Source organism: Phycodurus eques, chromosome 12 (assembly GCF_024500275.1).
Source record: "Phycodurus eques isolate BA_2022a chromosome 12, UOR_Pequ_1.1, whole genome shotgun sequence".
Lineage (NCBI taxonomy): Eukaryota > Metazoa > Chordata > Actinopteri > Syngnathiformes > Syngnathidae > Phycodurus > Phycodurus eques.
In genome coordinates, this window is record NC_084536.1 from 3376118 (window position 1) to 3619241 (window position 243124).

Here is a 243124-nt window from a genome sequence, read left to right on the forward strand (position 1 = left end):
CCCACCCCCCGAGCGCATCACAATTGAACAGCGACGCATTGATTCCCAGATCAAACGAGCGTGATCGTCGCTCAAATTCAATAATAAGCTGCGCAATCGAGCGAACTCTAAATATGCTGCACCCTGCACTCGAGGCCAGGATTAGGTCTTTCTGCGGATGTGCCGCATTACGGCACAAAGAATGAACGCGGCGCAAAACAACCGTGCAAACGCACTGCTAAATGACAACCCAATTAATGCTAAACGCAGCGACAAGGACACTGACATCCACAGCGTGCGCTGCGAGGGCGGAATAAGTTTTTATGTTGTTTACCAATCCATACTAAAAAGAATCATGTTATCAAATGGACAAACACAACATTAGAAGGCCACCGACATAATGAGGACGTTAATACGTTTTTCCTTAATGCGCTGCAGACGTGGTTGCGTAATGCCGCCTGCATTCAAAGTTGATCTTAATACAAATCTGTGTAATGGAGACCCATTCATGTTGCCAGCTTTTGCCCGTCTAGTTCAATTACCCGACGCTCTTCGGGAGAGATATTCAATTAAAACGAGCTCCTTCTTTAGTTTTATCTGATGTGTTTTTTTTTAAGCGATAATGGAAAATTGACCTAATATTTAAAAACCCTTTCTAATAGAAATGGATAAATGACAAGGACTTGTAAAGCTCAAGACCACCTTTAGTGTAACACTCTGCCCAAACTGCGAAATGTCGTGGAAATCCTACAAAAAGTTAATTACGCTTGAGTTAAGATACACATTTCTTGAGTTTATCATCATATTATGTTTTAACACGGGGATTGTCAATTGACAGTTCGAGGTTCATGGAACATGTTTCCAAGCCCAGGTCCAGAACAAAATGTACGGCTTGCATTTTGATTCACACAAAAACTACTGCTACTTTCTGATAAAAAGCACGTACCACCAAGTTTGAGTATTTTTGGGGTTGTTTTTTTTTTGTTATTCATGCACAGATTTAAAAACAAAAAATGCTTGTGACTTTACACCGATTTGATTGGGCTGATCGTTATCGGCCGATATTTAGCATTTTATGCCGATCGGCTGATCCGATCAATGACGTCATTGATCGGTTAGCAAAAGACATTAACTCCGCGTCGCCGCGTGCACGGCACAATTTGAACAATTTTTATTTTTAGCTATGTCGGGTGTCTTGTCACGAGACAGGCAACACGTAATGCCCGGATCAGACTACAAGACAAAGTTGCTATCTCACGATTGCACTGTCAGACTACTGCAATAAAATCTTGTATTCCAATACCATCGCATCCCGTTTTGTACGATCATTGGGCTTTATCTCGTCAACTCAAATGCGACCGGATACACTCGTTACCGACGACAACAAGAGTGGAGCGAGTCGACTGTATTATAAGGACAAAATTGGGACAAACGTGTTGGTGGTCACCGGCGCTCAGGACACGACGATGGTTTAAGGCTTGCTTGAGGTATGTTCACGTACTTTGAATACGATATGGCTCACACGCAGGCAATAAAACGTTATGTAGCCTAGCAAGCAAGCGGTAGCACAAACGGTTGGAGGTAAACATGCCGCCGTTCTGTCGAATCATGCTCTAAAGTTTCGGTGTGGTTGAAGTATTTATTTAAAAATAAAGTCATTTCATTACAGTAAGTTAGCACCCATTATTTCTGTCATGTAATGTTGGTTTGACCTGACTTAGAATACACGATCTGACGAGAGCAGTGATTTCCACTGCTCTCTTGATGGAGCCAAGGAACATATTTTACAATTGAAAAATCTCACGACGCACCAAGAAACAGAAATGTCACAAAAAGTGGATACATTAATTACTGTATTTACTTCCTGCCATCTAATAGAAGACCATTCATTTGTTCGGTCTGTCACTACGCCTCACTGGCATAAATAGAGGAACAAAAGGTACATTATTTATTGTAAATATAATTTTTTGGAGCAATTAAGTACACAAGTATATACAGTAAATGAACAGGTCATTTAAATAGACACATTCCTCCATCTTGCGATCGGTTATCGTTTTTTTAAACCTGCTGATCGGCCCTCAAAAAGTTGAGACCATCATAAACCAAGGATCCCCTGAGAATACCCTGTAGTCACATGATGCAGAAAATAGTCACTAAAAGAGGAGCAACATAAAATGTTTTTGCATTATTTCTGTGATCACTACCAATTGCACCACTGGCCAAACGTTTACTGTCACGATTTTACGTAAATGTAATAGGGGCTCGTATGCATTAAAATAATTGTGTTGCTGCTGTTTACAATTTCTAATCTGCAAAAAGATGCATCGCATTGTAGATTTTATAGTTTTTGTATCCACAATAAAGCGTCTGTGATCATGACATTTTCATAATGTTTCCTCTCTCGCACTCGGGCCGGATCCTCAGCGACTCAGAAAGTAAGGAGACCGAGACGTGACATTCATTCCTGAAGTTTTGTAAATTGAGATAGAAAGAAAATGCCTTGAAGAAGAGCTCAATTTTCCAATGGGAGTAAAAGTGGTACAGTGGGAATGGAAGGCCTATCAAAGCAACCGCGAAAGGCCAAACAATAGGTCGATTTTATTCGGTATAAGCATCGTTTTTGTTAAATTCTCCACTGAATTTATCGGCTTTCCTTTCACTTCCCCGACATTCTCTCTGTCTGACCGTGCAGGGTCCTCTCCTGAGATCCCAGGCGGGGGGCTCCAGAGAGGACTATCAGGATTAGGATAATTAATATCATCTCATTTCATTTCACCGCCATCCTCTCTGCGGCCCGCTGCGCACACAAGGACGGGATGCCGCGGATGTTGCGGTAACGGTATCCGCTTGCCTGTCAATCTAGGCCACACACACCTCTCAGCAGCTGAATTGCAGTTTGAGAGACGACAGGGGAGCAGCGGTGGCGGCGTCGGGCGGGTGGGGGTTGGTGGAGGCTGGGTACCGGGCCCGGGGGACGCCATACAATGGAGCGCGCGGCTGACCAGCGTTCAGGTGAAATTGAATTGGAAATCTTCCACGGCTGGTTAGCATAACAAAGAGCCTCGTGGCTTTAGACAAAGGCTGCTTCTCTAATGCACAAAATCAATCTCTCTATGGGCTCGCCGCATTGTTCCCGTCCGCCATACAGGTGTTCCTTCAATGGTCCTTAATCAAAAGTGTCAAAACAAAGTTAAGAGTTATCTCCGCGTCTCCGCAGCTGCTGCTGGAAAAGCCAAAGACAGCCGAAGCTCGGTGTAGTGTACAGCGAGCAACCGGACAAATGAGCGCGAGAATGCTGAAGGCGTTCACTTTATCCCGTGCCACCGTCTGCAGGTGTCGCCCGTGAAGAATGGCGACTCTCATTTCTATCGCAACCAAATTTGAGAAACAGGACAGGTCACTAACAAGGGTGGCTGCCCGACGACAACCTTGTAAGTTCGGACAATTTTGACTCTTTAACAAAATGACATTCACGTGAAGAAAAAAATAATAATAATTCATTGGACAGCGACGGTAAAAAAAATAATTAAAAAAAAATTATAATGTATTTTTGTTAACCTCCAGAGCTGTCCTCTACTTAGAGAACAGTCCTTTTCCACTGCTCAGTACCTCCATCTAAAGGGGGGGGGGGGGGGAAACATGCATGTCAATGTTAGCTTAGCATGTTGCTGTGATTTAGCTCAGCATTACACGTCATAGTCTCCACTTTGCCGCAGCGCTGCGTTTCTTTTTTGGACTATTAAGTGAACCCTCAGCCATTTTTATTTCCTGATATCATTGTGGATTTTTTCAAAACGTTTAATGGGATGGGATCATTTTTCTCGGAATGTTCTGAAGTCCCGATTACATGCTATTTTCACATTGCGCTGAATAATGCTACCCAGAGGAGTTGTGGGTGTACATTTCCAATAACTGCCCTCATGAATTCCTATAAATTCAAAGATTTTAATGTAATGTGGAATATTTCCCCCCTTTACAAACCTAGTCCTTTCTCTCTTTCTGTCTGTCATGTCTCATCCCTTACGTCGTGGTGAACAGCCTGATGGGTAATATTAGGTAGCAGTAGCCATTCACCGCCAAGGTTGTTTAACAATCGGAACATGCCGAGGCTGGCCGCAACGCGACCATTTCTCCGAAGGCCAGAAACCTTGACTTGCTCAGGACGGCTACAACGGCAGATAAATACATAAATACAATTACACGAACGCATACAGACTTCAGGCTGTCGTCCCTTCACTTGGCTTATTGATACAGTTGTGACACTCGGCTAATCATAAAGCAAAAATAGACTAATCCGGTCTTCAGCATCACGTGCGCGTCTTATGGTAAGCGACACGTGTCTTTGTTCTACCTGTAGATGCGCTGGATTGTTTTGATAACGTTGAGTAGACGTTGGTACTGTCTGGGATTTACCATGTAAATAATAATAATAATAATAATACACATCATCTGTACACTAATCCCACTCCATAATAAGTAGCGCGACTGGCTTAAGATCTCAACCAGACGACAATCAGTCATCATTTATTTGGCATCGTACGTTTTTGTGAGAATCTCTTAACATATAAACCAATTGGCCGACCTACTTCCTATAGGAAATAAATGAAATCAATCAACAATCTGTCACCATCATAAACTCCAGGAAATATTTCTATGGAACACATTAACAATCTTCACTGTCATACATATAAAAGGAAGTTAACCACCATTACATTATGTTAAAAAAAAAAGATCTCGCTTTTATGACACAAATGAGGAGGTTGTTATAAAAGATACAGTACAGTACCGTTGAAGTGCTACATCTTGACTCTGAGACAAGCTTTGTATGTCAGAGCTAAGTTTAGCCTGGGTTGTTAGTGGAAGTTAAAGAACGCCTACTGTAATTAATTGCATCTAAAAATAAAAAATAAGTGACCTTTTGACAACAAGAAACAATAGCAGCTAGGCGGTCAGCGGCAAGGTGGCCAACTTTAGCAGCAGTACGAGAAATTATTGCTTGCGATTGGGTATTTTCATGTGTTGAAACGCTGATGCTCAATTTACACAATGACACTACTTTTGAGTTGTATCAAATAAATTTACATCTGCTGATTGTAAGGCTAATTCCAGACGGGGGGCGGGGGGGAAGCTACATTGAAAATGGCATATTTTGCACACAAAAAAAAGTGTTAAAAATGCTAGTTTTTTCCTAGCGGTTACATTTTAAAAATTAAAAAAATAAATGACAAAATGTAATTCCAAGGACAGACAAACTACTTTTTAAAAAATGTTAGTACAACACTAGAATTAAGATTCAGGAGTAACTAATTGGTCAGGTCCAACCTCTGACTGCAAAAAAAAATAATAAATTACTCTATTTCTAGTATGTCTTTAATTAAATGCAATTAAATAACTAATTTGACATCTTAATTAAATAATGTTTTAGCTTTTTTTTTTTACAAAAAAAATTAAACGTAAAATTAATGGCTTAGTTAAATCTAGCACTAAACATTCTCATTGTCTTAAAGAGCTTCTATATGGTGGTGTATGAACCATAACAGAAACACAATAAATGATTGTTAATTCTGTTCATTTAGACCAGCTGTGGCATAAAGCTTATGTTGGCTGCTGCTGCTGCAACACATTTGTTAAGCACTGCACTTGTACTCTTACTGTATTACTCTTGAACAAAGTAAAGTTGTTGAACAATACTTTATGAAATTGCAAAGAGGAACTATGCAGCAAAGTTAGAAAAACAGTTTAGCGCTAACGACTCTAAATCAGTCTGGCATGCATTCCAATCGCTGATCAATTACAAGCGGCGATCCCCCCAAGCTGAGAACAATAGCACACTAGCCAACGACTTGAATGCCTTTTACTGCAGATTTGAAAAGGACACTTGCACACCCCACACCCACCCAGCCGCACCACCGACTTCTGCGTTGACCATCCGTGAACAGGATGTGAGACGCATCTTCAAACAACAAAAGATTAACAAAGTGGCAGGCCCGGACCTTGTGTCCCCATCTTGCCACAAAGTCTGCGTGGACCAGCTCGCTCCAGTCTTCACTCAGATCTTCAACAGATCTCTGGAACTGTGCAAAGTACCATCCTGTTTCAAACACTCCAGCATCATCCCAGCCCAAAGAAAACTACAATCTCGGGTCTAAATGACTACAGGCCTGTCGCCCTGACATCCGTGGTCATGAAGTCCTTTGAACATCTCGTGCTGGACCACCTCAAGAGCATTACAGGTACCCTGCTGGACCCCCTGTCCCATGTTGACTGCATCATCCGCAGACCTGTTTGCCTACCGAGCAAACAAGTCTGCGGATGATGAAGTCAACATGGGACTGCACTTGATCCTAAATCACCTCGACAGTGCAGGGACCTACGTGAGGATCCTGTTTGTGGACTTCAGCTCAGCATTCAACACCATCATCCCTGAACTCCTTTCAACCAAGCTTCTCCAGCTCAGCGTCTCGCCTGCCATCTGCCAGTGGATTTACAGCTTCCTGACGGGCAGGACACCGCAGGTGAGGCAGCATCAGCACTGGGGCGCCCCAAGGTTGTGTCCTCTCTCTCCGCTGCTCCCCTCTCTCTACACAAACGGCTGCACCTCAACGCACCCGGCTGTCAAAGTCCTGACGATTGCAGATGACACCACTGTCATCGGCCTCATCAAGGACGGTGACGAGTCTGCATATCGACAGGAATCGGAGCTGCGGTGCGGCCGACGCAACCTGGAGCTGAAGAAGACTCAAGATTGTAGAGATGATCATGGACTTCAGAAGGCATCCTTCGCCACAGGTGCCCCTCACGCTGTCCAGCTGCCTTGTGTCAACCGTCGAGATCTTCAAGTTCCTGGGAATTACAGTCTCTCAGGACCTGAAGTGGAGTGCTAGAGGACTCAGCATCTTTTTGCACAATTGTCAAAAAATAATAATAATAATAATAATAATAATAATTGTACCGGCATTACCAGATAACTAGCAACCCTTTATTGCTCAGTGACTGTTTTTGTCAATGTCTTTATGTCTCAAAAGTGTTCTCTGTTAATTGACCGTCTGTTGTCGTACTAGAGCGGCTCCAACTACCGGAGACAAATTCCTTGTGTGTTTTTTGGACATACTTGGCCAATAAAGATGATTCTGATTCTGATTCTGAAAGTGAAATCAGCCCACGATTGTTGCTCTACTCTACCCGTAGGTGGTTTCGATCAGTAATGGGAGGTAAAGCAACAGCTAAGAAAAGAGTCCGAGAAACAAGCTCTTTTACTCGCTACATTGTCCCCCAAAGAAAAGTGGAGTCCTTCAAAGAAGTGAAAAAAAATAAAATAAAATACCACTCAACTTCATCAATGTTCTTGTTGAAAGAGGTAAAAGTGAGATGAACAGAGCATACTTATGTTGTCCCTGACACCGAAAGTGTTCTACGTTCGTCTCGGGCCAGCAGTGAACTCCCTCCCCTTCACTGAGACACTTAAATATGATTTCTCTTTGATGTGGCATCAATAAAGGTTGAACTACATGTTTCCTGGCAAGGACAAAGACACACACAGAACTTTTAAATAAAGGCTGTGTAACCACACAACCAAGCTCGTCGCCCGTTTTCTTGTTTCTGGGCACATTCCGAGCTCCAATTGAACTGGTCCTCTATTTCCAAAAAGACACTGTAGAACAAAAAGTTGTAATATGTCAATGTATTATTTACAAAATTATTTAGTTTCATCAAATCCATTTACTTTTACTGGCGAGTACACTTGGTTAAGTAAGACTAATCATTTTGCTGCTTTCCATCTGCTGCTATACCAAAAATATAGACAGTAAACAACTTATTATCATCATCAGGATAAAGTGGTATGAGTTGAACCTTTTTATTGTGTAAAAATGTGCAGTGTGCTGTGCTCCTTTACTCTGTACTGCTGTAATACTTAAATTTCAATAAAGGATTACTGTATCTTATCACATCTTATCTTAAATTGTGCCAAACAACACCAAAGCAACATCCAGTAAACTAGCTGACAATGTGATATTAACCCCGACACAACAATAATGGGCGGCATCCTCCACTGAGGAGATTGTATTTTGCAAAATGCAAAACGCTGATGCCATTACGGTTGTAACACGTTGCCGTTTAAAAATAAGAACGTTGCGCTCTCATTTCTAAAACTTCTCTCTCATATCGTTTATTCAGTTTTTATTTCAATGGGTTTACTTTATTTTATGGGCGATTAAGACCAAGTGCTCCTGAACAGAAAATGCTGTATTTTGTTTGTATGGGAAGGGCAAAAAAAATAAATAAATTTTATTTCCATTTAATATATAAAACTGTAATTAAATGCACACAAATAAAATTAAATGGTGAGGAAATTAAGCTTTTTCAATTAACATCTCATTATAGCGTATTATATTATGCACTAAATCCTAGAAAACTCTCGCGAGAACAAGCTTGCTGATGATTGATGCTTGCTATTAGCGTGATGTGAAGCATGAGAAACTAGCAATTAATAAAGGGTCATTTGTGTGCCAAAACCAGGATCATGATGAGTACGCCAACTACTGCACTACGCGGTGGCCGTGTTGCTTTAAGGACCCACAGGGCGCTTGTGATTATTTAGGTTGTTTGATAGATCCTTTAAAATAAAATGTGCGTAAATAACAAATAAATATGAATCCCCAGTCTGTCCGGTGTTGCTTTGAGGTGTCCGAGCAGGCCTCGTTGTCTTTAAACGCACATCGGGCCCTTGGGAGGGACGACTCACGCGGACAAGTTGATTAAAAATCACTTAGTGGAGAACGCAAACAAAGCTGTCAGCCACTGGCTTGCCCTTGGGATTGGAAAGGGGGAGTGGGAGTGGCGGCAGTGGAGGGTGGGGCTGCTTATGAGTCAAAAGAAATAATTGAACCTTTTTGACTGAACATTAGCAGAGGTTCTGGAGCATATTGCGGTTATGATCGTCTGCACTGCATCATGTACAGAGCTGTTTACAGTATATTGCTTACCTTTATTTAACTAAGAAAGGTGCAACATTTTAGAAACCCCTCTCCCACAATGTTGCAGCAGATAGGAAATGAAAAATGGTCTATGTGCAAATGTTTATTGCTTAGCAAAGGATTTGACTTAGCATTTACTAAAAAATGCTCCGGTTCGAATTAACTTTAGTCTTTCAAGAAAAAAAATTTGAAAAACGTTTCTGACAATTCGAATGATAATATTGCAATTGTGAATATCTGTGAATGTCTCCACTGTTGTGAAAGTGCGATTTTGCTCACAAGGAGCACGGATAACACGGGCAGAAATTGGGACCATAGATGCTAGCATTCGCCCACGGACATGAAAGAGTTAACTGCTAAGCTCATCTGAACTCTGTTGCCAACCATAACAGCAGCACCTAGAAAGGCACCGAGACGTCTGCAGTCTTCACGTTGTCAAACAGTTCCCTGCGCATGATTGCGGAGAATCGTCTGTTACGTGTTGATGACGGTGATTCAAGGTTGAGTGTCCTCTGATGTGGGACCGTACAGTACCAAACTTTAGATTACACTGCTAATATTCTCCTGCAACCTGAGCGGCACAATCCACAAAAATGGCGATGTATCATATTTAGCAACAAAAACTAGTTCAAACACAGGTGTCAAATTCAAGGCCCAGGGGACAAATGCGGCCCACCACATCGTCTTATGTGGCCCGCGAAAGCAAATCATGTGCATCAACTTCCATGATTCTTGCTGAAATCTGGACCAAAATGAAAAATTGTTATATGTATTAATAACTTTTAGAGACTGCAAACATTTTTTTTTAATTATTACCAAACCCGTTTTTGCAGTAACTTGAACAATAGTTGGACAAACTATTATCCTTGACTTCTGATTTCAAAAGTAGCTATCCATCAATTTGTTGTGCAGATGTAATAATATGATGTGGAACTTAAACATAACATTATTTCACGGTCATAACAGCCCACTGAGTGAAATGGAGAGTACCATGTGGCTCGCAAGGAAAATGAGTTTGACACCCCTGATATGTTTGGGTGTGCTCATGGGATACTGCATTTTCATCGAGGACTTAAAATTGTCTAACCGTGACTGGTATCTGCCTTGTGATTGGCTGGCAACCGGTCTGGGGTGTACTCCACCTCTCGGCCAAAGTCCAATGAAAGCGGCTCTGTCTCACCCGCGACCGATGCACTGTATTACATTGTACCAATTCCATTTGGAGAGTTTGTACCAAATCCTACTCAAATGTCGGGACAACAGAATTATTTATCTGGGGGTATGGCTCTAAAACCGCAAATGACAACAAATGATGACCGTTGTTGTTTCTTAACAACTCATTGCAGCCACCATTGACACACACACACACACACACACACACACACACGCACACACACAGCTGCCAGTGACAAGGGTTGGGCAGCACGGGCCCAACGGTCTCCTGGCCATCATCAACAGATGGTCCTTCCCACTGGGTTCACATACACACGCTGAAACACACCAACACATCCACACACAATTACTGTACCTTAAATGTGAGCCTCTGGGCCAGAAAAGAGTAAAACATTAGGGGTGAGGAAACAAAACCTTGAGGTACACCTCTCAGCCAATCAGAACGGCTCCTAGTGTGTGCTGCACGCACAGGCTTGACATGAGTGACATGACATTGATGATAGTTAGAGTCGGCATTCATCTCGGGAACGTGTTCATCACACGCCGGTTTCTATGGAATATTGACTGGACAATGTGAATGTTTGAGGCGGGAGCAGCGAATGTTAGTCACACCACAAAGCTACAGCATATTTATTTAGCGGTTATATTTAGCAGAAGCAAATTTTCATAGCCTGTACTCATTAACAAATGACTGATTTTGTCTTCAATGAACGTAGCATGCATGTTTTTTGGCGTGTGTGAGGAAACCGCTGGACTTGGAGAAAAGCCACGCAGGCACAGGGAGAACATGAAAAGGGAGGCCAAACTGCCGGAACCCGGATTTGAACCCACGACCGCTGAACCGTTCCAACCAGTTATCACCATGTCGCCTCGTTATTTCATTTCACTGGTAAAATTACGATACAATACAAATTATTGATTTAAATATTTTCATGTTACTCCTCTGTGATGGTTTAGAAAACTGTGACATCAATTTGATTGATTATTATTATTCATATTATTATTCATTTTTTTATTTTTCAGGTATTGGGGGTATTTTTCTATACATTTTTTATCACAATTCTTTCCGTTGCATTTGACTTCAGACATTGGTTTCCGTATGTTTATTTTAGCTTTATGTATTTTTTTTTTATTAATAAACGAGTGAATTTTTTTTTATAATCAAATATAACGTATAAACCATATTTTGGGCATTTTGTTTTGATCTTTTTATGCCTTTTTTGTCAAAATCCTGACTCGTCAGCCTGGCAAAGCGCTCCATTGAAGATGATATATATTTGTTATTTTTACTAAGACATAAACCGAATCAATAATCCAATTTGCGGTTCTTTTACTTATTCTCTGACATCCATTCGTCCAGCTGCCCTACTTGCTGATAAACACTGTCGGACGCCACCGACGGCCACAATCCTTTATGCCGTTGAATGTACAGTAGCGACACACAAGCGCGTCCGTCGCCAGGTGCGTGGCATTTTTTCCCCATGAGTGAATGCAAAGCAGGAGAAACAGCATTTAATGGATTTGTATTCTATAGCGCACACTAAGGACAAGGCCACGCGGGAGTATCCGACACAAACAAACCTCGTAGTTGCGAAGAAGCAAGGTGAGACGTGTCCCTGATGACGGCAGCTGAGAAATTGACTGTACTACACGGTTGAGTTCATAAAAAGAGTGACAACGGATAGGAGAAGAGCAGCAACAATGGATATGGAAGTCTGCTAGGACAAAGTCACCCCCTCAGGATCCCCCTAAAGGGGCCTTTTAAGGGTCAACTGGGTGTCCGCTACATTGTGACAAGTGAAGAAAGAGTGGACGCAACCTTGCTTGGTGTCTCCATGAATTATACATACATGCCCTCTCTCTCGCTCACTCGCACACAGGTTACACTCCGTCAGCCTCTCAGGTTAACCCCCCTCACGTCCGCCACATTGTTGTGAGCCTCCATCTTATTTTCCTGACCTGTACGTGACAGAGGTGAGCGCATCGTTGTGCAACGGACACCAAAACACACAGAATTGGATCGGCCCCTCTGACTGACCTCCAACGGCGCAACAGCTACTATATACGGCGGGGGTGGGCAGATTTGACCCCCGCTCGGCCGTCGAGGTCCACGTTTCCACTCCCGCGGCTGCCGAGCAACACGACGAGCAATCAGAGGCCCTGTCAAAACGCTGACTGACACGTTCACGCCCACCCCGCCGCAGACTTGACAAATTACCCCGAAAAGTCAGACAGATCACGAGCTAGTCATCTTCCATATGGTTCACACGGGGGCGGGGGGGGGGGCTTTTCAAATAGCGCTAATACCACAATACAGCAATTCTTTGATAAATCGGGATGGAGGTCACGTAGATCACAATACTATGTAAGTGAAGAATGGAAAACTTTAAGAAAAGGTCTAATTTACTCCAAAAAAAACAAAAAAAAACTTAAGAATTGAAACAATGTAGAGTGAGAGACTGAGCCGACAAACGTATCGTATTAAATTCATTTTACATTCCTCTTAAAAATAAATGCCTTTGAACCAGATGAACCAAAATGAACCAGATGTGTGAGGACAATTGCGTGCAGTCCCGCTATACATTTGCTACTGCGTGTCTTTCTGTAAAATGCTGATCATTTCGATCGATGCTACTTGGTTCCAAGCCATCAAAATGTTATTTTTATTTACAATCTTTGATGTCCTTTTATCGGGTTTGCACGATCATTTGGGTTGAAAATTCCCAAAATATCCTTTTCGAAGCTATCGCAGTGGGTCTTTTTCACCTGGCTGTTGAGACGGCTGGATTTCTCATTAATATTCGACAGGTAAGCGGCCAAGCGTTCATAGCGACCTAAATAGCGAGCAAAAACAGGTCTTGTGAATGAGTACCAGAACGAAGACTAAGTTCCAACATTTCCCTGTCTGATAAAAATCACAAAGGTAAAATGGAAACAGATGAAGCATTTATAAATTTATAAATAAAATGTAAAAAAAAAACATGCCAATGATTGTGTCTTTGGACACACAACGCAGGCCAACCAACACGGGAATACAGGTCACAATGTTAGAGCCTTAGGACTTGTAATAAACCTCAAAGCTCCATGATATACAGGATCCAAAGACTGGAGACACTGTGAAGATACATTAACGTACAAAACATCACCATAGTTAATCAGGTGCAAAAAAAGTTGCAGCGGCGAGATTTTTTTATTTTTTTTTCTCTCCTTTTGTCACCACCACATAACCGTGTGATCACGCGTCTCCCGCAGGTCTCCCGCGCATTCGCGTTTACCTGCGGCGGAGGTTGGGGTGCGCACACGTCCAAATTGCACACGCGCATGCACGGGAGCACAAAAAGAGGGACCCCCGCTGGGAGAAAAAGAGCTACAGTATTGCCGACATCAACATTGGCCTAGATAAACACAATACCCACAAAAGAGTCACCGCATGAAAACAACCCTCCATCTCAGCATCAGTGCACTTATCTACTCATAAACATAGGGAGAAATCAATTCACTGAGAAACACTTTTTCCCCCCCTCGCTCGCTCACTCATTTCAAATTACAGCTGTGGGAGCAAAACTAGCATGATAGCATAGGTCAAATTCACTAACCTCTTCTCGCCATGGCAACAGCTTCCACAAGCTCATGGTTTATTATTTTCCTGTGGCTAAAGAGGTGCGTTTTTTCGCAACAAACCGTTGCTTATCTCTATATTCGCCATTCCTTGACCGCTGTTCAGGCCGCATTTTAAAAAGCAATTTTGTTTATTCATTGCACAAAAACTTCACCTGCCTCTCAACTTTAGAATTTTTCGATTTCTCTTTTTTTTTTTTTTTTTTTTTTTTTTTTTAACCCAAAGATTTGAGTTTCCCGAGCGTTGTACCGTTTTCATTTTCGATTATTCCTTCAGCACTTCATCAATTTTATATTGACTTTAGTTTGGCCTAAACGTGAATATTTACCCAAACTTTGTATAGCGCTGTGCTTTTTCATTTTAAATTTCCACAGTAAACCCTTCGGGCAGCACATTTTATTTTCTTTTATCTAAAAAGGAGAATTTTTGCAAAACCTTCACCTGCCTTTGTATTTTTTTCTTTTACTCTTATCAAAGCTTATTTAGTCAACAAATTTGGATTTATTCTTTTTTTACCTAAAGAAGTCTAATAAATATTTCCATGGCAAGCTTCTTAGCCAGAATTTTATAAAAAGTTTGTTGATTTTTTTTTGTTTTCCCCACCAGAAGATTTTGCACAAACATCAGCTCTCTCCTTTTTTTTCAAATTTGTGTTTTCTTCCGCAACCAGTTTAGGCAGCTTTTAAAATGCACTCAACATTTTAAAATTTTCAATTTCTGAGGCAACCCTTTTCAAGGCAGTACTTTAAATTTGTTTTTGTTTTTTTTTTTATTTATTTTGACCTAAAGCTGGAGGTTTTGCGCTGGAATGCATGCACATACAAAATGAACACACACGCTTTGATGGCATATGCGTGTGCTGTCACAGCAACAGTGCGAGCGTCTCACAGGTTCCCTTTCACCGTGACCTGTATAATCAGTGTCACATTAGCAACACAACAAATCAAACGCTGCCAGTCTCCCTCGCCCGGCCTCAAAACGCACACACGCTTAATGTGTGCGCCGCATGTCCTCCATCACGTTCCCAGCTGGCCACCGCACACAGTGTCAAACAGATGCTAATTAATATGATAACTAATACCCATTACACAACACGCGGGTCTCCAAAAGCGCTAATTTAATTTCCTCTTATTTAAAAGCGGAGAGGTGAGATGAATTAGAAGGAAGGAGAGAGAGAGAGAGAGAGAGAGAGAGGGAAAAAAGGACAAATCTTCCCATTTGTTTCACAGCCAACAAGGTGAACATGTGAGTAGGTGGTTGGATTTGAATATACTTTCATGCTATTATGAATAATAACGGTGTTAGGTGGTATAAAAACAAAACACGATTGATTAAAGATAGAAAAACTTAAACCATAGCTGAAATAAAATAAGAGCATTATAGATTTTGTTTTGCTTTGTGATGCAAATGAATCTAAACACACCGCACAACAAGGTACACCTGCAAAAACTAACGAGGTGGGTTAGTAAGTCTTTTCGGAAATGCATTAATTTACCATCATATTTGTTGAGGTAGTTGGTTTGGAACTGCATTGCGTCATACTGACAATTTTTTACATCTACTGTGCAGTTCTAAATCAACCACTGTATCAACGTTATCGAAAAAAATAGTCACGTAAAAATGATATACAATTTTTAGACAGATTTTAATTGAAAAATAAGAGCTGTTGTGTTCGATACACATTTTAATAGTCCTTATGATCGTCTCAAAATGTTCGAATAATTTTGATCATTTTAGGATAATATTTACTCATCATTGGGCAGATTTGACCCCAGAAAAAGCACATTTTAACTATAGCTTAGCAACTAATAGCAACAGGTTTTTTACTTCCGCTCTCTTTTTTTTTCAAATGGATAAGCTACAATGTAGTAAAGCTATCAAAGGAGTTAGGGGGAATAAAATGAAAGATGAAAAGAATACAATCAACACTAATCCAACTCTTGTATCTGGATGTACTGGCGGAGGGAGAGTCCGGGGGGCTTATGGGCACCAAACCTCCACGGGGCGGAGGAAGAAGAAAACAAGAGAGTCGACGAGAGGAAGGAAGAAATGGAGTAGGAGGAAAAAAGAGGAGGAAGGAAGGAAGGAAGGAAGGAAGTGAAGGGAAGAGAGAAGCGTCGAAGATTGGGGTGAGGGATGGGGGCCTCGGTTTGACTGAAGGGGGCGGGGGGCATGCTCAGATGTTCGGGCTCCAGCTGACATCGGCGGCCTGTAGTTTATGAGATGTGGTGATTAGTCAAAATGCTGCTAATCAATGACACATTCACGCCGGTTCCTGCTCCGTTGCGCCACACTAATTGGTCTATTCTGCAGCAAATGGGGAGATGCTGTTACCCCCACTCCGGCAACGGGGGGGCGGGGTCACGTGTGTGTCAAACATGCACGTACTGTACATCTGTTCAGCTCTGGAGCCTGTATCAGATTCTTAAAAAAAAAAAAAAAAAAAAGGTCAAATTGAGACAGATTGGATTTAAGCAGCGAAGAAGCCGCATCAACAATAAGTAGAGAATGCGATCCTCCAGGGTGGGAGTTGGGGGGAGTACGTGGAGAAGAGGCCTAAATTCAATTTAAGTTTGTTGAGTATTTAGATAATGTCCCCAAATCTAATGCCCCACTGTATTAATGGCCACTCGTCACAATGCAGCAGCAGCGCCACCAATGTCTGAACACGGGTACTGCAGAACCACAGCCCACTTGGCCGGAACGTTTGTTTGCCTTCACCCAGTTGAGACGGGTACGGGAAAAAAACTTTCGGGTGAAGCTTAGTGGAATAATAGTCAAATGACATGCCGTGATTTTTCTAAACATCTCTGCCTGACACTAGTTGATTTATACCACTTTTGTTGGTAACATATTGGAATGAAAAGTGTATTCGAAAATGTATTAAATACATAAAATCTTCTGACCTTATTTGATCTTTGTGGGGATTTTGTATCTCTATTACATTCTAAATTATTCTTTGAAATATATCTGTGTCATTTATCACCTCTTTCATTTTGTTGTTATTTAACAAAAACTATCCCAACTATTTGATGATAATGTTCCATAATTCCAAAGTACTCGGCAAAAGTCTTCACAGGTCATTACAGTAAAACAGCAACTAATAGGACACATTCAGGTTTTAGCTGTGACATTATTATGACATAATTCGGGCTCCATTCCATTTAGGTTTTAGTTTTCTGTTAAATTGCAAAGAGGCCTCACGCTACTTGCAAATGTCGCCAATCGGATTGTTTTCTTTTTTTTCCCCTGGTTGTAAAGGGACTGAGAATCCCATATGGTCGTCATAGTCTCGCTCAATCACCGAACGCCCGATACTGTATATTGCGGACTTCGACAGACGCGCACGAGCACAGCGCACCACAATGGGCCGGGTCATCGCAGGCCGTGCCGCTCTCAGGGTGAGTGGCGCTGTTTAACAGTGCTTTGCGTTGAAGAGCGGCACAAGAGGACGGTTCACTCAAACACATGACTGCTACTACCTAAATGTTAGTCTCTGGCTTTCACCACTTTCAGCTGAGGGGGCCGCCGCGCAATCATTTCGCTGCGTGTGCGCGTGGCCGGACGGTAATTACGTGCGGCAGGAGAAGCCGTTTGGGGGTAAATCGAGCCGCAATTATTCTTTTAACCTTACTAGAGCGTCACTAGCGGCAACACGAGGCGACACTTTAGTGGAAACTCACCAACGTGTGAAAACCACAGCGTGGATGGAGCTCAACGTTCCACAGCTGACGTTCATTCGTCTTCTTCAGACAGCAAACAAGTTGAGCGGGAGTCACCAGCGCCGCTGCTGGTTGTCGTGCGGTACGATATAGCGCGATTGGTTATCCGTTGGGCTGACATGAACATGAACAGCATTACATCAAGCATTACACCGCAAGGTGCTTCTCAAATTTGGACTCTGTAAATTTGTTGACTGAAGTAACTCATGATGGCTTGAACGACACTTGGGAACTAGGGTTGGGCGATGTGGCCATCAAACAAAATCTCTCATTTGACACCACAAAAATCTGATTTCTGATTTGATGAAGCAAATGGCAATCAGACATTATTCAAAACAAGCTTTGCTTTCGTGTCTTTCCTGTCGGAGATTTGCTTAATTTCTCCTGATACCTAACAACATTTGGAAACTTATTTTTCACAAGCATCAACATCCACAGAAATCATATAAATGAGAATTGTTTTTTCTTTACAGATAATGTCTCTCTAACTGCTATATGCGGAACGTCACATGACCAAACCCAGAAAACAAGTTAGCGGGCTTCCTGTGTATGCTGCAATAAGTAACAAAACAATGGGTCGATGACATAATGACGGTTTGAAAAACAATCTTGATAATTGGTGTCTTCGAACAAAAGTTAAATGTATATCATTTATTTGCGCTACACAAATATGTTACATATAAACACAAACAAAGCCTAAAACAATTGGATAGTATCTATCTGTGGTGACATCTTGCGTTAGAAAAAAAAAAAAAAAATTAAAAATGTAAAAAAAAAAAAAAAAATAAGACACTGTTGATGTTTAAAGTTCCTATGGGTGCTTTTATTGTTGGTCCCCTTCGCCGAAGCACATACCTCGGGTCAAAAGTTTCCAACACGTTGATAAATCATGACTTTTGTGACCTATAAATGTCTGGCTAAAGTGGAGCGGCACAGTGGGCTGCTTTCTTGCCATACGGAAAACTAGGAAACATGGTTCCTCTCGCGTTGTCTCATTCGTTGTGGGAATTAAAGTCGCTTGAGAGGGCGGAAAGTTGTAAAGTTGTTGTACAGCGAGTGCGCTTTTGGAAGATTTGCTCCTCTCTGTTCACATCAATGTTGTTAATGCAAGCAGTGCAGTTCGGTGAACTGCAAAAAAAAGCCACACCAAAATGATTAAGAAAAATAAATTAAAAATAAAATCGTGCTGAGCAATAACTTCTTGATTACATTTGTTAACATTTTACCGGATTGGGGAAAATACAGTTATATCCATGGTTATTACATTTTAAAACCTTACCTCAACTAAACAGTGTTTTGATAAAACACAGTCAATTCATTAAATTTAGTGATAACGTCGCTAGAGTGTGACAGTAACACACACGCACACACGTAGTAGCACACTTTCTTTTAATTGAACACTTACGCCAAATAGTGTCGCCAGAGTCTTTTAAATAGCCGTTTAGTTATTTTTTTCCCCACTACACACACACACACACACACACACACGCACAAACACGCACAAACACAGGCAGAAGTAGCAGAGCTTCAGTTCAGGGATGCTCCTGAGTGATTTCTGCCTTTTGTCGCATCAATGATATCAAGCAACAGTAAATAAATTAACAGACAGAAATCTAAGAGACGGCCGTGCTCTGAAAAGGATTGTCGCCACTTCAAAATCCAAATAAGAAACACATCATATTCAACAAGAAATGTTATACATACACACACACACACACACACACACACACACACACACGCACGCACGCACGCACGCACGCACAGGCTAATAATGTTATCGGCTCAGATCACCAGCTCAGCAGATCTCAAACCACGTCAGCCACGATAACTCACGCCATACACACGCGCGCGCACACACACGCACGCACACACACGCACGCAGAGAGGGGAGTTTGTGTGGCCCTTGTCAATAGGACGTTGAGGGTTTTGCCACTAATGACCAGAGATAAAAGAGGAGAGGTTAATGTGTTGCTGTGGGTGATCAAGATAAAAACGATCCCTTCAAGCTCGCACACAATGACACAGCGAGCGACAGAGCGAAAGAGAGAAAGAGAGGGAGAGAGTGTTCAAAGCCCAGGTGAGGATTTTTTTAATACATTAAAAACAAGCCTTCCAATATTCATTCACACAGTATTTAATATGGGCCATAATTGGATTCATTCACATGGAGTTGGGCATAGAAAAAGCACTAAACGCGCTAAAAGGTAAGCGCAGATTTGCACTGACTGCGTTATCAGCACACAGCAAATATATATGCGCCTGTCGGCTAAACAAAAGGCCTTCATTTGGAAGCCTCCTTTGTGCATACATCTGTGCGTGTGCGCGCGTGCATGTGGACAACGACCAGCCACAACATTAGGTACACATGAGATCCAAGACAAGAACGAGAAGTATTCATTTAACAATATGTTTGCTATTGTGGCTTTTGTAAAACTGCGTTGCACCCTGAGCAGTGTTTCTAATACTTTGTTTACATTTAAGGGATGAGTATAATAACCGATTAAAAAAAAAATGTGTGGACTCGATTGTGGATCGATGGAGTCTTTACGCGACCAGCAGAGGCGCTGTTGATCCACTCTCAACTCACGACACAAAAAAAAGGATGGATTTTTTTTTCCTATCGTTTCTAAAGTAAAGAATTTGACATGTATGGTTTTCTCCGGGTACTCCAGCTTCCTCCCACATTCTCAAAACAAGCATTGAAGGTTCACTTAAGACTAAATGGTCCAAAAGTGTGAATGTGAGTGATTGGATGGACGGCTGGCTGAGAATAGTGTAGTTAGTCAAATCCGATAACTAGGCCCATCAATAGTTCGCTACTAAGTCAGAATATTAGACATGATATGATATGATGAAGTGCAGTTTTACTGGGTGGGCATAATAATCGATTAGCCGAGTAGTCAATTGATTGATCGACGACAACATGGTATCGGATACGCTATTTGTTTACCGTGTCCCTCGGGGGGTCCTGTGGGGGGTGCTTCGGGAGTATGGGGTACCGAACCCCCCGATACGGGCTCTTCGGTCCGTGTACAACCGGAGTCAGAGTTTGGTCCGCGTATCAGGCAGGAAGTCGGACTCGTTTCCGGTGAGGGTTGAACTCCGCCCAGGCTCCCCTTTGTCACCGATTCTGTTCATAACTTTTATGGAAAGAATTTCAAGGCATAGAGGGGGTCCGGTTTGGTGGCCTCAGTATTGCATCTCTGCTTTTTGCAGATGATGTGGTTCTGTTGGCTTCATCAAGCCGTGATCTCCAACTCTCGCTGGAGCGGTTTGCAGCCGAGTGTGAAGAGGCTGGGATGAGAATCGGCACCTCGGATAAGCGGTAGAAAATGGATGGATGGATGGAATTTGCAAGCGTACCTAACGTTGTGGCTTGTCGGTGTATACAAACGCAAACACAAACTGTGGCTTCCCTGTGAATGAAAAGTAGCATGAAATAGCACCCCCCCCCCACCCCCACCACCACCCCCAAAACCCCCACATCGTCATCCCCCATCTGTGTGGCCGGCCGGCCTGGGTCGTCTGACATTTGGACACTTGTCAATCATCTCTTTCAATAGCCCAAACGGCAGGAAAAATGGAGTCGGGGGTCAGAAACTCGGCATATCGCCATGGCAACAGCTGCATTGAAGTTCATAGCCTGCTGGGACTGTAGCGCTAAGTGTGTGTGTGTGTGTCTGTGTGCGTGTGAGTGTGTGGGTGTGCGTGCACGCAAGTATGTGTGTGGGAAGTCCATTTCAGTTTGCGCTTCAAGGGTGTGTGCGTGTGTCCAATTGTTCACCGTCAGCCAGAGGCAAATACTCCTCCCCCAAGCTTTTTTTTTTTTTTTTTTTTTCCCCTCTCGAGCTCTTACACCTCTCACCTTGCAACCTCACACGCAGTTTCCGCCTTTTTCTCCCTCATTTCTCTTGTTCACACTTTTTATTTACACTTCGCTGCTCTACACAGCAGGTCAGGGAGCAAGGCCCTGCAGGAAGTACAGCTTCCTCCAAAAATTGAGCACTTAACCTTTGACCTCTCTTTGCCTCACCAACGTGCTTCACCTTGCAAGCCCCACCACCCCCACGCAGCCTCAAAGCATAATTATCGTCATGGGCAAATCTGCCGTGGTTACATGGCGTCGGAGAACTCCAAGAGACTCGAAACTGTGCTTGCAGACGACCACAAGACGGTATATCCCACTGGCTCCCGTTTCTAACACCAAACATGCGCTAGGTAGTTCCGTTTGTACAGTGGCGACGTAAGCCAAACATGACTCGGCTAACCTACGCTAAAGCAGCAATGAAGTCGCACTTACAGTACATATTTGTATGAAAGACACAAACAGTCAAATAAAAAACAGTGAGTACGCTGCTCCAGTGTGTTCCGCTAACGCGCATGTGTTCACTGTGATGGGTAAAAACGCAGAGAACAAATTTCGTGTGCGTCCATGCATGTTCATGACAACAAAAAGGTGATTCTTCTTCTTCACAAAATGGGTGGCAGTTTCAAGAAATGTGTTTTAGCCATTGAGGAAAAACTGTTCAAATGACTGCTCGTATTGCTTGCAGTTGGTCCCCAGTGAGCCTGTTTACCTACAGGCTATAGTGGATAGAAAAAGTCTACACACCCCTGTTCAAATGCCAGGTTTCTGTGATATAAAAAGAATGACAAGGCAGAACTTACGTTGCGGGTCCAATTACCAGAAGTGTGTCTCACTTTTCGCCACGGTAGCAGTTGATCTCGGTTATCAATTTTGTAAGGTAGCGCCATCTATGGCAGCGGAGGGCGACAAGGTGATTCCTGTGCTTTGCAAGTATACTGGGAATACACTCGAAAAGGTTGCCACAAAAGCATTTTTAGTCTGATAAATCACACTTGTTTGCCAGCTTTCACTCTGCTGAGTATTGTGACGGACATGCACGAGCATTTGCGTGCACGTCGCGCCACTACGTTTGGCCGCTGGTGACAAACATTGGGGATAATTTGTGTTCCCGGTCGAGAAAATCACTCCGATTGAGCCTGTGGGGGGACAATCCGGTGACCTGTTTAGCGAACGCTTATCACGGAGAGGCTCACCGCAGCTATTCAAGCGGCCGACGCGGCACACAAACAGCCGGGCAGTTGCCACGATTTCCAGCCCAGACGATGACAGCATGGGAGAAATCACTTTAATGACGCGCTTGAAAATTGCTCCAAAAATGTGCCACTTTTCAAACAAATCTTGGAGGAAAATAATGGCACAATAGCTACACGGTTCTTTTTTTTATTTTTTTATTTTTTTATGCTTTTCCAAGCCTGCTGGGAGGGCAAGTTGAAAATATCAAAATGCAAAAATGCTCTTTTTGCTTGCAAGTCTGCTGAGTAAAATCAGCTGCTAATAGCTGTTTGATGTGGATTAACATGCTCCATTACACCCAATGCCCCACGGCTGCCAGAAACATCACACACACACACACACACACACACACACACACACACACACACACACGCATACCGCAGACCCTGCTCCCACAGATGGACAAGGCCTGACTGGAATGGCATAATTCTAGGGGATAATTCGTGGATAATTTCGGGATAATCTTCAACCAGCAAACCCATTCGGAGCGCCGCCACCCAAGTTTGCCCACAGCCTGATTAGCGGGCGCCCGGTGCCAGCCACTTGTAGTGACCAGCACCGCCAGCAGCCACTTTGCCACCTCACAAATAAACACAAACAAAGACCCCTTGGTGGAAGGGGGGCGGGGTTGCACACGGCGCCCGCCTGCCAATCACACAGACGGAAGTCGGACACAGCATTCCGAAGCCACCGTGAGGCGTTCCATTATGTATCATTGCCATCTCGTGGTGGAAAAGCAGTAGATTTCAGAGATGATTACTGAATGCGGCATTTTACAGTAGCCAAGAGAAGTCATAAAACATGAACAGAACTACTGTAATATTAACAAGCATCAGTCTTACATTTTTAAAATGTGACAAACGGCATAGGCTGAACTCAAAGTGGCTGTGATAATTTTGTTGTCGTTTTTTTTTATTTTTACATGTTGTTTAAAATCATAGTTGACCAATTACTGAGAAGACGATATATAAAAGGTGTCCAAACAATGGCCCGGGGGCCATTATTGGCGCACCGTCTGTTTTTTGGGGGCCCATGGTAAATGCTAAGAATACAATTTGACAAGGCCCGCAACACTGTTTAATAAGAGCATAATAAAATGGTTTTATATAGATCTTGTAAATATAGTTTCTTTGCATGTCTAGACAAGTAAAATCAGGACCATTTTCTCTTCATAATGCCATGGTGATTCAAGATGTTTCAATTTCAGAAGTTCAAATGGTTTGCTCCACTTTCTGCTCTTTGCCAAGGTACAACGTATCATATTAACGATCATCAAGAAACTGCTTTAAAATTGAGTCGGCTGTCTACGGATTGCTTGTGTTCTGGTTCTGAACGTGAAGAGCTGCACAGTGCAGGGGTGTATCTATTCTGGTGGGATGCAGGGCCAAGGGTCCAAGTTGACACCCCTGCTCGATATCATCATTAGATACGTTGAATTTCCATTGAAAATAAAAGGATGTTGAATGGACTCGAAGGCAATGAAATGTTGATAAATGCTGACATCTTGAGGCCGAAACACAACATTGCATCTTTCTCACTTTTATACCAGAAGCGCCTCTTTAAATCCCTAAAATACACAATGGGGGAAATAATTTCCTTGGAAGTATGAGAATCTTGAGACTTAATGAATCCAAATTCAAATTTAGTAAAATATACAAAATATTAACCAAATGCAAATCAATGTTTGCATAAGGACGCACAAACTTGGCATTCATTAAAGTGATTTACAATAAAATAATACCTTTTTTGAGTCTTAAGTGGAATTAGCTGACGTGTGTGTTTCAGATTTATCCAATATAAACAACTCAAGTTTAACTTCTATGCTAATTATGACTCCACATCGATATTATCAAACTTGTGCACAAACGAACACGCACACATGCACGCAGTCGCTGTGGCGCGGTGCCGCCCCCCGAGATGACTCACCGTGAGTTACGACCGCTACTTTTGAAAGAATTGAAAGTTGAAATGAATAATGTCCCCTCGACGTTTCCTTCCGCTCACCGAGAACGAATCCCACAGAGTTGGAGGAAATCCGGAGTGTGGCTTCGGAGAGCAGTCGGCGCAGAGTGAGCATCACCTGCGGTCCTCTCCCCTCCTCCCCGCCTCCCCTCCTCCCCTCGTCTCTCGCCTCCTCCGCTCCCAGACGCACTTGACCCCCTTCGCTCCACATCGATTCCTCTCTCGCACGCGTTTTTATCTGCCTTCCTCAAATGAGCGCTCTGCCTCGACAACGCCATGACAAATTCCCTCCTATTCGGTGTCCGGTCCTCCCTTCCGCTCTCCATCCCTGCCGCCGCCGCGCCTCCTTATATATCCTCAGCCGTCCCTTTGCCTTCTCCCCATCTCCGGCAGCATGAATATATTATTATCCGCACAATAGGGCCCTGCTTATTGTTTATGAATTACCAGCCTCGCGGCCAAACAAAGCCTATTTTCATAAGAAACCTCCATTTCATTTCAGCTCCAATTAGATTGGCTAAAGAATAGGAGTCCTCAGGCCTCTCAGCCCCTAAGGATGGCAGGTCCATTCAGCCGCATTCAATGGGGCCTTATTGCTTCGCTGTACAAAAGAGCACGTGGACGAGCTTTCAGATGGAAAGAGCCACCCCAAAAATGACTGGGAGACAGTACTGTACAATAACAAATCTTTCAAGAAAAGGACACTGAGTGCTTATCCTCCCATCCCATCAATTCATCCCTCGCTCACGGCTTTCTTCTCCTCCGCCGCCGCCGCTAGATTGCGGACATTAATGACAGGCGGTTGAAAGAGAGAAAGGCAGAGAGGAGAAAGAGGAGAAGAAAAGAGCTCAGTTTTCCACAATGCACGTCAAGTCTAAATGATCGCTGGCCGCTGAATAGCAGGAAGTGAGTCTCCTGTACGTACAAGAGCGTGTGTGTGCGCCGCGTGTGTGTTTGATTGATTCCATGCATTCAAAAGCGAAAGAAAGAGGGAATGCACCAGAAGAAGACCTTGATGCTTTTTCTATAGAAGCCACAATGGTGGCTGCTTCCAAACTGAGTTGTTGGACAGGCTGTCACTCCATCCTATGTGTGTGTGTGTGTGTGTGTGTGTGTGTGTGTGTGCCCGCGCGCGTGCGTGTACATGAGCGCCTGATGCGTGATACTAATACACCACTTTGCCCCCTCACTTCAAGTTTCTCAAGCAGCAGACACTTGAGAGAGACTTCCTGTTAGGTTGTGCTGGGAAAGTGAGCCCATAGCTGCATTTTATTTATTTTTTTTAAAGGTTCATGGTACTTGGAAATCCTGGAGCTTAAAGTACTACTCTTAAAAGTATGCTACCCATCTAGCAGGCTGAATTAAAAATTGTCATATCATAAACGCACGTCAAGCTCACTCGGACCATGTTCTGAAAACGAGAAAGTTCATATGAGAGTTTAATGCCGACGTGTCCTGCCGTTTGCAATTTGTTGCGACCTGTCCGGGCCACCGTAGGTATCGCTGACGTATCGGAGCGTTTTCACAAGTCCACGTTTGAGCGCAGACGTGCAGTATCTGCGCCGTTCCCGAATAAATACATGTCAAGTACTGCCGCAGTATTCTGAGATTGAAGAAGTTTGTACATTCACTTCTAGCCAACTCAGACAGCATTCTGAGTTGGAATGAGTTCATTCACAATCTTCACGCGCCTCCTAGAATGTATCTATGACTCCCTACATACACTTTATGTGGCCCTGCACTACTTGCACAACACTGCAAGAAGAGCATTTAGAACCTATTTACTCGAGAGGAACACTACATAGGAAATAAATCACCCGTAAGGACTATATCAATTTTGGCAGAAGTCCAATAACAATTGCAAAATCTGTAAGAAATAGACTTTCCTATTAATCTGTACTGTATGTGTTTCATTCCTGTAGGTTCCGTGTAAAACAGTCAAGAGAAGGTGGCAGTTTTTTATTTTTTCATTGGCCTATGGGCCTTTATGTTTGACCTCTGCCTAGCAACAAGTGACTGGCCAAGACCAAGAGAAATACTAAAACCCATTTGATTCCAGTTTTACAACTACTCACGAATTTTATTTTCATTTAACCAAAAAAAAAAAAAAAAAAAAACCTTGACCAAATGTAGTCAACGTCCTGCGGTTTTATCTGCCTCGTAGGTTGAATGTGAACAAAATGCCTTTTGTTCCCAGGGGAGGAGACTATATTCAACATGAAACAAAAGGCAACAGTTTTCATTACCAACGAGTGGACAAGGTGAGAGTTACACTGAAAAGGTTGACATCTGCGTTCATTCATACCGCCGAGGCCGGATCGGATAAGCCGACCCCCACAATAAACAAAGCTCGTCACCGTTTGGAGGGAGCCCAATAGATTTCAATAGGCCGGCCGCAAACACACACAAACATGCGGCGGCCGGCATCCGAGCGTTGTACAATATGGCGGCGATACGATCCCTCATTAACGTGCAAGCGCATAAAATAGGTCATTAAGGCAGACTTACCTGACTTGACGCTTGATTAGGTACGCAAGCAAACGAGATCCTGCGGAAAGATAGTAACTGTTGTTGGAGTGTGCAGTGCTGTCGAAGTACTGAGAGCTGGTTCCGATATTTTGGCTTGTATTAGGTCGCATTCATTTGTGCAAATGTACCTAATAAGATGATAAACATTATAATTAAGCGTTATATTACACTCTATATCACTGTCAAATAATATATTTGTTATATGCTACAAAAATGACTTTAGCATAATTAGACTACACGACTCCCAAAAACTTTGTGATATTGGCTTTCCGGTTAAAATGCACGGTGAGCTTTTCCAGGTGAACTTAATTAGGTCTTATCTAAACTTCTGAATTATGCACATGTCCAACTGGTCACATGATGTCAAAATGTCAACAGCGTAATGAAGAGGGCTGCGCTATTGACCAATTCTAATTCAACCAGGAAATGTATCGGCTCGTTCGTGGGTCAAACGCCTGTTGCGAATTTTGCCATTCAGCTCCTTGTTAGAAAACAGCAAGTTATGAAAAAAAAAAAGCACTGAAACATTGAACAGTTAGCGGTGTGCATTCGAAAGTTTAAAGAAGGTCATATTAAATTCATCAAGGTTATAGTGCAATTTAGGTTCAACCTGAAATTTCCTCCCAATGTGGAATATTTATTATACTCCTCAATGCTCCTCTTTATTTTATTAAAGGTCCCATATCTTGGCTATTTAGACCTCGATAAAGTGACTCCCTACCATGGATATAGTATAAAAATGTCAATTTAAAAAAATAGAAAATAAAAAATAAAAAATAAAAAAAAAACACCTTGGTTTGGTCCCTGACAGCTACTTCTGTTTGACCCAATTTTGTATCCACTTTGTCCATATTTGGCTAAGACCGCCCCCTCTTCTCTGATTGGTTGCCTTCGTGTAGAAGGGTTAGCTAGCTCAGAGTGGAGAGGTATGCAGAGATCTTCACTAGTGATGTAGATACGCTTGAGAAATTCCAATGAACTGATTTCAGGCCTGTCGGCAGAAAAACATCTGCGAGTCAGGAATTTTAATGCACCTTTAAAATGTTTACAGAGGCACCAAAGAGCCAATATAACAACTCCCAAATATAGAAAGCGTTGCTTTAATAAAACATGGGACCTTTAAGACCTGTGTGAATGTGCGACTATTGCTGCTGTGACAACACAGCAGTGGGTCAGTCATCTTTAGTCTGAGAACGAAATGACTTGTTAATGTGAAGTCGTGAGGACATACCTGATGAGCCACCGGAGTCGTTCAGGCCCCGACGAGGCCTAGTGAGGAGCTAAAGAAGCAAAGCTGCAGTCCAAGAAGACCATTAATGATCACATGTCAAGACTAAAGTTCAATTTTTAGCTGCCAGTTTCCCTGAGGGTGCTAAAAGTACGAATACCTTTCAAGATGATTAGCTTACTTACTAAAAGTAGCAAACTAAATCTCCATTTGAACGTACAAATGGAGATTTAGTTTGCTACTTTTAGTCAGGAACGCCCATTAGTCAAATTTTATCACCCTACAACCCGCTTAAATATAGAAATTGCAATTTTAATGACTGAATAGCGTACCTTTTATCCCAAGAATATTATCACGGGTCCAACCGGAAGTGACGTGAGTACAAGTTGCAGCCTGGCAAAGGTGATATCAATTATCGTTTATGTTTACGCCAATGTGACTCGAAGCTGCTTTCTTCTATTGGCCACCAGATGGCGACCTTTCGAGTTCCAAAACTGTGGATTTGAATGGAGGGAAAACTCCACTTTCCACTGGATGTCTTTCGTGACACAATGGCGTTCAGTATCAATCATTAGTTTTAGGTGAGCGTCTGATGTAAAAGGAATTGTATTTTTGGAACTTTGGGAGACGATTTCATGTGAAATTGCCAACCACTACAGGAACATCTGAATAAATTACTACAGCCGAAAAGTACTCATAAACATGGGGAAAATACTTTTTGAGGGAAAATTCCTGCCTAATGACTACATTAAAATCATTTCCATGAATTATGTAATATTCTAGTTTCAAGAGATGGTGATAGACATTTTTCAAAAAATCTAATATTTCACTGTGTGTAGTGCATCTCTGCGAGTTTCAGTTTGAAATGAACTAACTAAATAAAGCTTTGACACTATTCTAATTTTGTGAAATACAGATATGATGATGGTACAGTCCAAAATGTCATGACCTCAAGCCAAATAGTGACACCACAAGAATCTCATGAAAACCTTTTTCAAAAATATTGCCTTTATAATGCTAAAGCTCAGCTTTATTACAGTGTTTATAATTGTGGTCGTAGTTTGCAGTGCTGTAGAACTGCAGTGCGTCATACTGGGTATTTTTAACATGATCTTATTTAGCGCCATGATTGGAGCACACAAAAGAATGAAGTGAAATGATTTATAAGTGAGTGTGTGAGACAATAAGGGGAAATGCTGAAACAAAGAAATGCAGATCCTTTTTTTATTTATCCCAAAACAATGTTTTTGTGTGCCATATTTACACTATACAAGTTAAACAATGCAACATTCTCCTCAGCATGCCCACACACAGCAACTCAAATAGCAAACTAAACATGCAGCAAAATAAAAAAGAAAGCCTATCCAACAAGGCAAAGAGACTCCAAGTCATAAAAAATTAAATAACATAAGACATGAAAAGTTATGAAATAGGATGGCAGAGGTTCACACTGATCCATAACGTCATAGTGTATCAGTACCATGCATGGAGCACCAGAGGGTATCCAGTGGAATGATTGTAAACAGGAGGCGCGCATGTCTCCGAGTTGTCTTTGCCGCCTCGGTGGACAGACTGGAGATGTCGTTCATGTTTGCGGAATGTCTTGAAACGATTCAAACGTGCATGGCATCGTAAAAGAGAGCACACCGTCCCCGGCAAGCATGTTTTTGAAGCCGAGTCTCATAGGTTGGTCTCGTCCCACGTGGGGTCGTTCATGCTCTTCAACACCCTCCTGACAACCTTCTCCAGATCTTTGCGGGCCCTCTGCTCCTCCTCCAGCGACCTCTTCATCTTTTTGTTGTCCTACAGAATGGAAACAGTATATGAATCCTTGATACACACATGATTTTCCTTTGAGGGGGGGGGGGAGGCTGCACTGCCACTGCCAAGTTGAAGTTTACAGAAGTTTACTAACTACTCAAAAACAATTAGTTGTTTATTTAAAATAATAACCACATAGCTTTGCCCTACAACAGTCCCGTTTAGCTGAATGCTAACAAACAATCCAAAGCGCCATTGACGGGCTAACATTTGGGCCAGTGTTCCATCTCCCCCTGAAGCTGTTGACCTCACGACTGACACTTCCGAATCAAACGCCGGCCATAGAGAAGAAGGCAAAAAAAATCATCATTCAAGCAATTCACCCCGTTTTCTCAACCGGTCTACCTTGGTCGAATGACACAAAGGGCTTGTTTCTTTCCGGTGCCATCGGAGTTGGAGCCACACGGAAGTATGTGCGATGTCATGGTGAAAAGATCTACCTTGTACGCCGGCTAGCTACCGCAGCTAAAGTCTTTCCTGTCATGGTGCGAAGCAACGCTTCTGAGCTACTAATGATGTTCATTAACTGTACTGAATGTGAACCGAATCATCCTTACACACCAAACTGTTGATTTTGAGTATACCGTTACACCCCTAATTGATGCACTTTGATACTACTACAACCTTAAATCCCCGAAGTCGTTCAATCCGAAATTTGAGCCAATTTGCAGAAAAATTCCCACCTCCAACCCGCTGTCATGCATGAGGCATTTAAGGCTAACCGTACAAGTGCTTTTTTCTTTGGACTTTTTTCCCACCACAGCAGAGTAACATTCAAGGTAATGAGGGTCAAAATGAATAACCATGGAATAGGCAAAGGAAACTATCGTGCAACTTCCACGTCTCCGCCCTGGCTGCTCAGTACAATATGGCGAAATAAAAATGACGTCGAAAAGAGGAACAGAATGTGAGCTTGCGTTGTAATATTAACAGCTGATGAATTCTTTCTACACTTGTATGACATTTAAGAGTTGAAATGTTTGAACACTATCCTGTACAGTTAATAAAGGATGGATTTATTCAGCACATTTACCTGTTTTAGCTCTTGTACCTCATCCCTCAGGGCGTACACCACGTCCACAAGGCTCCTTGGGGGGGGAAAAAAAACAAAGTCAGCCTCACTATTGCCTGTATTCACTTCTGGCAGTGATGATGTTGTTAAATTCTCCTTCCTGCTATCAACGCGTCCTTTTTCTTCACCCCCGGTAGTATTCACATTTTTATTACATAAATGGTCTAAATGTAGGGCTAAATCCAAATGAAAGTATGTCCTTTTACACTACTAATAGTAACCAGTGCGCCGCTAATGAGACCAAATAAAGGAGAGCCGGGATACACCCTGAACTGGTCGCCAGCAAAGTCTCAGGGCACACGGTGTGTCTCGTATTGGATCTTATTGGCTCGTGCAGATGTACCTAACGTGGCCGGTATGTTATGAAGGCAAACTGCCCTACAATGTAGCTAAGAGACAAAAAAGTCAGGGGGGAAAAAAAACAAAGTACTTCTCTTCCACTGCACTTTGTCCGTTGCGACTGGAGTCATCCAGCAGGACTTTGTCCTCGCCGGGAATGATCACATGCAGCCCCGTTTCCCTCCGTGGGTCTGTTTCAAGACAAAAACAGGGCTCGGAAACTTAAAACTTGACAAAGGGCTCACCTTTTCCGACAGTTGAGTTTTGTTTGGTATTTTTGAATGAATGACATCACAATTTCGGCAGCAGACGCCTGACAGTCGTGCAGAGACCAGACCAGAAAAAAAGGGTGAAAACTGAGAGTTAGTGCTCCTTCGAAAATAAGAGAATTATGACAAAATCACCAGGACGCCAAATGTCTACCCAAATACAGATTTATTCCAAACTCATAATACAGCCATTTTGGGACTTGAACAATTCCCGAAGTGTTGAAGAGACACTCTGTAGGCGTCGTTAGTGAGTTATTGAGACACGGTGCACGTCAAGGACACTGACAGTTCAAGACAGACTTCACCCAGCATGTGCCAAATGTTGACTCCACGGAATACTGAAAACTGTCACAAAGTAAAGCACGATACAGGACAGTGATATTCCTACAGCCCAATGAGGTTTTTGTTTTTTTTCCCAAGCTCATTAATGACTATTATTTACATGAAATGGATGATGTGCTCTTTACACTCTGGCAGTATTCTGAGATTGAGGGAGTTCATAAATCCACTTTAAGCCCAACTCGGACCACATTTTGAGATTGACGGAGTACATACATAGAAACGTTTCGCTTCAAATATTTTTTTTTTGTGGCCCTTCAATGTTTGCACAACGCTGAGGGAAGAGCATTTACACCACATGACTTTACTTTACAGGAACACTGAATATTTAACAAGTCTCCCTTTAAGGACTATATCATACACACTCTCGGTAGACGACCAAAAAAAGTACATTTGACACATTCTTGCTCCAGCCATTGCCCTGTTACATGATTGTGGAAAATAATTTTAAACAATTCACTTTTTGTCCAAATAAATTAAAAACAAACATTCATTCTCCCATGGTTGTTTTTGTAAACATCGACAGACATACAGATTAGAATAATTTAAAAACAAAATTACTACAACAAAAATAGAGTGCACCATGGACCATTATATATGACTCTTAATAGATGCCAATTCCAGACTTTTTAGTACCAACACTGGAAAAATACTTCTTCATGAAAATAGTGACACAAGCCAGAGATAACACTGAGGTATGCCGGACTCTTTTATGGGGCTGAATAAACAACAGGCTAGCTTGTTAGCTCGCCATGGCTGTCTGTTTGGACTTTAAGCAAACCTGGTCAACCTTTGACAGCCTTCTGCTTTTGAAGTTATTACTGTTCGAACATTTTGGGAAATCTACTGAGTCTTTACCATCATTTTAAAACTTGTTTTCTCAATTTCACCACTTCATGGAGCTGGAGGGAGCTATGAGTTAGCTTGGCGTATCTTAACCTAGCGTACAAACTAGAGGAGGAGAGTTTAACAGCAACTCTCGCTTGAGATGTGTATTCCAGTAAGTTTGAACGATAAATGCATTTCTAAATTTAAACCAAGAAAAACAAGTTAGCTTTGCATATTCGCTCGCCTGGTTCAATCTGGAAAATAAACTGCGTTCAACATATGAATTTATTTACATTATATTGAACCAAAACTTTTTACAAGGACTCTTTCTGTTACCACTTCTTACTAACTTTGTTGCTAGCTAAAGTGCGGTACACACGCACCGACCATCGGGCCCAATTGTAGCATTTTTCTCCTCTTCGGAGCAAAGTCAGCAAAGGCCCGATTATTGTGTGGCTCCTGAGTGGTAAAGTGGTGTGGGGTGTCTAAAGAGTTTTTACTCCTCAAACTTCTTACAAAACAGTTGAGGTTGACAATCGTAAATGTAAAACCTGTCTAATATTTACGATGGGCAAATCCTTGTGCACGGTCAACACTAAGGTCGGACGCGCTAGGGACTCTGTGATTGTGACATGAAACACAAAGATTGCCTAACAGGAAGGGAACTGAAGCTTGCAATGTTGCTGGACTAAAACAGGCGCCAATGTTTGTGTTGAGTGTATCTCAGGTCATTCACCACAGCAAGAAAATGACAAGGAGAGTTTGCTACAGCAATGCAGTTACCGGATCATTTAACTGCTCGCCTAGCTTTTTCCATTTCTTCTTCGAATACTACTTTGGATGCCCTGAGGCACCATGCTGCCTCTCACAGGTCAGTATTGCTACCACGACAGGCATCAGGTTTTGGAGGAGGAGACTCACAATTGTCTGTGGAGATACTGCACTGCATTTTTGTGCTTGGTGTGCTGTGTTGGCCACTTACAATATACCACGCACAATAACAGCGGCTATAACACATTTGACGATTTGTTTTTCTCGGTATGCGTGCCCGCCGTTTCACTTTAAACACCTCAGATGCCACCTTCCAGTTTTTTGTAAACAGCCGATACAACAAGGATTTTTATCTTATGCAATGCTTGAAAGAAAAGACACTATTTCTATTTCCCAATAATGTCAAACTATATTTTAAATTGTGGGACGCCATTCTATCACAAAAAGGCATTCAGTTTCCAACAGCAAATGTAGTAGGTTTTAATTGTATGTTCTCTCAGTTACATTATGACGGCAGATTCGAATGGCAGGGGGGGGGAATTATTTTTTATTTTTTTAATTGACATTATGCTGTATTAAGTGGCAGCGGGTACATAGAGTATATGGCTGAAGTTGTGTTTTTATGTGCCATCTGTGCTATACGTTTGAGCATACGCGCTCTAAAACCACCAACGGGGATAGAAGCTGCACGCCGTCAAAGAGAATACACTCGTTCCTGAATTGCATCTGAATATCAGACAGGAAAAGCTGAGTCGTCACCTCTCCCTCGCCCAACTTTTTTTTCTTTTTTTTTTAAATCCCACCGACTCTCTCTCTCTCACGCTCACTCTACGGGGAAGAAAAAAAAGACAGTTCCCCACGTTTGTGCTCAAACGATGGGGTCACATTCAAGATAAATGAAGAGGAACGAGCAAACGCTTACTGCATGACAGCTACAGAAAGAGAGGAGGCACATAGAAGGGGAAAGTGGCAAAGGCAACGGGGACATCCTCAAACTGTCCAAAAATAAATAAAGCAAATAAGTTAACAAAAACAACAGAATAAATAGATGAAAAAAAAATCATCCTAGTACAGATTGTAAAAGAGGTAAGCGCGCCAGGTGGCAGCACCGACCATTCTTTAGTTTTGGTGCGAGATGCAGCTCTTGCGCGGCACCGAGCCCATTCGGTAAGAATGGCTGGTCCAAATGGAGTCGTAGTCCGAGTCCTCCGAAAGGTCGGAGCTCAACTCCGGCCGCGACACGCTGCTGCGGCGGCCCGGCGAGTCCGCGGAGGGCCGATCCGCGTCGGCCAGCACGTGGTTGTGCATCAAGTCGGTGCCCTGCCAGGCTGGGATGGGGGGGCGGGGGGATTGTGGGAATGTGGTGGGAAGGGAAGTGGGGTGCCACGCAGGATTTTCATGCACAACAAATGGCAAAATTGTAGGGGGGGGAAAAAAATGCAGGATGGGACAATGGAGCAAATGTGAACGAAGAGAATGGATCGAACACAAGAATGGAAAAAGGTCAACCGGAGCGATGAGGAGAGGAGGGAGATAGAAAGAAGGAGAAGATACTGTTAGAAGGCACAGCTCAGGACATCAGTGTTAATAAAAGGTCAGCAAGACAACAACAAACGGAAACGCACGTCAAAAGCAACAAGTATTTCTACAAATCTCCTTTTTCTATGCAGGCAGGACTGTGGGTCAAGGGGTCAACACAGCTGTCTCACAGTTCTGAGGTTCAGGGTTTGAATCTGAGCTCTGGTTTTCTCTGTGAGCCTCCCACATTCCAAAAACATGCATGAGAGGTTAATTGAAGACACTAAATTGTCCATAGATGTGAATGGGAGCGTGACTGGCTGTTTTGTTTATATGTGCCCTGGGACTGGCTGAAGACTAGTCCGGGGTGTCGCCCAATGTCAGCTGGGATGGGCTCCAGCTCATACGCCCTCACGAGGACAATACTTTCTAGGAAAATATGGCCAGCTCTACTCTCCTCGGATTGTACCGCGGAAAACTGCATTGGACGCATCAGTTGGAATGGGACACTAAAAACAACAATAGAGGAGATAGAAGGTCTCTGGTGTCTTCGGTTTACTTGTGGGCATGTGGCTGCACGGTTAAGGGATCCAAGAGGAGCGAAAACGGTTAAGTGGAAACATTGGGCATCCAAAGCGTTGGCATGTGCTTATATTTTCATTTCTAGCCATGTATTTTCAAGAGTTACAAGGACACCACACACTGATAGTGGTTTAAGACAGGTACAGTGAACCCCGAATAGTCACAGTTCTGAATTTGCAAATTCACATACTCTGAGATTGTGTGTGTGTGGTGGGGGGCCTATCCTTCTGACTGGATAAAAAAAAAAAAAAAAAAGCAATTGACACCCAGGATATGCAGTTTCATGCAGATAGAAATTTGCTTTACAAGGCCAGTGGTCTGGACAGGGATGTTTTTTGTTTTGTTTGTTTGTTTGTTTGTTTTTTTACTCTAGGGAGATGTATTTATTTATTTTTATTTGTTTTAAATACAAATATTTTGTCCTTACTGGAGTTGAGCGTCTGCCTGGTCTTGGCGCTGGTGCAGTAGGCCTCAATGACTTTTAGGATCTGGGCGTCCTCTTCCAGAGCAGCGGTGCCTAAAGATAATAATAGGTTATTGCCGCCCCATCAATCTCGAAAATAATAATGCTCAGTTTTGATGGACACTGCAAGAGAGGTAATCAGTTGACAATGCGCTTATTATTATGGTTGGCGTAGAACCCGCACTGCATCATACTGGGAGATAATATTTTGGTTTCAGTATCAAGCGCCCATCATACACAAACAACCTGCAGATACGAAAGGGGAAGAAAACATACTCTTCCTCAAGGCAAACTCCTCCTCAGACTGTTTCCTCTCTGGCTTGCGCTTGGGAAGGAGTTTCTTGACACTCTTGGGACTTTTACTTAGATCCTGCACACAAAGAAGAAAATAGTTACCGTACGTTTGAACACGGCGTAATCTATCACTATCCTACACGTCACGTCTCGACGACAGCAAATACTTGCATGAAAACACTGACCCCATGTACGGAGTCGTGTGGCGATCATTTTGACCCAAATTTAAGTTACCAACTATACTTCCTTGCCACATTAGGGGCCATCGTTTGTTACGACTATTACTGCAATAGCAGACAGAAGATTTCATTGTGGAAAAAACATTTTCCCCCATTTAAAATTATTTAACCCCAAATAATTGATTGCCAATTTTCCTAATTCATGTGGTTTGTTCCCCAATCCCTATCCGTCACCTCCTTATAGCAGAGGGCTGCAGAGGGCCGCAGTGGGGGTGCGGGCCGCAGGCAGCTCAAGCTCCACGGTTTAGGGGTGTTTGGAGGTTCCAGGGGGCCCCACATCATGGTACTGTGAGACGTCCCATGGGAGGAAGGGTGAGGCAGGGTGTGGTAGGTGGGAGCCACCGTCATGGCCCTCCCTTCCGCGTGCCGGGACGGGGTGACAGGATGGGATGGAAGCTGAGGAGGCGACGTGTTTAAAATGTATTACAAACTGGACGAAAAGAGAAAAGTTCAAAAGGAGTGCGCGATCCTGACCGTGTGGCAGGGAACATTGAGAGGTTTGTGGCTCGGCGCTGTGGCTGCAGTGTGCTTGATCTGCCGCGTCAGATGCTCCGCCCAGTCCTGCAGATCCTGCTGGTTGGTGCACGACACCTGAAGACGCTCAAACATGGAGCCTGCCCAAAAACAAGATGTTAAAAGCCTTGTGATAACGCACAACAAAATGGAGCATGTTGCGTATGTCGACTCGGTTTACCGCTGAGCTCAAAGGCATTTTTGTGGGCTTCGCAGTCTTCGAGCTTGCTCACCGACATGCTGGCCAGAGGCAGTTTTCCCTGCGGATAGAAAACTCAGCATGAGAAGTGAGATCAAAATAAATAGGAATCAGGAAAGCACATTCCTCAGCAGTAACCTGGAATATGAAGCCGCTCATCCTGGGGCTGGCCGACAACATGAGGAGGACGTGGGGGAAGAGCATGAGGTAGCGCTCACTCTTTTCCTGAAGGATGAAGAGGAAAAGACAGAGAGAGAGAGAGAAATGTGGTTTCTTAATGTTTACTGACAACCAATTGTCTTATGGTCATACAGTAGCAGACATTAAACGATTTTTTTTTTTTTTTTTAATATTTTCAACAAATACTAACAATAGATACAGCTGGCGCTTCAAGGGTGTCAAACTCAATAGGAAAAACTACAGTCAGACTCAGGGTGTGCAGAACTCCACCTGACTTGTCGGCTGAAATGCAGCGTCCACTCCAGTTCTGTATATTAATAAGTGGGTGCCATCTGCCACACACAGCATTTTTTTGTTTGTTTGTATGTTTTTTTTTTTTTTTGCAACCATTAGAACTCCGTCGACATTTCTTCGCCCCGATACATGCGTAGTGTAACAGCAGAGTGAAAAATGAATTGGTGTACACACTGGTACACCAGCCAATCAAAAGGCTGAGGTATTAATAGATCAAATAAGCAGATACAATTGCGACGGAATAAATATAGATGGACAATGGAAGTTTTGTGGCGCATATTCATAAAGGGGGTTCCATATGGTGCTGCATAAGAAATGGAAAGTTATGGAACATCACAAGTCTCAGAGTGTATCTGCTTAACATTTTCCTTCAAAAATATAAGCCGTTAATATATCCTTTGCTGTCTGATCTCACAATAAATGCCAAAACCTAAACCCCGGTTCAAACATTTGAGATATAAATGTGTCAAAGTCTATTGAGAGTGATGTGTAAGGTGGAAAAACGTGTGATGCTACCGGTGTTACCTCCGCCCCAGGAGTGTGCACCAGCACCTGGCTCATGTACAGCACAGAGCCCAGGGTCTTGATATCGTCACCCTCCCACAGACGGATGGATTCCGTCAGGATCTGCAGCTCAAGCTCCTTACGCTTGCGAACCTCCTGGCACTGCGTCTGGCACAGCGGAAACAGGCAAGCACTCAGAATCTCAATCCTCACGTGAGAATGTAAAGGCTAAAAGCTACGCGTGGCGCCCTTACAGATAGATGTTTGAAAGTGGCCATGCACCTCTGGATGTCACTTCTGTCAGGGTGACTCTCCTAAAAGACAACAAAATTCTTGGCGTTGTAATGACACGAGACACAACGAGACTCAGTGTTGTACCTGAATGAGTTCAACGAACGAAACTTCATGAATTAGTTCTCCGGTGGTTCTTTTGTAACACAGTACATAATTGTAAAAATGGATTACGAGGAATCATTGAGTTAAAACTATATGATCGCATTGTCATGATCTGAAAATTTTGTTTTGTTTTGCAATGTAAGAATAGAACAAAATTTATATTTTGTTAATATAGTCACCCAGAGCTACGAGGAATGCAAAGCTTTCAATTTCCTTTCACCATCTTTCCTGTCAGACTGTGTTGCATTTGTTTTGTTTTTTTTGCACATTAAGGACAAATGTCCTGTTTTTGTTTTAATTCCTCATTTTAAACAAGACCATGAAATCAACATGTTTTTCCTCATGTTTTTGAGATTGAAGGGTGAAAGCTGCCGCTGGCTACTTGTGAAAGGGTGGCAACAATGCGAAAATGAAATGCCAGCATTTTAAGGGGAATAGCCTGTCAGCAACTTATTGGAAGAAAAAAAGAAAAAAAAAAAAGTAGTATCATTTTGGAATGATGAACTTAGCTCAACATTTTGAATTATGAACTGTGAACTGAACTAGTTCATTTCTGGAACAGTGAACTGAACTTTGAACTAGCTCGCGTAGAAAATGAACTTTCCCAACACTGATAAGACTACCTTGTAGACATTTACACACCTCCATGTGGCGTTCCAGCTCTTTGAGCAGGGTGGGGTATTTGTCCAGTCTCATGAAAGGTTTACTCAGGCCCGTGGTCAGTGTGAGGATCCCGGGGTTGACCGCACCTCTGCCCTCCATGAACTCCCCCAACGCCTCGCTGCAGGACACAATGACAAAAAATATATACATTTTTATTTTTTTATTTTTTTTTTTAAGTACGAGTTCAATGGAAACTGGCAGCTGGTGCGTTCAAAGACGGACGGACCTGTGTTGCGTGAGCACGTTAACCGCACAGGGGTGGTTGGAGCAGTAACCCACGTAAAGAGCCTTCATTTGGGGCATGAGGTTGAGGAAGAATCCGCCCACCCTTTGCTGACTCTCTGGAAGCCTTAAAGAAATAACAAGAAACGTGTTGAGACACTCACCAGCCACATTAGGTGTCAATTTGACAAGATAACGCAAAAATACTTGGTTTTAATGATGGTTGTATTGATTTCACAATGTTTAACAATGTGGTAGCACTGGCATAGAACTGCAGAGGGTTTTAATGTCTAATTTGCCCATTAGGTGAACCCAATAGCGTGTGCCCAAGGGCATGTCCACATGAACCTAGTTATTATGAAACACATTTTTTAAGATGTTTTGGATAAATCTGGCCAAAGTTGAAACTTTTTCAGTTTGCATGCATTTTCTGGCCCCTTTAAATAATGCTGCAGAATCTTTGGATCGCATCATAAAAGAGAAAATAAAAAGAAGAAAAAAAGTCACAATTGGATCATTATTTTCAAATGTCATGTATTTTCCATTTTATATTCAAATGTTATATTTCAAACGTATGATATATTTTAATGGAACAAGATTAGGCAGAGCAGGCATTTAAAAAAAACAAAAAAAATACACCTGTGCACACATGGATTTGGCATAACAATCTTTGTCTTTGTAGTACAGAAGGCCAACACTAGGGGGCTCTACATTTATGTTATGAAACAGGTTGCTGCTGCTGCTGCTGCTGCAGTGGGACTGTGCTAGAGGGGTGGGAGTGGGGGAATTACTTGGTGCATTCCTCCAATGATTGGACGAGCATCTGTTGGAAGGTGCAGATCTCCTCCAGGTTTCCCAGGATCAGAGATACATCAGAGCCGCTCAGCCTGGAGGTGGAGACAGACTGTGACTGTTTAGCTGGACTCTTCTTTTACCATGTGGCTCTGATTGTGCGATGCGGTCGTACTTCTCGAAGCTCTGAAGAGGCCGCAGGTAATTTGTTAGGAGGCTCTGGAGGTCCTTGGAATACTCAGTCTCTGTTTCTAAAATGTTCTGCAACACCTAAAATACAAGATGGTAAATTGAGGCAAAAAAAAAAAAAAATTACATTATCAATTCAGAAACTAATGTTGAAACTGCAAATGTGAGTTACGTCCTTACCAGGTTGTAGTAGGTCTTGCTAATGGCAGATGTGTCAAAGCCTTTAGGCAGACTTTTAAGGGTACCAGACTTGGGGGACACTTGTTTGTCTATGGAAAGAGAAATAAATATAGTGATACCTGATGAGCGTCAGCAGTTTAAAAACTCCATTCAAGCTTCCAGGCATAACACATCTCAACGTCGGTAATAAGACGGCGAAGGCACCCACCGGAGCCTTTGACTTCACGGACGTAGTTGCTAGGAAACCATCCCGTCTTGCCGTTGAGGGTCCCCTCCCACCAGCCCCCGTCCTCCTGACGAGTCACACCGATGATGTCACCCTTGTTGAAGGTGAGCTCATCCTCGTTGGTCTGCAGGAAGTTGAAACGCGCCTTCACCAGCAGCTGCTGCCCGCTGTTCTCTGACATGTCCTGAAAAGAGATGTGACAGAATGGAGGTACACTGAAACAACCATTGGGGTCTTTTTTGGGATGAGTTAAGACAGCAGTACCGTTGGATTCACATCGAAATGTACCAAAATAACTGCTTTATATCATACCACTTAGAAGCACCCTTCCGGTGGGTACCAACCACAGTGCTATGGTAAAAAAAAAAACAAAAAAAAAAACACTCAGTGCATTTGATGGGGTGACAGAAAATCATCACTTCTGTGAATTCGGAACCACAACATGGCCAGATGTATTGAACTGTCCCATGGCGAAAATATGGCTTCTCCTTTGCACCGTATCATCTCCACTTCAAAACAGTATAGCGCGGCACCCTGAAAACCACGGTGCATTGAACGCATCAATCAGATTTTAAAGAAAGAAAAAAAAACTAAGGTTAGCATGTTTGTTTTTGTCATTTCTAGCCGTGTAACAGCAAATATTACAATAACAATTCTGCATGATTAATAAGTGACCCAGAGTTGTTGTTTTTTTAATCCATTGTTGCACTCACCAGACTGCGAAACTGGATCTGCAGCAGCTTGGAGGATCGACCCAGTGAAGCCTGGGAGGCCAGAGACTCAAAGGACTTGATGCGGTGGGCGGAAGAGTGTCGGGCGCACACCGAGTCACTGCCCACGCCAATATCTGGAGAGGAGAGAGCGACAATACAAATATCTCAGACCTGCTGGTAGCTGCGGTCAGCGCCCACACACGCTCATTGACTACTCAACTGTCTTCTGATACGAGCACCCACTTCAACGATACGCACCCACAGAGTTGGGACTAACCTGCCGTGACTTTATTGAGAGCCACGAGACTGCTCAACACCTTGGAGAAGTTCAGGCCGAGCAGCAGGTCACTGGCCTCAAACGGCTGTAGATGAGAGAGAGGGAAAGAAGAGAGAAGCTTGAGTATCACAAAGCCTTAGACGTTGGCACTCACAACACGGAGCGATCCGTTGTCATGCGTCGGAAAATTGATGATGGCTGTGAAGGGAAAAAAACAAAAAAAAAACCTCAGAAGACTTCAACGTCTACAGCAGACAGCGAGCCGACCCACGTCACCATGCTCCACGTACACATTGAATTATGTGCTGACATGTGAGTTGACAATGAGGAAAAAGCCCCAGCAGGATGAAAAGGTTGATGATATTCTATCTTTGTTAGTGTTAACAAAACTCAATATCAACAATTATTGCAACTTTAATTGTGGCTTTGTACACCTCCATCGAGTGACTCTCTAACATGGACTTTAAGTGTCAATTTTATTTCAAAGAAAAAAAACACCTTGGTTTTGTCATACGAGCGTCCAGAAAAGGCCCCTCTGACTGCTACTTCTGTTCGGCCCACTTTTGTATCCGCTTTGTCCATATTTGGCTAAGACCGCCCCCTTTCCTCTGATTGGTTGGCTCCCGTGTAGAAGACCCACTTGTGAGAGCACACGTGTTTGTTATGTTGACAGCGCTGGCTCAGGAGCGGAAAAGGGCTCATCTACGCTAGTGGCGTGGATAAGCTCGAGAAATTCCAATGACCTGATTTCAGGCCTCTCGCCAGTAAAACATCTGGAAGTCAGGAATGCGTGGACGATTTTAATTCATATTACACGTTTACTGAGGCACCATAGAGACAATATTCCATCCCGAATACTAGAAAAAGTTGGTTTGACAAAATAGGGGAGCTTTAAAAATGTAAGAACAAAGTAGTAATTTCACGCCATATTCTCCCGAGTCAGTAGAGGCACGCAGTTTTGCACATTTCTGGCTCAGCCCAACCTCCCGTCCACTTAAATCGGTCACTTACACATCCTCATGCCAGATACGCACTCTAATCTATAGAACAGGCAGACACCCCCTTTAATATGGATGGACTCCAAACATGCATTCAGTCAAGCGCAGTATTCTGATTAAATTACTTTTATTGGATTTATTTCATACGGAATCAAAAGGAAATGATCGTAATTGCTCTCCTTCAAATTCTTACTGTTTTAGCTGGAACAGTACGCACGTCCCGACTGTCCGACAACACGTTACGTGGGCGTATTTTCAGTTTGAAAGTATGCTTTATGTTTCTCATGGATTTCAATGACATTCACGAGTGTTTTAAAGCCAGCCTCGGAATTCAATGAATCACCCCTCTTTGGTGTTTATGCACTAGCTTCCCGGTTACATGCGGTGTGTGTTTCAGACATCTGGATGAGAGAATACACATAACTGAAAAAGTATGACGGCCCAGGCGCGTAAAAAAGACTTTTGCGTGGTCGGGAGAAGATAGCCCATCGTGGCCAGGCGTACTTATTTGCTCAAAGGAAGAGATTACCAAGGTAAGGCATGAGGGGACTGCTATGCAATCACAGTGCAGACATAATCCAATTTTTGACATGCTGTAATTTAATAATACCAGATAGCATGTATAACAACTTCCATAATAAGACAATACTACAATCAAATATTTGGAGAACAGTAAAACAACAGTAACAATGAGTTCACTAACATTGTCATTGTATTCAAGTGCCTAATCATGTTAATTTTTGCTTAACAATTACAATATCACTCAAAAACTGAATCTGTGAAATACGATATTTTATTTTTTTAATGAATGCGCTCCCTTAATGTTTGTTTCCAACTCAAAGATACTTTCGAAATACAGTAATGTTGCTCATGACACTATACAGTTCCACACGTATTGACATTATGGTTTGTTGGCTTCAAGCTAAATACGTTATCTGTAAGTATCCATCCATCAGTTTTCTGAGCCGCTTATCCTCACGCGGGTCACGGGAGTGCTGGAGCCTATCCCAGCTAACTTCGGGCTGGTTGCCCGCCTATCACAGGGCACAACAACCATTCACACCAACGGGCAATTTTGAGTCTTCAATTAACCTACCACGCATGTTTTTGGGACGTGGGAGGAAACCGGGGTGCCCGGAGAAAAGCCACCCAGGCACGGGGAGAACATGCAAACTCAACTCCACACAGGCGGGGCCGGGATTTGAACCCCGGTCCTCAGAACTGTGAGGCAGATGTGCCAACCAGTCTACCACCGTTCCACCTATTTGTAAGTATAATACCGGCAAATGATATAACAATAGTAAGCGTTTTGTTTTGGGAGAACCAATGATGTCAATAACATGAGCTTCTGCCTGTAACAATCAGAGCTTGTTGCGGAATATGTTGACAATCGTAAAATGGAGCCTGATGCCATCCTGTTGCTTAAACCTTAACGTTCGTGTCAGCGTGACCTACAGTTAGTATGACGAGCAGTGACTGTATCGCTGATGATGATGAGCGGCTCTTCCTCTGGAGCAATGGTTATTCCCGCTCCGGCAATACTGAAGATGAGTGACTGAGATTGGAATCTTGATTCATCTTCCGCTCTGATTGCTGATATGCCTCAAGGTGACGTGTGGATGTGGCTTGGAGTTTTCCAACAGTGTGACATTAAAAGTATATCGTATCTCTCAGCGCAGAAAGTCGCCCCCATTCATTGTGTGTGCTTGAAAGCATGCATTGCAACTTGTGTCCTTTCACAAGGTTCCCCGTTGAAAACAAGGCAGACGCATGTTGGGATAACAGCACAACACCTCTCTGACTCAGCAAGTGTAGACTGTCACAGTTGTGTTATTTCATGCATGATGTAGCTTTTGATTTCATTGTTTCGTTTGCAGGTTTTCTACCTCATATGCGGGATCAAGTCTATCTCAGCGCTAATAAACTCTCCCCTTACTATGATTAAATGTCTGAAAGTAGGACTTTAGGCTCCTTCATCCCCATGTACTGTATGTATGAAAATAGATGCATATTTATATGTAAACAGTGTAAACGTCACCGCCCTCATACCTCCATGAGTCTAATGCGCTAGCAAATTAGCGAATAGTCCGTCACAGGCCGTCACTCGCAATGAAATCCCCCCACCGCACACACACAAATATGGAAAAGAGATTTTACAACAAACATGGAGAAAGCAGAGGCAGCATAGCAGGCGGTAATTACATACATATACATCATGAAACATTAAAAATTCTAATGCTCCGAAACAATCCCAATTTTTATTAAATGTATGTTTGGTTATGTTTCCTATATTCCACTAGTCACCGAGCCTGGTTCCGACCGATATACAAAACCGGGTTATATCATTGTCAAAGAAAGGAAAACACATAGACCGAGGACTCCCTGTATCTGAATGTGAAGGTGCTAGGGGGCCACCGATTGGAAGTTTTCCGGTCTGAACCAACTGGTAGAAGTATCCGAGGAAAGGCGAGGAACACCCGGGTGTCCCCAGGAAGAGTTCCTTTGCGGTTACACTACTCAGCCTGCTGCCACTGTGACCTGATTCCATGTAAGAGGCAGCCAATGGATGGATTGTACCAAATCGTAAAGAGCTCAAGCGCCACCATTAGCCAAGACTGATGCCAGAATGGGGATGTGGTGACTACTCCCGCAGGAGCAGAGAGTTCACGAGAGCTGCAAAGATGCCTTCGTTTGTCGAACACAACACAAGGGTTATCGGTCAGTCACTGCTGTATCTGATCCTGACGAAGGATCAGATCATTTAGACTAAACATTGCAAGACTTAAACAACTTGATTTGTAAACACAAACAAGGCTGGAAGAGTCACTTTGGTGGTCAAAGCAGTTCTAGCAGATGCAGCAACCTGTGTGTAGAGCATGCGGCGCGGCGAGCGCACTGTACTCTGGAGAACATCCAGCTCGTTGGTCTCTGCAGATGGCCAAGTCCCAAACTACATGTAATCCTGCTCAGTCCACACTTCAATCAAAAGAATAAAGTCATGTATTTGACAGAACATCCTGACTCTTCCACGCACATATTACCTTGAGCATTTGCTACAGATTAGATATGTCGTCCTTTTAAATCAGGGGCGGTACGTCAATCACCAGCTTAACCAATAGCGTGACATCATAGCAATTGGACAGTTAGTAACACGCCAATCAATTAACAACAAAGCAGTACAATGTGCTCACAATATCTGTCAACAATCAAAACAAAGGATTGTTTAAAAAAAAACATCCACTGTATTTCTTAAACTGTAACTTTTCTTATCATTACATTCTCACACTGAAGTGACAGTTCTCCGTTGACCAATCAGTGGACACTAATACGGTACGTTTAGCTCCCATTGACCCTCTCGCACTATTTTGTACGACTGCAACCATGAGTGCAGTAAATATACATATTCTATGACCCTTTATAATGGTGTACTGGACCACACAAAACTTTGTGACTGATCAAACCGCAGAACCATTGACCTCCAGCAATGAGGCTAAACAAACAGACTTCATTTCTCCCACACAATAAGCAAGCGACGTTCCTTTGCGGACATTTCAGCGGCGCGGAACTGCAGAAGGGCCCGTTTCATTCGCTCGGCCCCAACTCTGGTCGGCCGGGTCGCCGGCCGACCAGAGAGGAGCGGCGCTGAGGAACACTGACTGGCATTGTCCGGAGGAGCGTGCTTCAATGACCCCTGTGTGCTTGGGCCAACGTACCGCCTTCCACGGCACGCTGCCCTCCATTCAATTAGACTTATTCTGGTATTATCGGCCCCAACTCGCACAGCAACTTGAAATAGCAACGATAAAGTGCAACTCGACTAAGAAATTGCGCTTGCCGAAAGACACCGAGCAAAAATACCAAACAATGACATCAATTGAAGACTATTAACACACACAGGTTAATATATCGAGCAACATAACAAGTGGTCGCCATCGTTGTGGAATTTTCTAAAAAACAATGTGGAACGAGCACTTCAAACGCCTGTAAAATCCTCCATAACAAATACATTCACAAAATAAAAATTAAAAATTATTAAAAATCGATTGCTGAAGTACATGTCCGATTCTAGTGTCCACACTGCTCTTCTCACCAATAATGTTCCATTTGCGCTCGTTAAGTCAAGTTTTAAGGGCAAGTGAGGCGGTTTAAAACATCACCGTAATTTTGAAAAGTCAATGTCTTGTCTTTTCTGCCCATACGAGCAATTGGTGGATATTTTTAACTGAAACTTAACTTCATCTCATCGGAGAAGTGGTTCAGGTAGTAGACAAAATGAGATGGTCGAGGAGATACTGATACACTGTATTACTCTCATTTGAAGGCATTTTCTGACCACATTTTCTCGAGAAGATATCACACAAAAACCTTCCCCAAAAAGACTTTTTTTTTTTTTTCTCCAGAAACCATCAATCTGATTTTCAAAATGCTTGCTGCGTTGTACTCTGCTCGAAGTGGCCGTTCCAGCATGACCCCGCATTTTGTCGTTTTTGGCAAATCTTGTCATGTTGTGGCTAATATATCCCATTCAGCATATCATATCAATTCCCAGGTATCATGTAAACATGCCTTCTCTGAGTTTAGGATAGAAAGCAGATTCAGTAGTCCAAGCAATGTTTCGATTTTTCGAAAAACATAATCGATAGATTAATCCATTATTGATGTAATCGTTAGTTGCAGCCTTACTTGTAATTCAAGGTACCACTGTAGCATTATTTACATAGTAGTTGCAGACAACACACACAAAAAAACAATCACTATTTCCCAAAACTGAACTCTACGGTTTGGTGGAATTGCAGTTTCAGTGTTTACGTGATCATCTTTGACTGGCTTTTAGAAAAGGCCCAATATTTCAGAATCAGTGCGAGTTCAGGTTGCATTAATTAGTACCCCTAAGCATTTCTAGACATGCAAGTACAAGTCGGGGATGTGAAGGCGTATTACACTGGTTGGCAATCATCGCACACAAGGCAAATATTCACCATAGTAGCTGTTAAAATATCATCCATTAAGAAGCATGCACGGCTCGTGGCGTCAGAATCGGTCGTCATGTAACAAGAGGGCGTGCTAAGTTTCTGCCATCCTCGCCATTTTTCATTTGTTTTACTTATTGCCTTTAAGTGATTTTCATGCAAATATTTACTGTGTTTACGACACTTCGAGGTTACAAAAGGCATACAATTAACTAGTTTGCACAGTGATGTAATCGGAGGCACAAGAAAGCACGCTCAGTTACCGTGGCATTTGCTGTTTTTCATGGTTTGGAGATGATCGTCACACAAATATTCAGAAGTACGGCTTTACTACTGCATTTACACAGATAAGCCAAAGTCTACAGCATGTTCCAATTTATGAACACCGTTTCATTGCCGCCGTAGGCACATAACTGTAAACCATAAAGGTTTTTTTGCTTTTATCTGGATGGGGGCGGGGGGGGCACTAAAGATTTTTCTTTGTGTTGCTTAAAAAGAAAGGATACACATTTCGGAGACTTGTTTTTCATTGCACAGCAACAAATGGGAAATGATACAGAAATTTGATTGGCTGCTTTGGAAGTGCTGTGATATTCTACTGTTTTGTAATAGAGAAAGGCTGAGGAAATAGAAAATCAGTGTTAGGTTTTCGTACTCATTGCAATTACTGCAATGAACATAAGGCTGAAGCAGTTGTGACAACAAAGCCACACATGAGCACTTATATTTGCATTCGTTAATAGTAACACTAAACACTTCTGGGAGTTTTGAGAGGCAAAAGGTTGACGATTCCTTCAGTGGCTGTCAAAGAGAAGTTTGCTCCAATGTTATTATGGTCGCCGGGCGATGGGTGCTTGCGCCCCGGCTGCCGCCTCCTCCTCCTCCTCCTCCCCCCCCCCGCCAGCACAGCGGCAACCTTTTGTTTCACCATCTCCACTTCAAACCTTTTATATTAGCCTTTAAAAGTGCGCTCGGGGCGTGGAGAAGGTTTGGGCGATGTGTTCAGTAGCACACGCGCCGGACGGACTCTTACCTCGACGCGGAAAGATGTGCAGCCCTTGACAAACTCCTTTATGTTGCTCAGACACTCGCCGTCGTTCTTGGGCTCCTGGTAGATCTGAAAATGGGGGGCGAGGAAAGCCAAGATTAGCGGCACATTTCCACTGCTTTCCCTCGCGTGCCTATGAATTTAGTCAACTCGGAAAAGTGAGAAAATCAACAGTAATAGGATTGACAAGAACACAGCGGACCGAGCTTCGGCGTGTGTGACACCCCGGAAGGCTGCGCTCAGATCCCGCTGCGAGCTCCCGAAGACGAGCATGGAGGGGAGGGGGGGGGGGGGCGGGGGCTTGGATTCACATCGGAAGTGACGTCGTCAACATGGCGTCCCCCATCTCGACAAACCGATGAAGCTTGACAACCACTTAGCGAAATCGCAGTCAAGTATTCAAACGGCTGTTTGGCTCATAAAGTGAAGGGGGAGGGGGGGGGGGGGGAAAAACACTTCTGAGCAACACAAACATTAATGACGAAAGCCAAGGTCCAACAATAACAGCTAATTGCGGCAGACTCATCCGTTCACATCTGTACACACAGCGATTTTTTTTTTTGTAAACATTTGAACTGATTTTTTTTGTTTAATGTGTATCAATTCTAATATTTGTTCCACGTACTTGTATTCCCAACAGTCTATTAGACAGATGTCAAACTCAAAGCCCAGGGGCCGGATCTGGCCCGCGACATCTTCTTACGTGGCCCGCGAAAGCAAATCATGTGCATCAACTTCCATGATTCCTGCTAAGATCTGTGCCAAAATTTCAAACTGTCATAATAAATAATAACCTTGAGATATTACAAAAGCATTTTTTGGGGGGGTTACCAAACACATTTTACAGTAACTTGATCAATAGTTAAACTATTATTCTTGACTCCTGATTCCAAAACTAGATATCTGTCAATTTGTTGTGACGTAATAGTTTGAGACGATGAGACATTGATATGGTTTCACAGTCCTAACGGCATTCTGTGCTTACAAAGTATGAGATACGAGTGCACTTCAGACCCACGCCACTAGATGGTGGCAGCAAGCTTCACCGCATCTGGCCTCCATCAATTCACTTTGGTTTCCTTGCAGTGGAAGGATGACATCAGTTGGTGGCAGTAATGTGCCATTAAGCTGCATGTAAATGTATTTGGAAATTTTCATTCTAAAGATCTTCGGGACTTTTGAAAATTAGCCGCAAAAGCTCCGATTTTATTTCATATCGCTTCCTCTTTGCTCGCGATTGGCTCTCTCTGGTCATGTGCCATGCACACATGACATACTTTTCCTTATATGATCTTAAAGCGGTTTTGTGGCGCAATCTATTGGTTTGTCTGCGATTTTGAATAGGTTAGGCTCGTAGTTACACTTTTGAACACGTAAGACAACATTGACGAGTGAACAGTTTCATCTTCATACTTTTGGGCTTTTTTTTAATACAACATAACGTGGCGATAGTCTAAATTGTGCACATTTGTCACGAGGTCAACATGGTATGGTATGCTGGTTTTCCACATGCTGTACATATGTAATGCGTGTGTCGTGAGATTATTATTTTTTTTTTTTTCAGAAATGAAACACTAAATTGGTGGTTTAGTCACTAAACAATAGCAGACAAGGCATTAAATCGGAATTGGCCACTTAGACGAATGGCGACACTGTATTTCGTGGTGACAACACATCGTGGAGGTTATTAGTCATTCTTAGCAGGCTGATTTAGTTACCACCTCGGGGGCCGCTGTCTAAACGGGTCCGTGCAATTTGCTGACGGACACAAACACCACACTGTGTCTTTAAAAAAAAAATAAAAAAAGAGGAGGGTGGGAGGGGGTCCATCTGCGTTTGCCTCAGCTCGTCAATGGCGGTTTATAGCTATATGGTGCACATCGGCACTTCATGTTGCGCCAGTATTGAATGACATTGTAAATCCCATTAAAATGTATTGGCGATGTAACAAAACAACCCCCTCCCCCCCCCCAAAAAAAAAAAACACGCTATAATAAAAGTGGGTTCTTGTCTCAAAGCATCGCACGGGTGCGATTTTCTCGACACAACAATAATAATAACGTCGTGACCTACAAACGAAATCTCCTCATGGGCCAGTGGGCAGGGAGAGAAGCCAGACAACAAACCGCGTCGCTTCCACGGATGTGGGCAGCGCGCAGACACGCCGACCTTATGCGGAGGCAAGGGGGGGGGGGGGGGGGGGGGGGGTACAACAATCGCAGCCTTACTTTCTCCGTGGATCCGGGGCTGAGGCGCTCCAGGAGCCTGCAGAGCACCACGCCATCCTTGAGGGAGTTGTGCAGGAAAGCCTCGGGGTCCGCGATGCTCTTCTTGGGCGACTCGAGCACGCCGAGCGTAATGAGCCATGTCACCGTTTGCTCCGCCGAATTCATGTCCGCATCCGAGTCGATGAAGGGAGGAAGAGGGGCGGGGGCGGGGGGGGGTCGGGGGGGGGGGGGCGCGTGTACCTCGACAGCTCCTGGCCCCGCTTCACGCTGTCATCCCGGAGCATCCACAGGAATGATGAGAAGAAGAGAGAGAGAGAGAGAGAGAGAGAGAGAGAGAGAGAGAGAGAGAGAGATGAGGAGGAGGAGGGGGGGGAGGGGGAGGGAGTGCTCCGGTTCCTTCCCTTCCTCGGTGGTGTGTGTCCCCTCCCGCAATCTGTCAGACTCGCTGCTGATGCTCGACCACTCGATGACGTCACGCACGCGTGTGGGAGGGGGGCGGGCTGAGTGTTTTCACGTGCCACTTCATGTCTGGGGGACAAAACATTAGGTACACCACGAGATCCAATGCAAGACGCTCAACATTTGATGACAGTAGTGCTGCACTACATCAGGGGCGGCTCTAAGAAGGGGGCAGTGCCCCAATAACACTGTGCCCCCCCCCCCCCCCCCCCATACAGTTACAAGTTAGTTCTGTATGAAGATTTGCTTTTTATTGCGTCAATGTAATGGGTGTAATAGTGGTCGGGCTTTAGAATACATCCAATATTTACAATGTTTAAAATATTTCTTGATATGTAAAATATGTATGCATTACAGTGACACAAAATTGTCTTTGTAAATCCGGACTACTACCGGAGACAAATTCCTTGTGTGTTTTTGACATCCTTGGCAAATAAAGATGAAAAATATGGATTGGGGAACCTTTTTCCTGTCAGGAACATTTCAGCTATCAGTCATACGAGAGCGATACTACATTTAGGAAACATTCTATATGTTGTTTTTGAGTTTGTAAGAATAATTTAAAAAAGTATATAAACAGGAAGTTGCATGAAGAAAGCAGACTCCCATTTATGTATTATTTGCTATGGGGAAAAGCATTTTAAAGGTCAGCCAATGCGTCAAAATCATCTTTTTTCAAGATTTTGGCAGGAGTACACACCCACTACAGTTAAATCTTGGCCTTCTGAAGAGAACCACTTCATCTGAACAAAACTTTCGGACTAAAAATGAAACTCACCTCTCTTTATCAACAACTTTTATTACACAGAAGCGCAACACTCAACCCACTGACAGGAAACAGATTCCGTCTCAAAGTGCATCTGGAGTTAAGCCAATTCTATCATTGACGATCATCAATTCAACCCACGGATGACTGCCAGAGAGGTATGACCACAGATGCCCAGAATTTGTCATGAAATATGTACTTTCCTCTCCCTGTTATTGTTGCCCTGCAGGTATGAGTCACATCCACAATAGTTTTGTTGGAGTCAGCCACGACGGTGTGTGCGCGACGGTGAGTCAGCAACAGCAACAGCAACAGCAGGAGCCGAGCAACTCAATGGGATTCAGCCATCACTCATTCTGTTATTCATCCACGCCCATGTGTTTCCAACTGGAGCGTGCGCAGGATAGCTTCTTCATGTGTACATCAGAAATATTATGAAGTGTGTTGTTATGAGGTAGGAACTATTTCTATTGATCCTGTGGAAGCACTACATGGAGGCTTCACTTCAAGCCACAGGGTGGGGCTCTCTGCATACGACGTCTATCTCCAATAGAGCCTGCGACTGGTGGGGGGGGGGGGGGGAGATTGGGGGCGTGCGGGTCACACCATGCACAGTGGCCTCTCTACAAAACTGTTAAGTCAGTTCACATTGATATCTATTCTCAATTATAATAAACCTTCAATCCATTTTGTGGCAAAAACAAAATGGATACTGTGCTCCTCTTAAGGTCAACGGTCGTCATGCATCTCCTATGACATCATCTCCTTTAACGATACATGTCATCCACCCATGCATTTTCTACAGTGTTAGTCCTCATTAGGGTTTTGGATATGTTAAGTCTTCAATGAAGCGGAAGCCAGAGTACAAGCAAAAAAACAAACAAAAAAACTGTACCAAAATGTACCGAGATTTCAATGATGATTTCAATGACATCGGCATGATGTCGCATTGGAACGTCTTGCAGTATCGGATTTAGCATTTCTTTTGTTTGTTATTTTTGCTGTAGATTCCTTCACCATCAAGAAGTTGTCTCAACACACACACACACACACACACACACACACACATTGACAACATAACAATTTTCACAGGTATATATTCTCTCGTCTTTGCAAAAATAAAAACTATTATTGCGGCTGACTGTGTCTCAACGTCTGTATTATACTGCCCCCTAGTGGCCATGGCGCACATACCAGAAGGAGCAGCACAATGTCCATGGAACTAAAGCAAAAAATGTGGCCAAAACTGTTTAATTAAGTGAGTCTCCTGCTCCTTTCCTTATGAAAAGAATTAATATCTCAAGGAACCACTGTATCTCAAATCAAGGCAAGATATGCTTGTTGTTTGCCAAGATCACTCTTCTTACAAGACATTTCATCTTGTACCCTTGAAAAGCTCAACAAGCTATGAGAAGTTGTTATTGAGATTTTATTACTGGTTATGAGTAAATTTAGCTGAAAATAAGAAGTTCCATAATTCCATAGGGGCAGGTAGTGTAAAAAAAAAAAGCCTTACGACATCAGTTGATGGGTTTGATGCTAGGAATCTTTACTTGTTTTAGCAAATCTTGTCAAGTCAAATATTTCCCAAATTCACAAAGATATTTTTGTTTTTCTTGTTTTTTTTTTAAGCCCCGTATGGTGATACTAACCAGTATCACCAACAGGGAACACCTCGGATCACCATGGATACGGTAGCCCTCTCCATTCCGACGTGAGGGAAAGAAGGGTTGTCAGGAGGACCAACTCTACGGGGGCTTAGCCCGTCGCCCGACAAGTGGGCGTCAGTGGATTGCGCGTTTGAAGGTGGCGTCGCCATGCGCATGTAACCACGGGCGCGTCGGCGGGCCTCCAGGGGTCGGGCCCGGGCATGTTCTAAGCCTCCATTCACGCCAAATTCCAACATTTCTGCTTCTTCCGCTGGGAAATGCTGCTGTTTTGCTATTCATCTAGCAGCTGCACCACATGACGAGATAGCAACAGGCTGGCGGAAATTTGCTTGAATCTGCCTTATTAACATGCAAATGCCTAAATGAGTTGCATATTAGATTCTAGAGCTCGTTTGTTTCCTGACCCTCCATTTGGAAAAGGCTGATGTTATTCTGTTCAGTGGTAATGCGTGACTGCAATTGCAGGTTTTTCTGTAGATGCTAATTGTTTTCACATCTGGATTCTGGACTATGCGCGTGAAATATTATTTCCTCTCAAAGCAAAGAACCATGCAGCGGGAAAGCATAAAGCACAGAGCAGGAATAATGGATGATGTTGGCAAGCAGACAAGGCCAGCATCCAGGGTTAGACGGTCGGACATATGTTTGCTATAATCCCGCCAAGGAGGATTATGTCAACGGCAAAAGCCACCTGGCTGAATTTAGCCTCTCATTTCTAATGCTTTGCTCATAGTGTGACATTCATAAAGGCTGTAAAGTAGACATTTAGAGTAAGGCGTGTTATTTGTTCCAAAAAAAAACCCAAAACACTTTCCATAGAGACAGGCATTTCAATGGGCGAGCCCCAGAGGACTCGATGAGTGTTTGTTGTTGTTGCTCTAATTTGAAGTCGCTCACTTTTGTATTCAGGTGTTGACTGGCAGAGTAAAATATTGTTTGCTACCTTTATTATGTATTTATCTTTTTACATTTAAGCAGTTTGGTTCACAGGAAGACACCAAACTAACCAAATCTATACATAGACAGATGCACAGCAAGTACTAAAGTTTTAAACCTTTCCCTAACTATCCATCCATCCTAACTAAAGTAGTCTTGTTTTTTTTTTTTTTTTTTGTAGCTTTTATTTACCTTTTTTTATTCATCATTTTTATTTGTAATCTTAATTTTTAACTTCTTCTTCTCTGCCTTTGGGCTTGTCCCTTTAGGAGTGGCCACAGCGCGTCATCCTTTTCCATGTCAGCCAATCTCCTGCATCCTCCTCTCGAACACCAACTGCCCTCATGTCTTCCCTCGCTCCACCCATCAACCTTCTCTTTGCTCTTCCTCTCGCTCTCTTGCCTGGCAGCTCCATCCTCATCATCCTTCTACCAATATACTCACTATTTCTCCTCCGGACGTGTCCAAACCATCCATGTCTGCTCTCTAGGTCTACAAAGACACGACGTAGCTCCTTCTGACCTTCTCTGTACTTTTCCATCAACATCCTCAATGCAAATAATGCATCTGTGGTACTCTTTCTAGGCATGAAAGCATACTGTTGCTCGCAAATATTTCACTGTGTGGCTCATCAACTTTCTTCCTCTATAGTTCCCACAGCTCTGCACATCACCTTTGTTCTTAAAAATGGGCACCAGCACACTTTCCCTCCATTCCTCAGGCATCTTCTCACGCGCTAGAATCGTATTGAACAAGCTGGTCAAAAACTCCACAGCCACCTCTCCGAGATGCTTCCATACCTCCACAGGAATGTCATCAGGACCAACTGCCTTTCCATTTTTCCATCCTCTTTAATGCCTTTCCAACTTCCCCCTTACTGATCATTGCCACTTCTTGGTCCACCACACTTGCCTCTTCTACTCTCCCTTCTCTCTCATTCATCAACTCCTCGAAGTATTCTTTCCATCTCGCTAGCACACTACTGGCACCAGTCAACAGATTGCCATCTCTATCCTTAATCACCCTAACCTGCTGCACATCCTTCCCATCTCTATCCCTCTGTCTGGCCAGCCTGTAGAGATCCTTTTCTCCTCCTTTAGTGTCCATCCTGGCATACATGTCATCATATGCCTCTTGTTTGGCCTTTGCCACCTCTACTTTTGCCCTGTGTCGCATCTCAATGTATTCCTTCCGCCTCTCCTCGGTCCTCTCAGTGTCCCTCTTCTTCTTAGCTAACCTTTTTCCTTGTATGATTTCCTGTACTGTGAGGTTCCACCACCAAGTCTCCTTCTCTCCTTTCCTGCCAGAAGATACACCGAGTACTCTCCCGCCTGCCTCTCTGATCACCTTGGCTGCAGTGGTCCAGTGTTCTGGAAGTTCCTCCCATCCACCGAGAGCCTGTCTCACCTCTTCTCGTCCTGTCTCAGCTTCCGCCACATGGTTCTCTGCTCAGCCTTTGTCTTCCTAATCTTCCTCCCCACCACCAGAGTCATCTTACACACCACCATCCTACGCTGTCTAGCCACACTCTCCCCTACCACTACCTTACAGTTGGTAACCTCTTTCAGATGATATCGTCTGCACAAAATGTAATCCACCTTCGTGCTTCTACCTCCGCTCTTGTAGGTCACCCTATGTTCCTGCCTCTTCTGGAAAAAAGTGTTCACAACAGCCATTTGCATCCTTTTTGCAAAGTCTCCCACCATCTGTCCCTAAAAGTTCCTTTCCTGGATGCCGTACTTACCCGTCACTTCTTCATCACCACTATTACCTTCACCAACATGTCCATTACAATCTGCACCAATTACGACTCTCTCTCTCTGTCAGGGATGCTCAGAACTACTTCGTCTAGCTCCTTCCAGAATTTCTCTTTCACCTCGAGGTCACATCCTCCCTGTGGGGCATAGCCACTAATCACATTACACATAACACCTTCAATTTCAAGTTTCAGCCCCATCACTCGATCTGATACTCTTTCCACCTCCAAGACATTCTGAGCCAACTTTACTTTTAAAATAACTCCGACTCCATTTCTCTTCCCATCTACACCACGGTCAAATAATGTAAACCCTGCCCCTAAACTTCTAGCCTTACTGCCTTTCCACCTGGTCTCCTGGACACACAATATATCAACCTTTCTCCTAATCATCATGTCAACCAACTCCCTAGATTTTCCCGTCACAGTCCCCACCTTCAGTTCTAGGCTCTGTGCTGTCCTCTTCTCTTTCTGCCGAAGAACCCGCTTTCCACCTCTTCTTCTTCTTTGACTTCGAGCCACAGTAGCTGAATTTCCAACGGCGCCCCGCAGGTTGACGGCGCCGGTGGCGGACGTTGTGAACCCGGGCCACGGCCGATCCGGTATGGAATTCTTTGGATGAACGCTCCAATTTGTTTTGCAAAGTTTGAAGCCGGATGGCCTTCCTGACGCAACCCTCTGCATTTATCCGGGCTTGGGACCGGCCTACAGTTTGCACTGGCTTGTGCCCCCCCCATAAGGCTGCATTGAATCTTAATTTTTAACTTGAATGTCGATAATTAGGCTTTTATTTAGCCATGTATTGGTTATATTTTCTTTTGTATCGTTTATTTTCTCCTTTTGTATTTATCATTTTTGCGTTTACTTTTAGCTTTCGATTTTAGAATCTTTTTATGCATTTTATCTTTTTTTTAAACATGGATAATTGGAGACTTTTATTTGATAATGAGTTATTTATCATTTATTTTTGCTGGTTTTATTTATCATTTTTACTCATCATTTAAAATTACCTGTGTTATATATGTTTATTTTTTTGTCTATTTGATCTTTTTCCCCCCTTCATTTTATACTTATTTATCTTGATGTAACTTTGATCTTTTTCCCCCAAAAAATCTGTTGTTATTATTATTATAATTTATTATTTATGTTGTTCTTTTTGCAGCTTTTATATGAGCTTGTATATATATATATATATATATATATATATAATTTTATTTTTTTTCTTTGCCTTTTTTTTATTTTTGTACATTTAATTTTTGCATTTCAATTATTATTATTATTTTTTTAATAAAGCAGTTTGGGTCCTGGGAGGACATACAGACATAGATAGATAGATAGATAGATAGATAAAGAGTATTCCACTCTTGTGATGCTTGTGACGTAAGAGCGGCTAGTCACAGTCCACTCGTCCAGAGTCGTGATCGCCCCCCCCCTCCCACCTACGTCATGTGTGACGTGTGCAGCCCGCCTCCATCTGCCCTGCGCGGTAACCACACGGAGCTTCATCATGATCCTCATCCTCATCCTCATCCTCGGTGGCAACAGCGAGACGCACTTCCCAGCCGCGTCTCGTCACGTGACTTCAGCCTGTTATGGACACCCACGCGGGGCTCTGAGCATCCAGGCAAGAACCATGCCCACTGTCCTGTGCAGTGGCAGGGGGAAACTTTGCTTCGGCTCTTCGCTGCACCGATGCCTCTTTTCTCAGGTGAGGGAGAGCCTGACCTCCGCCAAGGCGAGTTTTCTCTCTGTGCGTGTGCGTTTTCATCACGGCTCTCGTGTTTGTGTGCAACTTCCCGGTTACACCTTTGAACGTGGCCACATAGGTTGCTACCTTTATGCTTAATTGGTAATCTTTCAGTGGTGTTGAACGGTGAGAATCGGCGCACGGATGACGTCGGAAATGAACGAAAACCCAATTTTGCTATGGACGAAAGTAAAAAAAAAAAAAGTGTTATTTCATTTAAACACATTCATATATTTAGAATCAGAAACAAATCAAAATAAATAATATATAAAGCAAATTGTACCCAATTTATTTGAAAAGTGAAACTTTGTACTTGCAATTAAATGTAGGCGACAAACCATTCATTGATTAAAACACACAAAATTACATGAAAAGCATTTCCAAATGTTTAAATGTATTGATTAAAAATAAAATATCTAGAATATGATTTGTAATTTATTTTAAATGTGCTACTTATTAAAGTCAAATGAATCCAGAGCTGATCTTGCTGATTGCACACCCCATTTTAATATCAAATCCAATTGAATATCCGTTGGGGTGGAAAAACATGCAAATCCAATGTAATCATATTATCTCATTGTTTGATATTTTATATCAGTCAGTTGTCAGTTTAACACAAAACAATATTCCGCTGATCCAACATTAACTGAATAACTTTGTGTCAAACAATACAATGGATATGAAAACAACACTGCCATAATTATGAGTTCAACTTTTATTGAACTTTGATTTCTTTTGGATGAAGCCTTGCTTCATTTCATAGCAGCCTCGGCGGAGGCCCGATTTTGAAGTGAGCAATCTGCCTCCGGTATACCGCACATATGTTTTGACGCGAGCTATCCATGAAATCGCAGATATTTGAACAATGCTACACAGTCTTGTTGTGTGCAGCTTGTTGCATTTTTTTTTTTTTTTTTTTTTTTGCCAGTTGCGGTTGACTCAGTCCCTCGGGGCTTCGCCCGTTCATCGGGGTATTGCGCCACGAGCCTGGAGGATGTGATGTTAGTGCAGGCCCCTGTGATAATGGGGCCTGCTAATTGTAACCTGAGGATTTTCTTTTTTTGTTGTTGTTGTTGTTTTTCTGTTTATGTTTCTCTCCGGCCTCAGCGATGAGACAGTTTTGCACGCTCGTGCCGTTTTCCCCTCGGCGGACTTGCCGTCTCGCCGAACGATAGCGACCTTTTCGTGAGTCATGAATGCAGGAACGGACAGTGGCGCACTTGCACATGCACGGCCACGGGCGTGCTGCGCAGATGGCACGCAGAGGCAAATTAAATCCCAATCCATCTATCCGCTTGCTGTAACGGTTATGGGGTGTGAAGGGGCATCGATTGGGAGCTGATCCCGCGCCAGCGTCACGAAAGTCAGCTGCGGCCTGCGCTGTCAATGGCTGACAGGAAAGCATGCGTTCAATATTAGTTTATTTATTACAGTTAAGGTAGCACAGTGGGCTAGTGTTCAGCACGTCAGCCGAACGGTTCTGGGTTGGAATCTCGGCTCCTGGGACTTTGGCTTGCTCCAACATTCCAAAAAACATGCATGCTAGGTTAATTGAAGATTCTAAATCATCTGTAGGGGCGAATTGTTGTTTTTCTGTTTCGTTTACCCCGCCTCTCGCCCAAAGTCGGCTGGGATAGGCTCCGGCTCACCTGTGACCCGAATGAGGTTGACCCTCATAGAAAACTGGATGAACTGAGGTCTCAGCTCTCATGCTGTTATGCATATTTGAATGGTGAGCAGCAAAAACGGGAGTAACGTGCCGGGGGAGGTATCGGCTCTGAGGGCAGAAAGCGAAAGATGATTTTGCAACCCCCCCCCCCCCCACACACACACACACTCATCCGCAGCTGTGATTTCACACATCCAGTATGACTCACTGACTCCCTGTCACGTTTCGCAATGACTAATACTCTATCTTCTTTCCTCATCATTCACCTGCACATTTGCAACTAAGAGGGCACAAGTGGGACTTTCACTTACTGTAAATAAGTGCAGTGAGTTTTGCTATTGTGTGTGTGTGTGTGCACCTTCACGTATCGTTGACTTATAGTTATACCTCCAACTGTCGACCGCTCTTCTTCTTATGCGCTTTTTTTTGTGTCTTGTGTGCAGGTAACGAGAGGCCAACACAGCTGCGCCAAAGATATTTGGGGGGTAAGGACCTACTTTTGATTGCACGACACATTTAGCAAATTCCTTTACAAGTCACAGTACTTACATATTAAATGTAGCAATTTGTGTTATTTCAGATTAGTAGGATGACTTTCTGTATGTTAAAGATCATTTCTGATCCGACAGGACATGACTCAGTCGTGGCCTTCCCAACAAGCCTTAGCGGGTGACCGGCGGATTCTCTTCAACCCTACGGTACATTTTGTGTTCGGCGATCGTTCGCTGACATTTCATTTCAATATCGTTCGCACGGTTATATTTGCACTCCCCTTCTGTTTAAAAGGATGGAGAACAGCCGACAACACAACGGAGGCAAGGTATACGCTCGGATGTGGCAATTTACGTGTTTTAAGCATCCTATCGTGACTCAATATGCTGCGACCACATCTCATCACGGCAGGGCGGGGGGATGCTCAGCCGCCGACGAACCGTCATCCCCGCGTGGCGCCTCACAAGTCGTAAGTGGCACAGGAGGAAGCATAAGTCAGAGCGGCTTGTTAAACTTCAAAAGGACCGGGACACGAACCCGAATGTCAGAGGTCGACAACCTTTTTGAAAGCGCACGAGAGCTACCGCTCGGGTTCTGAATAATGCAAGGGGATGTCGCACGTCTGCAATAACCAATTTTGCTCAAATCGCCATTCAATACATTTTATCCTGGATAATTAATGATAGTCATCTGTGCGAAGACGCGAATCATGTTAAGGATTTCTCACGATATTTATGAACAATGATTTAGCGAGGTAGGAAACAGATAAATATCAGTATGCGCCATATTATCTCTACAAATCTCTGCAAATCTTTATATTTTCAAATGATCACTTCTACAACATTCCTAGGAAATCACAATGTCCCATCACCGGCGAGCTATTTTTAGAACAGGTCCGTGGGCGATTTATGTGGTCTTTGAGGGCGACCCGGTGCCACCATTTTGGTGACCCCTGGTCTAACTCTTTTTAAAAATTGTTCGAGCAGCAAAATATTTTTTTTTTTTAATATATTACATAAAACCCAGAGAAAAGCCGCACGAGCACGCGGAGAACACGCAAACGCCACACAGGAAGTCCGGAGCGTGGACCCGAGCCCATGACCTCTGAACTGTGAGGCTGACGCAAATATCATTTTCTGATTTGCTGTTTTTTCCCTCGCTGTAGGATGCTTGTCGATGACCTAAAATTAAGCAGCGATGAGGACGACGTGCAAAGGGAAGGTGATTCTCATTGCCGATTCAAGCCTGTTAACACAGTAAGCATTTGGCGCAATAGCCATTCAATTACAACGTACAAACGCGTCCGCATTTTCTTACTATGATGTGGATGATTAATGAGTTTTTTTGCTTTGTGCCCCTAAAGGCTACTCATGAATCCGCTTCCTGGGACAGACACAGGTACCTTTGCAAATTACAGTACTGTCTTGGGATGTCATTAGGTCAAAGATTATCAAAAAAATACAACTCAAAAATGTGACGGTATGGGACCTTTGAAGCTGCAGTGTGTGGCTTTTGTCGCCCCCTAGGCTGGAAGCTTGCATTACAACGACAACAGAGCCGTCGCTTTGATATGACGTGCGCTGTGCCTATGCCCCGCCTCCTCACCGTGTGATTGTACGTTTTTATTCTTCTTTGAAGGACAGCCGGAGATGGATTCTTTGGAAGAAATATTGATTGTATGATTTATTTTCTGCAACAGAAACGCAAAATCATACATTTGGTTCGACGTTTACAAACGGAAGACAATAGCCCATTGCTTGTTAAAACGTGTGTGTCATTTCCGCTACGTCATGCGCGGGAATTTTGCCGGTCAACATGAAATATAAACGATTCAATGCTGAAAAATACAGCAAGATGTCCGAGGAGCCGATAGGCTTAATCAGTCATCAGTCAAATGTCATTTCCTGAAGCAGTGGCTTTTTTGGGGGGAAAAAAATGTTACACACTGACGCTTTAAAGTATAACTATACTCAGTGATTTCTGAGATTTCAGTGATTTCTTTTTTTGCCAATTATCTATGTTGATTATGTACACAAGCAGCACTTTTCTGACCCTCCCTTTTGTTGATGTGTGTGCGTAATTGTGTGTGTGTTGACTGACAGCCCGTCGCACACAAATGGCAGGAGGGCGAGAAATTCCAGCTCGGACTCCTCGCAATCCCACTCTTCCGTGGAGTCGGTCAGCGGCAGCCTTCGTTCCCGGAGCTCCAGCCCAGCTGCCTCACCCAGAGACGCGCAATCCCCACGCAGCAGCAACAAGGAGGTAACAACACGGGGCCGTTCCCTGTCTTTTGTGTTTGTTCCTTGTGGATCACGGGGGAGCGGCGGCCTGGAGGCACTTGCGACGGCAGGTGTAGACGAGGGACGGAGGAAGGAGGAATGTAAAGTGTGAGTTTGGAAAAAGAAGGAGGAGGAAGTAGCTCTGGGGGTTGCGCGGTGTAGCGGTAGCTTTGGGAATTAGAGCCTGGGTGTCATGTCAACAAGCTCGGTCTTACGGCGCAAAAGCCCTCAGGAAGGGGAAGTCGTGTTGACATCAGACACAACAACAGCACGCACTAACTAGGATTAGACATCACTTCATTTTCTAACGCGCTCATCCTCAACAGGGTTGAGGGTGAGCTGGAGCCTAAACCAGCTGATATTGGGCGAGAGGCCGGGTACACGGTGGAGTGGTCGTCAGGCAAATCGTAGGGCCTAACTAGGATGATCTAAAATACAACAGACACTCAGAAGTTGAACACACGCGCCTTGCAGGCGGCTGTTTCAAATCGATTTCCCCCTTTTGATATAATGTAAGTGGAAGCAACTGCAGATTACTCCCAGGGCGGGTGACCACTCAATCACTGGGCAATTGTGACTTGAGAAAGAATTGATCCCAAGTCAGATTATGTGAATCACTACACTACCAATGGTTCCTTTTGCCAATTTTTAATGTTGAATTAACTCATTCACTGCCAGCCCTCCCAGTTAACATGGAGATATTTGACTTCAAAATCCGTCAATGGCAGTGAAAGAGTGAATGTGCTTCTCCGGCAACTTCTGTCAGAAAGGCACAAGGGACGAAATCTGGTGCTGAACCTTTGATGCGCCAACGTGCAGTGCGGAAGTGGCTAATGCTAAAACCCATCCTTTTTCCATAGCACTCGTCCTCATCGGGTTGCGGGTGAATTGGAGCCTAGCCCAGCTGACTTTGAGCAAGAGGCGGGGTACACACTGGACTGGTTAGCAGCCAATCACAGGGTACATATAGACTAACACTCACATTCATACCAAGGGACAATTTCACACCTTCAGTGAAACCACCATGCATGTTTTTGGAACGTGAGAGGAAGACAACCCACACAAGCAGGGGGAGAACAGGTCTTTGTGATCTGGATTTGTATTCAAATTTAGGAGCATATTGTCTTTTTTAAGGTCAAATTGAACTGAATCCTTCCAATTCCGAGGGTCCACTGACATTGTTAGTGTTGATGTGTTCAGCATGGAATAGGTGGGCTCCTGTGGAGAGTGGTAGGCTGCTCCGAGACGCTTGGTATGTGGGGGGGGGGCGAAGGGGCAACCTGCTCCTCTTTCATGAATGCAAGGCCCTGTAGATGTCCAAGCATGCACCACATTGGGCCTCAAAGGCAAAAAAATGGGGAGTGGAGTTTATGTGAGGCTGTGGGTGCCTGGACGAAGGGGGCAGGGGGAGCGGGTGGTAGACCATGTGGTTTTCATTTACGCCGAGTGTCTCCGAAAGGACGAGACGGGGGTTGGAGCTGTTCAGGGAAGCAAGTCCAGAGTTACAGGTACGAAAGAGGTAGGGAGGGCCAAAAGTAGAAAAAGGGGAGGGAGGGCAGTCGAGACGTTACAAGAGATGTAGTGTCTTCCCCGGAAAGAGGTCGAGGGATGTGACGGGAAGGAGGGGGCTCGCTGTTTGACTTGAGCACTGGAGGTTTAATTTAGCGCTGCTGCTCCGCTGCCAGAAGGAAGGCGAGAGAAGGCGAGAGACCGAGAGAGACGGGGAGCAGGGGGGGAAGGTTGCGCCGCAGCTGTAAGTATTTTTCCTGAAACTCCTTCTCACCCCGTACTCGCTCGTATGCTTGCCATGTCACTCATTTGTTGGATAAACAGTAAGCAATACGTAGACAAGCGTTGTGTAGCTGGCAGCCCGTACGAGGATGTCAGGAACAGCAGTCAGAACATTGGGTTGTTTTGTCGGGTTCCGTGGTGTAATGGTGAGCACTCTGGACTGATCTGAGTTCAAATCTCAGTGGAATCGTGATGTTATTTACTGGGAACTTCCTTCGGGCTCAGTAAAGTAGCGACGTGTTTATCTGTGTGGTAAATAGGTCACAGAAAGTTATGTCAGTTTTATTTAAAAAAAAAAAAATAAAAAAAAAAAATAAAATAAAAAAGGATTTTAGGCACAAGTCGTAGAGGAGATTGCTGATTTCAAGTACTGCAGTACCTCTAAAGATGGAATTGGGCCAGAACATTTCGGGAAATACGTCTGTCTGTAACGTTTGTCAGCTATGTCATGCAAAACCTCAGTTCAGTGAGCGCCAAAGCATTTGCATGCGTTTTGCCTCAACAAGGGGTGTTACGAGAAGAAGAATGAACTGTATGTTGGGCGCAAACTGATTTATTTTGACAGGGTTAATCTCTTTCCACACGTCTGTCCCAGTATTTAAAAAAAGTCAAAAAGTGGGACGTTTTACATTTGAATATAGATGAATTTTTACTCTTTTAGGACAGCACACTGGACTAATGGTTAGTACATTTGCCTCACAGTTCTGGCTTGCGAATCTCAGATTCGGCCTTCTCGACTGAGTGTTTGCTTGCATTCGCTCCCAGAGTTTGTGGGGTTTTCTCCCACATTCCAAAAGCAAGCATGTTAGGTTCATGGAAGCCTCTAAATTGCCCGTCCATCGGTGTGAATCTGAGCGCGCATGCTTGTTTGTCTTTCTTTGTCTGTCTGCGATTGGCTGGCGACGGGTCCACGGTGCACCCCGACTCTCGCCCCCAAAAGTCAGCTGGGATCGACTCAAGCTTACCTGCGACTCTAATGAGGACGGTTGGATGGATTACAGTTAAAATGCTACCTTGTTAACTGTGCAGGTTTTACGGTGGTGACCATTTGACCCTGGAATGGATGATTTGCCGTCCGAAAAATATTTCTGAAATGCTCCACCTGAGAGGTTGCACGTGCACGTGTCGCTTTAAGAACAAATAGTCACCGGGGTGCTGGTAATAGGCAGCCAGCTGGTTTGGAATGTACTACTGCTGTGCCCATTTGTTTGAGCTGTATGTCACTCTTAAACATAGTTAAACAACAACACTCACAGTACGATGTGTTTGATTTGACTGAGACTGGATCTAGCGCAGCTTTTAACGTGCAATATAGTTTGCTTTTTCACTTTGAAATGAGTTATACTCTGATGTTGCATTTCTCTTCAATGGTTTCTGCAGAGCGATCGGCCCACAGCTGCCCAGTGGCAATTCGATAAGTGGCTGAAGAAGTCCCAGAAAAAAGCAGCTCCAAGTGACCATTTTCCCACCCGTAGCATTCCCGGAAACCTTCCCTCTCCGCACACGCTCCGAGCGCCGTCTCCGGCGAGATGCTGGGACAGCAATCGGGAATACGGCCCTAGCCGAAGTCCCGTTCCCAGCCCGCAGTCGAGCTGCAGGCCCGGCGGCCCCCCGTTGAGTCCCGGTTACAGCTTCTGTCCGAGCCCGCTTCCTAGCACCTGCCCGAGTCCTAGCAATAGCAGGTACAGTCCTGGACCGAGTCCAGTTTCAAGTGGTTTCCCAAGTCCGTGCGGGAGCCCGAGAGCGGAGCGGAGCCCGGGGCCAATTCAGAGAGACCCTCGGGAAAGTCCCACTCCATCGCCTTCCCAGTGCCACCGCTACCCTGAGGTTCAAAGTCATCTGTACCCAGTGCCACCTCCCCGCAGGACAAAAGTTAGGTCACGGATTGGCCCATTGTCTAACTCTAACGCCAAAACCAAGCACACAAATAGCACAGAGCCTCCCCTTCATCAGCACAGGCCCAAGGCGAGGCCCACAGAAGGCAGAGACCACAGACAAAACAAATCCAAAGCCGTTTTAAGACCACAGAGCAATTCCCATCCAGTCACTAAAAAGCCAGCCAAACACACATCACATTACGAGCTGATCCAGGGAGGCCGACCCGGCCGCAGCTCCGACCGCGAGACTCGGCATCCAGTTCGGCACAGTTCTCAACACAATACAGCGAGAACAAAACACCATCTTCCCACTGGCTGTAAAACCGCCGTCAGTCAAAGTTCGACCGCTAAAGCTGCCGGTAATAATCACTTGAGACCGGGTCCTAATCTACAACCGTGGGCCAAGGCGAGTCCTGTTAATGTTAGTCCTTTCAAAACATCACACGAGAAGCTCCAGCCCAAGAAACGTGAGGTGGTCCACAGAGAAGTTCCTCACACCGAAGGCGAGGGGAGGAAGGACAAGAGGAAAGAGGGAAGAAAGGAAGAAAAGAGGCTGGCGGAGGAGCAGCTCCTGAGACCTCGCTGGATCGAGAGTTCCGCAGAAGAGGAGGAAGGGGAGGTGGTCCTTGTCGAGAGGCAGAGGCGGCCTCGCGAGGAACAACAAAGCCGTGAGAGTCAAACAATCCACTCGAAAGAGCGACAGCGCCGTCACGATCAGCTGCGCCGACATAGACGAGGTGAGAAAGAGGTGAACCGGCGAGACGCTTCGTCTTCACTCAGCCCTCCTCGTCGGCGACGGTCCCCCTCATCCTCTGCCTCGTCAAATTCCGATTCGGAATATCAAGTCGCCAAGGTTCCGGCGGACTCCACTTCACTCCGGAGTCTCCGCAAGAGAGGCCACCGCGGCTCCGGAAGACCCGATGCCGGCGAGTCCCGAGGAACGCACTCAGAGAGCCCAGCCGAGGGGCAGCAGAGCGAGACCGGGCACAAACTCTACACGCTGGTCCCGTTCGGGCGAAGCGAGCAGGCCGCGCCGCCTTCCCAACGAGGGCTGCGAAACCTGGTGGTGCACATTGACCTCTGTCTCCTCAAGAGGGTCCCGGACACTGCTGTTAATTCCGCCCTCAAAGCCACTAACCCTTCCTCCTCCTCCTCCTCTTCTTCTTCGACGACCAAAGACAAACAAACGGAGGCTATGAAACATCTGTATACGCCTGACACCGTCTCACAAGACAGCAGAAGGAAACGCAAGGTACACGTTCGCATGTCCACACAAACGCGAAGCGTTTTTAAAAACACATTTATTTCAATGCGGTTTCCACGTGCAAATGACCTTTCGGGTCACTGAAAATAGACGTTTTGGATCAAACCAGACTATAATGACGACTTTGAATTTTAATGTTAAGTTTGTGGTAAAGTGTTATGTTTAGGTGTAACTTCACTGGCAGTTATGTCCGTTTTTCTCTATTTGCAGTCCTTCATTTAGTTGCCATGCCTGCAAATCAGCTCAACTAGACTCCCGGTTAAGGGTTACAGCACCACCTGCTGCTCTGGCATACACTCAACAGCCTGTCGATGCATTTTCATGCAGAATGATATAAAAAAACAAAAACAAAAAACCATGACACATAAGTGTGAGCTTTATTTCATTAAATGTGTCATTTGAGAATAGCTTCTTCATTATTATCATCTTTTGTCTTTTTTGATTGGCTTGGAGAAACGACATTGATTTCAACTCACCGAACATGGTTCTTTGCCCTGTGCAGGGACACATACGATCGGTTTTAGTGTCAAGTGTGTATTTCATGTGAAGGGATTAACTCTATATCGACATCAGCGTCATCTGGCGTAAAAAGACTGTGTCGAGAACAAATCATGTGAGTGACTTGCTGTAGCAAGCGGTGATGGGATGAGGCAAAAGTTACAACAACCACTCCATATAGACATCAAATTGGGCGTGTGTATGTGTGCGTGTGTGTGGTGTGCGCGCTTGGGCGACTAGTTGGAGAATGGCGTCTCACATAAAGAAAGCAAGAGGAACGTGCCGCATACGAAAGACGTCGCCGGTCGCACAGAGTCATCGTCGCTTGCGGCTGAGCGCGACTTTTCAACTGAGACCGTGCATAATGGGTAAGAGTTGGGACTTTTTTTGGGCATCTACACACACTGGCGACAACTTTAGGCACACTTGCGCAACCTGACGAGAGCTGTAGCTCATTTAGGGCACCAAAATACTAGAAACTGCTTCAGTTCTGTGGTTGTATGTTGACTGGTTTGTCTACGCGCTTGCCGTGGGTTCTCTTTCGATAACGTGCTTGTGAGATGAACTAATTGTACATACAGTAGGCATGAATGTGAGTGCAAATGGTTGTTTGTCAATATGCGCACTGTGAATGCCAGGTGACAAGCGTCTACCACCTCGTGCCCCAAAGTCAGCTGGGATATGCTTCAGCTCGCCCATAACCTGAACGAAGACATTTGCAATCGAAATTGGATGAATGGGTAGAAAAAACACAGATAAATCGATACAGCTCTTCGAATGTGTCTCATCAAATCAAACATCTTTTATGTCGACAGATTTTTGGAGGAGTACTTGGACAGTAAGCGGCCATTATCTCCCCTGTCGCCGCTGTCTGACAGCCCCGAGCCCAGCAACCTTTCATCCAAAGCAAAAAACAGCGAGGTTTATCGCAGGAACAAAGATAAGAACCGAGATTCGGCACTAAAGGTAACACAAAACGCGTGGGCCGCCTTCTTTACTTGAACCTTTTTGGGTTTATTCCACTTTTTTCACTTGCGCCTTGCACCTTTAGCCCAAAAAGGAGGTGGATTGTGTAAAAGTGTCCAGACAGCCTTTGTCAGCGTCTTGGGGCCCTGCCGGACACAGAGCGGCCGTGTCGAACACAGAAACGTGAGCGATCATTGCGGCGACGCCACCTCGGCGCATCCGTCGATCAGATCCCCGTTCGAATTTACTAACAAAAGCTGATCGACCCGCTCTTTCATTTTGGCGGCGTATCCGCCCCATCTTTCCAGGCCGCACCACGCCGAGTACTACCTACACGAAGCCAAAAGGATGAAGCACCGTGCAGACGCCATGGTGAGTTCACAATCTTAGCGTGATCTCAACCCACGAGCTGCTGCGAACATCCTGGTCGTCTAGGATCTAGCAGGCAGCCTACTCGTTATTATAAACCATATGATAGTGCACTGCCAAGTGTCGAAGGGGGTTACGAAATCCGCAAACGTAACTTAACCATTTTTAAAATCGGAAAGATCTCACAGGATGAGGGGGAAAAAATGCCACATACTGCTCTTATCGCGTGGAGTGTACTCTGGTATCAGAATGGTCAACATTGCTTGTCATAGTATCAAGCATGGTGCCACAGAGCATCCAGACCGCTGGGAAATACAAAGAAGAAGAAGGAGGAGTGGCCGAAGTAGCTAGTCAAACTGCTAGCTTATCTCTTAACGGCCAGGATGGCTGTTATGTTGGCTTTGACCCCTTCATATGCGTTCCAGGTGGACAAGCTGGCAAAAGCCGTGAATTACGTCGACGCTGCTCTCTCGTTCATGGAATGCGGCAAAGCGATGGAGCGAGGCCCGCTGGAGGCAAAATCCCCCTACACCATGTACGCCGAGACGGTGGAGCTCATAAGGTGAACTACAAATGGCCCCCCAAAAAAAGTATTTACAGCAAGAGTATGAACTGGATTTTCCTTGGAGGTATTCAAATGGGTGCAGTCAATTAAAAGTTACATTACATAGTGGTGTATAGTGCATTTGGACTACTTGCAGCCTCTCACCTGTAAATCGGTATGGCCCACTGGGTCCGACGGGTTATTGTTAATGTGTTTGCAGGTATGCAATGAGGCTAAAGAGCCACGCCGGTCCCGGAGCGCGACAAGAAGACAAACAGCTGGCGGTACTCTGGTGCGCCAGTCTGCTCCTCGCCCATGCAGAGATCCATTTGGAAGATCCGTTTTTCACTCGTGCTTGTGCGTTCACAGCTTTCGGTGTCTCGCCCTCCTCTACTGGCAGATGTTTCGTTTAAAGAAGGACCACGCACTGAAATACTCCAAAGTACTGCTCGACTACTTTAAGGTAAGTCACGATTGTTCTTGTTTATGTACAATTTGTTGACTAACGTGCCCTCTCTTTAAAGGAGACCTACTGTGTTATGCGTTGTTTCACAATTTTTGTAAAAAAATCTTTGTAAAATGACTCTGACGTGACAGCACCAGCATCCACTCGTGTCAACGTTTGTTGGAAATACTTGGGTTTGGTGGGGGGACAGTTTTGTCTCATGCGAAGGAGCCACTGCTCACCCCCGCCTGCCTTGAGTGCCGATTACGGCTTTCGTTACCATGACGACCAATGGGGAGCGGCGAACTTGTTCTTAAGCCCGCAACGTGTGACAAGTGGCCACCATCTTTGTGGAATTTTCCCCAAAAACAATTGATTACGAAAGACAAGACCTATTCTACTGCCCGCACTGAACATGAATAGTGTCCCATTTGTTTTTAGGGCAAGCGACGGTCGACTTGGAGAACCGTGCATTGCAAACTCTTTAACATTCACGTACGTGCCGGTTATCAGAAGCTGAATTATGATATGCCCTCATGGTATCCTTACAGACTTCTCCCAAAGTGCCTCCGATGCCATCCTGCTGGAATGACACCGGGAAGTAGGTGGACAACAAGTCAAGTCCTTCAAGACTTGAGACTTAAAAGCGCATTGATCACTATTGTTTTTTTGTGGTGCAGGGATACAGGAGGGCCCCCTCCTTCTGTCCTGACCGATGCCACCGCCCCCTCACTCATAAGCATCCCTCAACGTATCCACCAGATGGCGGCGAGTCACCTGAACATCACCAACAGTGTCCTGTACAGCTACGAGTACTGGGAGGTTGCTGACAACCTTGCAAAGGAGAGTAAAGGTTTGTGTATTGAAGGTCATCCATTTTCTACGGCGGTTGTCTTTGGGCGAGGTGGACTGGTAACCAGCCAACTGAACATTGACATTATCATGATGTTTCTTGTTGCATTATAATTCATGACATTTGAAACCATACGATCTCAAATGAGAAGGCATTATTTTATTCTTAAAAGAAATTATTTCACAGATAGCTTTTAAAAATGATGATTTGATTAAATGATGGGTGAGCTGATTTCCATTCAATTAGTTATGAATTGCTAATAAATAGTCAAATAAAAATGGAATTAGTTACCATTTTGTTTGTAAAAGAAACAATTTTAGGCACACATTTTTAAATGTGATTAAATGGTTGATTCATTAGAATTAGATTCATTGTACATCAAATCTAAAAATGAGCGAGTTTACAAAAGAAATAGTTCATTTTTATTGTATTAAACAATTGGTTAATTTACTCTAAAAATCAAATCCTTCAATATGAAAGTAAATGATATTACATATTCTTCTTCTTATGCGTTTCCTTTCATCTGTCCCCATTCAAAACAGTCCAAAGTGGCAACTTAAACACAAACGTTTGCCCACCTTTGGCCCCCGTGTTACCCGTATTGAACATCATTGAGGTCAAAAACAGTTGCCGCCAACGCTCTTTTTCCTCCCCTTTGCAAACAGAGTTCTTCAACTACTTGAATACTCTGTCCGGGCCGTTGACGCTTCACAGCAGCATCGCTCACGCAGTGCAGTACACCAGGCAAGCTCTTCAGTGGATCCGCATCAGTGCCAAACTTAACTAACAAGCACAAGATGCCCACTGTGTCAACAGCGACAGCGAGGAGAACCTTTTTCCTTATGGAAAACATAGTGCAGAAATGGAGCAAATGTCTATTATTAGATACAAAGACCATTTGTGGGTTCCTTTTGCCTTCCAGGGGCGGTCGGTTCCCCCCACTTGAACTAAAGAGATCTGAACTGTGAACGTGCCTGCGGAGTTGGAATTGAGCAATTTTAGGACTCATTCACTTCCTTCCTCATTGGATGAACCTGGAAAGATGTGCATCGAGATTTGAAGCCTCTGATTCTTTGCCAAATGTCCAATTGCGACATAAGTCACTGTAATGTCTGCAAATTGTAGCGCAAAGGCCTTTTATATGTTATACCATTGTACTTTTTCACTATGTACAAAACAGTTTTGAAAAATTTGCATTGTTGGCAAATGATTTGTTTTAATGGCTATTTAAATCTTTGTTCTACTGTGCAATATTTGTCAGACGTGTTTTAGCAACAAAAAAAAAAAACAGTGTGGGTCTCTCACTGCCCATGTTTGAGGTTACTTCTATGCAAAAAGTGAAAAATACAGTTGCCGATATTGTGGGGAATCAAATTTTAACATGTAATCGTCACGAATGATCTGTTTTCAAATGTATATGTCTATTTAATTTCTTTTGTTTCATACAATGTTTTTCTACTTTTTCTTTTGAATTGTATGTGACAGGAAAGATCAGGGAGGAATAAAATACAGTTGTTTTCTTTTGCAATTCCGCTTTAAGACCACTTCAGATACAAACAAAGCCAGAGGCCAATATGGATTATCAGTACAGTAGATACATAAAAAAAAAAAATACCTGCATATTATCTTTCTCACGCGATGTTGTGAACTTCTGTTTCCAAGCCAGTGTTGTATTGAGCAGGCTAATGCTGCCTGGAGGAATTTTGTCATAGCGTAAACGTAGGGTCTACATTAACCTACATTGTAGGCCTTAGTTGTCCTTCTTTCGGCAGCAAACTAGTTGAGAGCTAACCAGTGCCTCTGCTGGTTGCAGCCGAGTAGTGCACTGCATTTTTGCTTCAGTGGCTTATGAATCAACAATCAACTCCACACAGTTGACTGATGATAAATTGACTAAAATAGCAACACATCTGCGTGTGATGCACTACAGTTCCACACTACTAAAAAAAAAAATACAAATATAATAAAACAATACTGCTAAACACAAATCTCAAGTGTGTATTATTACTATGAAACTTCAGCATCCCATGTCTGCTGCCATGGCAACAGCGAGCAGCCAATGAGGGCGCTCACGTGCCATATAGGTCAAAGCGTGCTCATCCCGAGTCTGCTCGCACACGCACTGCAGATAATTCTCCTTTTACCCGCATGTATATGGACGGCTGAAATATGTACAGTACGTACTGTTTGTTCCATGATGATGTGTAGGTATCACATTAAACGTGTCTCTGCGACGCGAGTGGGTTCATGTGAGGACAACAATAATACAAAAAAAAAAAAAAAAAAAAAAAAAAATCCCAGACGGTCCCATCGACGGTGTCTCTGCAAAACGAAAGAGAGAGCATTAACAACAAAAGCCGCCCCCTTGACTTTTTAAATGACACGGTGGATGTCAACAATCTAGTGTTAGGACAGTTACTTTTCGAAAGTGACATTCCTCGCCACGATGGCACTTCCGCCTTTGTTTGTTTAGGCGGGAATGTGTCAAGAGTTAATGCAAGTGACTGGGCGACGAGATAGAGCAAGTAAGGCGAGAACGACACGTGAAAACAACAACTTCCGGTTGTTGCCAAAAAGATGCCCGACAATAAAACACATTAGGGCTTGTTGCTTCGCCTGATGTTTTATTTTGAAAGAACATCGGAATCTTTCTTTGTATACGCTTTTGCAGTCACACGGAGCGATAGAATGGAAAGCAAAAGGAATCAACGGAGAAGCGGTAGGAATGGAGAAATGGAGAGCTGACGGCATGTCGAACACGTTCAAGTCCCCGCGGTGTCACCATGACTAAGTAAGGTTGTTGACGACAAAAGGCGGAAAGTGTCGAGTAGATTCTCCGTAGGTTTGACGGCTGAGCTTGAGGACAGCTTCCTATGCGGAGGCAAGTCTCCTTGTTTATACGTGTGGTTCCCAACGCAACGCAGCTCATTTTGACAGCACAATAGGTACGCGACACATGGCCGCGTTTGTGTACAGCGCGCCGTGTTGTCAGCAGTCGGCTGCTGGTTTGTTGGCGGTCACGTGCTGTGCCCGCTTGCTTGTAATATTTCGCCGCGATGTGCCCGCTGTGGCTAGGCTAACGTTAGCTAGCAAAGTGCACGCCAGGCTTTGCTTTTGGGTCAAGTTGACGTTAGCTGCGGACGTGCCCGCACATGCCCCCGACACTGGCACACAACGCCGGCACACCGTGAATGTACGACAGTTTTAACGCGGACTTGTTTTAATATTGCGAGAGATTTTACACTGCGAAACAACATGCATAAAGAGTGTCCTCGGTTTATAACTAACTTCTCCCAATTAGTAAGTCGGAATCATCTTTTTAGTCTATCGCTTAGCTATGCAAACACAGTACTAAAGCTAGATGTAAATATTTGTATGAAAAGCACTTCTAGGTTACAAATATTATATATTCTATACCCCGTACGCCGTTTATGTAACCTCAAAAAGTCAGAAGTACAGTAAATATGTGTGCGTGTGTGTTTACCTAAACCATAAAAAACAAAACATTAAAATGATAAAACCGCAAATAAACTGTTTACTCTGTTGGCATTGCAAAAGAGAATCTGTCCTCAATTATCTTTACACCACTGCGCAAACCAATTGTGAACTCGAAATGTCCTTATTACAGTAAATATGAGCATTAAACACTTCTAGGCCATGAATATCAAATGGGAAACGGTAAGTACCGCGGTAACTGAACGTGCCTTCTTATGCCACGTGACGACGTTGTATTATGCAGCTGTGCAACGAATTCATGGTGTGCTGTTTGTAACCTTGAAATTGCATAATTGCAGTATTAAAAAAAAACTACTAGGCCATACATCTGAAACAATGCAATGGAAAACAGTATGTACAGTGATAACGGAGTGGGATTTCTTACACTGTGCAATGTAAACTCGGAATGTTCTGTGTGCAGTTAAAAAACCGAGGACCCCTGGGCGACAGGTCCTTCAGGTTGCTTGTATTATCACCGTGTTATTTTCATTTCCTACATTTCCCAGTAAAAAATTGTCAAGTCACTGTTCGTTTGCAGTAGAGTCAGGTTCCCTACCGTCTTCACCGTACTGTCCAGTTTTGACGTGTCTCTCTGTGTTTTCAGGTAGCTCAGTATGAGTCGAGATGTGTGGACCAAGAAGAGAGCCAATGCCAGTGGAGACAATGGTTGGGCTGAGAGGGTGCGCACATTTGAACACTATTAACTGTCGTACAAGTTTTATGAAAAGGTTTTATGAGACAAAAAACATATAATAAAATGAAAAGATGCACTCTTTGGGATGAGCGAAGGAAGGCTTGCTGAAGGCCAATGGACATTATGCATCATGCTACTGAAGGTTGTGCAAGTGTAAAAAGACGTTAACGACTCTTTTGTGGAAAAGATTAATTATATCATCAATAATTAACTGATTTTTGACTTTTTGGTCAACAGCCTACTATAGATGGAGACTTATTGTTGCTTTAGCCATATTATACTGAGTAGCTAGGACTGAGACCGCCAGTGTGTGCAATGTTCCTGTCATGGTCTGTCACAAAAAACACAAATATTTAACGCGATTAATCTTTAAGATGTTAACTGAAGTGCAGTCTCACGAGATTTTTGGGGTGTCAGAATTTTGAGAAACAAAGTGTTCGCTCTGTTTAGTATTATGTATTATGTTCCACCGTGGATTCACCTTCTATTCTGACTCCTTCCCATTGTTGTTGGCAGGGCGGCTACATGGCTGCCAAGGTGTCAAAGTTGGAGGAGCAGTTCAAAAGCGACGCTCCCAGGGAGAAACAGAAGGATGGCTCTTCCAGCATTTTCACTGGGGTGGCCATCTATGTGAACGGCTACACAGGTGACATGTTCAGATTGTTGTCACAGTACATGTGATCGCAACACGACAGTGCGCACAGGGGACGGCGCCGCGGCGGCGGGCTCCGTGGGACGTGGCGTCTCTGTCTTGGTGTAGAGCAGCTATGACAGTGCGCCAAAATATATCTTTATGTAAAACCGGACCGTGGTGCACAAAGTGGAAGTGCAATTGTTTGACGACGAGTCCAGGGTGTACCCCGTGCTTACCCAATGTCACCTGTGATAGGCTCCAGTTACCCGCGACCCAAACGAGGAGGCGTGCTTTAAAAGATGGCTAACGGCTCATGTTGTCTTGTTGTGGGCAGAACCGAGTGCGGATGAGCTCCGCAGGCTGATGCTGCTGCACGGCGGGCAGTTTCACGTCTACTATTCCCGCTCCAAGACCACCCACATCATTGCCCACAATTTGCCAAACTGCAAAATACAGGAGCTAAAAGGAGAAAAGGTCATCAAGCCCGGCTGGATCACTGACAGGTGAGTTCATCCACACGAACCTCACAAGGAATTAGAATAGTGTCAAATGCTCATTTTAGTTAGGTAGGTCAACTCAAAGAGTGAAACTCATATTATAAAGATGCACTACACACACTAAGAGAAATATATTGAAAGAAAATATATATATGTATCATTTTGATGATTATAGCCGACAGTAGGCGAAAACCCCAAATTCACCGTTTCTAGAAAATGAAAATGTTATGTAACCAGCAATCAAGAAACAATGAAAATGATTTTTAATGTAGAAGTTAGGCAGTAATTTCCGCTCTGAAAGTATTTTCCCAAGTGTTTAATTAACCCATATAATGTATGAGTACTTAAATGAATACTTTTCTATCATATTCTAATTGCGATGTAGCTGTATAGTGCTCGCATCATCAGAATATATGAGAATCAATGCATTAATGTTGTCATTTTTTCCCCCCTTCAAAACAGCATTAAAGCAGGGCGTCTCCTCCCTTACTTGCACTACCAACTGTACGCGAAATACAAAGCGCCACTTTTTCCGGCTATGAAGCCGCGTCAGACCTCAGAGATCGCCGGAGCCAGTGACAGTCTTCACAGCATTCCCAACCAGGAGACCTCGAACTCAAGTTACCCCGCTCACAAACTACAAGGCTCCCTTCAGAAGACCCCCTCATCCCACCCACATCATAGAACCCCCTCAGCATCCTCTCACCCAGACCCTGAGCACAGCCACTTTAGTGTCCAGCCAAGACACTGCAGCAGTTCCAATTCCCACAACCCGCTATTTAAATCAAGCCCCTTAAAGCACCCACAGTCGGGACTTTTATCACCTTATGCCCTCCAGTCACAGAGAGCAGACCAACCTGAACCTCAAACCTCCTGCAGTACGCACCAGAGGAGACACAAAGAAGTGGAAATAAGAGTGTAAGTATGTCTTTCCAAGACAACATTGTTTTCCAATTAAATTGGAGTTTTAGGATAAAGGCATACTAGGATGAGTTTGGTTGTGGACAAACTTCAATTTTCACATTTGGACAGGACCAACTTATTTTTTTCGTCTATTTTTACTTGTTGCTCGTGTGATGACCGGGTGTCACAATTCTTTTGTCAATGTAGTTTATCTCATTCTTTGTGGCTTTAGCGTAGTGGTAATTACATTTTCCCTGAGTGTACTGTTGTATGTTATTCATCTCCTTCTTATTCAAATTGATTCAATGTTCTTTCAGGAATGGATCAATGCAGACCTCAGCAGCAGCCTTGATACCAGAGTGCATCAAAGCCCCTACACCCCTCACCAATGGACACGCTCATCTTGTTAATGGTGCCTTAAAGTCAAAGGACCTTGTTCTCGACAAAGTTTGTGTTCCCAAGGACCTGAGTGAATGCAGAATCGCGAGCTCTGAAAGAAAAGACACTTATCCGAACAAACTAGATCCGTATGAGTTCCCCAACAGTCCTCCAAAGCAGTCTGACCTGTTGCCTGTTTGTCCTGAGGATTCATATTCAAAAGATGCACTTAATTCGCCACAGCAAACATCCCTTCAAGTCAACTCGAATCCCGACAATATTCCTCATTCCCCGCCATCCCATCCACATGTCCCCGTGCGTCTGAACGGAAGTCACCACAATGCCTTTTCATCTCACCCGGCCTCGGAAAGCAACTCAACAGTCCGACCTCATCCCAGCACGGCGCCCTCCGAATCTGCGGCACGGCTTTCGGCGCAGACGGGCGGCCTGATCTCGGAGTACTATGCTCACTCGCGTTTACACCAGATCTCCACGTGGAGGACCGGCTTCTCCGAGTACGTCAATGAACTGCACAATAAGCGAAAGGCGACGGGTGTTGCCTCCCTTCCGGGCAAAGAGCGACTTCGGAAATTAGTGGCGCAGGGTGCTTTTGAAAGCCAAGGTAGGAAAAGCGACAAACGCTTGTTTCATTTGATACTGTCGAAAAGCTCCCCTGATTTATTTCTTTTTAATTTGTCAGATACGCCGGCATCCTTTGCCGTTAAATCTTGCATCCTCCATGTGGACATGGATTGTTTCTTTGTGTCTGTTGGCATCCGACATCGACCTGCACTCAAAGGTGAGGCTTGTGTCTCAATACACTAGAGGCCACAACATTAGGAACACGTGCACAAGCTAATGAAGACTAATCCAAGAGATGTCTTAAAGATTCTTCCTTTACATATAATGCCGCTTTTCCACCGTACAGTACCGGCTGTGGAGCATAATAGTGCAGCATCCAGACCTAAGGCATGACATCGTGTGCTTATTTTTTGTCATTTCTAGCTGTGTATCCTCAAATATTACCGTGATGAAGTAGGGGTTAGTCAACTTTAAAACACCGCATTGACCTTTAAACCTTGCAATCGACTAATCCCCAATCATGTGTTTTTTGGCATCTCGTCTTCCAGTCGGCCAATTTACAGAGGACTTTTGACGCGCCCCTTTGGTGCCACCTAGTGCAATCTGAAGCAGTGAATTGTCCGGCCAGCAAGGCGACAAAGTCATTATACATCCGTACAAGAGTATGAAAATAATGTGGAGGTGGATGAGAATAGGCAATGACTGTAGTGTAATTGGAATTATACTCTGGTAAATGAAGTTACCAGAATATTCGAATTTCTGTTTTGTTTTTCCTCACAGATAAGCCTGTAGCAGTGACTAGTAACCGTGGACATGTGCGTGTGCCTTTAAGACCAGGGGCCAACCCACAGCTGGAGCAGCAGTACTACCAGAGGAAACACGCTCTGGCTCCACCTGGTGAGAATGGGTTTAAAGGTGTACATGTTTAAGTGTCCCATTCAAGGTACACTGCTTGTGTTATACAATATGGACATTGTTTTGCCTCACAGCCAAAGAGTTTGCGTATTTACATGATGCTGCTCCACAAGAGCGTGCAGAAGTTCATGCTAATGGAGTAGACCAGGGTGCTGCTCTTTCCATGGCGGAGATTGCATCCTGTAGCTATGCTGCAAGGTGAGGCACGCAATATTACATCACTGGGTTTCTGAACAACATTCACTCACTGACTGACTAACTGACGCGTCGGCGTTTACACACACACACAGGCAGGCAGGTGTGAAGAACGGGATGTTTTTTGGTAAAGCCAAACAGCTGTGTCCCACTCTGCAGTCTGTTCCGTACGACTTTGATGCCTACAAAGAAGTGGCCCTCACCATGTATGAGACGTTGGCTAGGTAAGAGGACGTGCTCTATTCAGACTCTCATTTGAAAACTACAGTGGTGCCTTGAGATGCGAGTTTCATTTGTTGAACTGATTGTGCAGCTCCTTCTGGTGGGCATGCCCTGGCCAACTGAGGGCAGTATAATACAGACATAGAAATACGCATGGAGACGGTCTTCTCAATGAGCTGCAGTAATATTAGTTGTTTTTCACAGAGGATAAAGAATATATGCGGGGGTGCACATACGCGATCCACAGGAGTGCTATTTGCCATCACTCTGTTGTGGTGGCAAGTAAACACAGACAGAATAGCTAAAGACACTTAAAGTCAGCCCCGAAGTCTCTTGTGTATGACTCCTGCACTCAAGTGTGAGTTACATGACAAATTACGTAATGGACACTTCTTGTTGTGTCGTTTGCAGTTACACTCATGACATCGAGGCTCTGAGCTGTGACGAAGTACTGCTGGACGCCTCTGCTCTCATAGCCGAGTTGGGTGTGGACCCAGAGGATCTGGCCAAAGCCATCAGAGCAGACATCAAGGAAAAGACTGGATGCTGTGCTTCAATTGGCATGGGTGAGTTCACAGTCTATAGTAAAGTACATCCATTGAATCAAGCATTTAAGAATTCAATCTCACTCCTAAATATGTTAGGGTCCAACATCTTATTGGCTCGACTTTCGACGCGCAAGGCCAAGCCAGATGGCCAGTACTTTTTAAAGTCAGAGGAAGTGGACGATTTTATCAGGGACCTGCTAGTGACCAGTTTACCAGGTAGATACAGCGCCTCCTGCTGGTTGAGATTATGGCCTACACTCCCAGTTTTCGCAAAGTTCTGTATTTGCCTTTTTTCTTTCCAGGTGTGGGGCCTGTCATGGGCCGAAAGCTGGCAGCTATTGGGGTCAAGTCATGTGGAGACCTACGACAGGTGTCTCTGACTCAGCTGCAGAAGAAGTTTGGACCACGCTCAGGGCAAACGCTGTTCCGTTTCTGCAGGGGTCTCGATGACCGACCCGTCCGCTACGAGAAAGAGAGGAAGTCCGTGTCTGCGGAGATGAACTACAACATACGTTTTAAAAAGGTAAGACTGACACTCACTGACAGTATTGTACAGTAATGCTCACTTGATATTCTGTGTCATAAAGCAGTGCATTGAATGGAGGCATGTTATGGATTTATTTTTGCATCTCACACAGCCTGCAATGCTAGTTCAACACTTCTTTTTTGTGACGGTGGAGGTGGGCAGCATGGGAAGTGTGGTTGTGGGGGGAAATAAATATGAAATGGGTGGACGTCCCATGGTTGGGGGGAATGTGGTTGATGGTGACTATGAGTACTACTAATAAATTGGTTTTATTTATAAAATAAACTATTTACAACTAAAAGTGTAACAAAATTGCAATGACAATACTTTATTTTTATATAAACAATAATTTCAGGTTGATGAGGCTGAATCTTTTCTGTCCAACCTATCCATGGAGGTGCAGCAACGTCTACAAGAAGCCGGGCTGCAAGGTCGCAGAGTGACTCTCAAGGTCATGGTCCGCAAGGATGGCGCCCCCCAGGAGACGGCGAAATACGGCGGACACGGCATATGTGATAACTTTGCAAAGTACGAGGGAGTTTCCTACATAGTGTGTTTTGTCATGTAGCGACCGTATTTAAAATTACTTTGCATTACGTGTTCATGTATTGAGCTCCTCTTTTCCATCTTGTCCATGGTTTAGGACAGTGATGCTTGCACAGTCCACTGACAGTGGGCAGTTAATTGCAGCGACAGTCATCAAGATGTTCCACGCTATGAAGTTGCCAGTACAGGAGCTCCGAGGCCTAGGCATCCAGGTCCAGCTTCTGGAGGGAAGTCACTCCGCTCACAACAACGCCAACGGCCTTCGGACACGCTCCATCAAAGAGATGTTGCTCGGCCATACGTCCAACAGCAAAGGTTGGTGTCTTTGTACTTCAGTTGATATAAAGGGCTCTAATTTTTATAGAACACACTTATGCGATGGGGCGCAAATGCTGGCTCATCCTGATTTTCGTTCAAGCGCAAGGCTTTCTGCTTGTGTTTGCCAATTTTGTGGACAGCTCTGCGCTAAGATTGGCGATCTGGTTCTTTAGAGATGCGACTGGCGGAGTGACAATTTGGTGGCTGATAGTCGATCTAAATTCTTGCTCAGACCACCAAGTCCTCGCGCAAGATAGACCGCTGCTCTAATGCGATTTTTAGTGACTTTGATCAAGGCACAGGCAGACGGGTACCGAGCTGTGCGGGCATATTTAAATCGCCAGCGGTTATCACCAGCTCATTCTGTATTCAATGAGGGTACCCGCTCACATTGTCTGTTGTCACATTGGCCAAGAGCCGTAGGAATACTCATGCACGGATCGCTGCAATAATGCACTATCCTCTTGCGCACAGAGAATGGTGCCATGTCTCAGCGCGAAACTGCGAGCGTGCCACATTTAAAGAGAATGAGAAGAGCCGCTTTGATTGGTGGTGACTTAAGTCGGCTAGTAACACTCCCATATCTACAAAATGACCAACACTGGTTTAACCCGCCTCTGGCACAGAGTTGTGCTGCCCGCCAGGCAGGATTTACGCTGTTCACGAAAAAACAAAACTCAATATTTACTGTTGACGTTTTGAACTAGATAATGTGTAATATCTGCCTCACAGATGCTGGGGACAACAACAAGCATCAAGAAAAGACGCCCCGTATCCGAGCTATGTCGCCTGGGTCCATTGAGGAACCTCAGTCTCCCAATGTGTCGGTTCCAGGAACGAGCAAAGAACATGAAGCATGCAGACAAATGCCCAAAACCCCCAGAACAATTCTTGACTTCAGTATCGAAATCCCCTCACCTTCACAGGTAAGCACTCAATTTGACTGTGTTTTTTTTTTTTTTTTTTGCCTACATACGCACAGCTTTTATGTTACCCTAGGTGGATCGGTCCGTGTTGGAAGCCCTGCCTGCAGAACTGAGATTACAAGTGGAGCAGTCGTGGACTTGCAGAGAAGGCAGGCAGACAAACCGCCACCGTCCTGCCAGTCCACAGTCTTCGAGTCCCAAGTCACGGCCAGTCTCCCCTCCTTGTCCTCCTCCTCCACTGAACAAACAACCTGCACCACCTGGAGCACTAGTTTTGCAGATTTCAAACCAGCCAGACAGCCCAGGAATTGTTTTGGAGCTGCCTAACTATTCCCAGGTAAATGAACATTATTAGCTGATCAGTGGGAAAAAAATGGTGGGGCACCAACTGATGACAAATAGTCGGCATGATTCTTTATTATGGATGGGAAGTAATAAGGATTTAGCCATTGCGATTCCATTATCGTTACTGCTTATTGATTTGATTCCTCATCAAATCTCATTGGGTGACTGAATGAAATTTATATCGTTTATATGATATCATTGATTTTGTTATCTTAGAGATATCATTGTATGATATGATAATACAAAAGATATTCCTACATGATGCTGTGCGATATGGACAAAATATTCTATCCCAATATAAGTAATCCCAATAATAATATATATTCTGATACATTACTTAAAATTACTAGACTTTACGCCAATCTGATCAGTGTTACAGGTATCGGCCGATAATTAGCATTTTATGCTGATCGGCTTTCATGTCATAAGTCGCCGATCCGATCAAAGACGTCATCAATCGGCTCCGCACAAGTCATTTAACTCCGCGTCTTCGTCGCGTATGAATCCAAAAGCTAGTTTATTTTTAGCCTTGTCACGTGTCTTGTTGCGCAGTACTGTAACTATCCGACGGCCAATAAAGTTTTTTTCAATCTTGTCGGTGAAAAAACACGTCGTCGGTGTGGGACTCATTTTGCGGTGTCTCTGACAAACAACACGTAAGTTATTTGCCATCTGTGCGCAACTGAAGTACGTCGTGGGGAACTTCATCGAAATGCTCCAACACAACAAATTTGATCGAGCACCTGAAGAATGTACACGAGGAGCATGCCGCTTACTCTAACTTTCTCACAGTGAGAAAGTTAGAGTAAGCATGGCATTAACAGTATTTAGTAAAGTAATTGAATTGCAATAAAGTAATTTAATTACTAAAATTAATTGCTAAGCCTAAAAATGACATGACATGAAATGAAGAGCAATTTGGTCCGATCTTTTCTCCAGTTATTTACAATATACATACTTTAAGAAGAATTAAATGAATCAAAGATGACTACAATAAAACATAAAAACATAAAAACATAAAACACACACACATCAACAAAATAGAGGGTTATATCGTATGGTAGACGTTTTTATGTCTCACAGTAATATATCTCGTTATATGTTGCATAGCTCTACTTGCGCATATTGAAAGTATTCTCCCCTTAAGATCCGGCACACGTGACCCTTATGAGGACGTTGTCCGTATTTGAAGGCTTTGGGGTCTGACCACGTAAGCTCAGAGTGGGACATTCCTTACTTTTTAGCACTCTTCAATAGAACATTACTCTGACGTAATCCACCAACTCAAATCACATTCCCTACCGATAGATGACATGTATTTCAAAATAAAGTGAAATATTTCATCTCTGATGTGTGACTGCAGGTTGACCCAGATGTTTTTGCCGCTCTTCCCAAAGAGCTCCAGGAGGAACTCAAGTCTGCCTACAACCGTGCTGCAAATAACCAACCTCAGACAAAAATGTGTAAGACTTTGAAGTGTTCAGCTTCTGTTTGCAGTGCAGTGTTGTTTTTCCCCACTCTCATTTGCTCATTCTAATTTCCCTGCAGTGGAGCAGAAGAATGCGCTTTTGCAGCTGAAGCAGTCTGTAGGTGTTGGACGACTAAAGCGGCGATACAAGCGGAAGAACGCAGTAAGCCCCGCCAAAAAGGGCCCATCGCCTCAAAAGAAGTACCGCCCGATGAACAGCCCTGCCAAAATCGCACCGCCTTTTACTAAACTGAAGGAGCCTAAGAACGTCTTAAAGGTAGATGTGCAATGATTTGGGCGAAAATAGAACATTTATAGTATAACCTGTACTTCCTTTTGCTTGCACAGGCTGAAAATGATCCGTCCACATCCTCCTCAAAGCAGGACATGCCGGAGCTTTTGCCAAAATGCCCCCTTCGCCCCTCTCCAGCGTTGGCCGGAGCCTCTGAGCTACCGGATATTAAAACGCTGTTGCGGGAATGGGTGACCACCATGACTGGTATACACCTTTTTGTATACAGATGCATAATGGAAATAGTTTTGTGTGACTTAGTTTACCTTCAGATTTTGGACTTAAGGTGATTAATTAAATGAATGTATTGTAACTTTATCAGACCCCATGGAAGAGGACATTCTGCAGGTGGTGAAATATTGCACTGATCTAATCGAGGACAAGGATCTGGAGAAACTGGATCTGATCATAAAATACATGAAGAGGCAAGTTTGATTAAGGTGTAATTGTTGCTCCTATTCAGCACAGAAAACAAATACAATGTCCATCTTGTGTGTGCAGGATCATGCAGCAGTCGCTCGAGTCCGTGTGGAGTATGGCCTTTGACTTCATCTTGGACAACGTGCAGGTGGTTGTGCAGCAAACCTACGGTAGCACCCTAAAGATCACGTGAACATCTATATACCCGCTTTTTCACTTTTTTTTTTTTCTACGTTTTAACTGTCCTTATTCGGCCAACTGTTGGGTTCTGTAAGCACAGAAATCGCAGCTTGTTCTTGGTTAACCATATCAACACAAAATGGTGGTTTCTTATTCAGCACGAGCCAAGAGAGAGATGCAAAAGCCATGATTGTATTCAAAATCACTTTGTATACATGCAGCATTTTCTTGTCTTTTAAAGACTAAGGCAACAAAAGGGCAGAGAACTGTTGAGAAGCTCTTTTCTTGGTAGTATTCTGTCTTGGAGTCCAGTGGAACCTCCAAAGTGGATCACAATTCGCCCTGTGATGCTGCTTGACTTCATAGTTTTTCCAAATTATTTTTTTTTTTGCAGGAAATAATGTAATAATTTTATTTTTTTTTGGTACGGGCAATGTTTTAAGTAACATTTTAACATTAACTGTCATGCAAGTATAAAGAGAAGCCATTACAAATAAAGTAAAACTCATTAAAGATGGCTGACATTTGAATGGAGAGGGATCAGGAAGGTGCGGAGCAATATTTTCACCGAGTGGTGTATTGCTGGACTTACAGTAGTGCCTTGATTTAGGAGTTTATTTTGTTGCGTGACCACGCTTGTAACTAAAAAAAAAAACTTGTATCTCAAAGCATATTACCCCAATGAAATGAATGAGAATGCCATTAATCCGTTCCAGCCCCACATTGTGCTCGTTCTGGTGTGTCCGCCTTGGCCACAGGGGGGCAGTATGATACAGAGACTTTCACAACTGACTCGGTAAACTGCAGTAATATTAGGTGTTTTTCCCAGAGGATAAAGAACGTATGCCTGTGAGTATTGTTATATTGTCTGAATGTAAAAAATTGGTCTAAATATGTTACCACACATTCAAATATCCATGGTTTAAGGGTCATAACGCAGCGACTATCAATGCTATTTGTTAGCCGGTCTATGGCCTTTTGCATTGTGTGGTAGCATTAAGCTAACAAAGTTCTGTGATTGTTTTAAATACACAACTTGGAATTATTTTTGTTTTATGTGTAGTTTGACAGTTAAATTCAACTGGTAGTGGCAAAAAAAGCTTTAGCCTTTTTTATTTAAGAATTGGTCACCATCTGTCACACTGCTGATTGAGTTGTGGGCTGCCACCATCAAGCACTGAAATCTTGAATTTTTGCTTGCAAAAAAAATTATAATAATCAACCGAGCGACTCCATGTATCTGGAAAAACTCGCAAGTCGGGTCACTCATAAGTCAAGTCACCACTATTATGGTACCAATGTATAATAAGTGTATTCAGCATTTGCTTGGTAAAATGTATTTGCTGATATTGTACTGCGGCAAGCCAGTTTTCTATGCTGCAATATTTGAATTTCCTGTTGTATTCTATGGTTATCATTACACCTTTTCTCTTTGCCATTACTGGTCCCCTTCATTGGTGGCATCACAAACACGTGGGGTTTTAATTCTTTAGATGCTCGCTGAGGGGTTAACTCTGATGGGTTAACTCCATGTTATTTGACTTTTTGAGGCATATTTTGGGTTCAACTGGTACCACTTTTGGGGCATCAGGCTTTGGAGGTTCCACTGCATTGTGTAAATTGATTCTCAATCATGTACATGTAAAGATATAAGGCTTGTCCAATGTATGAATGTCCTTTTCAACCCTTAGTACAGTATATGTGATCATATCTGATATTCCTAAAAAGCAGAAAAACATGCTGTAAAAAAGAAAAAAAAGCAGTCATCCTTTTTTTCTCTTGCAAAAGAAAAAAAAAAAGTGCCAAATCCTTGTCATCAAAGTATGTAATTTTTTTTTAATTTCATTTAAAAATACTTGTTCAATGGAAGTAAAAAGTTTACCTCTTGTATTGTTTACATTTAGTGAATTCTTAGTAACTTCTAACTGTTGACCTTTTCGGTCTTCGAAAAGAAAGCACTTAAGAGGTTAACTTTTGATTGTCACTCTATTCAGTATGTTACCTCTACATTTTTTTCTTTTGTGTTTAAGAAGTAAGATATCCCTTTGGAGATAAGTTGGATCTGAACAATGTTACATTTTTAACTTTGTAGCCCAAATTTGTATTGCATTTATAGAGGACTGACATAAGATGGCCATCATTCAGAGATGCTACGGCTATGTTGGCGGGGAGGGGGAAAAAAAAAAAATCAATTATACAAAACAAATTAGTGTCAAATTTCCGGGACTGAATGTTTGAGAAGTGTCAAATTTGCTTTACAAGTTGCTTCTGCCCCCCTTGTTGATGTGTTGTTAGTGAAAGCAAATGAGCCTCATTTTAGAACGGGCCAAGTTTTATAAATCTGGCTTGTGCCTGAAGACCTGAAGCTGTGAACGTTTTCTAAAGCTTGATGATGATAATAAACTGTAACTTCTATTTTTCTTGTTTGTCTTAAATCACTTCCACACTCATGCCTTAATCAATTCTCATCTGGACTACTGAAACGTGAGTTCTGTGTCCTGTCCTACATTTTGTAACACCAACACACACCCACTCACACAGTATTTAGATTTCAATTAGCCCCCCAATAGTAATTAGTTGTTATTGAGTCTCTTGAAAGTCGCTGTATAAATATTTATTATTATTATTATTATTATTTAGTTCTCCGTACCCGTCTCCTCTGTGACGCAATATGTATGATGTCACTTCCGCTACAGTTTACGGTTGTTACAAGCTACCGCCAGTATCAGGTAATGAGCGGCACTGGCTTCAAAATTAAGTGTGTGTTTAATCTTAAACGCACAAACGATTCGTTTTACGTGGTTTACATATATCCATTAACACCTGGTTCAAATGTTCGACTTTGGCTCGCCTCGTACTCCTGGTTACGAAACGCGTTGCTAGATTAATATTGGCGAGTTAGCTCTAGCATGCTAGCTAATGCCACTGTAATAATGTACCTAAACGGTGTTAATGGCGTCATAATACAAAATCGTAGTTTATTATTTGTTATATTCGTGTTTGTTTAAGAAGCATAATGTTATTTCTGGGTGAATCGAAATGTGACCAATATATTGGCTTACACTGTTAACCTGACAGTAACAACTGCAAGCTATCGTTGAGGCGTGTCCATGCTTTGTGTCGTGTTGTTACAATTGTGTTCTAAGGTTCGGGTTTCGAATCTTGGAGCTTGGGGTTTTAAAGTGTACTTTATCTGTCTTTACGGATGATATGCTCTAATGTTTCCAAGGTGACAGTTTTGTACTCTTGTCACCCTCAGGTTGACAAAGCGGGCAGCCATGGCCAACGACATGACCGACAACATCACCAAGGTTCTGGTGCAGTCCGCCAAGCTGATGGAGGATCAGGTGGATGCGGAGTTGGTCAAACTCAACGAAATGGACGAAGACGACTTTGAGAAAATGAGGGAGCGACGACTAGAGGCGCTGAAGAAAGCCCAGAAACAGAAGCAGGTATGTCTTTAAAAAGATAAAATCCTTTTAGACACACGAGGGGGCTCATCGTCTAATTACCACAGCAGAGTAAACTTTGCATTTGTAAATCTTACATTTACAGTGGAGTTTAAATAGAAAGTGCTGCTGACAAGAGATCCGGGTTGGCAAAAATGAGCAATGTCATATTTTTCCCCCTTGTGAACACGCCTCCCTTATCTTCTCTGCAGTCGAGTAAACCGGCCTCTCTGCGAGTCAATAAGATAATAAGAGATAATATCGAATCAGATGTGCAGCGAGAATATGTTTCTCCCTCTTTTGTTTGTGTCATCACAGGAGTGGTTGTCAAAAGGACACGGAGAGTACCAGGAAATTCCCAGTGAGAAAGAATTCTTCGGCGAGGTCAAGGAGAGCAAGAAAGTTGTCTGCCACTTCTACAGAAGCTCCACCTTCAGGTGGTGTCACTGTTATTATTCTCTCACTTCTCAAAGGCTGGGATATACACTGCAGGGTACATATGCTTTTTAAGTGGTGTGTCAATGAGTAAATAAGCTAAATAATAGCAGACAACAGCCAATTTGGTGGAGGTTACCCTCATTTAAATCAATAGGAACGAGTCTGCCGCAGCTGACTAAACCCTATGTGACGCTTAATATTTGTATCATTTATGGATTATGCTTGTGGTGGAGTTACTGAGGTGATATTTGGGCACCTGCGAGTTGTTTCATGTGGTCTGTCAGAGTTGAAAACACAGCCGTGTCACTTAAAATGTATATGGAAATAGAAAACAAAATTAGTTGAATTGTCCACTTTGACCTTCACTGTAAAATAATCCAGACGAACCCAACAAGACAGTGAATTGTAGTGTAGCCAAAATGTTACCCTTCAGAGACTGCAGAAATTCTGTCATTGCTTGAATTCGCTTTTCAAATTGCTTTCTGTCATTGCTTGAATTCGCTTTTCAAATTGCTTTCATAAAAGCAGTCTGTTCTTTTTCAGAACCTACACTGGTGCCTTGATTTACAAGTTTAGTTCGTTCCATGACCACGCTGTCGTTTCACAAATCATCTTTCCCCATTGAAATTAATTGATGAAAATGTTTTTAAATTTCAATCCCTCTATTCAAAAACTGCAATTGACAGTGGAGAAAATGCAGAAACATTAATTGATTATGCTTCAGTAACTGGTTGTTTTTTAATGTCAGAAAATATGCAAAATAGTTTAATCTTTTTTTTTTCAAAAGGAAAAGTATTTTTTGATGAAACCAACATAATTAGTCTGCTTTATTATTATAATAAATATAAGCGATACGGAAAATGAAGGAATGAATCATTATTAATATTTCCTGCTTGATTATTACGAGATAATAATGAAGTTTTGAGAAGCTGAAATGACGGGGATTTGGACAATTTTAAGTTAAACAAGGTTTTGAAACGATTCTTCGATTACCAACATTTTTTCATCACTTAATTTGATTACTGATTAGTTGTCAATTGTTACACCTCTAGTCTACAGTATTTTACTGATATACAGTAATAAAAAAATAAATATAAAGTAAATAATTAAACAGTTTGTGCATTATAAGTTCATGCTTCACTTTCCACTGACATTACATTCCTTCTGGTGTGCACACCTTGGTCACCAGAGGGCAGTATAAAATAGACACATATTAAGAAGACTTGCACAACTAAGTGGCTCAGTAAGATGCAATCATGAGTTTTGCGCAGGGGATAAAGAATATATGCCTGTGAACATTGTTATATTGTTTGCCTGCATGTATTGCGGCACTGTTTGTGTTCATATACCACTTGCTTAAAGGGTTATAACACCACAACATTCATTGTTGCTAGTTTTGTTATCTTGTCTATGGCGTTTTGTGTTGTCTTAGCATGAGGTGAGCGGACTTTTGTCAGACAAAGTTATGTGGTGTTAGGTTAAATGCACGTTGTGTCGTTAGTTGTTGTGAAGCGCGTCACGCAAAATTTTGCTTGCAACTCGAAAACAAAATTGGCCGAGCGATGGCTGGCATCCCGAAAAACTCCGAAGTTAGGTCACTGGTAAGTTGTGGTAGCGCTGTGATTTAAAATTGCAGGCCGTCATTCAAATGTTTTTCTCTCTCATGAGCCCAGTGTAAGTAGAGGCAGCTGACTTGTATCGCACATACGCATGCAGATGTAAGATCGTGGACAAACACTTGGCCCTGCTGGCAAAGAAGCACGTGGAGACCAAATTCATCAAACTCAACGTGGACAAGGCGCCTTTCCTGACCGAGCGGCTGCGCATCAAGGTCATCCCTACCCTGGCGCTGTTCATCGACGCCAAGTCAAAGGACTACGTGGTGGGCTTCGGCGACCTGGGGAACACAGACGAGTTCAGCACCGAGATGCTGGAATGGCGACTGGGCTGCGCCGATGTTATCAATTACAGGTACGTAGTCTGTCGAGATGCACCTGCGGAATTGGGAAATGGGACGCTATTGTGCGTCTTGTTGTTGTGCAAATGCAGAGACGCTTCTTCTGGCGCGCTTTAAAAATACAGGTAGTACATTACAATAGGGGTGCATAAATATATCGTTTGAGCATCGTCATCGCAATGTATGTGTGCGCGCAATAGTCACATCGCAGGGTCCTGCACAATGTTAGTGTATTGATATGCAGGGAATGGGGACATGGGAATAAGACTAGCACAGATGTTATGGTAAATTATAACCCATCAAACAACACACACGGAGCAGGCCACAGTCTTATGTACTTATTTTTTTGTCGGATAACTATTAATCAGGACACGGGATACAATTACACGCCTGCATTTACTGTGTCTTCAGAATGTCATGAACGAATGCATGTCACAACACATTTCACTTTGGGGTGAGGTGGGGAGCCACGGCATTATGTGTTTTGCGTTAATATAGAAATACTAACAGGTTAAAACAGGTGCAAAGTAACATTGATTAAAAAATGAATAGTGTTAGGAATGTGCTAATGGCGCTACAGTATACCTTGTCATGAAAATAAATAAATTTAACCTCATGTCTGGCTAGACTATTTCTCAAAACTACCTACATTCACACAGCCATCCATTTTCCATACCGCTTTGTGCTGGACCTTACCCCAGCGGTCTCTGGGCGAGAGGCGGGTACACCCTGGACTGGCCGTCAGCCAATCGCAGCTCAATACTACAGTGCATTTAAATAACATACCGTGAAGCGTGTGGCATCCGTGTGTTTTTTTCATTTTATGACATTCCTCAATACATTACATTTTTAATTCCCTAGCGGTAACCTGATGGAGCCGCCCACATCCACGCAGAAGCCTCACTCCAGGTTCACCAAAGTGGAGAAGACCATCAGGGGCCGGGGCTACGACACGGATTCTGACGACGACGACTGAGGCACGCCGAAAGCCGTTTCGTTTTCTCTCCCTGGGCTACCTCGTTTATAGCGTCTCTCAGCCGGCCCTCTTTTCTTTTACCACTTTGTCCTTTCATCATTTGAATAAAAGTTTTCATAAGTAAAAGAAAATCACTTCACATTAGAGAATTTCATAGTGAACTGCTCAACATAGTCTAACAGGAATTTCATTCTTTATTGAATAAGTTATTCTTGATGTCAGCCCTTTAACATTGACACATGCTAGTGCAAAGATATTTTATTTAGAAATGTTTTTACTACATGAAGCAAGAGTTGGGAAACCGAATTCATTAAAAAATATATATAAAACTGGAAATACTCTGTTCTGTGAAGTGATGAATTAATAACCACCAATTAGAGCACTTGAAATTCATATTTGACCTTTTAAAAAGTATAGAAGACAGATTGACCTTTTGTCCAATATTTAAAATCAACAGAATTGATGACATATCTTCTAGGACTGAAATTAAATAACATTTTTGGGTCAGTAAAAGAAAAAAATGTTGAACAAAATAATTGTGCATCGAGTACAGAAGTAAATAAAGATGTATTTATTGTAATGCAAATAATAAAATACCCAATTGTAGTGGAACTAATAAAAATAAAAACTAGCATTTAATGCAAAAAAATTGATTGGGTCATCTCATGAAAATATCCATTTATATAATTTACTTAAAAAAATCCATCCATCCATCCATTTTCAACACCGCTTATCCTGGTTAGGGTTGCGGGACGCTGGAGCCTATCCCAGCTGACTTCGGGCGAAAGGCGGACTACACCCTGAAATGGTCGCCAGTCAGTCACAGGGCACATATAGACACAGACAACCATTCACACTCACACCGTCACTGAGTGGGAACTGAACCCACGCTGCCTGCACCGAAGTCAGGCGAGTGTACCACTACACCATCAGTGACTCTTAAAAAAAATCATTTTGGGAATTGTTTTTTTTTTAACAAAACCTAACTGTAGGACATCTAATGAAGTTTGAATTCTGAAACTTTTAAAATTGGAAATCTCATTTTTAGATAGGAATGAAAATATTTCATACCTTATGTAATTGTGTCTGTTAAACAGTCTCCCAAAATTCAATGGGAACATCTTTGGCAGATGGACTACCTGTTAATTCCAGTTGATAATGAAAACTCATGAGAAACATCCTTAGCGGAGGTTATAATACAACAAACTGACTGCATCGGCTTCGACAATTATTATTTTTATTCCATATTTCTGGTGATGAGTTGGTTAGCGAGTCATTCGCGGGTCAAACTGGGTCACCACCGAAGAGCGGTTTGACAAAGCTTAAAAAAAAAAAAAAAAAAAAAAGGTGATGTGTTCCATGGACCCATCTGTTTGATGGTGTAAGCTGATAAAACATGGTACTGTATACACGATATACCTGTGTGAATGAACTAAGACTTTATGGCCTTGGGTTGGAGCGGTGTCAGCAGGCGTCGAACGATCAGCTCTCCTTTGCTGTTGATGTAGCTGTCAGCCATGTCCTGCTCGCTGGGGAGACCGTACGGAGTCCGCAACGGCTCAATCCTGAACAGGTGAAGGTTTACCATTCTTCATACTAATATCGTCATTTAATCTCCAACTATCTTCATTTTAATAGTTCACGACTAAGTCTTGACAGAGGCTATTTAGAGGGCCTGAACACTAGGAAAGTGATGACATAATAATAATAATAAAAAAAACAATATGTAACTGTTGGGAATTAAAAATAAATAAATAAATGAAATACAGGAATATCACATTTTTAGGTCCCCTAATCAAAATAAATCAAGAATGAAATAAAACTGAGGAACACCTAAATGTAGTGCGTATGAAAAATAAAATATAAATTGTCCCCCCCAAAAAGATAACATGGGGAAAAAAATTAAAGTGAATCCACGGGTGCTGAACCGCAAGTATGCAGCAGTTTCACTGTAGAATGAAATACAGGGATCATAATGGAATCTAATCAGTTAAAAACAAATAATGATATGCCATCAAATAAAAATTAATTGCAAATTCTAAGGTACCTTAAGAAAAAACAAATAGAACAATAATTAAATTTGGGGCATATAATAAAATGTGTTTACAAAAATGGAAATTGAAAATATTTAAGGCATATTTTTCTAATATAAAAAATGCATTGAACTATAAATAATCTTAACTGTAGGACATCGACTAAAATAAATTGAAATGTAAAAATTGCATTGACTAATTATAAAATACTCAGCATATTAAAAATAGATCAAATGAAAAACTTTGCCATACCTTATTGTATTATAGCCATGTAAATCATTTTTATTAACTTTTAAAAATGATGATTGATTTCCGAAAACAGTCAAAAATGACTTAAGCACCTCTGCTTCTAAGCTAACGATGTGCAAAATACTAAGCGCTGGTGACAAATGCAGCATCTCATCTCATACCTGACAAGATGTTTGATGAACTTGAGTCTGCTGTTGACCGCAGGTGTGTTCTTGTGGATCACAGGCACGTGCGCCTGAACGACAATGACAACGCTATTATGTTACAGTCATCTCATTCAAACGGAAAGTGTCCTGTTCGGGAGCAGTGAGCGAAAAGACGGACATTGTCTGAAGGCCAGTCTCACCTTCTGGAGGCCCAGGTGCTTCATCATGTCTTTCTCCCAGTACGGCCGTCTCATCACACTTTTGACTCGCGTCACTATGTGGAGTTTGTGAGGCTGCTCGGGATCGCCACCGTATTTCTCGTGTTCCTGTGACCACTTTGCAAAAAGCTGATGGGACAAAACAGAAAAGTTCGTGAGCACTACAAAGCAGACTAAATGCTCAAAATGGTAACAATTTTTTTTTTACCTCTTGTGGAATTCTTGCTTTGGTAAACTTGCTGCGTCCAAACCAAAGACAACGTGAAAGTCCTGTTAGGACCTGTCATAACACAGTTAATAAAGAACAGGAATCAAAACACCCTTTACAGAGAAATAGCATTTTACAGTGACAACCCAATAAATCAATATATTAATTAATTAATCACCAACTCATTTGGGGCCCACAGACAGGAGTTTCTCTTGTGCCATCATCTGACATTTATGTGACAGAAGACGTTTTTTTTCTAGTGATTAAAAAAAATTAAATCAAGTGTAATTTCTAGGGCTGCAAATATAAATCGAATAACTCAACTTGATTACAAAAAAAAAAGGTTGAAGCAAAATCTCGGTTTCAAGCTTCGCAGGAATCATTTGCCACCATCATTTTGTCAACTGGATTTCAAGTTTTAAAAACTCATTCACTGCCAGTCCTCCATGTTAACATGAAAACTTGAATTCAACAGCCGTCAATGGCAGTGAATTGACTATTTTGTAAGACAGTTCATCATTATCACATAATTTTGAGTAGATACATACTGACAGGAAGGATATTTTATATTTTTTCAAACACCACAATAGAACAGTATAAATTAAGTGAAATTCTGACCTTGACTGATGTCGACTTGAAAGCAAATGCAGGCATTTTAGTTGTTGGTTAGAGCCATTCACTGTTGTTTATGGACTCTAATCTGCCCGACATGCAGGACAAGGTTAATGCGCCAAAAGACAAGTGAAAGCATGCGCACGCAATCTAAAATGACAAAAATCAAAATATGTACAGTACGGTGAAATAATAATTGGATAAATAAGTAAAGAAAATTTGTTTGGAGCGCTAAAAGAAGACAACACGAGCTCGTCTTCCAGTGACACCGGAACCGGAAATACATCAACGAACATGCATGCGTTTTAAAGAAATATGTTTTTAAACATAAAGTACACGAAAACAAACTCAATTATAACTTTATAAATCAATATTTACTTTAAGATACATTTTTATCGAATTTCTTGGGGTGATTTAGCTTCGCTATAATAGCAGCCATGACGTTTCCTGGGGACATTTTTTGTCGACGTACCCATAGTGAACGGAAGCGCTGTCACCATGGCGTAATCCTCCCATTTTATGTTACCTGCACTCGCTGTTAGGTTTCATATTGTTTACAAATGTTACCGTGTGTTATGTTTTCGTGGTTTAGCTCAGATCTAACTGGCAGGACTAAAGCAACCACGAAGTTCTTTTTTGGTGGGGGGGGGGGCATATTTCACTGGCGTAACAGTGTCCCCATGTTTACAATTACTTTCATTTCAAGTGACTTACATCCTCTGTTATTTTTAATAAAAATGCTGAAGATAAAACGTTAAAGTATGTTAAGTGTTTCATTTTCGTGATTTAGTGTCGGTTTAACAGGCAGAACCAAAGCAACTATTACGTTTCGCGGGGACGTATATTAGCAACGTACCGACAGGGAACGGAAGCGGAAGCGTTGGCGCTATGTTTATACTGAGATTTCTTTCGTTTTATGTCACCTGTTGAATTCTTGAGTCGTTTAAATCGCATCACCACATGCAAGAAATATGACTCAAAATCACCTTCCAGGTATGGAGTCGTCCGCCATCTCTGTACTGAAGCGGGCGGTAGAGTTGGACCAGAGCGGCCGCTTCCTGGAGTCTCTGGTCTGCTACCAAGAGGGCATCCAGCTGCTCATAGACGTTTTAAAAGGTCTCCACACACATCTGTCTTCCCTTGTTCAAATGCATACACACTACAGTATGGGGACTAACTATTTACAATGCTGTCTGTCTTGCAAGCAGCAGTGAACGATGACTCGAAGAGAGGACACTACAGGGGAAAGATAAAGGGCTATATGGACAGAGCAGAGCAAATCAAAGCTCATGTGAACCAGAAGAAAGAAGGTATTCATTTAAGTATGATAAATAAATAGCAAAGGTTGACAAATTCATGACTGATTGGATACAATGTCACCTTTTTGGCAAAAAAAAAAAAAAAAACAATAATTAATTTTGACACAGCATACCCACATTCCAATTACATCCTTAGATTGATCTAGATTGATTCTTAGATTGCTCTAAATTCTCCATAGATGTGAATATGAATAGTTGTTTATCTATGTGTCCTGCAATTCGCTGGTGTCCCCACCTCTAACCAAAAATCAGCTTGGATAATCCACAACTCCGCTGCAAGCCTAATGAATGAAGATATATGTTTTGATTGTTGCATGATACCCCCCCCTCCCTCTCTCTCTCTCTCTCTCTCTCGCTGGGTTCTCAGACGGAAAGTACCACGAGCAGGTAAGGATAGCGGACGACGCCACAGGTTACAGTTACGAGGCTGTCTTCAAGCCGTACATCAGCGGTGCTCTCACCGAGGTTTGGGTGGAAGACCCGTACATACGACACACTCACCAGGTTCGAACAATGAATACACAACAACTTTTTTTATGTAGTATGTAAATTATTGTATTCCCTCTGTAGTTATTATTTAGTGTCACGGATATTCACTGCAAATGCAGCCGGACTGATTGAGGTTTGAGAGGGGCCAGACAGAGAGAGGAGAGAACAGAGCAAAGAAACAACAGCGAACAATGACAAGTTCTGTTTGTATGCACAACAGCTGTACAACTTCCTGCGGTTCTGCGAGATGCTGCTCAAAGCATCCTGCAAGGTGAAGACCATCCATCTCCTCACATCATCAGATGACGTACGTTTTTGTTTTTTAACCAGCAAGGTCTCATAGCACCTCTACTTAAGACAAAAAAAAAATGCATCCCTCCAATAGACTTAATTTTTCCCATCATAAAGAAAACAGGTAGCAAATGTAATTCTAGCAGTTCAGAGATGCTGTTGTTCACACACATTTAATAGTTAACTGCGTTGAACACTGTTACTAATCAAAACAGCAGTTAAAAGCACCATTTTCATAAAACCTGCATTTTATGATTACTTGGGTTATCTTTGTCTGATAGTTACATTTGTTTGATTATCTTAAACATTGAAAGTGGGGAGGCTATGAAAAAAACAAGACTTTGGGAAAATACTTTTTCACAGCACTGCCCTTATTAGTACCGTTTTGTCGAACTTTTTTTCTTAACTGTATTTTTATTTTGTTTTGAACTCCAGTATCATGTGACACAAATTGTAATATACTTGGAATATCATTTCATATAATCAAGGCCCGCCCCTATCTGCGATTGCGTACATAATACTTGATATTTCATTCCGGGGTTATTTTCTTGGCATTAATTAACGTGCGCTATTCCGCAGGCGGACGGCGGCCCACAGACGAGCGCCCTGGCCGAGCTGAAGCAGAACCTCAGTACTCACGGGATCACTCTGGACCTGCAGTACTCCTCCACCATCCACGACAGGGAGATCAGGTACTACAGCACACTCCACGCACACATGTCCACAGTAGCGGCTATCGTGGACGAAAATGTGTAAAGAATATAGTATTACCAGATTAAAATAATAATCATCAACATCATTCCCATGACATGATAGTTGAAATTATTGAGAAGAATTGCAAAAGTCTGAAACTAAAATGTCTCTGCCATCAGACATTGATTAACTAAGTCATATTTAACAGTTAATGGTAAAAACGATATAGTACAACACTCTACTGAGAAGTAAATATAAAATGATTTGTGTCGCACGCACATCCGACTCGTCTCACTTTTTAACATTCTTAACTGCCTACGTGTAAAGAGAAGTTAACCATTCTGTTAATATTAAAATGTTCTAAAAATAAGATTATTCATTCCTCATATGCGCTTTCATTGACTGTCATGCGAGTTTAAAAAAAGAAGTTTATTGGCGTACTTTAACACATAAAACAAAAAAATTGTGGATTTACAAGAAACCAGACGTTTGCAAACACTAAATAGAAAGACGCATTTTCTTTCTTTCTGTGACATAAAATCAGACAAAACCTTTCCTGTGATAGTGATCACTTTTTTCCATTTTGCCATCACTGGTGCCCTTGTGTGGAGGCATCCAAAATAAACGTTGAAATGATTGCAGGTTTGATAACGGCTGGATCATCAAGATTGGAAGAGGGCTGGATTACTTCAAGAGACCAAAAGTGAGACAGCGTACATTGCAAGATTATATTTTGTATTTACGGCGTACGTGTTCTTATGTGTCCTTGTGATTAACCCACAGGGACGCTTCTCAATTGGATACTGTGACTTTGACCTCAGGCAGTGCCACGAGACCAGAGTAGACGTTTTCCACACGAAACACACCAAAACCCTATGAGACGCGTACCCAGTCATTGACATTCACAGTACAGTTAATGACGCTGTATCATTGACTTGCACAATACATGACTTTTTAAAATAAATGTTATGTTGTATAATATTCACGGTAAAATGTAACAAAGCAGGAGTTTTTACAATTGTATGTATATGAGTGGGAGCCGATGTCTTTTTTCATGTAATGCTCTTATAGTGGGGAAGACAGTCGGGTTTGATTGGTGAACTATTGTAATAACAGATCTTTATAAGATTTGAATGCATCTTGTTTCTTCCTTGTTTGTCATCGCTTGTTACGATTCATTTTATTTGACAAATACACATGATGTATAGGATTCAGTCCAATCTTAAATGCAACACATTTATTGACCAAAAAAAAAAGGGCCACTATCTTAACAGCACTTTTCCAATTGTTTTTAGACTGGGGTTGAAAAAAAAAAAAGTTTATAATTTAACTGGAATCATCATGAATTAGTAAATCACAGCGTACGTCTCCTGAGTGTGACACCTGTCTGTGCGAGCGTACCTAATGTTGTGGCCCGTCGATATTGCCGAAATATGTGAATGAACTGTGAGCCTTGTGAGTTGAACCGGCGTTATGATCGGATTATCTATCGGCCTTAATCTCGATATGTCATCTGCATGCATGCGGCCCACCAGGGGAAATTATAATCCCGGAGAGGGGCGCATGCACCCCGCAGGTCAGCGCAGCTGCCACAAAAACAAACAAACAAATTAACACAAAGACTCATAATTACAACAGAAAAGATATATTGGTGTTATATGTCATCACTTTTGGCCTTCTGGCGGATAGATGACATGCATTCAATCCATGAATGGCTGAATTAAGCAATACGTTGCACGGCTCGGTGGGGTAATCCACATCAACAGCTGTCTTGGTGCTGTGGGTGAGGGTGAGGATTTGTGTGACGGCCAGAAAAATAAAAATAAAAATAGAAAATGTGGATGTGCTTCGGGTCATTTCCCTCTGACTGCAGCCCAGTGGCCTATATAGTGAATTATGTCTCGAGTGTGTGGGAATGTCTTTTATCTCAACACTATCGATATGACGAATTATGTATTCAGGTCAAAATACAATTTTATATTTGTTAGAATGATTCCTTAAATATTTAAAATATAAAGTACTGTGTCCGTGAAAGACATTTTAGAATGTAGCACATCTTTTACACTATTAGTTCCCACCAGCGCCCGAACTGTAAAGTGTCGAGTAAGAGTTTTATCCTGTGCTGTGTATTACATGCTATGTATATAAAAATGTATGCAAAACATATCTGAGCATTGATACGCTGTGCATAAATGACAATGTTCTGGTTTGCTAACGTGTTAGCATAATAGCATTGCTGCCTAAGTCATATTTGAAAAGTTCCAGAAAACGAGAAAGAACACACAAAATAATTCAACAGAGAAGAAATGTCCAGTTAACTCGGTTCAACCATCGCGAATTACCGTGACTTGGATGGGTGAGAACCAACACGGACATAAAGAAGAAGAAGAAAAAAAAAAGTCAATTTTTGCAAACACATCAATATATATATATTTTTTATTAATATTGTGACAATAAGTTCAAAATGTCTCGGGGTGTTATGCCATTAAGCTAACAATGTGTTCAATGTATTTATTAAGATGAATCTAAAAATGTATCATTTGTAATATTTTTCTGGAAAAAAATCTCCTTTCATTTTCATGATTTCACTTTTGTCTTTTTCAAAGTGACCTCGAAGCGGTGGGGCGGCACCCTCGCGCCCTCTATTGAGCGGCCGCCACGAAATAGTGTGATGAGGCCATGATGAAACGTGATATGGTTCACCAGTCACGACGGCCCTCCGAGGGAAGCCGTGCCAGCAATGTGGCCCGCGACAAAAAATGAGCTGGACGCCCTTGTGTTAACATCGTAGTAGTTGGATTAGAAGGCCAAACAGCATCTGCTATTAAAACAATTCACATGTATAAATAAGCCATTTTATCACTTTTTTTTTTTTTTTTACTCCCCTTTGAGAACTAGTGAGTGTGAACATTCATTCCTGTCCTCTTTCCAACTACAGCTTTCATTCCCCCCCCCCACTCCCTTCCTCTCCCCTCCCTCCTTTCCTCTCATTTCTGGGCCCAAAATCAGGTTAGTGTTTTATAAGGAGCTTAGCGCAGAGGGCCACAGTGTGCTGCTAATGTAATGGAGTATCTCTCTCACGCTCTCTCCCTCCTCCGCTGTCTCGTTCTATTCTGTCCTCTTTTGTCTTTGTGCATGGAGTGACCTTCTCCCTCTCGCTCTCTTCCACTTCCTCCTCCTCCTCCTCCTCCCTCTCTGCAGATGTGGACGACAAGCCTGCAGGTTCAAACATCACAGGACGTTGACAGGACAACTCGGGGGCGACACAGCCGAGGGGGTCCCGGGACGACGACTTTGCGGTGCATTGAGGTACTTCCTTTTATTTTGGGGGGGGCGGGGGCTGCTGCTGCTGCTGCTGCTGCTGCTGCTGTGATGAGAAGTTTGTCATCCTTCCAAAATTGTCTTCTGGCTTCATGCATGCGTGTGTTTGTGCGTTAGCTGCGTTTATTCCCATACACGGCCCATATGAAATGATATGAAATGAACTTTCGGCCCGTTTCGCATCAGGGCTCACGTCTTTGTCAAAAGCGGGCCGCTGATACGAGAGGTGCAGTCTGGACTTTGCTTTCGCGAGCTGACACATCTCGTCTTTATCGTGATACGAAGGCGCTGTGTTGACAACAGCACTTAGCGCCGGGCTCGCCCGAGCTGGAGCAAATCTGTGACGCCCGCAGCACGAAAGCACAGAAATGAGCCATAGTGACTTACAGGGAAACAGGTTTGCAGCAGTGTGTCAGCTGGACAACAATTTAGCTCCTTAAGGAAAAAAATGTGGCACTTCTGAAAGTGAAAAACTGGAAAACGAAACCTGTCGAGTTTGATTTGAAAACAAGTGTAGAAGTAAGTCAACCACTGTAAATCAATAACGCCTTCATGAAGGGGTTGTGCAAGGCACAAAGCAGTGCATCAAAAATGCGTCAGATTATTTAACATTCATAATCTGATTCCACCTCATCTGCAGGTGTACCTAATGAAGTGTCCCACCAGTGCACAGTCGTCTCGTTAAAAGGACGAAAGTGTGCGCGCCCCACCCTCTGACAGCGAAGGTTGGTCCCGTCCGTTCGTGATAAAACCAATAAACCTTTGAACCTCAAGTCCGTGTGTCAACTCTTCAGGCTTATTGCGCAACTTACTTACGTGCAAACAATGTCATATATTGTGACCCAGGGAAAAGCAGGGAACCTGTCCTGGTCGCTTCTTGTCGTCTGGGCTTGCGTGCAGACCGGTTTGTACCAGGCAGACAAATGGAGGGCTTCTCTGTGGATACAGAGGAGGGCGCCGAGGATACTTCGGGTGAGATTCTCTAGCAATCTATCAAAGCTGGCACACATGCATCGCCTCAAGTGGCAAAGTGTCTTTTTGAATTGCTTTTATACAACACGTTGGGTCTCTGGAGAGCCTGGCCAGCCATCAAGAGTGAAATTGATTACATACAAGTCAGAAAATGTGTCAGAAGGCAACCCGCTCAGATTCGGGCCGACTTGTGGCATTACATCAAGTTTCTCCATCCGAAGAGAAGCAGAGCCACAGTGTTAAAAGTGCAGATGAGCTAAGAGCTTTATCAGCCATCGATTCTGAGAAGAAGCGCGTAAATCATTTGATTGTTATGTCATGTCGGGCCGAGAAGTGTTTGTCATTCTAATATTTCTTGTAATGATAACTTCACCGCGTGACAGTAGATGACAAGAAAAGCTGTAAAAACGTTACCTCCGTATGAACACGCAAACAGAAACTCAAAGTGACAAAAAGTTTAGCACTAACCATTCTGTTGTGTCCGTCTCAAAATTGGTCAGGAGTCTCCTCTTGCTGTGTTTCATAACATGCAGCATGTGATGCCGAACTTTGAGCAGGGACTCCAGAGACACGACTATTTGTGTACAAACAGTAAAAAGTCAGTTTTCCATCATATGTCCCTTTCAACATTCTAAAAGGTGTGTGTGTGTGTGTGTCTTTTAGAACCGCGAAACTCCAGAATAACGGCGCTGAGGTCTCGTCTGTTTGCGAGGAGCAAGCGAGCCGGCGGGGATTCCAGCGCCAAGTTCAGCCAGTCAGCCAGCGACATCCATGTGGGAAAGGCGTTGGGATCTGATGAAGATTTGCCGTAAGTCTCATCATGTCGCCAGGACCAAAAGTGGCACAATTCGATACATAAAAGGACGTCATTGTATTTTGTATTACTTTTTTTTTTTTTTTTTTACTTAAATGTGTATTTAATTAATTAAATGCATAAATATGTTTTCAGTAGAATACCAATTTATCTGAATTTGAGAAATTTCCTTAGCTAGATAAGATAAGATCCTTAAAATCTCTCTTGATGATTATGAACTGACAAGTCGTCTGTATCTTCCTTGACTGACACTGACAGCAGTGCTACTGCTATTGGTAAGAGCGTCTGGCTCTTGCTGTTGTCGGTTATGCACATTCTGTGTCACTACAAAAAGGTTGAAGCCGCTGGTAGTTTTGATATAAAATGCCATAAATTTATAATCGTTGTAGTAGTCGTTTTATTAAACTCTCCTGTTGCCCAGCAAAACTGTTCTACTTTAAAAGCATACAAACAAAAAAATATAAATATTTCACAATACATTATTTCATGGTCCTGCATTCATAATTGAGCTATTGGCGCTTCTGGCGCAGGATCGAAAATGGCTGGGTGTTGTCACTAAACGGGTGTATTGTCTCTTTAGATGCCCCCAGGGAATTATGGGCTCTCGAGCGCTCTCCCACGACAGCATCTTCTGGGCCAACCAGGTGCGGACAGACGACGCCGACGACGAGCCGGTCAGGGTGTTGTCCCAGGAGAACGTTCACAGCAAAATCAAAGCTTTACAGGTAAGTGAAATCAATTATTATTGTTATTATTTTGAAACTCAGGCGATGCTGCGTTTTCACAGATGACGCTTCAGCGGCAGAAGATGCATCTGGGGCCGCCGCCTCTCGTGCTGCCGGTCAGGCGACAAGAGGACGAGGGAGACCGCTCCGAGGACGCCCTTCCTCCTCATAAGAGCCCTGAGGTCTCGACGGTGGATGTTGCGACCCGTGGAGCCCTCGGCAAGGTGAAAATCCACAGAAAACAATGGGAATGGGAATCAGGTCATACAAATGTCTTTAGAACACTGCAGGCAATGTTGTACGTTGTTGGAAGGACCATTTCACTCTCATACAAGTGCGACAAATGTTTCCATTGAGAATATTTTCTTGTGTTTTTCTTCGTAGGTGCTATCTCAGCCAAGATCACGTCCACTCTCTCCCATCTTCAAAGCCGCCGCCGCGCCGTGCCCGCCGTTCACCCCGTCTGTCCCCGCCGTCACTTCCCCTCGCGAGGCCCCGTTGGGCTTCGGCGCTCCGGCCAAGTTCACCCCTTCCCTGGACACGTCCGCGGCACGACACCGCATGTCCGTCAAGCCCCGCAACCAGAGGGCCAGCACCAAGAAGAGGCTAGCCGAAGTGAGTGAGCCTCTTTGCCACCTTAAGCGATGTCATATACTGTACAGCGGTGCCTTTTTCGAGATACAAGCCAACGCTCGTACCAAGAGATTGAAATGATATTAGTCTTTTTGGATCACAGTTTGTGGTATCATTATGGTTTTAACTATTAATAGAGGCAGCCATCAACAATATTCAACTATTACTCATAGTTTTTCACTATTGCCAGCAGGAGTTGGTGCATATGCGCCCTAAAATTCCTTTTGAATCCCTTTTGAACATTTGTTCAATTTTTATTTTCTGTTGTTGTTTTTGGAATCCAATGATTCTTTGTTTGTGTTGGGGTTTTTTTTTTTTTTTCAACATGTTGGTTAAATGTATTTAAATAAAATACAGTTTTGTTATTCTGAACACAACTATGTTCCCTCGCTATGTCACGGTTGCCCTATTGCCGATTAGGTACATTACAGATTTTTTTTTTCATATTCATATCGCGCATAGTTTACCATATAGCAAGATTTTGAGTGGAGCCTAAACATTAAAACTGTAAAAAAAAAAAAAAAAGAAATCATTATTAACACATATTTGAATGAATTAAATGTACATAGTGTACAGTACTACTGTGCATTACTAAATGTGTAAGAGTTTAAAAGGTGTTCATGATTATACAAAGTAATAAGAGAGTAATAAGAGTCTGGAGAGGTTCATACAACGTGAAAATATGTATGATCAAAAAAGAAATAAGGTGGTCACGCCTTGGTGGATTTCAGCTGTTGCGGGGGGGTGGTTTGGAACCCGAACCCTTGCGATAAACGAGGGATTACCGCATTCTCACATCGACTTTTGTCCACTTTCTTTGGCAGCCTGACACGAAGGTGGACGACACGAACAACCATCCTGAACCCGTGACAGACGAACACGATCGGGAGGATGCGATGCCGGAAGACGAACGAGGCGGAAGCAATGCATCCCGAGGATCCTTTCCAAAATACGCCCAGCTGGAAGCGTTCCCGTCGGAGGCCGCGCCGGACCACGCCTTACCTGGCAGACTCTCTCCTGTGTCCTCCCAGGAGCTTCGATTGAAGCTTCAGAGACGTGCAGTTGTCACGTCGAGCGAAGGACCGCGTCCGTACTTAGAAGCGAAGCGGACGACGGACAGCTCGGAAGATCCTGGGATTCAAGTCAAGAGCCTCGATAAGAGCGACATCGTCTCATCCCGTGCATCAGCGGTGTCCAAGTCCTCGCACGTTTGTCCGCAGGATGAAGCCGAAGTAGACGGCGAAAGAGGACTAAAAAGACCCGGATCCGGATCCTTCCATTTCTCCATGACCTCTGTCAAGAGCCGCATCGAAGACAGACCCCGATCGGGCAGTTTTGTGGGACAGGCGGGGTCCAGACACAAGGCAGTTGAGGATATAAGGTCGAGCCTGAGGCAAAGGGAAGAGCGTAAAGATCTGCGGCCGGGAGAAAGAGCTTCCGTAGTGGGAAGACTTATACAAGGCTCGGGTCCTCCGTGGGAAAGGCGGGATAGTGTAAAACAAGCGGAATCGGCTAAAATCGGAGACGACGTTCCATCGGGGGAAGCGGAGAGCAGCCGGGAGGAGGCGTGGGAGGTCGTTGTGGCGACAAAGGCGGAAGTCAGGGATGAAGAAAGAAAGACGATGTTTGGTTTTAAACTGCGCTCCACCTCCGACTCTATGAGATTTTGGTCGGACGGATCTTCCAGGCGTCAGTCGAGGAAGCAGTTGAGCGAGGACCCAAGTGAGGGACTGAAAAGACAAAAAAGTAGGGATAATGACAGCTTGTCCAAAAATGCCAGCGCAGGAAATTTCCCTCTGACAGGTGGGTTTATGATAGCACCCTTTGTTTTTGCTGCACCTAAGAAAAAATGGTTTGACCCTGTTGTTCTGTTAAGGTACCACAATAAGTTTTGGTACCCTTTCTTTTGGGTGCCCTAAACAACTGAGCTGTACTTTTGTCAGTTTTTCTACTCTTACATTTGTTTACCAAAATAACTGATCCTCCCCCAATTGGATTTTGCTACTGTTTCATTTGGTAACCAGAATAACCTCTTTTTGGTACCTATTATATGAATAATAAACTAGGTTTTTTGAGTACCATTAATTTAGGTACTAAATGAACTGATATGGGTGGTATTACCGTGCTCTGTTTTTTTTGGTCATTAGATTTTACATAGACACCAACTTTAAGGCTATTAAATGATGCGTCACGCGTCAAAAAACGTGTTTTGCCTCCACAGATCTAGCCCCTCCGTGCAAGCCTCCGCCGACCTGCGATGCTCCCACCTTACCGACGGACGTCCAAATAACCTCCTCGAATCAGTCGCTGGAGCCTCGGTCGACCCCGCGAACGGCTTCATCTGAGGTATCCTGGGTAAGTCTGGCCATGGAAAAGACCAGAAGCCTCCACCAGCTTTTTGCAAGAAGATTTCCTAAGGACCTTACGAGTAGCCCTCCACAATCACCAGCGCAGACGCCCAATTCTGGTGAGACTTTAAATGGGAAATCTCAGACTACGAGACTACAAGAATGTGAAAAAACAGTACACGATAGCAGCAAATGGGAAACGGAGCACAGCGAATCATCTCAGAAGACAACCGTCGACGCCTGGGAAGAACCGGAAGCGCGACAATCACACATAAGAACAAGTCAGCCGGCCGTGCAAATAAATGTCTGGGCGACCCAATCTCCATCACGCGCTGCTCCCCTGTCGGAGAGTCCATCTCACTTTGGAGCGGGGACCGCTGTCCTCACTCAATCTCCGGCGCAGTCTTACCAGACCTCGGGCCGGCATCCGACGCCTTGGGGCCACCCAGGTCTCCAACCTGTAACACACCAGCCCAAATCTACAACACCTCCAGTGGACGTCGAGAGAAGGACCGTGCAGGAAAAGGAGAGCCCCTCACTGCTGGGCAAGCGCAGCGTTCGGCCTGGATCAGTCAGCGAGAAGGCTGCGTTTTTGGAGAGACAGGCAGAGTGGTGTACTCCCCCGGCGACGAAGGGGGTTCGTACTTCTTTGTTAACCGTCTTCTGTTCAGAGGTGGCAAACGTACTCAAACTCTGTACTTAAGTAGAGCTGCTTGCGTAAACACACAAAAAGAGTGGTAAAAGGAGAAGTAGTGAAGTAAAAGATACAAAGTACAGATTCTGAAGTGTACTTACTTACTTGGGATGGCGTGGCCGCTTTAGAGCGCCTCGTTGGCCCGGCATGGAAGAGCCCGACGACGACTCAGTGGGGTATATATTCCAGCCACCGCAGGCGCAAACACGTAGTTATGTGTAGGCATAAGAAAGTTACTGACCCAAGTAGTATCCATTTTTCAGTAACCAAGTACTTCCCACCACCGCTTTTATCAGATCTTCATCCACATTTGTTTTATCATTGCATGATCCCCGATATTCCCCAGGTGGAGTTGAGGAAAGCGCAACTGGAAAGCAAGCCATCGAGTGAGCTCCTCGCACACAGAAGAGACACAAAACCCGAAGGAAGAGAAGGCTTCCAACTCGCGGGTGCGTGCGTTCCCATTCGCCAATTTTGAAATCAAATGCCGCAGCGAGGTGACGTCGTGTTTCCTTCCAGAGTCCCAGAGCCCCGCCGCCAGAGTTGCCGACAGACCTCGCGAGGAGAAGTGGATGCGGAAAAACCTGGGGTCCTCTCAGTCGCCTTCCTCGTCACCCATCCTGAGGTCCACGCCTGACAGCTCTCAGCCTTCCTGGATGGAGCTGGCCAAGAGGAAGTCCATGGCGTGGAGTGACAAGACCATGGACTGAGGACCCAAACAAAACATAAAAGACATATTGAGATTATTTTCCCACACAATTTAAAATACATTGTTTTTGTCCAAATACCCTAAGGATCAAGAATCATAGCACATCCTTTCAGTTTTTTCCCATCCTGAATTTGAAAATTAGCTGGATTTCAGGGGGAGGTCTCGTCTCGTGCAAATGACCCACTGCTCACCCCGACTCCTCTACTGCAGGGTGTGCCAAGGTGAGAGTGGTTTTCGTTGCAATGACGACTGGGGGCAAAGCTAGAGGTGGCTACTTTGCGCTCCAAAAAAAAAAAAAACGGAGTGCCAACTGCAAAAAAAGCATGGATTGTATTTTCACACGTGGTGGCAGCGCTTCTTCCCCAAGTCGCCGAATGACACTTTAGCGTGCGGCGGCGTGTATGTGGCGCATGCGGCGGGCACATCTGTGTTGTCCGTCCATGTTCGTCCAAGCCAGCTGGTCATGTTATGAGAGGAGAAACTCAGCGTAATGTAGATTTTCCAAATTTTGATGTCACAATCTGGCAAAATACAGCACAGCTGCAACTTACAAAAAGCTCAAAATCATCTATCCATCCATCCACCCATTTTCTATACTGCTTATCATCACAAGGGTCGCGGGGCTCAAGATCATTTAACCCACAAATGATATCATATTTCAAAATAAATCGTAGTGTGGAAACTGAAATCAGAAAGCAGTTCCTCGCCCTTGCTTTGGGCCAACTGCACTTTAGCGGGCTACGGGGTTGCACCAGTGCACTCCATTTGTAATTCTATCCAAAGGTTTGTGTATTGAACTGTAATATACTGTCAAGTTTTCGCCATGACAACTTCAAAATGAATAATCTTTCTGGATGCGATTTTACTGCTACTTATTGGGTGGATGACGAATAAAAAGATTTTCTAATATTAATGTTCATTGTCGCTGGATTGCGTGTGGGGATGAGGCGTTAAAACCATAGCGATATCCATCTATCAAATGCTTTTCTATATAACTTGTCCTCATTTGGGTCTCAGTGAGCTGGAGCCTGTTTCAGCTGACTTCATGCGGGGGGGGGGGGGGGGCGTGGTACACCCTGGACTGGTCGCCAGCCAATCGGAGGGCACAGACAGACAAACAACCACCATTCACACACACAATCCCACCTTTGGACAATTTAGAGTCTTCAATGAACTCGCATGTTTTTGGAATATGAAGGAAGCCAGAGAAAACTGTTGCAGCTGTTTGGAGGTATTGTTTCGACAAAAGTAGCGATTTGCTGCCACCTTGTGGGATGTCGGTGCCGAGGAACTACAATATGTTGAAGTGAGTTGGGGAGCTTCACTTAGTGCTTTGTGCAAAGTGCATCTTGTGGCATCTATAAGTAATGCTAAAGATTTTTAGGGGAGGTGTTAATTTGCAGAACCTAACCTAATGCTAAACAAATAAAAATAAAAGTGCACAAGGAATGTCTTGAAATGTATTCATCTGTATTGAGGCACACAAAAATTTTCAGCAAAACTCTTTAGGTCCCTAAACAACAAATCCAAAACATTTAATTTGCTTTTTTAAAATCCTCGTTCATCTTCCGTTCTTCCACCTCCTCTGAATTTAAAAAATAAATCAATTAATAGCAACATTTATGGTGATATTGACCAATCGGCGTCCGCTTTTCCAACGTTGTCCAACTTCCTGTAGTCTCGCCACGCTGCTCTATTTGCATATCTGCTGTTGACCAATACTGGCCACTCATGCCAGAGTAGCATCTGCCCCACTTGCACACTGATTGAGGAGTATCTGCAACATTTGCACAATCGACATTGTCCCAGATTATCGCACTGATCGTCACTTTAAACCGCATACACTCCTTGAGGTCTCGGCGCCCTTTGCACAATGGTCATTGCACCGGACTATTGCAATATTAGTCATTCAAACTGCTCTAAGTACTAGAGGACTCTGCATCTTTTTGCACAATTGTCAAAAAAAAAAAAAAAATTTGTACCGGCATGACCAGATAACTAGCAACCCTTTACTGCTCAGTGACTGTTTTTTTTTTTTTTTTTTTGTCAGTGTCTTTGTGTCTTTATTTTAAAAGCGTTCTCTGTCAATTGACTGTCTGTCGTGGTACTAGAGCGGCTCCAACTTCCTTGTGTGTTTTTGGTATATACTTGGCAAATATAGATGATTCTAATTCTGATTCTGATTCTGATTTGTCCCACTTCCAACATTTGCCCAGCTTTTTCTGATGTATATGTAGTACCCAGACATGCCGACAGAGGGCAGCTCATGATTATGAAAGGCTCGCATTGTACGCGCGTCCATTCCAAGTGAAGGCGGCCATTGTCGATCAAACTCATGAGGCGCACTTTGTACTTCACCCTGCCAGTGTTGGCCAACATTGTGACCGCGTGTGCGGGCTACACCCTACGGAGCTCGGTCTCCTGGGCGGTCTCCTCCAACGATGTGGTGGAGGACGCCGACTTGTCGGAGGAGGTCGCTCCGGCCTTGCTGGTGGACGGTGGCGGGCTGTGGAAGCAGGCGTACCCGGCGGGCGCAGAGAAGCGTCCCGGGGAGCGAGCGGAACCCGAGGGCGACGCCGGTGGGGCGCCGCGTCCCGCTCGCCTCTTCTCCTATCGCACGGAGAAGGTGACGGTGGCGGGCAGCGGGCCTCCCCCGCACCGGGAGACCGCAAAAACGGCCAGATACATCGCTCATAGCAGCGACTGGGGCTTCCTGGCCACCATTTCTAGCCAAGTCAAGGTAGCACACGCGAGTCTCAACCGATGTTCTATACAAAAAGCATCGACAGAATAACTACGACTTTGCGCTCAATGGCGTGAGATACAATTGTACTTTTATTATCACGTCGTAAACAATAGGAAATGTAAATAAAATTGCTCTCGTCCCTGGGTGGGCTCGAACCACCAACCTTTCGGTTAACAGCCGAACGCGCTAACCGATTGCGCCACAGAGACGGTTGAGCGTCGTGCAAACTGCGCTGACACTTCAAGAATGTATCCAGTTTCAAGTGACTAGTGGTGCGATAATCTGGGACTGTCGATTGTGCAAATGTCGCAGATGCTACTCAGGCGCACGCGTGGCCATTATTGGTCAACGACAGATATGCGAGACTACTGCAGTGACTGCATTCCAGGTCATGGTTAGTGACTACTAACCAGGCCCGACCCCGCTTAGCTTCCGAGATCGGCCGTTCTCAGGGTCGTATGCCCCTAAGCGACAAATAGATCTTTGTACGTAACAGTCACAACTAGTATGATTATTACCATTTTTAGGGTTTCTCAGGCACTAATAGCGTAGCACGTATAATGTTGTTGTGCCTTTTGTATTGTCCCAACGTACATTAATTGCACCATAAAACCTGTTTATTTCTTTACATCCTTTCATTTTGTTTTATTATGTTCTTATACAGTGCTATTTCTCTTAATTAAAAACACGGGCAGGAACAGTTTAATGTTATTTCAATTCATTTCAATGGGGAAAATGGATTTTATGTACGTGTTAACTGACTTATCAAGCTTGCTGACGGAGCAAATTGAACTCAAGTCAAAGTAACACTGCACATAGTTAATATATAGTTAGGCTAAAATTGACTAACTGTATTTCAATTAAATGCAATAGTGACACCTGTGTTTTTTTATTTTTTTTATAGATCAAACGTCTGCCCTTCGGGAACATTTTCTCCACCAGCGATGGACCGCCGGACAACAGCACAGGCGTCATCTACTTTTACGTGACGCCCATGGACAACACGGTGTCTGACCTGAAAATCGACCCCTACGCTTCCCTCACTTTCTCAGAGGCTGAGGGGGATTTCTGCAGGCAAGCATACGCTGCAAATACAGTTCAATTGTCACGTAACGAGTGTGCAGTATCGAGAGGAGTGCAATATTCCAGGTCTTGTGTTGGATCTCATGAAATTGTACTGTAACGCTGTCTTGTCAGACAAATGGTGTATGACCCCGAGGACCCAAGATGCGCACGACTCACGCTTACAGGCGAGATGGTGGAGGTAGCCCCAGAGGAGCTCGCCTTCGCCGAGGCGGCCATGTTCTCCAGGTAACCGTAAAGTAGCACTTTGTCCTATTTTACTGTGTTGAAAACACATACAGCGATAACATCATGAAATAGAATGTCGTTAAGGCAATGTATCGGAGTAAAAGTATAGAAAAAATAGGGGCGTAAAAGTTGCCAGAAATGGATAACGACGTTAAGTACAGATCCATGCACATTCCACTAAAGTACAGGAATGACAGTTCTTGGACATCAACGCATTTTGAAATGTCACTCTATTTGTTCTGGCAGGCATCCCGTGATGGCAAAGTGGCCCGTGGGACACAAGTGGTTCTTCATGAAGCTGGAGCCGATCCAAGTGTGGCTGCAGGACTGGACCGGAGGCACGGCGCTCATTCCGCTGGAGGATTACTTCAAAGCGTCCCCCTTCTAAGAGTCCTGCTGTTTACTCCCTCTGCGTCGCGTCAGCCTTAAAAAAAAATAATAATAATAAATAAATAAAGATGAGGTTTTTTTCTTTTTAAACAATAATTGGTTCTGCTGGGCTACTCTTGCCAACTAAATCCCCATAACATAAACATAACTGTTTTGCTTTTTAAAGACATTGTCTGTGACGTTATATCCAAGTCACGCTCACGATTATTTTGAATACATTTGGACTGCTTTTGAATTTGTATCCGAGTCATTACAATTGAATGATAAGTCTCAGTACACCGCGATGTATAAAATCTAATGTTGCAACTTGCAGCATTGTTAGGCCAAAGTACAATCTATAGTCTCATTAATATTTTCCACAGTTAAAACTGTCGCAATCGTAAAACCTGATGTGTCAATCAAAAATGCTGTGTAAACAACTACATTTGCATCTTTAACAGGTTTTGTGCTCCACCAATTAGCCACACGATGGAAGAATAGGAACATTGAACATTTACGAGGAGTCGCTGTCGCTTGTTGGAAAACAAAGGTTGCGCTTGATTACAGATGTAGGACTTCCGACATTGTCTTCCCGAGTGAAATGTTTGAATAATAAATCAATTTTAAAAAAGACTTACCAAAGTTCTAGTTAATTTCTACCAAAGTTATTTTATGTGGCGATTCTTGCACTTTCACCCAAGTATTATTTTAAGAAGATGATCATTATACCAGAATGACACATTTTCTCAAATGAAATGTTGCTGTGGTCCTATGAAACCAAGGTTGACCTTGCCGGTCATCCGAAACAGACAGAAAATGGCACGAAAAGCCTACTAGAACAACGGAACCTTATTTGAGGCTGATGAGTGGCACTTTAACTTGTGGCCGTTTTTGTGCCGACTTGCATTTAACACGAGTTTGAATGTGATTTGTTCATTTTGAACACAGCCCAGTGACAAGAGGCACGATTGCGCAACCAACATATTTCAGTTGCTTAGTTTTACTTCTCCTTTCAAAAAGATTTGAAAAAAATTATCTCGCAATTGAGTAGTACAGGTTAGTGGGTATAGTAATGGTGGGAAAAAAAGTGTGGAACACGCACCGTAATTTCTGAATCTCAAGACAATGTCTAGGACAGACTTGAGAACGACAAGACTTACTTTATTTTGAAAGGTCACACCGGAAGTGAGCGAGTGCACGAAAACTAACCGACAAGTCGAGCCAAACAGTTGCTGGGAATTGCGCAAATGAACATATTTTAAGGCGTTTCACGACAGAAGATTTGTAAATTCACGAAGTGCCTTTTTTAAAAAAAAATTTTTTTTAATTGTGGTTGAACCAAGCGTGCGTAGCAATTGCCATTAAATGCCTGCTTGGCAAAGCCAGAAAAGGATTGGATGAAAAAAGAGGCGAGGAGGTGAACTGCGCTTGTACGGCTCATTTTCGGCTTCCCTCGTCTGTCGCCCGTCGTCGCAGAAGCGACGTGATTTGGAGGCGAGGAAGGAAAAGGGTCCACCGCCGCCGCCGCCGCCGCCAGACGTGTTACAAAGCCGAAAATGCTTCTTCCTGTTTGCGACGCTGACTGACGGAGCCGCCCCCCCCACTCCACCCCTCGGAGAAATGGAGCGCACCGGCAGCTAACCCCACCATGTAAACCATCTCGACGCGGACGACCGTTGCCTCGTCACCGACCGCAGGAGGACTGTCAGGGCGGTTGGTGGGTGGGGGGGGGGGGGAGTTTGGGCTCCTCCGAACACGCGTCCGCGCTACTCTCGTCATAACTCCGACTGCGGGAGGGGGGTGAGCCTCTTTGGAGCCACGGAGGACCGCCGCGGCGACACAAGCGAGGCGCCGCCGAAAATGAGATGAGGCTCAGAAATGGAACTGTGGCCACTGCGATAATTTTCTTCACGTCTTTCCTCAGCTTGTCCTGGTACACCGCCTGGCAGAATGGCAAAGGTAGGCGCAGCCCTTCTCGGCCACCGCCTCACTGTGTAGTCGCGCTTTCAGGGGGAGGGGGAAGGAGGCCCGGGCACAGCCGAGTGCCTACAAATGGCACCATGAGGGCACCTTTTGCCGAAATTAGTTTTAGTTTAAAAAATATATATATATATATATATATATATATCACAGTCAGATTTATTTTTGTCAACACAGTCCACTCACATTGTTGCATTGGACAAATAAATGAATAACGGGCCCAACGATATTCTATAAATCAAACTTTTCCAACTTAAAAACTCTCGAAACTTGACAATGGGCCTATTGTTATCACAATCAAAGTAAATAGACAGCTTACTAACCCCCCCCCGATTTGTCAATCATGTTTTTTGTGTGGTATGTGAACGCGTAACCGGTTCCGTCGAATGAAACGGTGGTGACGGTGCTCAAGAGGGACTTAAAATCTTCACGTCACACGTGCTATTAATACATTTCTGTAGTTCATGGTTTGATGGAGACAAATACTATTGAGGATATTCTTGGCCAGGCCGCGCGCGCGCGCGTGCACTGCATTTGAAAATGAACACTATGTAAGAATTAGAACTCGTGCATATTGAGCTTGGTCGCTAAATGGTTGACATTCAGCTTGGTCACTGATAAGAATCTCTCAAATTGTGAATTCGAAGAATGGCATCCACTTTGCAGGCAAATATTTTTTTTTTTTGTGATGGTAGACAAACTTGGAGGCACTCAAGTGTGGTCAGTATCTAGGCGACATCTCGCTTGGTATGGAGCTGGTAAAGTTCTTCCTGCGGTGTTTGCTTGGTTCAGTGCGCGAGAAGAGGCGAGAGTTGTGGCAGCTGCAACAGCGTCACCGTGACAACGCGCCGGCTCGCAATGCCCTGAAGAACATCACTGCGCTGGAGCGATCTCCATGCTCACCTGACCTACCTACCAGGGGGAGCCGTTTTGAAGACGTGGAGGACATCAAGATGGCCGCGAGGACGGCGCGGCGGAGGATCCTGGAGGAATCGTTTCAGGAGAGCGTGAAGGCGCAGCCGATGGAAAAGTGAAGTTTTCCTCTTCGGATTTGAAATATGTCTCTTGTGACACTTTTCCGACACACCTCACACTTTAAGCCTGTTAACTAGCTAGTTGACATTCAGCTTGCTCCAAACCTCCTAGACATTCAGCTAAGTAACGATCAGGTCGACTTTCGACTCGGTCGGTACCGTGTTGGTTTTGAGGTTTCTCAAAGGCTGGTAGACGTCTTGCTCATTCATTACATATTATTATATACATAATATTCATTTTGGGAAGCACCTGGTCTGCATTCACTTTGGTCACTAGCTGGTTGACATTTGGTGGAGCTTTAGCAAAAGCGGGTAGGTAGCCAGCCAGCTCGGGAACATCCTGATGGACATCCACTTTACTCAAAAGCTGGTGGTCGTCCATCTTGCTGACGAGCTCATTGCCGTCCAGCTCGGGAAGTTCCCCGGTAGACCCCTGCCCCCTATTTTTGCTTTCAGTTTTCTTTGAGTTAAGGGAACGTTTCCTGCATGCTAAAAGCCCAGAAGACCAACGTGTCTCCCCAATACTGACACGCCATCATCATATATCACGCAATCGTTGACTTATTATGGGCGCAGCCTTATCGCGCAGCAATTTGTGTTGGCCGTTGATGTGTGGCCGCTCGCCTGGGTCGCAGTCCCCGCGGAAAGCGTTGGGGCTGGGCCCTCGTGGCTTCTTATCAGCAGAGTGTCAATAATTGCAGCCCGCAGATAAATTCCATGGTGTGGCGCTTATGTGTCCTTTCCGAGGAAGTCCAAAGAATGAAAGCACGCTGGCGGCGTGTGACTCCTCAGCGTGACTAAACGGCAACGTGCCGATGATGCCTGCTGCGATGTGTGCTGCACCTGTCGACGCAAGTCAAGGGAGCGATATCAATACCGCGATATTCATGTATGGATCACAAAATAGAGCCCTATTAAGTGCTTGTTAGTATTTAATTGCATAGAGTTGCGGTGTGTTGCGAGTTTTCTGGAAAAATACACCTCAAAAGTCAACATTTGTAACGAACCATCATCATGCACAACTCCACAAGCGGTTTTTGCTTTTCTTTGTTACGTCACTGCTGAAGGGTACCTTTTATTTTTATTATTTATTTATTTATTTTTTGGGGTGTGTGTGTGTGATGATAACCATAGAATCAGAAATGGAACTTACTGGGATGTGAGAGGTGGTCTAGCAGAGCAGCACGATATGACTGAAGGGAATATAGAATACTTTATATTCTAATATGTAATTCTAAATAGTTTGGAAGAGAATGTGTATTGGAGTATAGGAGTATATTGCAGGAAGGCCCCCATCGGGGGGTACGTGGCCCCCATCAGGGGGTATTTGGAGACCGATGGCAAAAGAAGAAAGGGACGGCGGGGAGCCACTATAAACATTGTATGCAGGAGATATCGACAGGCGACGTCTGGACCCAGATCAGATAGGCATCATTTGGCCGAACAACGAGGATGTCAGATTACGGACCAATCGGACGACAGCGATTCCACACCGGCCTGTTTGAAACATTGTATAAGTCTGGGGTAGAGTCAGATAGTTTGGTTCTACTACTGTATCTGCTAAGGATAAGATGGGGTAGTTACGAACCCAGAGCTCTGCAAAATGTATAGACTCCTCTGTCAGGAATAAATTGGTTGTTTCTTATACATTGTTGTGAACGACGTTCTTTCACGAAAACGAACACGCTTGGAACCACGGAAGTTAGGAGATTTTAAAACAAAGGTTCCTTCATGACCAATACAATTGATTAAATATCAATCAATAGCTTACACTAACAAATGTAACCAAACAGATGCTGCTATGTTTTTAAATAATATAGTATATAATTTTTTTTCCATTAGCATGCAGCAGACATGCCGAGAGCGTTTGAAAGCAGACACAACAACTTGATTTTTCAAGCCTCATTTAATTTACTTGGTGACTTAAAAAAAAAAAAAACATTATTATGGCAGGGTTGTTGTTGTTCTCTGTAATTTGTCAAATTTAGAATACATACAAATGTTCACTTTAAAGGGTCCTGGCCTGGGATTGGAGCAACATTTATCAGGAGATTGTAGTCTGGAGCGCCATAGTAGAGCCAGGCCGGCCCAGCCACCGCACCACCAGGGTGTCCAAGCAGTGTGCACATATTACTGGAACAAAGGAAAACGAGTGACTACATCAGCTTAGAGGCGTGTAGAATTCAAGGAATTTCCAAATGACGGAAACCCAAGCAGTCGTAAGCCGGAAACAATCCAAGGTGTGTTTTTCCAAGTATGCGGGCTGAAAATGCACACACTCCCCGATAGTTTAAACATTTGCCTTTTCTTAGAAAAGGGAATGAGTAATGAAATGGTGTATTTACCAAGGTTATCATGGTTGTGTATGCACTTATAGGTCCTTTTGGTTTTCTCAATAATGTCATAGGAAGTCAATTGTGGATAGTTCCATCCCATTTGTTCATACTTACCTGTAGCTGTTGGCCAAAATGAGGTCTGATGAGGTGCGCTGACGTCTCGTGTGATATGCTTAGCGTCACGCGTCGACTTTGAAATCTGTGTTGTTAATAAATACATTTTGGGCGATCTCCAAATTTTGAGTTTTAAAATTTCAACTGTGGCGTTTGTAATATATTTGACGCTATAGTGAATCCCCTATTCACCAGCAGCCCCCCAAACTGTGGCAAAGCTGTCACATACGTCAATCCAAAGGCGCCCTCCCCACGAACTCTCCCCCCAGTCACAGTGCTGTCATTTACTCGTCACCTCTGCCCAAGTGTTAGCGCGGTGACGTTGCACAGTCTGCGCTGACAGTTACCCATTAGGTTGATAAAGCGTAACCGTACTCCTCTGTGCTAAAACTGCTTTGCATTCAAGGCAAAGGAACGAGGAGGCGCAAAGAACACATAGTCCGTAGTTCACTAGCCACAAGTTTAGCGTAGCGCCAGAAGGCCTAATCAGCCTGTGGAATTGCCATGGATGAGCTAAAGCTGACATGTCAACCTGCAGTCATAATGCCGTGGTTAGCTGTCAGCTGCTGGCCTGAAGACTATCACAAGCATGGACCTACATTTCAAACCTACATTCTAATATTGGTTCCATGAAATTATATTCATTTATTCCCAACAGTCTATTCTCTTCATTTCGGAGCATTTTTGGCTGTACTGCTTCCAGCGCTGTATGTAGATGTAAATTATGATTATAATTTTTTTTTCTTTTGTCATCCAATCAGATTTCACGGTAATCTAATCTGTCCAGCGCCTTCAGAATCAGTAGTGCTGGCCGGTGTAACGTAAACGACTGTGGGTATAAAGGTCTACCCACCTGTACAACACGGTAAAAAAAAAAGTTATCTTTTTTAAGAGGGGAAGTAAAAATAAACAACAGAGATAATGTGGTTGCACAAGTGTGCACACCCTCATCACTGGGAATGTGGCAGTGTTCAGATTGAACCAATCCCATTCAAAGTTAAATATTAATGCTTCTTTATACTCCCGCACGACTGACAACGCCCACATTGCATCACGTGACCGACGAACTGGCCCATGCGGCCCCTCTGCGTAGCTTGACGCGCACACGGCAAAAATTGTCGCTGCGCGTAGAACGCCGCGGAGATTATCTCTCGTGATTGTTCCGTTTTAGTCACATGCTGTGATGACGTACTCGGCGAGCCCCTTGGTTCCACCTACTATCTACGCCGCCCCCGCCTCCTCGATCGATTCTGCAACATAATTAAACTCATAATCTGGTCATCTAGGTCCATTTGTTCGAGCAGACACTGTTTCACGGTCGCCATTGTTGTTGCTTTGTTCCTTGTTACTGGAAGGAAAGTAAAAACGGTTACCGGAAATGGCCCAAAAAATGCAGGGGAAACTCCACCCTGCGGTGTCCGTGCTAATAGCAGCCGTAGCGACACTGCCCATATTTGGAAGTGGTTGCTTAGTGCCCACCAGGGAGTAACATGGCTATTTTTTCCGCTATTGGTCCATCGCTGTCAGCACTCTGAAATGGCTCCCCCAACCCTTCTCCTATTGGATGGGCCATCTGACGTCACAGCCACGTCACTCCCGAGTTGAATATTTTTCAACTGGAGGCGCGCGCGGGGCTGCGACGGCAAACGCCTTCCCTTGCGCCGCGCCACGACACGACACGGCGTTCCGTCGTCACGCCCTCACAGCACGTACACATTGAACAACAGGTATGTTGACGGTGCGCTGCGCTCTGCTAAGTGCAGTGTGAAAAGGGCTTTATGCTCCTATGGAACCAACGTTGAACGATTGCACTGTCAGACTACTGCAATAAAATCTTGTATTCCGATACCACCGCATCCCGTTTTTTTTTTTTTTTTTTTTTTTTTTTTACAATCATTGGGCTTTATCTTGTCAACTCAAATGCGACCGGATACAGTCGTTACCGTGGCGACTGTATTATAAGGACAAAATGGGGGGAAAACGTGTGTTGGTGGTCACCGGTGCTCAAAACAGGAGAGGACGTTGGCTTAAGGCTGTCTTGAGGTGTGTTCACGTACTTTGAATACGATACGACTCGCAAGCAGACAACAAAACGTTATGTAGCCTAGCAAGCTAGTGGTAGCACGAACGGTTGTACGTAAACATGCCGCCGTTCTCTCGAGTCATTTCACGTTTTTTTTCAGTTGAGTTGTGGAAGTTATAGGTCACATGGTGAATAAAGTTTTAAAATGATTTTTCTTCGTCTCATTTTTTTATATCGCGATAACCATTTGAACAGGGGTGTGTAGACTTTTTTTTATAGCTATTCTTTTTTTCGCAATAGGGGCTGTCTCTTTAACCAATCGGATTTCCAATTCGCCTCCGAGGGCCAGCCAGCTGGTCCAAAATAATATCAGAATGTTTCTGTCCTGTGATTGATTGGTGTGAGCAAGCCAAGTTCGACTAGCAAAACATATCTGTAACTATATGCGCACATTTATGTATTTCAGAATCCGCATCTTTGGAGAGTATGTTATAGAGATTGACTCTGAACTGCTCCGTGCTGTCTTTTTGCAGTTTTGCGTACGTCTTTTTAGGACGCCCGGGTCTTCCTCACAGGTCAGAGGTTCAGGGTTCAAATTTAGGCTCTGACCTTCCTCTGTGGAGTTTGCGTGCTTTCCCCGCGCGCGTGTCACTTTTCTCCGGGTACCGCTTCTTTCCCCGGTCATGTGACTTGCAGCGAAGAGGGCCTGATGTCAGTCAGCTGTATAAACACTCCATCGTGACTTTCCCGAGTGTGCGCTTCTTTGTTTCTTGTTGCATCACATGGTGAAACCACAGTAATCTCACTGAACAGGGAAAATGTCTGTTTGACCCATTCAGATTATTTCATTCCTGAATAATTAAACATTTAGAATGCAATTGTAAATGATTAATTATCAAAAATCTATTTCCTGTACTTCAAGAATAATAGGTTGGTTCTTGTCTCACACACACACACAAAACAACTTCATTAAGCACTGTTGTAAAGGAACTACTTGTAATATTCTTAACTGTCATACAAGTGTAAACAGGAGTTAAACTAGCGTGTCGTGGGAGAGGGACGCTATGCCTATTGGCGTTGACTTTGTGCATCATGCTTTTTAATGTTCTTAACTGTCGTACAAGTGTCCAAGTATGGTTACTGCTGTATATTAAAACCTTCATGCTAAATTGTGAATTACCGTTACAGATGTGTAGGATCATCGAGTAATCCATAGTTAATAATTGTCAATTGGGTGGAGTTGGCATCGGCAGTTAAGAGCAATCGTAGAGAGATTTTTCATTGAACGTAGTACATACACGGTTTTGTAATCTAAGAAAAGCTAATTCTTGGACAGATCTTCAATTTTGAGAAGATGTGTAAAAACAGTGAAGTGGTAAACTTGTTTTACTTTTTCATGGAATTCACTTGCAATAAGGCATTTTGTGTTGCAATATGCCCAAACATGGTAAAGCAAGAGTGGAGAGGAAATTCGCCATGTAAAAATCTAGGGTGCTACATTGCCCTGCCAATAACAATACTCATGGGCATATATTCTTTATCCTCTGTGAAAAATGACTAATATTACAACAGCTTACTCTGAACCAATTAGTTGTGAAACTATCCATCCATCCATTTTGTTTACCGCTTCTCCTCACTAGGGTCGCAGGGTGCTGGAGCCTATCCCAGCTATCTTCGGGCAGGAGGCGGGGCACACCCTGAACCGGTCGCCAGCCAATCGCAGGGCACATAGAAACAAACAACCATTCGCTCTCACATTCACACCTAGGGGGTAATTTAGAGTCTTGGGTCAAAGAACTGTGAGCCAGGTGTGCTAATCAGGCCGTCACCGTGCCGGCGTTGTTAAACTATTCTTCGTTCATTATGAATGTCTATTATGCTGCCATCTGGTGGTGGCCACGACGCACGCGCCAGAAAGAGCACAATGTCAATGGGCATTGAAGCATGAAATCATGATGCACAAACGGTTTATTTTTTATTTTGTACATTGAATTATTACTGTATATTTTATATTGTACAATACTGTTTTCAGTAGAAAATCGTCGCAATCCTCAAGTACAGATGCCTGAAAAATCTACTTAATTACAGTAAGTATTTGTTCTTCGCTACTTCCCACCTCTGGTGCATTATTTTTTTAAGTTAGGTGATGCTCCTTAAGTGCTCGGCCTCTTTGCAAATTACACTTCCTCCTCACTGTCCTTTTAAGCGCTTCCATCCACCAACCCGCTGATGCTTTTCCTCCTGCGTCCCAGCGTTCCACACACAATGGGCCAAAAATAGCACGCACCATTGCGGCGAATCGGTTGTCCAGAGTTACTGACAGACACGCACCCGCCGCAGTAATGTGCAATTTCAGGGGAGGTTTCTCACTTGTTGTCCGCTTGTGTCTTGCACCGTGTGGAAGCGTTTTGGATTGTGTGTCGTCGGAGAGAGGGGAAGGGCAGCCTGCCGGGCGAATCCTCAGTGTCCTGGAAGGATGAGGAGAGCAGGCCAAATGATAAAAGAGGAGAGCGGATGGGGAGTGCCTGAGGTGGGCTGCTGTACGCGAAAGGCAGCTGCTGTAACGCTGACGAGACAAGTGGGATGTGTTCGTTCTTTGTTGCGTGTGTCCTGCGGCCTCTGCTCTCTCGCACGCGCGCACATACATGCGCACAAACACACACACACACACACACACACACACACACACCCCTTACTGTTCCTCCGGGAGCTCCTTTTAGACTGTCGGAAACAGGACTGGGCATTTTACACTGTAAAGTCATTATAGTAACAGCAACATCCTGTATCCCACGCTTGTGTTCACCCAGTCACAAACCTCCTTTTATTTCCATTTCGGCACAGAATTCCCCCAGAGAATTTCCCTCAGTATAAGAGAGAGGCATGCTAGAATTTGTCGTCCTCTTAACTGATTTATTTTCTGAAGCAATGTGTTTGTTTTTCAGAATTCTTTTCTCTGCACACATGGTAAGCGTATTTACATAAATATCCGCAGCTATGGTCAAGACGAGGTCACAAAAATTGCTGCAAATCATGTTTTCAGAGTGAGCGCCACGGCAACCGTGTGCTCAAGCATTGGCTGGCGTTGGCGGTCTGTGCGCGCGGCTCACGTGGCTCTCAGCAGTTACGGGAAGGAGGTTTTGTGGCCACTTATGTGCGATGCGATTGTCATTATCGGTAACCTCTGCCATGCATTTCATTGCAGTCTATGTCTGTTTGAAGTCTATTATGAGTCCAAGAAACAATTACCACAAAAAGGAAGAATCCATTCTGCAGCGGATCAATATGAAGCCAATCCATGCTAATTGTTTTGATTTTGATCATTTTTCCAACGAGGACATTTTCACACATTTTCATGAACATCTCAGTTCAAGTTCATAATATGAAGCAAAATTGGCCTTTGTTAGTAATTGCATTAGTGAGAACCTCTAACACAATTTAGTGCTGGACTCCGGTTGACTTCCGAGTTGTTGTCATTTCAAAAAAACAATTCTACCCATAGGAAGAAAAAAAAAAAAAAAAGTAAAGTGAATGAATTAAAGCGGATTAATTCATATGGTCTGGCAGTAGCTAATTGTAAGGGACATGAGGGCGCTCCAGTCAAAAAATGTAAAAGGGAAACTAGTTTTGGGGGATTTAAGTGTCCTGACTCCTGTTAAGGTGCCTTTGAGCAAGACAACCGACCCAGCTCAAAAGGTGCAGCACCGTTAATGCGCCCTTTTTACTCTTGATATATTTCCTTGCATGTACCCAAACTTGCTTTACCGTTCATTTCCTTCCCTCCTCTGGCTAATATTTTTCAGCATCTTGTTTGTGTTCCATTCATTAGGAAGCCAACGACATTTCCTGTTGATATTCTTGTTCTGCATCTTCGTGTGCCCCTTGTTACCCTCCCAGAGGGCGGCACTCTGCAAAAATAAATATTCCGGAAATAGAGCAATATCCTTTTTTTTTTTGGTTTTGTTTGTTTTTTCCGCTCCTGTGCCACTAACGCTCACAGCGAGAGTGGGTGGAGGTCAGGAGAAACGATGAGCTCATGGTGACGAAGCAAAACGAAGAATCTGGGTCGCACTCATGCCACAGGGACCGATACCGGTCTGGATTTCTGTTGTATTGTACGACGTATTATTTTGCTTACTTTCACAACCTCGAGTGTCGGGACCACCATACACCGAGGACCACCTCTACATAAGACATTAACCGAAGTAGTTGAGATTTCAAAACAATATGCCAAAGGAAATGATGGAAAAAGAGAATCTCTTCCAAGAGACCACGGGTGTCAAACTGGTGGCCCGGGGGCCAGATCCGGCCCGCCACAGCATTTTATGTGGCCCGCGAAAGCAAATCAAAATGGCTAATTGTGTTCTGGTGTAATAACATTGAGATATTTGCAAGCATGTTTTTGTTACCAATCCCCCTTTGAAAAGTTATGTAATAGTTGAAAAACATGTTCTTACAGGCTTCTGATTTCAAAACTGGTTATTCATCAATGTGTTGTGTATGTTGTGTATACTGTATGTGTGTGTATATATATATATATATATATATATTAGGTAATCTTTCGTTGATATGGGTTCAGTCGTAGCGGCCCTCCGGGGGAAGTCATAACTACGATGTGGCCTGTGACAAAGATGAGTTTGACACCCCTGATGTAGACCATTTAAAAAATAAAAAAAATAAAAGGTCTTAAAATTAGGGCTGCTGCTATCGAATATTTTTACAATTGAATATTCTACTGATTATCATATCCATTGATTAATTGGATAAACATTATATTTTGCATCATTAAACACAATGTACTTGAAGTACAGTTATTTTTGGGAGTTTTTAAATGTAGGCTTCCTCTTTTCCTCTAAAAACCCATGTTGAGGTTATTCTTTCTTTCGGAACAAGCAGAACACGTGGTAATCCTCCGTTGCTCGCTGAACTGAGGTCTTGTGAGCGATAAGAGCCCGTAAGAATTAGACTTTACACGGATTTGATAAAGTAATTGAATTACAGTAAGTTAGCACCCATTATTTTTGTCATGTAATGTTGGTTTGACCTGACTGATTAGAATACACGATCTGCAGTGATTTCCGACCTTTATGGCGCCAAGGAACATATTTTACAATTGAAAAATCTCACGGCACACCAACAAACAAAAATGTCACAAAAAGTGGAAAAATGAATGACTGTATTTACTTCCTGCCATCTAATAGAAGACCATTCATTTGTTCTGTCTGTCACTATACCTCACTGGCATAAATCGAGGAACAAAGACATTATTTATTCTAAATATGATTTTTTTTTTGAGCGATTAAGTACAAAAGTATATACAGTAAATGAACAGCTCATTTAATGAGACACATATCTCCGTCTTGTGATCGGTTATCGTTTTTTTAAACTCGCTGATCGGCGAGGGTGGCCTCAAAAATCCTGATCGTGTAAAGCCTCGTTACAATGCTATGCGTTCTGTCTGGCGACTGCAATGAGGAAGCACGGCGCTAGCAGGTGCACCACCGGAGGCTTCTTTCTCATACATAATGCACAAGCATGTTTTGCGTACATGTGGCTTCTCTTATGTCCGAGCTTATCTGAATTTGTTTCTGAGGATTTTTATTTTTTTTCCCCCGAATCAATGTTTTTCCCGCACGATCCTAAACTATAAGTCGGGTCCGCGTTTTTAGTCATGACTTTTTTGCTTACGCGTTGTGATTCTAACTGGGTATTCTATCTGGAGTGATTTGAAAATGCAAATTTGTGAGCGAATTGCAGATGGTGCATGCAGATGTCCATGTTCCCGCTCTTTAACAAACCGGGTGCGCTGCAGTCTCTCTTAAGTTCTCCGCAGTCAGCAAGTTCACTATGAAGGTGTCCCGAAGAATTGTGGAGGTTTTTTTTTTTATTTTGAGAAATGTGTAATTCTCTTACCCAAACGGCAACTGGCCTCAACAGGTTACAAGGTAAAGACTGTTGCTCTTTAGGCTTTATGTACATGTGGCGCAAGATCTGCTGATGTGTTTTGTTTGCAGTTGGCGTATGAAAAAAAGGCCAACGTGACCACTCAAGTCAAACAGAACTCGATTGACTTCAAAGCGTCATGTGACGTCAGCAAATCTTGCGAGACCGCGGGTCGATCCGTGCGATCACCTGAAAGATGTGTTCGACGTCAGTGGCGTTATTGTTTTGTGATGTCGTCACAGAAGTGTAATAACCATATGAGGCCAGGAATGGAATTTACTGCTGTATGACCGTTAGAAATGTTCAAATGAAATTAAAACATAAAGCGTTAGTAGAGTTTGAGCTTGAAACATACACTTGCCTTTATATTACATCCTGTGGGAAGATTTGTTTTAAATGTCAAACAACTTGGAAGTCAGCCAGCTTCAAGGAACGGATTCTCGTCCACTTTGGAGGTTCCACTGTTATTGTTATATACTGTAATGCAAAACACAATGTGGCCGCTATTTATTTTTTATGATGGTGTATCAGTGCACTTGCACCAAGCAGAGCATGGGGCCTAAATGCACCTTTCTTTCTATTTTTTTTTTTTTTTTTTTTTTTTTTTGTGGCCTTTCCGGCTGTACGGTCAAGCAGAAAGGAGGATCTGTATCCCTTTTATGCCGGAACACTTTTACTGTGTCACAGTGGACTTTTTAAGCTGCCAGTGTGCTTTGTCAATGCACCTTTCAAAAGGCGTTTGACGGATGTGAATTGCACATTTCGACTGCCCCTAACCCCCACTGTTTTGTAAAAATGTTCCTCTCAGGACGGCAAGAAACGCAAACAGAAGGGAGGTAATGGCTTGAGATGGAACAATGGACAGACAATTTGTGCATACAAATGCAAATGGTGAGGAGGGCATGAAGCTGGGTACACACATACCGAAAATTAGGCCAAACCACATGCCGATTATTTTTGGCTCTTCGTCACGTGGCGTCGCTCACATTTTTCCAAATCAGACAAGATGTTACAAATTGGTATGCGTGTACCAGGCTAAAGACGTTTAAAATCAATGCGTGCGTACCCTGCTTAAGCGTTTGTGCTCAGTGTACATTTTCCAGTACATACTAAATATTATTTCTCCACGGTCCGGTACAGACATTAGACGGCATCACTTCTCCTTTTTGGCCTCGAAGGCAAGCACTGACTCTAAAGTAAAAGAAAAACAAACAAAAAAAACCACATACTTAGTTGGCATTTTAACCGCAAGTCAGCATTTCCAAGGTGTTAAATTTACTTTAGAGAGACAATCTTCAGAAAGTGATGACAGGTATGGGAGATTGAGTCTTTTGAGTTGCATTCAAGAGCACCTGTTTTGTCAGCATCAGTAAGGATAAGCGGTAGACCATGCAAAGATTGTTCAGTGGTCAAACAACCTGTGTTATGTGCATGAAGTACTTTTGCCTTATTCCACCATTTTCAGTGGGATACAGTTGAGGCCAATTTTTGTGTGCCATTGAATCATTTCAATTTAAAGAGGTTATTTTTAGTTGGAAAAAAAGGACAAACATTCTCACTCAGTTCATGAGAACTCTTCTAAAGAATATGTGCTACCCAAAACACGTGAAAGGCCTGAATTCTTCTTTTGTCTTTCCACTGAATACTCCTCTTTATTGCACAAATACCACCGACAAGAAACCTTATCTGTGCTGTTTGCATGGGATTGGAGGTGCGGCTTCGCCTTCACAGGCCTGCCAGTCGACGCACTGTTGTGCAGATGAAAGTTTGTTTTGGGTTTGAGGCTGCCCTTTTCATGGGGCTCGGGCAGCATCTGTTTCAAACGGGTTGAGCGTGGACAGACAATCAATCGGTCAGACAGAATGAAGGAGGTGGCAGAGATAAAGGGGAGTCCAGTCGTCATTGTTTTATTGACGAGCTCCACGGAAACGCCTGCAGCCGTGAATCATATGAGGCAACATTATGACTACAGAACCTCAAGAAAGCCTCACTAACACCTCAAAACAGACTATCCTCGTGAGTCCCCGATTAGAGTCGTCCCTCTGTATGGCTACTTTGACAGGAATAGATGTTAGCAAGCATGGCCGTCAGATGACCACCGCAACGTATTTCATAAAAACACACCATTGACAGTTATCGGACAGCTTTTAGCACAAGTTAGCGAAGTCTTATCTTTTTACAGGTTTAAATGTTTAGGCAATAGGCATGCTAACAAGAAAGTCTGTGTCCGATTTGTAAACAAATGTGTGTTTACAATGGTCCAACTCACATTTTGGGGGAATTCATCCCCTGAAGCCAATAGCACTGAGCAGTATGGAATTTGAAATGCTTGTCCATCATGATTTGACTTATACAACTACATTTGAATCTACAGTGGCAATTTTAAACCATTTGCGCTGGTATCAATTACTTAATGAAATATTAAGTGCGGTTCTTTGTTGTCTGAGCTCCAGCACCTTGTCACTTATTAAACTCCTTTTTATTTTATTTATTTTTTAGAAGTCCTTTATGATTTTTTTGGTTGTTTTTTCTTGCCAATGATTTCGAACAAGGAAGCAAGCAAGCCACAGGTGGCCTTTGCACATAAGTCCCATGTGGATGTGGCTAACTGAAAATCACAATCTATCTTGGTCAATTGTTGTTGGTGTCGTTTCAATGACTGTTGCACTTTCTGTTCCTCCTCGCAGAGAAACTGGTAGCATACCAGCGGGAGTTCCATGCCTTGAAAGAGCGCCTTCGTGTGGCCGAGCACAGGACGCTGCAGCGCTCGTCGGAGCTCAACAACATCCTTGAGCAGTTTCGGCGTGCCATTGCCGAAACCAATAACAGCAAAGATACCCTCACCACCTTCTCAGGTAAGCGACTGCTCTACTTAGAACATCGAACAAAAGGGAGTCGGGTGTTCTAGTCGTTGCTATTTAAAGGTGAAAAAATATATAACAATCCTTCATTGGTGCGCTTAACATTGTCAGACATTCATCATTGAAATGCTCTCAATGTTGATCGTGCCAATTGCAAAAAGGGAGGATAATTTTTAAACTGTGCTCGTCTACACTCAGCCCTTTTCTAGCTGAACTTACTGTGTTTCTTGTTCTCGTGTATTTAGATGAGACCCAGAAACTTTTGAAGGAGCTGGCCAACAGAAAACCTCTCCACGTACCAAACATCTACCACCACCTGCCTCACCTGCTCAACAACGAGGGCAGCCTCCAGCCCGCCGTGCAAGTCGGCCTCGGACGCACCGGAGGTGAGGACTGGCCCAGGCTCGCCGACGCAATTTACAAGAGTCGTGTCTCTCTACGTGCCTTCACTCCGTTGTAAATATCCTCTGGACTCTGCGTCGTATTGAGGCCTCCCGGAGGAATGTTTACACACTGTAGATAATTATCATCTATGTACATGAGTCGTCGTTCGCAAGCTATGCAGCAAACTTCCTGGCTTTGATAGCGCAGTCAATTTGTTTTATCTACCACATCCCACTTGAAGTGGTCTCGTTTTATCGAACGTGTCTTTAGCGGCACGAAAAATAAATAGTAGTAAAAAGTAGAGCGGAGAGCTTTTTTATGCAGAAAATAAATGTCACCCCCCCATGCCAATACTTGAGTAGAACACTCAACAACACAAAAAGCATCACTGTTCAGTTTGCGCTCCATATTCTCATTGACTCCTTCTGCTGTAGAATTATTTAACAGAAAATCTTTTTTTCAAGCATGTCTGCACTGCCTTTTTTAATTTTTTTAAAAAAAGAAACATGTCGCAACACAGGCCAAACTGGCTGAACTTTGCAGTACGTGCCTCTGCACGTATGTACATGTACACGCATGCTAATGTTCAGCTCTGGTGGCCTCAAGCTGGAGGATCGTTTTGCGGGAAGAGGCATACTGCAATGCACTACATCCTGTATAGTACTACACACACAACGCACACCTGACGCTTCCTTTTTTTTCTAAGGAACCAGCCTGCAATTTAGAGGGGCGCCCCATTGGTGCATCTTCAACATAGACAATCAATTGAACCAATCGAATGAAAGTATGAAATCAGCCCAACTTCTTCCTGAAAGGTAGAGTGGGCGAGCCCGGGCGGCCCATTGGTCCATCTTTAATACACGTAGACAGCAGACTGAACCAATCGGGCTATAGGACAAAAGAGGTCTCACCCCTTTGCTGCGCCGTCCGGCATTCGCGCTGCTAGTTTCACACTACAGTAGAAAAGTTCGTGTATCTCTTAGTTAGGTGTGATAGGTTACGTGCGCCCGTGCTGTGCGAAGTATGGCATTATCCAAAATATCACATGAAAGACACAAAAGGCCAAAGAAACTTGAACACTTTCAGTGACATTGGCTGAGGTCATGCAATAGATGCACGTGTCAAAATGCACATACGCAAACACATACAAACAGCTGAAAATAGCTTTTGTTGCCGTCGTCAAAACGTAGTTTAGAGGCGCACCTCACTTCCCCTGAGCAACACGTTCCACCTTGATTGAAACATTGTTTCTATTTTTACCGCGTGTCCGTGCAAAAAGTGAATCATTGGAACTGACTGCGGAGATTCTTTCGTATCGAACGGAAAAGCTTCTCTGGATGCAGTCCAACAAAACTCCTCAGAGATTTGCTGAACTACCATTTTGAATGAGCAGCAAGGGATGTAGGGGGGGGGGGGGGTTAGACCTGCACACGTTGCACTTGCATGCATTATCACTCATTCACTCTCTACCACCGACCCGCATGCTGTCAGACTCTTTTCCTGCCTCCCACGCTCTCCCTTTCATCTTTGACCTAGTTTTTTTTTTTTTTTTAATGCTGGTGGGTGTCGCTACACAACGCGGTATTCGGCGTGAGAAACACAAAGCGAAACTGGGACAGATTCTCCACGCTGCGCAGATCGCCGACCCCCTTTTCTCAAGCCCAGCGCGTGCGCCTCGCTGCTGCTGCACCTCGAGTATGTTTTCATACCCCGTGCGAGGCCCCTCATCGCTGTCCCCAGTGGGCACGATGACACGCCCAGTGTAGCCGAGTGTTCCTTGTCTCTGGCATCATTTCGGAAATTGCGCAGGAATGCTCGGCGTCTCCGTAGTTTGCATTTAGTTAATTGCGATTTCAAGTAGTAAGACAAAAGAACTATGCATGAACATGAAGATGAGCACATGGATCAAGAAAGCAAGGTGCGTCATGTTTTTGGCATGATGAGGGTGTGGGAAATCTGAACTTCAATCTAAATGCTTCAATGTGTGCAGATTTGATTTAAGACGTGAACAGTTAACACTTCAATATGGAGTGAAAAAGGAATGACCTGTAAACAGTCAACACAGTAAACATGATTTAAAGAGAAGCCTAAGAATAAATGAGAATGTGACGCGCCTGCAATCGGGAAAATGTGCAAATAATCTGCGTTATTGGTTAAACTGCATTAGTTAAAGATGGGGGGGAGGGGGGGGAAGGTTGCAGCATGTAGTATTTATAGTATTTGCTTTCAGACCAGTGTATGCTTGAGCAATCTTTATATAGCTATTAGCTATATAATATAGCTTCATATAATATACCGGCAGCTAATTTAATATAGCTACCATCGATCGTTAGAACATATTGTAATGTCTCCCCACAAGTGGACAAGGATAAACACAGCTGCTGGTGCACTTTCAATTGCTTTATTGAACGAACGCTAAGACAAGCATCACGTAATAAGCACATCCGTACACGAGCCGCCGGTGGCCACAAGTCACGCCGAGTCTCTCAACACGCACGCTGGCTAACGGGCCAACGGGGATTGCTTGTACTGTATTGCTTGTTCTGACTATTCCAGCAAGTGTGTTCGTGGTTTGTCTTCTGTTGCATCCCCCTTGGAGTGCGGGGAATAGTCCTGAAGAGTATCAAGTTCGGCCTTGCCGCAGCATGTTCCGACACCCTAATGAGCAGGATGCTCGGAACGATCGCACATTAACTGCCAAAAGAAAAATGGATCCCTTGTAAGTTAACGGTAGCGGGGCCAAAGACAGTAATGCATACCCTCGCCAACTTGTCCGTGTTGCGGTGTTAAAAATAAGCACTGAATAAGCACTGTACACAATGCCTAGTGACAGTGATTCAAGTTGCAGAAGACTGAAAAATGGTTTCCAAGCAGAGTTAATATATTCACTTACTTGGCATACGTCCATTTTCTTTCTTTGGCCTGCTTTGCCACACAAACAATGTGACCTTGACAATTGCTTAGCCATCAGTGAAGCGAATGAATCATGACCATCTCTGCTCTACTCTGTCTGTTGCGTTTTGAGTCTGATGGGAGTTTTGGGGGGATTTGTTTTTATATATATCAAAAAAGAACAAACCACATGAAAGCAGCCCTGCACTCTCTTTTATCTCTTCCTGTCTCCTCTGTTTCCTATTAGTAGTGTGTCTGTTTGCAGTAGCTTGTTTTGTTTTTTAAATGCTGTTTTGAGAAAACCTGATTAAATTTGATTTATTCACAAATTACAGGAAAAAAATTGGTTTGAGCAACATTCTGTCCTTCAGCCAAACCCTTCCACTCCTAGCAGAAGCTCATGAATGAATTCAGCAGCTCTTTGCATCAATGTGACTATCGTTGTTGACCTGACGCCAAGTTGCGTTACTCTCCCGCTTCAGCCTAAATTCTGTCCATTGTCCCCCCCCCCCCCCCCCCCCAGCACGTTTTATTTATTTTTTAATCCCAAACCTGATGTTTTTAAGGTGCCTCTGTATGAGCATCACAGTGGTGTACGTCCACTGTTCCCTTCCTTCTGTCGCCATCTGTCCATGTCGTGGATTATAGCCAAACTAATCTTTTAAATGTCTAGCAACGACCATTTGCTATTTCTATCCATTTGATTGAAACGCATCTGTTTTTTTGTTTGTTTTTTTAACCCCGGTACGCCTCTGCCCAGTCACCATGGTGATGGGGATCCCCACGGTGAAGCGGAAGGTGAAGTCGTATCTGGCGGAGACGCTCCATTCGCTCATCGACAAACTGTCTTCGGAGGAGAAACTCGACTGTGTCATTATCGTCTTCGTTGGGGAGGTGAGAGGTCGGCCAGTACCAGGCGTCAATCGTCACATGATGCCAAAAGTTGCCTGACGCTCAAAGGTCGCCCTGCTTTCTCCCGCAGACCGATGTAGAATACGTTCAGAGTGTGGTTTCCGGCCTGCAGAAGGAGTAAGAACACCTTACGATAGGAATGTCGGTTAGCTTCCCGTCTTCACCGATGTTGTAATTTTCTTCAGGTTCTCGACAGAGCTCAATTCCGGTTTGCTGGAGGTCATTTCACCTCCCGCCACCTTTTACCCAGACCTCAGCAACCTTAAAGAGACATTTGGGGACTCCAAAGACAGAGTCAGGTAAGCCAGCGAAGCATCGGCGCCACCTTCCTTTCTTTGCCTTGTTAAGCAAAGTGAGAATAAGAAAATGATGGCCCGGGAGGCACAGTGGGGGAGATGTGAGGCGACGACTGCAGAACCAGAAGGATGAGTCAGTGGGAGGGAGCAAGCGGGCGAGAGCTTTTAGTCAGCTGCTTAGTATTCGACCAGCCTTTGTCAAAGTCAAACCAAGGTCATCAGTACCGCTTCTTGCTCCCGAAGCGCTCCCTCGCCCTCACAAGCTTTTGTGGTCGATGTTTTCTTTACAGTCAGCCGACGAGCGGCTTCATACGAACCTGTTTAAGGCTGCGGTTCGTGTGTAGCCGGATCATAATAGACCCCAACCACAGACGAATCTTGTTTGTTTGTTTGCATCAGCTTGCAGGCTAACATAAGCCGTGTGTCTCGTGTGACATGTCAATATTCTTAAGATCGATGTGGTTTTGTGCATGTCTGCATCCGACTGAATAGTGTAGAATGAGGTGTATTGAATAAACCCGCTGCAGTCTGAGGGAGAAACACTAATTGGACCTGGTAGTCTATTCGAGCAGTAGCAACAACAAATCGTCTCTCTCTACATTTTTAAATTACAGAAACTAACGTCGATGCTTTTTTTGTGTTATTTAGATGGCGGACAAAGCAGAACCTGGACTATTCCTTCCTCATGATGTATGCAGTGAGCAAAGGAGCTTATTATGTTCAGGTAAGCCCCGAAATATGGTAAATGGTGCGTTCCCAATTATAACCATGGCAGCCACAAAGCAAATGCATGTTGTTGCAATTCGTCAGCGTCTCTTTCCGCTCGTTAAGACCTCGCCTGGTTTGCTTACTCTCTGCTTAATCCTCTTGGACTTCTGCCACACTCATTTGTCTTTTTGGTGTCCTGATGATTTTTAATTTTTTTATGTATTTTTATTTTTTTATTATTATTATTATTATTTTTTTTCTGTTAATTTTTTATTATTATTTTTTTTTTTATTATTATTTTTTTTTAAGTGTCACCAATACAGTGGAACCGCTAAGGCTGAACACAATCCGTTGCACCTGATGCTAGCACTCGTGGCTAACATTAGCACCACCGGTACATCCGCATTCATCCCTTGGCTATTAATGGTCAACCCTGCGCATACTTTCTCCTATTAATGTCAGTCCGCCTCCTTCGTGGCACTTCCAGTGTATATTCTTCTTCTTGTGTCACAAAGACATTTTGAAAAAAAGGCAGCACAGGTTTAATCTTTGGACGCTCGCTGAACTGACATTTGTGATGGCATGAATGTCGTTGGTTGGAACGCTGACGTTTTGTGTGATATTTTTCCTGACAATTTTCTTTACCAACGACTACCACGCATACTTGCTGTTAATCTCCCATCTAATGCACGCGCTGTGTCATTTCCATTCTTTGCTCTCAGCTGGAGGGAAGAGGTATTTCCACCCGCCCTAGTTTGGTGTGCAGTAGCTCTGCTGTGTTTTCATTGCTCAGTTAGAAACGGCGCAACCCTATGTGAGCGTCGTAAATCCCAACCGTCCCGGTAGTTTCACTGCCGTGCGCTTCTGTTCCCGCAGTTGGAGGACGACATCGTGGCCAAGCCCAACTACTTTGCCACCATGAAGAACTTTGCCCTCCAGCTTTCATCCGAGGACTGGATGGTCCTGGAGTTTTCTCAGCTGGGCTTCATCGGTATGATTCGTCACGCGCCTGATGGCTTCTTTCAACACGTGCTCGACTCACGTTGTACTTTAAACTGGAGGACAGAATTTCTTGTCCTACCTTTTTGTGTTCTCATGTTTACAGTGTCGCAACAAGTCCCCAAAGTCTTGTTCAGACTCAAACGTCGGTTGCTAATGAGCATCTGTGCCAGAGCCACGAGACTCATTAATACTTTGCTGTGTGCTCTCCTGCAGGAAAGATGTTCAAGGCCCCAGACCTGAATCTCATTGTCGAGTTCATCTTCATGTTTTATAAGGAGAAGCCAATCGACTGGCTGCTGGACCACATTCTCTGGGTCAAAGTGTGCAATCCTGAGAAAGATGCGGTAAGCGCTGCAGTGTCACTGAACAAGTGTGGTTTTAGCGGTTCAAGATTCTTTCGACGAAGAAGTCGCACTTCAAGGCTCAATGGGTCAATTTAAGTGGAATCTCAAAGATCCGTGTTTGGATTTGGAACCTAATTTGCCAGTAACCGAAATGGAAGCGTTCAGTTCCGGAGTGTACAGGTAATCTTTTAATTAACCATAACTTGCGCATACAAAGTATCAAAGGATGCTGACCAAATTTGAATCAAACTAGAATCAAGTAAATCTACTCACCCTTTGGTGGTGTGTGAGACAGAGGCATAGCGAGAATAAAATTGAGTCAACTTGCAAAACATTCTTCAAAGACCCTGTAAAGTGAATTCAGATAATACATTATACGTGTTTGAAGACAATTGTGTGTGCAAAGACGGAAAATGATGTGGTACTCAATTGTGGCGATAGAACCCAGTAGAACGTGTTTTAACACCATTTCGGTTTTCCTGATTATTTTTAGTTCGGCCATTATTTGCTCACTGAGCTGAAGTGTCATGTTTTACTGAGGGGCTGTATTATGACTTTCAAACTTTAGAAGTCAAATGCGAAGTTGTACAGCAGACCTTTTCCCGTGTTGGATTTCTCACTGTACAATGGCAATAATTGCATCCTATTCTATTCTATTGTAGACTACTTCCCTCTGACCCTTTCACCCTTTTCCAGAAACACTGCGAGCGCCAGAAGTCCAGCCTCCGCGTGCGCTTCCGACCCTCCTTGTTTCAACACGTGGGGCTCCATTCTTCCCTTGCCGGAAAGATCCAAAAGCTCACAGTGAGTGCCGCGCCCACGCAGTCAGCCAGTCGCCCGAGCCGACCAATCCCGCACATTTCAGCGTTGCTCTCTGCCCGTGCCCGCAGGACAAAGACTTCCTGAAGCCACTTCTCCACAAGATACACGTCAACCCTCCTGCGGAGGTTTCCACCTCAATGAAGGTCCTTCCCCTCCTGAGCTTTTCTTCTATTGTCACGCACCTTAAGCCTCTTAAGACGAACACAATTTGATTCAATTCAAAATAAATTCTCCCATAGGAAACAGCAGAGAGAAAAATAATCTGTTCCAGCTTCAAATAGTCACCACCATAAAACCTTTATTGACTGAGCAGTCAATATCACCACAAGGTGCCTTTGAGACTTCCCCGTGCCACCAGAAATGAAGTTAAAATTGTCGATTGAACTTCATATTCGTTTGGACGTTATGCTGTTAGAAATGCATACTGGTGAAGCTCCGCCACCTTTTTTCAATGTCAAACAGACAATGCGGTGGAAACAGTAAAATATATAAGCTCGCTGACAGTGGACAATGACAGGGTGGACATGTTTGGCTAATGTTAGCATTGAATGAGCACATGGTAAACCTTCACGTATTACCAATGTGATTCAGTTAGCGAGCTTGACTGTGTACTGTTTACCAAATATATTTCACATTTTTGAAAGGGTTTTTAAATCAATTGAGCTTTCACTTTGACAGAGTGGACATTTTAAGCTTCACACACATGCTACATTACAAAACAAGTGTGAGTGGTCAGTATTGGTCAACAACAGATACGCAAATAGTGCAGCGTGGCGAGACTACTACAGTGGGTGCACGCGTAAAATATAATTGGCCCGACAGAAATGTGACAACAAACTCAAGAGAAAAAGACAAAACATTGCCAGCATGTTGTAATGGAAATGTAGGTTAGGTGTTTAAGAAGTTGATTGCAAGAGGGAAGAAGCTGTTGGAATGTCTGCTAGTTCTAGTTTGCATTGATCGGTAGCGCCTACCTGAGGGAAGGAGCCGGTGACCGGGATGCGGAGGGTCCGAGAGGATTTGGCACGCTCTTGTCTTAGTTCTGGCAGCGTGCAAGTCCTCAAGGGTAGGTAGGGGGGTACCGACAATCCTTTCAGCAGTTTTGATAATCCGTTGCAGTCGGAGTTTGTCCTTTTTTGTAGCAGCACCAAACCAGACTGTGATGGAAGAACACAGGACTGATTCGATGACCGCTGTGTAGAACTGCCTCAACAGCCCCGGCCGCTCCGCTTCCTGCCGATATGCAGACTCGTCACCGTCCTCGATGAGGCCGATGACAGTGGTCTCATCTGCAAACTTCAGGAGTTTGACAGTCGGGTTCGCTGAGGTGCAGTCGTTCGTGTAGAGAGAGAAGAGCAGCGGAGACAACACAACCTTGGGGCGCGCCAGTGCTGATGCTGCGTGTGGATGAGGTGGTCTCTCCCAGCCTCACCTGCTGTGTCCTGCCTGTCAGGAAGCTGTAAATCCACTGGCAGATGGCAGGCGAGACGCTGAGCTGGAGAAGCTCGGAGGAAAGGAGTTCAGGGATGATGGTGTTGAACGCTGATCCAAAGTCCACGAACAGGATCCTCGCGTAGGTCCCTGCACTGTCGAGGAGTTCTAGGATGAAGTGCAGTCCCATGTTGACTGCATCATCCGCAGACCTGTTTGCTCGGCAGGCAAACTGCAGGGGGTCCAGCAGTGGGCCTGTAACGCTCTTGAGGTGGTCCAGCACGAGACGTTCAAAGGGCTTCATGACCACAGATGTCAAGGCGACAGGCCTGTAGTCATTTAGACCCGAGATTGTAGTTTTCTTGGGGACTGGAATGATGGTGGAGCGTTTGAAACAGGATGGAACTTCGCACAGTTCCAGAGATCTGTTGAAGATCTGAGAGAAGACTAGAGCGAGCTGGTCCGCGCAGACTTTGAGGCAGGATGGGGACACAAGGTCCGGGCCTGCCGCTTTGTTAATCTTTTGTTGTTTGAAGATGCGTCTCACATCCTGTTCGCGGATGGTCAACGCAGAAGTCGGTGGTGTGATAGTGGTCGGTGATGGGGCTGGGTGGGTGTGGGGTGTGCGAGTGTCCTTTTCAAAAAATTGCAGGAGAAGGTATTCAAGTCGTTGGCTAGTGTGCTATTGTTCTCGGCTTGGGGGGGGATCGTCGTTTGTAATTGGCCAGCGATTGGAATGCATGCCAGACTGATTTAGAGTCATTAGCGCTAAACAGTTTTTCCAACTTTGCTGCATAGTTCCTCTTTGCAATGTTAATTTCTTTAGTCAGCTGGTTTCTAGCTCGATTATACAGGGTGGACGCCCTTTCAGAAACACGTACAAAATGTTCCATGTGATCCTGAAAATAGAATATGCATGATCAAAAAGAATTGTTTTATGAAATAAATTGTTGTAAACGACAAAAGCATTTATTTATTTTGATTCATTATCATGTAACCATTGATTGCACACTCTGTAGTTAGCAGACCACTGTGTGGGACATACCAAAATCATGTATATCCAATGGGGGGGGGGGGGGGAAATGCTATAAAACGAAGGCAACACAATTTAAGAGATTTGTCATTGTACTGGTACGTGTGCAAATGTTTGGCCACTTACAGAATAATAACACCTAAGCGCTTCATTATTCTGCTGCATTTTCACGACTGATTGATTCAGATGAGGACACCAAGGGAAGCGTACGAAGCCGACTTGAACTTTGTGGTTATTTTGTCAGTAAGGTCCTGTACGGTTCTGTGCTGGCATCACAAAAAGCAAAACACATTTCTGGAGTTAATTTTTTGCCGTTGCTGACATCCCGAGTGACGTCACTCACGATGCTTTTGATCTGGTCGAACCCCCATATTGTGCAACTTTTGCGGCAGTTGAGTTCTTAACGTACGTTACTTCCGTCAGGTTTATCAGGGCCATACGCTGGAGAAGACATACCTCGGGGAGGATTTCTTCTGGGCCATTACGCCCACCGCGGGAGACTACATCCTCCTTAAATTCGACAGACCCATCAGCATAGAGCGGTAAGAAAGGAGGTTATTAGCGCTCACTGCCCGTTACCTTAATTTCCACCCGCTGTCTTCCTTTAGCTTATGTCTATGCGATTGCACGCCTCTCCGGGGGATCCGATCGGGCTAATGAGAGACGACTCTAACATAAGCATTCTCAGCTCAGCCTCTGTGCTCTAGTTTGATTCAAAAAGTGAAACTCAGAGATTCACTACACACACAGTCTGATATAGTCATCATTTTGATGATTAGATCTTTCGGGAAAACAACCCAAAATTCACCATCTCTCGAAACATTAGAACTGATTTATTGATTAATTTTTTTGATAGAAATTAGGCAAATTTTGAAAAGTGTTTCCCCAAGTGTTTCATCAATCTATATAATGTACGAATACTGAAATAAATGGACTTTTGTAGCGTATTCTAATGTATTGAGATGTACCTGTATGCGTGTCTAATCTACGTAAAGAGACGGGTAGCAGCAGGGCTGCGATCGCCCGCTCGCAAATGCGTTTGCGATGATGGCGCGTGACAAATGGCGAGAGACTCGCGCTGTCAGTCGCTCAGCCAGTAGGCGACTCGCTCTAGCGAGTGTGCGGTCGAGTGGCGTCTCTTATAGACTCCGGCTGTGCTGATGAGATGAGATCTTATCGAGAGGAAGACAATTGTTTTGCAGACTGTTACAGCTTCCGTCTGTGCTTGCTAGCAGTAGCGCAGCCCCCTCATTTTTCATTGACAATAACCCTAATTGTCTCCCATTTTGAAGGAATATGTAGAGGGAAGTGAAATCTTGAATCCCCAAATCGAGCCCATATTTATTGTTTCGCTTGAACTATTGAGGACCGGCTGGAAATGCGGAAAAATACAGAACTATATTGTTGACTTGTCAAATCCGATTACTTTGACATGACTATGAAAGGACTTTAAATGACGGGGGCTGCAGAGCCTTAAAACATCTTAAGAAGCCTTATATTTGCTTATCCAAAATTAATGCTTCAATTAGCCTTAGAAGATGACATCGTTAAATCTATCGTTTGTATGTCTTTAAAATGCCACAGAGAGCGCGAAGGCGACACATTTCAGTTGAGCACCTTAACTTGCAATTTGTCGTGTCACGTTTTGTTCAATATGATCAGAAGTACCTAAACAGTCAGCAGACATGCCAGAATCCCAGATTATGTTTCTGATCACTTTATTATTGTTTGAAAATCGTGTGTCAAGCCACGAATGAGCCTGGCTTCATCTCTGTACGCTATAAAGTTTACGAAAGTACTTGTAATGACTTTTTGTTGGCAGGTTCCTGTTTCGCAGCGGTAACCAGGAACACCTTGGGGACAAGATGCAAAACACCACAGTGGAAATACTGCCCGTCTCCGTAAGGAAACACTCGCACCCACACGCCATCATGCACGTACGTACACACCGCGATGTGCCCGGCGACGGCGATCATTACATTCCACTGGTCGGAGCGGTTGCTTTGAAGGCTGCATCGTATTGATTTCAAACAGGATTGTAAGCGTGATAGCACTGCCTGAGGCGACGAACTCATCACATGCTCGTGTGTGTGCGCCTTTTGCTCAAATGACAAATCATTAACACTTGCTCTGACTCGACTGTTGCGTAATTGAACCGTGCCTTTTGACAGGAACCTGGACTGCAGACCAAAGAGAAGTACAAACGAACTGAAGACCGCTTCTACAGGATCGGTAAGTGTATATGCGTGCAAACGCAACAACAGCCTCAGATGGATACGCACGTTAATCGCACAGTTGAAATGAGTTACGAAATCCAGTCGAAGTCGGAAGCCTCTGACATTGTACGGTGGTACCTTGGGATAAGAGTGGCTCAGTCATTTTGCTTTGACTTGTGAGCAAACATTTGCGATACAAGTGCTTTATGGCGGTGGCGGCGAACTCAACGCAACTCACTGCAGTAGTTTGGCAGAGTGAACAATTCTTCGAAAAAGAGCCTTCAAGCTGTTTAATGTCGCTCCCAGCAGATGTGTACGGTCAAATTCAACATATAACAGAGAATTTCGTGGTGTGTATTTCACACAACCACATAACTTTGCCTTAAGGACCCTTTAGCTTAATGCTAACACATAACGGTGAACACCATAGACGGGCTAACAAATAGCATCATGCCGCAGTGTTACAACCCTTTAAGCAACTGATATAAGAAGAGTCCAGTTGCCAGTTCAAACTTTGCGGCTTACCGTGACCTGGATGACCGAGAATTGACAGACATGAAGAAAAAAAAAAAAAAAAAAAAACATTTTAGCCAGCACATTGGTATTCTTTTTGTGAGAGTGGGATAAAATGACAGTTATGCTATTACGCTTTCGAGAGGTGAGATGTAATATTGCGCTGGTGCTTTGTGTTTGAACACACAGGTCAGTTTGAAAAAGGTGTGGCTGAAGGGGCTGTCGAGCCTTCCTTCAATCCCATCCTGGCCTTGCGACTGTCCGTTCTCAAAAACTCGGCCGTGTGGGCCATCATCAGTGAAGTAAGTGAATCACACAACATACTGTACATGGCCTGTGTGACCAATGCCTCCTCAATCGTATTTGACCGCATCCTCTCTTTGTCTCATCAGATACATATAAAGAGGATAGCAGGGTGACTTGTGCGCAGGGCCCCGTTGAATGGCGGCCCCCGGGAGACCAAAACCTTGTAGACTGCTCACGTTAGGGCCTCGGGCAGCAGTGAAGTCATCTGAGCCCACTTGGGGCTCATCATTATTTCTTTATTTCACCCTTTTCTTCCTGCGTCCGTCACTCTCTTACTTACCTCCATAGTGAGAATGTGAATAGCGCTGTCAATAGGCAAAAAAAAAACCAGCTGTGTGCGCCTCGGGCCGTGTGACTGAATCATCCAGCAACTTTGGAACACAGGCTAAAAATCATTACGTCAGTCACCTGCCCACTTGTGTCCATGCTGCCACTCTCGGGCGTGCTGTGGCATTGCACTGTTGACTAGCGCCACCAGCTGATGCCCGTGATGGTGCCAGGAATGTATACCCTAACCCACAAATGAGGAAATACCATGTTAAGACCAACACCAGCCCAAACACACACAATACTCCATTACCTTTAGGAAACAAAAATTCGGTTTTCGGGTACAGGCGGCCAAAAGTCCTTGAAAGAAAGAAAGAGAGAGGGGAAAAAAAGTGATGAAAACGACACCGCGTCTCGAAAACCAATCAGACTTGGCCCCGTTTTTCCAGAATATATTCCTATAATATTACAGATACGATGCTCTATGAAGGTGACTTAATTTATTTGAAAATAAATCTTTTAATTTGTACAAGAAGTACGATATATTTTTTAATCTATTCCGAGATGTTTATGCTTGTGCGGCATTTGTTTTTACGTGTTTGCTCGTCTACTGTGCATTCTCATGAGTATTATAACTACGTGAGAGCCGTCGCCCCATTTCGTTTCACTTGAAGCCGATCGCCGGTAATGATTATTTTCACATAGCTAAAGGATTTGAAAGATGAGAACGGACTCCGTTTTTTTGCGCGTCGTTTGTGGAAAAATTGTGCCTTATATCAGGTTCCTCAAAAGTGTATCAGCTATTTCAATCACACTTGCCTACACATCACCGGCTGGATATAGCGTTATTATTATTATTATTATTCTTGAAGTGAAAATAGCAGACAGTTCAATCAGTGTTGGATGTGACTACAAGTATGTGGGACCACATAGCATCTTAAACTGCTTGCTTTGCACTGCTTATTCGTTGTATCGCTAGGGGGACCGCAGACATTTCATTGTACAAAGACGATTGGGGGGGGGGGAATTGCTGAATTGCGTGAAATTGTTAACAAACCAAAACCTGGTTTAACCTCATAATATTGGGTGGAAGAAAAGAAAAGACACAAAACACTTCATTCTCATAATTGAATGTTCTTGGATAATTCACATAATTATAATTGGACAAATTCTGCATTTTATTTTTTCTCCCAAAATAACTTTTTTTTTTTTTATATATATATACTTTATCCTTAAAGAGTATAGGTTTTTCGATTCAGTATCACACCTTTAGCCTTGTCAAATGAAGATATATTTTTTTTCTCCTAATAACGATTTTCTTGCTAAATTACGTAATTTTTGTTACAATTTCAAAAAAATCTTTCAAGTGTGGCACTAATACTCCTTCATACCCTCATTCACTTTTCCCGATTCACTTAATGGACTTCATTTGTCCACTCATATCTTGTTTTTGTTTTGTAACGGAATGTCACGACTACTGATCGTCTAGGAGTGCACCTTTTTATCGTAGGGGTTGAACAGGGGATGTTGAGTTCATTTACTTAGTGTAAATATGACTATAAAAAAGCAATGAGCATTTCTTTCTGTCAGTCTTCCACCTCGCTTAACTAGTTGATTGAAATTCACGTCACTTTTTTGTTGTCACTTGCTGACATTTAAAACACCAGTGGTTTTTCTTCAAGGCGGTAAGGAAGTGCCTTTTGGTGGAATGGACAGAGCTGTAACTGTGCTGTTTACACGCACATTTGTACATACAATACTTGACAAGTGTGTTTTTGTTGTTTGGCTCAAGCAGGTTTCTTGATTAAACCATGTGATGTTTGGACTTTGTCTGGATCCTGATCAGATGTGTTTACTTTGGAAGTGGACAAGAACGAAACTCCTCAAAGCTTCTTTCGCTGGAAGCGAAATGAGACCGGTTGTAACGGCAGGAAAAACCCTCGTGAATGTGTTAATGGCTAGTAAAGACAGAAAACTAGTTTCAGGCTCGAACCCACCACCCCTCCCCAAAACATCCTTCGGTTTGTGTGCCTTCATCGCGTACATGTTTGTTGCCTGACTCTGCTGATTTTTTTGACATCTTTTTTCATGGACATGTTTGAAATAAAAGAAATAAATTGCTTGGGTTTGATGCCGTTGTTCGTGCCACAATTCATCAAAGGACACGTCTTACAAAATACATGCTGTCACTCGATTTTACTGGGAGAGATGATCTGTTTACAGTTCATTATCTCGCTCTCTCGAAATCTATATCTCTTTATCTGTACAATGTAGAGATACATCTTGTTAGAAAACCGGTCCGTATCTGGAGGGACCACCACGTGCGTCACGTAGCGCACCGCGTTTTTGCATAATTGATCACTTGTCCCATTCATCCACGATCACCACTACATGATAATGCACGGCCCAATGTCGTAAGAATCTCTACACAACTTTCCAGTTCTTTCATGTCAATATCCAGCAACTTTGCACAGCCATTGCAGGAGTGGACCAACATTCTACAGGCCACAACAACCATCCATCCGTTTTCATTACCGCTTATCCTCACGAGGATCGCGGGCAGCTGGAGCCTATCCCAGCTACAACCTAGACAACCGAAGTTGAACAAAGGAGATGGGTTGCACTGCATAAGGCAAATGGTGGTCCTAACAGATACTGGTTGGTTTTCTGACCCCTGTGCCCCCCAAATACAGCAAAACTGCTCATTTTAAAGTGGCCTTTTATTGTGGGCTAAAAAAGGCACACTTTTGCAATAATAATATTGTTGTCTGTCTAATCAGCATCTTATTATGCCCCACCTGTGAGGTTTGTGGATTATTCCAGCAAAATGTTCACACAGTTACACATTTGAGAGAAATGGCTTTTCCATACAATCACAAAGTCTCAGATCTTCGACTTCAGCTTTTATAAAACGAGAGTATAAAATAATTAGATTTAGAGTTTTTGTTCAGCGTATAACTATGGCATCTATTTCTCGTAAACTACGGTGGCCGAGTTAACATGACGGCAAACAATGCAACAATACCAACTGCTCCCATGATGCACTTCTTCAGCTTGTTCTTCCGGTTTCCCGGCATGCAACGCTCCTTAAAAAAAATGGCGGCCGAGGGCATTCACAACAAATAGGTGTCATCTTTTGGTTCTCGCACCGGTGAGTTTATACGTATTAAGTTAATATTAGTGTTGTCAGCGGAGTCTTCACAATGCCGAAATATTACGAGGATAAGGAGGAAGACAACCGAGCCTGTGCCGGCATAAGAGAGGACTTCAAGACATGTCTCCTTCAACATGACTGCGTCGTTAAGGTAACCCTCACCTGCCGAGTCGTCTTTATTTCCGCTCTTTTATTTCTACATGAAAACGCGTTTGCTTTAAAGTAAGTAATAGTTTCATCTCAAACTCTTGCGGTCATTTGGCATGTTGAGCATCCCTACCGTTTTAGTTCTCTCCGTCAGTGACGATGAAGTCTATTGTCTGTTGCTATTCGGTTTTCAGTTGCTGAAAACTAAATGTGAAGTAGAACTAGTATGAAGTATGGTCAGGTAGCATTGGTGTCCCAATGACCAGAACGTCATATAACTGCTCCAAATGCAACTTTTAAGGAGGGGAAGATGCCCAGTGAGTGCTTGAAGCAAGGCCACTGCAAAGCCCTGCAGATATCATTCTTTGAATGCAAGAGGTCCATGGTGAGTTTGCAAAAAAAAAAAAAAAAAAAAAAAAAGGCCTGGAATAAAGCACCGAAAATGACAATTCACATTTTCATTATGTCTTAACGCAGCTGGACACAAGGTCAAGATTCAGAGGAAGAAAAGGATATTAAAGAACTAAGATGGCATCACATGCCAAAGACCGCAAGGCAGGCCAACTGTGCCAGTGAAGCGTCTCCTCTTCCTCCTTGCTTGAACACGTCAAAAGGTCAGGCAGCAACTAAGGACTGGAAAATATTTAACAACAATGCACTCTGATGCAAAACGTTGCTTAACCACAAAGCAAATAAAAGGGGGAGGCATTTTTTGCTTTGAGTGTTTATCATTCTTCGTGGACAAATTGTGTATGATAAAGTAGTGCGTGTTGTTGAAAACTCGATATTAGGGCCACACTGAACCGCCTGACTACCAGAGGAAAAAAAAAAAATTATCCAATCAGGATTGTTTTAAAACTAATGAGAAAGCCCCACCCCTTCACATTTGGTATCACTGAAAAGCTTGAAGTGTCCTATATAGGAGGGAAAAGTATTATTAGTATTATGTAGTGGGTGGGAGATATTCAAGTTTACAAATGTCCACTCTAGAGGACAAATTTGAACTGCTGGTAGTCAGGAGGTGAAAAGAAACATGCTGTCAGGTTATATTGATGTGGTCCTTGGGGTCACCAACATGTTTACACACTCCTTTGCAAATGGTTTTTGTTGTATTTAAAATAAAAAATAATAATAATAGAAAAAAGAAGGCAGCGATAAATTATTTCCAAACTTTTTCCATCCTTGTTGTGACCTGTAATCTGTACAACTCAATTGATGATAAAAATTTAATATTTTCAGGGGGGGGGGAAACAATAACCTGGTTACATAAATCTGCACACCCTTAAATAGATGACGTCTGCTATTGCCCTCAGTGCTTTAGTAACTATTTCAAGGCTGCCATCATCATCTCCTTAAACTTGTCCATGTCCACCTTTTTCATGATGAAAGCCGTGTGAGTCTTCTTGAGGCAGCCCAACGTATCAACCACCATCATGCCCCGCGTGTGCGTGCCAGTCAGCTCCACGCTAACCGGGTAGCGGTCACTCTCGGTGACGAGCGTGTCGTCCACGGCGGCGGCCATGGCGTACGAGTCGCAGGAGACAAAGCCGCTGTCGCCCGCAAACTCCACCTCGATGCTGTGGCGGAAGATGCGCGCCATGAAGCGAGCTTTGTGGGTGGGCTGCGCTAGCCAGGCGTCGCAGAACTCCTATTCGAACATGCGAAACAAATGAAAAGGATGTCTTCAAATAGCGTACATTTGGACCACAGGAACTTTACCCCATAACTAAGAACACACCGTTGTGTGTTTGAACCACAGGAACTACTATAAATTGAGTTCTGGGATCAGCATGAATGAGTGTTATGTTTGGTAGGTACATTTATGACCTATAACGTGCTCACCCAGGACAGTTTGCTGTAGCGGGTAAACTCCCAGCATGCCAAGTAGGTGGGACACTGGTAGTCGTTCAGCACGATGTACGCCGCTTCTGGATCGGCCACGAAGTTGAACTCTCCGCACACTGTGGTGTTCCCCCGAGCTGCGCAAACAACCACGAATGTGTCGGTTACAAACACTCCACAGTAATCTATTACTTGTTGAAGACGTGATAGTCTACCGACATTCAGTGTTGCCTCCCATGATGAAGAGCCCTCGCAGCTTGGTCGGTAAGGACGGATCCAACCTCACGGCCAGAGCCAGGTTGGTGAGTGGCGCCGTGGCAACCAGGGTAACCTGGCAGGGATGGGGGTGGGAGAACCACACACTGGTCACAACATTAGATACACCACGAGATCCAATATACAAGCTGTAACAAGAAAGTTGTTTTGAATGACATTGGCAGAGAGGTATTCAGCAATGTTAATCATTGTAAGCCGTTTCTAATATTTTGGCATTACATCTCGCAAAGTGAAAAGCTAAACCATTGAAAAGAGAAAAAGAATGCTATCGTAAGGTCAGAATAAAAGGGAAAACGTGGATAGGAGAGTTGAGAATACTAGTTATTTCTATTTTCAACAATAACTCTATTCTCATACTTTTTAATGAAACATTTTTTACATTCTATTTCAACTTGATTGACATAACATCATTACTTTTCTTTCCCCACCAAAATGTCTTCATAACATGGCTGTCCTCTTCACCGCATCCACAACTTAACTGAGCAATCGAGGGAGCCGCTTATCGGAAGCTAACACTGTTAGCTTAAACATCCAACAAAACAATGCAGCCCTGCTTACATAACAGCTTTGACATGATTGTGTCTCAGACAGTGTAGTCCAGCCATTGCTTAAAAGTGACCGTGGATCTTCAGTCAGCCTCGCTACCAGGTCACGGCTGTTGAATTTCACACAAGCTATTAAATAGTCAAGTTTCTATAATATGTGCCCTTTTGTTAGGACAATTATGTTGTCCCTAATGTTGCGGTCGCTCACCTCTCCCGGGTTGTCGTTGACGATTCTGATCATAGCCGACACGGCGCCCTCCTCCTGCACCAGGTCCACGCCGGGAGCCAGGGGGTCGGGGGCGTCGCCGAGGCCGTCCCGCCCGTGGAAGTGACTCGCGTTAATCGTGTTGCCGAGGAGGGGCTTGGCGGCGCCTTTGAACACTGGAATCTAGCACGTGAAACGAAGCGGTGAGTGCAGTGAACTCTACTCATGCGAGGGCGCCTCCAATTCAATCCAAAAACCGACCCACCTCGAGCCTGTCGCAAGCTTGTAGAACACGCAGCGTGTTCCTGCACACGTTTTCCACCGTGGTGTTCCCGTGTACGCACGTCAGCCCCAGCAGGTCCACGTTGGGGGCGGCCAGCGCTAACATGATGGCCTGCGCGTCGTCCACGCCGCAGTCCACGTCCACGAGCAGCTTCTTCTTCATCCTGGAGACTTTTTTTTTAATTTATTTATTTTATTTTTTTTTGTGCACAATTGGTGACCAAGCTTTCATGGTTATTCTAGCTTCACTTTAGCCAGTGATCCTCAAAGCAACTTACACAAACGAATCGCTGCTAAGTACAGTTCGCTTGTCCTGTATTTAACTTTTAAAGTTCGATACATTTGCATTTAATCTTTGAGAACTGTTTGTTTTTAAACATTTATGTACAATTGTTTAACTTTTCTGTACAATACGAATCGTTTGAGTAGTTTTTCTTATATTTTTGTACAATATATTTGTTGTTCAAACTGCATAATGTTACAGTGGCTTAAAATAATACATGTACTTTTTAGAACTACTACCTCAGTAGGTGCGATGAGCACTTTGGCCTACTACACGACTGCATTTTAATGTTGTTCATGATAAGTAATAGTTTTGTTTTTGTTTTCTTTTAGGTGGAACTTTGTGTAAAAAGTTGCAGAACCCTGACTTAAGTGACCAAGCTTACCTTTTGAGTACGGAAAGGAAGTTAAGCGTGTAACTGCTGATGTTCCCAGAAAGTGCAAACGAAGATCAGTTTCCATAAACCTTTGGACAGCGATATAAAAATGATGTAAGACACCTGATAGCTCCTGTTGCCAAGTGATTGTTGTCATAATGTAAGAATAACTGAATTTAAACGTTTGGAGGATTTTTTATTTTATTTTTTTTATTTTTTAACAGGCATGAGTGGCAATATTTCATAAAAAGGCACAATGGGTTATGAGAATAAAGTTAAAACATGGCCAAACATGTTATGTTGCGTGTATTGGGAGACTAAAATTCAAATATGAAAATATGACTTAATTTTTCATAACATTACAACCTTAGGCGATAATGAAGTAAAAGGAAAAAGTTGGAATATAATCCATTTACGTCTACAGTTATTTAATTTTTTTGCTGAAGTCATAATCACAAGAATAAAAAGTTTCTCAAAAAAAAAAAATAAGTACGAAAGGTGTAGATTTTACAAGAAAACTTCATAGTGTAAAAAGAAATTCAAGGTTTTGAGGACTATTTTGATAAACAACATAGTAATGAAAACTAGTCGTCAATTAAATGTAAACTACAAACATATTAGAAAGGTGTGAAAATATTGTTAATAGCTTTATTTTGAAATCCAGTGTCGGACTTCCGTGTTTCCATTTTTACATTCGAACTTTGAGATATGAAACAAATGTTGACAAATGCGTTTAATATGTAATTTATAATTTCCCAGCGTCTGATTTCGAAATCCCATGCAAAAGTGCAATTTACCCACTTGGGCTTGTTTATTTAGCGGAAATTCCTAACGCACACATTGATACTGCTATACGAGATGCATAATGCAGATGAAAATCAAAAGAACTCCGAATAAAGTAGAAAAGGGATTTGGGATTACCTCCGTGCAAAACAGCGGCAAAACACGGCTGGACACAGCGCCATGAGACAGGAGGCCCAAGCGGGCGGGGAAGAGGTATCACTCTGCTTTTTGAGCTGGTAAATATTAGCTTTTCTAACCGCCCAAATTGGTAATATGCGTACGAAACATTTAGTAGTAATCGTCCTCAATTTGAAGACATATTTAATGTATTTATTTGTTGGTGTGGTAAAACATTTGAAAAAGTTGCGGAGGGTATGGCTTCTTACTTACACTAGACGAGCTACGTAAAAATGCGTCACTTCCGGATGTAGCCTCAAGGAAAACCACCGTTTTGTTACTGCAGCTCACAATCGCTAAATAGATACATTTGCCCTCATTCCATAAGTTTTTGTTCATCTTCAGTGTTATTAAATACGTTCGTGGTACTTTTAGTCAATAGTTAGGAATATTGAGTTCGTGGTACTTTTAGTCAATAGTTAGGACTATTGTAGTGTTTCCCAACCTTTATTGAGCCATCGCATTCATTTTACATGAGAAAATCTCAAGGCACACCACTATAAGGCACATTATTTTCACTAATAAGCGAAATTGGACGATTTTAACCCTGGTTGCAAATCGCTGTACTATTCGAGGATACTGTATTTAGCATGTTCGTTTTTTTGTTTTGTTTTTTTGGCAACCGTGTCAATAGACGTAAAGAAAACAGACCAAACTACGAGAAATAAACATTCCAGGCCACATATCCAATTTTCATTTTTCTCAACACAATTCATCAACCACTTTTACCATCTCCACTTGTGTGCATGTAACTTACTCAATAATTTGAATAGCAATAACATACATGAACATAAGTAGCTGTAAGCAAAATAACTATATTTTCTAAAATAAAACAGCCAGTGTCTGTCCTTATAGTACAGTTAGATACAAGGGGACTGACTATGGCAGCAACAGAGGAGGTGTTATCAAAGCTCACGACAGTTTATGCTTTTCTGCAACAATTTTTTTTTTTTTTTTTTTTTTAAGTCCCATGCATGATTTGTTTTTTTTTCTGTAACATTGTGCATAATTTAAGTGAACGTGGCGAATCGAACGAATACATGCTGCAAGTAAAAGAGACACACACTACAGGAGCTTCCAATGAATAAGACTCAATTCACAGCTGGTGCGCTTGTAACATTTTGTGGAGCTGACTCACAATCTCCGTTTTCCTCTATTTTTTTCCTCCATTCACTCATTTAATCATTTGTGGCATTTTAGATCAAAAGAAATAAATATCAGTAGACTGGCCATGTACGGTGGAGTATTAGGGCCACACTGAACAGGAAAAAAAAAATACACTGCGAGATTAAAGTCGTAATCTTACATTTTAAAACAGTAATAACTAATATTACGAGGATAAAATTATAGATTTTTTTAGATTTAAATGCTATATTTTGGAGATTAAAGTTGTATACTTTGTAAGACAAAAATTCCCGTTGCAATGTAGCACGATGTCTATAACGAGAACAAAGTCGTACTCTTGTGAGAATAAAGTTTATGTACTCGAAATATGCTTTCGAGATTAAAGTTGTAGTTTACAAGAATAAAGTTGTCAAACGACAATAAAGTCATTTATTTTAAAGTCGTAATATGAGAATTACGAGGAGGGAAATTTTCATTTTGAGTTAAATTTAATTAAAATACTTTTAATCTAAAATATGTTTTTCTCAAAAATATATCACTTTATACTCGCACGATTATGACTACTTAAAAGTGTATTTTATTTTATTTTCAGTGTGGCGCTGATACTGAGAGGAAGCAAAACCACTATAAAACAACCTACAGTCGCACTTGGACATAAACCAATCTCTTCATCGGTGACTAAGCACGACAACTGTTGCTGTGTGTTTGTGTGTGCGTAGCTGTTTGTGTTCTCATCAGTCTTTGTGCTCCAGTTAAGACTCGACTTTGCCGTACGTGCCTTCCGGGGGGCGATACTGTTTGGGGAAGGCCTTGAGCTGGAGCGAGTTAAATGCGTATTTGCGACATCCCACGTTCTTCATGGTGTTCTCCCGTCTGCAGCCCTCGCTGTGTGCCCAAGGAAAGCGCGAGTCACACGACGTGAGCTAACAATTACAGTATATACTGCACAGTAGTACCTTGACTTACATGAATGGAAAGACCATTAAAAGACATTCACTGCCATTGACGGCTTTCGAAGTCAAAGATCCCTGTTAACTGGCAAGGCTGGCAGTGAATGATTAATTCATTACAGCCTATCAAACCACACCACAATGTTTATACATGTCCTTAATAAAGAAAAACAGCACTGTATTGTTGCATACAAAGCTCTCAATCAACGTAAAAAAAAAAATTTGCGCTTAATCACATGATTTCCATTGCTTGCAATTAATTGATAATTAATTGCAGATTTTCTATCGGTTCTAAATGTACAATAAAAGGATATTTTTCAAGTTGTTAGTACTCATCAATCTATGAGTGGACAAATATGCATACCTGATGCAAATATATTTGTTGCAAAATTTGGAATTTAAGCCCAACAAGAAACAACAGATGGGTATGTACTATAAAACTGTTACTTTATTGTACTGTACTGGTGCTGTTCCTGTAAAACTGAACACATAATAAGAATTACACACATTAAACATTTAAATACAACACATACTTTGTATTACAAACAAATAGCTTAATGCCAGCTTTATGCTAACACACAATGTAAAAAAAACTATTGACGGGCTAACAAAAATTAGCATTAAAGTTGCGGTAGTTGTACCTTCATTTAACGAGAGGGACTATATGACAATACTCACAGGCATATTTCCTTCCTCCTCCGTGAAAAACGAGTTCTATTTTTGCACTTCAATCGCGACTTTCTGCTTCTGTTCGTTTAACTAATGCAGGTGTGTTATTTGCATGCATGCACCACACTGCCCCTAAGAGGCCAAGAAACGCACAACAGGCGTCCACAACACACCAAACAAGGCACATAACAGGAGCAGTACTAGGCTAGGTGTGTTATTCGCGCGTTAAAAATATTTTCCGCGGTTAAAGGACATTTAACGCATTGTTAATGCATTAATTTTGACAGCCCTAATAAAAACAATAAAGAAAAAAACTCGTAAGTCAAGGTACAACTGTATTAGCGATAAACATCTGGCGACCAACTGACCTGCGCATACAGTCCAGAGCCTGGTAGAAGACCTGCGGCGCCAGGGCGTGCTCCTGCTGAAGGATGTGACACTGCTCCAGGGTCAGCGACATGGCCGTGCGGTCCTTGGCACTCTTGCAGCTTGTGAAGCGCACGCCGTTCAGGCGCCGGCACGCCTGGAGCCAACACAAAAATAGAGGTGAATAGATTCACAGGCTGAGAATAAGGAAAATTCAAGCCGAAAGCAGCGAATATGGAACCTCGGAGCACCCTTTTTCATGGCGAACCCTCAAAATGATCATTCAAACTTTGACGCTATGCTCAGCCCACATTAGATGGTGTAGTGGAACACGTGGTTGGCTACCGAGGCGCTTTGCAATGAATCCTTCTAAGACTGATTCCCAACCTTCATTAAGCCAAAGCACACATTTTTACATTGAAAACTCACAGCACACCACCAAACAAAAAGTGGATACAGCAATCACTTCTTGCTTTAAAAGACGGGTGTGCTCCGCTTGAGAGACATGAAAGTCAACCTATATAGAACTGTGACAGACAGGCGATTTGCTGGCTAAACCATTAGGCAATGTGTCTCACACTGACGGTCTCACTGCTGCTTACCAGAATTCCTTGTGCTCTTTTAAACTACCGGTTGTATAAAATCAAGCTAAACATTGCTCTTTACTTGCATTTGTTCCATATTGTTGGCCCACACAGGTCCATATTGTTCCATATTTTTATGTGTGTGTGCATTAGCTTTATTGCACGTCGGGCTTTCTCGGAGAAGCCCAATGAGCTGGCTCAAACTTAGAAGATCGCTGAAATTGAAAGGGTCCGCATTGAAGCGCTTCATGATGCTGGATGACGGTCTCTTCCTGACAGGTGGGTTGATACATTTGTGAAGCGCCGTACCTCTGCCGCCTGCCACAAAATCTCCACGTTCTTGCTCTTCTTGGCGTTGACGTTGTGGCTGAGCTGTTTGAGCAGATTGGGCAGACTGGTGGTGCTACGGGAGCGAGGAAGACCTGACAGGATGACAGACGAGGAGGAAGAGCGGCGCAGGTGAGGCCAACATTTTTGCGGGTGGTTGTCTTTGTGCTTTAAAGCCGAGCGGACTCACAGTCTTCTGGCAGGACCTCTTTAAAGTGGTCGTAGTACAAACTGAGGCGCCCCATGCTCTCGATGTTGATGACCTCCTGCAGAGATGTGTCTCCAAACCTGCACACACACATGAACGCAGACAAATTACATGGAGTAGGGTTGGGCAGTATGGCCTTATAATACAGTCTCCGATTTTTGTTGCGGTCGTGTCATTGGACTCGCGGCCGCATGTCTGAGGCACTCGGGCGAAGAAGGGGCGGAACTGTCAACCGATCACCACGGCTCCAATGGTGGCGGAAGATGCCGATCTGACCTGGCAGACCCAAACTTACCGTGAGGGTCTGCTGGGAACATCTGGCACAATCGCCTGTCAGAAGGAGCTTCGACTCCCGCCTCTGACAGAACTTCGCCCACGTCCCCGGGAGAGGCGAGGGGAGATTGAGTCCGAGTGAAACATGTTCCATTGTTGAAGCATCCGACCGGAGCTGTGGCCGTAAGGTGGTCGGTGGCTGTCGTGGCGGCAATCCCCGAACCCGCTGGTGTGGGATGCTGTCAAGCTGCCATCTCAGGAAGGGGAAGCAGTGCTCCATCAACACTGTGTATGGCGGGGACGAGGTACAGCTCACCTTAACTCGGGACGTTGTGAATTGATGGGGAGAATACCCCGAAGACCTCCTCGGTTCCACTGACACGCCTTCTCACGAGGAAGCAGTCTGGGGACTCTGAGGCAGGCTCTCCCATCTCAGGGGTTGAAGTCACCTAAGTGGCTATAACGCTCCTCAGTGGCAGGGCCCCGGGGGTGGATGACATCCGCCCCGAGTTCCTAAAGGCTCTGTATGGTGTGGTTGACACGCCTCTGCAACATCGCGTGGACATCGAGGACAATGTCTCTGGATTGGCAGACTGGGGTGGTGGTCCCCCTTTTGAAAAGGCGGCCAGGAAGGTGTGTTCCAACTACAGGGGACTCACGCTCCTCTAACTCCCTGGTAAGGTCTAGTCAGGGGTGGTGGACAGGAGGGCCTGTCAGGAAGTCGAATCTCGGATTCCGGGGGAGCAGTTGGGTTTTCGTCCTGTCCGTGGAACTTTGGACCACGTCTACACCCTCGGCAAGGGCCTCGAGGGTGCATGGGAGTTTGCCCAACCAGTCTACATAAACTTTGTGGACTTGGAGAAGCCGTTCGATCGTGTCCCCTGCGAGATCCTGTGGAGGGTGCTTCAGGAGTAGTTTCTTATTGAGAGCACGTTTATTATCAACTTACTTCTCAGCGAGCGTTTGCTGCTCATTGATGCCAACGTTGAAGAGGACAGGCTGCACGCGCAGCAGCATGCCGTTCTGGATCTCCCGCGGCAGCGTGTCGAAAATGGCGGCGGGGATGGGGACCCTGACGTTAAAGCCGTTCCTGTTCCCGGTGATGACGGGCAGCGTGTCCGGGCTGAAGGCCGTACTCGCTTGTGTGATTTTAAAGGTGACGTTCCTCAGGTCGTTCACCCCGACGCTCATGTCCTCCAACATGGCGAGCTCCTCACCTGAAGGTGCAAAAACACATTGTATGTGCAGATTGTATTAATGATTAAGATGGCTGTTCCGTAAACATTAGTGTGCCATGAGAGATCATCAAAAATTATCATTCATTTCATACAAATAATGTATCTTATTTTATACATCAATTTGCAGTGACGGGGAGAACTGAATTGCTCTTCCACAAAATGGCAGAAGGTACAATTAAGTGTTTCCACCTGTCGCCATTCATACAACAGAAGAAAAGCTTTGCGTTCGACTAAAAAGATTCAGACTTTACACCGAGGAGGTAAATTTGTCAGTAGCAAATCATGATTCGTTCAGTATGTAAATACTTTTTGGGGACATTTTTGTTTGGTGGTGTACCGTGAGATTTTATTTATACCTACACACGGGCGCACACACACACACACACACACGAGTGCACGCACACATTACCGTAGGTGCTGAGCAAGCTCTCGTACTGCACCAGCAAGCCGATGGTGTGGAGCTGCTTGAGGAAGCCTGAGTCGCAGAGGCTGTTCCTCAGCTTGAGGACGAAGCCGCAGACAAGAGCCGTTAACTGTAAGCACACAGAACAGAAAATATCACCACCATCATCGTCATCATCATCCAGGTGCAGGTGGCTGCAGAGTACTGACGGTCTGGCAGAAGACCACGTCACGGCGGTACTGCAGTGTGAGGCTCATGGCGATGGTTGGGGCGCTGTCCTGCATGAGGAGGAACACCAAGGCCTTCTTGGCTTTGTCGCTCATCAGCGAGGCGCAGTCGCTCAGCGTGGAGAGCAGCGGGTGCAGGGCCTCGGTCCACTCCCCTTCGGGTAAGAGCCAGCGTTTACATTACACTACAGTGTACGTTTTGTGTTTGTTTTTAAAGCTATTTGTTGTTTTTGTGCTCTTTTTCTTATCTTGGTGTGGAGAAACTATGTTGAAGTGAGGGGAAGAGCTTTTATTTGACCAGGGGTGTCCAAACGTTGTCTTCTAAGAGCCACGTACAGAAAAATCAAAGGAGGTAAGAGCCACTTTGACATCTTTAATTTATTTAACACACTAAATGAATCCATCGGTGTAGTTAAAACTATGTGAAACTATAATATACATACACGTACCGTTAGCTATAGCTCGGTAACAAAGCAAAAGGATTTTTCAGGATTTTGGGTTGGTGGCCGGGTATCCCACTATAGCTCAGTGGTGGGATCATATAAATTCATAATGAATAGATTCACCACTGCACTGAGAAGCAACAGAATCAGAGCTCCACGTTTAGAACCAAAACAGAAGCATTCGATGCTAAGCTGACCTTGGCGTCACATCTTACCAGATGATGAGAAACAAGTACTGAAGTAAAAAGCAGGCAAACAACACGGGCAGTGTCACATTTTTATTCTAGTCGATGCCGCGGGCTGCTAAAAAATGGACGGTGGGTCGCAAATGGACAGCGGGCTGTAGTTTGGACACCCCTGTATTAGACAAGCAAAAGCCCTGCCTACTAGAAAAATAGCGCTTTGTCACCATCTTGTGGCATCTATCAGCAATTATTCGCTGATTTTTTTGGAACGTGGGAGGAAGCCCGAGCAGCCAAAGAAAGCCCACACAAGCACAAGATTCAAACCCAGAACCTCACAAGCGTGTGGCAGAGGTGCTAACCACTAACACATGGTACCACCGGCTATAAAAAAAAAAAAAAGCAATAATAACACTGGAGTTATACTTTGAACCCCCCTTTGTTGAGATTGGTCCTTCTTTTGCAATAAGTGGGCCAAAATAACGAAGAACGCAAGAGGCACTGAACTGAGGTCTTGTAAAATATGCAGCGGTCTAACTTAGTCTAGGTTAAACTGAATGTCCGGATTTTGGCTACCGTCTCGTCTGCGATTTCAAACTTACCTGGCGATGTTTTCCCCCGCTCAGGACTGCTCCCTACAGTGACAGACAGCAACACATTGTGAGCACGTGTCAACACTGAAACAATTACGTTGCGATTATATTTTCAGCAGGGTAGCTAACTTCTAATTGTAACCAACTCCATTCCCAAAGTCCTCCTCCCAACACTGCAGTTAGGTTAATGCGGATACCTCATTCTTGCCGTGAGCATGTGCGTGTCTGGTTCTTCAACTACTATGAAAACGTTGGAGGATGACCTTTTTGGGTGCTTCTGGGGTCCTCGGTGGCCAACGCGAACACGTCATCAGAGCTGCTGTCGCTCTGGAGCTGATCGCCCCGCAGTAACCGTTCCACCCTCAGGATCACACACTCCAGACTCTTGTCCACCTTCAGCCACACCTTCTCCTGCACGCACAATACACACGATAAAGACAAATAATAAAGACACACGATGCGCACGCGAGGCTCGTGGACCGTCTCGTACCCACTCTTCCCCGTGCAAGTCGGCCTGCGAGCAGGCGCGCTTGTTTTTACTCGCGTCGATGCTCTCCGGGGGCGTGGCGAGGCGCGAGGGCGAGGTAGCCGCCCGCGACGGCGACGGCGGGCGGTGTGCTGGTGAGCGCGACGGCGAGCGTGAGGAAGGCGAGAGGGAGGATGAGGAAGGGGACGGGGTGCCTCGCGGGGCGGACTCCGGGCGGGCGGCGGCCAGCGCGACGATGGCCGAGGACAGGAGCTTGGAGTCGCACACGCTCACCAACTGACGAGTCTGAAAAAGGCCAAAAGAAGATTGTTAAAACTCACTTCATTTATACGTAAATGTACGATTATGTTGAGTAGGACCTCAGCATAGACCGAGTGGTTATTGGAAGATGTTTTGTGTTTTTTGCTTTTCCATGCCGTGACAACGGGGCGCTCTAAAAGGGCCACACCAGTAAAAAGTCTCTGTCACTACGCTGGCTGACACTTCAGACATCGCCGTTCTGCCGTTGTCTGCGCGGTGTGCCCGCACTCATGACCGACAACAAGGCGCACACGCTGGCAGTCACGTCAGATTTAAAAATGAAAAATGAAAGCCTCCTCTTCGCCCTTCTTATTAAATGAGAAGGGAGCCCACAATTCCCACTGCTATTGAATATAACACAAGCTTCGATGGACCAAATCCTCACGCTTCTGCTCACCTTCTCTTTGAGGATGGCCAAGGTTCTCTCCAGCGCGTTGGCCGAGCGCTCCTTGGCCGCTCTCGTCAGACGCTCGATGTAGTAGCACACTTGGGTCTTCAGCGTGTTCATTTGGCCGATCAGCTCCTTCGCTCTGACGACATCCTGCGGCTGGTACGCCATTCCTCTTGGCCCGGCGGCGCTATGGAAGAAAAACAGTGACGATTGGGGGTTAATTGTGTGGCACTAACGACGCGAGTGACGCACCGACGTCCTCATCAGTCTCACCTCTCTTCCTCGTAAGAGCTGAAAGTGGTAAAAAAAAAAAGAAACGAAAACAGGGGAGAGGGGTCATGTTTATTGCTAAAAAAAATCAATGTGGGTGCAACATAGTCGTGAATGTGCACTACTTACTGTTTTCTGGCCTCTTCAAGCCTGTGCAGCAGTTTCCTCAGGCCGCAGCCTTTAAAACCTTGATGGTGTGCAGCAGGCGCGCCGTTCGTCACCACATCGTATGTGTGATCTAAGCCAACGACACGGGTTAAGGGTCATTGGCAAAGATGCCAAGTCAATGATATTGCCACGAAACTCTCACAACTTTGATCATTCATTAGGCGCACAATCTAAATAAGATCCAACGCAAGAGACGCCTCAACAAAGCTAATAATGCTGAGCCAGCTCTTAAGTGGTGGATCCCATTAGATTGAGTCTTCTTTCTCCGGTGAGCGATAGTGCACGGGCGAGTTACCGTAGCCGGACTCTCCGCGTACTCTCATCCTCTGAATGTGCAAATTTGTCGGAATAAACTCTAACTTCCGCTCGGCTTTCAGTGTGCTCGATTTAAAAGAAGGTCCTGAAAGGGAGAGAGAAAAAACAAAACATAACTGTATTTTTTTCCTTTTTCCTTTTAGCATGATTTATTGAGCTATTTATTTATTTTGAGAGAGAGAGAGAGATGAGAGCTACAGTACAATCTAATGCAACGAATGCAACCAATTGGTGGCTGCTAAGAAGTGCCTGACTATTTATTTTAAGTGATAGTCATATACAGTGCAGTACACAGACATGAACAGGCAGTTATATTCTGCCTTATGCAAGTGGCGTCCCACCAAACATATCATGTTTTGTCTGTTTTGTGATGCCATAATATCATAGCTTTTTCTCACCTGACACTAGGGCAGAGTTCATGTGATGTTCTAATTAACAGAATAATGCAGTGTAATGCATACATTTCTTTTAAGTGCAAAGAATTTTTTTTCGAACAATATGCAACGTGAATACAGTATTTCCTCAAATTGTAGCTGCATCGTCAACTTACGGGAAATGCTCGCAACCCGCAAATAGACACCCTCGGCAAAAGAAAAGGTCGTAAATTGATAGACGCTATCATTCACACCCACTTAAACCTCTTTGCAAACCAAAACGTCAGCACCTATCAAAGCAGTCGGAGGAAGAGACTTGCATATTGTATACTACTGCTCCGTGTAGCATTAGAGATGTAAAGAGACTATCGTTAATGACGATTAATGTTCCAGGAGACTCGGGCACGGACGCTCCAAAATGTTGGGCGCATCCATGTTTACGTTTTAAAGCTACGGAATGTTTGTATTGTATTTGCGCTTCTTCTACCTTTGTACTCGTGCAGGTCGCTGATGGTCTCCTGATATGTGAGAATGATGGTCTGGTACTGAGTGATGATCTGCCTCCGGAGGTTCTCCCAGCACGGAGACAGCTCGCCCAGCTCCTCCAGTTCACACACCCTGTGTGTGGTTACAGGTATTCAGAAGAATAAGCGCAACCTCGGGGTCATGAAATTCCCTCACCAATTGTGTGTGTGAACGCTTCGCCGCGCCGTCAATTCAAACCATCACCAAATTGAGTGATGGGAATAAAGGAAACGTGATGATGAACAGCGAAGACGAAGTGGAGCTTGTTATGAAACCGCTCTGTCCAGGCTAATCAGTACAATAGGAGAGATAAGTAAACAATAATATACCTATCATTTTTTTTTCGGGCTGTGGGTAATGTTTACGCTCATGCAGTCCTGACAAATAAACTCAAATGAATCAATAACATTGATTTATCACCCCACCCTAACGAACATAGCGAGCTGTCAACGTTACCTGACGGCGTCTTCTTCCAACAGCAGCTTCACAAACTGTCGAGGGATGTGCAGGGAAAGCGCGCTCTCAGCCATCTGCTCCAGGACGCGGAGATGTTTGCCGTCCGTGGTGGGGAAACGGTACATCTGCGACATGACGCCTCCGAACACTGGAACGCGCGGAAACATGGCCACGTTTACGAAATAACGTAGGAACTTTCCTGAAGTTCAGATGCTCTCTGATGATACTCGCCGGCCTTCAGCAGGGGATCTTTACACAGCGACGAAGACTTGAACTTGATGCCTTTGGATTCAGTTAAGCTTTCATCAACTGGAAGAACCATCTGAAAGCGTGAGACAGTGTTTATCCCTCCGTGACGTTACATTGCTACAAATTAAGGCAGCGGAAGTCCTCATGCATACACTGTGTACAAGTACAAATAAAACAGTACTACAGACACTGAAAAGTACGCAAGTACAAAAGTAAAAAGTACAGTTTTATCTTCAATTATTGTATATTCACAAGACCCAATTTCATAACTTGGTACAACAAATTTTTTTAACTTATTGCTCAGACTGAAAAAAGGAATCACGCTTCGAGTGCTAGCGAGCGTTGGCTTGGCTTTATGCTAACAAAACAACTTGCTCACAAAGCTTTGCTAACGTTGTGAACTGATCAACAAAAAATGACAACTGAAAAAATGACAACTTGACCTTTCTCAAAGAAGCGACCAGAAATGGACGGGGGAACCTGAACTACAAGCAACTCCTCGCCACTCACTCTTCCGTTAACGGTGTCTCCTCGCTGTAGTCTGGCAACCGGAGCTCTCTGCTCGCGTTTCTCCTCGATCTGCCAGGCGATGACCGTGAGGTTGCCCACTCGCTCATTCTCGGCCGACCTGGACGTAAACTCAGTGAACAAGAGCCCCGGTCCAGCCGGAGGGGACTTTAAAGTAGCAAGGCGCTCGCCGAGGTGGGCTACCTGAGAGTCAGGTGCAGGCGGTGGTGTTTGTCCTGCAGGAGCTCCTTCAAGGAAAAGATGGCCGAGCCGAGCATGTACATCTGTTCGACACGAGACGCAACTGATATTTCAAGGAATTCGCCAAAACGGGTCGGTTTGATCACGACGCGAACATTTCGGATGCGACTTACTGTGCCCTGGGAGCGATCCTTCACATCGTAGACCGAGAGCTTGACCTGGGTCTGCTGAGTGATCAGAGAGTCCTGGAAGAAGGCCACGCTGCTCAGGAACATGGGGTTACTTGTTCCCTACGGGCCACATGGGAAAAGGTCGAAGTCGCTTCTCTTTAGCGGCAACGAGGAAGGAAGCGTTCTGTACCTCAATGATTTCTGTTTGCGAGTGTTTGGTCCAGAAGGCCTGAGGGGGAGTGGTGCAGCTGACGGCCACAAAGCTGCTGGGCTTTCGGTCCACAGTAGGTGTGACCAGTTCACTGCAGACTGGAGGAAACAGGAAGTCAGAGCACTCACTAATCCTTCGCGATGCTCTCACATGAATATTTTGTCCAATGGTGTTTGCAACACAAACAATTTGAGCTACAGTGGAGAAGTTTTGATACAACCCCAAGTTCCCAGAGTCCCAAAGTCAACAGGCTAAGGATAACTCATTTGGTCCCGAGTCACCTTGGCCAATCTCTATGACCCAAGACCTAAATGTTCCTGTCCTCCTTTTGATCAAATTCTAAGCGAGACTCAGAGGATTCCTAAATCAACAGAGTGATTCTTTTTTTTTTTTCGAGCTGAGTTATTTTGCCAGATGGCGAGTCTAATTTATAGGTTCCACTTTGAAGTAAGTCTGAGCAAAAACTGCAAGTCTTCTAGTTTAAGTTGCGAGGGTCTATGAAGTCAGCAGGGTTCTGATATAAAGCCAGTCACAGTCATCAGGTCCAAGTCTAGTGTAAATCTTGGCTTTTCCGGTCCGACGACTCTGATCTTGTCCAAGTCTTGTGTTGTGTGGTCTGAGTCACGTGTCCAATCCCCAGCCGAATTCACAAAAAACCTGAATTCTGGGTTAGTGAGGTGGTGTTTCGTACTGATGAGTCCAAAAGAAAGTCACCTGCGCCGAGTCCTTTTGTTTAAGACTCGAGCAAAAGGCAAGTCAATAATCAAAAGTTTGATTCAGTGAATGCCAAATGACCGGGGTCAGATCATTCGGTCAAAATGAAAAGTCCTCACAGTTCTGGTTCACGTTTTCAGCAAGTCCCCATCTATAGCAATGGTGAGCCCCAAGTTGCCAACAAATCAAGATTCCCAAACACGTTCTGCGTCATTTAGTCCGAATATAAAGTGAACCCCAAGTGATTCGTTCCTTGTTTCAAACAAGCCACGGGCCTGCTGGTCTAAAGCTTGAGTACGTCCTAACTGTTCTGGACCGAGTAAAAAAAATGAAATAAAACTCAAGTCATTTGTTCTCAAACAAGTCAAGGGAGCCCAACATTTTCTGATCCTTCTTGTGAGTGAGTGAGTCCCTTGTTGTGAGTCCTTAGTCATTTGGTTCCAGTTTCAAGTAAGTCCACTGGCCATTCTGTCTTTTAATGAATGAAACCAAATAGTTGTGTGATCCAAGTTCCGCGTCTAAGTCGTGTGTTTTGCGAGTCTCACGTCCATCTCCGAGACAAATCCAACTTTGTGTTGCGTCGGCCTTACCCAAACTGAACTCTAACGCCGGCTCATCTGGATCCTGACAGTCGCCTGTGGACCAGAGAGGAAGAGGAGCTCTGTCGGAATAGCTTTTCATCATGAACGGAGCAGACACGTCGCCGGGGTTACGGTCGCCGGGTTACCTGACAGCGCCAGCCCCATCATCTCCGACGAAAGATCAAACGTGTTGGCCCGGCAGACCGACCACGGCCGGTGACGGGGGCTGCGCTCTTTCCCGGACATGGAGGGGTCACGGCGTGGCTGAGGATGCATTTTGGTTCTTTTGAACTGTTTTAAGAACCCTGACGAAATCTCCAACGCACCAACAACCTGAACGTCCGCCGTAATACGTGCGCCTCGTGCGATGATCTCAGCGCTCACGCGTGAGTCACTAGTGAGAGGCAAACGGGAAGAGGAGTGGGGGTTAGTCTCGTTGTCGCCATGGAAACGGATGAGCCAGACAACCGACGACGACGCTGACGTCACCCTCACGCACAGCTGGCCGCATGTAAACTGAGGCCATTATGCGCTCACACGCACCGACCGACTCTGTTGACGCGCTAACGTAGGCAGCGGCAAACTTTTCCCAGTGTGACTTTTCACGGCGCTAAAAATACATCCGCTATCTGCTCATTAATCGAAGGATGAGGAAGTTTATTCCGCAAACTCTTCCCACAAAGTCAGAAGTATAGATTTGTCCAAAATGGAGGAGAGGTGTGTCCCAATACTTTTGCATGTACAGTTGCCATAAACCGACCATGGAGTTGTTTTTTTTTTTTTTTTTTTTTTTTTATTTGTCTTTTTTTTTTTTTTTAAATCAAATCATCTGTATTCAACTAACACGGGTATTAAAGTACCTCTTGCATTATTGGGAAGAGTGCAAAATAAAATCACAAATCCATTCAAATGCATTTTGCATATTCATCATAATAATAACAGTAATAGTTATTATTATCATGATCACCATCGTCATCAATCTAAATGTAAAATTCAAATGCAATTGGGTGAAATAAAATAAAACGATTAATATTAATACAAAAATAATTCGAATAAATTGGGGGAAAATATTAAAAAAAAATCTCAAGAATTACTAATAAAAAAATGTATATAATATGCAATATATATCATTTGTCACTGTCAATAAGAATAGCGATTGGGGTTTAAGGGGTTGACCTGTTAACCAACAACAACAATGGAGGACAAGTGTTTATAGTGTTTTACTCAGCATGCAAGGAGACAAGTTGTATCCACGAGGAGACTGAGGGCCGCTCGGGGGCACAAAATCAGCATTTCTCAACTCGTTCAAATCCATTCGGAATGCTGGAAACATTTGACAATTGCACCTCAACCTCAATATTTCTCAACTGATTTAAATCATTCTCGAATTCAGCATTTCTCAACCGAATCAAAACATTAACGCAGCAACTTCAAAATGTTCAACATTCCAAAAAGAGCCCAAATTCCCCAACAGAAAGTGTCATTCCCAGACGAATGGCGACAAATCACAAATTCACCTGTACCCTATATTCAGTTTGTGTTTTTTTTGTTTTGTTTTTCCCTTTATCCATCGCCTCTTTTTTCAGATTCATTCTACAGCATTTGAGCTTGACGTCTTATCGCGGTCCTTGCAGGTGGCCCGCGCCCGCACGAGCGATCCGATGACTCGGCAGCGAGGCGGCACCCTTAAACGTAGCACAGCAAACCTTCTTTGGTCCATCTCGCAAGGCCTCAAACGCACCACATCCGGTTGTGGAGAGAATGAAAACATCCCTTTCCCTCCTCATAATCCGCAGCCAAATGCAAGCCTGCACTTTAAATCCCGCACGAAACACGGTGTGTCATGCAGTGTGTTTACTAGGACGCCTGCGTCACTTGAACGGCAATTGCGTGCGCGTGCGTGTGTGTGTCACACAATCGCACAACACGACAGTACAAATTTGCGTCATGGTGCCGACTGATGCTTTAAGAATAGGAGAGGGTGAACACAGAAGAAAACAAAAACAGCCCCCCCCCCCCACCCCACCCAACACACACACACACACACACACACATCGATATGAATTTATCATCACCGCCTTCTCGCGCTGTGTGCGTGACGTCATCTGGGATTTGACTCCATGCAGTGCGGAAAATAACGCATCCAACCTTTAGGAGAAGGAAGTCGAAGAAGCAGAAGAAGACGTGTTGTCATCGACGCCGCCGCCGCCGATCTCATCCCGACCGCTCGACGGCGTCTGCAGGCTGCACGAGACTCGCCCAGACTCCCCGTGACACCTTGCAGGGACGCCTCGTCGCCGCAAGAGGGAGCTAAATGTTCGCTCTGACACAGCAACTCCGCTGATTTTGGTCATATTTATTTATTTATCTATTTTGAATTGAGTTTTTACGGGGTTAAATTAATTACGAAAAAAAGAGATTAATTATTTAATACTCTTCTGAAAGTAATTGAGTTAAACGTTGCTCATTTGTAAAGCTCTGTACGATAACATTTGTATGATGAAAATGTATTATTATTAATATTATTATTATTATTTTAATAATAATTAATTGTAAGGCTAATGCTCGGGAAAAAAATGCAAGACGAAAATTACAAAAATAATAATGCGCCAACTACAATTGCTGGGAACGTACACCGAACAAAAAGAATCATTTGAATGGACTTGATTTGAACATTACAATGTGTTAAAATGACATCATTTACCCAAAAAAAAAAAAAAAAAAAGGTCATATTAACACAGTTAAATTAGGCGCAACCGATCTACATGTTCAATTTTGTTTTCAGTGTATGACGGAATTCAAAGTTTATTTAATCATCCGTTAGACTGGAAAGAGTGAAAGAGAAACGGAGGAACGGGTTTTTTTTTTTGTTCAGTAAGACGAGAAGTTGAAAGTTGCGCGTCCCTCGAAACTCGCCCATTGAGAGCCCGCCAGATCACGTGACAGCCAATCAGTCGCGACCGCGCCCAGACTGGAGAGGAACTCGTGCACGCGCCCCGCAGGTGTGATCGACGGCGCAACTTTGGACGAACGCTCTTCAGACGTTCGAGAAGAAAAAGTTGCCGCAACTTGAGATGACGTCTTTGTCACATGCCGCGTGCAAAAAGTTCTTTTCGCCTTAATTAGTTTCCCGCTGGATGGCGTGACGTGGGCTCCGAATCTGCAAATGGATCCTCGCCTCAGCGAACCTCGGGACGTTTTACTTCTCATTTGCGCCGTTTTAAGCGTCCTGCATGGCTGCGCGGGGGAAATCCCACCTGGGCCCACGGCGGGGGGTAGGGTCACGGTGTTGCCCCCGGTCCAGCCGGACGGGCCCCAGGCCTACCCGGAGCCCGAAAAGGACAACTTACCGGTTTTCACCATGGACTACCCGAGAATCCAAATCCCCTTTGAAATCACTCTGTGGGTGCTGCTCGCCTCTTTTGCAAAGATCGGTAAGTGAGAACTGCAGTTCCAAAGATGTGTTAAAAAAAAAAGAGGTACTCACACAGATAAAAAGTAGAATTACTCCTTTACTTGAGTGAAAATAAAAAGGCACAGACTGAAATGTTCCCCTGTTTTGAACACTTGCCACAACAACAAAGTTCTCATTATACAAAATACAGATTGCAAAAAAAAAATCACACACAAAACACTCATTTTAAGCAGATATAAGATGTGATTTTATTGTCATTTTCTTTCACACTAAGTACACTGACAAATGTACTTAATTTTGATGACAGCGTTGTTATGTGGCTCCACAACCTTGTATGTACCTTTCAGCTAAAATGGTTGCGTTCCACAAAAGTGCGAATTACCCGTTATCGCAGATGCTGACTTTTGAACATGGCACCGGTAACAATTGCTACTCGGACAGCCATCGTTACGTGTGTTGTTGGTCTTCTCGAGTGAGCCGCACAGTTTGAGAGCAGTAAGCGCACGAATGTGAAATCAGTTACGATGTTAAAAAAATCGCCCGCTTAACGATGCGTAACACGGCGTCGAGCTCGGGCGACTTGATTTGGTCAATGCGACGTTTGCTGGGATTTCAGAACATTTCCTCTCTTCTCTCAGGCTTCCACGTGTACAACAAGATCACCGTGTGGGTGCCCGAGTCGTGCCTGCTGATCAGCATCGGCCTCATCGTGGGCGCCGTCATGCACTCTGTCAACGAGGAGCCCCCCGCCGTGCTCACCAGCAACGTCTTTTTCCTCTACATGCTGCCCCCCATCGTCCTCGACTCGGGCTACTTCCTGCCCACCAGGCCGTTCTTCGAGAACATCGGCACGGTGGGCATGTGGACTCTGGGAACCGAATCCCCCTGAAGGTCTCACAGGGACACCGGGACCCTGACCCTAACCCTAACGAAACAAACAAAAAGAAAACATCTTGCTTGAATTTCCAAACACTGCTTTTTCCAAGTTGGTATTACAAGCCTTCAGCTTATTCCTGTGCACTCTGACGACGACGACGACACAAATGATCTTCAATCGCTAATTTAACATGCTTAAACATTTTTTTTTTTAAAAATCACTAAATGCAACAATGAGCTGACAAAATGTGAATAGAAGTGGAAATGCCCTTACCTGGTGCGGCTGCCTTTCTTCTGCAACGAAGCGTTACAGCGATCGGTTTGAACGAAACAAGCCTACTCAAATGTGTCTCATCTCGCTATTTTCACTCGTTATGAGCCAGACTTTCAATATAGGTGAGAATTGCATCACAGAACGTCGTTGAAATGTGCTCTTTGTCAGTTGCTCGTGTCAACAGGCTCTCGCAGGTTTTTGACCGAAATGTGGGCGGGCCAAAGTCTGGCTGAGAATCAAATATGTCATCGGAAAACAAGCCGAAATTTACTGCCGAGTCGATTTTTTTTTTTTCTGCAGACATCATTTTGAAGTCGAGAAGTATGCAATAAGTGCCACTGTTCCCATTGTTCGAGAGGTCCTTGACTGTTTCTGTGCGGGTGCGCAGGTGCTGTGGTTTGCGGTGGTGGGCACCCTGTGGAACAGCGTCGGCATCGGCATGTCGCTGTTCGCCGTCTGCCAGATCGAGGCCTTCGGCGTGCAGGACATCAACCTGCAGGAGAACCTGCTGTTCGCCGCCATCGTCTCGGCCGTGGACCCCGTGGCGGTGCTGAGCGTCTTCGAGGACGTGTCGGTCAACGAGCAGCTCTACATCGTGGTGTTCGGAGAGTGCCTCTTCAACGACGCCGTCACCGTGGTGAGTCGTCGTCGTCGCCGCCGCCGCCGCCGAGCCGATGCTTGTTTTGGTGACATGAGACAATGTGGGTCGCGTATAAAAATGAGCACCGATGTTTTTACCCACCGCAAAGCGAACCCTGAGGGGAACACTCACAGGCGACGGTAAATTCAGCTTTGACTCTCTCTAAAAAGTGAAGTCAGCAATTTCCTGACACCCACAAGTGACATCGCACTTGGATGGTAAATAACAGATGGAGAAACACTAATATGGCCCGCCGTGATTTTTCGGCGGTTCAGGTATGAACTATTGGAGGAAAACAAAAAGATGAGCTCACCAATTACCACTATCATGACCAACATTAAAATAAAATACAATAGCAAGACAAAGGTTGTATTCCTACAAAGTATATTTACTACTATTAAGCCACTGTGACTTTATGTACAGTCGGGTTGTCGTCGTGTGGATTGTTGTTGTTTTTTCACCGGCTCCACCCTCCATTTAAGCTCCGGTTTGGCCCCCCTTTTTTTTTTTTTAATTGTCCAAAGGGTGATTACATGAAAGCGAGACGTACTATTGTGTTTCTCCTCAAAGTTTAGCTCACGTTTGGCTGCAGTTCTGTGGTCCGTTTTTGGTTTCCAGTCTTTAGCGCAATGTTTGGTGCAGCTCAAGTGGAATAAGTTGACAGAGGGAAGTAACGTTGTTCAGCTCCGAAAGTTCTCCTGTGTCGCAGTTCGGAGTTTATTTGCTCAGATGTCGCCAAACCAGTTTATGAGGTCACTCTTGCAAATGTTATGGGAGGGCTTAGAGCGCAAATCCTCCGAAACCGGACGGCTGACACTTGAAAGATCCCCCCCCCCCCGATCCCCCCCTGCGCCATCTCTTATCTTGTTGTTGCCAAACACTCCCGCCTGCATTTAGCCCGCTTTGCTTTCGGCCGCACTCGCCTTAAATACGTACAGTTGTCGAAATGAAGACGAAACGTTGACATTTAGTCAGCAGTGAAAGAGTCCCGTAGAACCACTTTATTAGGTACACCTGCACACTCTATCGAATGAGGCCCAATAGAAGACCTAAAAAACATCCTAATGCTCACGTTTGACCCATCGACGTTGTTAGGGAGGTATTCATTTCATAATGTTTCATATTGTAGTTTTAGGTTTCGGTTTTCTAGAACGCTGTAAGAATCAGCTTTACAGATGCCATGTCTGCTGTTTTCAGGGAGTTACAAATAACAAGGTGACAAGATGCGTCGATCTTGCGATGAATCGTACGTGATTATATACAATCGGCTTTCACATCATTGATGTGTTATTATCGTGATGTTGTATTGTAAGCTGCTGTTTTTCATATCTTGTCGTCATCCGAAGCACAGGATTGTGACGCCGACACCCGATCTCCATGCTCGCGTTTATTTCGCAGTTTGGTATTGATACGACATCAGATGTCAAAGCTAGCGTTCGTACAAAATATCGACATTGCGCTGTCGCCGCAGTATCAACACATCAACATTAGCTATCGATTGTACGGGTGGTATAAAATACCGATATGGTGACATGTCAAATGATTATCTGACAGTATTGACACGCCAGCATTGCTTCCGTGTTTATCACGATGGAGCACAGCTGCTTTTCTTCCAACATCGATTACTGCGCAAATGCTGCATCGTGATATTCTGTTTTCAAAGATGTCCCAATCGTTTCGCGCGGCAGGCGAGTCTGCGATTCACCGGCCGATGTCGTCGCAGGTGCTGTACAACATGTTCAACTTCGTGGCGGAAATGCCGGTGGTGGAGCCGGTGGACGTGTTCCTGGGCGTGGCGCGCTTCTTCGTGGTGGGCTCGGGCGGCATGGGCTTCGGCGTGCTCTTCGGCTTCGTGGCGGCCTTCACCACCAGGTTCACCTCCCAGGTGCGGGAGATCGAGCCGCTCTTCATCTTCATGTACAGCTACCTGGCCTACCTGGTGGCCGAGCTCTTCGCCATCTCGTCCATCATGGCGTGAGTACACGTCGACGAGAATCACGGCGCGATGGTTCGCTCGTGAACCGAATATCGTGCGGGAATTTGCCTGAACGACGTACTTAAGTACAGCAATGAAGTATTTGTACTTCTCGGCACCGTCTCCTCTTCCCGGTAGCATCGTGACGTGCGCCCTCACCATGAAGTACTACGTGGAGGAAAACGTCTCGCAGCGCTCGTGCACCACCATCCGCCACGTGGTCAAGATGCTGGGCTCCATCTCGGAAACGCTCATCTTCTTCTTCCTGGGCGTGGTTACCATAACGACGGAGCACGAGTGGAACTGGGGTTACATCCTCTTCACGCTGCTCTTCGCATTTGTGTGGCGGGGTCTCGGTAAGGTCGCGGGGGCTTGCGAAAGCAACATTTTGACCGACTGACGTACAAAAAAAAAAAACATGCTATCATGCTATCGCTCGCAGTTTAGTAGCATCGGATACCGAAACCGGGCTGATCATCGATATTGTAAAATTGCATCATTATGTCATTGACGTTGACACGAGACGTGATACAAAAGTGCTGATATTGCAATATATCCGATGGTTCGATCTCAAGACATGATACAAAATATTGATATTGCGATATACCACGTCATTAGAATCAATATTGATATAGCGTCGTACAGCAACACGGGGGTGATACAAAATATCACTTGTGTCTCACTGTATTGCATTGTAACGCTTATCCGTTGATACATAATATTGATATCGTAATACAGAGCATTCGAGGTATAGCATCTAATTGCTATTGCCCTCCCTGGCAGGTGTCTTAGTGCTGACCCAAATCATCAACCCCTTCCGCACAATCCCCTTCAACCTCAAGGATCAGTTCAGCCTGGCCTACGGTGGCCTGCGAGGGGCAATCTCCTTCGCCTTGGCCTTCACTCTGCCCGATAACATCGGCCGCAAGCAGCTCTTTGTCACCGCCACCATCGCTATCATCATCTTCACCGTCTTTGTCCAGGTAGCAAGCGACCCGTGTTGTTGGACAGGACGTCCACGTTGACTTTTAGAATTTCTCTTATCATCATCTAACCCAGTGGTTCACAAAGTGTCATACGAGTTAGGTGCATTGAATATTGCCAGGCATTTTCATTTGAATCATCAGTTCTTTTTTAAAAATTGTACTATATGTTTCAGCACGGGCATCTTAAAGGCCTCTTTTGTTCCCCCTCCTCGTCCTTGCAGGGCATCAGCATCCGGCCTTTGATCGAGTTCATTAACGTGCGCAGAACAAACCGCAACCTGGACACCATCAACGCTGAAATTCACTGCAGGGTCCGACCCGCATCGCATTATGTTTGTGTGTGTGTGTGTGTGTGTGTGTGTGCGCGTACTAACAAATCTCCCCCATTTGCGCTCTCAGCTGATGGAGCACACCGTCGTGGGCATCGAGGACCTGTGCGGGCAGTGGAGTCACTTCTACTGGAAGGACAAGTGAGACTCATTGATAAACACCAGTGAAACTTCTGCTCGACATTTTCCTCTTTTTTTCTTTTCAACCATGCCCGCCATTGTCTGCCGTGGCACAGAGTGGGAAGTTTGGATGCGGTGTCATGTTCAGCTTTCCGCAGGCCGGACTGGTTTTTATCTGCCTAAAGCTCTTCAAAGTTCCTCGTCGTCGGTTGACTTATTGACAGGAACGCATTTTACTACATTGGGAAAATGAAGTTCTTATGCAGAATGTTTTTTTAAATGACAGTCTGTGTTTTTTATTTTTTTTTTTGGGGGGGGGGGGGGGGGGGTAACATAACACATTTAAAATAAAGTTAAACCTTTATGTATGACGAATGGGAATGAAAATGACCCCTAACATGAATGAAAAATTAACTCGAGGCCAGTAATTTTCCAAGTGTGGCACTGGCACTACTAATCAGTGGATACGTGGGCTCCCTCTAGTGGTACATAAAAGAATCACTGAATGAAATGTTGAACCCATGCATAATGTTACAGTGGATTACTTTTTTTTTTTTTTTTTTTCAATCCAGTACAGTATTTGGGAAGTCCACTTAAAATGAATGTCTTCCCACAAATCCCCCCACCCCCCCAATCAGGTTCATGAAGTTCAACACACGCATCCTGCGTCGGATCCTGATCCGCGACAATCGCGCCGAGTCGAGCATCGTGGCGCTGTACAAGAAGCTGGAGCTGCAGAACGCCATGGAGATCCTGGACACGGTGTCGGGAGACCTCAGCGCCGCCCCGTCCGTCGTCTCGCTGCAGTATGATGTCATCTTGTGTGTTGTCCCCCCCCCCCCCCCCCAAGCCCCACCTCAGTGTGTTCAGATGAACTCATGAGTTTCTTCCCAACTCGGTTCAGTGAGGAGAAGAAAGGTCCCGCTAAGCCCAAAAAGAAGTTCCTGGCCGCTGACCTGAGGAGCATGCACGACATTCTGGCCAAGAACATGTACAAGATCAGACAAAGGGTGAGTCCTTTGATTTACTACTTAGTTACTCATTCATAAATTATAATCAATATATTAACAAAAATCTACTCAATCTTAGGCTTACAAGTGGTTTTGTTAATTTTGTAATTTATTTTTTAAACCCGGCAACCAATCCCGGCTTGCTAAATACTTCATACTGGATTTTGTTTACGTTCTCAGGGACGAAAGGTTAATTTTCGTTTGGAAGCAGCAGCTTTTATTCATCTTATAGTCTCAGTAATAGTTTTACTGTTTATTGATGTTCAACTGTTGAACATGTAACTTTTTTTTGAATGAAAATGTATTGAGCGTTGTGCATCAAGACCACACCACACATACATATAGTCAGTATACTTTAAATGCACATGTATATATACTATATATACTGTATATATGTACACGCATCTTCAGTATGCTGTATCGTATTACGGCATATGTGTGCATTGCAAACCGATGCTCATGTTACAAATAATATGCTCCTGTACGTAACATGATTAAACAACACTACTACTAATGATATCATATAATATACAAATTGAAGCTATGTTTAGATTATTTGTACTGAAGTAAGGCCTGCACTTGAGGTTAGGGGGTACGGACCTATGACGCGTACACCTCGTCAGATGACGATACACATGGGTTCCGCGCCTTTATCAACAGCGTATCTTGCTTTCTGTCTGCCACCAGACGACGTCGTACACCGGCAAGCACGCGCTGCCCAACGACAGCCGCACCAGAGAGATTCTCATCCGACGTCACTCCAGCATCCGGCGCGGCCTCCGCCCGGGAAGCTTCCAGGCGCCCGTAAATCTTGACACGCTCGCGCCATGTTGCCGCGTCCTCTCTGTAAATCATCAGTTTGTCTTTTTTTTTTTTTTTTTTTAAAACTATTATTATTATTTTGAAGGTGGTGCCCAAATCGCACAAGTACTTCTCACTCCCTGCTGGGAAGAACTTGGACTCTAATTTCCCACCTGTGATGCAGAGCGACACAGGTGCGTTGTTGCTTTCCGCCCACTTACGCGCTTTTCATAATTGCCTTGTGCTTCCGTACGAGCTTGCATTTTGCATCACGGGATCATATTTCTTTTATTTATTTATTTACTTTATTATACAAGCCAAAAGTCACAACATTGTACTTTATCCATCGTTAATGGGGGTTACAGTAAACCCCTTGCTATGTCACGGTTCAGTTTTCGGGGGTCCCAGTATTTTGCGTTTATTTTTATTTTATTTATTGTTATTATTTTTCTGTACTACAGTTGTTTCTCTATGTACCGTAAATGTTATACATGCTTACATACATTTGTGTGATGTGTCAAAATCAACACAAGAATTCTTGATCTAAGATCAAAAACATAACTTCGGATAAAGTCTCACTGGTATCGTGATACATAATGAATTCAAATATTGAATAATCATAAAATTTCGACATCATATACCAATGGATAAAGCATTATTTTTATTATTCACTATACCCAAACCATCCTAAATTCTTGGCTCTTGTCCCACCATAATGGTCAACATTAAAGTACAGTAACACAGTAGACCTGTAAGTGACAATCAAAATTGTATTCCTAAAATGTATATTTAATATTATCGTAAGCCACTACAACGTCATGAACAGTTTGAGCGTTGACACTTAAACGTAGGAAAATCAATTTTGCCTAAAATAATGACTCCTTTCAAATGTACAGTTAAATGGAAAACTGGACCTAAGTGTTTAAAAAGAAGCGGTTCTTAAAGATCAAATGTTTTATCTCAGACAGTGATTCTTTTGCCACTTTGAGTCACTATTATTATTCTTTTTGCTTCCAGATGATCAAGAAACCATGTCGGAGGTGTCGTTCCCCGCCAGACGCTCTGGTTTCGCCCCGCCATCACGCTCCTCGTCCAGGGCGGCGCTGCCGCCGCGCCGGCTGGACACGCTGGAGGAAGTGCCCTCCGTGGACTTCCTGGACGAAAGACGGGCGCGCGGAGGCCAACCCGGAACACGTTCCCCCTCCGGTGAGCCTCGCCGCCGCGCGGACGCGTCTGGCAAAGACGCCTGGGCCGCAGAACCTCGAGACGACCCCAAGCGGCGCCCTCTGCTCAGGACGCCTCAGGGGAAACCCAAAAAGTGACGACTGCGTGGCCTTTTAGTTTTTGTTTTAAAGGAGAACAAGCGTGCAACATAAACTGAGTGGACCACGAACAATGACTGATGTGGTCCAACTTGAAAAGTTTAGGAATTTCCCCCGGCTCAGATGTGATTATTTCTTTTATATATGTATCAGTAAACGTTGTTTTTAAACTCATTATTTATTGTGTGTGGATTTTCTCGTGTTTGTTTTGAAGTCAACACAAACTGCTGCTGGTGTGTGTGTGTCGCAGTGCACCAAAGAGCATTTGAATGACTTATTTATTTGAAAAAGCTACGTGTTATAGCGCCCCCTGGTAGTCAAGGCATGCACAGCAGAATGAGCAACACGATGCCTATTGAATTATGATGATGTACGAAGGGAGTTGGGAATGAGTGAATGATTCCGAACACAGCTTCAGCTTCACTGGTCGTCTCGTGTTGATACAGTAGTGATCTGAACAATTTGTGGTGCATTGAATACAGCTAAAAAAAAAAAAAAAAAAAAAAAAAAGCACACAAAGTCATTCAAAAAGTTTTTAAATATTTAAAACCCACTCGAATGATGTTTGTACAGTCTGCGAAAAAAAAAAAAAAAAGAACAAAAACTCTTCAGTGCTTTGTACTGTTCTGGTCCAGTTCATCCTCCAGTCTTTTACTTGATTTTAGTTGCCATTTTTGTCTTGTTCCATTTGGGGATGCGAACGAGCAGCACGCCCACCGCCGCCAGAGCCAGCAGGACCCCCAGACTGGGAGGTCCGCACGGGCTGAACTCCTGGCAGATGCCCGAGAGCAGAGGGGCCAGCACGCGGCCCACGGCGGTCACCGACTGTCCGGCTCCGATCAGGGTCCCGCTGGCCCGCGTCCCTCCTCTCCGCAGCTCCAGGTCGGTGATGCCGGTGCGCCCCACTGTGGTGGAGATGGCGAAGAAGGTGGAGGTGAGCAGCACCTGCCACACGCTCTGTGCGGCGGCGTACAGCGAGATGAGTAGGCATGTCAGGAGGGTGGAGTGCAGCAGCAGGGCTGCCATGTTGTTGCCGTACAGTCGGGTGACGGGTCCCACCAGGAAGCCGGCCAGCGCCCCCAGAGTGCTGCTGTAGCTGATGAGGTAGCCCGTCGTCTTGGGCTTGAGAGAGAAGCGCTCCTCCATGGCCAGCGAGAAGTTGCTGTAGTAGAGCATGATGGCCACCGCCATCAGCAGGCGCACCAGGAACAGGTCCCACATGTCGGAGGAGGCCACCATGCGGATCCTGGAGCCCACCGAGGACAGCTGTCTCCAGGCGGGTTGCAGCGGGGACGTCCGCTTCCTCGGAACGTGCAGGTCCGCGGCGGTCCGTACCGGGGTGTGACTTTTAGCGGAAGAACCGTTGCTGACGGAGTTTCTGGAGTTATTGGTGCTGTTACAGTGAAGGAGAATGTCTCCCCACGGAAGCATCCAAACCAGCCCTGCGGTGAGAAAGACAACAATAAAATGGGAATTTCCACAAATCTCGTGAGATGTCAGCTCGGCGGGCGTCTGTGGTGCGACGTGACCCAGCGCGCCTGAACTGTTGCGCAGCGCACGGGTGTCTGCAAATACGAAGGGAAGACAGGAAGTAACGAACCCAATTTCGCTGACTAATAATTGAACTTCTGACTTTGGGAGGCAGAACTGCCTCAAATTTCTTTTTAAAAAGGTTGCAAAACGCGGCAATTAGGCAGACAATCTTCAGCGGTTAATCCCGGTAGTAGTGCGAAAGTCGCGGCGCCGACCAGAGAAGATCGTTGCAGCACCGTTGATGACATCAACATCACGTGTCGTGTAGGCCCATGTGGATTTCAAAAGTATTCGGAGCCCCAAAACAATTCATTTCAGTATCCAAAATGTGAAAAACAAAACAGAGGTGCGCTATAAATCTCCATACGTTCACCCACCGGCATTGATGAGGAAGATGCCGGCACAGGCGAAGGCAGAGGTGTAGAAGCCGCCCTCGTGCTCCGTCAGGTAGCCGCCCACCACGGGACCCAGAATGAAGCCCACGCTGGAGGCGGCGTTGAAGTGTCCCATCACCAGGGGGCGCTCTGCCTCGGACACCAGGTCAGCCAGCAGAGCTCTGCAGATGGACAGGGAGTGCTTGAACAGCCCTGAGATGGGAGACAGTCGACAGGCCCGCAACATTAACAAACACACAGCGACGCAGTCTTGAGCGTTTGCGGCCGTGTCTGAGCGGTTGCGAGTGCAACTCCCCGCCCGCTTCCCAAGTACGTGTTATGACAGGCGCGCAAATGAATGACACGTTGGTATATCCATAAATAAAGTTGAAATGTAAGCACGTCAGTGATTTCTGCAAGCTTCTTGAATCTTGTTACTCACCCACAGGGATGCGCGACAGCACAAACAAAACGATGCTGGTGGACATTCCCAGCAGGCCGTAGCCGAAAGCGCTCAGCAGCAAGCAGGTCAGCAGAGACTGCCGACGGCCCACCACGTCGCTCCAGCTGCCCTGAAAAGCACGGCCGCACGCGCACGCAAAACGTCAAGTACACGCTGCACTCAATGCAACGGCTGGATCAAATATTCTGCTTTTGGAAAGCTACTAATGCTAATCAGGACTGCATCAAACTGAGAGCCGTTTCTATTCATTTATTTCCATGTATTAGCTGCACGCGAGGGTCAAATTAGGACGATAAAGCCGTAGTTTGCCGTCAGTGTGCTATTACTAAGTCACGGTCATTTGCTGCCATCTTGTGAACGTGTAACGATACTTACATTGCAGAAGCTGCACATTTACGGAGTGCAATTACAGTGATGGTATTTTGTTTCGCCGAAACCTTTGCAGGTTTTCCAAGACGCTTGCAAATGTCTTGTTTTTATTTCATCACAAAGATAAATCAGTCTGCTTTCATGCAGGAAGACAGAAATCTGAGAATACTTCCTGCTTGGATTTGGACAATTGTAAGTTAAAAAGGTCTCAAAATAGTTGATTCCTTTGATCATCGAGTCATCGATCAATTGTTGCACTTCGAGTTCAAACAAAAACAAAACGTGCAGGCAGTGCCCAGGCTCAGCGGGATCTCTTATAAAATGAACAAAACATTGAAATAAATAAAAGGTTCCCTGAAGTTTACCCAGTTTTAAATGGATCTCTGATGCCAACATGCGCCAAAATGCCGATAATCGGCCTATCCCTCATTTTAAGTGACCCAATTGGGGCACACAGAGTCAATTACGAGGACAACATTTATAAATTCAACACGTTGATAAGCACTCATTTATTACACTCATTGATAGGCGTCGCCAATGTAGTGTCGAGTAAGTGTATAAGGCGGAATTGGGACCGAAATAGTGGAGACTTTGTATTTCCTATTAAGGCAACAGCGCAGACAGTTGTATTCAAATTTCACCCCATCGCTAACACACACACTCACATACAAATAATGCAATTAGGACAGAGTGAGTTAGGCGTGTTCCGCACGCAGGCTCTTGTAGACTTATCAAGATTCCGCTGCAGGGAGCAACAGACGCCTCCTTATCTGCCTAATCGGTCGCATGACCCGCCACAATTACGCCCGCATGTCAGCAGCTGAGCGGAGGCCTGAGAATCTCGCATCAGACGCACGAAACAAAAAAGGTTTCAGGAGCATTTTCTCGCGTAAACAGTCGTTGTCAGGGCATGGCAAAGGCGACAGCGCGTGCAACCGTTTTTCGGACACAAACTGTAATCGTCCCTTTAGGCAGGCAAACAGAGAATGGGTAAAAAAAAAAAAAAATTATAAAGTCGATCCTCACCACGATTGTGCTTGAGAACAGTTGTAAGACGCCATAGGTGGACCCTGCAAACAAAACAAAATCATAAGACGCAGGCGAATAAAATCAAATACTAAAGAAAAGTTAGGTCACAAGTGATATAATAACTGGAGATAAAACAGGGTTGGGGTATAAACATGGTGCAGTGAAAAAAAAAAAAAAATAATCTTAAAATTGAAAATATAAATAAATATATTTATAATACCTATAAAATAATACTTTAAAATAGTAAAAAAAAAAAAAACAAGGTGCAGGTAAAATAAAAGTAATGTTAACTAATTTTTTTTTTTTTAATTAAAAAAAAAGAAAAAAAAAATATATATATATATATATATATATATAAAAGATGCAAACATGAGAAATACTACTACTGATAATAATACATTAAAATGAAAAAGCAAAAAAACTAATTGGGATCTCGAACTATTCAAAGGATAGGATTTGATTGTTATTAGTTGATTACAAAAAACAAATCAACGTATGATTCAAGTGTTGACATTTAGCTTTGATTTGAGATGTATGAAAATGGAATTACAGGCATTTTAGGAGGTACAATCCGTCCATTTTCTGATACGGTATCATTTCGAGAGGGCACGCAAAAATAAACAACTGAGCTCATGTGGTTTTACCCTCTTACAACTTGAGGTGTTGGCTGCGTGTACAATTAACCAACCACATTCAAACTTGTGTAAAATGGGAGTAAGCGCACACCTTCTGATCAAGTTCAGAGGTTCTAGTAGGCCTTTGCCGCCCTCTCTTGCATTCTAAGCCAAAGCCTGAAGATCTTGCGCTAACACTGCGGAGGGCCATTTAGAACTGTTTGGAATTTTGCGGAAGAAAAATGTGAAGCGCACGATGCTGCCGCCAGCGTAATTTACTGCCGGTGTGTGCAAACTTTTTATACACATTGGAACCGACCTGCATTTCAAAACAGATCAAATTTGACACAATGTACATAAACCGTTGCCTTGTTAGTAAGGCGAGCGAGTAACAAATACTTCTCACCAACAATACCAGCAACTGTAGGACTTGCTCCGAGCGCTTTGACGTGATGGCTCAGCAGCGGGATGACCATGCTAACCCCGAACAAGTCCTACATCGGGAAACAAAAATAATCATCATCAGGACACTCGGTGAGCAGCTCACAAATTAACTCCACAAGAGGGCATGTGATCCATCATGAAGTCGACCGAGTTCTATTTGTATTATTTCCAATGGGAGTTTCTGAACGTGGACAAATTGGACGTGGACCAGCATCCTGGAACAGCCAAGGAAGCTGCGTCTGGTTTTCATTGCTGAGATCAGAGCAGATCCTCAGCTGTTGCCAAACTCTTGATTGAAGTCTCATGGCAAGTCATGACGTCCTCTTCACTTTATTTGCAACCACGACCTTCCCCCAGTGGCTCGTCTTACCTTCGCCACCTTAAACTTGATGAACGCAAGGGTTGGCACGCCCGAAGCTCGTCGTCACCCTAAAAAAATGGGAATAATCACATTGACGTCGTTACGGTTGCCGGGGGGAGAGCTGCCTCAAGCTGCAACGCATTGGAGTGACAGGGACGCTGGTGAACAGGAGACCCTCGTGGCGCGCTTTTTGTGTTGCCATGGCAACCGGTAAGGGGCAACATCACCTGGCTGCTTGAGGTTGCTCAGAAAATCAAAGAAAAGTCCATTGATTTGTCACTGTTTTTTCTTGAAATGTGCTACTTATCTCACGCTTTACACACCGAGCTAGTAAAGTGCGTCCGCAAAGACCACAAAGCATTCAAGTGTGTTTTAGCTGGTGTCGTTTTACTCACCATGAAGCCGACCACATAGATACATTGAATAATCCTCGTCCGTCCTCGGGGTTTCTGGTACAAAGCGCTCCATTTGTGGTTGTTCATCCTTCCGCTGTGACCGCACGCCTGCCGGCAACGCGGAAGCGCACTTGCGACTTGGGAGCCAAGTTTCACGTCCGAGGTGCGTTTGGTTGTCGCGCAAAAGGGGGTGACCGAGAAACCATCCGGTTAGTATCGTCTTTCAAAAGCGCGCCAGCGTGAACAGAGGTGACATTTGCGGCGTAGACAGCTGTTGTCAGTCACCGAGCCGGCGGAAGTGTCGTTGTTTGTGTTTCGTGGCGACAAACCCCGAGTAGACCGGTCCGACTAACCCGCGATTACGCGAAAGGTTGGTATCACCCAGTGACGTCATGGAAAATAGGCGGAAGTGTTTCCATTCGTAAACAAAGCAAAAGAATAATGGCGTTACCTGAAAGTTTTCCAACTAACATATTTTTTTTAATCTTGAGGACATTTTTTTGGTCTCATTGTGTGCACTACAAAAATTGACTATTTGGTAAATACTATTCTCGTTCTCGGTAATGTTTTTCTACATTAAGGTTTCGAAGTTAAAACAACATTGCCACTTTTTCACAATGATTTTGTTTCTTTCTCAAAAGCCCTCAAACTAATGAAACAGAAAAACATATTAATATTTATTGTATCATTTAAGAAAATATGTTCGGCCAATTTTCTAATATATATATTATTTTATTTTTTTATGTACCCGACCCTACTTGTATTTCATTTTGACAAAAGCCAGTGTTGTTTGTATTCTATGCAATTGTTCAATTTAAAAAAATAAACAAAAAAAAAACCCTAAACATTCAATGAATTCCATTTTAATGAAGAAATTCGAGGCATACATTTCCCTGACCTCCTCTTATAAAATATAATAGCTATAAAAACATGTAATATCTGTAAAGATATTTTCATATCCTGTACTTTTTGTCCTTTGAATCGCCCCTGTCATATTGTCTCTGAGAATGCAGTACCACCTGCTGGACAAACTAAGCAAAACATTACTGTGTACTGTGTACATTACATGACTGCGCTGTGCAAAGAATCATCGTCATACAGTGACATGTGTTGAGATGTGATGTAACCAAGTTTAATTTATTGACAAGAAAGAAAGATCACACTGGCTTTTCATCTTGTATTATATTACCATAGGCAGCACAGTAACCAAGTTATTCCGAGCACATTTCTGATATCGGAGGTTTGAATCCGGGCTCCTGTGTGGAGTTCGCATTTTTAACCCGGCTAAACAATTCTTAAAAGGAAAAATCTGGCATGTGCACACATAGACCCCAAGGGGTGCTCAAGCACCTGCCCTGTTGCCCTGGATGAAAAAAGTGCCCTTTTCGCTACAGCCAATTTTTTTCTCCTTTCATCCAAAATACTCTCTGTCATCAATTCCACCCAGTGGTTTGATATCTGACGGGCATTCGTATGAGTCCTTGAGTCCTTGAGTGAATTATGCAAATTACATTGATGATTAGGGTTAACTTAAAGTGGAAAAAAAGTTTTGAAATATTTATCTTGGTCTCATTTTTTGTGTATCACAAAAACCTGCCATTTGAACCGGGATGTGTAGACTTTTTATATCAACTGTAGTCCAGCTTCCCTTCACCTCCTTTGTTAAGATTTGATTGATTGACTGTGTTGATTGTATTAACAAACATAAATAAGTAATACATACTCCCTTTTCCCTAATTATATGTATTTATTTGTGTTTTGGTGATGGGTGGCCTTTTTTTTGCCCTTGAGCACCTGCCCCGCAAAAATGTCTGTGCATGTGCCTGGGAATAAAGTTAACTGGTTGATCAGCTGGTTATCTTTCAGTCATACTTAACTGAAACAGCAAGTGTCGGGGGTGGTTAGGTCACATTGGTGTGTAAATTAGCCAAGCGTCTACATATAGGTTCACCGCTAAATTTTCCCCGTAGACGCTAGTGAGCCAGCAGGCCAGTCGGTTCACATTGTCACGTGCCTTTCACCCTGAACACGGATTGACAGATGACTCAATAATATCTGAGGCTATGTTATGCTAATATAGAGCTCATTAGTTCTCAATTGCTGTCAGGCTGAGACCTGCATTTTTCTCAGGTGGCCAAGTCACGACCCACTTTCGCAGAAGTTTGGCACTATAAAGAACATGTATTGTTCAAAAATAGCCCTTGGAAATATGAATATCATATATTTTTTTCTCATTGCCTAAAATGAATCCCAGCACCCCTACACCTGGTTGCCCCATTGATAGTAATATTACACTGTACCTATATCACATGCGCTGTGCTGGTGGGACAGAATGTCGTGTCCTTACGGTCTCACCCTGACATTCCCGTGCCAATCTGGGTGTCCAGTTGCCGCTGGTCCCAGTCCCCCCCACACTCCCGCAGCAGTTGGAGTGTTTGGGCAGCAGCCGCCTTCACTCAGACCTCAAAATAGCACATAGGCTGCGTGATGGGAGGGCAGGGGGTGTCCAGAGAGGAGTCATGTGCACAAAACGGTCAACAGTGTTACATAGACCTGCTTGACACGCCGGTGTGGATGTGCCCCAGCGTCTCAACGTTATCACCTGCGTCCGCTGCCGTTAGTTGACCGAGCGTGCCGTCAGAACCACTGAAACTTTATTTACAGCCCCCCCCCCCCGCCCCCCCCCTCCCCGTGCCCAGCCATGAAGCTCAGCGTGGCGTTGTTCTTTGCCGGACTCTTCGGGGCCCTGGCAGTGGTCTTCATCCTGCTGTCCTTCGGAACCGATTACTGGCTGCTGGCCTCGGAGAGCTGCCGTCCCGCTTCTGACAATGACCGCACCGCTGCGGAGGTAGGTGACAAAAGAACACAGATCGCCAGGTGAATTGCTCTGTTGTGTTTTTCCAAAGTTGAATGCCCCCTAAAAGTCAGACAGTTTGGAATTGGACAAACGTGTAAGATGTGATTCAAATGTCGAACAAAACTTGAATTGTTCAGATGTGCCGTTGTTGAAGTAGCGAACACGCATTCTTCTGATGATTTATACATATTTTAAAGCCGTATGAACCCCCGAAACAACCACATAGCTTTGCCTTAAGAAAGTCTGCTTAACGGAATGCTCAAAAACAATGCAGATTTGTGCAGCCAAATTTGGTAGTGTCATTCATACTTGGAGCAACAGATCAGCGAACAGAAATGTCGCGCCAACACGTAAAGACAGACAATATAACAATGCCCACAGGAATATATTATTTATCATCTCTGAAAAACTAATACAGTAGTTCTTCTTCATTTGTGGCTGCGTGACTGGATGATACTGCCCCCGGTGGTCAGGTCACGCATACAAGAACGAGTCGCACCGTATGACTCATGACGGACAGTTTCAATTGATTGATTGGATTACAAAATGGTTTTAACGTGTGAAAGTGATATCAAAAAAGGACAACGAAACATACAAAATAAAAATACAAGATCAAAATCAAGTTCAATTGTACATCTTCGAAAAGGAGTAGGAAGAAGTAAAAACTGAATCACTCCTACCCCTGTCTCTACATCTTTATTTACATTCTTTACGTTCTATTTAATTTTATTATTACTACAGTGGACTCAAGCATACTCACGGTCCCACACCTGTGGATTCAGCTATTAGCAGATTTAAAAATAAATAAATAAATAATATTTTTCACATTTTAAAATTGCCCCCCCCCCCCCCCCAATTCAATCCAATCCAATTGAATCCAAATTCCAGTTTCAGCACTTCCCAGAATAGAGTAGCGTGATATTCTAAGACTCGTTCAAATTTGAGTGCGAAAATTCTGATTCGATGTGCACAATAGTACGGCTGGAACAGATTATTTCTGTATTTACATTTTATCCTATGGGGGAACAATCGGAACAACTTGGGAGTCATCGGCATCGCTCGACAGATTGTTTCCAACTTCGGAGGCTCGCCCGTGTTTTCCTGTTCGTCACATTCCGAGTGGTTTCCCCTCGTCTGAAAAGCTCCGATCGGGAGATGAAGTGCATGGCAGCGAGGCACGGCTGCGCTATGGGACTTCTTCATGTAATCGCCCCTCACAGTCGAGTGTGTGTGCAGCTATGCAAAGCTTTCAGCACGATAGAAAAACAAATAGCGACGGTCCCAGCGGAGGAATGATGTCGGATTAAATATCACCAGCTCGCACACGACTCGCTTTAGATAGAACAACGGGAGCATCTTGCTTTTGCTTTCGATGATTGCTATGTGATACATAAAGAGGGGGATATACTGTAATACGCCCGTAGCCGCAGCTGTCATTTTGCGACTAAATTTAAATTACGAACGCCTGCGCAATCTATTGAGAGCCAAAGGCTTTTTCCTAATTCTGCCTCGCGAAAATAATAACGCTCAATTGCGACGTATGACTCGAACAATACGTTTATTATTGTCGTTGCGGTTGGCCCGAGGTCTGGCATTGCCAGATAACTAGACAACTAGCACCTTTGACCCCCTTGTGGCGCCGCCCGTTGGTCAAAATGGAGAAACGCTGGTCGCACACCTGCCCGCCATGGCCCTCGAGCCCCTCTTCTGTGAGGGCACTGAACATATCTCTCTTTTTTGTTCCCCCCCCTCCAGCGTGGAGATATGCCAGAACAGAACGTGACCAGTGGGGTCGCTTTGTACCACGAGGGCTTCTTCTGGAGGTGTTCGTTTGCAGGCGACGTGCAAGAAGAAGACCTGCTATGGGCGCTTTGGTTCAGTAAGACAGACTCGGTGTAAAATTGGAAAAGCGCCATCGGAATGAACGGGACTCATTGGCAATATGAGCCGTCGTTACTGCGGTCTGGAGTGACACTCGTGAATTGTGCGAGACTGAAACGTGATAGTTAGGAGGATGCGGTGATTGAAGGACTGATCAACAATGAATCAACAATATTAATTAAATTACAAATAAGTTACTTACATTTCATTTCCAACAACCACGCATGTGGTCATTTTAAATTCTTATATTACTACAGTAATGCACAATATTATGACAAATGTATGGCAAAATAATGTATAATTAGCACAGAATACAACAACAAGGTCAATAAAGTAAAATCAAAATACAAAGAGGAAAATAAGTAGTAAAAGATAAATATTCAATTACCGTTTCCTGTTAATATGTTATATTAGTTACATAAAATAATAGATAATACTACTTGCCTGCAGTAACTGATATCTAGTGTGTCATCCATTCATCTATTTTCTATAGCGGTTGTCATCATTTTGTTGGCTGAGGGTCATTTCTATGTGGCGTTTCCTCCTCAGCAAATCAGCCTCACTCCAAAGTCTGCATGCACTCCTACCTCTTCCCATTCCCGGTGTCCCATCACACCCACAACGCCACGGCCTATGAATCCGCCATAAGTAAGTGTCTTCGCCTGAAATCTTTCATTGTGTGAGCGTATGGCGGATGCATGTGCAATGAGTGCTTTCTTCCCAGTCTACAGAGGCTTCTGGAGCGTCTTCATGCTCATCGGCGTGGCGGCCGTGGTGCTCGCCGGCTTTTTCATCATCTGCGCGGCTCCCTTCGCTAGCCACTGCCTGTACAAAACGGGAGGTGGCTTCTTCCTGGCATCGGGTGAGACTTTCAACTGGATGTTGTTGCTCTCTCAACAGTGCCGTGAACATTTCTTTTTCCTCCTCATTTCAGTTTTCTTTGCATATTTGTCGCAGTAATATTGAAGGATTAGGGTTGGCGTCTCAGTTGGATTTATGTCCGGACCTTGACTTGGTCACTCCAAAACTTCCATTTTTGTTGAGCCGTTGAGAGGTGGACATGCCTGTATGTTTCGGGTCATTGTCCTGCTGCGTTACCCGAGAGCGCTTGAGCTTGAAGGCGCGAGCTGGTGGCCAGAGGTTTGCCTGCACGATTTTCCGGTAGACAACTTCAGATGGAATCGATTGCTCCATTAACCGCAACAAGATATCCAGGTCCTGAAGTGAAAAAGCAACCCCATTCCATGGAACTACCACCGCTATGTTCCACTGGTGGCACGGTGTTCTTTTGATCAAGTGCTGTGGTATTTTGACAACAGGTGTAACGAGTTGCACGCTTTCCAAAAATGACGTTTTCACTGCACTGTAAAGTGAGTGTGACGCAAGCCTTATCCTTATTAGGTTTCTTCCTGCTGTGCGTGGTGGTGATGTACGTACTTTGGATCGAGGTGTTGGACGCGGTGGACGTCTATGTGAATCATCAACGTTCCAACGTGTGTCCAGACTTCCACTTGACCCTCTACTACGGCCTCTCGTTCATGTTCGCTCCCGTCGGCATCTTCTTCTCTCTGCTGGCCGGCCTCCTCTTCCTCCTGATTGGCCGAACCATCAAGAACCACTATCACTAACTCTGGGGTATCGAAAAGGAAACACCAGCAAACCGGAATACGTCCTTCAAGAGTTAATGAGCGAGAGTACTGTGCAAAAGTTGTAGCTACCATGCTACAATGACCCAAGTGCTACTTATAAAAATGTAATAGATCATTCCTCAACTCACATGACAACAATCTATAACATGGTGCGCAAAGTATGGCGTCGATCTTTAATTTGCCCCACAGAGCAGTTACATTGTCAGGAGTCCTATAATTCCGTGTTTATTTTCCTGAAATTGGCTCATTCAAACGTCATTTTTTCAATTCGTTCAATTCATAAATGGCAAATGTATGTATTTTAAATAAGATTTTTAATCTTATTTAAAATAAAATAAGATTTTTAATCATATTTAAAATACTCTTATTTTTTAAAAAAATTACAATTTAAAATAATCTTATTTTAAAAAAAAACATTTTATTTTAAAATTTAAATAAAATAAAATAAAATAAATACTTTTACAAGTACTTTTTTTAAAAAGGATTTTGATTAAATATGACTAAGTGATCCTAAATCATGAAAATTGAAAATGTGTAAATTATGACTGTGCTATTACAATATTTTAAATGACTATCATTCTTATTCTTCCTCCTGGCCCATCTTTCCCACAAGAGTTTGCCCGGTCTTTGTCAATACATTTTCTTTTTTTTGCTCTTCCGAATGGCTGCTGTGGGAAAAAAAAGGTCATTCAAACAACAAAGCTGGAGGTGAGTGGCGACCCAAGACTTTTGCACAGTACAGCGTTCTCGGTTTATGACGGTCCTTCGCTCATTGCTCGCCATATTTACTGTTGGATTGCTTTTTTTCCCCCTCTTTTTTTATTTTTTAAAAATCTTTTTCTGTAATGGCAGCATCTCACAGTGAATAACCACTCCCGCCAATTTTTTGTTGTTGTTATTTATAACTTATATTAATGATTAGCAAAGCTGTTATAACATCATCATTGCCTCTTAAATAAACTTTATAAAACGTTTAGAATATTATTTTTTTGGTAAATATTATTATTGTAAATCGGTACTTGCTTGCATATAGTATTGCCATATTTACTCAAAAATAAAGAAAATAATGACATCATACAATATTGTATAGAATTTAGGTGAGGACAAAATGTGTGCAAAAGGGAAGGATGAGGGGAGAAAATGAGGGGAAAGGTCTCCACATGGCCACAAGAGGGCAGTGCCGTCCCATCTGAGCCTCACCCGCATCCCCCAAACCCTAAAGAGCGAGGCAGACGCCCTCTTTTTTTTTTTTTTTTTTTTTGCTCCGTGTAGAGCGCATGTGGTGTTATGCATCTCATCACAAGTTGAGAGGAAGATGAAAGAATTCACACCTCCCGGCTGACAGACGGATGCTAATTTCACTCATGAATGGAGCATTTGATCGGGAATGAATGAACGAACGCCGCCACTGAATCTCATGTGTCTCAATCAACTGTGTGGCTCTTTTCCAGCTTAGCAACATATATATATATATATATATATATATATATATATATATATATATATATATATTTTTTTTTTAATATATATATAATGCGGTGTTGCCGGGGATTCACATCTCCAGAATCCATAGAGGATGTATATAGTCCACGGGTGTCCACATGACAAAAAAAAAAAAAAAAAATGAAGGTTGTTGGGGAGCCACATTGAAGTTCTTCACATTTTTCTTCATTAAAACATGCTAAAACCAATCCAAACCGGGTTTGCGGCAAAGGGTTAGGCTAAGTTAGTGAAAGGGAATATACGACCGTAAGGGGAGAGCTTTTCACCTGCGGCAAACCTGGCACGTAACTAAACCAACTGTACTAAACCAGGGGTGATAAACCCGTTTTGGTTTTGGGCCACATTCTTGGTACAGTTTCCCTCAGATGCCCGTCGTGATTCTGAAACCATATAGCGGTAAAGTATTTCACCGCCTCGTCATTGTATTACAAATACACAACAATTTGATGGGCAGCTAGTTTTGAAATCAGCAGTCAACGTTAATCGTCTGTGCAACTAGCGCGCCACATTTAAAGGGAATGGGAGGAGCCGCTGCGATCGGACGGGTTTGAAGTCGGCTGTGATCGCTCCCGACGGCGGCGCAGACCTCCTTTTAGATATGCCAGCCTGTGCTGGGCCACCAAATTACCAACGTTGGTTCTTAGCCGCCTCAGCGCAGAATCACGCCGCTCATGAAAAGGTGTATTTTCTGATAATGTTGCTAGATATATGCGGAAGGCTACCTAACCCTTAAGGTTCGCTGGATGCCAGTGATGAAGGCAAAACAATGTTTGGCCCAGCGACCTAATACAAAGGAGAGGACGTGCGCAGGTCACAACAAAATCGCAATGCCAATGTTACCAGATGCTAATACAACGTAAGATATGATCACATGATTAGTTTGGGTCTACCTGGAGGAGGGAGGGGGGGGGAGTCTCCTGGGGGTGATATTCCTTATCTGCTTCACTTCCTGGTTTGAATGAAATCCTAATAAGATTAAAAAAGAAAAAAAAGCCTCTCTCTCTCTCTCTCTCTCTCTCTGCGTACTACGTCCACAGCTTCTAATGCCGGTGTGCGGCATGCAGCCTTCCACTCCGCCGTGTCATCAGAGTGGGAGTTCCACCTGAATTGAACACTGTTCTGCATGATTGCCCGTGATAATTGTGTGTTGATAGGGAGCGCCGGAGATGGAGTGTAATTTCCACCGAGAGATTCCTAAACAAATACCTGACGCGAGGCGGCGGCGGCATCGGAGGTGGAGGGATAGGAAGGAGGCGAGGAGGAGAATAGAGGATGAGGTGAGACACGGGATGACCAAAGTGCAGGACAGGAGGAGGAAGCGGAAGTGGACGAACCATGGGAAACGTCAAAAAGACAATATCATAATATACCTCATTTACCCTTGGGTACAAATAAAGTTACCTAACCTAATAACAATACTCAAAGGCATGTATTATTTATCCTTTGCCAAATTTGGACGAATATTAAGGTAGATGAGTGATCTTAGAAAGGACTGTCTTCATTGTGCCTTTAATATGTACGGTCCAACCGGCCACCCCCCACGTGTGTCTGGAAAACATTTTCAGGTCAAACTTCAATCAGCGTAAAACACATCGTAAAGACATCATCGAATCGCATTAAAAAGAATTCAACAATTTTGGTCACACTTTGCATCAAACTGAATGGCCGCTGCGCAGCTGACACCTTGGCCACCTGGGGGCAGTATAAGACAGACAGACGGATATATTGTACGTGGACATTTGTACTGTATTCCGCTCCTTTCAGCTCCTCGCAGAGGATAAAGGATACGTGACTGTGAGTACTGCTATGTTGAATGTCTAAAAGCATTGCTGCGCTGTTTGTGTTCAAATATCAGTAAATGAAAAGAGTATATTTGTGTTTCACATTTTGTGTTAGCATTCGCGTCAAGCTAGTGACTCGAGGCCATGCTATGTGTTTGTTTTAAATACACAACGTGTAATTCTCCTCGTATTATATTTAGCTTGACAGTAAACTTCAACACTTTTCTTGAACATCCAATAAACTTTCCACAGGACGCTTCATTCAGAAACATTTGGAAAAATCTGTTTCCATTTTAGCGTTTCCATGGGAGTTTTTTTATTGCTGGGGCAGCACGGTAGCCGAGCGGTGAACACATCTGCGGTTTGTGCGATCAAATCTCAGCTCAAATCTTGCAAGTCGTTTCATATTTCCATAGCGCACGTCTGAAATGAAACAAATCTTCATATTTATCGACTCTGTGGATGATTCAGTCGTGGAGGTGGCAGGAGGGCAGAAATCTATGGAAAACTTCCCTTTTGGATGACAAATGCAAAAATTGGCATCACGGTATTGCTTTTATTTCTGGCAGCTTTTATGGTCCGTAAATCAACACAAAGACGGTTCCACGACGGCGCACAGGGCAGCTAAGTTGGTCCGTTTGAAGTTCATGAGGATACACTCACTCATTGCCCGCGAGTGTGTGTCGGCAGTTATCATAGCTCATCTCCCAAATGCGTCCTAATCCCACACGACACGCAGGTCAGGCCCAATTTAAATACCTTCATACGGCCGACGTATTTGCATTGCATGAACACTATGGCAAGTCGCATTACGGGCCGCCGTCCTCTTTGGAGATAGTTTTACATAATTCCCCATTGGTGACTGAAATCATGAATAGACAATGGGCTGTATAATTGTAGGGATTTACAATTCAGAGGACTCCATCACGGTGTCATCACCATGCATAATTCAGAGAGCCCGGCGCGTAGGGTGGGCTACTGCATCCCCCCGCTCCACAAAAAAAAAAAAAAAAAATGAAACGCAGGTCACCAAACAAACATTTGGAAATCAACACTTTCATTAGCGCAGAACCACGAACAGTCGAACAGTGCAGCTCAACTGTACCGCAAAGCATCAACGTATGTGAAGTCATTTTTGCTTTTGCTTTTTTTTCTGAATTTAGTCTTCTTTTAGTTAGCATCAAAAAAGAGAGTAAATATTTGCTTTTTTGACAGAATTTTCCTGTGTATATATATATTTGCTTTTTAAAAGGAATTGTTTGTATTTTTCTTGTATTTTGTAACAGATTTTTTGGATTTTTAAAAAAAAATATTTTTTTTATCTGTAATACAGTGAAACCCCCTAAAAAAAGTGCATTTACATGACCATCAAAATAAGACTGTACAGTATTTTGGTAATAAAGTCCTGTCATTCATATCTACCTAATTACATTGCTCATATTGTACTGAGGGGCGAGTCGCTTTATTTTGTCACAATAAATTGAAATTCCAGTTCTACAGTTTCACGTTGGCAAATTAGGCAAAATAGGCAAATGCCGAAGGTACCGTGACCCCAAAATCGTGGCGAAATTCGCCTACAATCTAATTTCATTAAAAGTAGCTGTTATTATTAACTTTGAGCAATATTAAACTGCAGTTTACTGCTTCTTTGTCATGACAATAAAGTTGAATCAGATCCAATATGCAGATTCAAACACATCAAATACATTGTATATTACACACGCAGAGTACACATGTATTTATTCCATTTTTAAAAAAAATCTCAATATAATAGAGGATGGACTTGCTATATGATATGAAAGAATTGTATTTTCTATTTCAAATTGGGCGACATGTTATTCTACAAACGAAAGACAATGGCGAGAAGTGAGAGGTGAACTCACTCGTAAGCAAGCGTACATGTAAATGGCCGATACGGGGGGGGGGGGGGCAGCATATCAAGTGTTGGTCTCACATCACGGGAGCCCACACGAAAAAGGCCAAGAAACATCTGAATACTGTTATTGAATTGAATGAGTCTTTTAGAGCTGAAGAGATTTGCTGACATCCAACCTGATGTCTTTTATATGCATTTTCTTATTGAAGGAAGCTATGGTTCAATTCCAAAATGATACGACTTTATTGGATGTCCTACGATACAAAGAAATGTCAATTTAGCATCCCCCCGGAATTCCATTTCCTTCCTTTATATTTATATATATATATATATATATATATATATATATATATATGAGCGAGAGAGAGAGAGAGACATTTTATAGTTTCACATAAATAATTATGAGTCATTCTAATTTCAGTTTGAGTTTTTTTTCTTTCTGGATTAAAAACAAAAATTGAGCAAAAACAAAATGATAGAACTGGCTTTTTCAAAACATTCAACATTAAACTCACGGAACTTGAAGGTGCAGGTTTTTAACTGTACGGTGACCACATGTTTTTGTGTGTGTGTGCAAATTCACAGTAACTCCTTGATGTGTTAAAACTTCCATTTCAGCCACTGAGAGCTCCACCTGCGAGCAAAAACGCCCCCACTTGCACCCTCACATCCTCTGGCCTCACGTCTCACATTGTGCATACAAATGACATTCCAAAGTGTGCGAGGATGGCTCTTGTTCACAGTCAAGGTCTCTTGTTTCCAAGGCATGCTAATGCTTTTTTTCTTTTAGTGTAGGAGTTGATTTGGACCCTTCAACCGGCTTTTCCGCTTGCATATTCATTCCGGTTTTACAATTTAGCCACAAACGCTTAACAATACCCCAATAGTTGCCTCATCTAAAATGGAGGACTCGTTTTATTTGCGTGCGTGTGTGATTGTAACAAAACCGCAGAAAGTTAGCAGCGAGTCGAACATGAGTTACTTTATCCGAACATTTTTGGCGGATCGGGCAGCATTAATGCCCCGCGCTCGTTATTTGGACTGTAAGCCTCCCCTCAGGCAATTCATTAATGCAGCAGTCCAAACAGCTGATGGATTCTGTCATAAATATTCAAATATACCTCTTGCATATCATTTCGTATGTGGCCTAAAACTATAGAGTCTAAACAGCTATCATCCTAAACAAGGTGATATTTTCATATTTAATAGATTGTTTTTTTTTTTATTTAACGTTTACTATTGTTGCTAAACAATGGGAACAAAGTTCATTTAGTTTGTTCTGACATTAATTTACTACTTATGAATTTAATAGCTCCCGCGACCCCTGTGAGGATAAGCGGCTCTGAAAATGGACGGATGGATGAATTAAATAGTCTAATGTGCAGATAGACACACACACACGTATATATATAATTTTCCTATAAACAAATATTATATAGATTATATTTTTAGATGATTACTATTTATTATTTAATATGCCTGCTCAATAATCCTAGTATTGTAGTTGTAGCGTTTTCATTTTTTATAACTTACTCATGACAAATTGTATTTTTACGGTTATTAAGTATACTTCATGGCTGAACAAAGAATGTCTAAAATTATTGATGTTTAAATCCACACATTCGAATAACTATTCAGATGGCATACAATGCGACACAGTAAGTCTCTATATAATAGTTCATAAAAAAAAAACACATTTCAGAATATTGTTTTGCTTTGCTTTTATTTGTTAATCTAAACAAAAATAAATTGCATGATGTCATATTTTAAGGGGATTTTTTTTCCCCTTAATGCTGTAAAAAGTTTCTGTATGGGACAAGAACGTTGCCAGTAATTCACATTTAACTGATCTGTACATGGAAAACAGTTCTGTTTAATAATATGTATTCTCTTGCATGGAAAATTGAACTAAGGCATCCCGCACCGAGCAAAAGTGCACACGACTTCGCTCCCTGCGTTGTAACATGCAAGTTCACTGCTCAAAACAGGAAAGCACGGCAAATATCTCCAAAAAAGGTCAATTGCAATTTTACCTTTGTGGTCTTCCACTGCCTTGAACCCAAACGCCCTCAGACTCTTCTGATGTTTATTAATGCCATTTAGCAAGAGGGCGCTGTCATATCTGTTTGTCTTACGCATGTCGTATGCGTAGGAACACATCGAGGGGAAGGGGAAAAAAAAGAGACAACAGCTTACCATATTTAATGGGGAGAAATTATGTACAACTCTAATGTAACTATTCAAATGACTCCTACTCCCTTTTGTCTGGCTCTTCATGTGTATTCATAAGCGCGGCGGACTCACTTCATTAGAGCAACATTTATGAAAATGGCGTATTAGGCATTTAAATGATTGCAAAGCAAATACGGGCCCGATTATTAACAAGTGAACTACGCCGCCGCCGCTGACATTTGAGTCGCATCGCCCGGGCTGTAATGTGGTGACGTGCGGCTGAAACTTACTTCCCTGGAAGCAAACAACACTGACAAGGAGATGAACTCTCTTGCGCGTGGCTCGAGGTTATACGCAAATCTAGACAATCTGTCGTAAAATACGGTTGAAATACAACAACAACAACAACAACAAAAATATGACAGAGCTCTGAAAACATGCAGGAGCCAAACAAGAGAAAGTTAGTTTCGCCACAAACAAATACTCACTCAACTCCAACCTGCCAATTTGGCTTGAAATCCTCTTTTAGTTGACTTTTTCCCCGACAGGAGAAGGACGTCGTCGGACGTTCGCTCGGCAAACAGGCCGCTTCCTGCTCGACTGGCGGCTGCAGCCCGGGCGCTTTTTTATATACGGCTTTCGACGCGCAAAAATTATACCTTTGACCTCGAGTGGGGCTGACATTCTCTGAAAGTAAAATCTCACTGTGGAGTTTTGCAATGGTAAAAGTATACTTTGTATTAATTGAAGTATAATAACATCCCTCGCGTGGACGCCCAGGACGGGCGGACGCGGTGAATAATGTATCTCCATGCAGATGGTTAACGCTCATGTATTCATGTATTCCTTTTTACGTCTCGGACTGCAGTCGAGCTTACCCGTGTACCTTAATACCTTTACTTTCGATTCAGTTCGCATGCAGTACTTGCAGCTTACAAGTGAGGCAACTCCACGGGACTCCAATCGAAGACGTCGACTTTCGCTCTTGAAAGTTTTTGCAAAGTTTTAGCGCGTAAAGCTCGAAGAACGAGCACCGGGCCCGCGGGCGGTGACATTGCGGGCCACGCGGGACCACGCGAAAGGCTGGTAAATGTTACCGCGGATAAATAAACATTATTTAAAAGACATGTCAGCTCCTGTTAGGAGGCCGCCGTGCTTCATTTGTTCCGCCGCTCCGAGGGTATGAGGAATATTTAATCAAGTCTTCCGAGAGACACGAATAATCACACGTGGACGAGCGTACGCAGACGATGTTTAACATTTACATACTAACGATTCGCTTTTGATTTCAGAAGAGGAACATTAGCAAGTATGAGTTGTTTGCTCAGGAGTAATCTAGTTAGGCAAATTACAAGAACCCGTTAATAAACCACAGCAGTTATTGGGCATCAAATTCACGGCAACATTTTGTTCAACCTGCATAGAGTAGATTACTTTCATTTTGACCAAAATAAATGATTTTGGTCAAAATGAAAATTTGTAGGCTAATTAGCATATGTGGGATTACTTAACTGCAATTGGCTGGCAACTAGTTCAGGGTGTAATAACCCCCCCCCCCCCCCCCAATCGTTGAAAGAAAGTGAAATCGACACAGTAAACTCCAGATTAATTAATTAGGCGGCACCACAGAGCGTTTTATCGTGGGATTACGGGACTCCGTTAACAAATCAGGGGAGCACTTAAGGATTTAAAGAGCATGTCAGCCACGGCTCATTTGCTGAACAGTGGAGCAGCGCACTGTTTACAACATCAGCTTTGCGCTTTAGATTACAATACATTTATCTGTGCTGTACATCTACCCCACACAGCAGCAACATAAGGAAGGCGTTAAGTGATCCAGTACAAAAACAAAAATCATCTTTTTTTTCGTATACAAATGATCAGTTTCGATTGCATTATTGTGGTTGAAGTTGCACTGCATCGTATCGAGAGCTGTTTCTAGTACAGTGGGAGAAAGTTGTATCATTTGGAGTTCTGTTATTTTGGCAGGATGCTACAATTTTTTTTGCTCTGTTGTCGCTGGCTTGATCGCTTTTTTATTTTTTATTTTTTTTGGTGAACAGAAGACTTGAATGTTGCTCCAATGTGACTCGCGTCTGTTTGTGATATTTGCGCACCAAATGAAGACGGCGACCGGAAGTTCAGCTGTTTGTAACTTTGATCACATTCATTTCATAGTTGTCTGACAGTTATTATTAAGTTACTGTTTTTTTTTTTGTTTTTTATAAAAACAACAATATTACACAGTTCAATGTCTGCTTCAATGGCAATTAGTAGTGTTGAAATGCTACTGAGGGCAGGGGTTCCCGACTGGTCTCACCCGGGGACCCAAATCGTGGCCCCTCGTCCAAGTTGAGAATCACAAAATAAAAATATTGTCCGTACATTTCATAAAGGTTTGACGGTGGCGACAGTTTGGATTCTGGAACAAATTGTTTTAATTATAACTGAGGTCAACAGGGAAATTTAGCATTGAAAGTCAAGCAATGCCGGTCGGTGAATGCATTTTGGTTGTACTTTGAGGTGCATAAGACTGTATTTTGGTGACCTTATTTTATTTATATGGTAGTTGCAAATGATCCAGCGTAGAACAGCGATGTCAGCATAATTGGAAATGTAAAGGGAACACAACAAGAGTGCGTCTTGACTCGGGAATGAAAGCAGAGGACGGGCAGCTGCGTCGGACCCGTGCGCGCCGATGCTCTTTGGCTGCCGATAAACACTCGCAGTGTTCTTGGGGCTCCGAGTGTAGTCATGTGTATAATTGCTCTGGGACTTGAAATGCACCGAATGTGAATATCGTGGAAGGACTAGGAAGGCCGGTCCAAACAAAACAGCATCGGTTCGTGTCACACAGGGGTAGGGGGAATCGCGACTCGCTGGTTAGCAACTAGCCGGCCAGAACTACAGTCATTGATTGTTTGGCTGAGGCAAACAGAGAACGCGCTCTTATGGATCGGCTCAAGGCCAAGGGCAAGAGGAAGCTGACGTGTCAAGACGCTGACCTCTGCCGCCTTGACGTTGGCCCTAAGCCAGAAAGATGAACTTTGACCTTCATCGGGCAGCTCTAGAAACGGAGCCAGATGTGACTCCTGCTCGAGTCGAGAGGAGGAGTGAGCAAAATTCAAATCGATGTAGAGACAATTTACAACTTATGCCAAAACATTTGCACTCATTAAAAAAAAAAAAAAAACAAAAAAAAACAATTTCAAGGGTGTAATTCTAAGTTAAACTCACTTGCCAGTATCAAGTTAAATCTTGTTTTCAGTTGTTTTACTCAATACAATGAAGTAAATGACTTTCTTTTCGTAAACGCTACTTGTGGCACACGTCACACAATCTTGAACTTTTTTTCCCCATCTTAATTTATTTCCTCATTCCATCTTAGTCACCAAAATAATGCAAAACGAATTTCTGGAGGCACCCCACAAAATAACTTAAAAATGTTCATTCAAATGAACGCAGCATTAGTAATATATTATATCAGCGCATTGGATAAGTGAGGCGTGCGATCTCCATGTGTAAAGTGCCCGGAGACAACGCGCTATAGCAATACAATTCAAATGAATTGAATAGAAAAAAATACATGAATATAACTGCACTGTATATCATTCAAGGGACTGGCGTTCTGTCAAATAACTCATTTCAGTTTTAAATGAACGTGTCCTTGAAGAAACAATTCACTCAAATCCGAATCGGAATACCCTACAGCTTCAAAATAACTGGCGATCCGAGTTAAAGTCGCACTCAATATGTGATGTTAAATAGATCTACAACATCCACATTTTGATGTCCTATTACGGAGTATAACTTTCAACAACAGTGTCGCAAAAGGTGGCGTACTTAGATTTGTACGTACCTTAAAGAAACCAACGATGCAGCGTTATTCGAGCCCAGCTGGCCGCCAATTCACATTCCACTGGAAAATTCCACAGCCTGTACTGTGCTGTATTTTGACGTGTGACACCTCTGCTCAGTTTCCCGTTGAAAGAAATGATGTCGAAGGACCGAGAAATTGCAGATGAACCTTTCCACCCAATTACACTTATTGGCGTTACAGAAATGCAACCAAAATCACACTTGATGACTGTTCACCAACGACGACGACGACCTAAACAAATCATTGAACGCACGTGAAATAACTTTCGAACGCGATTCTACTATTAACCTAATTCGTGACACAGGTTAAAGGTAAGCGGTCAGGGCCATCGATTGGTCGATGGCCACTCCTTCGGCAAATATCTGCTTGACTGATATGTATTTGTCTCTGCAAAATAAGGGATTAGTACCATTAGTGTACGTGTGTGGGTCATTGATCACCTTTTGGTCAGTGTGAGGGAAGCACTTCAGCGAGCACTCGCAATAGAAGAAAAAGAAAACCACGGCATTCTTCAGCGCACATGTTCAGGCTGCCATGTTAAGAGGAGTTAGCGTGTATAAAGTGCTCGCATAGATGCGCAGGCGGGCCCTCCTCGCTCCACATTGTAAGTCTTGTACGAGACTGTATCGGCTTTATCCATCTATTGTAGCCCCGAACAAAGACCTTCATGTTCAAACAGCAATTACTCTCTCATCTCCTGAGGCATCAGGACAGGTCTAATTGGATTTAAATGAAGCGCCCCCACCCCGAAATCTCCCTTTGTTTCGGCAAATAATATGCAAGGCTTTTTAATTAAGATGCGATTGGAGCCCACGTGGAGTGCTTGCTTTCATGTGCTGGTCTAAGTTATGTCACACGTGTAAACCATTCGGTAACATAAGAAGTTGCTGAACAACTCGGAGTTTGGTAAGGACATTCGCATGAATGAAAGCTTTGCGTTATCTCACAAAATGTTTGCGTTGTCTCGTATAGCTTTTTCAACCTTTATACAACCTTCAGCATCAAATTCTAAACTCGCATAAGCAGTATTTTAAGACAACGTGCGATTAAGACACGGCCTGTGAGTGTGTTTTTGATCAGTGACATCGCCATCTGCTGGTCTGGCATGCGTGATGCAGCATTTTCAGTCATTTCTTTGCAGGGCCATGTTAAGGCTGATGTTGGCGACAAGGACGGAAGTTGGAAAACGACATGCTCTATTGTTGCTATGACACTGCCATGCTAGAATATGAGAGAAAAAGGAGCAAAAGTAGCCAAAATGATCAGATAATTTGTAGAAAATTCAATTTGTGGCATACTCGAAACATGAGATTTCCATGCGAGACCGGGATGATTATGCGTACGGACGTTATTGAGATCTGTCCAATGTTTGAATAGAACATTTTACTTTTGAGTCCACAGTCAGATTTTGTCATTACTGCCAGCAAATCTGCACCCAAGGTTTTTTTTTTGTTTTGTTGTACTCATCCTTTGTTAGTTAGCGTAGGCATATAGGCCAGGGAGGAAGTCGCTAAAATTCAGGATAATTAAAAAAAAAAAAAAAAGCCCACAATAAACTCTACTTCCTTACATTACTTGCTCCACGTTCATGGTCTTATGTTCGTTGCATTCCATTATAATGATGTATCCCTCTGTAGTAGAACAGAATCCCTCGCCCTTTGCTGTCACGGGCACCTTTCTACGGCGGCAACGCATCAGCACCCATAAAGAAGCCAAAGAAAAAGCAAAACACGCTTGCGACAATCAAAAATCGTACGTCAGATTTCTCGAATATTTGACCAGTGAAATTCCATCGTAACTGCGGTACTTACTGCAAGCACGCACACCCATCCCGAAAAACGTGTTTCCTTTGGTGCATTGCAAGGTGGAAAGTGCTGAGTCAGCTGTCGGCGCGTGTACTCACTTTGCAGCGACAGTGATCATTCGCCGTCTCGAAAGTGATTAGACGGCAACTCGAAGCGTTCTCTCGGCGGAAATCGCCTGTCAGAGATAATATGATTGATCGATTGATCGGCTACCGGTGTCCTCGCAGAGTGGCTTTGGTGGCGGCGTGTGCGTCGGGAACCCTTCACTCAGCCATCCGCTGCCATGAATCATTCAACCTTTGACTTTATTACTTTGTCGAGTCAGCTTTCGCCGAATGCGTCGGGAGAGGCCAAACGCGATGACACCTCGTGCGGGATGTTGACACTTTTGTGGAACGATCGATCTTTTTCGGGAATTCATTTGTTCGCTTTTCGATTTCATTCAAAAGAATGTACATTTGATTTTTAAAAATGCTTTTGAAATTCAAATGTTCAATTCAATTCAATGTTTTCCTTCATTTCTTTGTCATTTTGCAGGGAAGTGATTTAAAGTTTATGGCGTCTGGGGGATTTACTGTATATGCTGGACTCAGACAGACAGTGGGATGCGATCACTTTACCATATATTTACATTTAAACTATAGCAATATTCTACACGTACGTATCAGACATTTGAAAAGTCTGTGGGTGACTGTCACGTGACTGAGGTTTGACAAAACAGTGTTTCAGCAAACATAATCAAAAGATAACCGTGACATAATAAAACCTCACTCTCACTTTCCATTTGGTTACAAAGAAGGAACACTTGATCGTATTTGAGCTGATTATTAGCATTGGAAGTCGATCACATAGTGTCGAATTGTCAAATCTGCAGTGGACAGGAATGTAACAGAGCGCTAAGAGAATGGATGCAATTCCACTTGCATCTGTGAATTAAGAAATACTGTTTGATGATTGAACGATTAGCAGGTACATCATCTTTTCTCTTACTGCTAATAAAAGCTCCTTTCTCCAGCATTTGAACATCATTTAGCACACTTCCAGGAAAGATAATGATGAAGGGAATGCATCATCATATTTCCCCGAATCCCATTTTTATTCAGGACACTGCCAGAAGTACAATCGAAGAACAATCGCTTTTTCTTCCGCGTATATATGCGCGAGTTATTTCAATATATGTGCAGCTGAAAACACGATATGCAGGACTTGAGGAGTGACCTAAGTATCGTTCTGTCATTGTGGGCTCTTGTGAAAAGGTAGCGCAAACAACAACAATCAAAAAGACGAAGGCTCAGGGTTGTCGTGGTCTTCGGGTTTGCGTATTGAACAGCAGCAACGCGGAGCTCGGAGACCCTTCCCTCACTTCAATATTCCGCTCCGGTTCCGTGAGGTTAAGTTGAACGGTTCCGTGTGGTTTGTCAGTGAATTAATCATGATGATTAATTGGCTTTCAAGTTAAATATCCAGTGAGTGGTGTCAGGCTGCCAGACACCAGGCCCCCAATTGACAGGTCTTTAAGGAGAAGCAGATTGATTTACACAGCCGCTAATGAATCCCCCCCCCCACCTCCACCCACAAGGGGAGCAAAGGTAAACAAGTCTTTTGCTCCTCGGCCTCGAGCGAGTACACTTTTTTTGGATTGAACTTCTAAGACCCAGGATCGAGTTTTGCCAATTTTATGCCGTGTGCAAAATGTATGTTGACTTACGTTTCGGTCCAGTCAGGCCACCTCTTTGGTCCGAACGCGGCTCAAGGTCCCATGATTGCATCTGCATATTCACCACAAGCCTTATGGTGAATTGGAATTACTCTTAGCATCCCCATTCAGTTAGAAAGGATTTTTTTTTTTTTTTTTGCACATACACTTTCAATAAGCGTGCTAACACGCTAATCTGAGACCGTTAAAACAAAAAAAGTGACACAACTGCTGAACATGAGCACATTTCTGATATGACGAACCTGAACACGTAAACCGCTTTAGCAGAGGACTGTTTTCATGATGTATTTCTTCAGTACAATAAACAACATAGCCTTTACAGGTGAACTTAATTTGACCTTCTGGAAACCTTTGAACGCACATGTCCGACAGTTCAGTGTTTCCGTAGTTTTTGCGTAACTGCTCAATAACAACACCTAGCAACTGATCAATAGTACCGTGCCATGGCAAGGCCTCAAACGGGATTTTCTCAGAAAAAAAGTGGCCACTCAACTTAGAATGTCGCACAGTGTCATCAGCGGGTTGCAGAAGAGATCCAGAGAGACTGGAAGAGTCACGGAAACAGATACTTGCTGTAAGGTAGCGGTAGTTTCAAAAACATGCGTGTTAGGCTCACTGAAGAATCAAAATGCTTATAAAGTATGTGCCCTGCGATTGGCTGCCAACCAGTCCAGGGTGTACCCCCTGCCCAAAGTCACCCCCCTTCATGATGACAAGTGCTATAGTTAATGCACGGATGGATGTACAGTATATTCTGGGTACACCGACTTAAGCTTTGCAAAAGAGTGGCTTGTAGCTGAAGAAACCCTTTGCGCTTGTTTACTGTTACGTGTGCGTTTCTATTCTTCCTGTGCTTTTTTTGAATTTGCCAACTGTTAACCTCGCGTCAAAACTTTCCATGTCGTATGTCGAAGTTGAGGTTGCTGCTGCTGCTGCTGCTGCTGCTGCTGCACGAGGAGGTCACGGCTGGAGGAAAACAGAAGCTCGCACACTTGCCATGTTTTGATGTCGGCTGCTACCTACTCTAACCCCGCCCCCGAGCTCCTCTGATCTATTATGCAGCTAATTAAAACACCCTCTCCACCTCCGCCTAAGCATCAGAGTCATGGTCAGCCTCCTTTGTGTAGTACGGCTGGAAAACAATATCAATAACAACAACAAAAACAACAGTAGCCTTTGGTCCAAGGAGGAGAGGAGGAGGACGGTCTTTGATGATGCACATCAAAGACACGCGGCGAATGGGACGGCGTTCTACATGCCAAGGTCGACTCTCATCCTGCTCGTGCGGCGTTGCCACGTTGGGGCCGGCCCCCGATGGCGGAAGGTGAGCTGCCGGGTCCGCGGGACGCATCCTCTGTGATTTCGAAGTCAAATCGTGCGGACAGTAAGGGCCTGACATGTGACGTCAATCCCTCTGAACGCTACATTCGAGCCGGCGCAGATCCATCCATTTTCTATCGCGCTTGTCGCTAGCCAATCGCAGGGCACATATAAACAAACAACCATTTGCACTCACACCTATGGACAATTCAGTCTTGAATGAACCTAAGATGCATGTTTTTCGAATGTGGGAGGAAGCCAGCGTGCCCAGAGAAAACCCACACAAGCACAGGAGGAGACCATGCAAACTCCACAAAGAACTATGACGTAGACTAGGCATAGATGTCAATACTAAATGTGCTACACATCATCGTAGCATTGCAGCATCAATTTCGACTGACGAAAAAAGCTTTGGGGGCTCTGGCTTTGGTGGAGATGTATAGCTGGGTGTCATCAGCGTAACATTGAAATGCATTGCGGTAAATATTACCAAGAAGAAGAATGTAGGTGATAAAGAGGAGGGAGCCCAAAACAGCACCCTGGGGCACACCAGAGGAAACTTGGGGGGGGTGGATGGGAGAGGAATTATATGAGTTGGACAAACTGGGTGCGGGCGGAGAGGTAGGAGCTGAACCAGCGGAGAGGTGTGCATGATGGCGATATTGTATATTATTTAGGGTTTCGAAAATGGATGGATAGCTCCAATGTTTGAACAGTATACAGTAACTGTCATTAGTATGACACCATCGAATGATAATTCAAAATGCCACCAAGCATTCTGCCACTTGCACCAACCTGTCTTTCTATGACTTCCTTTTTTTCCGTGAAGGAACCCACCTGAGGAACCCAGTGGGCGACAGAGGGCCTCTATAACCACACGGACCTCAGCGGGAAGGTTGACAGAGAATTCCGTCCATTCACGAATGGCGCAGGGCTGACCGGAGGAGGCCCCTGGGGGACACCTGCTGTTTGACTTGGCTCACCGCTGCACACTGCTACACAGGCCTGCAGTTGTCTGTGGGCACAAACTGCAGAGCTGCAGGTATTTCCTGAAATATGTTTCTCTGTCATACACTATGCAAGTTAGGTGAGGGATGGCAGGAGAGAACATTTGGATGCGCGAGGATTACCCGGAGGCAACATGCAGCCAGACACAATGGGATTTTAGCGCTTTTAACACACACCTTCCTCTCCAGCGCCCAGGTGAAGAAACATAAGAGCAGGCGTGGGCAAAGTATGCCCTGTGGGAAGGCTCGTAATGTAACGGAGAACAAATACTTTGTGGCTGTACTTAAGGAGAATTGACCTAAGTGTGATACCTTATTACTAAATGTTATATGTATATGTTACTGGCAACTTTTCCTTTTATTTCATTACAATTCCTAAATAAAATGCATACTCTTACTCCAATAGATTTCTCCTAACAAGCTTTGTTACTCATTAGTACAAAATCAATGTTTTTGTTGCTTTTGGTCAGCAGTGGCTTTGGTCTTGGAACTGCCATTCATGCCAGTTTTTTCCCCCAGTCTCTTCCTTATTGTTGAGTCATGAACACTGACCTTAACCGAAGCAAGGGATGCCTTCTGTTCTTTAACAAGGGGGGCAATTACAGTACTTTTTCACACAGGGCCAGGTAGCTGTGAAAACTTTGCAAAAAAATAAGAATAACCTCTTAAGAGGCAGCCATTTTGCACCGCTGCTCCACTATCATTTGAAACTTACAAAAACTGCAAAGCCTAAGATGTCAAATGTTGACGGCCTTACATCTGTCCGAATGATACCAGAAAAAAAGAGGGTACAGTGATATGCACGAGTTATGATATGATATGCACCAGATGTTTCTCTCGTCTTCCTGCGTTCTGTCAAGTCAGCATCTATATGTACGTTCCGCCATTGCATTAATAAACACTTAGAGCCAGCTATGTCATCTCTGCACACCTGCACAGACAGGCACACACACAGAAAAGAGTGAAAGTTATCCTCCTTCCCTCTTCTCTCTGCATCCTCTTGCTATTTCTTGTCCATTTAGCCCTTCTCAAATTATCTCTTGGGATTGATGGCAGTCATTTTCACGCATTAGCTCCCCCTTTCATGCATAATGGGGGACTCGCCAACGGGTTTGTGCAGTACATCTGTCCATCGGGTGTCATTACTTGCAACCCAGCAGGGGCACGTAATTGACAATTGTTCCTAATTAGCAAACATGATTGCACGCACTCTTTTTGCCTGTCCTGTAAGTCTCTCCACCAGCACCACTCAAGATCATTTTAAGGCAGAGTGTCCGGGGAAAATCTTACTGTGCTCTTCATATTCCGCTAGTAAGAACCCAATTATGTTCGTCAAAAAGCAGGATTTGTATAAAAAAAAAAAAAAAAAAAAAAAAAAAAAAAAAAGTCTAAATACCAACAAATCGGAACAACTGCAGCTTTGTTGAGCTAGACATTTGGGTTACTTTTTGATTTGTTCGGGTTGATTTATTTATTTATCTATTTAAAAAGAAATATGTATTCAAAACAAAATATTCTACAAATTAAGAAAAAATAAAACTCATTCACTGCTGTGAACGTTTCTAGTCGTCAACGGGAATCCAACCGTTCACTGCCACTGACGTATATATTCGCCAAATATTATTTTCAAAGGGTAGGTGCGGAAGAGGGTCTCGCATGTCTATGAAATTCAGGTTCAGGTTCTTGTTGAAACTGTTGAATCTGTTGAAGCTTGTTGAACCAAAAAGCCAAATAAAAAGCAAAGCACGTGCAGTTACTTCTTTTAAACTCCCTAAATTGGCATCCTGTCTAAGGTCATGGTTGGAGTTCCAAGGTTTTGTGAAGATATTCTGCAGAATCAAAGTTAGTAAAATGACAAAATATTCCTGGATGTACACTTTAGACCAGTGCTTCTCAAAATGTGGTGCAAACTTGTAGCGATGCATAAACAATGTATAAATCCAGTTTAAACATTTTTTTAATCCTGTAATCCCCCCACACACACACACACATTTTAATCACAGTTCCGTTGCATTTAACTTTAAGGATACTGCAATATATTTGCAAGAATTTTTTTTAAAAAAAACATTTAAGATTTTTATTAAATGTTTATGTGCAATAATGTTTTTTTTCATCTTAAAGTAGTATTTTTTCTTTACCCATATTTAAGCACAGTGTTGATATTCAAACTGTGCATTCTATTAAGAATGGGATTATAGTAATGAATACAGGAAGAAAAAAAACTCTGCAATGTTTTTGATTAAAACTTAGGCTTACTATGTTACCATACTGTGGTACTTGGAGACCTAAGTCTTTTTTGAGGTGGTACTTGGTGTAAAGAGTTTGCGAACCACTGCTTTAGCCAGATCAGAATAAAAAAACGTGATTTTCCACATCCTGCGATTGGCTGGCGACCAGTTCAGGGTGTACCGCCCGAAGATGGCTGGGATAGGCTCCAGTGCGCCCGCGACCCGCGTGAAGGTAAAAGCGGTACAGAAGATGGATGGATGGATGGTTGTATTTTCCACATCTTTGAAGTTTTCCCCCAGATTTCGGTTTGAATTGACTTCACCAGTGTACAAATTTATCATCGCTGTTAGGTTATTCGTTGGCAGTAATACTTTTTTTTAGTTTTGCTTTAGTTCCACAAAAGTTTATTTCCCCCTGCTTTTGTTGACACTCTAAAAAAAAAAAAATATTCAGCACGTTTTTTTTCATTTCTCAGTTTTTCATTCCAAAATGACCAAATATGCAATCCCAATTGAAACTGTTGACTTTGGTGAAGGTCTGTGCGCTAATTCTAGTATATCTACTGTATGTGACAGAAGGATAAACCCAAAAATGTCTAAAATTATCCAGTCAAATGCAAGATTTTTCATACGAGTTCCGACTATCGGTGCTGTGTTTCCAAATCCCAACCTCTGCAAATAAGGGCCTGGCATTTACATCCACTCTGACCATTCCTCCATATTCGCCGTTTCCGCTGCGCCTGGCCCGCCCGGCCCCGCTGAGCTCGTCCCTCGTGCGCCGCGACGGGGGCCTGCTTCTGATTTAAGGCGCCCAGCGGGGGGGGGGCATGCGGGGAGAGACTCACGCTGCGAAGCCTCCTCGCTACAGTTGAAGGTCAAAACACACTCGTGATCGCGACGGGATGACACTACAGCGGGCGGAATTAAGACGAAACCCAAGGAGTTCCCCCTCTGTGGCCGTTTAGTCAGAAGCTTTCTTGAAGCAAAACATACACAAAAACATGTATTGACCCCCACCAGGGAAAATACAGTAGTGCTTTAGGCCTGTTAGCAATGGAAGCAAACAAACAATACAAGTTCTTGCTGAACAAAAGTCCACTCACTCTACAGTTATGGCTGCTACTCCAAAAAAGACAATATTTGCTCACACCGAGGATATTGTGGTTCCACTTTTGAAACTCTTCTGTGTTGGAATTTGGAAAAATGGCATAAAAATAAATTAAAAAAAAAAAAAAAAAAAAAAAAAGCAATGCATACTTCCTTTGTCTGACAAAAGAATCAAATTTCTCTTGAATTTGTTGTGACTCATTCAATGTTAAACGTTTCCACCGAGACGCTTTCTACGAATTACAATTAGTTTTTGCGGGCTATGCTACTAAATTCCTGCAATAGAAAAATAGGATAACACATAATACATTTAAAAATAAAAATAAAAAATGCTAATATTGTAAGTAACCGTGCTGATTGTATCACAAGAGAAAATGTCTGCAGCATTCCTCACTCAACAAGTTCATGAATCTTGACGACGGACTGACGTTTGGAAAAGAAAAATGCAGAAAAACACACTGTAGATCCATATTTTGCTTAATAATTCTGCAGAAATTCTAAACTTACTGGAGAATGTGTTACTTTTCGACTAGCATTCATTTTTGTTGCTATCCTCCTAAATTCTGGTGAAAATACACTCCACATAATATAATACATTTAATAACAATAAAATATCTCATATTTTGCTAATATTGTAATGCTGCCTTAACATTTTGATAAATAAAATGTGTCAGAATGGTAAACGAAGTGTGAATATCTGGTGTAAAATTACGTAACTAGAGGGACTTACTTAACTGTCACAATTATTTTAAAACAAAGACAAACCAAAGCACCATTTTTTTCTCTCTAATATTTTGCTCTGAGATAGAACCAAGATTTTTAAGTAGCTCTAAAATAGAAGAATCATTTCTACTAATTACAGCTCATTTTTTTGTGGGATATTCGACTAGATTGTCACGAGGACAGGCTTCAAATATACGACGTCAATTTGAAAACCACAACAAAGAAGCGACGTGGAAGGAAAAGAGGAAGGGAATTCTCCTTTTGCACCAAAAGACATTTTGCAAAAAAGTTGGGGATTTGTACCCCAAAGTACGATTTGTCACTCCAATGTACGCAACACAAAAAAGCATCAGTGTGCACGAGCAGCACTTAAATCTAACAGAGCGGAGCAGCAATGTGTAGCCTGAATAAAACAAAAGAAGATTTTGGCTCGAGATAGCTAAGAAGTTGAAAGTTTGAACTATTTTGGAATGAAAATAGTGACCTTGGTACGATCAAATTGCACATGTGGCAAATTTGGGGAAAGTATTCCACATATTGGTGCAACATTATGTACAAGTTCCTGAGGTTAGCAGGTCTGTAAAAATGTCAGTGACCATAGCATTTGTTTTGGTATGTTTTGCGTTGAAAGTGCTTCTTAATTGCACTGGCTGACGACACAAACAAAAGCACGAACAAGAAAACAATCCAAAAAAAACCAAAAAAAACATCCGTTTGTTTGGATTGGAATCTCCAGGAGTCCAGATGAAGATTTTTTTTTTCCCCGTGCCCTTTCCTGCTTTGCTCTTCCTTTCTTTCTTTTTCCTTTTTTTTTTTTTTTTTTTAAACATTTGCATATTTCAAAAGTCTACCCAAAAAAATAGCCAGGGGGCTGGAATGGTGACCTATCCGCATGGCGAAGACTCAAATGAGAGCAAAAAGACGAGAGAGAGGTGAGCAAATCTCGAGGTTGATCTCTCGTCAACAGCAATGCCAATTAGCTGACAGTGTCGTGCTTTTTAAAGCAGAGTTGAATCGGCAAATTCACTGCAAGTGAAACACACGGCAGAAAAAAAGGAGCGCAGCGAGAGAGAAAGACGCATCAGAAGTCGGCCTCTTCACCCAGCTTCCTTCATGAATAACAAATAAGACGAGCAGCCAGCACAACACATGCAAAACATTAGACGCGTCCCTCCTCTCCGCACTCATCTGGCTCCCTCAACATTCTGCCGCCGGACTTGGAACACGGTCTGCTGCTTTTGGACCCGGCCGCGCCGTTTGTATTTTTTTCATTTATTTTTTTATACTTTCACAGGTTAAAGGAGTCACATTTGAACATTGTCACGGCACAATCCATCATTCAAGTTGGAGGAGCCCAAAAAAAAAAATAAGTGCGTGCAACTGCAACTCTTAAGTAATGGTAATATTTTCTTTTACACACCTGTTCAAAGTTATTAAAACTAGTTTGAAAAATATTTGGTTGCTGTTTATTTTTATTATTATTAATCATTTCAGGCTGGGTGTGGGATCACATTTCAGTGGCGAAATGTAGCCATTTGTGAGACATTGTTAAATACTGAGAGTGCATGGTAAATAATTGTAAGTTTACTTTAAAAACTGCAACTTTTCAAACTCCTAAGGGTGTAAAATTAAAAAGCGGAACTATTTTTATTTATTTTTTTAAACCAAAAAGCAAACAACACTGTCCAAGTTTTTGCTCTTTGTTTTTTTTGATTTTATTTTGGACTCTACGACCTAAACTTAATTTAGTAATGACTATTGTATGTATTTTTTAATTAAATAAATAAAATATGTGAGTCAAACAAATCATTTCTACTTCATTATTACTATATATTATGTTTCGATGTATTATAGTATGTCTATGCTATTTATACAGAATACTGTACGCTACTTATTTGTTTATATTTCATTCATGTGAATTACCTATGAGAGTATTTACTGTGCCAAGATGTAATAAATTATTTATTGCCATTTTTTTTTTTTTGGAGGGGTGGCTGAGGGGGGGGGGGGGGGGGGCATTACTAGGGTCAATAATATGACGATAAAGGGCCTTTGTTGTCCTCGTCAGAATCACTCAGTCATCATGAAAACGTAGCAGAATAATGCAACTTTGAGGTCTTACAGTAAGTGGCCAGAAAATGTGCACACATATTGGCACATTGATACGTTTCTTAAAATGTGTTTCCTTCATTTTGAACCTTCTTTTTTTTCTCGTGACATGTACATGATTGTGGCCTGTCCCGCACGCTGAGACTAACATTATTATACATGGTTTTATTGCCCAGAACGAGTTACTCGATAAAACAAGTCATTTTCATGAATGTATTTTCATAATCGTATTGAATATTTTTTGCACGTGGCTCTAAAACTGCCGTCCACCCTGTCATTATGGGATTAGTGCCGCTTTAAGAAACACTTCAAGATGTTTTCACCGACATTACGAGCAGTATTTTGTGTTTCTCCAACGGAACCTGAAACAGTGGATAGCTGCGGAATAAATATTGACATTGTTGTTTTGTCGTTTTCATCGTGTGATGTCATCATTTGATAAAGATTCAACATTTTTGAGGGTGAAATGGGGAAGTCTCAAAGGTACCTTATGCTGATATCGACAACTGTCCAAAGTCTAGCGGTCACTTTTTTTTGTTTTTTTTAAAGTGGACCCTTGACCACGTAAGTAAAACATATGCAGCAGCGCAGTACGTCTGGTCCACTCATGCACTCTTTCTGTTGGGAGAAAAAAAACGTTTGCACGTCAGACCGCGTCGTAAACTGACCCAATGTTGAAAAATATGCCGCGAGAAGTGCGTTTTCGAAATGCGGGGTGGCAGCGAAGCGCAACCTTGTGTTCTTTCTTTTCCACTTGAAAGGCAGAGCACATTAGCATGGAAAAGGCGTACGCACCTTATTTGTGTCCAAAGCTGAGGATCCTTGAGAACGGTTCCATCTTTTGATGCTATCCCATCTATGTATTTCTAGATTTATTGTGAATTCTGAGAGATAAGCGTTCCACGCTGCTATCGTGCGGCACAAAAGTGCATTTCTCTTCGCTTTATCGTCATTTTCAGAACAAAATGCGCGGACGTTTTTTGTGTGTGCTTGTCTTGTACCCAAAATATTCACTTATGAAATCCTGGATTTATTGTGTAAAATCAGGGACAGAACGGGTTTCCAAACTTGTAATGCCAAAATGTCTTTGCCGTTATGCCTCCCAAATGAAGTCTCGTCGTTCGTAACGTGTTTTCTGAAGCTGTTTATGTCTTTGCTGTCAGAAACAGTCAGTAAGGTTTTGAAAATGGGACTTTTTCAAAAAAAAAAAAAAAAAAAAAGCCAAATGATATATATATATATATATATATGTTTATTTACAAATGTCTTTACCATTACCGATCACATTATTTGAAAACGTCCCATATGCGACCTCTAGTTTCGGGGTCATATTTGCGCAGCACGAGTGAATTGCTCACATACGAAAGAAAATCGTACGGGGACTCATTGGACTTTCCGCACACGGTACCCACTTATTGATTTTGAAATAGCGGAACTTCTTTGGTGCGAAGTTTGAGGGTGAGATTGTCGACAGAAAAAAGTGAAAATGTGGCAAGGCAATTTAGCGAGCGTCCACTTTATGTTTATTTGTCAGATTCGGGACTATACTGTGCAATAATCCGGATACTTTGCTATTGGACCACAATTTCATGAATGATCTTCTCGCGTTATGATGAATCTTCTATTCCAAATATGGAGCCCCCTGGAGGGCATATTTGCGGGATATTGAGGATTGCTGTGGCCGGTGGCTCTATAGAGTCGTAAACATTTTGTCCGATGATGTTATCGTGGAAGCGCACAATCGGTTTAGTGCAGTGACTAAATGAGAGTGACCCCGTCCATGCACACGCACTCCTCTCGGGCTGAGCGTCCAATCAGCGAGGACTCAGCGGGCTAGTTAGCTCCTAATTGGCCGGAGATGGGAGAGGAACGCTCGGCCGTGGTCACAGTCAAACACATGTTCGCCTCCTTCGCTCCGTGGAGGATGCGCTTTCGACGCGGCGGGGAGTTTTCGACGTGATCTTTCCCAAATCCAAATTAGAAGACTGATCCAGAGGTGGGGGCAGACGTTTACGCGCGCGCGCGCTCCGAAATCCTCGCAGGCTGCCACGGATCGAAAAGTCAAGTCTTCTGTGGATTACTCACGACTGAGGAAACTTTTTTTTTTTTTTTTTTTTTTTAAACGGTGACTTGCGCTGTCCGCTCGATTTTTGCATTTCTGACTGCTTTCGCTCTATTACGCGCAAGTGCATTTGTGAGTGGATCCGAGCGTTGAAAGAATCCAGATTTATGATTTGGGGGATGGCTACAGCCACCTCCAGCCCGTACCTCGCCAGCAGCAGGATTTTAAGTGGCCCGGTGCCGCAGTCTGACCGGAGGAGCGGAAGCATGCATCCGGCGAACGGTGTGGTCACCTCGGTGTCTTCCAGTGCGTTCAGGGGGGACCCCTCGGTCAAGATGGTGCAGAGTGACTTCGTGCAAGGGGCCACCATGGTGTCCAGCAACGGCGGGCACATGCTCAGTCATGCCCACCAGTGGGTCACGTCGCTGCCCCACGCCGCAGCCGCGGCGGCCGCGGCGGCGGCGGCTGCGGCTGCGGCCGCGGCCGAAGTGGGTGCCGCGTGGCCGGCCGGCTCTCAGCCCCAGGAGACGAAGAGAGGCGGCGGCGGGAGGGAGGATCTCCACTCGGGCGCCGCTCTGCACCACCGCGGCTCCCATTTAGCGGGTCATCAAGCGCACCCTGGTGGCTGGGGGGGCTCCATCAACATTAGCGAGGGTCGGACGCAGACGCAGACGCAGACGCAGACGCAGACGCAGCAGCAGCAGCAGAGCCTCGTTTACCCCCAACCGGCTGCCTTCACCGTCAACGGGATGCTCAGCACGCACAGCCTCATGCACACCGGTGCGCTGGTCCGCGGGGACTCCCCAGAGCTGGACCACCCTCACCACCCCCATCACCACCACCACCACCACCACCACCACCACCCTCACCATCCTCCTCCTCATCACCAGCACGCACACCACCACCACCAGCAGCAGCAGCAGCAGCAGCAGCAGCAGCAGCACCAGCAGCACCAGCAGCACCACCACCACCACCAAGAGGCGCACTCGGATGAGGACACGCCGACCTCGGACGACTTGGAGCACTTCGCCAAGCAGTTCAAGCAGCGGCGCATCAAGCTGGGCTTCACGCAGGCCGACGTGGGTCTGGCCCTGGGCACGCTCTACGGCAACGTCTTCTCGCAGACCACCATCTGCCGCTTCGAGGCGCTGCAGCTGAGCTTCAAGAACATGTGCAAGCTGAAGCCGCTGCTGAATAAGTGGCTGGAGGAGGCCGACTCCAGCACCGGCAGCCCGGCCAGCATCGACAAGATCGCCACGCAGGGACGCAAGCGGAAGAAGCGCACGTCCATCGAGGTGAGCGTCAAAGGCGCGCTGGAGAGCCACTTTCTCAAGTGCCCCAAGCCGTCGGCGCAGGAGATCAACGGGCTGGCGGACACGCTGCAGCTGGAGAAGGAGGTGGTGCGCGTCTGGTTCTGCAACCGCAGGCAGAAGGAGAAGCGCATGACGCCGCCCGGGCTCCCGCGCAGCCCGGACAACAACGCGTACACGCCGCCGCCCTCCATAGACTGCAAGAGGATGTACAGCGACACGTGAACGCCGCACCAAATCACGCAGACTTGATTTGCTCTGCGTTTGCCTCACTTTCGACGATTCATCATCAACTTTTGTCTGTTCGGTCCAAGCTCCTGTGTGTCCCGTGGTCCACTAAGCCGCGCGCGCGTGTGCGGGAATCGCAAGTTTTATGCACCGTTTTCCTTGAAAACTTCAGAAAGAAACATGAAGGAAGAAATTGTCACATTGCTTTCATTTAGCACTGACTTGTTCCCGAAAGCAATCATGAATTACCCCCCCCCCACCCTCATTATGTTTCTTACAGACGTGTTTTGTGCTAGTAGCTATACAATGCAAGCGACTCATTTTGTTTGGTTTTCATTGAAAAAAAACAACAACAAAAAAAACAAAGATACATTCCTTTACATGTACAAGATGACTGTGTATTATTGTGTGATGGTTTGCACTATTTATTTCCCCCTCATACTTAATTTCAGTGAAGAAATGAATTATTTAAATAAATTGGACTGATATGGAGGATGACAAATGTGACGTAAACATCATTATTTGTTGAGCACGTGCACACTGGTCGTGACTCAGCTTCAAGGTTTTACGATATCTATGATGCCAAGCACAACTCAGAATTATTTTACACGCGGTCACACCAAAGAGCGACTGTAAAACCACAGTTTAATAGAAATGCATGTTTACATTCGTACTGCTCAGTATAATTATGGGTACAAAAAGATCGCTGAAAGTAAAGCATTTAGTGTAACCCTATTAAAAAAAAAATATGTCGATTTAACTAACTTGCTGATGAGGTTCTAAATGATAACAAACAGAATTTAGCGTCAGTATTGCTGGTCTTTATTGCCAGTCTAAGTGTTATCCATTATTATTTTTATTTTTTTCAAAAGGGCTTCATGTCTGATATAGTTTATTTGGACTTTCAAATGTGTTCAAACTATGAGTGAAATGAATGTGAAAATGGGCTCAACGTGAGCTCACTATTTGGTAACGAGGAGGTGGCATTTATATTATCCGCAGTGACTTTTAACACGTCATTGAGGCTTTATATCGTGTGAACAAAAGTGAATCAATTGCATGGAAAGCCGGAATAAAAGCACATTAAAGTGCATTTGACGAAAGAAGTCTCGTTTTGCACGAAGCATGAAGTATAAGTCATGTCGTTCGGACAAATTGCGTTCAATGAAATTTGCAAAGTCAATATATATTCTTCTTCTTATTATAGTAGTCTTATTCAAGTAGAGTGTATTGCGGTGCACACTATTTAAAAACAACACGTTTCTTACCTTAAACCAGAACTAAGCCTTTACAGGTAGTAAGACTAGTATTGCACCTGCAGCATAACGGACTGCTTGGTTTCTTCGTACCGGACTAATGATACCAGAAATGCAATATAAATTTGACGTGAGTGGAACCAACCAAATTAGAGAGCTGCCAACATGTTCTAAAACATTGGCAGGAAACTCTGCGGCCTGCGGACCAGAGCGTTCCATCCGACCCGCTGTGCAATTCCCAAAAGAAACATTCACGCAAAAAAAAAAAACAAAAACAAAAAACACAACAACAGTTAGAACGAGCCCAAAAACATGTAACACACAAATGCTCTTAATATATCACGATAAGCATTTGTTAGATCATCGACAATGAAATGGGCCCCGATATAGAGCCCAAGCCCTGCGGTCTAAGTGTTTCCTATGTGCTTGATGGTGGAAAGGGTTAACTGAGCATGCATACTGCCGTATACATTGTGTGTACTCTATATTGACATACGCTACTAGTCAAAATTTTGTACACCCTTTTTTTTTGGCCTTAGTGTCACAGCAAGCCGGTCCTTCGGTGACTCCGAGAGCTTCAAAAGAAGTCAGCAGCTTCTAGAGCATTCTCTATTCGGGGTCTAGTGGTCTGGAATGCGCTACCCGGGCAAATTAGAGCGGCTACCGCTTCAGAATGTTTCAATCTCGACTTCAGACGGATTTCTACACTGTCGCATTTGCTGAAGCCATAACGAGTCTCTCAACCCGTGACATCTGGTTTTTGGCCTGTTTTACTGCTGTTTCTCTTCTCTCCTCTTGTGTTTTTATTTACGGCTTACGCAGCGTACCGACTCCATTGCGATTGGGGTTTGTAGTGCATATGAATATTATGTCTGAACTGCAAAAAGCGTTTTTTTGTTTTGTTTTTTTAGTGACCCACATGGCCTCAACACACACACACACACACACACACACAAACCAGCACACGTTTCTAAGTGCACGCACTCGTCAGAACAAAGTGAAAGAAACTTACCGATGACAACCAGAAAAGCCGAGCCGACGAGAAGCAGAGGTTGCTGCCAGAAAGGAATAAACAACACCGTATGTTAATATTTCACCGCTGGTGTCACACTAACTCACACAGCACATCAACAATACATTTCTGGCCGGCTGTTTAGGCACCTTTTCAAATTATATACGGGACTGTGGCGCCAATCTAATACGGTGTACCGTAGCTCCAATGCAATGATGCCAAAGTGTGCCGATGATTAAGGTTGGTTGCGTCACACGGAGAGCCGCTTCTAATTTCGTGACCTTCGCACAAGGCAACCAAAATAACAAACGCGATGCAGGGCGGTTGAACGCCGGACTGCGGCCACAGTAATAAACAAATCGCAGCGCACACCGTCGATCAATAGACAATAGACGATAGATTTCTTTTCACGTGATGCCACAACATAAAGATAGCAGTAATGGAAAAGAGGAAAAGTCCAATGGTAATCCATCTTAATTCTGCCGCCTCTCTATTGGCTGTTTTTTCAGGCGCTTTGAAAGGGTGAGTAGTTTTGATTTTTGTTTTTTTGTTGTTGCACACTAGTTCACTAGGAATCGGAGTCATATAAATAAATCACTTGACAGTGGTTCCTCCACTTACAAATGACCGGATTTATTCATTTTTAGAGAGCTTGGACAATTTGTTTTGTCTTGAGTTGCGAGCAAAACTAAACTGGCAGCACACTTCGCAACAATCATTTGGCAGCTAGTGCACAATCGCTCCCGAAAAAAGAAGCAAAGTGCTTGTTTTAAGATGTTTATTGCCACCCCCAATTGAAGTTTACTTGAAAAACAAACATAAAAGAAAGAGAATCACACTTTGTGTATTTCACCAAAGCACATTAGCTGTGTTTTTCGAAAGTATGCTCGCTTAATGCTAACAACCAATGCAAAATGCCACAGATGGGCTAACAAAACTAACATATATAAAAGAAAGAGAATCACACTTTGTGTATTTCACCAAAGCACATTAGCTGTGTTTTTCGAAAGTATGCTCGCTTAATGCTAACAACCAATGCAAAATGCCACAGATGGGCTAACAAAACTAACATATATAAAAGAAAGAGAATCACACTTTGTGTATTTCACCAAAGCACATTAGCTGTGTTTTTCGAAAGTATGCTCGCTTAATGCTAACAACCAATGCAAAATGCCATAGATGGGCTAACAAAACTAGCATATATATATATATATATATATATATATATATATATATATATATGACCTGATTTCTGGCCTCTCTGCAGAAAAACGTCCGGAACTCAGGAATGCGGGCACGATTTGAATCCACGTTTCCCGTTTACTGAGGCACCATGGAGACAATATTGCAATATTGCATCCCAGATACGAGAAAAGGTTGGCGGGTTCGGTGGGTTGAGCATAATTGAAGGTAATTCCGGCCAATTGGTGATTTCAGACGTGCTTATTTGTATGACTCAGTCCCCAAGAAGTAGCTCTCAGTTTCCAAAAGGTCGGCGACGCCTGTCGTAGCCTCTCTATTTGATCACCGCTGCGTTGTGAAACACGTCGTTCTCTCCGACGTCGATCTTAAAGTTCCGCTGAGGTTTGCACATTCCTGCAAACCTGTTGTTAATTATTTTCACATTGCTCAGCATGGCTAACCACCTCCAGTGTCTTACCATTGATTAACACGTTGCTCGTAGTCTAAACTGAGTCTCATAACTGGGAGCTGGAGTCACAGGCAGCAGTGTGTCAATACAAGACTCTGGAGGTGGACTTAAGTTACAAGTTGTGCAAAATGGCCTAAATGTAACCCTCTGTTCCTTGGGTGGGTGGGTGCGTGGGTGTTTTCTCTTTGCACTCTCGATATTCTGATTTAAGGAGAGGAACATTTTTCACGCAGGCAGGCCGGCGTGTTTGCTTTTTAGCCGAATGATGGAGTGGCGACGTCTCGGCAGAGGTGTGGAATAAAAGAAATTAATTCTCTCTCCCTGCGAGCTCGCCAGTGGACGTGATGCGCATGCATGCGTCGCGTCAGCGGAGTGGAACTGAGGTGGGCACGTTTGGCACACGGGCACCGTGCCACGCTAAACAGTGCTAATGCAGTGCCCGGGATGAATGGAATAAACACTAGACTGTTCAGGAAACTGTCAATAATTATCGTTGAATAATGGGCTGAAAATATATTTGGCGATGCTGTTTTGCACTTCTGGCCTGTGGTCAGATGTTTACTGCTGACCCAGAAGCGTCTATGGTCAAATACCGCCATCTACTGGACAACATTGTTATAGCATATGAATTTCAAAACTATATATTGTTTTCATGATCATAGTGTGTGATATATGTATATATATTATTATTTACCATTTTCAAATAAAGCTGACCGAAAGACACCGAGAAGAAGTCCTTTGAATGTACTTAATTTAATCATGTACATCGGTTGCACATGATTAAAATATGTGACATTTATTTTGTTATTTATTTTTTTATTTTTTTAGAAGAAGTTGTCATTTTCACACATTTTAAACATGTGCAACCGATGTACATGTTCAAATTGAGTGAATTCAACGACTCCTTTTTCAGTGCAGACAAACAGATACAGGGTGCGTATATATATACACGGTGGATTATATTTTTATGGCAGCCATTTGCGAAAATCCTTAAAGTTCATTTTTTCACATTAATGTACACACATCACCCCAGATTGACAGAAAATAAACGGAATTGTTGAAATTTTTGCTCATATGTTAAAAAAAAACTAAACTGAAATATCACACAGCCATAAGTATTCAGACCCTTTTGAGCTAATACGGAATAGAGCCATGAGTCTTTTTGGGAATGATGCAACAAGATTTTCACATCTGGATTTGGGGATCCGCTGACATTCCTTCTTGCAGATCCTCTTCAGTTCGGTCAGGTTGGATGGTGAACGTTGGTGGGCAGCCATTTTCAGGTCTCTCCAGAGACGCTCAATTGGGTTTAAGTCAGGGCTCCGGCTGGGCCATTCAAGAACAGTCACGGAGTCGTTCTGAAGCCACTCGGTTATTGTAGCTGTGCGCTTAGGGTCATCGTCTTGTTGGAAGGTGAACCTTCGGCACAGTCGGAGGTTCTGAGCACACTGGAGAAGGTTTTGGTCCAGGATATCCCTGTACTTGGCCGCGTTCATCTTTCCTTCGATTGCAACCAGTCGTCCTGTCCCTGCAGCTTTTTTAAAAACAATTTTTAAACCAAACTCCATGCGGCCTTTCATGTCTCGCACTGAGGAGAGGCTTCCGTCGGGCCACTCTTCCATAAAGCCCCGACTGGTGGAAGGCTGCAGTGATCGTTGACTTTCTAGAACTTTCTCCCATCTCCCGACTGCATCTCCGGAGCTCAGCCACAGTGATCTTTGGGTTCTTCTTTACCTCTCTCACCAAGGCTCTTCTCCACCGATTGCTCAGTTTGGCCAGACGGCCAGCTCTGGGAAGGTTTCTGGTCGTCCCAAACGTCTTCCATTGAAGGATTATGGAGGCCACTGTGCTCTTAGGAACCTAAAGTGCAGCAGAAATCTTTTTGCAACCTTGCCACAATTCTGTCTTTCAGCTCTTCAGGCAGTTCCTTTGACCTCATGGTTGTCATTTGCTCTGACATGCACTGCGAGCTGTAAGGTCTTATAGAGAAAGGGGTGTGGCTTTCCTAACACACCTGGACTCCAATGAAGGTGGAGAACCATCTCAAGGATGAGCAGAAGAAATGGACAGCGCCCGAGTCCAATATATGACTGTCACAACAAAGGGTGCCATGTGATATTTCAGTTTTTGTTTTTTAATATATCTGCAAAAATTTCAACAATTCTGTTTCAATATGGGGTGCTGTGTGTACATTAATGAGGGGAAAAAATGAACGTAAATGATTTTAACAAAGGGCTGCGATATTAAAAAAAAAAAAGATCGACTGCCCTACAAAGACGAATAATACAACAAAAATGATAAATTCAACTAATTTGGCATTTAAACATACAATTATATCCACCCCACCCCCCCCCCCTCCAAAAAAAAAAAAAAAACAAGATTGCAACTTGGTTGCGCTGTGCAAATGAGAACGTATTTCAAGCTCAAAACGCTGCAGTGTTCCTTTAAATCGGCGTCCACCTGCTTGTTGTGGCGTCAGCGTCGCCTGCAGGCGGCACGATGACGGCCGAGCCCGCGATGCAACATCCTCACCGGGATATTTGTTTTTCTTTTTTTCTTCACAGTTATTAATTGACATTTTGGGTACGCAGCCACTGCTCACATCTTTGGGCGAGAAGGGAGACCAGGATGCTGACGCTGGGGGCTCCACCGTGAGAGCTTCAAGGTGGGTCATTTTTTTTTTTTTTATTCCCCCCCCCCCACCCCCCCCCCCCCTCCTCCAACGATAAGGGGAAATTATAATTGTTATTATAAAAAAATAAAAATAAAAAGGAAAGTAAGAACTAGCGCGTTGCGGTGTGAACAAAAATCTGCATGATTGTGTTTGACTGCATTTCATGGACACTTGGCACATCTACTATCCTGTCTCGAATTGATCCTATAAAACAGGTTTTTCCAGTGACATCATCTATTTTAACGCTATGCGTGATGAACAAGATCTTAATACGAAGCAGACTTGATAAGTACGTCGCCGCCTTAGCTATTGTTCCCATCCAACAAGATCAGGTGACCTTGCGCGTACGATTAAAGTTGGCAGTTGTAGGCTGTGCTACAGAAAATACATTTGGCCGTGGACGCATGAGAGGAAATGGGATGCTAGTTGCCATGGAGCCACTAACCCTGTCGCCATAGCAACAGCCAGCAAAACTATGCAGCGCCCTCGGTGAGGCTTTCGTGCAAGAATGTCGCCGTCGCAAAGGCGACATTTCTCATGTGGTTTGAATGTTTAGGCCTCGCTTTGACGTGTGAGTAGTGAGTACTAGCATTGGGGTTATGAATCTCATATTACATAACACGCGCGGATACGCAAGTCTTCCGCTTAGATTATCGCATACGCCTGCAAATTATGTATCTAAGACGGATAATAATCGCAGTAAAGCCATCCTTCCATCCATTGGCCAGTCAACTGGGATGACATTTGCGCTCAACGCGTAAATAGTTCATAGTTTTGATAGTCATTGTAGGCTATTAAATAAATCAAAACAACACCTCTCGTTGTCTATTGCATCACTAAAAAGAAAAAATAGTATTTATTTACCTGGACTGTGTGTAAAATATTTGGGAGCTTTTTATTGGCAAAAATGAATCAGTTGTTCATTGGATGTTTATTCCGTCATTTATACACGCAACACCAGTTCACGAAAGACGAGTATGAATTTTGAAATTGTATTCATTTGTAATCACAAACACAACCGTTGGAGACGCGTGCTTTTCATTGGATGGAAAAGAAACATTGAAATGCTATGGAATATTGATTTTCGTCGTATACCACAATTTCTAAACAAAATGTTTTTGAATTCATGAACATCATGATGAATTTTCAGTTTGTGTACATTACACGTACGTATGTTATGGCGACATATGATGTATTTGAGTATGTTTGGGAATGAATTTTGCGCCCAAAAAAAAAGGCGTTGTATTTTTATTCGTCTTTACTGATTGGCCGTAAGACATCACATGGTTCTACTGCCTCATTATGAGCCGATTTTGACCGTCCACTTTACGGTTGCTTGCCCGCTACAGCGAAACTAAGCACGCTGTATTTTATTTGTGCGTTTCAGATGGCTTACAAGTTGTCGCTCGGCCTTTGACAGTGATCTTCCGCTTCGTGCACATTGATATTCTCTGCTTGAGCGCCGCAATGGCTTTTTGCAACGAAAGCCTGCTGGAAGGATGCGACTTCATGGAGCCGGACGACGCCGTTGAAGCCACAAGTAGTCCTCCCTCCGAACCCGGGACCCCTCTAATATCGGTCACCCTGCGCGTGACTCTGGCCGGCATCATGATCTTCATGATCACCATCGGTTTCCTGGGCAACGCCATCGTGTGTCTGATCGTCTACCAGAAGCCGGCCATGCGTTCCGCCATCAACCTCTTGCTCGCCACGCTGGCCTTCTCCGACATCATGCTCTCGCTCCTCTGCATGCCCTTCACCGCCGTCACGCTGGGGAGCGCCGACTGGAGCTTCGGGAGCGGCTTCTGCCGCGCCTCCATCATGCTCTACTGGCTCTTCGTCCTGGAGGGTGTGTCCATACTGCTCATCATCAGCGTGGATCGCTTCCTCATCATCGTGCAGCGTCAGGACAAGTTGACCCCGCACAGGGCCAAGATTTTGATCGTGGGCTCGTGGCTGCTGAGTTTGTGCGTGTCCTTACCGTCCGTGGTAGGCTGGAGGACAGGCGCGGCGGGAGCAGGCGACGTCTGGGTGCCGCAGTGCGCGCTGGGATACAGCGAGTCGGTGGCCGACCGCGCTTACACCGTCCTCTTGGCGGTGGCGGTCTTCTTCGCCCCCTTTTCTGTCATGCTCTACTCGTACATGTGCATCCTGAACACGGTGCGCCGCAACACCCTGCGCGTCCACAGCCACGCCAGCGAGCCCTCCTGCCTGCCGGCCCTCAACCAAGTCAGCAAAATGAGACTCATCGGGCTGCAGAAACCCCCGCAGATTAAGGTGGACATGAGCTTCAAGACCCGCGCCTTCACTACCATCCTCATCCTCTTCGTGGGCTTCTCGGTGTGCTGGCTGCCTTACACCGTGGTCAGCCTCCTGGCCGTCTTCAGCCGCCGCTTCTACTACAGTCCCGCTTTCTACCCCACCAGCATAGGCGCACTGTGGCTCAGCTACCTGAAGACGGTTTTCAACCCCATCATCTACTGCTGGAGGATCCGAAAGTTCCGGGAGGCCTGCCAGGAGTTCGTTCCCAAGAGCTGCCGCCTGTGTCCCAGGGTGGCGGGCCGCAGCCGAAGGCGAGTGCGACCCAGCAACATCTACGTCTGCAGCGAGACTCAGTCGGCTGTGTGAAGGACACAAAACGCTGTGGGATTCCGATGTCTACTTATTGTTTTTGTCTCAGATTTGATGGCCGACATGGCGGCAAAACGTCGTATGGTCCAATGTCAACATCTCTGTCTTGTTTGTGATCCTTCCATCATTGGTGAACTGTTGTCTTGTACATTGACTCACAGTGGTGACAAGGGACGGGCATTAAGACTGCTTGACTGATTGTTACTATTTGAATATTATTGTGAATTGGAGAATATCACTAGGAAGACACTGAGGTAGTACACACTTGCCTGACTTTGGTGCAATTCCCACTCAGTATAAATGGTAGCCTGTCTGTCTGTATATGTCTCAGGGGAAGCACCCTACCACCCTCTACAAAGAGAGACTCCCGAGGTTAAAAAGAATTAGAACTTCGTAAGCCCTTAGCGGTGAACAACAACAAAAAGGAAGAGCCCAGTTGCTTTGATTCGACTTTTACTTCGAATTACCATGACCGGGATGACTGGGAATCTACACAGTCAGATCACAAAAGATTTACTTGGTTGTTTAATTTCACACTTGACTGGTGGACAGGCAGTCTGGGGACCCAACTATTTGTATGCAAACAAAAAGTCACTTTTAATAATGTGTGTTCCCCCCCCCCCCCCCCCCCCTCCCAAAAAAAACAACATTTTGATTCATGGAGCAGGAAGACAACCTCATTTATTAAGGTGTACTTGGATGCACAATGGGTTAACAGGAATGGAAACAGACAAATAAATGTGATTTTTAAAGGACTGAAGATGTGTGTGTCGTGGAAAAAAAATACAACAAAACATTGAGGTCATCCACTTCCACAATGTAAACAGGGCTGAGGTCACATGATGTGCAAATATTGCCATGTTGCTGGGATACGATAGACGTTTCTTTCCTCCAGGTGTTCACTTCACTGAAAACGATTGGAGCAGGTGAACTTAGCAGAGTGAAGATAATTGCACATAAACTGAAATGACAAAAACGGAGGGACACCACAAAAATGGAAGGTGCCAATGGAGAAATAATTCACTCATTTTCCTACCTTGCGTAGTAGGAAACGTACAAAAAAATTTAAAAAAGCTTTGTATTACATATATCGGAATAACTTATTATTATTTGACGCCAAAGGGCTTAAATATCCAATAAACACGAGTGAAGGCTTAATAATATATTATTTTATTATAAAATCAACAATGTGAAACATGACCTGAGAATGACCTGCCCCATCGATCCGTTTTTACAAATCAAATGTGGCCCTTGAGCACTAAAATTTGCAAACTCTTGGTTGAGTTTGGCTTTCTTATGGTTTAATTTGACAATACAGTGCTGTGTTGTGTTTGAGTAGCTGCCGCGAGATGGCAGTATTGCAGCCTCAAACGCCCAAAGAAGAAGACAAAGGTGACGCGTAGCATGCTGGGAAATACAAACATGGCGACCCGCGGTGAGTTAGCCGGCAAAGCTATATGCGCTTCAGAATTGGACGTTTTACTTCACCCTGAGCTTCTGTCTCAGGATTTTCTCCAGTTAATTTTAAATGAGGTGAGAAACAGTGGCGTTAGCATACCTGGCTAACATTCGATACCTATGGCGATGTTCGTATTTTTAAAGACGGCCTTTGTTTACCGGCTTTTGTTTGTGGTTTAGAAAAAGGTCAATTCCAGAGATTGTGGGAGTCGGGACCAGCTCGTAGACCTCTACGTACGACATGTCATCCCGCGGCCGCAGCGCACGTTACCCAACAACCGCTGGGGGAAAAGGATGGCGAAGACTCGCGGTGGACAAGCACCGACCGGCTTGCGACCGGACAGGTGAGTCGCCAAACCGTAAACCGAACGCACCCTCAACCGGTGGCGGAGGCGCTTTTGTGACATTATTATTATTATTATTTTTTTTTTTTTTGGTGACATGTTTATTTTTAGTTTCCTATTTCTCCCTAATGTTTACAAATTTAAAGTTTTATAGCACCATACAAATCGGTGAGATTTAGTGATATCTAAAGGGATTACTTTTTTTTTTTTTTACTTTAATTGTGGTCTCAGAACAATATGACTTGGCTCTTCAGAATTGCGATCTCACTAATTATGGTCATATTCTCATAATTTTACCACTTTATTCTCGAGACTTTAATCTCCTAAGAGACTTATTTTGACTTTCATCTTTTAGGTTTCATTTTGTGACACCACAACTCAATTGTCACAATTCTAAGCCTTTGTTTTTGAAGTGGTATTTTCTTTGGTACTATTTGTATTTTATTTTATTGTATTTCTTTTTCTTTTGAGTTTCCCGTTTCTCCCTAATGGTTAAAAATGTAACGTTTTATAGCAGCATAAACACCAGTGATATTTAGTGACATCTATTTTTATTTTATTTTTTTAACTGAAATTGTGGTCTCAGAACAATGACTGCTCTTCAAAATCGCGATGTTTACTAATAACTTATGATCATATTCTCAAAGACTTTAATCTCATAAAAGATACCCCCCAGAACCGTATGACTTTCATCATGTCGGTTTTTGTGTTTTGTGACACCACAAGTTATTTGCCACAAATGTAAGCCTTTGTTATTCAAGTGGAATTCTTTTTGGACCATTTGTTTGTTTTTATTTTGTAAAATGAAATTTTATTGTATTTCTTTTTTCTTTTCAGTTCGCCGTTTCTCCCGAATGTTTAACCCGTACCGACCGTTTTCTGTGTGCTGTCGCGTCCAGGGACCACCTTACGTCCTCCCGTCTCATTTCCTGTGGCTCACTAAAAGCGAAGAAGCCGGAGACGAGCGCAATGTCGTCATCAGGAGAGGCTGACAGGCTGAAACCCCCTCCGGCTTTAAACCTGGCCAACCCCATTCGTCGCCTGTGTGGCAGTTCGTCGCCGTCATCGTCGTCATCATCATCGTCATCTTCCTCTTCCAACCAGAAGTTTTCACGCTGCTCTGACACCGCGAGCCTAAAACGGGAGGCAAACTGCTCGGTAAGAAGAAACACGAGTTACACGATTACCACAGCTAGACTGGCCATCTTTCAGAATACCAATCAGATTGGACAGCTAACACACATACAGTAGATATAAAAAGTCTTCACACCCCTTATTTGAATGCCTTTTTATAATGATCTTTTTTTTTTTAATTAAACATACGACACATAATGGAAGATATTTATAATAGAAAGTAAAAGAAAAGAATATCAAGACATGTCACCGTTCAGCACATTTCACGTTCAACAAGTCAAAAAAAAAAGGTTTGATCTAGTCTAGGCTTTTGTGATATTTATATATATATATATATATATATATATATACACACACACACATCAAGATAAATTTAACGTTAAAAATGAATACGTCCTATAACCTGTACAATTCAATGATTTCTTTGCACGTAACCTCCGGCGTAGCAAAAAACGGCTTGGTCTTTTTCCCGATTTGAAAAAATTGCGTTATTCCACAGGCCGTATTTACAGGGCTTGCCCAAACTAACCACACGAACATCGTCTGTGTAAGTCCCCCAAAGCGCTGAGCACCAATTTCGAGCAGCACTTTAAGATGTATGCCTCTTCCCACATTCACGGATATTAAGGTATGTGTTTTTGTTAGCTATACTGTAGGTTTTCAGTATTGATAATAACCAATCCTGGTTAGGGATAGATTTATTGGGTATTACGTTAGAAATGTTGAATTTTTTGATTTTATTTAAGCAGAAAATACGTTCCATGTGTATTTATTATTTTTAAATCGTGAGTTTTGCATTATTAGTGTCAAAAGACAGACAGGCAGGGAAAATGACTCGGCTTTCTGCTTCAAATTCATAAATAAGCACAAAAAGCTTTATACTGTAAATAAATGTGGAGCTGCTTAACGTTCTGCGTAACACTTTCTTTTTCCCGCACTTACCTTAATCCGTAGAAGCGAATGTCGTCATCGGTTCTGGCGACTCTTTGAAATCCAAACGGAACTTTTTCTTTGACGAGTCTATTTCTCCTTTTCATGTAATGTTTTCATGCACTGTGGTGTCCAGTAAAGCAGAGTTTTGGTGATTTTGTGGTTGTGTTTTACCATGAGCTTTTTTTCGGAACGGAGTTCTTTCAGCTTTGCTTTTTTATTTTATTTTTTATTTTTCCTGCTGCTTGTCTTCAGGGTATTCTCATGTCTCCAGAGGTGAAGAAAAAGATTCAGCACGTGACTTGGCCTTGACGTCTGCGTGACAGCGAATCACCTCTTTCACCACTCAATAAATGTTGTCGTGCTCCATATAACAGTGATTTCACCAAATAAACTCCTTTTAAAACATTCATTAATAGGCCAGCTCACTCATTGAAATTGAAAATTATGTATTATTTATTATATATTATTTGATGGCAGTCAAGCTGTTCCCACTTGGCACTTAAAACAATCAAGTCGCTCATGTAGCTTTTCAAAACAACTTAAGACCAGTTTTCAGTCTGCTATTAGCAACGTGACACAATTTCCCCAAAAGTGACAGTGTGTCAAAATGCGGCGTCTGGTTGGAATGGCCTCTTCAACCGGAGCGCAACGCAAAATCAGATGATGGGTTCTGGAGAAATTGAGTCTTTTTGGTGAATCTTTTTGTGTCATACCGCCCTATAGAAAAGCTGCTCAAAAATGTCTTCAAATTAAGAGTACAACAGTATAACCTCATTATTTCTCAACATATCTCCTCATCTCTTTCATTTCCTGTGAACTCCTCCCCCGACTGGCTGACGGGTCATTCGTTCATTCATCTTCCGTTCCGCTTCTCCTCCTGGAGCCGATCCCCGCCGTGACTGACAAGTATCAGTCAGAAATATCCACCAATAAGCTCATAGGGGCCGAGGTTCCGAGGGGTTCTCCAAGTACACGCGTCAAAATGAATGCGTTTCAAACGGCGTCACTTGCTCTAAATACTCGACTCGAATAGCGTAAATGGAACATTCATCGGAAGAACAGTGTTGGCTGTAGGATAGGTAATGTACTTTAGTAATCGTTTTTCTTGAATGTATTTGTCATGGAGGATTTAAGTGGCGTTGAAGTGCTCATTCCATGCTTGATAGAAAATGCCACGACGATGAAAAAAACATTTCGCCAACGTGAATCCTCTTGTGCCAAACTGCGAATGTGCGGTGCTTCGCTGTGCTGTGCGAGATTCTGCTGACATTTCAACCTCGGCGGGGTTGTGTTTCAATGTTGTTTTGCGTGTATTAGGTTGCTACAGCATAATAAACAGCCAAGTAGTTCAAATGGATATAGTTATTATTAAAAGAGCACAGGGTCTCAACCTTGGTTTTTCTATATAAACACTTTTTTTCAACGTGATGAACGTGGCCTTTAAAAAGGTTTCAAATTGGACTTCCTTAAGCCCAAAGGTACCCTTGCATGAACAACTTTTTGGGGTTGGGTTTGTGAACTTTGTTTTTAAGATCACAGAGCCCAGGTTATATTTGTACCAGCAACTTCTTTTTTTTTTATTTTATTTTTTTTAATATCAATAAACCATGACAATATAAATGAACAGCTGTGTTGCTTTTATTAGAATTGGTGGAAAATCTTTCATTTATATCAAATTTTTGGTATTTGTATTTATTTTTCGTGAAAAATCAGCAAGTGACAGTAATGATTAGCCATAGCGATTGGAAAACTGGTTCTTTTTGAGAACTGGTTCCCAGTAATTCAAATCGTTTGTTTGCTTGCCTGACGATTCCGCTGATGAAATCCTGAAAACACAAGCAAAGTGAAAGCCAAATCTCAACTGTGGCTCGGCCACTGCGAGGTCGCTTAAAGTTCCTCATTCTCTTGTGTTTCTAGGGAGAGGATACGGCGACTCTCGCTGGAGGTGGCGGTGTCAATATATATGTATATGTATATATATATATATATATATATATATTTAAAAAAAAAAACAAAACAAAAAAAAACAATTTTATGTCTGAATTAGTTGTGGGTCAAGTTGAATGCAAAAGAAGCACTGAAAATATGCCCAAATGTCAGAACAAGCAATCTCAAAAATGGATGGATGGAGTAGGAATGAGAGACATTATGCCTTGTTAACACTTTTATTTTGAGTCATTCTAAAGTCCATAAATTTGACTCCATGCACATCTACATTTTACACAAAAGTCAATAAGTGTTGCACAGAGACTTATCCGTACACGACGCAGGGATTAGTAAAGTTAGAAGCGTGCAGTCTGCATTCATGTCGATTCGAGACGATACTTAATATTTGCAAACATGTCCTCTACATTCATGCAAGTAGATATTCTGTTAGCATTTTTGTCATCAGTTCTAGTCAAGAGTAATCATGCCGTACAACAATGTACATTAGAAGGACGTAAAGACACTACAGTATGTGCCGCGTCTGCTGGATGTTCGTTTTCATGTTAATTTCTGTGTGCGCGGCGGCCTTTAGATGTCTTTGCCGCACTCCGGGCACAGGATGTCGTCACGCTCGGTCAGGAAGCCGCGGCCCACCAGGGACACGGAGCACTTCTTACAGTTGAAGCAGTCGTTGTGCCACTGGCGCTCCTCGAAGGAAATGTACTTGCTGCCGCCGAGGCCTGAAAAAGACAGAATTCCCAAAAAGCTTGGGCTTAACCTTTCTAGGGTCATTGTAAGGACTTTAGGGAAACCCATTTGTTTGTCTGTAACCCTGAATCTGCGGTGGACCCTGGAAGGATTCTTCCAGAATCCTCCGAAAGCATATTGCAGCGGCGTGTGTTGCGGCCAATAATTTTGGAGAAGAACTCGAGTGGGATTCCTAGTAATGTGTTGGGAATGCTGGGAATGACTACAAAGGGGGAAAGGTTTTGCTAGTTTAGATTTGAAATACATCATTTGTCACACCCGTCCTGGAGATTTTCTCACAAGCCTCGTATGAGTGCGAATGGTCGTTTGTCTAAATGTGTCCTGATATTGACTGCTGACCAGTCCGGGGTGTTCCCCGTGAACCTCATGAGGACAAGCGCTAAAGAAAATGGATGAATCGAACATATTTGCTTACCGCTAATGGGGGTGGTGCAGGAAGCGCACTTCTTGGCGTAGAGGTTGCAGAAGCAGTTGAGGCAGTAGGCAAAGTCGTCTCTGGAGGTGAACCTCTGGCCAGAGAGCTGCTGCTTGCAGCTAGTGCACAGGAAGCAGTCCTTGTGCCAAGGCTGGTCACGGTAGGTCACGCCGCCGGTGGTGATGGGCTAAGCCGGAGCGACAACACGGTGACGTTATTGCCGCGCCGCTATGTTATTGTAGGGGTCCCCGGTAACCTACGGTACCTTCTTGCAGTGCACGCACTGCATGGCGAACTGCTTCTCGTAGCAGGGCACGCAGAAGTTGTAGTTGTCCTTGGGGATGAAACTCTTGGTGCCGATGGGCTGCTGGCATCGCTGGCAGGTGAAGCAGGTCTCGTGCCAGCTGTTGCCCTTGTGCTCCATCTTCCTGGAGCCTTCACGGCAATGACACGGTGAGGAAACGAGGGTAAGAAGAAAAACCTCCCTTGATAGAATGCTGTAGCTAGAGTGTTTTAATTTCCGTGCCCACCAGGCATGATGGTTTTCTTGCACTCGTGGCACTTGGAGGAGTATTCGTTGGAGTAGCACTCGGTGCACAGGAGCTGCTCGTCCTTGGTGGAGAAGGGCTTGTCCACCAGGGAGCGCTTGCACAGGAAGCACTTGAAGCAGTCCTCATGCCAGTGGCGGTCTTTGTAAGACAGATCCTGTTAAGGGACACGGAGGCAGCGCATGCCACACGTGTATGCATTAGGGCCCGACAGATATGGATTTTTTTCGAGACCGATACCGATTCCGGCAATCGGCAAAGAGTAAAATTTCGATAACTGATGAATCGGCCGATTAATTTTAAAGGTATATAATGAATAACATAACTTTATTTTTTTTTTTGGTCCCTTAACACTTACAATAAAGATATGAATTACAGTCAGAACATCTGACTGTGTGACAATACTTTGGTCCTTTAGTATTTGTTTATTTTTTTTCCAAATCAGCAAAAATCGGCTGATTTTTACCACATTTGTAAAACGTTTGTGTAAATGTCATCTTTGTCTTGTGTTGTAATGTCTTGTGTGTAAAAAAAAAAACAAAAAAAACAATCTGTAAAGGTCTGCAAACAAAGTTGACCCATTTTTTGCCGATTTGTAAAAGGGTAATATCGGCAGATTAAATTGGCCGACCGATGCCCTAGTGTTTATGGATGTGCGCTCACTCTGGTATTGCAACCAATGGGCTTCTTGCAGTCCTCGCAGGTGTTGGAGTACAGGCTCTCGTAACATTTCACACAGTAGGGATTGTCCTCTCGCAGGACGTACTTCTTCCCGAACAGGGACTCCTTGCAGTAGTGGCAGTCGTAGCGCTCTGTCATTTTCACCCACGGCGGATCACCTAACACAGGAATGTAAAAAAAAAAAAAAAGACACTGCGACGAGAGCGAAAGGCCGTGTATCGTTACTGTGTATGCTTTTACACATTTCAAATTTCTCGATGTTTCCTCCATCTCTCAGCAGGCTCCTATTTTGTTTTGGCTCCAAATGAGGAGGTTATAAATAACCCCTATCAGTCTATTTGGGGTGCGAAATGGGGTCGGGGTGCGCACACACACACACACACACACAACTCCTGCATACCAAGGCTCACCCTGCTACTGTATGCATCCATCAGCTAACCTCCAGCTGTCAGCACCACAGTATCCCTTCTCACTTTGTGTGTATAAGTGGTCTTGAATAGCACTTGGAATAATGGCCACTTGCTACCGCAGCTGTTTGCATGGTAAACCCCCCCGACCATCGTTCTTCCACCTGTGTCTAAATGTACTCAATTATGCGTGTGTGAGCTGTTTTACGGAGTTAGGAGAGCTAGGATCCTTTTTGGCTGTCAGGGGCCATTCCAAGATGGTCATTTCCAGCATTTGATTGGCAGGACCGGATCTAACGCTCTCAGGAGCGCTAGGTTGCCCACCCCTGCTTTTAACTATGCAGCCTACAGCCCATCTGTGCATTGACCCTGAGCTTTGGTCTTATAAAGACGCTAGGGACTAACTTCCACACTGTCTAATATCCATTCCAGATACAGCATGACCCACTCAATCAGCAAAAAGACGCGACATTTCGGAAAATATTCAAAAGCTGAGAGGTTTCATCTTTCCGTTCGCCGCACCCACATTCTCTCATTGTCTGTCGCTCTCCACCATGACTCACCTAGCTTATATAAGGATTTATCTGCCGCCTAAAAATAAAAACAGCTAATCTGAACTGGCACAAATACAATCTGCGGGGTCGGTTCGACACGTCGGGCAGCTGTTTCCCAGATACTTGGGCTCCCTTTGATGGTGGATAAGCTAAAGCGAGTGAGATGATGAAGCATTGCGTGGGTCCTGAAGGTCTATCCCTGCAAGGTCCAGCACAACTGTTCTTGAGGTCTGCATACCGAGCCTGAGAATCGCACCATGGTGGCACGATAATATATATATTTTTCCCAATGCTAATGATAATATTGCGATTTTTTTGTGATACTGGGGATCTGGGGAAAAACACATACAAGACAGTGAATTGTAAATGTTGAGGAATGTCCATACCTTCACTTATGGTGCTCTTGCAGTATGTTGCAAACATTAACAATAATACACCGAGACAGGAATTATGTGATGATCGATATATCGGAGGAAAAAACATTTACAGTGGATACAAAAGTAAAGTAAGTAAGTTTCTCACACCAAATTACCGTAAAAACTGATACCCATGCATACGGTCCCTTGTGAATGTGACATTGTAATAGTTTTATGGTGGTTTTGGAGTAATTGTGAAAACGTCTACAATACACTGAATCCAGAAATAAATGTTTTTGTCACAATATTACCGTTAAAAAGACTGCCTATATGGTAACTCGCAAAACAATATTATTGCGATACGATATTGATGATATTCCAATATGAGATATGATACATTGGAGGGGGAAAAAAAGTAAAATACAGCGAATAGAATAGAATACTACAATTAAAAAGTACTATTTATACTCGTGCATCTGTCAGCAACAGTATCCAAACTTAGGGTATCGTTACTATATTGGGAGAGTAAACGTTGTATTTCAATATCGATACTTTATCCTGCCACTACAGGATTCCCCGGCTAGTTTTTCATAAATGTTGGCCCTGTTTGCATCACGTTTACATTTCAAGGATGCAGCAAATGTCAGGGAAAGCCAGTGACCATGTGTCACAAACCCTCCAAATGCAACGGTCTGATCTCCAGCCTTAACCGCGTAACTCAGTAACGACATAATCTGAATGGAGTGAATGACTTTAAATCGAGCGTGTCCATTAGATCAGACGTTATCTGCACGAACCGAAGTAAAGCCTGATGCCTTCAGGGGTGAAAATGAAAGGAACGAACGGTGGAAAATGGCCTCTGGGGAGATGAGTAGGGGGTACGTTTAGGATGATAAGAATCAAAGAGACTGCTGCTCGAAGGCCTGACAGCAGCCTCTTTGGGGATGGCGGGTGAAGGAGAAAGGTGGTGAAAAGGTGAAGAGACTGTGGAAGTGGGATGAAAGGATGGCGGGGGGATGAAGATGAAGATGATTGGGGATGAGCGGATGATGGATGGATCGGTCTTACCTTCCCGTGTGAGGAGTTTGCGCCTGTGCCGAGTCTGGATCAGACTGAGGCTGGACTCTCGGGGAGATCTCTAGTCAATTGCATTACTCCACCCATGAGGGGCTAATTGAAAATGGGGGAGGCGCAACATTAAGAGTGGGTGGGTGGTTATTGGCTTTTTTTTTTTTTTTTTTTTCTTTCCCTTTTAGATCTAAAAATAAAGCAGAGCTTCTCAGAGATAACCTCCGAGGCACCCCCCCCCCATTGACTCACTGACTCCCGGAGTCAACCATGTGGCCTTTTACGGTCACTCAAGCAGTTTACGTTCACCATCACAATGTGCCATTCATTCTCAACACTCATTGCAAATTGTTTTAATATATATTGTTTGTATATATATATATTTTCCCCACGCTTTTCCAGTCTCGACGGCAATTATCTCCCATGTTGCGGGTGGGGGATTCCGACACAAACGCACACAAATTGTTACATAACTTCACATTATTTGTTTCATGGAAATGGACACCACCGAGAGGGTCGGGTGTCCAGCCATGATTGGCGCTCCCCTCCCCACTCATGTGTCTCAACTGTCTCTACCTCCACTCACTGTGGAAGACGCATACAATCCCAAACATCCAACATGTTGGATATTGTATCCAGGCCTGGTGATGACAGACACCTACATGGTGCCAAATAAAAGCGCTATTTTCCTCACACACACACACATGCATGTGCACAGACCCCACTTGGGTCTTTCAGCCAAAGCCTCTCTCGCTCTCTCTCAGGTTTTCTGGACCCGGCGGTCCCTGGATTCTCTCCAGTGAGAAACACGTCAGCAGTGCTTCACTAAGCTCCGCGTGCTCTATTTGCGGCGCACCAAAGAGAGATTAGTTTGTGTGGGGAGACAAAAAAAAAAGGGGTCTTAACAGCCGAATGTGTTCATCTGATGTATTTCTCTCTATTGACTGCTCAGCAGCTCGCTTATATTGCATGCTACAAGGGAATGCAGACGCTAAGTGTGGTCCAAGAAAATGCATGTATCTCCAAATTTTGTGAGTTTTAGCTTCAGGTTTTACATTTTTTTTTGGAAAGAACTAGAACATTTTTTTTTTTAAATAAATTGTAATTGAATAAACTCAAGAACGAAGTCATAATTTTATGAAAATGAAGTGATAGTCAGTCAATACATTGGAATTAGGATTAAAATACGCATGTTATGGGAATGAAGTCGGGATTTTACAAGAAATTTCATTAGAACCACGGTGACGAAAAATGTACATCAGCTACATGAAAAAGTAATTTTACGAGAATAAAGTCACCTGACGTGAAAACATTTATTGAACATATAAAACAAAAGTAAAATACTGTAATCATATGATAACAAAATCTCACGACCATTAATTTTCCCAGAATGTAGTCATACTCTGTGAAAAAGTAGTAATTTACGAGGCATGAAGTAGAAAGTATGTAAAGTATGAGAAGTCATTTTAAGAGAATTGAGATGGAATTCTCCCCCAAGTAAATCGGAATTTTCTGACAACAAGTTGTCAAAATGATTTCCAACAAATAACAAAGGAAAGCTGAATTTTACGTGAAAAAAAAAATATTGTCGGATTTTGAAAGTTTTAATGTTATGATAAAAATTATGAAAACGTAATGAATCTATATATATCTATATATCTATATATCTATATATATATATATATATATATATATATGTAATATATATATATTTTTTACATCGATTATGAACTGCAAATCAGATCTGGTCATTTTCACGAGAGCTATACACAAGCCGAGAACCTGACAACTATTTGTAAAAATAATATTTAAAGCTTCACCATAAGATACTCGGAATGCTACATGAAAGCAAAACACCGCATGGTTCAGCGACGCGTCGTCAAAAATCTCAAAATTGCACTCAGAACTGGAGATTGAGACAAACGCGCCGTGCCCTTTGACTCCATTTGGATAATTGAAGGTGGATGACATGCGGTTGCACAGATGACAGAGCAACATGATTAGTAATAGATTGAATTACTCCGCCTCTCACAGACATGGGGGCATATTTCCGTGCGTACTGTATGTTTTTGTTCAACCGGCTCATCACGAGATATTTTGACTGTGTAAGTATTGAGACAAACTCCAAAGAAAAGAAAAGTCCAAACAAATCTACCAGTAGTTCGTAGCTACGGCATCATGGTCAATCATGCAAATATGATCAAACATGTGACAAAGCAACGCACGCTTGAATGGGAATTACAACAAATGTCACATCAACAGTTTGCAATGTTGCAAAAAAAAAACAAAAAAACGTTATGCACAAGCAGTAGTCAACATTAGAACAGCAGTCATTTTAGCACAGCAGCTCGCTTTCATGGGACATGGCCACACACTTAAAATTGGCTCATTTCAGCAAGACAAAGAGGGTTTCAAAAAACATATCATTTTGTTCCTTAGGGTATTTCACAAATGTGTGTCACGTTTATGTGCTTCAGTGCTGCTGTTTTAGTCAGCAACAGAGCTCAAATGGGCTCCGCTGTGAACTACTGAAGTGTGTGAGCAATATTATACGGAACATTCTATTTCAACTATTTTCTTCCCTTGCAACGTGTCCCATTACTTTTGTCCAGCTGGAACCACGGCGACCCCCCCCCCCCCCCCCACCCCGCCCCCATTCGGCGTCCAGCTCAGCTATGCAGTCCAAGGGATAAAAGTGCAGCTGTCTCGTGATGCTCCAACTCGACGCGTCCTTTCTCGTGGAAAGGTCAGGAAAGACAGATTCCGCGTTGTTGCTTTTGGACTGTTAATGATTAGTACACCGGAGACCAATTGCACCGGAATTCCCGCGGCTCGTCGGAGAGCCGATACGAGCGTCCTGGAAAACTCTCAGAACGGAGGAGCGCCGAAAATGGATGTCGCCATAACGAAGGTCTCACAAAAGGGCAATTGGATCTGATGGAGAGGATGGAATCATTTTGAGCTTCCTCTCGTGGGACAAGGGAACAGCTTCGAGAGTGGAGCCAGAATGGTGCTCATATGAATCCCATTGAATACGTGAATCTACGCAAATATTGGCCCTTATCTTCCCATGGCGCCTACTTGCAGTCAGATTAAAATGGGCCCAATAAGTAGCCTAATCATTTTTCCAATCCAACATCAATCAAAAGTTGACTCCTTGGGAGGACAACGCATCATTATCTTTATTATTTAATCCAATTACGCTCATAATAATACAGCACCAATTCCCCTATGAATGTCATAAGACTGGGAAGAAGGCCATAAGATGCCAAAAAGCATCGTTTATCAACACAACAAACAAACTAACCACCAAAGTAGATTTTTGACCAAAAGACTACATTACAATTAGAGTAACAAAAAGACCTTGCAAAGTTCATTCAGAGATTTATTTCTAAATACATTACCAACGTTTGATGAGCATGACTGAAAACACGTGCAAAGACTGAGAACAATGTAGAACGTCATTGTTGAGATGAAGTGTTTTTCCCAATTTCAGTTGTCCGGATTTTTGGTGCGTGACTCCGGCGTCAGTCGACCCCCGCACTGAGCGCATTCCTTCAATCAGTGGCTCTCCGGCGCAATCGTTCTTTCTGAATTTGATCTTCGTGAAGAAAAATGAATCTAAATTCAACACCCAGGAAAAGTACTTCTTAATAGCCATACAATGCAAATTGTACAAATAAGTCAACTTTTCATTGATTTTGCATATTTTTGGGGTTTTTTTTTTTTTAAAGGCTCCAATGTAGAATTGTACGACCTTATGGCTGTGAGCGGCATCTGGAATCCTATAAGACCGATTCAAGTCAGCTCAACAATTTTCGGTACATTTCAAAGATATTTTAAGGAGCGTTTTGTAGGAATCTTAATGGCACCATTTTGTGCGTACGCTTCATCCCCGAGCATTTTCCTCGGGTTAGCGTAGAGATTTGTCACCTCATGTGGAGTCCAGTATTGACTGTCATGATCCCGCAAGCCTAGTTTTCGTAGTAAGCGCTCGCTGCCATCGCGATGGTGAAGGTCTATATATGACTCTGCAAATCCGCACGCATTTAAACCGGTGTTGTGTTTCCAGGCAGCTAAATCCCTGAAAAGATTAGTGGGATGTTTCAACCCGGGAAGCCCCTTTATTTAGAAAATCTCTTGTCTTTGTTCTATTTGTTCGCACGAGCGCTGCAGACATGTCAACCTGACACTCCGTGTGTAGAAACACAGATAGAATGGCTTGTGCTCACCTCGTGTGTGGTACACTACTACGTGCAAAGCAACGTGTTTCTTTGCCGCTCACGGAATATTGGCAGCATTTTACTCTGACAGCGTGTTTTTATCGAGAGGGAAGTCCTGTTTCCACCAAGCCGTTTGGTTTGGGGCAAAACTTGAGTTTCCACTGTCAAAGGTGTTTTCGAACCATCAAAATTGACAAAAGGGGCAAAAGCATTATCTTTTCGTTTGGTACCCAAAGGCTAGCACTGCGCACACTGCAGTCAGTATCTGCTGACGCTTGACTGCTAATCTTGTCGAAATTCAGAGAGTGCGTGAAAGACGCTCGCTTGTCTTGCCAACAACCGGAGCCCTCTGTTCCTGGGTGTGTTTATCTGGCAAACTCCGCCCGTTGCATGGCAATAGCAGCTGGCATGGCTGCCGGCCGTTACCGGGCCGTAGGTGTCCGAATACGGGAGCAGGAACTGAAACCCTAAAGTTGTTTGCTCCAAAGAACTCTACAGTACAAGTCATACTGTTAGTGGACTTTCAATAACATAGTTTTGTGTGACACTAGAGAGAAAGGCACCGTTGGCTATGATAAGATAAGCAAGCAAACATTACATATGCTGCTTCAGTTTCCCTCCAAATGCACGCGTTGTTACACATCCTCCCCCACTGTCACTCTTTCCGTTTCCGGAGATGCTTGTGTAAAGAATCGGACGGCTGTCTTTCCCTCCTATTTGCTTCATTTCAAAGTAAACCTTCAGGTAGCGGTTGCATTTGAGCTGATTATTAGTATTAGAACCTTTTTGTTTTGTTGGACATTTTTTTTGTTTTTTTCATGCTGCGCATACACATATAGTGGTACTCTGAACATCCAAGGTCTTAAAACTTGACAATTTTGATGTACGCTGTATAGCCAAACCTCCATCCATTCATTTTGTTTGTTTGTTTGTTTCCAGTTTTACTACTTCACCCCGATCAGTGACTGCAGCTGCCTCAAAAGTCCTCAGACGGCACCGATGCATCCATTCATTCATCATCCGTTGCGCTTCTGCTCACACGGGTCGCGGCCATGCCGGAGCCTATCCCAGCCATCTTCGGGCAAGAGGCGGGGTGCACCCTGAACAGGTCGGCAGCCAATCGCAGGGCACATAGACACAAACGACCACTCGCACTCACATTCACACCTCAGGGCAATTTAGAGTCTTCAATTAATGCATGTTTTGGGGATGTGGGAGGAAACCGGAGTGCCCGGAGAAAACCCACGCAGGCACGGGGAGAACATGCAAACTCCACACAGGCAGGGCCGGGATTTGAACCCGGGTCCTCAGAACTGTGAGGAAGACGTGCCAACCGGTTGCACACCGTGCCGCCTGCTATAGTATTGTTTTCAGATTGTATCGTTTCGTAATTTTCACAAATTTACGGCGTCTTGGAGGACTTTTTCAAATTCTGAAATGACCCCTGAGAGGGAAAAGTCCCCATTCATGTGGCATCTGAGGAGTACGGTCTTGTAATTGGATCCACCCAGGTTGAATAATATAATTTTAAAATACTCCCGAAAACATATTATCCAATTTAGACATCAAAAAAAAAAATTACATTTCAGTTTTTTTGATGAAAAAAAATAAAAATAAAAAATTGCAGAGGGATTCCATGTACAAAGGGTGTGATTGTGTACCGAGACCTGGCCCAATCTAATACGCAGTGTGCCGTTTCAACATCGTCCCCTCATTAAGGCGCATTCCGCTTGAGTCACGTTTCACGGGCCTGCAGGCCGCAGCATAGCCCGCATTGCCCGGGAGTCACGCCGAGTCCGTTCTACAAAATAGACCTCCAGCTCCTGGGCCCTAGCAACTGTAGCTGCAGCCCACTCAGCAGTCACCCACTGCCATCATTTAACTCCGGCAGGTGAAAGTCGAGCGGTGGATACAGAAAAGCGGGACGCAGGGGGTGGTGGGGGAGGGGGGTGGGGGGATCCTGGCTGGCGGAAGCTGTGGCAAGGGGAGCGCTGACTTGTGTAACTCTGACTTGATTGATATGTCCTCTTCAGTTGAAAGTGAGGACGTGCGAGGAGATTAATTTAGCTTTTCTCTCTCTCTCTCTCTCTCTCTCTCTCTCATCAACTGCACGCGCCAGGGTTATACTCAAGAGAACCAGACCAAAATTGTATGTGCTGATCATTTGTCCCATCCTTATTCACCTCAATTCAAGGTTACCTTTTCAGATAGCGAATGAAGTTATTCATAACTGGGCAAAATGACGTTGTAGATATCTGTAACTACAGTTACAGATATCTACAATTGAGTTGCAGATAGCCGTAATGCACTAGCAGACGTCGACAAGTGAATTGCGGACACGTATGATGAGAAATCCCATACACACGAAATGACGTTGCAGATAGTTTGGACTATAGGCAAAACTGAAATACAGATATCTCCTATCTGTCGTTTTGACGGGTTACAATTTTGATCTATACAGGATATATCGCAAATGAAAATTCCTACTATTCAAAATACAATTGTGACCAGTCAGAACGACATTGCGGATATCTATATAATACTTCTGGATGGTCAAAGTTAGTTTTTAAATGTTGAATCTGCTTTTCCATGGGTAAAGCGATACTTTACCGTAACATAAGTGATGAACCACGCATCATGATGTTGGTATTTTGTTCCGCCCCGTTGTATAACATTGCAGTCAAATATTGTGCTTCTCACGCATCCATGACCCTGCTGTGCTTCAACATGCATACGCCTTTATTTATAATCTCTCTCATCGCTTTCCAATTAGTTGATTTTTTTTTAAAAAAGAAAGCCTGTCACGACTGTCCAATGAGCATTAATCTGAAAAGGGCGAGGCCCGGTGGGCTACATGCAGCACTGAAGAATGAGCTTGAAGCTTCACAGAGATGCTCTGCCCCCTTGTGATCGAAAGAGTGGCGAAACAGTCACTCAGACGCAGTCCAGAGCAGACCTCCGCCAAGGCCCCAGGGAAAAAAAAAAAACACATTTTACAACGTAATTGTGGCTATGGAGCAATATATCAATATGTATCGATTGTATATAACGGGATGACGATGTACACATACATGCGAACTGGTGAAGTGCAAATGAATTGTCAACAAATAGATGACTTGATTTTAAAACGTCTATATAAATGTCAATACGACAGGTTAGGTTATGTGTTAAAATAGTCAACTAAAATGCAACTTTAATGTTGCCAGTATACTGTTCATTGAGTACTAGTTAACAAAAACAAACAAAAAAGCTATTTATACTTAAATGATGTTGCAGTTCGATTTCACGAGTTTCAGCAGCTGCTGTCATACACGTTGGTGTATGACACAGGCACTTCTACGTCATAGCGAAGCGATGGACAGCTTTGTTGCAATGCTGAATTCCAGCGCTAGGGGGAGACAGTACTCACATCTTCCAGGTCCCATTTGGGGTTCCGTATACTTCTGCTTGTAATCAGCCAGAGGGCGACATCATCCGCAACAAAGTGTCACTCTTCCTCAGCGCGTTTTTTTTTTCCTTCTTTCGAACTTTATTATAATAGCTGTTTACAACACAAACGCACAGCTCCGAACATTTAACCAGAAAAAGTCATGAATAGTGAGCAATACAAATAGCGAAGTCATTCGAGAGGAACACCGAAAGGACAAGGAACAGAAAATAAAAACATAAATAAATAAAATAAAATAAAAATAAATAAATACAATTTTGCTATATAGCATGCGAGGGGCACGTGTATTCATATAAATACATTAAAAGCAATGCAAGATTCAATTGTTTTCAGAGCTTTTTTGTTTGTCGGAGTACTTAATTGAAAATGTATTGTCTTCAGAGGCCAACCAATACATTCTTCCAAGCAAGTACGATAATCCTTCCAACATTATTGTGAAAAATTTTTTTTGCCCAAAAGGATGAACATATGGACAGTACCAAAACAGGTGGGCAACTGTTT

At 43.6% G+C, this 243124-nt stretch overlaps 19 protein-coding genes, 1 long non-coding RNA gene and 1 other non-coding gene across 43 annotated transcripts; 14 read left to right on the forward strand and 7 right to left on the reverse strand.

Moving 5' to 3' along the window:
* Positions 1-29498: 29498 nt before the first annotated feature.
* LOC133410467 (rho guanine nucleotide exchange factor 7-like) lies at positions 29499-51809 on the reverse strand. 3 transcript variants are annotated; one of them, XM_061691689.1, is made up of 22 exons: positions 51416-51809; positions 49173-49256; positions 42172-42256; positions 41895-42028; positions 41164-41365; positions 40956-41044; positions 40762-40856; positions 40586-40681; positions 39799-39921; positions 39552-39690; positions 38768-38827; positions 38535-38681; positions 37674-37760; positions 37518-37596; positions 37298-37437; positions 36998-37219; positions 36567-36660; positions 36255-36344; positions 34867-35055; positions 31612-31711; positions 31143-31197; positions 29499-30091 (listed from the first exon to the last, which is right to left on the reverse strand). In XM_061691689.1, the coding sequence occupies exons 1-22, from the start codon at positions 51578-51580 to the stop codon at positions 29969-29971; spliced, it is 2598 nt and encodes an 865-aa protein (XP_061547673.1). In that variant the 5' UTR covers positions 51581-51809; the 3' UTR covers positions 29499-29968. The 3 variants fall into 3 exon arrangements, with proteins under 3 accessions (XP_061547673.1, XP_061547671.1, XP_061547672.1); XM_061691687.1 differs by lacking the exon at positions 34867-35055 and having other exon boundaries at positions 51416-51807; XM_061691688.1 differs by lacking the exons at positions 29499-30091; positions 31143-31197; positions 31612-31711 and having other exon boundaries at positions 31723-35055; positions 51416-51807.
* Positions 51810-60854: 9045 nt separating this feature from the next.
* On the forward strand, positions 60855-73768 carry aff3 (AF4/FMR2 family, member 3). Of its 2 annotated transcripts, XM_061692838.1 has the most exons (18): positions 60855-60903; positions 61048-61116; positions 61205-61238; positions 61322-61379; positions 62076-62166; positions 62274-62308; positions 63013-63172; positions 66361-68109; positions 68860-68987; positions 69435-69585; positions 69671-69768; positions 69894-69957; positions 70380-70516; positions 70719-70790; positions 70868-70961; positions 71495-71544; positions 71624-71796; positions 72462-73768. In XM_061692838.1, exons 2-18 carry the CDS (start codon positions 61051-61053, stop codon positions 72581-72583), a joined length of 3282 nt encoding a protein of 1093 aa, XP_061548822.1. In that variant the 5' UTR covers positions 60855-60903; positions 61048-61050; the 3' UTR covers positions 72584-73768. The 2 variants fall into 2 exon arrangements, with proteins under 2 accessions (XP_061548822.1, XP_061548823.1); XM_061692839.1 differs by lacking the exon at positions 70719-70790.
* Positions 73769-74476: 708 nt separating this feature from the next.
* Positions 74477-88284, forward strand: rev1 (REV1 DNA directed polymerase). 4 transcript variants are annotated; one of them, XM_061692520.1, is made up of 22 exons: positions 74477-74741; positions 75896-75971; positions 76502-76631; positions 76954-77122; positions 77579-78034; positions 78337-79019; positions 79098-79196; positions 79760-79876; positions 79969-80092; positions 80185-80313; positions 80723-80877; positions 80956-81075; positions 81162-81382; positions 81741-81913; positions 82029-82246; positions 82982-83175; positions 83249-83512; positions 84884-84983; positions 85069-85265; positions 85337-85487; positions 85603-85705; positions 85782-88284. In XM_061692520.1, the coding sequence occupies exons 2-22, from the start codon at positions 75906-75908 to the stop codon at positions 85891-85893; spliced, it is 3981 nt and encodes a 1326-aa protein (XP_061548504.1). In that variant the 5' UTR covers positions 74477-74741; positions 75896-75905; the 3' UTR covers positions 85894-88284. The 4 variants fall into 4 exon arrangements, with proteins under 4 accessions (XP_061548504.1, XP_061548506.1, XP_061548505.1 ...); XM_061692522.1 differs by having other exon boundaries at positions 81783-81913; XM_061692521.1 differs by having other exon boundaries at positions 74477-74587.
* Positions 88285-88571: 287 nt separating this feature from the next.
* txndc9 (thioredoxin domain containing 9) lies at positions 88572-93036 on the forward strand. Of its 2 annotated transcripts, none has more exons than XM_061692586.1 (5): positions 88572-88609; positions 89140-89332; positions 89648-89766; positions 91484-91738; positions 92586-93036. In XM_061692586.1, the coding sequence occupies exons 2-5, from the start codon at positions 89159-89161 to the stop codon at positions 92698-92700; spliced, it is 663 nt and encodes a 220-aa protein (XP_061548570.1). In that variant the 5' UTR covers positions 88572-88609; positions 89140-89158; the 3' UTR covers positions 92701-93036. The 2 variants fall into 2 exon arrangements, with proteins under 2 accessions (XP_061548570.1, XP_061548569.1); XM_061692585.1 differs by having other exon boundaries at positions 88594-88638.
* An 884-nt stretch (positions 93037-93920) lies between these two features.
* mrpl30 (mitochondrial ribosomal protein L30) lies at positions 93921-96431 on the reverse strand. 2 transcript variants are annotated; one of them, XM_061692588.1, is made up of 6 exons: positions 96173-96431; positions 95555-95626; positions 95329-95475; positions 95144-95217; positions 94120-94265; positions 93921-94021 (listed from the first exon to the last, which is right to left on the reverse strand). In XM_061692588.1, the coding sequence occupies exons 1-5, from the start codon at positions 96206-96208 to the stop codon at positions 94133-94135; spliced, it is 462 nt and encodes a 153-aa protein (XP_061548572.1). In that variant the 5' UTR covers positions 96209-96431; the 3' UTR covers positions 93921-94021; positions 94120-94132. The 2 variants fall into 2 exon arrangements, with proteins under 2 accessions (XP_061548572.1, XP_061548571.1); XM_061692587.1 differs by lacking the exon at positions 93921-94021 and having other exon boundaries at positions 94031-94265.
* A 242-nt stretch (positions 96432-96673) lies between these two features.
* On the forward strand, positions 96674-101043 carry mitd1 (MIT, microtubule interacting and transport, domain containing 1). The gene is made up of 7 exons (XM_061692066.1): positions 96674-97282; positions 97375-97476; positions 97853-97989; positions 98195-98281; positions 98845-98957; positions 99601-99661; positions 99742-101043. Exons 1-7 carry the CDS (start codon positions 97138-97140, stop codon positions 99835-99837), a joined length of 741 nt encoding a protein of 246 aa, XP_061548050.1. The 5' UTR covers positions 96674-97137; the 3' UTR covers positions 99838-101043.
* A 1031-nt stretch (positions 101044-102074) lies between these two features.
* On the forward strand, positions 102075-111198 carry cracdla (cracd like a). Of its 2 annotated transcripts, XM_061692024.1 has the most exons (11): positions 102075-102267; positions 102920-103004; positions 103126-103251; positions 103915-104059; positions 104646-104790; positions 104853-105014; positions 105175-105405; positions 106248-107226; positions 107645-108408; positions 108812-108914; positions 108985-111198. In XM_061692024.1, the coding sequence occupies exons 3-11, from the start codon at positions 103203-103205 to the stop codon at positions 109173-109175; spliced, it is 2769 nt and encodes a 922-aa protein (XP_061548008.1). In that variant the 5' UTR covers positions 102075-102267; positions 102920-103004; positions 103126-103202; the 3' UTR covers positions 109176-111198. The 2 variants fall into 2 exon arrangements, with proteins under 2 accessions (XP_061548008.1, XP_061548010.1); XM_061692026.1 differs by lacking the exons at positions 102920-103004; positions 103126-103251.
* A 265-nt stretch (positions 111199-111463) lies between these two features.
* Positions 111464-114227, forward strand: creg2 (cellular repressor of E1A-stimulated genes 2). Its single transcript, XM_061692067.1, has 4 exons — positions 111464-111914; positions 112825-112994; positions 113118-113231; positions 113478-114227. The coding sequence occupies exons 1-4, from the start codon at positions 111510-111512 to the stop codon at positions 113617-113619; spliced, it is 831 nt and encodes a 276-aa protein (XP_061548051.1). The 5' UTR covers positions 111464-111509; the 3' UTR covers positions 113620-114227.
* Positions 112056-112129, reverse strand: trnan-guu (transfer RNA asparagine (anticodon GUU)). Its single transcript has one exon. It is a non-coding gene; the product is annotated as a tRNA-Asn (tRNA).
* A 577-nt stretch (positions 114228-114804) lies between the features above and the next one.
* On the forward strand, positions 114805-145145 carry mgat4a (alpha-1,3-mannosyl-glycoprotein 4-beta-N-acetylglucosaminyltransferase A). 2 transcript variants are annotated; one of them, XM_061691881.1, is made up of 16 exons: positions 114805-115559; positions 129715-129882; positions 130134-130274; positions 133925-134058; positions 134147-134193; positions 134262-134375; positions 135021-135096; positions 135957-136071; positions 136296-136426; positions 137123-137230; positions 137317-137391; positions 140136-140254; positions 141535-141613; positions 141884-141944; positions 142631-142743; positions 142834-145145. In XM_061691881.1, the coding sequence occupies exons 1-16, from the start codon at positions 115466-115468 to the stop codon at positions 142858-142860; spliced, it is 1602 nt and encodes a 533-aa protein (XP_061547865.1). In that variant the 5' UTR covers positions 114805-115465; the 3' UTR covers positions 142861-145145. The 2 variants fall into 2 exon arrangements, with proteins under 2 accessions (XP_061547865.1, XP_061547867.1); XM_061691883.1 differs by lacking the exons at positions 114805-115559; positions 129715-129882; positions 130134-130274 and adding an exon at positions 131840-132190.
* Positions 145146-145772: 627 nt separating this feature from the next.
* LOC133410550 (cytochrome c oxidase assembly factor 5) lies at positions 145773-147036 on the forward strand. The gene is made up of 3 exons (XM_061691889.1): positions 145773-146319; positions 146617-146700; positions 146793-147036. Exons 1-3 carry the CDS (start codon positions 146218-146220, stop codon positions 146832-146834), a joined length of 228 nt encoding a protein of 75 aa, XP_061547873.1. The 5' UTR covers positions 145773-146217; the 3' UTR covers positions 146835-147036.
* On the reverse strand, positions 147033-151187 carry si:dkey-4e7.3 (uncharacterized protein LOC402865 homolog). Of its 5 annotated transcripts, XM_061691885.1 has the most exons (7): positions 151046-151119; positions 150134-150213; positions 149449-149636; positions 149187-149366; positions 148377-148488; positions 148158-148294; positions 147033-147963 (listed from the first exon to the last, which is right to left on the reverse strand). In XM_061691885.1, the coding sequence occupies exons 1-7, from the start codon at positions 151087-151089 to the stop codon at positions 147640-147642; spliced, it is 1065 nt and encodes a 354-aa protein (XP_061547869.1). In that variant the 5' UTR covers positions 151090-151119; the 3' UTR covers positions 147033-147639. The 5 variants fall into 5 exon arrangements, with proteins under 5 accessions (XP_061547869.1, XP_061547872.1, XP_061547870.1 ...); XM_061691888.1 differs by lacking the exon at positions 150134-150213 and having other exon boundaries at positions 151046-151187; XM_061691886.1 differs by lacking the exon at positions 150134-150213 and having other exon boundaries at positions 149449-149629.
* Positions 151188-152959: 1772 nt separating this feature from the next.
* On the reverse strand, positions 152960-166845 carry inpp4aa (inositol polyphosphate-4-phosphatase type I Aa). Of its 3 annotated transcripts, none has more exons than XM_061691876.1 (24): positions 166740-166845; positions 164738-164985; positions 164601-164645; positions 163276-163394; positions 163089-163205; positions 162919-162998; positions 162718-162835; positions 162190-162280; positions 161959-162106; positions 161465-161595; positions 160584-160688; positions 160250-160358; positions 160124-160141; positions 159857-160037; positions 159163-159444; positions 158936-159083; positions 158682-158714; positions 157437-157609; positions 157234-157357; positions 156536-156803; positions 155296-155393; positions 155088-155200; positions 154197-154351; positions 152960-153094 (listed from the first exon to the last, which is right to left on the reverse strand). In XM_061691876.1, the coding sequence occupies exons 2-24, from the start codon at positions 164865-164867 to the stop codon at positions 152962-152964; spliced, it is 2919 nt and encodes a 972-aa protein (XP_061547860.1). In that variant the 5' UTR covers positions 164868-164985; positions 166740-166845; the 3' UTR covers positions 152960-152961. The 3 variants fall into 3 exon arrangements, with proteins under 3 accessions (XP_061547860.1, XP_061547861.1, XP_061547862.1); XM_061691877.1 differs by having other exon boundaries at positions 166667-166845; XM_061691878.1 differs by having other exon boundaries at positions 166645-166845.
* Positions 161528-162504, forward strand: LOC133410551 (uncharacterized). Its single transcript, XR_009769559.1, has 2 exons — positions 161528-161611; positions 161982-162504. It is a non-coding gene; the product is annotated as an uncharacterized LOC133410551 (long non-coding RNA).
* A 732-nt stretch (positions 166846-167577) lies between the features above and the next one.
* On the forward strand, positions 167578-176513 carry slc9a2 (solute carrier family 9 member 2). Of its 2 annotated transcripts, none has more exons than XM_061691879.1 (13): positions 167578-168025; positions 168645-168859; positions 169545-169793; positions 171520-171770; positions 171910-172127; positions 172555-172754; positions 172979-173068; positions 173157-173227; positions 173845-174027; positions 174111-174216; positions 174904-175020; positions 175124-175211; positions 176035-176513. In XM_061691879.1, exons 1-13 carry the CDS (start codon positions 167758-167760, stop codon positions 176337-176339), a joined length of 2361 nt encoding a protein of 786 aa, XP_061547863.1. In that variant the 5' UTR covers positions 167578-167757; the 3' UTR covers positions 176340-176513. The 2 variants fall into 2 exon arrangements, with proteins under 2 accessions (XP_061547863.1, XP_061547864.1); XM_061691880.1 differs by having other exon boundaries at positions 173845-174012.
* A 436-nt stretch (positions 176514-176949) lies between these two features.
* Positions 176950-182237, reverse strand: mfsd9 (major facilitator superfamily domain containing 9). Of its 2 annotated transcripts, none has more exons than XM_061691874.1 (6): positions 181922-182237; positions 181128-181215; positions 180105-180148; positions 178689-178818; positions 178250-178459; positions 176950-177781 (listed from the first exon to the last, which is right to left on the reverse strand). In XM_061691874.1, the coding sequence occupies exons 1-6, from the start codon at positions 182006-182008 to the stop codon at positions 176991-176993; spliced, it is 1350 nt and encodes a 449-aa protein (XP_061547858.1). In that variant the 5' UTR covers positions 182009-182237; the 3' UTR covers positions 176950-176990. The 2 variants fall into 2 exon arrangements, with proteins under 2 accessions (XP_061547858.1, XP_061547859.1); XM_061691875.1 differs by having other exon boundaries at positions 181128-181594; positions 181922-182010.
* A 137-nt stretch (positions 182238-182374) lies between these two features.
* Positions 182375-189281, forward strand: tmem182a (transmembrane protein 182a). 2 transcript variants are annotated; one of them, XM_061692229.1, is made up of 6 exons: positions 182375-182459; positions 184621-184769; positions 186534-186657; positions 187209-187307; positions 187384-187521; positions 188061-189281. In XM_061692229.1, the coding sequence occupies exons 2-6, from the start codon at positions 184623-184625 to the stop codon at positions 188285-188287; spliced, it is 735 nt and encodes a 244-aa protein (XP_061548213.1). In that variant the 5' UTR covers positions 182375-182459; positions 184621-184622; the 3' UTR covers positions 188288-189281. The 2 variants fall into 2 exon arrangements, with proteins under 2 accessions (XP_061548213.1, XP_061548212.1); XM_061692228.1 differs by lacking the exon at positions 182375-182459 and having other exon boundaries at positions 184466-184769.
* A 24412-nt stretch (positions 189282-213693) lies between these two features.
* pou3f3a (POU class 3 homeobox 3a) lies at positions 213694-215608 on the forward strand. Of its 3 annotated transcripts, none has more exons than XM_061692007.1 (2): positions 213694-214491; positions 214555-215608. In XM_061692007.1, exons 1-2 carry the CDS (start codon positions 213766-213768, stop codon positions 215131-215133), a joined length of 1305 nt encoding a protein of 434 aa, XP_061547991.1. In that variant the 5' UTR covers positions 213694-213765; the 3' UTR covers positions 215134-215608. The 3 variants fall into 3 exon arrangements, with proteins under 3 accessions (XP_061547991.1, XP_061547992.1, XP_061547990.1); XM_061692008.1 differs by having other exon boundaries at positions 213694-214443; positions 214537-215608; XM_061692006.1 differs by having other exon boundaries at positions 213694-215608.
* A 7582-nt stretch (positions 215609-223190) lies between these two features.
* On the forward strand, positions 223191-224357 carry gpr45 (G protein-coupled receptor 45). Its single transcript, XM_061691933.1, has one exon. It carries the CDS (start codon positions 223197-223199, stop codon positions 224355-224357), a length of 1161 nt encoding a protein of 386 aa, XP_061547917.1. The 5' UTR covers positions 223191-223196.
* Positions 224358-225764: 1407 nt separating this feature from the next.
* On the forward strand, positions 225765-229579 carry c12h2orf49 (chromosome 12 C2orf49 homolog). 2 transcript variants are annotated; one of them, XM_061691931.1, is made up of 4 exons: positions 225765-225893; positions 225999-226162; positions 227062-227320; positions 228482-229579. In XM_061691931.1, the coding sequence occupies exons 1-4, from the start codon at positions 225765-225767 to the stop codon at positions 228536-228538; spliced, it is 609 nt and encodes a 202-aa protein (XP_061547915.1). In that variant the 3' UTR covers positions 228539-229579. The 2 variants fall into 2 exon arrangements, with proteins under 2 accessions (XP_061547915.1, XP_061547916.1); XM_061691932.1 differs by lacking the exon at positions 228482-229579 and adding an exon at positions 227796-228475 and having other exon boundaries at positions 225776-225893.
* A 730-nt stretch (positions 229580-230309) lies between these two features.
* On the reverse strand, positions 230310-235043 carry fhl2a (four and a half LIM domains 2a). Its single transcript, XM_061691717.1, has 6 exons — positions 234953-235043; positions 232550-232725; positions 231869-232043; positions 231604-231773; positions 231339-231525; positions 230310-230895 (listed from the first exon to the last, which is right to left on the reverse strand). Exons 2-6 carry the CDS (start codon positions 232703-232705, stop codon positions 230744-230746), a joined length of 840 nt encoding a protein of 279 aa, XP_061547701.1. The 5' UTR covers positions 232706-232725; positions 234953-235043; the 3' UTR covers positions 230310-230743.
* Between the last annotated feature and the right edge of the window lie 8081 nt (positions 235044-243124).

Excerpts from the sequence above, each read along its gene's own strand:
- LOC133410467 (XM_061691689.1), bottom strand. The coding sequence starts at position 51,580 with ATGAATTCGGCGGAGCAAACGGTGACATGGCTCATTACGCTCGGCGTG. Across the intron at positions 39,922-40,585 it reads TCATTGGAGGAATGCACCAA|GCTTCCAGAGAGTCAGCAAA; the intron begins GTAATTCCCCCA and ends TATTTCTTTAAG. Across the intron at positions 37,597-37,673 it reads TGAGCGGCTTCATATTCCAG|GGAAAACTGCCTCTGGCCAG; the intron begins GTTACTGCTGAG and ends TTCTATCCGCAG.
- aff3 (XM_061692838.1), top strand. The coding sequence starts at position 61,051 with ATGACTCAGTCGTGGCCTTCCCAACAAGCCTTAGCGGGTGACCGGCGG. Across the intron at positions 70,517-70,718 it reads GAGACGGTGGAGCTCATAAG|GTATGCAATGAGGCTAAAGA; the intron begins GTGAACTACAAA and ends ATGTGTTTGCAG. Across the intron at positions 71,797-72,461 it reads CCTTGCAAAGGAGAGTAAAG|AGTTCTTCAACTACTTGAAT; the intron begins GTTTGTGTATTG and ends CTTTGCAAACAG.
- rev1 (XM_061692520.1), top strand. The coding sequence starts at position 75,906 with ATGAGTCGAGATGTGTGGACCAAGAAGAGAGCCAATGCCAGTGGAGAC. Across the intron at positions 79,877-79,968 it reads ACACGCTCTGGCTCCACCTG|CCAAAGAGTTTGCGTATTTA; the intron begins GTGAGAATGGGT and ends TTTGCCTCACAG. Across the intron at positions 85,488-85,602 it reads ATGGGTGACCACCATGACTG|ACCCCATGGAAGAGGACATT; the intron begins GTATACACCTTT and ends TAACTTTATCAG.
- txndc9 (XM_061692585.1), top strand. The coding sequence starts at position 88,613 with ATGAGCGGCACTGGCTTCAAAATTAA. Across the intron at positions 89,333-89,647 it reads AAGCCCAGAAACAGAAGCAG|GAGTGGTTGTCAAAAGGACA; the intron begins GTATGTCTTTAA and ends GTGTCATCACAG. Across the intron at positions 89,767-91,483 it reads TACAGAAGCTCCACCTTCAG|ATGTAAGATCGTGGACAAAC; the intron begins GTGGTGTCACTG and ends ATACGCATGCAG.
- mrpl30 (XM_061692588.1), bottom strand. The coding sequence starts at position 96,208 with ATGCCTGCATTTGCTTTCAAGTCGACATCAGTCAAG. Across the intron at positions 95,627-96,172 it reads TCAAGTCGACATCAGTCAAG|GTCCTAACAGGACTTTCACG; the intron begins GTCAGAATTTCA and ends GTGTTATGACAG. Across the intron at positions 94,266-95,143 it reads TTCATCAAACATCTTGTCAG|GATTGAGCCGTTGCGGACTC; the intron begins GTATGAGATGAG and ends TCACCTGTTCAG.
- mitd1 (XM_061692066.1), top strand. The coding sequence starts at position 97,138 with ATGACTCAAAATCACCTTCCAGGTATGGAGTCGTCCGCCATCTCTGTA. Across the intron at positions 97,283-97,374 it reads GCTCATAGACGTTTTAAAAG|CAGTGAACGATGACTCGAAG; the intron begins GTCTCCACACAC and ends TCTTGCAAGCAG. Across the intron at positions 97,990-98,194 it reads ACATACGACACACTCACCAG|CTGTACAACTTCCTGCGGTT; the intron begins GTTCGAACAATG and ends TATGCACAACAG.
- cracdla (XM_061692024.1), top strand. The coding sequence starts at position 103,203 with ATGGAGGGCTTCTCTGTGGATACAGAGGAGGGCGCCGAGGATACTTCG. Across the intron at positions 105,015-105,174 it reads CCCGTGGAGCCCTCGGCAAG|GTGCTATCTCAGCCAAGATC; the intron begins GTGAAAATCCAC and ends TTTTCTTCGTAG. Across the intron at positions 108,915-108,984 it reads AGAAGGCTTCCAACTCGCGG|AGTCCCAGAGCCCCGCCGCC; the intron begins GTGCGTGCGTTC and ends GTTTCCTTCCAG.
- creg2 (XM_061692067.1), top strand. The coding sequence starts at position 111,510 with ATGAGGCGCACTTTGTACTTCACCCTGCCAGTGTTGGCCAACATTGTG. Across the intron at positions 112,995-113,117 it reads GCTGAGGGGGATTTCTGCAG|ACAAATGGTGTATGACCCCG; the intron begins GCAAGCATACGC and ends CTGTCTTGTCAG. Across the intron at positions 113,232-113,477 it reads GAGGCGGCCATGTTCTCCAG|GCATCCCGTGATGGCAAAGT; the intron begins GTAACCGTAAAG and ends TTGTTCTGGCAG.
- mgat4a (XM_061691881.1), top strand. The coding sequence starts at position 115,466 with ATGAGGCTCAGAAATGGAACTGTGGCCACTGCGATAATTTTCTTCACG. Across the intron at positions 134,059-134,146 it reads TTATCGTCTTCGTTGGGGAG|ACCGATGTAGAATACGTTCA; the intron begins GTGAGAGGTCGG and ends TTTCTCCCGCAG. Across the intron at positions 136,427-137,122 it reads GCAATCCTGAGAAAGATGCG|AAACACTGCGAGCGCCAGAA; the intron begins GTAAGCGCTGCA and ends ACCCTTTTCCAG.
- LOC133410550 (XM_061691889.1), top strand. The coding sequence starts at position 146,218 with ATGCCGAAATATTACGAGGATAAGGAGGAAGACAACCGAGCCTGTGCC. Across the intron at positions 146,320-146,616 it reads AACATGACTGCGTCGTTAAG|GAGGGGAAGATGCCCAGTGA; the intron begins GTAACCCTCACC and ends GCAACTTTTAAG. Across the intron at positions 146,701-146,792 it reads TTGAATGCAAGAGGTCCATG|CTGGACACAAGGTCAAGATT; the intron begins GTGAGTTTGCAA and ends GTCTTAACGCAG.
- si:dkey-4e7.3 (XM_061691884.1), bottom strand. The coding sequence starts at position 150,281 with ATGACAACAATCACTTGGCAACAGGAGCTATCAGGTGTCTTACATCAT. Across the intron at positions 149,367-149,448 it reads AAGCTTGCGACAGGCTCGAG|ATTCCAGTGTTCAAAGGCGC; the intron begins GTGGGTCGGTTT and ends TTCACGTGCTAG. Across the intron at positions 148,489-149,186 it reads TCAACGACAACCCGGGAGAG|GTTACCCTGGTTGCCACGGC; the intron begins GTGAGCGACCGC and ends CATCCCTGCCAG.
- inpp4aa (XM_061691876.1), bottom strand. The coding sequence starts at position 164,867 with ATGCATCCTCAGCCACGCCGTGACCCCTCCATGTCCGGGAAAGAGCGC. Across the intron at positions 157,610-158,681 it reads GCGGGGGAAAACATCGCCAG|GGGAGTGGACCGAGGCCCTG; the intron begins GTAAGTTTGAAA and ends TCTTACCCGAAG. Across the intron at positions 155,394-156,535 it reads CAGCAAACGCTCGCTGAGAA|GTTTGGAGACACATCTCTGC; the intron begins GTAAGTTGATAA and ends GTGTGTGTGCAG.
- slc9a2 (XM_061691879.1), top strand. The coding sequence starts at position 167,758 with ATGGATCCTCGCCTCAGCGAACCTCGGGACGTTTTACTTCTCATTTGC. Across the intron at positions 172,128-172,554 it reads ATTTGTGTGGCGGGGTCTCG|GTGTCTTAGTGCTGACCCAA; the intron begins GTAAGGTCGCGG and ends CCTCCCTGGCAG. Across the intron at positions 173,228-173,844 it reads CACTTCTACTGGAAGGACAA|GTTCATGAAGTTCAACACAC; the intron begins GTGAGACTCATT and ends CCCCCCAATCAG.
- mfsd9 (XM_061691874.1), bottom strand. The coding sequence starts at position 182,008 with ATGAACAACCACAAATGGAGCGCTTTGTACCAGAAACCCCGAGGACGG. Across the intron at positions 180,149-181,127 it reads TACAGTTGCTGGTATTGTTG|GGTCCACCTATGGCGTCTTA; the intron begins GTGAGAAGTATT and ends TTTTGTTTGCAG. Across the intron at positions 178,460-178,688 it reads GCTGTCGCGCATCCCTGTGG|GGCTGTTCAAGCACTCCCTG; the intron begins GTGAGTAACAAG and ends CTCCCATCTCAG.
- tmem182a (XM_061692229.1), top strand. The coding sequence starts at position 184,623 with ATGAAGCTCAGCGTGGCGTTGTTCTTTGCCGGACTCTTCGGGGCCCTG. Across the intron at positions 184,770-186,533 it reads ATGACCGCACCGCTGCGGAG|CGTGGAGATATGCCAGAACA; the intron begins GTAGGTGACAAA and ends CCCCCCCTCCAG. Across the intron at positions 186,658-187,208 it reads GCTATGGGCGCTTTGGTTCA|CAAATCAGCCTCACTCCAAA; the intron begins GTAAGACAGACT and ends TTTCCTCCTCAG.
- pou3f3a (XM_061692006.1), top strand. The coding sequence starts at position 213,766 with ATGATTTGGGGGATGGCTACAGCCACCTCCAGCCCGTACCTCGCCAGC.
- gpr45 (XM_061691933.1), top strand. The coding sequence starts at position 223,197 with ATGGCTTTTTGCAACGAAAGCCTGCTGGAAGGATGCGACTTCATGGAG.
- c12h2orf49 (XM_061691931.1), top strand. The coding sequence starts at position 225,765 with ATGCTGGGAAATACAAACATGGCGACCCGCGGTGAGTTAGCCGGCAAA. Across the intron at positions 226,163-227,061 it reads ACCGGCTTGCGACCGGACAG|GGACCACCTTACGTCCTCCC; the intron begins GTGAGTCGCCAA and ends TGTCGCGTCCAG. Across the intron at positions 227,321-228,481 it reads AACGGGAGGCAAACTGCTCG|GGTATTCTCATGTCTCCAGA; the intron begins GTAAGAAGAAAC and ends GCTTGTCTTCAG.
- fhl2a (XM_061691717.1), bottom strand. The coding sequence starts at position 232,705 with ATGACAGAGCGCTACGACTGCCACTACTGCAAGGAGTCCCTGTTCGGG. Across the intron at positions 232,044-232,549 it reads CCATTGGTTGCAATACCAGA|GATCTGTCTTACAAAGACCG; the intron begins GTGAGCGCACAT and ends GTCCCTTAACAG. Across the intron at positions 230,896-231,338 it reads CTGCACCACCCCCATTAGCG|GCCTCGGCGGCAGCAAGTAC; the intron begins GTAAGCAAATAT and ends TGTCTTTTTCAG.